Below are 236,800 nucleotides of genomic sequence, written 5' to 3' on the forward strand. Positions count from 1 at the left end.
CAGAAAAGGGTAGCACATGCCTGCAACCCCCACTTCCCCCTCCTTGACAGCTCCCCCCCCCCCTTGAGCCAGAGCTAGATCCGTCCTTATTTGGTATTGTTTTGCTCTCCAAAAAAACATGCATAGCAGTGTATTGGCGATGTTAAATGAGCTGCCTGGAGTGTTAGACAAACTCAATTTTGCTTGAAATATGTTGCAAACTAAATGAATAGAACAAGCAATTTTTCTGTTTCCATGCACGACGAGTGATCGAATATTAACTGAGATCCGTGTACAAAACACAGCCCGACCCGCATATCAAGTAAATTGAGGGGGGATGGAAGGTCATATTCCACTCGAGTGTTTACATGTATATTGTTATTAAAAGTTAATAAAGCCTCAAATTAAACTGCAAAAGCAATCAAAAATATAGTATCCGAAAGTCATTAAAATCGAGATACTTTAGTTTGGCATTTATATTGCACATCACTATACTGCTATGCGAAGTGCGTACATAGCTTTCAATACTAGTACATGTATCATTTAATTTCTGTTCGTCAAACTTGATATACGTTTTGTCTATCTCCTGTGTTTGTTTTGACGACCAGACAACGAAAGAAAACAAAATTGTTTAATCAAATCTTTACACTTTATTTCCATCCTTAGAATGTAAATCAGGTATACGGATAATACAACGTTTGAACATTACAGTATTCACTAGGTATTTGCAGGAAACTTTACCTAATTTATGAATCGATATACAATTTTAAAAAAAATAATAAATGTTAGGGTTGCATATAATTACTTTTACTCACAATTCATACGTCCAAAATATAAGAAAAGTTGTATTTTTTTTTAAATTAATAGTTACGTGCATATCAACTTAGTGATTAAAAAAAAGAGGACGCGAGTTGAATTCCAGTAATTATTAGCCACATAAGAGTGTGACATTAAGTTTCTTTTAAATAGAATAACACAGAACAACAGGGACAACGAATAAGGAGAATTAAACTAACAAGAAATACTATTAAATAGTAAATCAAATAAGTCAAAGTTTAATTAATAGTATAATACTGACTTTAAAAATGAAAGCCGAATTAGTTTTATTTTGAAAGATATACAACAGTGGCGAGCATAGAAACATACACTGTAGTATTATTTTAAGTGGTTTTCAAATGATGCTATATCTTTTATGCACCATATCCTTGCCGCAACGTTTTTGCATATCAAAACCAGCCAAAAACCCACTATTTTTCAAAACAAATCTCCTAAAAATGTCAAATGGAGAAAAATTGAACGGAGAATAAATTAGACTTTATCAGTCGAGTGAAAATAATGATGACCTTTATTCCATCTAGTATTGGGCGAGTGAGGGCGCTATTATGACCCCATTTTATGGGGACCAACAGTAGACATATCACGTTTACTGGAATTGATTTTGCAACTTTATTTCAACCTTAAAATTGAAGATTGTAACTTTTTGGACTTACGTCTATAACATTGGAGTCATGTCTGTTTGTGACCCCCAACACTGCATAGATATAGCGCCGCCATTCTCTCGTACATTGGCCTATTGTGGAGTCCGTGAACACTCATTGGGATTTTTCCCAAGATCTTGGGAAGTTAGGCTAGGTCTTGGGAACGTTTCGCTGAGCCTTGGGAATTTGTTAACGCATTGAGAACACACAAAAGTATGGATTGCGCATGCGCAAAGTGTTAATTGAACACTTAGTGAGCCACATTCACATGTCTGTGCTACATAATCCTGATATCTTGGGGATTCCTTTCACTAGTCATCTTGGGATTTTCAAATTTCATGAGTGGCCACGATGTGTGTGATTTCTCTCTTTTATAAAAAAAAAAAAGTTTGTTTCTGTGGCAACAGTCTCCCAGGAATCATACAAGGTACATGTCATGTTCTGAGGGCGTGTGGTTGCTCCTCATGACCTGATCCACCCACCACATGAGCTTTGGCACATGGGTGTAGAAGGCGAACTGTCCCTTAACGGCGCATCCTTTGCCCGAGCTCACGATGCCGATCTGCACCCACCGCCAGTCCGTCTCGCCCGGTGCGGGCGGCAGGATGCGCCGCATCAGCGGCCCGCCGGAGTCCCCGAAGCAGGCGTCGCGCTGCTTGCGGTTGAACCCGGCGCAGAACATGTGAGGCGTGAACTGATCTGGTTCTTCCCCGATTCGTATCAGGCTGTTGATGCAGGTGATGTCGGTACGGAGCGGCATCTCCAGTTGCTGGAGTACGTCTTCGAAGTCGCTGCCCCGACTGCTGTTGGCCGGGACTGGGGAGCTGTGGCCCCAGCCTAGGACCATTGCAAACTGGTCCACTACAATCAACGCGTCTGGTTAGGAAAAGAGAACAGGCTGTCAGTAAACGACTGGGCGCTGTAATTTGCTCTAGCTCTCCCTCCGATCAAAATAGTTCCCTTGCACGATGAACTTTAAGTACGCCGATGTTGTCACTCTTTCGAAACTTATCAAATCGCGCGCACAATAAGCACGAAAGTTAATGTAGCGGCTTTCCTTATTGGACTGACCGTTCCTCGATTGCTTACATTGACCAATGGGTATTCTTGATATATAACTTCTTCAGGCAATAAGGCCCATTAGTAGGATCATCTGATTTTTGGTATAATATAATTTTTTTAACCACAGTTCACAGTCTAAAATGGACTAACAATTCGTCCATATATTAATAAGTAAGTTTCTTCGAGGGGGGAGGGGTGGTACTGATGTGACACGACCTTTATGGTTTGCCCAATCTTTTTTCCCTACCAAACATCGCGTGGTGTTATTGTATATATTGATTTGCCCATAGCAGGCCAATGATTTAAAAAACTGATCACTTACCTACGTCATCGTCTGGTCCCGGTACATCAGGCAGACACACTGGCCTGACGAAGGTGTTGAGCACGGCAGGCTCGGCTAGGTGCAAGAGTGCAATGTCGTAGTCGAAGTTGATGAAATCGTGTTGTTTAGGTAAGTACAAACCGTCTATGTTGAAGACTTGCTCTTTGTACGTTCCGCTGTCGTGTTCACGATGTGTAAGTCCTGCACACACGCATCAGAAAAATGAAGATGAAATTGTTTTCAAAAGATTCCATTTGTTTCTATCGTTCAAGCTTTCAATTTGGAGAGGCAGGGTACCAAACTTGACGCCATAATTATTATACTACCAAACAATATGGAATTTTTCGCTCGCCCCCAGGCCGCCATGTCCAAGAGAGACGATGACAGCTTTCACACAATTTTGTCAAAGAGGTGCAAAGCTAACCAGTCTGACCAATGAAAACCATTGCACAGTTTGCATTGACCCCACGACACTGAAATAAAAGTTCATCAGTGGGTGCCAGCGAGAGTGCGATGGGTACCAGCGTATTTTGTACATCTTCGCCCCCACAAATAGCATAAAATGAAACAAGCTTGCTTGGGATCCAACCCAGGGGATCGAGGTTACTGCTTACCTAGTTTGACCTGTAGTCGGGCTATATCCTCATCGTACCCAAAGCAGTGACCGGCCGAAAGGACCCAGTTTTGTGCCACCAAAGTCCCGCCACAGAAGAAAAACCACTGAATAATATCAAAAAGGATGATCAATACATTGGTAATAACGGCTTATTTGTGTTGTAAGTCGGGAGAAATTACAAGTTCTACCTATATCTCTGGATTATGACCTATGTGTACACCCCAGTAAATAGGCCAAATATCCGTCCGCCGAGCTCATGAATAAAAGTTATACACTCGAATTCTTCTACATGTATATTGAAGATAATGGCACTGTACCTCTGGCCTGAACTCGGGCTTCCAATTCTGAGCATTTTGAATGCAAATGGGTCCGAAAGTGGCGCTATCTATTTAGCCATATTGTGGAGGGATCTTTTTTTTTTTTCAAAATGGTCACCTTTTCAGTTTTGAAAGTATCATTGGTATTAGAGGTGGTCTTCTTTGTGTGAGTTTCTCCAAAAAGTCAATGACCCAAAATCGAAAAGAAAAGAAAAGATGACATGCTGATCACCATTTTTCTGTGCAGCCAGCCTGAATATATACACGTGAGAGTTCTGAGTATTATTAAAAGAATGTTGAGGCGTGGGGATTTAACACTGGTGTCTATGGAATGTTTTTTATAGACTGGGGAGCACCCTCACGGTATAGGTTATGTGTGTGGTTTTAGGCGCCCTATGCTCAACTATTTCTAGCTTACCGAGCCGTCATCTCGCTGCCAACGTACGGCGGCCTGCCACGGCCAGGCAGCATCGTTGGCGTCGAACCCACCGATGACTCGGCCTCGGACTGGCTGGGTGATGTCTCCGGACACGCCGCAGATGGAAAAATCCTCGGAGGAGTCTAGGATCAGTTGAAAAAGAACCAGCATGACCAAAAAAAAGTATGGAAAAGGCGAATCAGCATTTTGTGATTCCTTCTTCATCGGTCGGATAACTGGTGTGAACTATGTTGTTTAACCTAATTTCAACATTTTTACAGAAAACGTTGGACCGCTTTAAACTAAAAAGTCTAATAGCAAATATTATCATTCTTATCTTGATTTGTTTTGTTACTCGATCAAGGTGATCCATACAAGTTGTTGGCCGGTCACCAGTTTGTAGTTCTGACAAATAGAAATCTGCTTATTATGCGCAAGTATGCGAGAGGTCGAGGGTTCGAGTCCTACAAAGGTTGGGGGGGGGGGTGGCTGAGGAACGCACTGCACGCAAACTTAACAATCAGATACTGTACATTTTACTACTCATTGCAACACGCCAATGTTTTGGCAAAAATCCTAACCACAAAATAATCGATTTCGAAAAGGCATTGGCCTGCATGTGCATGAAATTAACAGAGGGCGCCCTCGATCAGAGGGCGCCCTCGATAAAAGATGGAGATCAAAATGGTGTGTACATGTACCTAGTTCACACCTCGGTACGTTCCCGGTCCACTCGCCGAACCAGCAGCGGATCTCGTCGTCACCTTGTACCTTGCGGTAGCCCTTCTCGCAATCGAACTGAAGGTGTTTACCGTGGGGTAACTTCTCGGGATCGCTCAGATCGTTGGATACGAGGACGTAAGGCGGGAGGTCGGGGAGCTGACAACTCTCTGTTTGCAAATAAAGGTTTAGAGTTTTATTATATGAACCTCTACCAATATCAAAACGTACATAGACCGAAGTAGTACGCGTTGTAAATAATGGCACTTGGTGCATTTTGGGCACGATGTTGATGATGGAATTCAAGGCTTGGTTGTAATGTCAGAGTTTGTTGTGGATGTTGAATTAAGTGCTACTTGAGTCAAGTCTAGAAGCCTGATTGAAAAAAATATATATATAACTTAGCGTGGACCGATTTTTTTTCGTTTTAAACGAAAACACTAATAGTGTCTCATTTGAAAGTTCATAACTTGTTTAATGCTAGAAAATTATCAATTGAATTTAAACATTTGTTTTCTAGGGTGTCGCACCCAAAAGGCACATGATACCTCCCTTTTATAAACCCTGGAAGTTGCCGTACAGAAAAAGAACAAGCCGAACAGTAAACAACGATGGATTTCAGTAGATCCAGGAACGACTTAGTAGTTTGAAGCGAAGTTTAAGATTAATGTGCTTTGGTAGACTTTACTCCAAATGCTCATATCTGGAGTTTGGGTTGAAATTTTGAGGTGATTGTACATTTTGGTGATGCTGGTGGAGCTGGTGATGAGGAAGGTGATTTTGATAATGGTGATAATGACGATGATCATGATGGCATTGATTAGACAGGCACTTTAGTCTTCCGTCCTGTATATAAAAAATAAATCTTAAAAAAAAATCATGAGTGAATGACTAAATTATTTCAATACTTTTGGTGTAGAATATAAGCCCTGAGATTTCCATGGACGTGTGTATTTACAAGTCGTATAGTCACAGGTAATTCGACGTGGTCATGCAAATATTGCTATAATGTTCTTACTTTCTATACAGGATGGGGAGTCAGGGTACCACTCTCCCTGGTAACACTGCACCGGGATGTCGGTAGTTCGCTCGGCGAACGGGGAGCACTCGTACTCGACCTCCGTGCCGTCTGTCACGGCGTCGGGGGCGTCGTTGAGATAGATACCCGACCACAGGTGCGGAAGTTCACACACATCTATACCGGGTCAAAAAAGGCGAAACTCACGATTAAAAAGTAAAGAAAGTTACCTGAACTGGGAAAAGTGATGGAAGCCTACGACTTCAAAACATGTAAATACAAATCAGCGTTTTAAAAACTAAGCTATCATCTAGTACCACAATTTGACACCAAAAAATGTTTCAGAATTCATTTCTCTTTTTTGAAAAATGGGGGGGGGAGGCTAGAACACGCGAAATTGGAGTGCTTTTGCCTTTCGGGCAAACGGGGCTATCGTAAGGAAGAAGGCTACTAGCGATACATTTTCCTTTTTTAGGGCCCTAAACTCCTCCGGAAGCTCAAACTATCTAGCCCTTGGTGCTAAAGCTTCATGATTTTCAGGACTCCATATACCAACAAAACTGTCCTTACGGTCAGCGTTCATAGGGTCCGCGTCGGCCGTCAACGTCTCCCGGGTCAGACAGAACGGGATGCCCAGCAGCCACTCGCCAGCCGTGCAGGTGGTGGACCCATCCCCGTCTACCAGTGACGTCCCTTGCAGGCAGTACACCTGAACCACTGTGCCGTGACGGTACGTCGCGTCCGACCGAGGCTCGTTGGAGTACTGGATCGTCTCGTAGTTGTTGACGGTGGGTTGAAGCCTCTCGCAGCCGGCTAACCGGACCAGGGGGAAAAACAAATTTTGGTTTTCATATACGATTTGGATAACTGATTATTAAGAATGACTTCAAGGTTGCAATGTTGCACTTAGACATCGATACTCGGGTCCAATTGGCGATCGAATGCCCCGTCATTAAGAGGGAAGAGTGCCCTTTTGACATGGCCATCGTAACTTTGGACATTTAATCGAGGGGAGACTGGAGAAAAAGACTACACAAGCTCAGTGAGTCCGTCACGACCATTGATCTCCACATATCTGTATATATGGAGATCAATGGTCACGACTACATTTTGCCCTTGGTCAGAGTTTGTGTCATGCGTAGCCTAGCCTACTCACAATTCGCCTCACGGCTTCTTCGCTTAGTTAAAATTCATTTGAATACTATTTCTTTTTAACAATTTATACTTGATGATAGTAACATGCTATTGTACGATGCCTACACCTGCCGCAGACGTTCATAATCTAAACATTCGTTAGATTCAAACGTGTGAAAAAGTGAGTACAATATTTCGAAATGTGTTCAAACTCTAAATGTAGTGTTTACAGTGTAGTTCGTACCTGGGACGCATCTCGGCGCCTTATTGTTCCATACACCGTTGACACACTCGGCGGACGGACTTCCCTTGACGATAAAACCCTTGTGGCACTTGTACAACTTGAGGACGCCGTTGGTCAGCTGCGCCCGACTGTAGAACGTCTTGCTCCCCTGGGGAAGATTCTTGTACTTGATGAACCCGTTCGCGAACCGGCGGTTGTCCTCGCAGAATGCTGTGGGTTGAGGAGTAAAGTATATTGAAACCAAGAGAAATCTCATCAATGCAAAATATAGGCTTTATACAACAAAGAAGATATGACGAGGATATTTTTCTTTCAGGAAGTTCGAGGTCAGCCAATTGTTTTTATCATCAAAATATTGACACGGTAAATTATTTTTCGTCTGAATTTAAAACAAAACTAACTTAAACCGATATTTGTTTCCAAATTCCAAACACCTGAAGACACCCCATTTTTAAGACAAGATAATTCAAAAGCCATGGCGTTTTTAACAAAAAAACTTGAAAATCCACAGAACCTCAAACCGATTCGCCTTTTTCCTGTAAGATGATAAGAAATAACTTCCCGAGATATATAACTGACAATTTTTGCTCAACTACAACATCATAAGAAGTTTTGTCAACACGATATAGAATCTCCATTCCAAGCTAACAATTTGTCAAAAGTACATCGAGTTCAAAGACCTAAAACACCGTTGATAAAATTTTGGAATCAGTCATCAATTTCCTTATTTCTTTTCCGTGCAAAGGGCACTTACTTCCCCTTCTGTAATCGTGTGCACCGCTCCAAGAAAACGTCAACCACGAATCCTAACTTTTGAGGATTGATTTCATCCTCTCTAATTCGTGCAGGACATGATTACCGGAGTGTTATTCCCATTGAATGGATGTCTTCTTTCTCAGTAATTCACCATACCAGTAATGAGCGGAAACTTGGCGTATGTTTGTGCACTTATTCCAGCACGCGATTTGCTAACCGAGTTCTTTTTAAGCTGTTGTGTTTCCGGGGCTTTGGTGAAACAATTTCAAGTTGACCACTGATTTTTCTTCTTTTACGACATGTTATTCCTCTTCCAAGTTGTTCCAACATTAGACTATTGACAACTAATGAATATTAGAATGCTATAACTATTAACATGAAGGGGCGTTATAATGGCTCAAGAGACAACACAATTTGCTTCGAATGGTACTTTTTTACAGACCTAAATCAATATCAAATCGGTATCGGAGCTCCTTAAAAAATGCGAGCCCTGGAAATAAAAGAAATGATGCACTTTCTTACACTTTTACCGGTGCGTGGTAAGAGACTGAAATCCAGACTAGAATCAAGACTACCATCTAGCATTTGTGTTGTTCCGTAATTATTTGCTAATGGTGCTTTTTTTTCAATGACAGGAAACAGCCAACTAAAGTTCAGTGTGTTGTGAGCATGAAACAGCCGTTATTCATACTTCAACTCCTGCATACAAATATACTTCTTCAACATCGGATGTTTGAGGGGTCATCGGAAGGCCTAGAAATAAAATGAACTGACGTTAGAGATTCCGCTTCGGATTTGACAGTTCAAAAACAAACAGATGACAGAAGACATAGGCCTACCATGTGGGAGAAAAAGTGCGAGCTTCGGTTATCAAATTGTGCAAATTTCCCCGAGTAAAGGGGAAAAGGAGTTTAAAAATGTGATTTTGGTTTTGTTAGCATCGACTTTTATATCTTTCGTTTCAACTTCAGTAAAGGTCGAAGGTAAACAAAATGCAACAAAATACTTGAAACACAATTTAAAAAAGCACATGTGAAATATACAGCTGGTTTTTTTTTTTTTTTTTTTTTTTTTAGGAAAATGGGTAATTTGGCAGTTTAACGGTCTGTATAGTCATAGACAAACTAGTTTTCTGTGGCGATGATTGTTCTGACTTCGAGGGTAGGAATGGGTGGAGTTTGCTAGTCTTTCAAGGCATGCCGCTAATTTTGGATAATTTGGTCTATTAGGAGCGGAACAAAAATCGAGTCTGACGCCCTAGAAAGGAAAGTCTCCGGTTTTAATGAAAGCGCCCGCCACAACAAGCCAAAAATAGGCAGTGCACTGTACGTCCGACTATTACTTTGCATATATTTGTTTATAATACCTTGACGTCAGGAGACATTACCAAGATGAACGAACTCTCTGAAAGCGAGCCAAAAAAGTCTGTAGTGAAATAATATGTGAAAAAAAGACACAATCTGCTACGCCTTTGGGTGAACTATACTTTATAATTGATTTTTCTTTTCGATGTTAGATCCAAACGGTACTGTAGGCCTATATAAACCTGTAAAATTTCAATGAAAAGGGCAAAGAACTGGTATGAGAAGAGAAACAACGGAAGAATGTCTTCGCAAACCGTGTATATGTACATAATTATTGCGATTCGCATTTCGTTCAATTTTAAAGGTATATAAACAAATGGCTAGACGTGCCACAAGCTGTGATTATGAAGGTCGACGTTTACAACTCGCTGAAACTAACGTAATATCAAACCAATTGTGACTGAACACACAGTGGGTGGTAGAACAGTCACACCGTGCAAGCGTACAATTACAGCTGGTTCTGCGAAACAAAAGTGGTTCAGCCTGCTAAAAAGAAAGAAAAGTCATACAATTCCGTTGCGCTATTATAACGGGGGAGGGGGAGGGGTCAGGCTGATTTCGTGAAGCCGACTCACTTTTTTAAGATAAACCATTGAGAATTTATTTTATTCGAGAAAACGACCATGTTATCAACATTTACGCTGACCGTACCACAAAATACATTGTCGAAAAGAGAAATGTCGAAAATGTATGCCGTACGCAACGATCCTTTCTGCCGATTTTATATGTCGGGCGTTTGTGATTTCTAAATTCGTGTACATTTTTTCCAATAGTTTTCTCCGAGCACAAAAACCTTTTGATAAAAGGCTTTCTAAAACAGTCGTTGTTCATGATCAAAATGTTTAACTTATACGTTGAAGTAATTCCTTTTATTCACCGACCTTTTGGTGTAATCATAACGACTTTAAACGTGATTTGCTAACTTCCTTTAACCTTCTCTGTGCAAAAGTAAATCATTCAGAACGACATAATTAGTGTCGGAAATGAAGCTCATGGGAGGCCTAGGTTGAGGGTTTGGATCTTCAACAAAAATGGCAGTTAGTATACTCTCTTATATAATTTGCATAACCCCGGGTTTGATCATACACGTAGGCCTATTATGATTCAGGTCCAAACACCACCAACAGTCTATTAATCATAATCTTTAGGCCTAATTGGTATTCGCTGGATTTAAACAAGAATAGGTCCTATATGCCACTGTTACATCGTACACTTAGTTAATTTGCCAAACAATAATTATTGTGCAGATATGGCATGTGGAATACAGATTGATAGTCTGACATATTAAGTTTGAGCATAAAGGAATTTAATTCCTCCATCATTGAGACTGTATGGTCCGCTTCCCAGATGTTGCTGTCATGGTTTGTTTTTTTACGAGTTCCAGACCGCGTACAGCTGTGTACCTCCGTCAGTAGGTTGATTGAGATCACAACAGTATAAGTAAAGCCTTTCGAGCTGTGTGGAGAGGAAAAAAGTAGCAAAACAAGATGTACTTACGAACGAAGAACCCTTGTACTTGTCCACACCTAAGACTGAGGTTCAAGAAAACTTCGAGCACTAAGAGAAAGGCAGCAGACAGCCACATTATTGCAGACTACGTCCGAGTAGTAGACTTTTGTACCTCAGTTACCCAAACAAATTTCAGGGTCACCGATGGTTCGTTCGGCAGTCTATCAGTACGGGGTCCGTAGGGCAACGATCGGAGCGGGCCAGACGGGTCCCGGGTGACGGGTGAAATGAGACGTATGGACAGTCTGTGGGTATACTTGGCAGACGTCAGCACCTTTGGTTGTCCCGGACTTGTTTGCCTTTTTGAGATTGTGAGCGCAGTTTACAATGATATACCTATTTCCCTGTCAAATGTGACAGTTAGTACTAGTATGGCGTATATCGAAATCAGTTTGCTGGGCGTTCAACGATGAAAAATTCCAGTAGCAGCAGTTTCTCGGTAGCTCAGTCTCGGATCACAGACAAAATCTTTTTCAATATGATCATGGAGCTGTCGTCCAGCTTTTCCACTAAACTCATCTAAAAAAAATTGTCAGTTCTCATCATAGGACCAACCACTCGTATGCAGCCCGCTCAGTCTATGTGCGTTATAAACACAAGTTGCACGCGTGGTTTACACACATCTCTAGATAGCAGTCCGTGGGATTATGATTTCCTGGTGACGGAAGTGAGGGGGATGACGGTCTCCAAAGACTGTGTGTAGCGTCTGAGTTGGGATTGTTGGGGGTTGAAGTATCCATGTAACGGTACGCCGTTCTTGCTCGCGACGCTCACAGTTACTCACACCGCGTGCGGTAGTCGGATCGGAGACCAAATCCGCCTATTTTTCTGCGAAGAAATGGCAGCCCACAAAACAATGTTCTTGCTGGCCGGAAGTCAAACTCAGATTTTCCCCAGAAATATGACCAATATTAACCGAAACAAAATTGATGGGCATGATACAGCCCGAACACTGCTGGAGTATTTCTTAGATGGTATAGTACGGTTTACCAATACCTTCAAGTTGATCCTTTCTTTACCCGAGAAAGGGTGTAGAGGCCTAGACGTATAGGTTTATTGATTAAAAACTTCAGCTGTTTATAATTAGTTGGCATGGCCATGGTCGTATAATACCATCAATCCAGGGGCAACAAAATGCAAGCACCAGTGGCGATCGGGGGTCCCCCCCCCCCTGTTCGCGATTTTTTTTTTCGCCCCCGTTCAGCCGCTGTATGACTACTGTTTCGACAAACTTGGGCCAGCGCCAAGCTTGACTCAAAGTTACTAAATTTATTCTGAAATTGCTAGTGCACGACTGAGAACGCATCTTCGATTTCAAAATGTTCCCACCCGTAGCTTCACTCAACCCCCTCCCCCTCCCAATACCATTTCCTGACCCCTGTACCCCTCGTGCGTGGGACATACAATCAATAAATCTAAAAAAAAAAATGTGGTTTCAATATGGTAGACCTGAAGGGAGATCGCAAATATCTTTGCAAATATTTGCGATAAAATTTGCGACATCGCACAAATTATTTGTGCAATTTGCAAAGATGTGTTGCGATGTGTTGATGTCCCTTCAGGGCCACGATATTTCAGAGCGTCATCGGAATATACGCGGACATTTTGACGGATGCATTGATGTCACCTCATCTTTCGATCTCTACGACGTGACATAAAAAGTGGCTCATTTGGTAATAAGCCTACACAATACATCAAGAACAATGACAAGTCGTGGCAGTCACCGAGAGCCATTGGCATGACCAACACTGCCCATGAACTCGGGTCTGTCTGTGTTTGAACTCCCACTGGTCCCCGTTTCATCTGCCATCTCCATCAAAATACCATCCGCTATAATTTCAACGCTCCAACAAAGTGAGGGATAAATAGCTAGTAGGCCTACAGTTTAATAGTCATATCTTTCACAGACATGAACTGGCCAAAGAAATGCCAGATTTTCCCATTTTCAAAAGCTTGTGCAGTGATAACCTAGTGTGTCTTTGTAATCATTATTTTCTGCATTGTCAGGTACTCCTTCATGTATATCAAACCACAATTTGATTTCGTTTTTGCGGCGACTTAACCCTCAAATTGCAGAAATCGCATGGCCGGATACCAGTGCAAAATGAACGGGAAGTGTTCCATAACCACGTGGTCGTTTTGGATCATCTCTTGAAACAACTGTACGGGTTGTTTCGGTTTCCGGGCACTTTCCCCTCTTTGGGAAATGATGATCTCATAATCACGAATTGGATAAAGTTATCCTTGCGGGGCAGCATAGTAAGGTCAGCAAAGGGTCACGGTTTGATTCATGGTTAAGCTATGTCAACAGAGGGCGACAAATATCACTCCTTTCAAATGTATGGGTTAGAGAGCGCCATATAGAGCGACTACAGCCATAGACATAAAGAACCTTTATGGGTGCACTGAACCAATTCAAGCCCCATTGAAAACAGTGTAAAATCAACAAAGTTCAGGGCCAAATAACATGCAAGGGCGGATCCAGGGGGGGGGGGCCAAAGGGGGCCATGGCCCCCCCCCAAAACGAAACCAATTTTTTTTTTTTTTTAATGTGACATCGCAATAAAGGCAGGCAATGAGTACACCACCATCTTTTCCTCAAAAAAAATTGGTTAAAGTGGTCAGAAATTGCCTCAGATCGCACCACAGAGCATCTAGAATCCAAAAACTTTTCGGGGCCCTCACGGGCCCCGAACCCCACGCCGTAATTTTTGAGACCCACTTTTTTGGGGGGGACCAAATTTTTTTTTGGCCCCCCCCCCCCCAAAATTGTGTTCTGGATCCGCCCTTGATAACATGCAAGCCAACATCACAGGGGTTTCTCAAACAAAAATTAAATTATTGTCTTGTACTTCATCTTTTCATTTCTTTTCAATGTTGGGTAGATTAGCCGATTACATTTTTAAATATCCACACCAAAACAAAATCACCTCCCGAAAAGTGATAGTTCCCAAGCCTGCATGTAGCCGTTTTACAAGTGGCATCCTTCCACTTTCTCAGGCAAATAGGACCCATTTTTCAACCGTAATTTCATCAAGCCTGCCCTCAGATGGAAGCCCCAAAACCAGGGAATTGATTCTTGGCTACATTTACACAATTCCACCGTTTTTAAAGCCAGACGGTCTCCGTTTTTAAAAGAAAACTGTGGGGGGGGGGGGTCACTTTTTATGTTAATAATCAGCTCGCGTAGAAATTCTCACTTGAATTAGTTCACTGCACCCTTATGTCTGTGACTACAACAAATATAGTCAGATTTGAACAGCGCCCCCATTGAAAGTATGGTACGAGCCGAACCCACCTATTGATTTTCGGAGGCCAAGTGTCCGGAGAAAAAACCCTGTCTACATTTCAGATTTTTTTTTGCCGATGAAACCCCGGCGAAAATTCCTGGATCCTCCACTGCGATAGGCTATAGAAGGCGGCCCGCTGAATGGTCAAAATCACGAGGTCATAGGACGCAGTCTTGTTTTGCAGAAATTGCTCATAGATCTTTGCAAGGGGATACTAGACTAAAAGTTCCAGTGGGTGCAGGCCTATATAAGTTGGGGTAAATATATAAATGATATCAATGTCACAAACTTTACAAATCAAAAGTATTCTTTGGAAGAAATTACTTTCGAATTTATCATGTTGAAGGGCACTGTGAGAGAAACCAGCTTGAACTTAAAGACTTACAAAAATAGATGCCCAGGTAGGCCATCAATCTTACTCTATTCAGGGAAAAAGTTGAAATATCTAGTTAATTATGAGAAGGTACAAAACCGTACAATGTACACTTTTATTTTTGGTTCAGCAATAATCAATATGCAAACAAAATCACTTCCGTCACTAGTTCGCGGAATTAACTGCTAGAACAGAAAGTTATTACAAAAAAAGAGGGCGCTATCACATTTTGTGTGATCACTATCACATGAAATTGTGTGTACATCTAGAAATGTCACCCAACGTGTATGTGATGCAGCGGAAGTAACATGAGGTTCAGGTTTTATAAACCCCTGAAAATGTACACGTCACCATATATTTCACAGTAAGACTGTACACTAGCCTTTAATGTGATTTTAATTTGCTAAAAAGTGTTCGCAATTGTTTTTTTGAGGCATCGAAATGATTCAGCACCAACTACTCGTTTTTTAAAGGACAGTAAAGTCGGCCATTTTCGCTTGAGGGGAGGAGGGGTCATTTACCAGAGTCACGAGAAATCGACAATTTATTTCTGTCGGAAGTTTACCGGTTTGAGCTTCTTGAGCGCTCGGAAACCATGTTCTTCGACGGAGAAGAGGGGGAAGGGGATTTTGGACCTCCACCTGGAAAGTATGCAGCCTTTTCATGAATTTGTTTTTAGTTTGCCGGCCGATGCTGTCAAGCGAATTTCCCAAATTGTCGAACCACATGTCCACTGTTCAGTCATGTCAATCATTGACTCAATGCCAGTATTGTAGTTGTCCGTCAAGTCTGTTGTTAAGGAACAATTCCTCGTTTGAAGTTCGTTGCATGTCTGCATGACTTTCATTTCTACATACATTCAGATAATAAGCGAAAAGAATGTTGCACATGTGCAACCTGACCCCACTTTTTTTCTTCATCTCAACTGGTCAGTCATTGCAAAAATATTGGAAAGACGTGAGATGAAGTGGGCATAACCAATTTTGGGAGTGGAAAGATTCCCATATCTGGCCATCACTACTTTTTCCCTTCAGTGACCTAGCAGCCATCAGAAAGTGATAATGTGTCCAAAGTCAAAATTAGCAGGGAAAATATTGAAGTACTAATAGAAAACACCAAGTCTCACATTGTGCACAGACTACAGAGTGACAAGTGATGGCCAGAATCGCCAGATATGGGAATCTTTCCATCTGAGTGCATTTCCAGTGTACTTTCTAACAAAATTTGAAATATTTTTGAGTCCCAGATTCATGTGTCTTCAACAATTGTGCAGTAATATAATTAAGAGGAATACTGTGGCCTAAGGATGCAACATTCTTTCCACAAATGCAAACGTTATGAGAAATTCAACAAAGCACAGAAAGCCTAACTTAGTCCCAGTACATAACTAGAACTCTATCTAACGATTGCCTTAATTCTAAAATGAGCTTGCATCAGGGTGATGCAAATATTATCCATAGGGTTTTACTCCTCTACAACGCATAAAATGTGTCGGTCAAGACAAAACCCATCGCCTTTTGGTAACATTTGGATTAGACCCGTGAACGTGGCGTTGTATACAACGCCACGTTCTTGTTTCATTTCGAACCTGGCGAAATCGATCCGACATACATAATTCCGTATGGGTGTTGAGTACTCACCTAGAAATCTAAATTTGCCCGTCCGATTGTTTCGGCTGTGTAATTTCGACGAAATTTGCCCATCAGTAAAGACCCATACGAACGTGTAGAAATTAGATTTTAACCTGACCCTGACAAATAACCCCGGATGCGTCTGAGTCGCTTGGACAGATTGACGGCTGTTTCATGTCGCAACCCCGAAAAAAAAAACCTGCAGACGATTGGCTGCTCGGCTCATCTCGTGTACAGTACGTGTGTGCACACACACGAGGGCGCACGTGCGACCGCGTGCGGTGCGGTGAGAGAGGAAAGGACTTGAAACTTGTCTAAAACGATGTCTGTTTTAGCTGCGACAGTAAACAGCCGTCGAATCATACGAAAATAAAACGCAATGCGCATGCGTCAGTTGGGAGAAAATGGCAGCTAGCAGTAGCGGACGGACTTCATGAACCGGAGCCAGAATTGTCCTCAATTTTCGTCAAATGCAAGTTTTGACGTACAAATAGAATTCAAGACAGCTTCATATGTGAGTACTTATTACATGGGCAAAATAACGTCCAGTGTGTGTAACGGAGGGAGTCAGAGGGACACGTTCGCCAGGTTCGAAAATAGACAACAGCGTGGCGTAGTTTACAAGCCACGTTCACGGGTCTACATTTGGATGTGATCTGGCAATTTGAAAAACCTATCACCCAAGAGAACCATCAAATTTCAAGCCCATAACAGCCATAAAACTTCAAAATACATTTTTCCCAAGAGCTACCGTTCCTAAATTGTAGACACATTAAATCCCCATTCCGTTGAATGGCGAAGCAGTGATATCATGTAGAATATGCCCAGTGCTAACTGGTATTCTCATGCCACTTCAACAGTTGTGTAAAAAGTCTATGGAGAGTCAGGAACATTTTCTAAGTATTTTCTAACAAAATTGAAAATGTTTCTCGGTCCCAGATTCATGTCTTTTCTTCATTTTTGCAGTGGTTGACCTTCATGGAGATAATATATGATAAAAAAAGTGGCGTCAGGTTGCAACATTTTTTCCCTGATGCAGTCCCAATGAATAAATACTTGAACTGACCACAGACACAGCAGTCTTTTGAGACTGGGTGTGGCGAAATTGTTGTGAAGTACTTGTATTGATCATGTCTGCACTGGTTCTAGTCCGAAAATTTGGGACTCTAAATACTGTGTATGAGAGTCCCAAATCTTAAGGCATCCATATTGTGCAAAAGTTTGTGCTGCATAATAAAACCAGTGTGAATCAAATGTGCAAGCTTCTTACTCACTACAGTTTCTTCAATAATCCCCGAAACTTCTGCCCTGCAAAGTTGCTGTTGTGAGCATTGCATCACCAAAAATTCAGCGTTTAATTCTAATTTTGCAGGGAGTTATCGAAATCCAAATGCGAAACATCACGTTGATGTGTACTGCAATGCATTGTGCAAAAAGACTCCTCAGCTAAAACAATTTCATCGTGTAGATAAAATAGCGCCCTCTTGTTGATCTGAGTGAATGCAGAATGTTTCATTTTTTAACAGAGGGCGCTATGTTCATTTGGCCATCGATTAAAAAACAAGTAAGCTGCAAGGCTCTTCCTACACCTACCCAGAATACCTTGGGAAACACACCACCATTTCTAAAGCATGGAGAATAACGTGGATGGTTTTTGAACTGTCAAAAACTTGCCTTAAAATTGGAGTTAAGGTCTCAAATTTTGCAGGTGACATGCTTGCAACTATATCATTTTGATGTATGTGTTGTGTGGGCATTAATTAGCCAAATGGTGAGTAAAAAAACGTCAGTAGTAATTTTGCACGTTTTTATGCACTCACGGTCCCAGTCTGCACTGGTTCCCACCCCACTGTCTCCCTGTGATCTGCCCCTTCGTAATCCGTTGGAATTGATGCGTACATGAACTAGTTTATATCTAGACTGGTTTCCAGTCTCTCCATCATCATTGATAATTAAGAACAGTCAGTAAACAGTCTTTTTAACTCTAACCGAACTCAACCCGTCAAAGTCCAACAGCAGGTGTTGTTGAAATCTGTTAGATTGGGTACAGAACCCCCTAAACATTGGGTTTGGCATACCTCCAGAAACTAAGTCCAACAGTGTTTGTGTACGATTTCACATTTGGGTGTTGGAATTTGCCAGGATGGGTATGGTTCCTAGTAAATTATGCTGGGGAGTTAGGATTAATGTAATTGATATTCACGCACAGGCCAACGATTTAAGAAGCTGCTGTCCATAGTTGCTTTACAGACTTGTTCCTCGGGTACATATCAACGCTTAACGATGTTTTGTACATCAATACCAAAAGTGTTAGATCTAGAAGGCACAATTTTCTGGAAGTTAACAGTATTCATTTGTAGATAATTTACCAGAGTGCAATACAAAAGATAAAATAGTAACCGTGCAGGCATGTAACTTTTCCTCAGATCAGCTGATTTCCTCTTTTGGTTACTTCCCTAACATGCCATTAAAAATTGAGAAAAAAAAGCAGAGAGTTAGATAGTAAATCTTTGACTTTCCTCATTTTTTGGTGACTTTCCAGTTGCACGCCTGAGTTTACCCCAAAAGTTGCATTTCAGATTATTTTCAAGAAAGACCGACCTCACATGCACGTTAGGTAACAAACAAATGGAAATGAGTAAGCCAGTGTTTTCACAACATTGACCAATTGGTCTCATTTCCGAAGGAGTTCACTGACTCACTCCTCTTTTTCCGAATCTAAAGTTTTATCTGTTTCCCCTCAATTATTGATGTTGCTAACAAGGCCCCCAAAAAAGGGTAAAAGTTCAGCACGAGGAAGGACAAGGACGCCCCCTCTATTACACGACCTGCGCGCGCCGACGTCTGTAACTTGGTCGAACGGATCATGACCTTGAATCCAAATTCTCTGTCTCTGTCTAAATCTGACTCTGACCTTCTTTTTTTTCTTAATAAGCTGTGCTGTCTCATGCAACGTCTGAGTAACAGGATGGCTGCATTATTGTTGTATCGGAAACTGAGGCCTGTACAGCATGTACAGTGTGACAACTGTACAAAATGTACACAGGATTTGGGTACAGGTTCAACCTAATTCACCCCGTACGCATACTGGATCCGTTTGTACGCATCTTCAATTTTTGTCAATGGTATGGTGTTGTACTGTACATGTATGCGCAGGTTCGAGTTCTTTGTGTCAAGTAATAATACTACATGTATGTGAAGGGGATTGGGATCAGTGTGTGAACAAGAGTGTCTTCCTTAATCCTTCAAAATCTTCCAAAACCGGCTGGATTTTGAAGGGACTGCAAGGGTAAATTGGGCAATCATAAATTGTCCAATAAAGATTTAATATACTTTTTGTAGATTGTGAAAAGATTAGATTCATGAGGAGAGGATTTTAGCGCATCTGTTTGGATTGTTAAAAAAAAAGAAATGTGTCATGGCCTGAAGGGACTGCAAGGGTAAATTGGGCAATCATAAATTGTCCAATAGAGATTTAATATACTTCTTGTAGATTGTGAAAAGATTAGATTCACGAGGAGAGGATTTTAGCGCATCTGTTTGGATTGGGGAAAAAAATGTGTCATATGGCCTGTAAATCTACTGAGAGTTAGTCATTTTGTCGGTTTGGTGCGTACGTGTGCCGTAGGTTAGCGTGAAAAGTGTCCTGTCTAAGCACAACTTCTGTTCACCTTGTACATGATGTACCTGGCTTAATACAGACATGAGTGCAAACACATTGTCACTCAGTCGGCCACCGTTTCACTGAGTCACCCTTCACAGGGCCTAGGGTTAGACTGTCTTTCTTGGTGTGTTTATCTTGCGACGTTTCCTGCATCGTTCTTGAGGGGCAATTTCCCCAAGGATACTCGACAACCAGACGGGATGCCTAAAAGGTAGGACTCGCACCTCATCATTGTGTCTTTCATTTGTCTTGAGGAAATCCGCCGTATGATGACGCTAACTAGTGTGGCCGGCCTTCGTTGATGAGGGTCTGGTCGTACTGTATGTAGTGCAGGGCTTCTGGGCGTCAGGCCAGATAACACAGTGCTTATATTACTTGGCTGTCAGTGTTTAGAAAGCTTGAACTTCTTTTCTCTAATTTGATTATGAAACTGGGTATTGATGTTTAGGACAAAAACAAATGAATCTGGGCACTGAATATCAAGATATTGTTGGCAGAGCCTACTTGTAAATGTACTTGCCTAATACATTTTTTATCCACAAATTATACAGAAATAGGGACCTGATGTTTATAGGACTCTGACAAGTATGTGAAGGTGTACAAATGTAATCAAACTTATTAAAAGTATACACATACTATTTTTAAAAATATTTATACAGTGCAAGACTGCACATGTGTATGTACAATGTATGTATTGTATGTGCAATGAGCAAGAACACTCACACCAAGGTAAGGTGAAGTGAGCCCTCTCTTGGCCGCAACTTATGGTGGAAATTAAGAAGTAACATTGTGTCCCTGCCAGTTAAGTTTGAATATATGCGTACCGGTACATGTCTTAAATACATGTAATAGGACTTGAGCTTGGGTCTGTCTCACGTCAGCTGTGGCTTGCTGACAAGCTAACACATTTTCTTTGTAAATAAAGTACATGTAGGCCCTAATGTACGTTAACATGTTTAAAAATGTCATTCACAGATTGTCATTGCAGACTTTTGTTCAATGAGCTACTTCAGTTTTGAGTCTTTCCAACAGTGAACAAAGCCTCCATGACAAATAATCGCCATCCAAGTTGTTCCTCAGTTGTACAGTTTGAACTGACCGAGCGGTGAGCAGATACATACCCGTACATGGGTGAATGCTACTCTCAAGCCAACTGGTCTTGACCTAGACCATTGTCACTACATATGTACATGTATATAGGATGCTGACTCACTGTCTGTGCAGTATCTAAAACTAATACTGAAAGGATTGTAGCTGTTTGTTTGAATGGACAACCAATTTTGTTGACCTTAAGGCATTGCTATGGTAACATTCATCCAGCATACCCTCTGTTGTGAACTGATCTGTTGTTCGTCGCTGATCTCACTGAATTACTCGCTGTCACTTGTGGCGTGGAATATTGGTAGTTTGCTGGTGGTGAGAGCTGGGCAGTGCTATTGTATAGGGTAACCTTATGATGGACTATCTGGCCTATTGTGTGCACCAGGTCCACGGAAGACTTCCAGAGAAGAGCCGTTCTGAATCGCCCGGAGAGAAAAATGTGCCCTTTGGGACCAGCTTTATTAGGCTTGCTTTGTTGTTTTATGTTGTGTTGATTTATCTTACCCCGTTCTTTCTTTCAAGCTTTGAAAGTTCTACACAACCATGGACAGTATACATGTACCCATGTATGTGTTGGATTTCACCGAACTACATGTGTAGATGTAACCCTCCTATGGGTTCCGTTCGCAAGTACCCAATCAACGGCCAGAAAAGGAGAGTTGAGGGTGATCTAGACTGGTTCCCGATCCATATATTTCGAATGATCCAAAGTTATGGGGTCGGGGATTAGTCTGCGAGACCATTGCAAGTTTTAATGCGAACAATTCGGACATATTCGAACGTATTCAAATGTATTTGCGCGCCGACAACGCCTGACGCTCACGCGCTAAGACGCTGTGGCTTGGCTTTATGCACATATTCAGGATAAAATAATTGTGCGTACTTCTTGCGCAAATTACCGTGCGCACACGCGGTGTCCCATCCAAGGCTCTCAGAAACTTGGTAAAAGCGCGCCCTCTTTGTTGGCGCACGGAGCCATATACTTAAAACTGTCACCAACTGTCAAAACAACCCGACCTGGAACTCTCTCGGTAGCTTTTGTTCAGGCTGGTCACCAACTTCCACAACTCCCTCAGGATTACACAGTATAACTGCCAAAGCTGGTTTAAGTTGTTTGATAGATTGGTTGACTATTAATCCCGGTACAGGTTGTGTAGCAGTCATTTTAACCTGTCAATTGAACCATTGAACCAATATGATGCCAGCTTACAGACCTGTTCAAAATTGTACCCTGATAGGTTTTGATAGATAGGTTTACTAGTGACAGATTGTCACTAGGATGATTATTGGTGTAAATCTGATTCTTGACAGTGTGTCGTTCATTGAAACAGGATGTCTGTACCTTGTTGTACTTCCAAAGATGTGTTTCTTAGCATATATTCATCTGCACTACATGTATGTAACGTCACTTCTCCTGTACATGTATGCTAAATGCATAGTCTATACTATGTCAACATTGTCTAGCCACGAAGCTGCACACACTAACATCTTCGCCACCCCTCCCCTTACCCCTCCCCCCCCCCCCCCCCCCCCCCCCGCCCCTGTTTGACACAGTCTAACCTTATCTCTATCCAGCCAATAGGAAAGGAGATTTCCTGCTTAATGCCATTCCTTTTCACCAATAAGGATTGAGCTTTTTTCCCGGGGGGATAGAGAGAGGCTAATTTATGCGTAGGATGTCAATAAGATTTTTTTTTTTTGGAAGACGCGCTTCCGTACTAGACAGAGTTTGGTTTGGTGAACCCGTGAAAAGGTTATTCCTTTGTAAGGCTGGGGAACATGCATGTGGGTTTTGTGATACTGTGCCAAGTTCTTGGTAAGTCTCGTTTAGTGTATATTGTAACTGTGCTTCGGTATTTGGTCAATGAAGATTTGGCTTGTTTAGTTTGACTTGGACCCAAGCATCCTCTGTTTAGGACATTGTATAAATCAGTGATTCAGTTTTTCAGGCAGTTAATCAGTTAGTGACTAGGTCAGCCTGGAGAACCCTGGGAAAAAAATACTCTTTTAGGATTAGAAACTGACTTATTGTCAGTGGTTTTATAAAAATGTTTAGATTGTAAATATCAAATAACAAAGAATTCTTGTCATCTAAGGAAAGTTTAGTACCATTTCGGAGCGGGGTTGGTGCCTCAAGAAAATCAATCCAACTTTTGTAGGAGCTGGTGGGAAGAACCACAAATTTAATAGAGTGAAAATGTAACTCATTAGTTTTCAAGGATTTGCAAGTTCTAGACAGGCCGTCCCAGGCACCTAGAAATAAAAGATTGGTCGGTGAATAGTGGATGAGAATTATGACCACATCTTCACATTAAAAGCTGACTCACAAGTTTTAAAAAAAGAACAACTTACTCATTTCATCAGTGTACAGTCACATTTATGTTATCACCGATCGTGCACATGTACCTATAGATCTAGTGCGACGGCGCATAAAGCGTGCTGAAACATGATTGTTGGACGCAAGCGAAGCATGAAGGGGCTGCGGAACCGGTCCGGCCACGCCCTGAGGGCCCCTGCTGCGGCCACGCCCATCAACAGAAGGTACATTACCTGCATGAGATGTTATATTGATTGAGCTTCAATCACACCTGTCAGATGCATGTATACTGTACGGACAATACAGGCGTTATTGGTAGTATTGAAACGTCTACACTTATGTTCGTGTTAGAAACGTGGAATGTGTCCAGTTTATTTCGGATGTTCCTTTTGGCAGTTTGGGATCAGGGTTTGTTCTTGAGTGTTACGCTCGGCGTACCTGTATTGTGTGCAAACTTGCAATGTGCTCCCATTGTTAAATAGGACTTTTTACAAGGTAGTGTGCATATTGTTTAACAAATGTAACCACAAAACTCCCTCTAAACATTTTGGTAGATTTAGCACAGAAAGTAGTAGCTTGGGCGGAGCCAGCTTTGGCTCAAGGAAGGGGGGAGGTACATGTACAAAAGGTAGCTGTCTAGGGGGCAGGAGCAGGCATGTGTTACTTTTTTCTGCATGATTTTCTTATATTTTTATGTGGCACAAAGTGGGGGGAGGGGGGTGGGGTTGAAACTCTCTAAGACCCCCTCCCCCAGAGCTTCCACTGAGGACCGTTTGCAAACCGTCAGAAGATGAGGTACATGTACATGTATAGCCCTATAGATGAAGCGACTACTTTGTGACTGTGACAAATGGGCCACCGGACAGCTGTACGCAACATATACTGTCAGTATGCTCTCACTGTCATAAAATTAAGAAGTTGCTGGATTAAGTAACTCAACTTGACTCAACTGCTGTCCGATATCAGTATTTTTACCAAGGGCTCAACTGTGAATGCGTTAAACAGCTATGTACATGTGTGCTTACATGCAATCCATAAACAAGTAAGACCAATGTATTGGTATCACATACTTTGGACTTCTTGTACATCTTTGGCTCTCACATTTTGAGACCCCCCGCCTCCTTGAGATTTTTTTATTAAAACCCTCCTTTAGTTTGATCAGTCACAGGCACTCACAAATTCAATCCTGTTCCCCTGCCATGCCTTTTATACAGGCTAGTCACCAGCAGTCATTTGGTATTTCTCGTATGCACTGTGACAGTCCAATTCCATCAATGTCAGACAAAAGCAGGTGACTGGTGGCCACAGCTGGCTTATCAATCTCCTACAGTCAAAGCTACCAGTGTATCAGTTTTCATAGCAATAACAGCCAGTCAATCCTGCTTTATGAAGTCAGGGAGCACTCAAGAGTTAAAAACAGTCACCTGATATATTTTGACTTCTGCCTGGCCTTGTTGAAATTGCCATCCAGAGAAGGAGAAATATATATTAAAAAAATGGAATTGGAGGGATTTTGTTTTTGATTTGTTACACTACAATACAGGCTTCCAAAATCCCATCCAAATAGCGCGCACACTTTCCTAACAAATTTGTAGATTTGAAAGCTTGCTGGAGTTAATCTCCTTCATTTTGTATGACGCAAATTGTTAAACAAATCTTTTGGAAAACAATTTTTTTTGGGGGGGGGGGCAGTGTTGATATTTTGGCGACAGAACCCTAGTACAGGATGACCAGATTAGTGAATCAACGTTTGGCACACTTTTAGGTTAGCATGATATTTTGGTCTGTACGTCAGGAAGCATGAATATTTTTTACATCTACGTAATGTGTACGTAAATGGGGGCATTCAAATCGAAGTGATACATTTATAAGTGGGAAATTTTGTTTTGCCCAGGATAACAAACCTTTAATACTGTATGTATGACTTGTTTCTGATTATACATTATTTTGAGTTATGTTATGGATGCTTAGAAAATTCCTGTGTGGCTGCTTCCAGAGATAATAATACAAAAAAAAATTCAATGAACATTTCAACTTCTTCAATGTTTTTTTGTTTTGTTACTAGCCCCAAGAAAAATCCCTTGAAAAAAGCGCGTCATTGACGGTTCAAAAACGTGTAGGCAAAAAGCATCTGCAGCGAATACGCACATACGTTGCGCTGTTTGCGTAGAGCAAAATGACACGCTCATTTGCTGATCGTGCGTTTCGGTTTTGGGCGTATCGTCTTCGATAACGCACCGGTTTGGAATACAAACGCAGATGCAAATAGCCGTACAAAAGCCGTACAAAATTTGTAGGTCTCCATAGGTTTGTGCACAAACATGGATGCACCCAGCAGGCATTACTTTGTACACGAAGTTAGCGCTCTAGTAATTTAATATAGCTCTATGTCTCCTACCCAACTCCTGTAGCACTATTTCTTACCCTACCCATTTACCCAGCCCCTTCTCCTTCCAAAAATATAAGGGATGGGGTCTTGGGGAAGTGGAGCACGGTGTACCTGTTGAAAAGGGTCTTGGTCTGAGGTACCGTAGCCTGGCTTTTTCTTCATGCCATTCGTTTCATGGGTCTTCCTATGTGACGGATTGATTGCCATCTTGAGCCAGGCTATGTGGTTGCCTTTTGTAGGTTTCCTGTGAGTCATGTTATACTTCAGCGACTCGTTGCGCTGAATGCGTTCGCTGCAGACAGCAAAACTTAAACTTTTCAGGGGACTGCAGCAGTGTGGTAAAGGCCATTATGTTATATTTACTTGTGACATACTTGCAAAGAATTGCACCCTCCCTGGTCTACCGTGGTCTGATGGTTACATTGTCCGACTCATTGGTACATGTACATGTGCGTGTCCTTGGGCAAAACATTTTACTATAATTGCTTCTCTCCATGGAGTATAAATGGGTACCTGTGAGGGTAGAGACCAGATTGCACTGATGCTTGTGTTCTTAAGCAAGACACTTTACTACAATTGTCTCTCTCCACCCAGGAGTATAAAAGGGTACCTGTGAGGGTAGAGACCAGATTGCACTGATCTCGAGCTGCTGCAGAAAAGTGGTCTCTAAGCTTTATGTACAGGGATAGTAATTACAGGGATAATAACTACTGGGATAATAATTCTGCAGTGCTTTGACAGGCATGCAACTTTTCGTCGGATCCGCTGATTTCCTCGTTTTTTTACTTCTCATGAATGCCATTACAAATTGAAAAACACTGTACAAAGTCTTGTGTTGTTTGGAATTTCCTCGTTTTTTCTAAATTCCCAGTTTCATGCCTGTTTGAGAGTCTTAGACATCGGCACAAAGAGCTAGACATTTTAAACATCACATTATTACATGTAGTTATATGCTGGACCTGCAATATGCATTCACCACTCAATGTAATATTATTATAATCATAATCATGAATTTTAGGTTTTTTGTGTCAAGTGTAAACTTGACTTTAGCTTTAAAATAACATGGTTAAGAAACCTCAACTTCTATGACCTTTGTGCTTATAGTAAGTCTGTTAGTGACAGTAATGTTAATTGTTTACATTGTGTATTTTAAATGGTTATACATGTATTCCAAGTTAACCTGGAGAAGGGAGTTGTCAAATGTTAATCACACAGGCCGTACATGTCAGGTTGTATTCAAACCGTTCTCCAAAAGAAAAATAAACTTGATCAGTTCAACATCTCTTCCGACAGGGCCCCCCCCCCCCCCAAATGCCCAACCGACGTCCTGGCGGAACCTGCCTTCATGGGTATGAGTCAGTGTATTGCAACTAAAATTGAAAGTTGGGAAGGAGGTTTTTGGAGGGAGGGGGCAACGTTTGAAGGTCAGAAGTGATTATACAACAGCCCTGGTGACTTTTTCCCAGGAGTCTGTTTTTTTGGCTGAGTGTTTTAGAAAGCATTTCCGTTATAAAAAAACTTTGGAACTTTCACTTTTGACAAGTTAAAAGCAAGCTGTACTACCGGTAGCTACAATGTAGCATTGGATTTGTGGTCATTCCGAAGACTCCTTGAGATTTTGTGATGAAGCTTATTGTTGGATAAAGTCTTTTTCTCAAAGCTTTGTGCTTGAAAGAAGCAGAAAAAACTCTTAACATGACTGTGTTCAAGATAATGACTAAGTGACGAAGGCACTTTTAGGGGAAGAACGAACTTGGCTTGCTAATTTCCCCGAAAGGTTTGACCCCACGGCACCTTGGAAAAAATCGTCAGAACGCGTCAGCTGTCAGCTGCCGGCAACGTTTCCTTTCTGTTGAAGTAGGTGGGTTGAGATTTGACTAGGTTGTCTTCGGTCTGAGAAGTTGCTCCTACGTTGTAGTTGGTGGGAAAAAGCCTAGGATGGAGCGTTACCCGAAAAGATCTACTTGGAAACCAAACTCGAGGTGATGTTATTTTCTTGTATCCTGAGCGTCAAACAAATTGTGTCTGGTATGTATGTAAAAGTAATTTTAATGATGTTGTTAAGCTGTCCGCTGTAGTTTGATCATGCCATCATCTCTGGATGACAGTTCAAGGTAAGTGACAGGTCAGTGCATCAGAGCAGCATTCTGCTTGGTTGACCTCATTACAGGTCAAGTCAATTTAAATATTCATGCACCTGTGAGCTTGGCCAATCAGGCCAAAGGGAAAAAACACTTCCTACCAATGATGGCCTAAAGGCTGTTGGCTATCTTACACAAGTATACGTACAATTTACCATGAAGCAGGTCTCAAGTCTAAAACAGGGGTGAGATTTGTCAGGATTTTTTCCTGATTTCAAGATTTTTATGTCGGGATTTCTTTAGATTTCAGGATTTTTTTTCAGGATTTTCCTGATTTTCAAGTTTTTTTCAGGATTTTGCTTGATTTCAAGATTTTTTGTCGGGATATTTCCTGATTTCATTTTTTTTTTTTTTTTTTATATTCCCACCCCCTGATTTCAAGATTTTTTTGTCTGGATTTTTCCTAATGTCAAGGTTTTTTAAAGAATCCCTTTTGAAATCTAGAATTCTTCAGGATGGTTTTTTTTTTATTATAATAAAATATTATAACAGAAGAACTGGGTATTTTAATACCTTTGCGTTGGGACCCTTGGGCTTGGTGACCACCTTTGTGGTTTTTTATTGCCCCCCAATCTCATCCAATATCCAAACTTTCAATCTGCAATTAGCTGTAACTAACCCTCCAATTTATCGTTATTAACAACTGATATCCACTCCACCTAATACTGCAGCACGTGCGCGTCTTTTAAATTCAGTGCATCCGGCGTTGGAGGTAAACTGCTCGTTGTGTGTCATCAGCTCACATGATCAATAGTGCACGCTCGTCATCGTTTCTGATCACCGTTTACAGAAATTTGCATAATTAACGGTGCTAAATCGTAAATTTCCTCCGACACTCTTCACAATAGAGTTGGGGTTCCTGTTGACGAGGAGTCACTTTAAACGTGCAGTTAGTGACAGTTAGTTCTCGTTTGCTGTATAAAATTACTTTGTGGTGCACAAGTTGGTATTCAATTTCATGTACAAGTACATGTCGCCTTATGTTCGTGATTTCTTGCAAGTCTGCGGTTCTGAGCAGTTAGGGGCCTTTGTATTTTCAAGGAACAGTGCAAGGCTCAGACTTTCTACGCAACTTCGTTTCAATAAGGGATTGTTTTGCCACTTACACGTAGCTACAGAATTCTACCCTTGAATCGGTTCTGTGGAGATCTGCCAGTTTTCCGATGCCAAGACGCCATTATGCTCTGCACTGGTTGTGATGCTGTAGTGGATATTTTTGTATAAAAAAAACACCCATTGGATAAAATAGTCTTTTTCATTGTTCAGCTAACTTGCAATGTTTTAGGAATGGATACATTTACTTGTATCTTCTGATGGGTCATCTTGTCGCTTCACCGTATCTTGAAAGCGATTCCATTGCAGCACTCTTCTGAAGTCTCGTCTGATGAGCAGGAGCATTTTATACAAAAGGGAGGGGCTAAATATGTAGGCAGGACACCGATGGTGAATTCAGTCTCTCGAAAGAGCTCTGGAACTTGGCCGTGAATCAATCTGTCTTCATCATCTGTGATACGCCACACTGAATGGGATAGCACCCATGCATCGCGTTAGCATCATGGACGACGACCCTAACCCTTTTACTTATAGAACCAATTATAAATATCGCAAGAAGCAACCTTTTAGGTAAATTATGGAGATTTTTGATTACTTCTGTTTTTTTTCAGTCTTTTTTTTATCCTATTGATACTCATGAAAGAAGACTGTCCATTTTAACACTGTTTTGCAGTAATTTTTTCTGGTGAAAAATCCTGCATTGCTCATGATATATTCGTGTACCGGTACGGTATTTCTATCTGCACAATACTTCCTGTACAACCCTAGGGTTATCCATGTACATGTATAGTGTACATTTACTAATGTTACCTGTTATGTGCTGGAGTACTTTGTATCGTCACATACAATGTACTGGTTTTCAAACCCTGCTATGCCCAGTGCAGTGGCAAAGAGAATTATCAGACCTTTCAAAACTTTTAAATTTGCCTGACTAAAAGGGTTTTGAAAGGTGAAATAGTGCTGGAACTTTGAAACTTTTTGAAAGGTTTCGGAAGGTGAAGCAATTCTGTGGGCAAATTCAGTAAGTTGCCTTTCAATACCTTTCAAAAGGAATTGAAAGGTGTGGTAGTGCAGTAACAGTAAATTGGATTTTAAAAGGTCCAGCATTTTTTTCCTCCAATTTGCCAGCACCCAGATTTCGAGGTGTTTTGAATGGTCTAACTACAGGAGAGTTAAAAATTTTTTATTCAACTACCCAACATTAATATATACTGTACAATGTGAACATGAATACATGTACAGGTACATTTTACATGTATGCACAGATTAGTAACATTTGACCTGATATGATTGGAAGCAGGTGTCTTCCACCTGTCATTATAATACAATGTAGCTGATATGATCAATACGGTAAGTACACGCATAGTGGGATTGAGTAATACACATTTCTGTATAAATATAATGTTTCCCCCATTTGCAGTTCGTTTCACTGTTCTTACAAGATAAGCCTATATTTTAATCTGACTGGTAAAGACTCACAGATTTCAATGTAAATCCTCTGTTTTTCCGCTCCTCTCTTTAGATCCAAACTGAGCTCCTTGTTTGGGATGGACCGTGCTAGTAATCAGGGTGGAAATGAATCTCTGACTTACACAGCACCCAAGCAACCCAAGAAAGGAGGCAAAACACCAAAAGGTACGTGTGCACTAACATGCCAACAGTTCCGACCCCTGCCACCCCACCAACTCCCCTCCACCCCATCCACTTTCAGACGCGCCCCTTTGCATCACTGACCCATACAGCAACCATCCCAAGAAAGGAGCCGTAAACTCAATACCGAGTTCCTCCATAACCCCACCCAGCACCCCTCCATGCTACCCCACACCTCTACCCCCATTCCGTTCAAGCGACTCCCCAAGCGTTGCAATCAATTTGAAATGAAATTTTATTGACACACACTTGACTGGCATTCCTTAAACAAATAATACTGATGATTTTCATGCTGGCATTCCTTAACCCTAACCCCTTGGGTATATTTACCAGAAAGTATCCTGAATCCACCAAAATCCATCAATTTTGCCATGCAAAAAAAAATTGGTGGCCAGTGAGTCCATCATAATCCACCAGTTAGCCGGGAGTAAAATCTGTTCAGATCCTGAATCCATCAAAGTCCCCCAACTGCTCAATATGGAGGTATCCTGAATCCATCAAAATCCTGCAGTTCTGCTAGGCTTACAATCCTGAATCCATCAAAATCCCCCAGGTTGTGCAATATGGAGGTATCCTGAATCTGCCGAAATCTCCCGAAACGGGGGTGTGGATTTTGTTGGATTCAGGTACGTTAATGTTAAACAAATAATACTGATGATTTTCATGCTTGAATGTTTCTCATACTTTATTGAATTGAAACAACTCCGGAACATCAGTATGAAACAAGTGTTGATAAATTGTGTAGGGTGTTGTTTTTGTTTCAGGAAAAGAACTTTGTCCTAGTTGTCAGATGGGCCAGGGACGGGATGCATATTGTACAGGGTGTCTAATTGAATTTACTCATTAAGACTTGACATTTCCTGTAACAGAGTTGTTGGCATGTGTGTGGCTTACCATCAGGGTGTGTATATTAGTGATGACACATTGTGCAATAATGAGTCCCTCGTACTCAATTCGCATTCAAGATTTTTGCCAGAAAGCAGATTTTGTGTAAAAATTGATTCGAAATGGATTTGTTCTCTTTCGCCTGTTTCAGTTGACGATCAGAAGTACTAAGATTTTTCTGTAAGGTGAAACAATTACAGATTACTCTTGAAAAAAAGTTCCCATGTCTTTTTTTCTTTTAACCTCTGTTTGTTTGATCAGTCACAGACAGTCAAAATTCAGTCCTGTTCCCCTGCCATACCTTTTACACAGGCTAGTCACCAGTAGTCAGATCATATTTCTTGTAAGCACTGTGACAGTCAAATGCCATCAACAGACAAAAGAAGGTGACTGGTAGGCACAGCTGGCTTATCAATCTCCTACAGTTAAACATACATGTGTAGCAGTCAATCCTGCTTTATGAAGGAAGGGAGCACTCAACTGTTAAAACCAATCACTTGATTTATTTAACTGCTGGGCTGGCCTTGTAGAAATTGCCAGCAAGAGAGGGAGGATTAATATATATTTTATTAATGTTTTTTTTTTGTAGAGGGGGCGGCCCAATCTTCGTCAGGGGGAGGACAGTCGGCCTTGTTACTAGCAGTGGCAGTCCATGCATACAGATTGTAAGTTTGCGCCAATATTTCTGCCAGAACGAAAGTTGTGTATTTACCTTGAGGTAATACTGCTTGTTAAATGAAAATATTTTCTAGCCTCATTGGGCATGTGTACATGTACGACATCCCATCGGCAGACAGTATACAAATATTGCATGTTTGTGAGTGCAATGGTAAAAATAATTTCATTCGGTGACAGATGAAATGTTCCATTCCACGAGGCGAAGCTGAGTGGAATGGAACATTTCATTTGTCACCGAATGAAATTATTCTGTCCATTGCACGAACGTGAAACATTCATTATTTGTTTTATGTAACACCTGAATAAATACTTGTCATCTGATTGGTTGACTTTAAATAACCAATTTCTTCGGGTTAAAAACTGTTTAAAAGTTCGAACTGTTCAACAGGTTGAGAACCATCATATTCAATGTATCTCGATTTAAAACAGCGCCACCACCAGCAGCAGTGACACCGTGCAATGGTGCTATTCAGCGCGCAATAGAACTTCTATTGCAATGTGCGCTGCACGCCACGCGTGCGCTGTGCGTTGGGACAAATAATTCAATGACATGTGATCAACGATCCACCAGTCAGATGGCGGGGATTTAGTCAGGTGTTGTATAATGGAGGATAGTCAGTGACTTAACCAAGTAGTGTATTGTGTATTTGCTGTGCTTGGAAGTGCAGCAGTCCATCACACGTCCAGTCATGAGAAAATCAAAAATCCAAAAACAGTGGATGAACAATAACAAAGGAATGCCTTTGTCAAAGCTCATTTGAATAGCCTGTGAGTTGACTTGAGACTGGAGGACTTGTGATGGACTTGCAGGGACTTGTGATGGACTTGACTACAGCATTTCTGTCTGGCCACCCTGTAGCTTGAATTCATTGTTTTGACTTACAATACCAAACAGTTTCTCCGTGGATCCCTTAAGATTCAGAATGTTTGCGATCTACTCTGCGCTCATGACGTTGGTTACTTGACTGATGATGTCACAACGCTATGCACGTTGTAGTTGACCTTCCCATAAATCCACAGTGACGGCTAAACATCCTTAATGACGTTACACTATGACTGGTAACCGGCTCATAGACCCCATAGGTTATCATGCAAAGTAACCGGTGCTTTGCCCTCCCTACTTCCCACACATGTGCGTACCGGTACTTTACAGGTTGTTAATGAGCCGTGCGTCTGGTATCCTTCCAGTTTACCAGGCTATTCATAGACCCATGCCCTGGCATAGTGTGACATGACTCATAGCATTTAACTGCACCCGTTCAGGGACTCACTTAAAAAAAAATTGTTAAAACTGTCCTTTGCCTTCCCCCCTTACCGAAATTATTTATGTACATGTACACAATCGTGCACTATGACTCCACAGATTACAGGTGTGGTGTTACCTTCCAATATGGTGTTGGCAATTTGACATAATATTGGTGTTCATGGATATGAAACTATAAAAATGAGCTCAAAAAGTGTAGGCTTCGCGTGTTAGTGATTGGTTACCACATGTAAGTTTTGGTTTCATAGGATTATGTTAATTTCTTCTATAAAGTTTAGTTTGTTCAAAGAGGAATGTTTATCACTTATTTTAAGACCTGAGGAAAAATATGTAATAGTCCAGGGTCCTAAATTTGAGTATTAGACTCACATGAACTTTATTCAAGTCTACTTTGTGTAACAATAGCCTGAACAAAAACACACCTTATTTTATTGTTTTACAGCAATTGAGTATTCACTTTTTCTCTCATTGTTTGCAGTTCCAATGGCACATACATCAAGCATGGTAAGCTGGGAGCTGCCATCTTGGGCAACCACACAGCTAACGATGTAAGTTGCTTTCTTATCAGTCGCCCTCTGTCATACGATAATCAACGACAAGGTATTATCATGTCAAACTGGTAAAAGATGAGTTATGCATCATTTTTTTGTTATTTCTTTTCAACTCCCCAGTACAAACTTCTCCTGTACATCAGCAAGCAGCAGCAGGTGACACATGCCAGAATCACACCGCATTTTATCTTCACAGTGAGTATACAAAACTTCCTTGCTGCCTAGTATCTCCCGCAACTTTTGTTTTATAAACCGTACTTGACTCTCAGGCCCACCATCAACCTTCAAACCCTCTTTTTCCTACCCCACGTAAGAGTTGAATCAATCACCGTAGTTTGTCAGAGTGACCGTTGCATATCTCAAATTGTTTGACAGTTTTGTGCATTGGGAGAGAATGGATATATCTAGTAGGACGCCATGGTTCAGTGGTTACCGTCTTTGACTCATGTACAAAGGCGCGTGGGTTCGAACCCTGCCAGGAACATGGTGTTTGTGCCCTTGGGTAAGACACTTAACTACAATTGCCTCTCTCCACCCAGGAGTATAAATGGGTACCTGTGAGGGTCGAGGACCGATTGAGCGCTGATATCGGCTGCCGCGTGGTCTCGTAGACTAATGAACAGGGTAATAATTGTAAAGCGCTTTGAGATTGTTGATACGATGGAAAGCGCTATACATGTATGCACAATTATTATTAAAATCGGAAGTGGAAAATATTAAAGATTTTTATTAATGAGACATTGTAATAACAGTTGTATGTTGACAACTTTATATTTTTTGGATCATGATTGGAGATGATGTTGTTTTTTTGTATGTAGACACAAGCCAACAACTATGCCACATTTTACGATGAGCAGCGGCAGAACTGGTCCATCATGTTTGAGTCGGAACAGAATGCTGTCGACTTCGCCAAACAGGTAAGACTCTCTGTCAAATGATCTAATTCCCCTCTAGGCCATCAGCCTTGGTCCAAAATTTTGGTATCAAATGAGGGGAATAATTGTCATAGCAATTTTTGGCAAGGTACAGACCTCCAGAGTTGGAAAATATGTGATAGCATTGCAACGGTGGCAGCTTTTTGGGTGTTATCGCCCTTTTTTTCAAAATGCTTGTTACCAGTCTAGGGGCGGTATACCTTGCGCATGCGCACTATAATCATTCATGCCCTGATTTGATACTGGCCAAACCCCCAGGCTGATGGCCTACTCCCCTCCCCACCCCATGGCCAAAAAAGTGTGAGACAGATCTTTTACAGCAAAAGGTTTTCTTATTGTGGTTTCCAGAAGAAAATAACTAAATCTGTAGTGGTAATAATAAGGTTTTCCAAAAGTAATAATTTGAACTCTATAATATCTTGAACTTTTTTGGCCTCTTTGTTTCATCTCAAGATCTCACTGCAAGAAGTCTTTGCCAAAAATCATTAGACTAATTGAAGGACCTAACAGGCTCTAAAAGAAGATTTTTTTTTAATTGAAAACAATTGTGAAGGATTTGGAGTCTTTTTGTTTCAATTAAACATCTTTGTTAAAGTGTTTGCAAAAATCTTTCTGACTTTTAGACTTCTCCTTCTAGCCTGTACATCTCTCAAAGAACCAATCTTGTTCCTCAGCAGTGAATTTCTTTCTGTTGGGTGTTCTTAGGTGGGTTTGTCCAAGCTGAATGCTTCCGGGGGCATCACCAAGGGAGTCATCCAGCAGGACCTGACAGTAGGCATGGGGGAGCCAGTCAGTGAGGGAGACTCCGTGGAGGTCAAGTACACCGGATGGCTGTATCAAAGCAGGGCGTTTGGAAGCGTAAGTCCATCTCTGGTTTATGAAGTAATAATATTGACTATGTGAAAAGTACAGCAGATGACATTGGATGGCTTAAAGGGAATGTGCATCATTGGCTTTTGCTGTAATTTTCAGAAATGAACTATTTGAGGGGTTAGTATAATAGATCAAATATTGTTACACTGACAAGTTTGAAGTTTTCTGTTCGAAAATGCTAGAAAAACCAGGAAAAACAAAAAAAATGTTCAAGCAGTCTGGTTCCCTGACTCCACTAAAGATGAAATGGATCAATTTATAGATGCCGGAAAATTGTAAGGTAAGGGACCAGTCTAGCTGGCCTGCACCCATTCATGAACATGTAACCAATAGCAAACAAAATTTGGACTGAAAGAAATGGTAAATTTGGAGCAGTAGTTGAAAAAAAAATAGGTTTTTCCAACGGTGGTCGGCCGACCACCAATGGAAATTTATACAAAAATACTACTTTTCTTGACATGACTTCACACCAGGTGCCATAATTTTACAAGATGCTTGAGACTGTCATTTGCCAACATCCTAGTAAGGTATTTGGTAAAAAAATTAGTAGTTTCGTTTTTCGATGTTTGCAAATGTTGTATATTCCCTTTAAGGATAATATAAACAACATTTGCTAACATCAAAAAACAAAACTACTAAATTATTATGAGATACCTTACTTGACTGTAAGTGAATAATAGTCTCAAGCATCCTGTAAAATCATGGCAAATTGGTGAAATGTCATTTTCAAGAAATGTGGAATATTTGTATCAATTTCCAACGATGGTCAGCCAACCATCGTTGGAGAAAAAAAATGAATATTTTTTAAATACTGCCCCCAATACCAAATTTAGTCTACATTTTGTTTGCAATCGGTAGCACATCTGTGAACGGATGCAAGCCAGGTAGTCTGGTTCCCTGACCTGACAATTCCCTGACGTCTATAAATGGCTTCATTTTGTCTGAAGTGGGGTCAGGGAACCAGACTTATAGTAAACAATTAACTGTTTTTTTCCCCAGCATCTTTGAACACAAAACTTTAAACGGGTCAGTGTAACAATGTTTGTTATAAAATACTAACCCAAATTACAGCAAAAGCGAAGGTTGTATATGTAACCTTTAAATATAACAGTAAATATTGTTTGTTCTCTGCCAGGTTTTTGACAGCAATGCAACCGTTGACAAGGCATTCCGTTTCAAGATTGGCCGTGGGAAAGTTATAAAGGTAGATTAAAATCTGCTTTTTTTTCTTCAAACGATTGATATACATGTAATTTTTTTTAACCGATTTCTTCTCAAGATATTACCTACTCACTTGGTCTCTTCCTTGAATATCACAATTATTTTGAAGTTCGGGACTACCTTACTCCCTTTTTTTGTTGTCATTTTGAACATTCAGGGCTGGGAGGAAGGCGTGATCTCCATGAAGAAAGGTGGGCGCCGGTTGCTGCTGATTCCCCCTGCGCTGGCCTATGGGAAGAAAGGACTGGGCTCACGGATACCAGCCAACTCCACGTTGATATTTGATGTGGAGATAAAAAAGGTGTCATTTTTTTTCCTTCAAATTTTGACATCATGGGATATTTATTTTTCTTGTTTTAAAAAAAAAAAAAAAATTGGGGGGGGGGGTTTGTAATTATGAAAAAGTGGATTTGCAAGAACTGAATAATTTTTGTAAAGCAGTCTAAATGAGTGGCCATAGTTATTTTACAGTAAACATCAAAACGAAATAACAATTAAACATCGTTTTGATATCTATACCCTGGGCCCAATTTCATGGCTCTGTTTACAACAGAATTCTGCGCATACAATCCACCATTTTGTGCTAACCGCGCTTGCAGAAAAATTCTGTGCTAACCCTGTAACCACAGAATCCTTAGTTACGGGATGTACACATGCGCAAAGGCCAAAATTCCTTGCTAACCCGTGAAATACGCTTACCGTAAGCACGTAAGTTTCTGCTACAGTAAGCACAGATTTTTCGCTAACGGTAAGCAGAACCAAGAAATTGGGCCCTGGTTTGCAATACGTGCGTATCCCTTCACAGCAATTGCATCATTAATTTCACTTAATTGACTTTTGTATTAAATACAGTTGGTCCATAATGTCGACATTGTCATGTCCGTGCAACAAGGTTGGTTCTCCTAAAATAGGCCATACATGAAATGTGAGTTTCAGTATGTCAAAAGGTTGTATCTCACTTAAAATAACCTGGATGTTCACATAGAGTCAATGGACGGCGAGATACGACCTTCTTGCAGAATGGAGTTACGACCTTGTTGCACTGATGCGACGACATAATGACTTACATTGCACACCCCAGCACAGTTGTAAACTTTCCGAGTGAAGTCATTTTTTGTTCTGTGACCTTTGTAGATCAAAGTCTCCAAAGACGAGACTGGTTCAGTGTCTTCAGACGCCATGGAGGCGGCATCTGCCTTGGCCAATGAGCACCATCGGGCAGCCTCACCAAGGGTGGACGGTGCAAGGTAAGCCCCAGCAAGACTGACGGAACTTAAAGGCATATTCTGGAATTCGCCAAACAAAATTAGAAGCCATTTTTGTGGTGGTGCCACAAAGAACACCTCTCTGAGATACCTACCTGCAAAGCATAACGTCTAAACTGGTGTTTCTACTGCAGAATTAATGATTTTGGTCAGACTTTCAGATGCAGTTTAAGTCTTACTCAAGAAAGCTTGTAATTGGTTTTTTTTTCCTCGCAAAATCTTAGAAGGCACTGAGTATACTGTGCTTGTGTGGGTGAAGGGCAAAACGCAATGTTCAAAATTTGAAAAATGTTTACATGTGGTAAAACAGAAATGTATAAATGTGTCCCTCCATATTGTAACTGTATTATTCAACGTTTTTTGCATTCACCTTTGAAAATTTATGTGAAATGTCTAAACTTTTACAAACTAACGTATCTGAGCCGACAAAATAAAAAACGAAAATGATTTTCATGCCAAAGGTCTTGTATGAAGAGCAATTTCTAAAAATTGGTCATTATCTCAAACTTATTTGACATGATTGGTAGACACGTGCCGTTTTTTAATTTGTTTTCTATTTCAGGTAGAGCTCTAGTGATTGTTATCTTGCAGGGTGGGCAAAGTTTACAAATAAATGCGAACTTTGCTCTCTGAAAAGTGTTCTACTTTGTTTGTCTGTACCACTTCTTGTGTGGAGTATGTGGAATGCACAGGTTGTATCAATTTGTGTTCATTACTGTATCAGAATGGCGACGGTTTGATTGTAATCGTATGTATGGTAGGTTGCAATTCTTTCCTTATTCTAGTAAAATTAACCAAATTGTACAGACATGCGTCCATCGAGCTAAACAAATGTAATCTTGATTCCGATGTGTTGGTGATATTCTTCCCTGTCACAGTAGCAGCGATGAAGAAGAAAAGATGCCGACACCATCCAGCGCAAGCCACTCTAAACCACCAGTGCCAAGGAAAATGTAATTAAGAATACGCCAAAGATAAGAGCTTTAATGGACTCTGTGCACAGACTGAAGAAGGTGCTGTTCATGAATGATAGAGGGCGCTGTTTAGCCTAGCATCTATTTTCGAATTACTTGGGCCAAGTTCGGGCAAGGACCAATAGTTGATTAGTGGTTGATTTGTGACGTACCTTACGTCTACGCACTAATAGCAACGTGCGAACGTCTCTAGTCAAACGCTGGTCAAAATGTCATCGCAAAACTTCTGGATTCTGGCTCTCTGCTAGTGTTATGAATGCGCACGGCTATTGGTTACCAGCGAAGCAACCAGGCCCAGTAGGCTGGTTCCAAATAGTCGGCTAGCGTAGTCAACCACGATCGACTAGACAGAGTTCGGGCTAATTTTTGTCGAACTATGGTTAACCAATGGTCAACAATAGTTCTTGCGCGAACCTGCCCTGAGCTATGACTTGAAATTACATAGAAGTGTAAGGGAAGTGGCTGCAGCTGTTGCCATAGACACGTGTGTAATTTTAGCCGTAGCCAAGCATTTCGGACACGGCTTAAGCCATATATAGGACAACAATTATCTGGTTCCAAATTTGATGTCTGCTGTTAAGTTGTTTACATTGTGGGATTCGATGCACGTATTTCAGGGAATTTTGTTAAACAAGAGCTGGCAGTAGACTGGTTGCCACACATTCCAGTAAGTTCTAGACTTCAGAAAGTAGGGGGCAGAAACCATACTAAAAACACTGCTGTCACACATTAAGAATGAGGGCTGAGATTGGTCAGGATTTTTCCTGATCTTAGGATTTTTAAACATCCATTTTGGAATCTGAAATTCCTGAGAATCTAGGTGTTTTCACCTATTAAGATCCTACATTGCTCTAGGGCCCTCGGTGACCCTACAACCCTCTGCTGATTATTTTGTGGATTTTCCATTGTCCCCCAATCTCACCTCTGTAAGAATGAATGCACACCAGGGAAGTTTCTTAATTGATGGAACTGTTGTTCAACACTCATGTTCACATGTACACAGAGTCCTTACCATCATTATCAAGTCACTAACTTGGCAATGTTAGTGTTGCCACATCTGACTCATTTTCAGGGGATGGGTAGCATTTTGTCTTCAGATTGTTTTGTCTTCAGTTTTGTTTTTAGTGGTGTTCCTTATCAACTTCATCATTGTCATTCGTGGGATGCTCATCATCATCTTCAAGATAAACGTCCACAGTTTACGTATTATTCATGATGTGACTGTTTTCCCCCTTCACAGTAGCACCAACGAGCGAGTTCGTGAGAAGCGGTCGCCGTCTGCCACGAGCCTGACTAAACCCACCAAACCAAACCGAAAAGTGTAAAATTGATTTTCAGTTTGTGAAAAAATCACGATGCTTTTGTGAAATCCTTGCTATCATCATGGCTTCTATCAGTGCTGGTACATCATCGTCATCAAGTTCTGCTGTGCTGTTCATGTCATCAGTACTGTTACCTTGAAAAAAATTGAGGGCATTTGATAAATGTTATATTCTCTACCCTTTTGTTCCCAGGATTTTATTCCTTGCGTTCCCCATGGCTGCTTTTCCCCCACTGTCTGCTTTGTTTTAACCACTTTGGCTACTTTGCATGGGATTCTTCGGATGTGATTTTAGGCGGGAAAAAAATTGGTGTTTGAGTAGACTTTGATGTCAATTTTATGTATTGTACATGCACATGGTGGGATTTTTTATAAAGATTTTGATGGTTTTGCTAGACAATTTTCAGCCGTATCCATTCTGCTGTGTCGTCATCCATTCCAGTTCCAACCATCTAAGAATAATACCTCATTCGTTCTGTAACGCAAGTCTTAATCGTTTAATAAAAACCATTATTTATGTTAGCAGTTGCGTAAAGCATTTTATGACCAAAACTGGGTCTACCTCATTTTATGAATTGTCATAATCAATTAACCCAAATCAACATTCACATGTTCGATACGCCTCATACGTTTTTTTGGTAAACATGAATTTCATATTTGCTTAGCTTCACTTCAGTAGCCTGTATCCACAACGAAGAATGCTGTGACCACAGTGTGTTTAGCATACTGCTCCAAAATCCAGCACCCATTGTTATTAAAGGCATATTTACCTGATTACACTAGGATCATTTGCTTTTCATGCATTCTATTCAATTTCAATAATAAAACCACTCAAAATCCAAAGAAGAACGTTAAAACCTAACCTGTTGAATTTCAGCTCGTTGGATATTACACTTTTTGAGAAAATAGTTAAAAAGCATGCACAACCTTTGGATCACGTAACACAATTTCGTCTGTAGCGATCACGTAACACAATTTTGTCTTTATTTCCAAAAATCAGTCATTGGACTGATCGTTGGAAAGAAACCCTACATCTCTTGATTTCTTCTAAATAATAGCAAGCCAGAGGGAATCGTTTCACAGGGGTGTTTAGCACCAGTAGGATGTATAATCCAAGTAAACTTTGTGATAATAATTTGGTAGGTCATTTTTGGGATAAATGCGAATGATTCTATATGCCTTTAATGGTCATCTCATACAATCACTTGTACTTAATTGATGTGCTGGCTTTCATCAGTTGGCATTTATTATAAACTCAGTAAGCGGAATTGTGCTTCCAACTATATTCCAAACAGGCCTGGCATGTTCATGAGATGATAGCCATTTCATTAATGTGTTTTTGTTTCTTAAAAACGTTTGTCTTGATTTTTTACTCGTTACAGTAGCAGCGACGAAACCGTGAAGACGCGGTCAGCGTCCATCACAGAACAGCTGTCCACAGTGAGTTACAAATCTGACTCTGCTACTAATTGACAAAATTAGCCGAAAATTTGAAGTTGCAATTCTCAATTCTATTTGAGAGTCGAATCCCAAAATATAGTTTCCTTTTCTAAATTGCTGTTTTTCTAGAAATACAAAAGTTTGTCACTTTTGAATGAGACATGTTTAGTTATTAAATAATTAGTTCACAATTTCAAATTATTGGCTGCCAGATAGTTATTCCGTTCTTATAATGTAAGAAGTGGGAGCTAGTCTGCTCGGAAAGCAGGCTGTTTGTGCCCCCCCCCCAAAAAAAAATTAAATAAATATTTTCCAGAGGGTTTCAGACGTCCGTAAAATGATAAGAAGGAAGTTTCTGGTTGGAATAAAACAATTTATTAATAGATAAAAACAAATGTGTTCAAGAGCACAGGGAATCCAACTCAAAAGTGCACTGTTTTATAACCTCAGGCAGACAAAAGATTTAATCAGTTTCTCGTTATGCTGTATGTTTGAAGTAAAATGTTGGGTCTGTAAGGCCTTAGCTAGACGAGACATACATAACAACCATTTTCTCTTGCTCCAATAATGCTAACATGAGGGAAGCACTTGTTCAACAGTTGAACATGTTGACCTAGTGGGGTGCTGTGGTCCAATGGTTACGGTGTTCGACTCGTGTGCCGTGGTACATGGGTTCAAATCCTGACCGTGGGAACATGGTGCTTGTGCTCTTGAGCAAGGCACTTTACCATTATTGCTTCGTCCTTCGGATGGGACGTAAAGCCGTAGGTCCCGTGTGTTGTGTAATGCACGTTAAAGAACCCAGTAACACTTATCGCTAAGAGAAGGGGTTTGCCCCGGTGTTTCTGGCAGTGGCTGCAATATGCGCCGCAGTACCTTGTAAACCATTATAAGGTGCTACATAATGGGTCTCATATTTCTCATAAACTTTATTTACCTTTCTTTAATAATAGACATATCTCCAGCGCCTTGAGTACCTAATTGTTGGTAGATACGTGCGCTATATAAGACTCCGACATTATTATTATTACCTCCAAAATGATTTTGGACTATTTTTGTTTGTCTACCGACCGCTCCCCAGAGCCCGGTGACCAGCAGTAAGGCCAAGCTGATCTCCAGGATGGCCAAGATGGGACAACCCATGCTGCCTCTACAGGGAGCTGCTGTAGCAGAGAGTACCGACGATTCCGAGGTCGATGTAAGATCATGTTCTTGGTTAATGGCATAGAGGATCATTTGCGTTTATCCCAAAAATAACCTACCAAATTATTGTCAAAGGCTTACTTGGATTAAAGACTGCAATGGTTCTGAACACCACGTGAAATTATTTCCTCTGGCTTGCTGTTATTTAAAAGAAATAACAAAATGTTGTTGATTTCCATCGATCAGTCAATTGACAATTCTTCACTGTTTCCATCAATCAGTCAATTGACAGTTCGTCACTGTTTTCTCCAAAAAAAAAGTGCAATATCCACTGAGCTGAAACTTCAGTGGGTTAGGTTTTGAGCATTCTTCTTTGGATTTTGAGTGGTGCTTTTATTGGGGAGAAAAATGCATGAAAAGCAAATGATCCTATGTGCTTTAAAAGCTGGGATCCACCACAAAGAATGCATGATGAACTGGAGATGAAAATTAAACTCCACTTTCCTTTTCATCAAAGGATTACTTAAATTTGCTTTGAGTGCCATTGCCTACACGTTCTGAGAGATAGCCTGCAGCGGTTTCGCGTTTGAATTTGTGAAATCTTATGTGAGGCATCTGCCACTGTTACAGATTTATGGTTTAAATATTAAGTACAAATCCACTGGTGCCCAACTGTCATGGAAACAGGTACCCAGTTTTAAATGTACCCGTAAAAGTGCGCCTGTTGTAACTAAGTCTTGTAACATTTGTAACTAAAGGGACCATGGTACCCAAAACCGAGGCGGACCCATTCTACTTGAAGTCACCATTTCAGAGCCAGTAACAGTAATAAGTCCCCTTAATATCACTTAACAGGAAAACAGTGCCTCGGACACCGGTTACACTTCCCCGCCACCGGTATCCACCCACACCCACCCGCGTAGCAAGCCGGCTAAGACAGTACGCAAGCCGCCTACCAGCGTCAAGCCGGAGCACCAGCATGCGCCGGTAGCCGACCACATGACGCAGCAGGCCAGCATGCAGATGCACATGCAGAACTCCACGCCGGGAATGATGCCGCAAAACACGCAAGGTAAACGCTGCTCCTGTGCGTAAACACAGTTTTGTAAATGACCAGAAATCTCCAATTATGGACTTTACTCCATTTTCACGAAACACATTAAAGGTTCTTTACCGCAAAAAAATGTAAATTATCTTTTTAAAAAATTGTCAATAGGAACAAATACATCTGAACTTTGGTCTGGTATCTGCCCCTTTCTCTTCCTCTACAGCCATGCCGCACTCACATGCAGTGGCAGTCTACCATCCTCAACAGCAACAACCCCAACAGCAGCAGCACCAGTTCCAGGCCCAGCCGCAGGTGCAACAGCAACCCATGGCAATGCCAGGCATGGCAGGCATGCAGGGCATGCAGGGCATGGCACAGCAACCAGGCTTTCAGGTAAGCAAGCCCCCTCCCCCCCCCCCCCCAACCAAATAACACAAAATGTTGAGGCCAGCCCACCACACTCTAATGGAGTTTACGAATTCCAGGCTTTGCCTCAGCTTTGGTGTCATCTCTTGCTTCAGAATAATGAAGTTTGAGGCCAAAGATCAGGCCAAGGTTTTAGAAATTCAAAACTGACAGTAATCCAGTTGCTACAGCTTTATCAACTGCGTTATCAACTGCGATCAAAAAATTGATGAAGAAACCAATGAAAATTTGTCTTGTGGGTTGGTTAACACTTAAAAAGCCACGCAAACTAATTTCATTTGTAACATTTGCAATTACCCTAACAAATTTGCTTCTCTCAAAAACTTGAATGAAGTATGAATTGGTCTTACGACAACTCTGCGTCTGTTCCCCCATTCTTCCCCCTTCCCATCTGTTCACTCTTCCGTGTGGCTGTGCTGCTCACTGTCTGGTGCATCTCATGTAATCGTCTCTTTTTTCTGCTATTTCCTGCATTTTTTATTTCATCCACAGTCCACAACCTTCCATGGGATGGGACCACAATATCCGTACCAGGTACCGTGGCAAAGACGCACTTCTCCTTTGAGTTGCTTTTTTTTTCTTTTCCTTTTATGCTGCCTGCTTTAGGGAGTTTCTCAAAAACTAACAACATTCCTAGTCTAATATTGAATGCTTCCTTTTGGAATAACGTCATTTCCTTGTCGGGACAAGTAGCATTGCCAACGTTTTCCTAGCTGAATCGGGCTGTTCTTTGAGTCAGCAATAAAATTGAAGCAAATTTTCCCGTGCGGGAAAATTTAGTTTTCCTTTTTTTCCCTTTTTTACAAATTATAAGAGGTAGAATTCCTAGTGGAACGTTCCAAATATTTCTGTTCTTGCCTTTTCTACCAAACATTGAAGCTTAGAGTATTAAACCCTTCCCTTACCAACTCCATCAAATTCCATCAACCATTTTGGGGATTGTGGCAGATAAGCCATGTGTACCAAGTCCATCAAAATCCACCAGCACCAGTGATGGATTTCAATGGATTTGGTCCTGAAGCATTTTGTGAAGCTGAGTGAGTGATGGATTTTGACGGACATGGCCTTCTACTTAGTAAAACTAGGTAGGTAATTAGGGTTAATTCTATGCTCCTGACTTTCTAATGCACATACTAACATATCCTTAACCATTCCATTAACATCTGTAACCTTACTGACCGTGAAACTGGTTCTGATTGCATCTTCTCGTCCTATGCTTTGTGGCTTGCTTTCTTCCTTTGGCCAACTTGTTAATTTTGTTCTTCCTTACTTGTGTTTAGTTGTGTTTTGTTCTGCATACTACACCCTTGCTTGCTTGTTTGTAACCCGAACTGTACTTCAGCTACAGCATTGATCTTTTCTTGGTGTAAAAATCACCCAAAATCCTCTCAGTGTTATGCTTTCCGTTCCTGGCCAAAACGTGACAAGTTTACTGCTATGGAAATCAGCGACAAATTAACAGCCAATTTCTAATATTTTACGCATACTATCCATGGAATGAAAAAATGTGCACTTTTATTTGAAACATAAACTGTCCATTAACCCACCCCCCCCCCCTACAACACCCCGTTCCCTCCCCCATCGATCCTTTGAAATCCACCCAGAAGTTTGTGGAGATTTTTTTTAAATGGAGGCAAGCTGCCGAAGAAAGATAGGCTGGTTCGGGTTCATTTCATGCTTGAGTGGGCAGGAAACCAGTCAAGCGGCAACAGCTCTATTAAACCTGACTGGTTCAAGTACACTTGTAACACAGGTTAAATATCTTACTATTTTTGCAAAGCTGGGAAGTTTGGATGTGTCACATTATACTGCCTCAGTGATATTTGAAAACATAGTCTTTATCATTATAGTCCTTCTGTAAGTACAGGCGTGAGCATTAATTGGTTCAAAATGACACCCAAAAGAGATGCCAAGCCAATAATATTTACTCGAACATCATAGTGCATCGTTTGAATTTCATCTAATCAGGTTTTTATAACACGCTCAAAGAGTTAAAATGTTGATAGTTTTGTCAGTGTCTTAATTTTGTTTTTCTCAGGAGTAGAGACCTAATTCAATTTTTTGGGGGGCAAAAACCTGATTGTTTCCTTCCTTCTCTTTCCACCAGCAGCAGTACCCCGCCCAGACCACAGACCCCAATCTCCTACTCCAGCAGCAGCAGCAAGCAGCAGCAGCTGTCGCTGCAGCCCAACAAACCCTACACCAGCAGCAGCAGCAGCAACAGCAGCAGGCATTCGGCGGGGCTATACTGACTGGCACCAGTCAGGCTTTGGTCCAGCAACCCCTGAGCAAAGAGCTGCCGGTCTTACTGTCGGAGTCCAGGCAGCATCACTCGGATCTTAAGATGGTCATGGACCTGGTGTCCGGCAAGATTGATAACCTTTCGACTAGGGTGAGTTGAAACTTCATTCCCAGATTCACTTTTTGTTGTTATTAACCCTAACGTACCTAAATCCATAAAAATCCACACACTTCTCCATATTGAAAAAGTTGGGGGATTCTGACGGATTCAGGACAGTAAGCCTAGCGGTACTGCAGGAATTTGATGGATTCAGGATACCTCCATATTGAGCAGTTGGGGGATTTTGATGGATTCAGGACAGTAAGCCTAGCGGTACTGCAGGATTTTGATGGATTCAGGATACCTCCATATTGAGCAGTTGGGGGATTTTAATGGATTCAGGATCACAACAGTTTAACTCTTTGGCTCTATGTTTGGTGTGTACGAGGTATATGTACTACACTGGTGGATTTTGATGGACACTAGTGGATTCTGATGGATTCAGGACACCAGCGTTTTCTTGCATGACAAAATTAGTGGGTTTGGGGGGGATTCAGGATACTTTCTAGTAAAAGTGCTCAAGGGGTTAGGGTCAATGAATGTCTTTACATTAGTGATATAAAGAAAGATATGTCTTATTTCAGATGAAGAGGGCAGTGCCATTTTTTATTTTTTAACCAGTTAATGACGGAGGACGTGTATGCAAGAACTAGCAATGTATATTAGCAGGGGCGGTTGACAGGTTAAATTGTCAAGCCTTCCCCGAGTCGCCAGCTGTGGACGTGTATACTCATCAGTGGTTTCCACTGGTTTTGTACACACCATCTTGTACATGGCCTGTCATTGCAGCAAATATCGCTCCGTGCGGGGCCTCGGAGTGTTGCAAAATATAAAGTTATAGTGAGAAGTGTCAACAAAATATATTGTACAAATGACTCTCAAGAGTCAGTATTTGTGGTGTTTAATTTTGAATTTGGCAAATATATCTTGTCTTGTTCATAAATGGTATTTTGGGGCCAAAAATAATCCCAGCAGCAAGTGTTTAAATCCAGCATGAAAACATAGTGCTGCAGATTAGGGGTTAGCATTTTTCGCAGTAAAAAGTAAAAAAAAAAGTAAAGTCTGTCACGAGCCAATGTGGCCCATCAGGCCAGCAGTTATCTCCGGTTTCAGTAGCATGAAACGACTGAGAATATTTCTACTCCCCCTGGATGGGATGCCAGTCCATCGCAGGTTACTCCCCAGCTAATGCCTGTACCCATTTATACTCCTGGGTGGAGAGGGGCAATTGGAGGTGAAGTGGCTTGCCCAAGGACACATTGTATTGCCAGCAGCTGGATTTGAACCCCTGACCCTCTGATCATGAGTCACGAACCCTAACCACTAGGCCACACTCCCCACAGTGCCTGAATATAAATGTGAAATCAAAACTTTCAAAGCTGGTTGTGGTAATACTGGAGGAATATAAAATAAATGTAAAAATAAACAAAAATATGTATTGATGAAATGAAAGGAAAATGGCAATTTCGTTTTTTTTTACGGGAAAATTAATCGATATAGTTTGAAGAATGGAACTTTAAAATTATGATGCAAATCTTTCAAGATTAAGGGTACACATATATCCACTTATTGTTGTTCAACTGTCACAACTTTGAATATTTAATGTTTACTTTAATTGTTTTTTAATGTATGAACCTTGAACCACGGAATAAATAATTGTAAATAAGAATCTTATTGAATTTGCTAAGATCAACACTTTGCACTGATCAAACGATTCAACATTTTATGGTCTAGGCCCTTTGATCCATGGTGAATGTTTTGCAGATTTTTAAGAGTATTGTAAACACAAAACAGTAATTTAAGGAAAATTCATGCAATTTATCAAAAGCCGTCCCCAAACTCGCAAGCCCAGCGATCCATGACAGAAAACGTTCCTGATGCATCAGTCTCCGAGTCAGCCGCTAATTCCATCTTATGTCACTGAAACCCACAAGAAGAAAACATTCTGGTCCAGTCCCCATTAGGAATTAGGGGGGGAGGGGGGTTAGAGCTTGTATTTCCTGGGACAGAGCTCCCCCAAGGTTCCACTCCTCTTCCTGTCAGGAAGACTCAAGTCAGTAATCCCCCCTCCCCCCCCCCCCCCCCCCCCCCCCCCCCCCCCCGGTCCCCTCCCCCCGGTCCCCTCCCCGGGCATGAGTCACTATATGTACATCATGTACTTGCTCAATGCTGCGATGGTCACAAAGCGGATGTCTATATGTCAAATGAAAACATGAGACATTTTGACAGCACAAAATAATCAAACCCCAAGATTATTCAACTATTTTGTGAGGTGACTTTCAGAGATGAGCAGGGTTTGCGTTACAATGTATATATTAATTCACAGCTGGGCTATTTAGGAAGGTCCTTCCAGAAAAAATGAAATGAAACTTCTTCTACCTATTAACTTTCCATACATTTTTAAATTACCTTTATTCGTACATTCCCTTGTTGGGTGTTAAAAAAAAAGAAAACATAAACTTGTTGTGTCTATACAGGTTGCTCAATGTATGTACAAGTAACAAGTCATGTTTTGTTGATAGGTACTAAATTGCAAAGAGTTTATACATTGTCAAAATATTCTTCTTTCAGGATCACATCACTCGACACTTTTTTTTTAATGTCCACTTGGAAAGGTCATTTGGCTGACATACTGAACCCAAAATGCACTCCTTCTGTCTGGCTTGCATCCAGACCGCTCATTAGTCTATTTTCACAAGATACAGACACGCCCTTCCTTGCAAAGAAAGGCTGCTAAAATGAGAGACTAGGGGAGCAATTAAAAACAAAGATCAAACTATTCCTTTTACAAAGATTGCAACCCATAAACAAAGCGATGCTGTTAAAAGACACTGTCGCACAAGAGTGATTCATAGGTAATAAAGGACTATGTGGGCAACGCAAAAAACGTCAATCTTCTAAAGCCTCCTTAATTCAGACTTAAGCAGCAACAAACGGAAGCACTTCATCAAGCAGTGACTAAGAATTCCTGCTGTTACTGCTGCAGCACGTCCCTTATCCCCTTTCACTTCCTCTCGCAAAAAAAAGCAAGAGAAAAATACAAACAAATCCTGCAGATTTTGTTGCGACTGAGAAACAATCCTGCAGACTTGCTTCTGTGCTCTCTAAGAGTTCATGTGGATGAGAGACATCAGATGCCAGCATGGAAACAAGACTAGAATATCAAGACACTGCTTGAAGCAAGTCTAGTCCTTGGGCAGTCATTGATGCCGATGTTATCAGCGTGTGCGATCTTACACAGACACTGAATGTTGCCAGGCGGTAGTCCGCCATCCATGGGGCCTACTCAACACTCTAAACTACAGGCCAAGACCAGCGGGGGTATGGCCAACAACCAACGCTCTCGCCCCAGCTCAGGCACCGGTGACGGATATATGTACTGCACCGTGCCAGCCATGGTGACCATACAGGTACCGGGGATTCTATTGTGGTTTTGTCGGAGGTCTTGAAGTTGTCTTGCGAGTGAAGTTATCGTCAGAGATTTGACAAAAATGACTGCAGGGATGAGTCACCTCTATTTTGGTATTGGTGCTGTCGTGGAGGAAGTCGTGGTCTTGTCACGAGGCATTAGTAAAATGATCCACATTGCAGTGGTGTATTGTGTGGTGTATTTATAGCCGAACGTACATGTATTTGGAAAGTTTTGATAAATTTTCTTTGGAAATTCTGAGCATGTTGTATCACTTTATTCCGCAGACAAGTTAGAGTCGAAAGTAATACTGTCTGTCTATCGGTTTCCGAATTTTCAGGAGCACATCTTGATTAAAAATTGATTTCAATCACAATATTTGTCATTGACAATACATACCCTGTATGTGTATATGGATCTAATACACCGTACCCTCTGGAGACGTGTGTACAATAGGGAACAAAAGATTGTATACGTCTCCACAGGACAATTTCTATAGATGAATACTCCACAAAGTTTTCACGAAATAGATATATGGAATTTACTCAAAAACTAGGAGTTTCCAAGCTATGTTGATCTGTCGCAAATGGAAGAGTTTTAGAAAAGGGATATTAAGTCTAACTTTCAGCCAAGGAAATTAATTCTGGTTAAAATAAGAGCATTTTTAAACTACACTTTCAAACTTGAAAACTTTAGTACACGAGAACCAAGGAATGTCTCCACAAGGATGCAAATTCCAGTATTTGTGTACAGTATCGGGGTTTTGATTTTGAAATATTCATAAGATGAATTTGCAAAGGGTTGATGTTAGTCACCCCGACATTCACTCGGGAGGTAACACGCTAATATAGATTTTGAAATGTTTGTTTCTGCACGTTGGTTTTAATCTAGTTTAAGTTTGATAACCTCTGCTTGGACACAATGTCAGAGCCAAAGTTTGCCTCAACAGTTACTTATCCATGGTAATCCAAAATAACTCCTTAGAGATGTTTACAGGAAGTCCCACAGTGTCCGACATACATCTTGGACAAATCAACAGTGTGCATAATAAATGTTATAATCATAAAGTGGATTTTATTTTATGACAATATCCAACTTTTTTTGCTGTAGTAGAAATCAGCTAGAAGCACCATGGTGTCGGATGTACTCAGACAATTTTTTTTTTTTTTTTTTTTTTTTTTTTGACAATTTTTTTTTTTTTTTTTTTTTAATTATTAGATAAATATTTTTCAGTTAAGAAGTTTTTACAAATCTTCACTTTTCTTTGTCAACTCTCGTAGGTGGAAAAACTCAACTTCCAGTCTTCGGCGAGCGGCCAGTCAACCGCAGCCGTCCCAAATTTAGAAGCCAACATCTTGATGCAGAACATTGCCCGCATCGTGCAAGAGAATGAGAAGCTCAAGAAGGAGAACGTGGAGAAAGGCAGCAAGATTGAGGCCCAGAACGAGAAGATTGCAGAACTCATCCAGAGGAATCAAATGTAAGTCCCCGGTTGTTGAATTGACTGCTCCAGATTTTGCCGAAGCCCAGCCATCTTTGGTATGTGTACAGGGGCCAATTTCACGGCGCTGCTAAGCACACAAATTTGCTTAGCACTAAAAAAGTCTAGCTTATAAAAGCAGGCTACCAGCCAAAACTCCACGTGATGTATATTGTGCGTGATTAGTATTCAGCTGTTGTTTGCTTAGCATGAAAATCACATGGAGTTTTGGCTAATAACCTGCTTTTATAAGCCAGACTTTTTTTGTGCTAAGCAAATTTTTGTGCTTAGCAGCGCCGTGAAATTGGGCCCTGATCTCTAGAGTGTTTGTGAGTGAGTTTGGTTGTGGCTACGGCTACGGCTTAAATTACACACGCACCTATGGACATGATGGTAGCCGCTGCAGCCACTTCCCATAGACCCCTGTGTTATTTCCAGCCGTAGCCAAGTCATTCAGATGAGGCTTCTGACTGGTCTACCACGGTCACCTGACCAAAAATCCTGATCTCATTGGTCAATACACACTGTATGATGGACAGGTTGCAAGGTTCTATCTGTCGAGAACAAGACAGCTGTTCATTTGAAACACAGAGGAGGAAAGGAGACACAAAATGTGATCAGGCATAATCAATTTTGACTTAACTTCGAAAACACATACAGTACAAAATTGGACTTAGCATTTTTCATTTTTGTTTGAACAAATATGGTAAACAGAAAATTTTGGTAAACAATAATTTTGCCCCTCTGGAAAGTTAGCATCAGCAGCGATAATTACAATAAGCTGGATTTTTATTCTTGCAGTTTAACCCTAACTCCCTAGGGTGATTTACTAGGAACCTTCCTCATCCTTGCAAATCCCAACACCATATGGTAAACTCTGCACAAAACAGTTGGACTCTGTTTATTTGTGATATGCCTAATTCCCACCCAAAGCACAGTCAGTTTACTAGTGCAGTACTCATCCTAACAGATTCCAACAAACCCTGGTGTTGGAGTTTGGCTGGTTGGGGATCGTTAGAGTTAATACTTCGTCCTTTATAACCCTATAAATTTTTGCCTTCCACTTCCAGTAAGCACATTCACGGCAAAATCTTAAAGAGTAATCGTGAAATATCTACAAATCATATAATCTTTTGTGTGATCTACTCTCTACCTATCCACCCTGATTGGTAGTTTTTTAATTACTTTTGTTTGCCTCTGCATATCCATCGTTGCAATCTCCTTCAAACATTCTGCCTCTTTGCCCAGCCGCTTTTCATATCACAATTTCAGTTGGCCATTTTCCCCATCTCCTTCGTCCCTGCAGCCACAACAATGTTAACAAGACAGTCAACAATGACCATGGCTATGTCAAAAAGTAGGTCCCCCGCCCCTCTGCGCATGTACATTGTACCCCGAAGCATGGAACCATGCATATCATTTGCATGATTACAATTTGCATATCATTTGCATGACAATGTGTGAATGCACTGCCTTCGTTCATTTCACCAAGTGTTCTGTCCAGAACCTCCAGAAATCCTGAGTGGTGCGGAGCGAGTAGACGGGATACTGAAAGGCACTACAGTGTCTAAGGGCATCCCTTTTTATTCCTTTGGTTCTCATTTCCGACCATTCCGTTTTGGGCTCCTGACCCGAGAAAACAAAACCCTTTTTTTAATTACCGCCGACCCTGTCTAGAACCCCATTCACACAAAAAATAATAACAAATAAAAAAAACAATGAATAGTAACGTGTAGAACCCCATTCATACAAAAAAAATATTAACAAATGAAAAAAATGATGAAAATTAACATCTAGAACCCCATTCACAAAAAAATTATAACAAATGAAAAAATAAATAAATATAAACCAGTTCGAGCCAGCAATAATTTGACAAGAATGAAACGAGACGCAGGATTATTTTTCACTGGACCTCAAGCCAGGCGGGTTGAAGCCATCACCCTCGGGCAGCACACTCATATTTCCGGCCTCGCTTGCTGGGAGCGGGTCACTGACAGATATTTCCAGCCTCGCTCCCTGCGTGTTAATCCGTCATCCGTTCCGAATACCGCAAAACCTTTGCATGTATACACGTCATCCGGCTCGAACTGGTTACCAACAGGCAATTAGGCTCTGTGTTATTTGAAAAGCTATTGAACATGAATAGCAGATTTTCACGCGAAGTGCGGCGTATAGCAACCAGTGGAATCCCAGAAGATTCAAGGATGTTTTGCCTCATCATTTATTAGGTGTCTACCTTCACTTGTATATCATGGCTGCCACTACAGTCAAACGTTAGTGAGCTGCTTGATGCAGATATAATGTCAGTCAACTACACTCTTGCTAAATATGGTTTATTTTTTTATCAAGTGATCAACTCATGATAAACTCATTGCAATAACCAAAGCTAGAGACAATGCGCACTTGGCATCAATTAATTTAGCCATCTATATGGGTGCAACTTTAATTATTACTTTTTTCCGATTTGTATTTTTTCGACCAACCAACCCTACTTCAGAGTAAAAAAAAATGAGGACCATAGAAATAAAAAGGAATGCGCTAATGAGCTCAATGATGTTTGTTCTGCAATGCACATGTAGCATATGTGAAAATAAAGAAGTGATCAAAGGGAAGGCCTTTAAAAACAAAGGCGAAATTTTTTTTTAGAATGAGTGCATGCTTTTAATTTTGGGGTATAAATTTTTTGTTGGACTGTTAGTAACCATGTGGTCCAACACTCACAGCATGCATCAGGCTTTAACCTAGTATCCAAGGAATGATTCATGAACACGCACGTCGTTTTAATGTTTGCCCTGTCTCTTCCTGTCCTTGTCTTGCATTGTCTGTGTATTTCCTTGTCCAAATCTGTTATCGCATCTCGGGACCATCAGGTTCGAATTAAAACCCAATTGTCTGCAAAATACCTCCAATTTTTGCATCATGTCATCTTTTGTTGTATACGGAGGGAAAAGTCTGACTGCAAAAAAATAAATCAAGTAATTAATGTTTGTGGTGACATTTTGTTTGATTGTAGGTTTGTTGAGCAGAGCAATACCATGATGGAGAAGAGAAACGATTCCTTTAAGCAGACAACAGCTCAGTCTCAGGCCAGGGTTCTGGAGATGGAACAGGAAAAAGTACTTCAAAATTATTATAAGATGGAATTTTGCGTCGGTTTGATATAAATCAAATTAGGTTTTGTACTAGAAAGCAGGAGGTCGTGGGTTTGAGTCCCACCCGAGTGATTTTTTTCCAACTTTCACTCGGGAGGTAACACACTGAGTACACAGTGTTTAAACGTCGGTGAAGGGCAAAGGGCAAAAAGTTAAAACCTAATTTGATTTACTTCAAAATTATCTTCTACCACCTAAGACCTTTACACACTGAGACTGTACTTGCTCAAAAAAAGTGATTCCACAATAAAAAAATTATGCACCTGCGTATGTTATAATGTCTTTACTGTTTAATATCCATGAGATAAGCATAATTTTTGGTCAGTAAAACTTGTCCTGTTAATTGCTGGATAGCCCTTTCTGTGAAACAAACCACTAATAAGGAATCAAGTGTTGAAAACCAGCCGGTGTTTTATATTTAAAACCGCCCACGTGACGGGCTCTCGACCAATAGGAATGGGTAAACTGTCTTAGGTATTTATGAATGAACACTGATTGTTCCATGCCGATCTTCATGTTGCTTAGGTTCAGCTGACGGCCGAGCTGAGCAAAGGCACAGCCAAGATCAGCGCCCTTCAGATGGAGCTATCGGCAGTCCAGCAACGAGAGGGTGAACTCAAGAGTCAACTCAACCTGGGAATCAACACCTCCCAGTCACAGTTGTCTGAGATGGAAGTTATGAGGGCTAAGCAACAAGGTCAGGCCAAGAAAGAAAAATTCTTGTCCCCGACATTTACGAACGTGCTGCAAATTGTTTAACCCTAACAGAACTCAACCCATCAAACCCCAACGGCATGTTTTGTTGGAATCTGTCGGGATGGGTACAGTACCCCTAAACTGACAGTCTTTTACATTGGGTTGGCACACCTCCATGATCAAAGTCAGAAATATGTGTGTGCAGTTTCCCATATGGTGTTGGAATTTGCTAGGATGGGTATGGTTCCTAGTAAATCATGCTAGGGAGTTAGGGTTAATAGAAGAAGCAGTATTGTTACCCCTGCTCATTGGACCTATAAATCATTCCAACACATTGTCTTAGTTCCCTTGAGAGCATTGTCACTTCTCATTGATTCATTGGGATAAAATGCCCTGCTTAGGGACATACCCAAGCTGGCTTGGCTGTATCACTCAAGCTGTGGATACTACAATGTGGCAGTTAATGGCAAAACCTATAACTCATTCCAGCACATTGTCTTAGTTCCCTTGAGAGCATTGTCACGTCTCCTTGATTGATTGGGATAAAATGCCCTGCTTAGGGACATAAGGTCTATAATCTAGCTTAGCTGTATCACCCAAGCTGTGGATACTACAATATGGCAGTGTATAGAACAACCTACAGAGTTCCATGTACATAGCAGAGATTTTTTTTCATTTGTCTGGAAAGCTCAGAAATGCAAGTTTAGAGGAAGTAGACTTCCACTCTGGAACTTTCTATGAAGCAAGAGGTTGCAGAGAATTTTCATTTTTTTCCAGAAATGTCCAACCTTGCTATGACAATGAAGGAGCAAGGCTGATGAAGTAAATACTGATAAAGCAGATCTTTAATAATTGGAAGTCTTGCTTTACCGTCTCTGATACTGACCTTTTTTCCAAAACTGTTGTTTTCTTCTAACAAGTAGAATCGGACTGGAAAGTCACAGAGCTAACGAGGAACCTGAAGGAGGAGAAGGCGGAGAAGAAGTCTCTGAGCAACCGTCTCATGGTCATTGAGGATGAACTCAACGATCTCAAGAGTGAAAAGGAGAATATCGACAAGGTAAAGCTTGAATTAAAAAAAAAAAAAAAATTACCTGGAATGGGACTCGAACCTGCGACCACTGAGTGCTTCACCAACTCAGCTGTCCAACTTGGGAGGTCCTTTTGTTGTCAAATGTAGCAAACGTGCAATCCGCTTTCCTATCAGAGCAGTTTTTCAATAAATGGCATTTTTTACTGATAGCAGGTTCTTGATGTTTTATTCATTTAGTGGGAGTCAGGTTGACAAAGCGGTACTTTCCTCGCCTTCCACCACTGTGGCCTAGGTTCAATTCCTGCCTGGACCAATATGTGGATTGGGTTTCCACTCCCTACTTGATTCTGTGGGTGTTCCTCAGAATATTCTTCTGGGCTTTTCCTCCCACATCTAAAACTGTAATTTCTTCACATTGTCTTCTCTTTACTGGGCCCCATGGGGGACCAGTGGATTCCACTGAATTGGCTACCCAGTTAAAATAAGCATTAAATAAAAAAATTAATGCCAAGCCTAACGGTGTTGTTGGTATCCGTTAATGACTCTCCCTAAGATATCCTTCCTACTTCAGCATTCCACCTTCCTTGTCCCATTTTGGATTGGTGCAAGAAGAAGCTGAAGTGTCTTAAAGAAATTTGAACTGAAATGTCTTCTTTTTCTTTTTAAGAATCTATCGGAGAGAAAGAAAAAGGCTGCCCATGAAAAACAGAGGTTTGACGAGGAAATGGAGGAGTTTAAGAAGCAGTATGAGGTAAGAAGAAAGAAACACAAAATGATCCCGCTGCTGCCACCATTGCTGGAGGTGCTGACCAAAAAAACAAAAGTAGTTGATCATTCCTGATGGGCAAGTTTTACTTTTTTAAGAGGTCTTCTACATGTAGACTGTCTCAGCCAAAACAGGAGAGACTTAGATAAAAAGTGAGGTTGGGGTGAGCAAAAATTAAAACAGTGTGAAGTCGGAAGAGATACCTTAATCCCACTGCTGCCACCATTTTTTGTTATTAAGTATAAGTTGAGGGTTCACTCTTTGTTGGATCTGTTGATTAGGCCAGGTAAAAAAATAAACCAGTTTCTCGTCCCTGCCCCCTTCCTTTTTGCCACCCACATCCTTTTTTTATTACCGGTATATTGTCAATATATTGTCTTTAGTTGTTTCTAACAAAATTTTAGCTACATGTATAAAGAAATGGTTGTAGATCTTTTGGACACAATTTTGTATCGGCAGAAGAGTAGAGAAAATGGAAGACTCAATCCGCCTTCTTGGAAATCCCCTATTTTGGAGAAAAAAAAGAAGAAAAAGCGTCTGCCTCCTTCATTTTTTTTCAGAAAGCCTGGAAGAGAAACTATTTCATTTTTTTACTCAGCCATAGTTGCAGCTTAAAGATATCAAAAAACTCATCAGTATTGTGACTTTCGATTATGACTTTCAATTTTCCCATCAGCTTCAGTCAAAAAGATGGGAAAATTAAAGATGATGGAATGGGACAGAGAAAGATACTATTGCTCTAGCTAACTTAACCAGTTTGCGCCGGGATTATTTTGACATGAACGAACCCAGGCGCGGGAGAGTTTTCATGAACCTCAATGCCAGACGGGTTCAGGCCATCATCTGCGGGTAGCACAACCTGTTTTTTTCCGGCCTCGCTCGCTGCAAGCAGGTCGCAGACAGATATCTCTGGCCTCGCCAGTTGCGTGTTTATCCATCATCCGACGTGAACTTGTTAATGATCATTTCCAATTTCCCATTTAACCTTGTCAAAAGCTTTTTTTTCCTGTGTTTCTTTTGCAATCATTTCCATTAATGACCTCTGAAATGAGAAACATTCTGTTCTATTTGTTTTTGTCCCCCAGAGTATAGTAGCTTCTCAGATCAAGGTATCATTTTGCATCAACTTGATTTTTGTTTTTATTGTGTGCCGATGTCCGTGGGTGGGTGAATTGTCGGGGTATCTGTCAGTGTGTGCTTCCCCTTCCCAAACTCTCCCGACCGTTATACAGTCTTGACTCTGTGATTTTCTAGTCTATATTGAATGGAGTAGATCAGTGTGTTATGAGGGTCAGTTAAGTGAGAAAGTTGTCAAGTTGGTCTTGCCTGTGTGTTTGGTTCCGTGTTGTTGGTCTTACAACTTGTTTGACTAGTTTTACTAATCGGGAAATTGCTGAGAAATAGTATTGGTGCTGTTTTCAAACAGTTTCAATGCAGTTTAGAGAGTGGCATGTATTCAAAGTAGCCCTATATTAGAGTCAGGGCACTAAATGACTAGGCTCGTTTGGAGAGGTTTTGGTTTTTTTTGGTTTTTTTTGTTTTGTCGTTTTACTTTTGTTTTTCTTTTGGATTACCCTCAATGACCCTAAATTTGAATTGCCATCTTTTGGTCCATTTTCTTTATTTCAGGCACTGCATATTCTGTGTTTGTTTTTTTTAATTTTCTGGTTCTTATTTCTATCTTTTCCTAAATTTGTTGCTTTCATGCTGTCGATTTACCTCTTACAAGAATACATAATTGTTCCTCATTCAAAGTTGTTCACCCTTCTTTCTTTGTTTTTTTAGGAGGAGATCAGTAGTTTACAGAACAAGCTGAGGTTACAGAAGTCAACCAAAGACATTGCCACTGCTGAACAGGTTGGCTCACAATTGTATTTTGTTTAAATAGCAAAACAAGTTCTTGGGTTCTACCCTCATTTTGGTAGTTTTCTGTCAAATGAAAGATCTACTTGTTAGTGCGTAACTAATAGGAACTTGAAGGAGCCAGTGCCGAGACATGTATTTCATTGGCTGTAGTCATTAGTCGAGACTATCACAAGTCTGGTTACAATCAACAGGAGATAGACAGTAACAAAGGAATGACTAGTGATTGACTTGTGATAACTTGTGATGACTAGTGACAGACTTGTGATGGCCTTATGAAGACTAGTGATGGACTTGTGATGAACTTGTGATGACTTATGATGATTTGTGATGACGTGATGGACTTCACTACAGCACTAGTTCTAGTGGGTCTATCACACATCATCATCATCATCATTGGGCGGCCGCAGTCGAGATGGATGCAACCAAACTCTTCCAGACTCTCTTGTCTGCCATGGCCGTGGTGATGTCATCAACGTGCTGGCTCACATCATTGCATACGGTGTCAACGTAGTTGAGGGGTCTCCTCCCTCTGTTGGGGGAAGGCAATCTCCAGCAGATGAGGTCAGAGACAACTTGCTCTTTGGCTCTGTAGCAGTGGCTGGCAAGGCGGGCTCTGCGTTGTGCCACTGTAGTTGAGACAGCCTTACCTGTAGTTCTGCACATAGCTCACATCAATGACAATTTTCCGTCAGTTATTTCAGTCTGCTTTGTATTTTCGTAGGTTGCCCAGGTTGAGCGTGACCTTGAATCCCAGTGGAAAGAGAGATCAGAACGACTCCTAGCCCAGGCCACAGACAAACACGACAGGCTGTATAATGAACTCATTGATGAGAAAGACGCGCTTGCTAAGAAACTAGCTCAGACTGAGCAAAAGGTACATGGCTCATTCTATGCATTTAGCGTTCACTGTTTCCTGTCCCTGTTACATCTGACATCTATGATTTTATAATTCTGATGCACTCCTTAATGCAGTCATCCTCCAAGAGTGATTATGAATAGCAGACTACCCACCCAACAACTAAAGAACCATTTGAAGTCATTTTTAGTAATACTTGAATGGCAAATTACAAAGTACCAAGGTAACAGGGACGGGGAAAAAAGTCACACTTTGGACCCTTAATATATAAAATGACCCATAGACAAAACACAGTTGATAAAAGGCTTTGACTATTATGGGTGTTTCTTCTTAAGGTTTTATGTAAAGAAGCCTTTTACTTGAAACCCTAAATTCCTAGCATTGTTGCCGGGACTATTCTTGAATAAACCAAATTCCAATGCTGTATATGAATCTAATAGAACGGTGTTTGTACTCTTTTAAACTTTTGAGAAGTGAAAGTTGCTGGCATCAGTCAAGCAAGTCCCCCAATAAGCTCCTTCTTGGATTTTTTAAGGGATTCTGGGGGGGGGGGGGGCAAAGAGGGTTAATGCCAACTTGTGATATAGAACGCAGGCTTCTCCTTCCAGATGAAATCAATTTAATCAAGTTAAAAAAATTTCATTTTTTGTGACAGTAATTACATATTTTTCCACTACCTTGTCTTCTAATACTACGTGCTTTAAAATATTGAGGTTGTTTACTTGTTGATCTTGTTTGTTTACTTCAGATGATTGCTTTGAGGTCTGGTCAAGGCGAAATCAGAGAAGAGGCCAGTCAACTCAAGGAGCAGCTGTCGGAGATGAGCGGCTGGAAAGAGAAGGTCAGAGGTCACGACAAAACACTTCAATCATCCCATGTCTAATGACAGTTCAAACTAGAAGCTAATCAGAACCCTCTCATTATGCTACTGCCTTTTGAATTATTGCCAAAGGGAGCCCTCCTCAGTCCACCAAAATCCACCATGTGTTTTAGAGGATTTTGGAGGATTTTATTTGAAGTTGATTTCGGAGGATGCATTGTGTCTAAGTCTTGAGCTACACCTTGCACTGTTTATGCTTAGCCATGCATAAATTATGCCTCGATTACTCTAGATATCATTTGCACTGCTTTTGGATGTCATCCACACTGCTCCAACGTGTGCAAAAGTGCGTCCGAGGATTTTGAAGGATTGAGGCAGTGGTCACCCTGCCACTGATCAAATGCAAGAAATTGCAGAGGATTTTGCAGGATTGGGGCTGAATCAAATTTTTGCATGATTTTGTAGGATTGAGCATGGTTCCTAGCCAAAAGGGCCTAGGGGGTCATAAAGAGAAGCAGTGCTACTTGCCATGCTGTCCTCAGTAGAAACCAAATTATCGTTGCCGTCTGAGGGACCCCCCTAGAAAAACTGCCTGTTAGAAAATGTGCATCCGTTGGCAGATGGTGGAAATACCGTCAGGCATCAACTGTTTAATGACCATTTTATAATGTGTGTCAAACAGGAGTGGTTGCATTTGCTTTAAGTGTATTAAAGAATGTCAAAGAGTGACAGAGCTAGAGAGAGTAGTAAAGTCTGTCACGAGCTAATGTGGCCCATCAGGCCTGCGTTTATCTCCGGTTTTAGTAGCATGAAGCGAATGAGAAGATTTTTACTCCCCCTGGATGGGATGCCAGTCCATCGCAGGTTACTCCCCAGCTAACGCCAGTACCCATTTATACTCCTGGGTGGAGAGAGGCAAGTGGGGTAAAGTGGCTTGCCCAAGGACGCAACATATGACCAGCAGCTGGATTTGAACCCCTGATCATGAGTCACGAACACTAACCACTAGGCCACACTCCACACAGAATGTAACACTGCATATGACGGCTCAAACTTGATTGTGCTGTTTCATATTTGTTAGTGCACTAATTGTGCCTAACGCAACCCACTGCAAAACGGTCATGTAAAGAGAAATGGAACGAAACTTCTTAGACAATAGACCATTATCATGTTGTGGCCATTTGATTTTTTCCCATTCAAATCAACGTAACCAATTTGAGGCTGGAAGAAAAAATAGTCTGGTTCCTTTTTGCACAAAAACATTATCATTCAGTTCTGTTATTGGATACAGGGAACATGACTGAAATGGTGGCAGCATGATAAAGGTCTATACTGGAGGCTCCATGGAGCCAAACATAAATTGTCCAAATGCTAATTCCTTTGTCAAATCTAACTGTCAACATCTTCCATTTGCAGTACGACGGTTTGCATTCCAACGCCTTGAGCATGAAGGAACGCTATGAGGAACGCATCAAGGAACTGATTCAAGACAAGGAGACGAGAGACGGTGCTGCATCCCAGATCAACATCATCGATGAGGTCAGTTGCCATAGCAACCAATGACAAAAACCGAAAATGATGGAATCAATGAAAGTTTGTTGGTCAGAAAACAAAATTTAATGCAAAGTTGAACAAAGAAGTGGAGCGGGGTTTGATCCTGTGACCGCCAGATTACCATTCCGTAACTCCACAACTGAGCTATCGAGCGAGCTATCGAACCCTGAGTTGGCGGTTTCCATATTTGTCAATCATTAAAAGAAAAAAAAAAGATTACAGAGGAGTAAGTTATATGTATAGCAGTGCATGCAGTAAATCAGGCATGTAATTTTCCTCGGATAAGCTGATTTCCTTGTTTTTCACTTCATATTTATGCCGTTAAAAATTGAAAGACACTGCATGCAATCTGGTAAAGCTTGGAATTTATTCTTTATTTGTTACTTCTCATTTACATGCCTAAGTAAATACATGAAGTGACATCAAAGTTTAGCGTGTAAATTACGATCTTAATACATTTTTTAATTAAAATGTTGTGGGCTTTTCTATCCTTTAGGTCAAGAAGATAATGAACAGCGTTTACCACACGCTACGCAGCGAGTTTGAACCTGGAGGTAACTACAAAGGAGCGGACATCCTGAACACCATCATGAACACCATCAAGGTGAGCGTCAACAAATGCGGCAAATAAACTCCTCATTCTTCAGACTTCTGCTGAATCAATCAATCTCCCCTCTGCTGAGTCATTCAATCATTGCCCTTGGGGTACAATTCCTAACTCTGTGTGTAATTTGTGATAATATACTGTCAACGTTTTAAGAGCAAGCCAATAAGCGAGTTGAGTATTCCAACTGCACTTGTGCACATCAAGATTTGCCGATTTTTCTTTCGGGATAAAAATTTCATCGTATGCATGCAAAAGCATAGCGGGGTACCAACAAAATTGACGAGATCATCGTGTTCTGAAGTATAACATTTTGCAAAAATCTATGGACAGCCAAGTGATTTTAGGTGTCTTGTGTGTCAAAACTTTTGTGCGAACGAAAGTTCCATCTCTTTTCGATTGCACAAAAAATTGTACAGAATGCAGATTTGGTTACCATGTCCCCGTAGCCTTGTGTGCATTTATCTGCCGCAGTTATCCCGAAAAAAGTTGTCGAATCTTGCTGTGCACCAGACTATTTTGGATTACCGAACTCGCTTATTTAGTGTAATTGTATTTGATTTCTGCTCATTAAAACCCAAATTAGTCCTTGATGTGTGGTTTCAGTTGACTTACCAGGTCAGATTTGTCAAAAGAAGATTTTTTCCTTCTCTTTTTTTCTTTAATGGGGGGGGGGGGGGGGGGGGGAGTGCATTGGAATAAGTTTACCAGTGTTTGGGTGTTCAGTGTTTGGAATGTTAATCTATTTTGTTGTTTCGTCAGTTTCATCACTCTTTACAAAACAAGAGTTGAGAGAAAATTTTACAAAAGAATTGTCAAATGACAAGGAGCCATTCTCAGATTTTAGTCTTATTTAAACAAGTATATTAAAAAAGAGTGTCCCTGAAATTGAAATCCTGATTTGTTAATCTGCCCTCAGTTAACATTTTGGAGAAAAAAAACAAACGTTATCAACGGGAGTTTTTGCAGGCAAAAATGCTCTGGTGTTTTCATCTATCTGTATTGAGAGCAACTTGCCAAAATTTCATGCAAAGATTTTTGTGATGCAAATTGGAATCAACAAATTATTTGCATGGTTTGTCATGTTCCAACTGAAATGTTTATGAAAATGATATTCTTGACTGGAGCAGTTAAAATGTTCTGATAAAAATAATCTTTTTTAATCTGTCAATTTGTTTTATAAGCAATGCAGTTTTAAAAAGGCATGTTTAAACTTCACATTTCCGATTTTTTTTCTTGGAAACTGCTCTGAAAATAAAAAACAACTAAAAGATTGTACAGTTGTATTTTAGCGGATGGCGCTGTCTACCAAGCACAAAATGATTTTGAAAGGTTTGAATGAGCTGGAAACTCATATTAAAACCTTTCAATATTTATCTTTTAATAGTTGGCCATGCTGAGAGCTTCTCGAATCTATGTATTTTGTAGATATATGTATTTGCATCATAATAGCAAATTTGAAGGTATATATGTGTACGTAACAATGTCTGTGCTACTCTGTAAATCCATTTGAATGAAAGCTATTACATATATATGAGAATGTTTTACATGCATATAAGCCAACTTAATCAGATTTTGGGTCAGTTTTTTAGTAAAATGTCATCCCCACAAAATGTCTGCCAAAGTAGATGAGCACAAATTATTAGCACACGGGTCATTTTCTAAATTTGGGGTCCCCTTTTTTTCCTGTCCCTGTTACATCTGACATCTCTGATTCTATAATTCTGATGCACTCCTTAATGCAGTCATACTCCAAGAGTGATTATGAATAGCAAACTACCTAGCCAACATAAAAAAAAAATTGTTCTAAGTTATTACTATTATTATTATTCTGGTTTATAAAGCCACTTTCGCAGCCCAAAAGCTGAATTGAAATGGCATTACAATGAAAAACTTTTAAACTAGTAAACATTCAATATAAAAAGCACTTTATAATTAGGAAGAAATAAGAAAGATCTAAGGTAATGATCCTTGAATGGCAAATTACAAAGTACCAAGGTAACAGGGACAGGAAAAAATGTCACTCATTGGACCCTGAATATTTAGAAAAACCCACAAACGCTTGTTAAGAGGTTTAACAATACCCTTTTTTCTGGCACTTTGTACTACTATTACAAATGCACTAACTACATAAAGTGTTAATACTCAGCTAGGAACTACTCATTTAAAGGGATAGTCCATCATATGTTATTTGTGCATTTTGTTCATTTGAAGCAACAAAAGTGCTCAAGATCTAAAGAAGGGTGCTGAACAACTAACCTGATGAAGTTTCAGCACAGCTTTAGCTGTATATTTTGAGAAAAATATCTCGATTTCACATCAAAAGTTGCTGAATCATGTTTTGAATTGGGCCTGAATTCAGCGTCCGAGACACGTTCTCACTGAGCCGATTGCAGCTACGCGATGTCGCGCACTGATCCGACGAATTATAGCAACCGCGTGTGCATCGTGCTAATGCTTGCTTGCGCTTCGCCGAATAACAAAACGAGCTACTAATTTGAATTTCCTATGGTGCTTCTTAAGAAGCACCGTTGGAAAGGCCTGCTTTTGCTGATTTCTTCAAAATTACAGCTTGCCAGAAAGAATAATTTCACAGGGAGTTTAGTGTCCTTACTTTGAACCAAGTATGTTTTTTAACAATAATTACGCAAGCTACTTTTTGGATAGCTGCAAATGATGGACTCTGGCTTTAACAATTCACATGGCATTGCGCCATATGACCTGTTTCTTTCAAGCCAGCATGTTGGTGCTTAGTAAACTTTGTCGTCTTTGCAAGTTGCAACTCTTCCAAACTAGAATCAGACTCTTAACTTGTGAAACAATAAGAATCAAGTTTCATCTGTCTATGTATAAGGCCTTAGTTTTGTGAACAGAATGGGTTTTTTGTGTAAAAATTTGACATTTAGTCTTCCACATTTTTTTCTTTAATCAGAACTGCATGGTCTGAAATAGTGCTGTATAATGTACTGGCTGATTTTTTTTTCCATTCTCTGAATTTTTGCAATAAATGATATAAGTCAATGAAATAGTTTTGGAAATTCTGAAGCGGGAGGTTTACAAGTTATTATAAACGAACTCACCATTAACTTTAATAATAATAATAATTAACTTTGTCCAAAGAAAGTCTGTTTGGTCCAAAATTGGCCTTTATAGTTGAAGAGGAAAATGTCATGACATCGTGTACAAGTTTCAGTTAATAATTTTGCCTCTGAGAAAGATTCTGCTAGACTCTGTCAAAGGCTTCGATAATTTTGACTTTCTGTTAGATAAACAAGTGTGTGGATTTTCTGCGCGCCATGGTCAATCGCATCTCTTATTTTTGACTATATTTGACTATATTTTGACTAACCTTCAATCTGTGAGGCACTAGGCACAGTGTTTAGGTGATGACTTGTTTTTGTAATACCTGTCCACTGTGTAAGTAACTTTGCTACGATCCACACATGCTTGTCATAAATGCATGATATCGATTATGGAATGTTTCAGTAAACCACAGCAGGCTGAATGCTTTTAGAAATTGAAATTTAACAATGTTATGAATATTTTTGCCTGACAATTTCAATTTGCACGATGAAATGATTTTGGTATCGAAATTTAACTTAACAGGTGTAGGCAGAAAAAAACACATAAGAATTTGAATGTACTTTTTTTCTACAGTGGCAAGTGTCACATATCGCATGTGTTTTGCATTTTGAATAGCATTAGTTGGAACTTCATCATATCACACAAAAGTCATTCCAGTTGAAAAAAAAGAATAAAAATGCATTCATTTCCTGCACCAAATCTACTTCAAGCATGTCCCAGGCTAGATAAATTTTATTTTTATTTCTGCCACCCAAAATTTGCACGATGACATCTTGATCATGATTTTTTTCCAATAAATAAATTGCAGACTTCGAATCTATGACCAACCCTCACTGCATCAAATACAAACAAAAATGTGCCTTTGCCTAATGAGGCTGAGTGCCACTTCAAGAAAACTTTGGTAGGAACTGCGGGTACCTGATTTTGACGTTAACATTTCCTCATTTTGTTGTCGCAGCTGGTGACCCTGAAACTTGTCAAAAGGTCAACAGGAGGCAGCACAGAAGAGGAAGAGGAAGAAGAAGAAGAAGAAGAGGAGGAGGAGGAGGAAGAAGAAGAAGAGGAAGAGGAAGAGGAAGAGGAAGAAGACAGCGAAGAAGAAGAAGACGATACTGAAGAGGAAAATGAGGAAGGTATGAAATCATGACAAAGTTTTTTGTCAATTATACCGTTGATTTGAACCAGCCAGCCAACCAGGAGGTTGTAGGGTCGAGTTCTACCCAAAACAAGCTCCATGAGTTTTCTTAGGTTTCAAAGCTTTGGTGTTTGAACCTTTTTTTCAATTGGTTTCTGTTCACAGAAGAGCAGACACCGGTCCATCAAGCTAAAGAGTCGCCTAAAAAGCCTACCCCTCCAGTCAAGGAAGCAGCCCAAGCTTCTGCCCCACCCTCTGCCTCACCCTCTTCCCCACCCCCTTCCGACCCTCCCTCCACCCAACCACCCTCCATTCCAGCCCCGGCACCAGATGAAGCAGAAGACATCCCAGACCTTCCTGATGTCCCAACCGTTGAGCCCCACGTCGAAGAAAGCGACAGTGAAGATGATGAAAACGAAGATGATGAAAACGATGAGAAGAACATCCCAGAAGAGGATGGAGCCGAGGTTGCTACGGCAACCAAGGAGGCAGAGCCAGAAGATGACCAGGATGAGGGCGATGCGGTCACCACGGAAACGAAACCATCCCCGTCTCCCCAGCAACCAGAGGATGAGGAGGATGTTGACGGGCCAACAAGTCTCCCGCCCGAAATGCCCCCAGAGGCCCTGCCCGAGCTGCCTCCAGAGGCCCCGCCCGAGCTGCCTCCATCTGATGAGGATGGAGAAGAAAACAAAGAAGAGGATGGAGAAGAAGACAAAGAAGCAGAAGAGAAGACAGCTGACCAAGATGAAGAACAAGCAGCTGAGGTGAAAGCTGAGGTGAGTAAACAATTGATTGTCTACCAGTATGAAAAACTTGGCTGATTTCACTTCATTTAGATAAAGTGGGTCATTTTTATATTGGTCATTGATGTGTTTGAAGTAATTATATAAGTACCAGTCTTACTATGTCTGAGAGATCTTGCGAGAAACTAGTTCATTTGTGTTCTTGGGTGACACTGAGTACACGGTGAAGGGGAAATCTGAATATTAACTTTCATGTTTCCCTGATAAAAATGATATCGTGCAAACCAGTTTTCCAGGATGAACTTATGCCAGATACCCTCAACTTCCCTATTTTGCTCCCTCACCAGGTCCCTGATATGCCACCCCAGGACACCATGGATGATCTACCGGACTTCACCCCCCAGGATGCGACCACACCAGATGACACAACCCCTGAGACTGCCCCACCCCCTGCAGCGTCTCCCCCACCGTTTCTGCCCAGCCTTCCTCCCGAGCTCCCTCCAGAAGACGAAGAGGAGCCAAAAGCCAAGAGTGCCATGTAAGATCTTGATGTTTCCGTGGCAATCAGATTTTTATCAGCTATGTGCGAGAACCATAGAGGGCAGTATGCTATTAAAGCAAAACAAGGGTACATCATATGGACACATTTGTATAACATGTATCCATATTCTGAACATTGTGCTCTTTGAAACCAAAAGGCGGAGCTCAGTTTCGTTCAAATGAATAAGTTCAATAGTGTTTTATAGAGAAGATAGACACTGTTGAGAGAAAATATACCTTATATATCTGTCAACTTGGCTTTGACTAAAAGCAAGATATCAATATCATTGTGGAGAGTATTATAATCTTGGGAAAAGTGTGGGATTTTCTTGAGGCCACCCTGAGTCACTCTGTTGGGGCCATTGAAAATTATCAATGTTTTTAAATTTCGCTTTTTAATTTTTTTTTTCAAAATGTTTTGACCCACCTACCCACCCCTACTTTTGATCTTAAAAAAATGACTTGTTACTCAATGCAATTCCAAACTTTTTTTTATTAATTGATAAGTGAATTTCGGTTTTCAAGTACTTTCCTCGTCCCACCCACCCACATTTTTTGAAGAAAAGATAAAAATAATAATAAAAAATAAAAAAAGATTAAAAAAAAATTGAAATTTGAAAACGTTGGTCCCTCAGTCCCTTTAATGTTTCCCCTCTCTTTAGAGTTTAGACATTCCCCTAATAAGTTAACATTGTGATATACCCAATTCATGCATCTATAGAGTGGTGATCACACAAATTTCTAACAAAGTCATCTATTGTAGGCTTTCAAAGAAATGCCACTCGTATTGTTGTGGCGTGATTGCTTTTACATTTGTATTTCTTGATTTATTTTGTCAGGGATGACATCTTCGGTGATGACGATGATGACGAGGATGAATTTTTCTCCACGCCTCCCACAAAGAGGAAGGAACTCATCAAGAAAACCTCCACCACCAAACCAACAGACAAGAAAGAAGCCAAAGAAGCAGACTTCGGTGATGTAAGTCTTAAGACGCCTTCCTTGACCATAACCATATCAGATCCTTTAAAAATCGGACCAAAAGATTTGAAGAATTTTGTAGGATTGAAGGAAGTATTGCCCCATCCACTGTTAACTCACATTGGGTGGAGAGTTAAAAGTGTAAAATTAAAAGAATTTGGCGTCAGGAAAGTTGGCACCTATATGCCTTGGGATTTGGGTTGCGTTTACAGTACAGGGTGGTCAAACAATTTTTTTAACACTTTTTCAGATGCAGATTTCTCAAATTTGGGGAGACATTTTGAAATAGTTTTAAGATGTTCCTACCGTAAACTACAAGATCTTGGTGGCATATGGTGAAAACGGCACTGAAAATAATAATGACGGCAATTTACAGAAAATGGTCAAAACCAGTTTACCCACACGCGTGTATGAGATATTTACAGCCATAGTGAAATTAAGAAACTGTGTCACAATAATTTGCAGTAGTCCACTGTACAACCACCGTATAGGCCATTATCATGTTCCCGCCATCTTGATTTTTTCCCCATTCACATCAATGTAACCAAAGCGAGGCTGGAAGGAAAAATAGTCTGGTTCCTCTTTGCACAAAATCATTATAATTCAGTACCAATATTGGATAAAGGGAACATGACTGAAATGGTGGCAGCATGATAAAGGTCTATAGGCATGCCACAGTGTACGGCATGTCCTGGCACAATCTATGGTATAATGTGGTGCTAACGTGTCTTACCATGTCAGTGTGTGGGATTATATGATATGCATACATTTAAAGTTTAATACATGTATGGCAAATATCAAAAAGTTTTCAGGTGTCAAATAGGTTGAGGGTAAATTTTTATGATTATTTTTCTTTTTCCTTTCTGCTTTTTCTTTGTCAGTCCCTCAAGTTGAATGCCCCTCCACCTCTCTTTGGATCTGATGATGATGATGATGACCTAGACTGGCTGACCAGTAAGAAATAAAGACAACCCAACTCACGTACTGAGGAGTTTTCTGGCCACTGGATGTCTTCAACAACAAAAAATGGCCCCTGTTTTTATTATCTACCATGTTAGTGTTGGCCTCTATCCAATATACTGCATGTTGATTTCTAAGATTATGTTTTAACATCCAAACGGCTAATATGGCCACCAGAGTGGCCACTTAAAGGGAAATACAACATTTGCAAACATCAAAAAATAAAACTACCAAATCATTTTGAAATACCTTGCTGGAGTGTTAGTGAATGACAGTGTAAAGCATCCTGTAAAATCATGGCACCTGGTATACTGTCATTTTCAAGAAAAGTGGTATTTTTGTATCAATTTCCAACGCTGATCAGCCGCTGATCGGCCGATCAGCGTTGGAAAAAAATTTTTTTTTCAAATACTGGCCCCAATTGACCATCGCACTTGTTCGCAATCGATTACAAACCTATGAACGGGTACGAGCCAGCTAGACTGGTTCCCTGACCTTACAATTCCCCAATGTATGTAAACTGCTCTGTTTCTTTTTATATGGAGTCAGGGAACCAGACTACAGGAAAATGATTGTTTTTCTTGGTTTTTATAGCATTTTCGAACCCAAAACCTCAAAAAAGTCAGTGTAACTATATTTGCTATATATTTCCAACCCCCCAATTCCATCCATTTCTGAAAATTACAGTAAAAGCAAATGATGTATATTCCCTTTAAAGTGAAAGAAATACAAGTAACTATGTGGCTGCCACAGTGGCTATGTTGGCTACCAAAGTGGCTACTGTAGCCACAGTCATGATTATGTGGCTACAATTATTGGCTAGCCACTAGCCACTATTTTGATCACTACATTGGTGAATATGGCCATAATAGTGGCTATTCTGGTTACAGTTTAGGCTTCCACAGTGGCCAGTGCCACAGCAGTTGCCACGACTTCATCGTAAAATGTTCATCTGGTGTGCTGAATTATTATCAGAAATTTGATCAAAATTCCTCCCAACTTATGTACCATTTCTTTCTTGTTGTAATTCAAAAGAAACTGGTTTTTAGCAGGCCAGAAATCAAAGTAATCTTTTATTATTTCACCCGTCTTGAAATGTATCGCTATTTTAAATTCTAAATTAACAGTAACCCGTATTGATTAACAAAACCAACTCATGTATCACAATTAACTGAAAGGTGCATGAATTCTGAACATAAAGGTTGAAGCCTTCGTTACTTTGCAGACATTTTCTTTGTTTTGTTCGAATATCACAGCCTGAAATTTCATGTGTCTAAATGCAGCTGAGGTTGGGCTTGATTTGCGGAGAGTGATAACATTATAAAAGTAAGGCCACTCACAAATATATCAAAAATTTGAAAATTTGTGATGGACTAACTCAAGGAATACCAAAGATAGTGGGACGTTTATGTCAGCAAATCAAATTTGACGGTAAAAAAATGGATTCAAAGTATTGAGTTAATATATTCTGTGTAGTTTCCACAATATAAGAGGTCTGCGTAGTCAAAATGATATCAAGTTGTGCTCATGTCACTCAGTAAGTGTCATTTTACAGAAATAAATTAATAATAAGGTATTTAGATTTTGTACTATATTCTACTCCCCTTTCCTTCCAACAGTTACAGAATGAAGAAAGGAATGAATTACACAAATATTAACTTTTATTCATTTTTTGTTTAATGCACATTGTTCCTCATCCCAAATCTGTCTAAATTTTCTCCAAGCATTATTCGAGATTGTAGAGGGTGGAGACGAAAAAATGAAGAAATGAATGTTGATATTTGTAAATAAAATTATATATTTCTGCATATAAAGTCCTGATGTTGAGCACTACAGTAATCATTTCTTTGATTACAATCTAGGACCAGTTTTTTTATATACTGACAGCAAAATTATCCATAAAATTAATTTTATCAGTTAATCTTGAGCAAGGAAAATATGTTATAAAAAAAAACATATTTCTGTCTTCCCTGCAAACTTTGAAATAAATTTCAGTTTTTATAAAAACAATTGTTACTTTTACTGATCACGATTGTGAAGGCAAATTCAACCTGACTTTTTTAGGCTGATTTGTTGGGTCAGAAATCTGTTGGTGTTGTAAAAAGTACTGTACTGTAATCTGTTGAATATGTTCAATATGATATTGTACTGGAAAATTAATGATTTAAAAACCCAGATTTTTGTGTGTGCAATTTATGACACCAATAAATGAGCAAGCCATTCGATACACTTACGTTTTTCATGTATTCTTGTATAAATATTTGTGTATGTACGCACGTTTTCAATGACCTTTTTTTTGGGGGGGGTATGTTTCAAATGCACCCATTGTTTTTCCGATTTTGGTCTAAAGAATGGATTTAAAAAAAAAAAAATCTTTTTTTTGTTTTTCTTTAAATATTCAAGATGTGTTTCAAAGACTCGAGTTAGAATGTGGTCTAGGGTCATTTAGGCATCATCCCTGTAAAATTCATTTTTTGGCCAAACTTGAAAACAATTGCAAGGGGTTGACCTTACATTTTTCATGAAATTTGGCCAAAAAATGACTTTTCTCCAAACAACATAGAAAACCCTTTGGACGAAGGAGGAACATCAGTCATCAACGAATCACCCGTAATTTTGAAGATTTGGGCAAAAATCATCAATTTATTGAGAAAAGTTCCTATTTTTGGACTACATTTTCCCCAAATTTTCAATGCAATTTTTCTTGTGAAGTAGCACATCTGATCATAAATCGAGTTGGAATGTGTCCTAGGGTCATTTAGGCATCCTCCCTGCAAATTTCAAGAAATATCATTTTTGGCCGAAATTGAAAAAAAGAATTGCAAGGGGTTAACCTTACATTTTTCATGAAGTTTGGCCAAAACTGGACTTTTGTCCAAACAACACAGAAAACTATTTGGACGAAGGAGGAACATCAATCATCTATGAATTACCCATAATTTTGTAGATTTGGGGAAAAAATCATCAATGTATTGAGAACATTTCTTATTATTTTGACTAAATTTCCCCCAAATTTTCAATGCAATTTTTCTTTTGAAGTAGCACATCTGATCATAAATCGACTTAGAATGTGTTCTAGGGTCCGTTAGACATCATCTCTGCAAATTTCAAGAAATATCATTTTTGGCCGAAATTGAAGAGAAAAAAATTCAAGGGGGTTAACCTTACTTTTTTCTGAAATGTTGCTAAAAATTTACTTTTCTCCAAACAACGTAGAAAACCCTTTGGACGAAGGAAGAACATCAATCATTTATGAATTACCCATAATTTTGTAGATTTGGGAAAAAATCATCAATTTATTAAGAAAAATTCCTATTTTTGGACTAAATTTTCCCCAAATTTTCAATGCAATTTTTCTTTTGAAGTAGCACATCTGATCATAAATCGAGTTAGAATGTGTTCTAGGGTCCTTAAGACATCATCTCTGCAAATTTCAAGAAAAATCATTTTTTGACCAAAATTGAAAAGTATGCAAGGGGTTTTACTTTACATTTTTTATGAAATTTGGCCAAAAATTGACTTTAGTCCAAACAACACAGAAAACTATTTGGACGAAGGAGGAACATCAATCATCTATGAATTACCCATAATTTTGTAGATTTGGGCAAAAATCATCAATTTATTGAGAAATGTTCCTATTTTTGGAATAAATTTCCCCAAAATTTGTTCTTTTGAAGTAGCTCATCTGACCATAAATGGAGTTAGAATGTGGTCTAGGGTCATTTAGGCATCATCCCTGGAAAATTCATTTTTTGGCCAAACTTGAACAAAATTGCAAGGGGTTAACCTTACATTTTTCATGAAATTTGGCCAAAATATACTTTTCTCCAAACAACATTGAAAACCCTTTGAATGAAGGCGAAACATCAGTCATCAACGAATCACCCATAATTTTGAAGATTTGGGCAAAAATCATCAATTTATTGAGAAAAGTTCCTATTTTTGGACTAAATTTCCCCCAAATTTTCAATGCAATTTTTTCTTTTGAAGTAGCACATCTGATCATAAATTGAGTTGGAATGTTTCCTAGACTCATTAAGGCATCATCCCTGCAAATTTCAAGAAATATTATTTTTTGGCCGAAATTGAAAAAAAAAAATTTGTAAGGGGTTAACCTTACATTTTTCATGAAATTTTGCCAAAAAATGACTTTTCTCCAAACAACACAGAAAACTATTTGGACGAAGGAGGAACATCAATCATCTATGCATTACCCATAATTTTGAAGATTTGGGCAAAAATCATCAATTTATTGAGAAAAATTCCTATTTTTGGACTAAATTTTTCCCAAATTTTCAATGCAATTTTTCTTGTGAAGTAGCACATCTGATCATAAATCGAGTTGGAATGTGTCCTAGGGTCATTTAGGCATCCTCCCTGCAAATTTCAAGAAATATCATTTTTGGCCGAAATTGAAAAAAAGAATTGCAAGGGGTTAACCTTACATTTTTCATGAAGTTTGGCCAAAAATGGACTTTTGTCCAAACAACACAGAAAACTATTTGGACGAAGGAGGAACATCAATCATCTATGAATTACCCATAATTTTGTAGATTTGGGGAAAATCATCAATTTATTGAGAAAATTTCTTATTTTTTGGATTAAATTTCCCCCAAATTTTCAATGCAATTTTTCTTTTGAAGTAGCACATCTGATCATAAATCGACTTAGAATGTGTTCTAGGGTCCTAAAAACATCATCTCTGCAAATTTCAAGAAATATTATTTTTGGCCGAAATTTAAAAAAAAAAATTGCAAGGGGTTAACCTTACATTTTTCATGAAATTTTGCCAAAAATGGACTTTTCTCCAAACAACATAGAAAACCCTTTGGACGAAGAAGGAACATCAATCATCTATGAATCACCCATAATTTTGAAGATTTGGGCAAAAATCATAAATTTATTGAGAAAAGTTACTATTTTTAAAACTAAATTTCCCCCTATTTTTCAACACAATCTTTCTTTTGAAGTAGCACATCTGACCATAAATAGTGTTGGAATGCATTCTGTGGTCTGGCCTCATCCCTGCAAATTTCAAGAAATATTATTTTTTGGCCAAAATTGAAAAAAAAAATGCAAGGGGTTTACCTTACATTTTTCTGAAATGTTGCTAAAAATGGACTTTTCTCCAAACACAGAAAACTCTTTGGACGAAGGAGGAACATCAATCATCTATCAAACACCCATAATTTTGAAGATTTGGATTTTGAAAATTACTATTTGTTGACTAATTTTTCCCCATAAGTTTGACGCATTATTTTAACTATCAGCAAAAATCAGGGTAATACTAATGTCCCACGCCACTTCCAAATGAAATTTTAATATTCAAAAATTCAATTTGAGGTCATTATCTATGATCTTTGACACTAAAAAACAGTAAACCATGCAACAAATAAATCAGTGTGCCTCAGAATTATTTTGTTTATTTTCATGAGGTCAATCATCATACAATATATACAAGAATATTACATTTGTATACAAACGATTCTGTACAGTACAATTTGAACAAAAACAAAAACGGGACAAAAATATTGATGTGCCCCTTTTCAGTTTATCTCGACCCTTTTCAGTGATTAAATAAAGAAAAGAAAAAAGTAGCTTAGCTGGGAGCACTAAAATTGGTGGGACCTTTTAACGCCAGGGTGCATTCTACTTGTGCGAACAAAGTAAATATTGCCAACGATACCCCTCGCGGCTATGCACAAAAAGTTCGCAAACCTTGGCAACATTTGATCGAGTAAAATGCATCCGAGCTTCGATCATTAATACAACAGGTAAAAAATATTGCGAACAACTTTCAGGGGCATGCAAAATACCGTGACTCCGGCAACTTCACTATATTAGCTACTTTTTCCAGAGGTTATTGAGCAATTATTGGAGACAGTAAATTAAAGAAAAGAATTACTAAAACGTGACATGTTTAGCGAATGTCATTCTTAACACCAGATTTTACCAAGTGACTGAATTTGAACTCAATTACACGGAGCTGTATTTTAAATGAATATGTTTTAACCAAAAATACTTTTCAAACCTTTTATGGTTTTTGGAAAAGAGTACCGGTACATTTAAGGTCAACTTGGAATCAAACGTCTCTTGGTATAGCAATATACGCTGATATTGCTGAATAATCCAGACAAAAAATTCAAACATACATTTGCATATACTGGCATAAATTTAAATATATTAAGTATTGAACCTTTCCCCCTTCATAACAAAATCCACCTTCCTTTCCTAGCTTTCATTGCACACTTTGTATAAATAGATACCATTCCTGACGCAACTTGTAACTGCTTTCCTCTTGGACAGAAAAAAAACAAACCTCAAACAAAAACTGTGACATTTAGAGAACACTTTGCTGTTTCAGAAAACTGTAAAAAAAAAAAAAAAATCGCTTCTATCAAAGAATCAGGAAATTTGTGTCAACTGGGCAGCTCAACATTTACTTCCGTTTCACAAAAAAAGAAACCAATCTACTGTATTCCCAAATTCTCACGACAGAAACCAAAAAGTAATCTTTGGTTAGTGCGTGAACGAAAATGTGGAGGGAATTAGGTATAATTTGTGGAAAGGAAGCACTTTTGAAAACTATATTAAACTAGGAGTGTGTATCGGAACCGGGGAAACCCGAGTACCCGACCGCTGAAGTCAGGAACTGGTTCTAGATTATGGGATCGGGTATCTGTACCCAGCTTTTACAATTTACTCAATAACTTCTCAATAAAAACAAAAGGTTGTGAATGCCATTTGTGGGGAATAAGCCTTTTCGGAGTTCCAACTGCGCATTCATAACCTGTGACAACGCGCATTGTTTGTCTCAAATGGCCTTTGACATCATTGCGCCACTGACTTTACAAAAAGGCTGTTTGTGCATTGTGGGTACTGTCAAAGGGCATTTGAGACAAACAATGTGCGTTGCAACAGGTTACGAATGCGCGCAGTTGGAACTCCGAAAAGGTTTATTTGCAAAATGAAAACCAGGCTGCATGGAAAACCAAAACCGATGTCACATTTATGTGCATTTTAACATGGCAGATCACGCTCAAGAAAGTTTACACTGTTAAGCTATAAAACCCTTCAGACAACTTCCGGGATATGAATTGTTAGGTTGGGTTTCTTTTACGGGTATCCGGGTACCTGTGTTTTATGTCAAACGGGTACCCGGTTCCCCTTTTATTCGCTACATTAACCTCAAAAAGCTTTCACATACACTGTAGTAAGCAACTGTGCCAACTTTCAAAATGGATAAAACTTTGATGACCTGTAAAAAACAACAAACTAAAAAGCAAGGTGATGCCTTCTTAAGCAGTCTGAATCATTTTGACTAATTTTTTTTTAAATATAACTTAAAGCAAATAATATTATGTTAGATATGTTTTCTTAGATAAGAACGACTGAGTTTATATGTAAAGGGTATCTCTTCTGCGCAGACTTTTTTTCAGTGAATAAATACGTATCAAAAATGAATACATTAACTTATTTTTGGTCTCATCACAAAAATACTCTGAGTAATAGAGAGAGGGAGGAATTTCTGACTCTCAAGAATTATCTCAAAACTAAAGAACTTTTTAATCACCTTCAAGGGACCGTCTTCTGAAATGCACTTTCAGAGGAAACTAGGCAGAGCAAACTAAAGATTGGAGATCATTTTAAAATTGCCATCTTGGAAAATGTCAAATTGATAAGATGACCCAGATGGTTACTGATCCACAGAAAAGAAATGTGGAACAACTTTGATTACTGAGAGAAGAGAAGCTATGAACGCAGGCTAGACTGAATGATCTCCTCAAGCGCCGATTGACAAAATGTATTTGGAATCCATACTTTAAAAAAGCAAAACAAATCAACATTGTGTGTACTGATATGGGTGGGGTTTCAAGGTCCGTCCGAGGCTTGAAGACTGGAATAGAAGAGAGTCCCACGGAAGGAGGAGGTCGGGTGTCTCATACTAACTCCAGTACTTTGATGGTACCTTGGCTGTTGGCTGCGACTAGAACGTTAGTACCCTGCCAAAGAAGGAGTGAAGAAACTCATTACAAAATTGTAAAAAAATAGCTTAAAAACTTTAAAGCTACATTTCCTCCGGAATCTCCTCTCAAGGTAACCGTCCAGCTCGGACCGACCGGCATGTGGATTGGGTTTTAAGATCCTCCCGCAGAAAATTCATCTCATTTTTTCCCCTGCCAGTTTTGAAAAAGAAGATTTCTTCACTGTCTTCTCTCCGCCAGTTCTCTCCACCAGTTTATTTCTTTTGTGTGAGTCACGGTGTCATGGACAGTTTTGTAGGCTGAAACTCTATCTAGCCCAGCATAAATGGAACAGTTTTCAATGTTTCAGTCACTTACCGTTCTCCAGGCTACGGCACTGACAAACTCATTGGCATCTTCTTCCTTCTTCTCTTTGTCCTATTAAGAAAGATAACAACAGATTGAAATGCAACCCTTTCTTTTATAACAGCAAAGACAAAAAGAACAAAAGAACAAAAGAACAAGGATGTTTACATTTGCAACTTGGATATCCTTATTTTGAAAAAAAAAAATTGGTAAGGAGACTTGGAATTGAGATAATTTTTGTGAAGTAATGTTGCCCAAACTCTCAGGGGAGCTGAAATTTGCTCCGAAATACTTTGCTGGCCCAACAATAAGGGGTAATAGTAATAGTTCTTTTTGCATCGGGTTGTTAAACTTGTCTAATTCATGGGTCATAACGTGCACCATTTGTGCATTGAGACCACTGCAACCACTATACAGCAAGGGTGGTATACTGAACAATGCGATGCCATAGTCTCCATATTCTTTAAAGGCCTGACGAGCAGGGGTAATAATAACCCCACGTTACTCACTAGAACACTCCTGACCGTGTCAAACTTGAACGTGACCAGCTGTTTGGACAGGCCCTTGTAGTACAGATACAGAGAGTTGTTTTCACTGCCGCAGGCTATATAGTCGTCATTTGCTGTCAAGCCCACAAAGTTCTTGTCGTTGGTGTGACCGCGGAACGTCCGCAGACAGTGGGGCTTGTCCACGGACCACAGCTTCAGCTGGCTGTCTGTAGAGCTGGGGAGAAAGGAGAGAGGACACGATTCATGAAACAAATGTCACCGCTATTATTAACCAGAACCGTTTTTTTTAAATATTATGTGTGGAAAGCGTCACAAATTACCCAGTGTTTGTCTGTCACTGTTTGATGTAAAAAGCATTTGAAAAAGTAGTAGCATTTGAAAAAGTAGTATTTGAATTTGAATTTTTATTTGTTTTCCATATTACAGCCTGGTTTATGACATCCGATTCGCAAAACAGGTAACAGTCAACCCAGTTAAATATGAAGCGCTCAACGATATTTTAAAAGGGTTTTTGCCCTCGCCGACGTATTTTTTAGAAACAGTGCTTACTCAGTGTTGTCGGAGGGCTTGCGAGAAACATTCAAAAGCTTCCCAATCAAAGGTCTCATTCTCAGAAAAACCTTTCTAACTGGTTTTGAGCTTTCGGTGATCTCAGAGGCTAGAACAGAAATGCCCATATTCAACGCAGACAGCAAACATTTTAAAGCTTCTCTTAAATAACAAATGACAAGTTGACGTTTTTTAAAATCCATTGAAATAGTTCAGATAAACTTTGAAAAACAACAACATATTTGAAAAACAACTTACGCAGAGACAATCTCCTCGGAGTTGACAAACTTGGTGTATGACACTGCCTTCTTGTGTCCTTTGAAGACCATGAGGGGCTGCTTGGGGTACCGCAGGTCGTAGTAATGGACGCAATGATCGGCCGAACCAAACGCTAAGGAGTACATCTTGGAAGGATTGAACTTGACGCAGCAGACGTTGGCCTTGGCCTCCAGGCAGGCCACGGAACGCTCCTGGTTGGTGGACCAGAGCTTGACTGGAGACCAAAAAATGAGGAGATAAGGGAGAGTAGGGGGTTGGTGTGTGTAGCTTGTTGACCAGGGTTCAAATAAGACCCTGGCGGACATGCTGACAGAGTTTTCAGTCCCTGCCTGATTTTATTGATCTTACCTGGAATATTGTTCTTGGGTTTACTGTCAACCTAAAATTCAATTTTCTTTCATTGTCATATTTTCTGGGTTTCTTCAGGGTTTAAAGTGTACGTTGAGATTTGAAGGTTTGCATGGTGGAAAGGTACTAAGACAAGATAAGTTTCCAGTTCTTTTCAGAACCACACATACTCACGAAAGAGATTAATTCACATGGTGCTACCGCAAACTTATCTTGTCTTAAAGTGTACGTTCCTTACAACTTTTGATAAGCTCGTTAGAGCAAATCACATCTTATCTCACCTTTGGCATCATCTGAACCCGACGCTATGAATTTAGGGTCCACCCTGTTGAAATCAACACTCCAACAACGCTTCTCATGCTCCTGAAAAACCGACAAAATAACCAAAGATAAAGAACAGAACACTCACTTTGGGACAAGAATGTCTTGGTTTTGGTACGATTCAATACATGACATGAAAGAACTTATAATCTTATCCATCTTATAATAGTTTATGCGGTACCCGATGCTATGTACATCAGATTCGAACCGGCCAACCGGTCCCGTTAGCTCGGTGGTCGAGTGGTAAGACATCTGCACTAGAAAGCAGGAGGTCGTGGGTTCGAGTCCCACCCGAGTGATTTTTTCCAACTTTCACTCAGGACGTTACACACTGAGTATACAGTGTTTAAACGTCGGTGAAGGGCAAAAACCTAATTTGATGAAAGAACTGCCTCAACGGGGTTCTTCTGTCATCAGTTAGAATTCTACGTCATCAGGATCAGCATAACAGGTTTCATGTTGTTGGAACAAAAACATTGTGGAGGATGATTGACTTTTTACAGGTTATATATTGTTTCGGTACAAGAACATCGCGAGAGAATGATCAGCTCACCTGAAATAACCGGACCTTGGAGGCTGAGAACGCGTCCCATAACGTGACTGTCCCTTCGTAGTCACTGCTCGCTAAGATACCCTTGTGGTACGCACTCCAACATACACAACTGAACGGGATGAAAAAAAATCAAAATCAGTTACCTCTCAGCCACTTTGGTGGTAACATTGGTGGCCATTCAGGTGGCCATTTACTTGGTATGTCTGCTTTTTTTTTACAAATTTGTGTAGCCAAGCCCTTCAATATCAACACTATGTATGAATGGGGCTAGAATTTTGTTCTAGCTGGGTGATAAAATCCATAACTGAATCCAGTTTTTTTCCGCGTACCAACACACACAAATTGTGGAAAATATACTTAATGGTACTTTGTTATTTTCAAACTGTAGAAAAACTTAATCCCTTATTTGACACTCAAGGAAATGTTTCAGGTGCCTCCCCATTAATTGGCAAAAAAGTTACTCCAATAACAAAATGGTTTGATGCGTACATGTGGTATTTTTGGCCAAAATTTCAAAGTTCAACCAAGGGAACAAGACAAAATTTTTGAAGTGGGTGAATAACTGAAACCGGTATTTCTTTGTCCTGGGAAGAAAAACCAAATTTATTGAAACCGTACCTAATCTTGGAGTTACAGACCATCTCGTGGGCAGGATAATGAATATCAACGGCATCCATGACCACAGCGCTATACTCAAACACTTTGATCTTCTTGGTGACGCCGGCTATTGCAAAAAAGTCGTTGTCTTTGTCAAATTCAATACTGTGAAAGAAAAACAACATAAAAAAAAATATAGAAAATAGAATTCCATTGAATAATAAAAACTAGTCCAGATAACTACCCTGGCTAGGAAATAACCTCGTGGTCCTCAAGTCTTCTTAAAGGCATGTAGGAATATTTGCAATTACCCAGAAACATACCTACCGATTTAATAATAAAATCCTGGCTCAAAGTGAGGATAGGACTGGTACCAAATACCCTGTAACATTTTCCCGCCTGAAATAGTTTCAATCCGAAGAAAACAAACATTGAAGGTGGATTAAGAAAATGTGCCCGCAAGCACATTTTTTTTTAATGCGTTAATAACAGAATCTAGTTATGAACTTCTGCGTATGTTTTCTCTGCTTTCTCAAGATGTATAGTATCCACTGAACTGAAAGTTCAACAAGTTATTTGTTAGGCCCCCCAAAAAGTCTTCGGTTTCTGGTATGGAGCTTGCCCAGAAAGTGGTGCGGCAACGCGGCTTTTTTTGCTTCAAATGTCGGCTGATGACTGCAAATGGTGCCCGACTAAACTTAGTGCAAATATTATGGGAGTCCAGAGAGGCCAAATAAAGCTTATTCTCGATCATAACCTCATCTAAAAACACGTTAAAATTGTGCAGCAGCAGGATTCCAGTCAAACCAGTGAGTTTGGCGGTTTTGAGACATCATCTTTCATTGAAAAAAAAACTTTTTCATTTCACCGACGCGCATGGCTACGGCGACACGCGCGCATACCAGAAACCGGGGACTTTTTTTTTTGCCTTATGCACCGTTCTCAAGATTTTGAACAACTTTGTTGCTTCAAATAAAAACAACAAAAGCACAAAAGTAAATGTTCCCGTGCACCTTTAATTTTGAGACATTTGACACTGAAGATGACTGATTTGAGTGACCTTACCTTGAGACTATGCTGGATCCATTGTAGACGTCTGCATAGCTGAGAGTGGCTAGAGGTCTGATGGAGCTGTACCGTGTGAACTTAGACAGGCTGTCTGTAAACTGGTTGAGTTGGTCACTGGATCTACTCTCGTCTGAGCAGAAAGGCAACAAGAGAAACCATGAAGACAACAAAATAATGGGCGAATACCCTTGAAGATCTCAAAAATCCTTAAGGTTTCGGAGGATACTGATGAACAAAGAACAAGATACTGCATTCCTGCAAAGTGGTGAATTTCAGAGGATTCAGGAAAGTTGCTGCAAGAATGGGTACTTATTGCCATTTCTTTTGTATTTCTTTCTTAAACTGACAGTGAGCAATCCGAAAATGGGGAGTTATCAAATTTGCTTTGGGACAGCATCTCAACAAATCATCGTGTCTCTCCGTTAGTCCGTTAGTTAGTTACTTAGTAACGAACGTTGACATTGTCTATTGCTCCTACGTATTTTGACCGATTTCAACTGAACTTTGTCAAAAGTATCAGTAGCGCAGCCCCACCATGTCACATGACAAAACTGGGGTCAAAGGTCATCATGGGTCACTGGGGTAAAACAAATGTGGGTTTTTTTTGGTTTTTTTATCTTTGTTTGTTTTTTCACTCAAAACACTACCCCTTCCAGAAAAAACATGACACAATCACGTGACTCATGCATAAACACGAATGTGATGGCCCGCAGCTTCCGAGATATTCCAATCGATCTTGTTTACTTACTGGGTGCTACATCACTTTGCCTGATGGTGAAGTAGCATTGCTCCAAGTCCTCAAAGTGATGGTACAGTCGTTTCCTTCTGGATGCTATCGTTGTGTCTAACCATTGCTGTCGACCACCCTGAACATTTTTAAAAATGACTTGAAATTAATAAAATAACAGTTCCATAACAAAGAACATTATGTAAGAAATATTATTATTGAATGAAGGACTTCTTAAAAGCACCTTACATGCTAACCTGTATGTGGACAGAATCAACATAATGTTCGGTCGCAACATTTAAAAATATATTTGTCATCAGTAGAATTTGTTGGATTAAAATATGCTTACTTTTTTAAAGAGGAAGCATTTATTTTTTTAAGTGCCGTACCACTTTGTCAAAGAGTGAGCTAAAGACACCAGGAACTGAGACAGGGGAACAAGCAATAATTACAACTCACGTTTTTGCTGCCGTTGAAGCCTTCCTGCGGACCATCTGTTCTGGAGGGATTTTCTAGTTTGATTTTTGGTTGTTCGTGACTGAAATGACAAAAATACAATACTTTTGCTCTAAATCTTGTCAACTCACAAATCACCATGGAAACAGTTCACTTCCTTTTGTTCAGCCTAAAGATTGAATCCTTTATATTCAGAAAATTGTGACCAGTATATTCAAATGCAGAGGTACATATATGTATGTATTACATTTTTACAATGAAAATTTGCAAATCTCAAACTTCTCATGAAAGATTGTGAATATTTCTATTGGAAAAAAAGTGAAAGAGTATGCGGCTAGACTAGTCTGTGTACATGTATGACTCATTTATATGAAGTGAACATGAAATTCCTTTAAATTGATCAGCAAATGACAGAAATGACGCAATTAGAGCCAGTGAAGCTATACATGAAACCACTCAACAGGAGCAGCAAATCAGCAAACATGCGGAACCCTAACTTGAGCCCACTATACACAGGTATGGCTTTAAAGTCCTTAATTAGGAAACCTTCTAATTTCAGACTTATTTCAGGAACAGGATATGAATTGTGTCTCAGGCGATTCTACCAAATGGTCCTTTATTAAATTTTATTTCCATTATGGTTTCTTCTGTTGGCTTGAAACCACAAAAGCTCAATAAGCATTCATATATCCTCCATGGTTCCTATATATGGAAGTTTCAGTCTTTTAGAGAGTTTGACAGAATGATCATTAGTACATGTACTTGTTAGATAAAGGAAGATAGATCAAAGGTGATTTAGTGGAAATGGCTAAGGACAGATGGCAGGCCGAAGTACGGCAGCCTTGAAAAAATGCATGAATGTTCGATCAGACCGGCATGGGCGATATCATATCGTTAGTCCCCCCCCCCCCCACTTTATTCGTCCCCGAATAAAAATTGTAGCTTACTATAATGATTCTATAGATCAGAATAGCTGATTCAATAACTCCAAACTCGAAAATGATGTTTAAAAGATGATATTTTGCTAAAAAAAATTAGGTTTTTGTGGTCAGAAATTTCCTCAGATCGCACCACAGAGCGTCTAGAATCCACCATTTTTCGGGGCCCGCTAAAGGGCCCCGAACCCCACACCAAATAGGCTTCGCGCTCCGTGCTTGCATGGGTGTGATCAAGGTATATCCCCCCCCCCCCTACTTTTGAGAAGCGATTGACGCCCTTGCAGACCGGACATACGGAAGAAACCTAGGGAGAGAAAACTGAGAAAAACACTTGAGACTGAGCCTCTCAATGTTGTCCTCATGTGGTGTCACTGTCAAAAGGAAAACATGTTGATTTGAGTAAATTACCTTGTTGATGGAGCTACCGTCTCATCACTGTTGAGTGCAACGGGGTAACTCTGAATGGAATGAAAAAAAGACAGACTGGATTAAAAGCAGAAGTCTTGAATTTAGCTGGTGGGTTGGGGTGGCATGTGGCTTGGGGTGTGGGTGGGGGTGTGGGTGGGGATGGAATGGGATGGGAGTTGGGATGGGAGTTGGGGTGGGGGTTGGGGGATGGGGTGGGAGTTGGGGTGGGGGTTGGGGTGGGGGTTCCAGTGGGGTTGGGGGTTGGGATGGGGGTTGGGGTTCCCATGTGGTCGAGTTGGGTTGGGGGTTGGGGTGGGGGCTCCGATGGGGTTTGGGGTTGAGGTGGGGATTGGGATGGGGGTGGGGGTGGGAGCTAGCACTCACAGACAGCATAGATGTGTAGACCTCTCGATGCTTGCCGAGTCTCTCCTCAATTCTCTTGGTGTCCTCTTCTAGAAGTCTCATCTGCGTCGTCAGTTCATCTAATTGCTATCACACAATGCACCAAGAACATGAAACAAACACCTTAGAGACAGCAACAATATAGCCGTCCCAAAACCCCCGTTTTTGGCCATTTAAATTTTGGAAAGCAAGCAATGTTGACCAGTAAAGTACTTTTTATGTAACTTAGATCTGCATCTTGGGTTTCTGAAGATGACACCAACATTTCTAACTGAAGTAAAAATATCAATATTTATACCACAGTCACCACTCTGGTTGCTGCATTTAGTGGCCAATATTTTACTTCATTTAGTAATAATGTAAAGTTTGTCATGAGCCAATGTGGACCCTCAGGCCAGCGTTTATCTACGGTTTCAGTAGCATGAAACAACTGAGAACATTTCTACCCCCCCCCCCCCCCCCCGGATGGGATGCTAGTCCATCGCAGGTTGCTCCGCAGCTAATGCCGGTACCCATTTATACTCCTGGGTGGAGAGAGGCAAGTGGGGGTGAAGTGGCTTGCCCAAGGACACAACATCTGACCAGCAGCTGGGATCGAACCCCTGACCCTCTGATCATGAGTCACGAACCCCAACCTCTAGGCCACACTTCCTACACCTTATTTAGTACTTGGGAAAAATGTCACCAACATGCTGATTTGCGGTTTAAAGATATAGTCCATCATTTGTAATTTGTGCATTTTGTTCGTTTGAAGCAACAAAAGTGTTCAAAATTTAATGAAGGATACTGCACAACTTAGCTGATGAAGTTTCAGCTCAGCTTCAGCTGTATATTCCGAGAAAAACAGCATTCTAGGATCTCAATTTCAAATCAAAAGTTGCTGAATCATGTTTTGAATTGTTTTAAATTGCAGCTATATACCCGATGTCGCGCACTGATCCGACGAATTATAGCAACCGCACGCGCCTGTGCGTCTTGCCAATGCTTGCGCGTGCTGCGCCGAATAACAAAACGAACTACTAATTTAAATTTTCCTACGGTGCGTCTTAAGACGTTGGAAAGGCCTTCTTTCGTTGATTACTTCAAAATGATAGCTTGCCAGAAAAATTAATTTCACAGGGAGTTTAGTCCACTTACTATCTTTCAACCAAGTATGTTTTTCATCAATAATCACGAGTTACTTTTTCGGATGGCTGCAAATGATGGATTATAGCTTTAATAGTTGATTGATAGAATATTTCCTACCTCCTGTTTCCTTCTTTTTGCGTGTTCTAAAAACTCCTTCAGGATTTGACTGTGCGTAAACCAGCTGTCCTGTAACATAATGAAAACATTTTTGTTTCAAATCAGAATTTCTCCACCAAGATTTCCTTTGGATTTTGAAGGTTCTCAGAGAATGCAAGTACAGGTAATGATTAGGCAAAGTGAAAAAAGGGCAAAGTTTAACCCTAACCTTCCTCCATCTTTCCAAAATCCTCCAGGCAGTTTTGGAGGATTGAGGCTGAATGGCAAAATGTTGGTTGATTCTGGAGGATGCACTGTATCAAGTTCGTAGGCTGCACCCTGCGTTGTTTGTGTTCAGCCATGTTTAAATGCAGAGCCCTGCATTATGCTTGATATCATTCCCACTGCTTCTGAATGTCAGCGGCACAGCCGCAACCCATTAGCAGTGATTGTACGAGGATTTTGAAGGATTGAGGCAATCGTCACCCCTCCACTGAACAAATTCAAGAAATACAGGATTATTCTGTAGAATTTGAGGCCGAATCCAATTTTGACATGGTGGCAATTGGAGGATTTTGAAGGATTGAGGATGGCTCCTAGCCAAAAGGGCCTTGGGGGTTAGGGTTAATGAGTTTTTTTTTAGTGCTAGGAATCCCAAACCACTACAATCAGTAGATCTGTCTCAACTTCACCATCCTTTACTTGCAAGTGTTAGCAGTCATCAATGTACAGTACACAGCATACTACTTAACCCTAACCATCCCAAATCCTCCAAAAATCCTTTTTGCAAAATGGAGGAATTTGCAGGATTGAGGTTACATGGCAAAAGTGATTTCGAAGGACACACTATGTCAAGGTCTTGGGCCGGACCTTGTGTTGTTTATGCTCTGCTGTGCATAAATTTAGTCCTTGATTATACTTGAAATCTTCCGTACTGCTCCAGGATGTCACTGCCTCTGCCTCAGCCTATTGACAGTCATAGCCGGGAGGATTTTGCAGGATTCAGGCAGTGGTCACCCCTCCACGGACTACATTCAAGAAATAATGGAGGAATTTGCAGGATTGAGGCTATAAGCAATATAGCCTCAATGAGGCCAATTGGAGGATTTTGCAGGGTTGAGGCTACATCCTAGCAAAAAAGGCCTAGGGAGTTAGGGTTAATAATACAACCACAGTATATACTCTCAGTGGGTAAATTGTGAAATGAAAATAAACATCTTTCAATTGATAACTGGATGTGTTCTGTGTGTCTCACCATCTCCAGCTGTCTCTTCTTGCTGACTAGCACCTCCAGCATCAGGTTGACTTCCGTTAGATCCCATTTGTCTTGATCTGTGATCAACTCTTGCAGCTCGCTGATGTGACTATTCTGTAAGCAGATTTCGAGAGAGATTACTAGCGGTTATCAGAGCTGTAAGATCTGGGCCGATTTTGTGCAGCTGAAGACAAAATATTTGCTAAGCGTATTTTCGTGCTGAGCGAAAAATCAACTCATAACCAGTGACGAGTGATACCAATAGACTGTTTGCACTGAAACCATCTTTGAGGTGAGTGCTTTTGTTCAACAGGGGTACGCATGAGTGGACATATTGTGCATTCATTGTTAACCCTTTCTCACTGGCTAGCAATTTCAACAAGGCCAGCCCAGCAGTCAAAATGGATCAAGTGACTGTCTCTAACAGTTGAGCGCTTCCTGCCTTCATAAAGCAGGATCGACTGGCTGTGATTGTTATAAAACCTGATATAGCTATGCTTTGATTGTCAGAGATCGATAAGCCAGCTGTGCCTACCAGTCACCTGCTTTTGTCTGTTGATGGAATTTGACTGTCACAGTGCCTACAAGAAATATGATCTGACTGTTGGTGACTAGCCTGTGTAAAAGCACAGCAGGGGAACAGGATCAACTTTTTGGACCGTCTGTGACTGATCAAACAAAAGAAGGGTTACTGAATTAATACAACAAAACACACCTCAAAGGCAGCTGCTGAATAAGATTTCAAGTTAAAGCAGCGGCCTCTGTACTCTGCAAATGAGCAAATGTAGTCCCAGCATCACCATGAACAGTTGGAGAAGACAAGGCCTATGACTCTTTGCCTGTCACGCTAGGGTCCAACACCGAGATTTCACACGGGGGCAGAGATGGTATAGTGTGATTGAATTTAGCTGCTTTATGTCAAAATGGCAGCATGGAGCTGTATACTCAGTAACTCCCCAGGGAGCTGAGATGGTATTTGGAATGTTTCATTGGCCCAATGAGCAGGGTGATGTAGCGCCTTGAGCACCGATACTGGTGGACACTAGGGTTGAGAGGCTCTGCCTGGGTAGAAAATCCAAAATCTACAGCCGACCCGTTAACAACCTGGTTCAGTGTGAATGGCACGCCTTGGCTACCCATGTTCGATGGGAACTGGTTACGCTTACAGTGGACCCATGTTGACTTCAAAATGGACACGCATGTAAGAGGCCTTATGTGATTCATGTCAATTTTTAGAGGGGGGGGGGGGAAGGGAATTACAGTTAAGCAACTCTGCCTCTTACCGGTGGTGATAACTTGAGCCGTTTTTCGTCCGATTTCTGCCTATATTTCAAGATCAACTCATTCACTGCAAAAAGAAGTAAGAAAATATCATTGTAGGGATCGGATGAACCTGAGCTCAAGGAAACACAGTAAGTTACATACATGTACATAATTATGCACTCCCTTCACAAAAAATATATAAATTGGTAGGAATGTTTCAAAAATACAAGTAGATTTTGATGAATGTGCTTGTTTTATTTCACTGAAAACCTTTAAAGACAAACATCTCCAAAGGAAGAGCAAAAAGGAACGACACCTTGATGACTAAAAAAAGTAAGTCGCTACACACACATACATGTGACCGGTACGTGTGCATATATCCTCCTGTTGCGTAGCATTTCGTTGGGCTTGGGAAATTTTGGGTTTTTTTGTGATTCTAAACTTCAAATGCAACATATGATAGACTTTAAAAATTCCATATTATGTATTTGCTAGAACAAGCAATGTGGTGTGTTACCTTTTGCGTTTGTTTGAAGAAATGACTTCAGATTGTAACATGTTTTGTAATCAGAGACCAGCGCATACCGGTTCATGTCCAAGCACACAAACATTTACCGAGTCAATAAGCTCGGAACACTCTCCTGTGTCAAGAGGTTTGAAGTTCTACATAACTTCTTATCATCCCAAATTGTCATTCACATGAAGTCAAATGTACATGCTTGTAGGTGCTGACATTCTGTATCTAGGGGAATGTGTGTGGAACATGATCAGGTTGCACGCATGTTGACATTAAAAGCAGGATCATTTGCACTTGATGCATGTTGTTCGTTTCCAATAATAACACCACTCAAAATACAAAAGAAGGTTCAAATTCTAAACTGGTGAAGTTGCAGCTCAGTGGGTATTAAATCTTTCAAGAAAAAAAAAAGATAACACATGCACAACCTCTTGATCATGATTATTTCCAACGATCAGTCGATTGACTGATCATTGGAAATCACCTACGTTTCTGGATTTCTTCTAAATGACAGCAAGCCAGATGGAATAATTTCACAGGGTGTTTAGTACCAGTACAGTCTTTCATCTAAGTAAGCTTTTTGGGAAATTTGATCACTTTTGGGAGAAATGCAAATGATCTTACATGTATCAAAGAGCAATGCACGTATACCTTTAACTTTAACAGTCTTCAAGTGTAATCATAACAGCTAATTGGAAATCTTGAGGTTTTCAATTCATTAATTTCCAGTATTTCCAGATATTTTCTAGTCTGAGTATCACCCGTTATCCACGTCATTTCATTCCAATTCAGGACTAATGGTTTGATTGGTCAATTCAAATGCAGTGTTTTGTAATACAACAGCCAGGCGTACATGTATATCGCGTAACATGATACAGAGCGCGGGACACAGGTTTTTCTTTTAGCCATGTCTATGATGCGCAATGGGTGAATGACCGAAGACCCGATATAAAAAGCGCCTGCTGATTAAAATCGTTCACCATGGTCTATGACATATTTGCCTGTACAGGTAAACATTTTTATGAACATTAAATGCATTTCTATCTTTACAGTTGATTGGCCTGAAGCAAGTAGATTGAGATATTCCATAGTAATGAATATATACATGTATTCAAGTGGTTATAATGTACACATGTACCGGTACATTCAATAACACCCACCACATTCATGAATATACATGTAATACTCTCTATTTCCCCACGGTGAGGTCTCTAACACTTAACACCACATATGTTGACAACATTCAACATAGTACCATAAACAGGTGTACATTTGTACATGTTTATACAATGTACCGGTACATGTAGTATGATTAAGAAGTTCCATGATACTAAAAACAAATGCACATGTTTGTACACACATGTGCCGGTACATACATAAACATTGTGTACATGAAGTTTTCTGATTCAGTTTTTATTACTGGATAAGACAAATATTGTGTCGTTGTTACATCAATATTGGCAGGGTTCTACCGGTATGTCATGGTAAAAGTGGTAATTTAAGCCCATACTCAAACCAAAAATGTAAATTTGTACCGTACATGTATAACGTACAGTGTGTACAAATGTATGTGATTGTATGCATACATTTACACAACACATGTACACCCAATAACATCCGCCTCATTCATGTACAAGCATTCACTCTTCACTTCCCCAAGTTCAGTGCTAACACTTCACGTCAGAAACGTTGACAACTTTCAACAGATAAATAAATCAAATGTCACCATTTCAATCTAAGCAAAACCAATTAGGCAGTGAGAGAACGGTTCGGGATTCACATGAGGGGAACGACGAACACGAGAGACGTGCGGCTGAGTGGGAGGGAGACAGAAATGCCAAAGAGCTATATTGTTATTCCTTGAGTCAACCCACGCAATTTAGTGCCAAGAGATTTCAAGAATGCTTCAGACCACGCATGACAGCATAGCCGTGCAATGGCCCTGAAGGGACTTGAACCCGGTTCTTGTAAATTGCAAGGAAATTACATATTACCCCCCGGTATGTACATTGTAATACATACATGTATGTACCTAACCAATGACCAGACAAGACTGCAAAATACGACACAATGAATAAAAGGGATTTAATTAGACTAGGCTCCACATCTCTGTTTTCTTTTTTGTCCATACATGTACATGCCATATAGACTAATTCAACGACAGCCATTTTCTGCAGTGGCACCAGGCTTGCACGAGTCGCCTCCAGGTAATATGCATGTGGGCAATTCCACGGTTACTCACGTTACATTTTTGATGTACTTTTGAGTTTCCTTGGGCTGTAATTACCTTACTAAAAAGGTTTAATAACTGTTATCCCCATGGTAGATAGAGTAAACCTTGACCTACCTAAGCACCAAAGATGACATCCAGAAAAATGTGTTATGTATGATAAAACAAGACGCTCAAAATCGGTTACTCACGAAACGAAAATGTAACATGAGTAACCGTGGAATTGCCCATAATGCACTCCGGGCTCCTTTAACTAATACGGTTACCAAAATGTGCGCACATCTCGTCTTTAAGAACGCGCAGTGTGGCAAATTACACTATCAATGTATCTGATTGGCCTTGTTCCACATGTATACAGTAAGCAAATGGTGGTGCTACAGCGCCTAAAATATAAATTTGGCCGACTCCACATTACTGCAGGAAGACGCTTTGAAGCTGCAGCAAGGACACATTTCAGATAGCTGCTGTTATGCTTTGGACAGAAAATACGCACTTCACCAAAAAAATCAAAGCTTCCACCCATAAACGTTCCTTCCAAACTTGTTAAGCCACCTTCTGCAGAAATTGCGTCCAATTATTTGTGGCTCATGTTGATAAGGACCGTAAAAAGGACGTGAGTTTGGACGATGATCCTTTTAATTTTGTTTACTATGGGCCAGTTGCTCTGGAAATCACTGGATGTTACTTTAAGTCACAGAGACAAGTTGCATTAGAGTTGAAATCCTTGATAAAAAAAATGGGCATCCTCAAACGAAAATAAACCTGCAAATTGGATATTTCTTATCTGCACAAAACATAAGAGATTCACGTGTAACTGATAGGAGAAAAGAGCTAGCTCTATTATACAAATAATGAATGTTTATGAGTGTAATGGTAAGAATAATTTCTATTTCAATTTGACAGTTCCATTCCATCTCTCACCGAATGAAATTATTCTTTCCATTGCACGAATGTGAAACATTCATTATTTGTTTATTACAACGTGAATAAATCCTCGTCATCTGATTGGTCAGAGCCACCAATCGTGTTACTGTGCAATAGTACTGCTATTTACCGTGGAATAGCACTTCTATGTGTTGGGACGAATAATTCAACGACATGTGATCAATGAGCCACCAATCAAATGACCGGGATTTATTATTGTTGTATATTAGCAACTAAGCTATTTTTTTACTCAAAACATCAAAGCTGGGCTATGCCAGTGGTGTGAATGCTCAAATTCTCTCAGACATTCAAATTTTCCTTCAGAAAAGGAAACACTTGTATACACACACATGTAGCCTCGCCCTCGACAAGAATGAAATGCTAGGCAGGCAGACAGAATGTCCACCGATGACATCCTGAATGTTGACTACACACGGAACACGACCAGCTCATATTCCGAGATGTCTACATGCCATTTCTAGGAGCTCCAGTTTCCAACTTGGGAATTTGGGTGTGGGTGGAGCAGGATTTACCATTTCATCAGGAATCAGGGGATAGATTGGGGGAAAATGAAAAATCCTCCAGATAATCTGCAGAGGTACGTTTGAAGGTTGCCGAGGGCCCAAGAGCAACGTAGGGTCTATGATATATGTTGAAATTTGTATAAAGGCATCCCTTTACTACAATACCCATTTCTTTACTTCTATATTAACTTTTATAGGTAAAAAAATCAGGAATTCCAGATTTCAATAGAGATTTGTTAAAAAACGACCCAAAAATTCCTGAAATCAGGAAATAATCCAGACAAAAAAATTGTGAAATCAGGAAAAATCTGGGCCAAAAAATCTGATATCGGGAAAGAATCCTGACCAAAAAAATCCTGAAATCAGGAAAGAATCCTGACCAAAAATTCCTGAAATCAGAAAAAAAAATCCTGACAAATCTCAGCCCAGGGAATTCTCAACCCAGCGCACATATCCATGTGGATGGGAAATTCATATTTAAAAATCGGTCGTTGTTCTGACTCACGTGCAAAGTTGGGGAATATCTGGTCGTTCTTCTCGATGGCAAAGTTGCACTTTGGACAACGGTTGCTCTCCTCTAGGCTTTGGATGATGCACTTGTGACTGCACACAAATTCAAAAGAAACAAAAACATTAAACAAATAGTTACACAAACACTTTAAACAATGGGGAAAAAAACACCAAATCATACCACTGGCAAGCCAGAAATTTTTGACAAAAGCAAACTTCATCCTTTTCCTCAACGTACTGTAGAATATTTCAACAGATCTGCACTGTTTCTCAATTTCTTTCGAATTATTTTCTTGATTTACATTTTTATATTTCATGCACTTACCAAAAGCTATGGCCACACTTGGTCATGTGGGCTTCATCGATGATATCAAAGCATATTGGACTACAAGAGACAAAGAAAAAATATAAATAATAAAGAAAATTAATTTGATGCATTTGTGGTGGACGTTTACCCTGTCAACATAAATTGTTGGCTTAGTGTAGCAGATTCATTTTGGGAAAAATTTGGCGGGGAAATTACAAACACAAATTTAAATAGTGGACAAGACACAAAAGTATGGTTAATTAAAAAAAACAGCCTATTTTAATTTTAAAATTAAATATTTCTATGATACTGAAATTTTGAAATTTTAAACACAGAATTTGTCTTGTTACTGTATTGTTAATTTGTATTTTCATGTAGCATCGAGTAAACATGGGAAGTAAAATACGTTTTAATGCATCTCTCAGAATATTATGTACAATATATGACACTACAAAATAAAATAAAATGTAATACAATCTAAATATTTACTAAAGGAGAAGTGAGTTGTTGTTTTTTAAATCAAGATGCAGAAAAATGTTCTTGGAAATGCCACAAGATTAGTACGATTCAGAGAATATCAATAACTTGTAAACAGGAGAAACCGAACCAAGGAAGCACATTCATGTAAATGTTAAGGGCTTCCGACAGCTCTGCCTGGAAACACATCTTAGCAAAACAGCATGGATTTGCTACACACAGCGCTCCGACACAAAGGACACGGAGTGCTCAACGCCCACGTTGCCAAAATCATTGACCAAAGTCTCGAGCCGAACGACATGTATTATTAAAAAAACGAAGAAGCATGTATACATGAATCCACAGGGGGTGTTGTGGCCTCTCAATAACGTGTACAACCGCTCCGAGCAAAAGTGGGAGGGAGGAGGGGGGGGGTAGAAACTGTTGGAAATATCTAAGTTCCTTCGAGCCAGAAGGGATGAATGGATGGAAACAAGTGGAGGAGGAGTAGGGATGAAATAAAATCAAAAAAGAAATTGATAATGCCCAGGAAATGGCCCGAGGGGCTTGCTGGAGTGACTGGGTTCCATTTATGGCAAGAGAGCGGAACTGGCGATGAATTGAGCTCCGTGCCGACGGCTGACTAGGGGAAGAACGCTGACAATGTCTTGCTATTGACAGCGCCGGCATTGTGATACTGAATGTGGGGACATCCGATTGGAAGGAGGATGATTTTTTTTTCTCTTCAGTCCCTTCAAAGGATGGAAAATTCTTGAGGATATTGAACGGGTAATCCAGGTTCTCTGTTATATCTTGGCAGTGATCCAAGTGGGATGAGGGGTACAACTCTTTGTCTCCATCAATCAGCAATGTTCAAAATCCTGACAGTTTTTGTCTTTTTAAGGCAGATATTACCAATTTTGTGACTGGTGTGCACTGTGCAGTAAGCAATACCACCACTTGTTTTCTGTTCAAAAAGGGGTTTTTAAATAAAATTTTAAAACCCGAAGAACACTATTGCCAAACTTCCTTTTTCTTTATCAGTCAGCATCTCCTGCGATCTAAATGACCCAGTTCTGCTGGATGTTGACATACATCATCCTATTGCTGATTGACATTGGTAACCAGGGTCAAGTGTATCGTACATCAACCGGCATACGCACTATATTTTTTAGCAGAGTAAAACCTGACTTCGCAGCTTACCATGGTTACCAGTTAAATTTTATATGCAAATGTAGGCGAGACATTAGTGGCGAGATGTTTTCCGTTATGCATGTATAATTTTTTGTCCATATGAACAAGACCATGTAACTGTCATCCATAGTACCGCTACAAGTGCAAAAGGACCTGTTTCTTTCATTCATATAAATATAAAAGCACAAATACGCATCATTAATGCTCATTTCAACAGGATACAAGTACTTACTGTGTTGAACGATGTTTGAATCACTAAAGGCATGCATTTTAAGACAGTTTTCCGTTTTCACACATGTACATGTATTGTTCCATCATGCAGTGTACATTGTAAATGTGGTACATGTATTGTAAGTGCATTCCATGCACATTGTAAATGTGTGCATAACATTTATATCTAGCGCTTTCTACGGATGTTTCAAAGCGCTCTCTAATTTTTATAATATTACATTTATATAGCGCTTTCTACGGATGTTTCAAAGCGCTCTCTATTTTTTATATTACATTTATAGCGCTTTCTACGGATGTTTCAAAGCGCTCTCTATGTTTTAGAGACAGGTAAATGAAGTAGATGAAAATATGAGACCCATTATGTAGCACGTTTACAAGGTGCTGCGGCGCACTTTGCAGCCACTTGTTTTCTGTTTAAACACAGTTTTTAAATAAAACTACATATTTTATTGTATTCAAAACATGTACTGAAAAAAATACACATCTGAGCATGTTAATTACCTGGAAGAAATACCAGTTAAAACAAGTATTAAATAGTTTCTAAAACATATGTACAGATGCAATGCAAACAAGCATACGTACATATTTAAGATCAGCCAGAAACAAGCGTATACCTTTTGTCATGTTTGTGGCTGTCTTACCACCTTGTTATAAATTACCACTGCTACACTGTGATCAACAACATTGAGCCGGGGCATGAATGCCTGCTCATTCAGTCCCGTGTATTACATCTCAAAGACCCATGACAAGATCCGGTCCGGATGTAGCGACTCATAGAAATCAGATATCCGGACGGAATCGCAATCGACGATTCGTTTCCGCGGCCGGGGCTGGGGCCGGGGCCGGGACTGGGGCCGCGGCCGTTTTATTTCAGATTGATTACCCCTCGATGCGACTGCGCCAGGATGTGTGGCCGCGTTACACTTGTTCCCTCGTCCACTGTGACAAGTGATTTCCGCTCCCTCTTCTGTTCTCTGCTAACGGGGCTAGTCTGTGTGAAACCAAGCAGCCGGCGGCAAAGAGAGGACGATTACGATTCCATGACGCGCAAGCCGATCATGATTGGACAGCAATTAAGCTGAGAGAGCTGAGATGTCAGAGGCATTTTTGGAAACTTTTCATCACAATTGAAATTAAATTTGGTCGCGCGCTATAGTGGATGATTAAGAGTCCAAAATTTATAACATTCTACAATGACACTAATTGCAATTTACACAATCAGGGATATGACTGTACATGTACAGTTGCCCTTCTTTTTCAGTTGTTAAGTCTCTCGTGCATAAATTAACAATGTTTAATCCCAATGGCATGCGAACATACGTCTGCAGGTTATAGGTTTCATTCAATCTCAAGGGAAATGAGGGATTTAAACAACGGAAATGAAGAATTTAAACGGCGGAAATGGAGATCCAGCCATATCAAAAATGAAAATTTACATAACTTGTGTGCATTTTACATTCCCATCAAATCTTGAGCAAAATGACCATCCAAAACTTTAAATCGACCATTGACCAATCTTAAACACTAACATTGATGTGTGTGTTGGGAAATCTCAATTTGTTGTTTTCTTGTTCATGTACTGGTACATGTATCATTCAGTTAGATCAAAAGCCCATAAATGTAGCTTCCATGCGATATGCAGACACCAGAACTTTTTGTGGACAAAATGTGGCCATCACCATCTAGAGCTCAAAATGATCTAGGGTTGCATGATCTTTTCACTTCCATCATTGTTCATAAACGACCTCCATGAAACACTTATTGATAAAGAAGGCTCTGGAATGACATTTCGTCAATTGTCCGACTGGATAAGCTCAATCCCAGACTATTCCTAATTCACTAGACCTTCATGAAGCACTATCCTCAACATACACATAGAAACCTCAAGGACATATCAGGACTATAAACTTCGGACTCATTATAAACAAACTTAAGTATTCAATGTAGGCATTTCAAGTGTGGGAACAGTCAGTCATAATAATAATAATCAAAGTTTTCTGTACCACTATAAGCCAAACTCTGTCAAAAAAGACCGTAAAGGCACTTTACAATTATTGAAAATACATGTACCGGTAATTCATAAAATAATTTTAGAGCTTGCAAGTTGACCTCACAAACCTGCGAGAATTTACGGGAAAACAGTAAATTTTGGGGACCCTGAATCTATTAACTGTGTAACATCCTACTTTTTTTTCATTTACTCTGTGTCCTGACTACCGGTACCTACAGGTACGTAATGGATGGTTTTCAGGTTTTTTTCTTCATTTTCCCCCCAAAAAAATTAGGGTAGGGGCTGTCAAAATAGGGTAGGTACCGTAGGGTAATTGGAAGCAGCTCTCTCTCTGCAAAGAGGTGCTAAGCAAAACTTCTTTAATTAAGGGATTAGGTCACCAGCCAAGATATCATTGATATAAACGATACCTCTGCCTGGTAGTCTGTAAATACCTGCTTATCGAATAAAACTACATGTATGACGGCTTTTCAAGGCACCACTGATCCAAAGATAAGACAAACATTACACACACGTGTCTTCAACTTCAACAACGCGTCCATCATTTTCCACACTGCAAACAAAAATTATGTGTACCATGTACACATCTGCACAAACACTGTGCACACTATTGCAACTGAAAATGTAACTAGAGGGTAACTTTCTATTTCTTGGGCATTACATGAATAATTCACAAAGATATTGTATGACCTCATCCTCAAGGATATGACTTAATTAGCGGGGATATATGACCTGATCATAAAAATGCCTTTGATACGACATCTCTACTGAACATATACAAGTACATACATGCACATGAATGAGCTATCGGTATACGTACCAGAGTACTTACCGGTACATGTTGTTTGGGCTTCAAATTATGTAATTTCTATTATATACGGTATGTGGCTGTATTTTATTTAAGAAATAAAAGTTATGTGTACAAATTAACATTTAAAATAATCTGATACTTGCCTTTACATGTACATTTTACGGTTTGATTAATCGAATGGCAGAATTTTTTTGGAAAATATGGGTTGAGAAAAATGGTTAAAAAATGATGTCGCCTATATCAATTTTTTTAAACTTTTAAGCAATTTTGATTTTTTTTTAGTCAAATGACAAACATCATATTCATGGCAATATTTTATCAACATATTGTCCAGCGCTACCTACATTGTACAAGTAGAATGTTTGAGATTTTTGGTTTAAGATGTTTTAGGCCGTTCTCTTTTAAAAGCCTTCTGAGAGGAAGCCTTTATTTTCTCAAAGTGGTTTTCGACTAATCAAATAGAAAGGTAACCGAATAATTAACACTTCAATTGAAAATGGAGTAACCGAGTAATACTTGAGACCCTAAATTGTACATAGTACATATAATATCCCAGCAAAACAAAGGCTTTGCTCTCTAAGATGGCTGCTAAGCATAAGGTCTATTGCCAGATATTAGTTTTTCAAATACATGAAGCACTAAAAAAATGAACAATTCAGAAAAAAATGGGTACATTAAAAACACAGCCCACACTGCGTACACTTATACTGTGGACAACAGGTAACAAAATTAACACGCACAAGTGTCCAACGTGCATAAACAGGAAATATTACAACACACCATGTACGGTACTGTATATTATATTTGAGTGGTCTAGCATTTCATTATCATTTCAGAAATGATTACTGCTCACACAGCAGACTTACTGGATGCAAGCAAATGCAGGGGTAGTCATCAAGCATCATGTTTCATGTTTCATGTTGGGGGGGGAGTGGGGGTGTGGTAAGAATATGCAGCAATGTAGTTGCACAGTTGATGTACGAGTGCATGTATTCTCGACAATACAATGCGTACATATGCATGTACATTTCATAACAAAGACATCCAGACAAGCAAATCATCCACGATTCATTTGTCACTGGATGTGTGAAGCATTCATTGCTTTCTTTGGTCAATATGCATTTAACCTATTTCAATGCTTTTGTGGCCCCAATTTTTTTGGCGAGATTTCAAATGGCAATGTTGACGAATCTACTAAATCTTTGACGCAGCAATATACAGAACATTTTGCCAATAATTGATGTCAGTTCAAGAATAATGTTAAACTCTGGTGGCAATTTGTAAATTTACAGAAATTTATGCACTATGCATGTTGATAACCAGCTGACACTATTTACACAAATTAAAAAAAAAAAACTGTATCGAGATGGAAATTGGCAATTACCGTTAATTTGGAACAAATGAACTCAATTTCATGAATGGATTGCCCTGCCTGTCGTTCAAATCATCGTTAAAGCCGCAAGATGTGCAAATTGTAACTGTCCTTGACAAAAATCAGGCATTAAAGCAGAGCATTTTAAAATGCTTTGTGTTTTTCATACGGCAAATTTCAATTTTCCACTTTGCACGGGGCTCAGGGACAAAAGAACCTTGGCGCAGTGTGGAGAGTGGCTCTGCTATACAGGTGCATGTATGGCCAATGAGCTTCTTCCCATTAAACGTCATCGCTCTGCCTCCGCGAGATGTTTGTCGAGGAGCAAGGCTTTTCTCAAGGGGGCTTCCGACAGCGACCGTGCGATCAGCGGACATCCGGTACCGAGATTGGATCCGAGGTTATAAATAGAAATCGTTAATGATTGCGTTGTGATAAACATCAACGATTGTATACTTTTAAGGGCTAATAACATCCTCACAGACGCACACGGGCCAAAACCAAAACAGCAAGCAATTAACACATTTACAACGTATACCTAAAGAAACACTTTTTTAGTAACAGGGTTTTTGCTCTAAGGCCGAGTAAAAAAATCAATACTTTCTCGTCCGGGCTTTTTTGAAAAAAATTAAGGAGGCGGATGCTTTTCTTTTCTGGATTTTTCCCCCCAAGATGGCCGATTTTACAAGATGGCGGACGGATTCTTCTATTTTCCTTACTCTTTTGCTGATACAAAACTTTGTACAAAGGAGCTGTACCGGTATGACTTTCTACATTGCTACAGTTTTGTTGGAAACAAATAAAAAGGACAATGCATATCGACAAAATATGTGCAAATATATTGCAAGTGTATGAATTATGATTTAAAAAATGGAGGCAGGCGGGAAAAATGAAGCGGGCTGGGATGAGAAACTGGTTTATTTGTTTGACTTGGCCTAATTTAAAAAAAACATCAGGAATGAACAACACACCCAAATTAAAACTGACATTTACTGACACTCAGAAGTGTACAGCGCACTTGATGATTTGCTTTTATGCAAATTGAGCTCGTTTTTGTACACGTGTACATAATACCGGTACGTGTGAATTACACGGTACATAAAATTACAAACTCGTACATAAAGTGCAATGTACGTACATGTATTTGGCAAGCGGGAAAAAAAACTAGCTTTCACAGCCAAGCTCCACATGTACCTGTACATCGTATTTAATATCCTTGCCAAGACCAGCGTGTATCAGGCCAATTACCAGCAGTATGCCTAAAAGTACATACAATACATGTGCACCACCAGAGGCCTACCCCTCCCAATGCACTGTTATCCTGGTTATCCCCAGCATGACCTCTGCTGCACCTGTGCCACTGAGGCACAGAGTGGAACTAGGACCTTGACCTCTGTAGGAATGTGACACTGTCTGCCTGTCTGCAGTACCTGACTGCCCTGGATTATTATATTATGGCACCAATGCATGCTGAACTGAACCAAACCCAAAGTCATTCACTCATTGAACCTACGTACCATACCAAACAAAGTACCAATAGATTGGAGTCCCACAGCAAAACCACAGGAATTGGGTGGGCCATGACAATAGTGTGGGGTAATAATAGGCCTACAATGTACTTTTCCCATGAAAAGGGTGGTACAGTTTGAAACCAGTTGTTGAAGAGACGTGGCAAGTTTTCATTCAATTTTTTTTCAAGTTCCTTTTATAAATGAAGGTGTAGTTGCAATTATTGTAAAACTTCAAACCCTCCCTACATGCATAATAATCACACTTACGGAATACAAATAATGACAAACATCACAGTTACCGGTACAAAAACTTTTTTAAACACCCTATAGAAATATCTGGACATGAACATCTGCACATGCATGCTCTGCTGGTCCTTACATGTACATTATATCTTGAGGTGATCTTTACAAAGTAAAGGTTGCAATTAGAATCCACAATCAAATGTTAAGTTGATATTTTCAAATCCAGAGTGCGGTTCTTGTTGTTTTGAGCATGTCACCTCAATCTGCAAACCTTACTTTTTTTTCAATTTTCAACCTTTATTCAAATTGCGTCCTTCCTCTATACAAAAAACAAATCCTTCCCAGAAGCAAGGACATTCTTCAAGGGAAATAACATACCAGTGCAGTCTAGCTACATGTACATGTACATGTACTGGTTGCTTCTGCATGTTGTACATGAGCCTACAGTAGGTGTGTAAATGTTGCACGCATCGTTATCAACAGTTAAATATGCAGGAGAAAAACAACATTCTAATGCACACCTACATGTAGGTACACAACAAAATCAAGCATAACAAATTGATTCTGACATTACATGTATCTTGGAAATGACTGTTGTGCTATAATTATTCGGCAATTGGTGGGGATAACCCACAAAAGTCTCTGGACTTATTTCCAGTGGGCTCCCTTGGTGGAATACATGGAAGGAAATTACAGTTTTAGTGGTGTGAGGAAAACCCCAGAATGATATTCTAGGGAAACCCACAGAATCAGGCAGGGACTGAAAACCCAATCCACATATTGGCCCAGGCGGGATTCGAACCCGGACCATAGCTGTGGAAGGCAAGGACAGTTAACCACTGCGCCAACCTGACTCCCCACTGTACACACTGGAACACTCTAGCAGGACATGCACCGGTAGACATTAGGGACTCACCAAGTCTGTCTTCAACTCTTATACGGAAATATTCTCACTCTCACAAAGGAGGTTCTTAATTAATATGCTGTTAAGTACTGTGTCTGTGCCCTGTGCGGGATATCCTATCAAGGACTTTGCACAGTATTTTACAGATGCAGATGCAGTTTACCTGCTCCGGATATTTGTGCTCTGCGAAGGACCAATTGAAAATATTTGTTCACCATCTTTGTGCTTGTGGTTGGTCAATTATTAGGTATTACAGTTAATTATGAGCATGTAATTATACGCCGTAAAAATTACCTGTATGTTACAGAATTTCTTATTGGGTTCAGCATCTTCCATTTCATGAGCAGGTATTACAAAATATGAGCAATATCAGTAAAGAGGGAAACTATGTCCGGTCAGTCAGCGTGTTCAGTCACCTTTCATAAGGCTGTTTGAGCAGAGAAAATATTGCACCCTCCTCCTATGCAAATGTGTTGATTCTGTGCCAAGTTGTCCTTTCAGTCAAAATCACCAAGTGACTGTTTTCAATGGTTAAGAGCTCCCACTCCCAGCCTACCGGTTCGTTAAGCAGGATCAACTGGCTGTGACTGAAATGTGACTTGATACAGCTATGCTTTGACTGTAGGTGATTGATATTATGCCAGCTGTGCCTACCGCTTGTCTGTTTTTTGTCTGTTGACTGCATTTGACTAGTCACAGTGCTTGCTGAAAAATATGATCGGACTGTTGGTGACAAGCCTGTGTAAAAGGCATGGCAGGGGAAGAGGATGTGACTGTCAGATAGCAAGAGGGTTAAGCTAGCTACAATGTAGGTAAATATCATAATAATAATAATAGTGGGTATTTATTAAGTGCACGTATCCACCAGGACTGGTGCTCAAGGCGCTACATCATTATTACCCCTGCTCATTGGTTCCATGAAACATTCCAAATACTATCTCAGCTCCCTGGGGGGTATACAGCTCGATGCAGCCTGTTAGGCATAAGGAAGCTAATTCAATCACAATAACCATCTCTGCCCTCACAGAGAGAAGCAACGAGTGACAAAGTGCCTTGCCCAAGGGCACACGCACCATGACCCCAGGCTGGACTCGAACCCACAACCTGCAGCTTTACCCACAGACCACGAATCCAATGCCCTTAACCACGAGGCCACAGCACTCTGGGAACCACAGCTGGGAACCAGTCACAGAAAAATAATGCATTCCATAGCATTTTGGCTGGTTACTACCTGTTTTTGCTGAGAAAATATTTTCTGCACAGAAAATGTCTGTGCTCGGCAGCTCCTTAAAACTGCCCCTGATGCATGATTCAAAACAAGGCGACGGGCGGAACATGGACTGGCCCCCTCTATGACAAGCCCCCCCCCCCCCCCCCCCCACCCCCCCCCCCCCCCCCCCCCCCCCCCCCCCCCCCCCCCCCCCCCCCCCCCCCCCACCCAAGATGACAGAAAGGAGGGCAAATCATTGATAAGAACTCCAGGCACCCAGCCAGGGTTGACATTAGGGCAATCAGTTGATGAACGGCCAATTTCTGACTTCCTACAGAGGAAGTGACTATGAGGATTCCTTCGTCAGTATATACCTGGGATATGGCAATATCTACGCACATGTGCGTACACATGTTTGGATAGGGGGAAGCCTGTGCGTAGCTACTGTGCTAGCACATGACGGGTGTACATGTGTGTGTGTATTTTGACGTGACTGCACGTGCACGTCATGACAACCCAGGAAAAGTTCATTAGCTTGAACTGAATAAGGTGGATCATTGATTCCCAGGCCGATGTCTAGCATATAGATTATGTGCACATATCACTCAAAACATATCAGCGAAGAGCTGACCGCAAGAATCATGTGACACATACATGTTAAACATGTAACCCGGCTACTGCCTCATTCAAAGCCATAGCTCCATGCTCAAAGCGTACATACTGTATGTCACTTACATATGGTACATGTACATGTATGCTGCAACTAAACAGCTGTACACATACATGTACCCAGTACATCACTACATGTAATGATGTATACAAAATGTATGTTATAGCAGTACGTACTACAGGTAGTGATGTATACATTTTTTTTGGGTGTAAATTTGTACCAGTACATCAAGCCATGTAAATTTGATATATTTGGTATGTGAACAAGCACAATACATGTACATACCAGGTAAGTGAGGTTCGTCACTCATGTTCATTCTGTACACCGGCGGTACATACACGTGTACACAATTCAATGTCTATAGAAATGTGAAAGTCCATTTGGAATTTCTTTGTGAGATGTTGAGCAAATAAATGTGCTGTTGAGCAAATAAATCAGCTCATTTTTACAGGTTTGTTTGTTTGGTCCAACCCCCCCCCCCCAATAAAAGTATTGCGTATCAGCAAGGAAACAGTGTCAATGACACTTATACTGTTATAGGCCTAAATGCTATTTATCTTAATATTTTATACACACACGCAAACACTTTCCTCTTAAAATTTAAGTATAGCATCGATTATAATCATATTCACACAGACAATCCGGCATTGGAACAATGGAAATGTCTTTCTATTTCTACAATGCTTCCCTTCGATCAGTTTTCGGCAAGGGATGAATAATCAGACCCCTCCCATCCGCTCCGAGCCCCCAAACCCCCAACGACGTTTGCTCATTAGCCAGAAATTACGAAAATCACAAACTCCCGGGAAGTGCGCCCGATGACTGTGCTAATTGGCGCACAGGGGGCAGGCTCGATCTCTTCATTGCTCCACTAGAGAAGATCTTGGCACTTTCCCTGGATGACAGAAATGAGATCGGTGGATAAAGATCGTCTGGGTTTGACATTAAGAGGGTGACACTGTGCACTGCGCTGGTATGCCTGGCAGGATCCAACAGGAAGTCGTTCACTTAATTACATCAGCATCCGCCACTGCATTATTGCCATCAAGTGACACATTTATACCTGCATGGCATGGCGGTGCCCTGGTGTTAAATTAGATCAAGGACGGAGTGCTAAATCCTTGCTAATACATTTGATGGCAAATATGCACCTACATGTACATTACTATTTATATATATTTTTTCAAGTGATCACTTAAAAAGAGGATATCCATCATCATAGAGCTGCACTAAATTAGTAGAGTTATCTTAGCCGGACACAATGTATTAACTTGCTTGGCGCATCCATGTTTGTGTACAAACCTATGGAAAACTCAATTATAGTTTTCATGACTGTATTTATATTGGAAATGAAAAAAAAATCTCTATGCTCAAAACTGAAACACATGGTAAGTAAATAGCATTTCATTTCACTGTGCTAATAAATACCGCACATGAAACCATGCCTTTATGCAAACAGCTACATTAATTGCACTCTCGCATTGCATTTACAGCTCAACAGAGGTATTCCATTCCATTTTCATTCCAATAAGTTGTAAAATTATGCATGTATGGATTCAAATGTCTGCATCCATAACACATCTGAATGTATTCTATGCAAGTTAAAGGAAAGCTTTTCATCTAATACAGCTCTAGGAGTACGGAACATGTCTTTAAAAGTTAAATGAGTACAGGGCGTCTTTGGAGAAAAAAGGCAAATTTGCCAATTTAAAGGGAAATTACAACATTTGCAAACATCGAAAAATAAAACTACCAAGTTTTTACAAAATACCTTACAGGATGTTGGTAAATGACAGTCTAAAGCATCCTGTAAAATTATGGCACCTGGTGTGAAGTCATTTTTAAGTAAATGGTATTTTTGTATACATTTCCAACGGTGGTCGGCCGACCACCGTTGGAAAAACCTAACTATTTTTCAACTGCTGCTCCAAATTTACCATTTGTTCTTCAGTCCAAATTTTGTTTCCTATTGGTTGCATGTTCATGAATAGGGGCTGGCCAGCTAGACTGGTTCCCTTACCGTACAATTTTCCAGCATCTGTAAATTGATCCATTTAATTTTCAGTGGAGTCAGGGAACCAGACTACTTGAACATTTTTGTTTTTTCTTGGTTTTTCCAGCATTTCTGAACACAAAACTTCAAACATGTCAGTGCAACAATAATTTGATCTATTATACTAACCCCTCAAATAGTTCATTTCTGAAAATTAAAGCAAAAGCCAATGATGTACATTCCCTTTAACATCCACGTACTGGACAAGTCCTTGATTGCGAAATTAGAATTGTATAAAGTCTAGAAAATTGAAATAAAAGCATCCTCAGCCTTGAGAACTTTTGGTCTAGAACATTATTGAGAATGTTTGCAATTTACCCACTTTTTTGGCTTCCTTCCAATCCTTTACAGGTGAAGTTAAACACAACACATGAAAATCAACGAAACACAAACAATGTAAGGCTGTCAATACCTGCAAAAACTTCTTGAGCACAAATAGTTTTTTTGGATCAGATTATAAAAATGTTTAAAAAGACTAAATTACCAATTGTAATTCAGCCCTTTTTAAGGGGGGGGGGCAGGGTGTAATTTCATGAATGCAAAGCTTCTCCTTTCAAATTTATTTTCGGGCTCAACGATTTGAGTTGCACGCTTTTCTTTGATACATTCATTTTCCAATTCCACCTTCCCCAACTTTCAAATCTAGATCTGGATAAATGAATAACGGGATGTTAGGTTCTTCAAACATTTCCTCATATATATGGAGATTTGCGCACACATGGTGCATACTGTCGCTGTGGCACGGAACGCAGTGGTGCCGGTGTAGTGTGAATTTAGGACTATGAAATACGGACTCATTGGTAGTATTGCACATGTCTAAGTGAACATTGTGAATGTTCAAACAATAAAAGGGTAAAACAGACCATATATCAGAGGAGTCCAAATTTCATGGACACAGGGAAAGTGTTTAAAACCAGCCAGTAGGTGTTTTATCAACCGTTTAAAACCAGCCACTGCATTCGGCACCCTGAACTGGTAGCCTCCTCCCTCATCCTGGTAGAACCAACCCAAGGAAAAGCCTCCAGTGGCAAGAGGAGGACATCCAACATGTACATTGTCATTATTAAAAGAGAGACACTGGAGTTCCCTCGACTGACGACCTACGCTCCTGCATGGGGGACCCATCCGACTGGAGGGAGAGAATCAAATGGGTCCGTGTTGCTGGAGGACCTCTCCCGGCCACAACCTGACTGACTGACTGAAACCACCAAGTGACAGGCTCTCGCGCGGATGCCATTTTGAAAATGGCGTCGGCGCGCACGGCATTTACGACGGAGCCCTCACGGATAAACGGATAATTTCACTTTGCATCCAGATCATAAGTAAACCTTAGTACCTCAATTTTAATCATCGATCTCTTTGTATCTCAGGTGGCGTATTTAGTTTTTCTGCGGCCGTTTTGAGGGTGAAATCTGATGTTTTTGTTGGCAAATGGTTGGGTCGTTAACTGTTTGAAGCGACATATCTGACATTCTACTTGTGCCCTTCACTGTACTATCGCCAGACCATGTCCACATGTTAAAAAGGCGATAACTTGGGCCCAATTTACTTGGACTAATGTAGGCCTATATTGTTGCTGAACTTAAAAAAGCATGTGTGCATCAACATCGGCACTGCATGCAGCTGGTTCTTGTCCCTTCTGTAGTGCTAGCATTCTGCCTATGGATATTTTTGGTGGTGGGAACCATGTATACGTGTACACGAACCATTGTTTTGCGGGGCTGCATACACAAGCACGCAATGTAAGGTACATCATACCAGGTAACCCATCAATTTGGTTTAGGATCACTGTCGCCAGGAACGTTTTGCATCTATATTTCTCTTTGCGACAGCGCCCCTTTCTTGATCCTTGCAACATGACTTTTGTATTGATTGCATGTGCAGTCGACAAGTACATGTACATGTAGGGCCTAGCACGTACGTGTCATAAATAAATGTCATGCATTGCACTGTAGTACCTACATGTATCTTTATCATACTGCCACCATTTTCAGCCATGTTCCCTGTATCCAATAACAGTACCGAATGATAATGTTGGTTTGTGCAAAAAGGAACCAGCCTATTTTTCCTTCCAGCCTCGCTTTTGTTACGTTGATTTGAATGGGAAAAATCCAAATGGCCGCAACATGATAATGGTCTATAGCTTTCAGGTGGGCCAAAAAAATATTAAAAACTTGAAAGAATGTAGTATCCAGACGCCACTTCAGTGGTTGTGTACAAAGTCTATGGTATTATAAAGTAAGTAAAGAATATAAAGTATTACCAAACACAATTGGAAATGTTTCGTAGTCCCAGATTCATGTCTTTTCCACGCTTTTGCAATGACTGACCTTTATTGAGATGATAAATGATTATGAAGAAAAAAGTGGTGTCAGGTTGCAACATCCTTCTCTACAAGTCCGGATTAACTGTCCGATGCCATGATATCCAGCCATCACCCAAATCATTCGAGTGTTTATATGCTGAACTCATAAGCACTTCCAACTCAATCTCCATAGTGCTTATCTACCGCCCACAGACAAAATCCACTGGTTGCTCTTTCAATGTTTTCATTGATGAATTCTCGTCCATCATTGACCAGCTCTTACTAAACCCAATGCCCATTTTCATCACTGGTGACTTCAATGTTCATGTGGATGACCTAACTGACACAAATGCATGTAGTTTTGCATCGTTGCTCTCAAGCAGTGGCCTACACCAACACATCTCGGATGCTACCCATACTGCCGGTCATACACTTGACTTGCTGATCACACGAACATCGGACATTGCAGTATTCTCCAATCCCCAAATCATTGGTGGACTATCAGATCATAATGCTATAACATGTGATCTTTTGCTCGAAAAGCCACGTACTCTCACCAAGGTTATTTTCAAACGCCACATCAACGCCATAGATACTGTTCAATTCTGCAATGACATAGCCGTTTCGGATCTATTCCACTCAACCCCCACGGATGCTCTAGGAACTAGGGTGGAAAGGTACAACAATACCCTGAAACAACTCCTGGATAAACATGCCCCAAGCAAGAAACGCACAATACAAATTCGACCCAACTGCTTGTGGTATAGCGATGATCTTCATACTGAAAAGCAGAAACGGCGACATCTAGAACGTGCCTGGAGACGATCACGTCTCGAAATTGATCGCCTGCTCTACCAAGAACAAAAGCAAAAGGTCAATCACATGATGGCGACCGCTAAGTCAAACTACTACAACAAGCTGTTCTTGGCCAATGCCAAAGACCAAAAACAGCTTTTCAAACTAACTGACCGATTACTTCACAGGTGTCGTGTGTCCCCTCTCCCTGAAAGCACTGACGAGAATCTGGCAAATGAGTTCTGCTGTTCCTTCACTGAGAAGATCCAGAAGATTCGCCAAGGTTTCAAGCGTGTTACTACTGATTTGCCGCATGAGGAAGAGCTCTGTGCCTCACATCACCTCACATCATTTCAGCCAGTTACAGAAAATGATGTGTCTAACATTCTCAGTAAATCATCATCTAAATCCTGCGAATTAGATCCAATTCCATCATCCCTGTTTAAGAAATGCTCAGCTTCCTTTGTGCCGGTTTTCACTGGCATCATTAATGACAGTTTACTGTTTGGTGATGTACCGGATGATATGAAAGTTGCTCAGATACGACCTCTTTTAAAGAAGCCGCATCTAAACAAAGAGGAAATGCAGAATTACAGACCAGTCTCGAATCTTTCCCTTTTGAGTAAAACCCTTGAGAGGGTAGTCTTAATGCAACTCTCATCTTTCTTAATTGAGAACAATCTACATGACCCGCATCAATCTGCCTTCCGTGCTAATCACAGCGTCGAGTCTGCCACCCTCAAAATCCAAAATGACCTGTTGCAGGCTATGGACAAGCGCAAGATATCATTGCTCGTGCTGCTCGACCTATCAGCAGCTTTTGATACAGTTGACCATCCCACATTATTCAGCCGCCTCAACACTCGTATTGGGATAGATGGAGTTGCATTAGACTGGTTTAAATCATACCTTAATGACCGATCTCAATTTGTCCGGGTCAATGATTCAAGTTCATCTACTGTCTCCCTTGATTTTGGGCTACCTCAAGGATCAGTCCTAGGGCCCGTCTTGTTCTCTCTGTATACAATGCCACTTGGTGAAATCATTCAAAAGCATGGTATATCCTATCATTGTTATGCAGATGATACCCAATTATACATGTCAGTAGACCCTCAACAACACAAGGTTGATTCAGCAATCCAGCAGATGGAAACATGCATTGATGACGTACGTTCTTGGATGACTCAAAACTGGCTTAAATTCAACGATGAAAAGACCGAATTTATCATCATAGGTTCAAAGCAGCAATCGTGCAAAGTTCATGTTCCATCCATAAGGGTTGGTGATTCAACCATCATGCCATCAAATCAAGTCAGAAATCTTGATATTATCTTTGATTCATCTCTATCCATGGAACCTCACCTTACATCAATCTCTAGATCAGTCTGCATGTCGATCCGTAACATCGGACACATACGAAAATATCTTGACAAACACACAACTGAAATACTTGTTCACGCTTTCATCACATCCAAAATTGACATGGGCAATTCACTATTGTATGGCATTAACCTAAATCAACTAAACCGTTTGCAGCGACTACAAAACATCAGTGCCAGACTAATCTCTCTCACTAGTAAACATTCTCACATCACTCCTGTACTAGCAGATCTCCACTGGCTTCCAGTATCATACAGAATTAAATACAAACTTGGCCTATTCGTGTTCAAAATCCTCCACAACAATGCGCCGGAGTATCTCATCGACCTCATCCACCCGTACTCAACAGCACGCACCGGACTCCGCTCCAGTGAGCTCATGATGCTTTACGAGCCCAGGACCTCCACTCTGTGGGGTGACAGATCCTTTGCTGCAGCGTCAACCCGAGTGTGGAACCAACTCCCTCTGGCTATCAAATCATCTCCATCCATCACAACATTTAAGACAAACATAAAATCTCACCTGTACAAACAAGCTTACTCATAACACACAATCTTAACTTGACTTTCTCCTCGAGCGCCATGAGCGCCTATTTTTGGCGGATACCGGCGCTTTACAAATGTTCTTTTATTATTATTATTATTCTTCTTTGCAAAGGCAAACACCACTTTTTATATTCAAATTATATAGGAATCAGGATTATAAACTAATAATTTATTTTATTTTACGCCGGCAGTAGGCACACGCATTTAAAATTCACAACATTGCAGACTACCGTACATAAATCTAAAATGATTTGGTCAAATTAGTAATTTAATTCAATTCATTTATTTCCATGCTTTGTCAGTTTGTGAAACAAATGTACAATCTTTACAGTTTAGAGAAAAGGGTAAACCATAATCAGTAAATATCAAATAAACATAAAAGCAAAATAAAAGAAGCAAATAGAGGAGCAACTATAGAATGCAGGGCCACGCCGAAGCAAGGTTTTTTATTTTGCCTGGAGGCGTGGATGGAATAGGAGTAATAGATATGCAAACCTGCAAAAAAGTGCTAAGTACAGCGAAGGAATGCACTGCACTTGTCTTCTAAGCTTCTCATGAAGGATCGGAAGGGAGGGCGTGCTTGTAAATGTTTTGGGGGCACTGTCTGGAGCGGCGGAGGCGCGGAGTCTTGGAGTCGCAGAATCGCGGAGACGCGGGGCACTGGAGTGGCTAGTGGCGGAGGCGCGGAGTCGCGGAGTCGAGTCGCAGAGACTCGCGCCGATAGAGGGCGCAATTCTCGGCGGAATTTTTTTGAGAACGAAGCATCCATATCAATTTTAAATGGGCGGGCCAATTAGGAAGGGAGGAGGGCGACGGGGCACTGTCTGGAGCGGCGGAGGCGCGGAGTCTTGGAGTCGCAGAATCGCTTTAAATGGGCGGGCCAATTAGGAAGGGAGGAGGGCGACGGGGCACTGTCTGGAGCGGCGGAGGCGCGGAGTCTTGGAGTCGCAGAATCGCTTTAAATGGGCGGGCCAATTAGGAAGGGAGGAGGGCGACGGGGCACTGTCTGGAGCGGCGGAGGCGCGGAGTCTTGGAGTCGCAGAATCGCTTTAAATGGGCGGGCCAATTAGGAAGGGAGGAGGGCGACGGGGCACTGTCTGGAGCGGCGGAGGCGCGGAGTCTTGGAGTCGCAGAATCGCGGGGCACTATACACTGGAGTGTTAGTGGCGGAGGCGCGGAGTCGCGGAGTCGCAGAGACGCGCACCGATAGAGGGCGCAATTCTCTGCGTGACGCGGGGCACTATACACTGGTGGCGGAGGCGCGGAGTCGCGGAGTCGCGGAGTCGCAGAGACACGCACCGATAGAGGGCGCAATTCTCTGCGTGACGCGGGGCACTATACACTGGTGGCGGAGGCGCGGAGTCGCGGAGTCGGAGAGACACGCACCGATAGAGGGCGCAATTCTCTGCGGCTCCACGACTCCACGATCGATTTTCGGAGGTAGGTCGACTGCGGTTCCACGCCTCCACGCAGCCGTACGGAGGCGCGGATGTAGAGTAAAGTGGCCCTGCATTCTATAGTTGTACCCAAATAGAGTATGGGGCTGTTTTAATAAGCAATTAATGTTCAAATTGTTATGTCATGTTATTATTTACTTCCACTTCTGGAAGTAGTTAATAGTTATTATTATTAACCGCAGACAACTATGCCATGGCGAATGCCATGATTGTCCACAATGGAAAACCTTCACAACGCACACATTTACATTGCACGCCGGCACTGCGACGTTGATCGTCGTTTGCCGCTGCAAAAGTGCAAGCCCACAAAATTTACAACGATATTCTCGCTACTTTAGCTATATAACCGTAACTACTCACCACAGGAAATCGTTGTCTTTATCTTCGTATGAATTGTGCACCCCGTTGTAGTTGTAAACCGCAGGCTGCGATCGCTTTCGTCGCTGTCTCGCTGCCGTTGACTGCCGTGCATTACTGCTGCCCGTGCTGCCGCTGCTGCTAGTACTGGCCATTTTGACCTCCCGAGACGGACCGGCCTGTTTTTGGACCCGTAAACAAAAACGATTTTAACGACCAAAACGAGCCTTTGTGATCCTACCACTTGCCACCGTATCTCAGCAAGATCCCGGTATTCATATGCAGTGCAGAACCCAGCTGAAAATTCTCTAAAATTGCATGTTTTGTGCTCGTTTTTCAGGCTCGATATCCGCTGTCACAACAAACACATTTTCATGACAATGCGGATGTGAACGTCGACTCCGTGGAATCATGACTCATCTACGCATGCGCAGAAGGGCGATAAGACGTGGGAGGGCATTGTGGGAGTTCCAGGGATCCGAAAATGAAAGTTGGCCGTGTGATTTCGTAATAAACTTTACTCCTATCAAGGCGGACCGGTACCCCCCCCCCCTCCAGTTTTATTTGAGGGGGCACACCCACAACTTTGACTGGGTAAAGAAAACCCAACAAAAGCAGACTAGTTATTCCACAAGCCAGGGAAAGATATATTTGTAATTCGTGAATCTGAAACTGAAAGGCGTTTCGATCCTGTCTGGTATTCTTTCCAAGAGCCAAAATTCATTAATGACCTTGGGGAAACCCCCCAGATAAAACAGGTTATTTCTTGCTGTCTTGTTAATTAAAGCGAGGAACGTTTTATTGGTAAGTAAAATCCATAGAAATAGTGGGGTTTTTTTTTATCGGATTAGGGCCGTATCATGTTGCTGATAAAGAGCGCCATCACACGACCATCTGCAGCTAGCGACAATGGGTGCATGCAATATGCTCCCAAGAAAATGGGAGGGGAGTTACTGAATAAAATTGTGAGGAAGACCCTTTAATGGCAAATGTAAGGGAAATTAATAGTACGGCAAAAACTTTTATTGGCGTTTCTAGATATCAGTATTCGTACTTTATAATGTCGTCGTACATTTACTACTAAATTCAAATCCACTCTGTAATTCGTGTCTTTATTAACAAAACAAGACATGAGTAACAACTTAAGCCTAGGACCTTAGGCCGAAAAAAAAGTCTCCGGTTTCTGGTATGCGCGCGCGTCGCCGTAGCCATGCGCGTCGGCAAAATGAAAAAGGTTTTTTTCAATAAAAGATGATGTCTCAAAACCGCCAAACTCACTGGTTTGACTGGAATCCTGCTGCTGCACAGTTTTAACGTGTTTTTAGAAGGGGTTATGATCGAGAATAAGCTTTATGTGGCCTCTCTGGACTCCCATTATATTTGCACTAAGTTTTAGTCGGGCACCATTTGCAGTCATCAGCCGACATTTGAAGCAAAAAAAACAGGTAAAAAAAAAAAAACGCGTCGCCGCACCACTTTTTGGGCAAACTCCATACCAGAAACCGGAGACTTTTTTGTGGCCTTATTGTCACAATCACAGGATTCAATGAATGGCAATGTAAGAAGACAATAAGGCAAAGCAATAGAACGAAGAAAAAAAAACATTATTTAAGAGGAAAACAAAACAGTAGTTGATTAATTTAAGGTAAACAATACATTGAACGGAAAATTAATCAAGGGAACTGGAACTGGTCATGAAAGAGGTTCAGAAGAAAGACGGGGGGATCATTCATCCACTCTGTCGATCCAGACTGTTGTATATTTAGAATAGAATATTACGAAAGATGACACCAGAGCTATCTTGGAGAGGCGAGTGATAGAATTGTTGATTTCTTTTTTTGGTCTGGGCGTGGAACAGAGATTTGAGACGGTTTTTTTTTTGTCGGGGGTAACTAAACCTCGGCTTCCTACTTCAATAGCTATGAATGTGCAGTTGATGCAAGTTCTTTATTATACAGCTCTATTATGGCTGATACGATAAACCACTAAAACCGATAAATAAAGGAAACGTGTACCTACTAGCTAGTGCTGCGGTAGCCGGGTACATAGCAGACGTTATTCACACAAAAAACATTTTCGACTAAGTTTCCTGAATCTGTTTTATAAATTGTAAATTTTGTGGTTCCCCCCTTTTTTAATTTTTTAATTTTTTTTTTTTTTTTTTTAGACATTTGAACATTTTTCTTTTGCTAATTTGTGGTTTAGAGGATTTTTTTCTTCAAGGGAATTAAAGTCCGAGAACCTGACTTGCAACTCATAGCGAATGGTATGGAAAAAAATATCGCCCCTCATGTAGCTTTCTTCCATCCAATTAATTTGAAGCAGTAAATTTTCGTTTTAAACTTTAAGATGGAGATTATTTCAGAACGATATGACGTTTTTGCGCCCTCGTGCGTCACACCGTTAGAATGTGAATTAGCTAGCAGACGACGTGTCCATGACCATGTTTTGTAGCTGCTGCCCTCATTCGACCCCACCTTTTCTTAATCCACTGGTACCCTTCCGTACAAGGAAGCTACTGCGGTGCACCAGCGAAATACAACGAAAACAAACCGGACTGTATATTTTTGGCACACAACAAAGTTTAGATAAAATGTTGCAAGGACACACGATTTGACACCAGTAGCAAACATGGAGTCGCTGGAAAATAGCGTGGAACAACCTGTGGCATTCCCAGCTAGCGATGGCCAGCCGGCTACCGAGGAGGAAAGGAAAGTCGTACAGGAGTTCAGCTATCTCCTGGAAAAGTCCAAGCAGCTTTTTAATGGGTTGAGGTGAGAAACGGAGTGTCGATCACCAATCGCGACTTCTCGATCACACTCACACTGCTTGTCTTGATTTTATTGCACTGGTCATTGCATGCATGCGCGAGTCATTGAGTGTCATCGCCGTACAGATCACGCACGGCACTGTCATCATGGTCATGACTGTACAAGACTGTCTTTTATTTTGCTTAAATAATATGGCACTGCATAAATAATGCACTCTTTGTGCATTTGACTTGATTGGGAAAAAATGTAGGCGATCGTGAAGTGTAGGGCTCCTGTCAAATGCCTGTTTTGTTTTGATCAAAAATGTTTTTTATTGCTCGAAAATCACCTTTACAATCAAAAGCAGACTTTTCTCAATTCTAATGACACCCGTTTTGCAATTTTGAACAGATTCTTGGGGTAGAAATCACGATTTTTCTGCGCGGTTTGTGCCTTGCAATTCAGCGCGCCGTGCATGCTCACGGTACATGGCGCGGTGATCGCCATCTTTATTTTCAGGTCGCGTGTTGTCGCCGCACTGTCATCGTCATTTTACCCCCAAATTTCCTTCAAAAAATCAAAACCCTGCCCTCTATCTATGCTATGACATACCTGTTTATTGAGAATGTTGCCAACTAGTTTGGTAGGTCCAATAATGTTAAAGTGGATTTTGTTCCCTGAACCGGGCCCTACACTTCACAATCGCCAAAATGTACAATCAGTGCGACAGTTCGGGATCGACAGTTCGGGATCATCTCACTTGATTAAATAAAAATTAATTCAAGTGTAGGCTAACCAAACTTTTTTCAAGCTTTTTTTATAACTAATTTGAAGGTCTATCCATAGGTCTATCAAAGTATCATTTTGCAATTGTCGGGTAAAAGAAATGTTGGAAACCACGATCAAGTTTGGCAAAAAATCCACTTGTATTGTAACTGGCCAGTGAAGGAAGCGCGTAAAGGCAAAAATCTGGTTTCCTGTCGGTGCCTGTGGAAACTAAAGTAGTCAACATTAATTGTTTTTATTTTTCATTTACTATCAAAAAAAAATACAACTCCCCACCAGCTTTGTAAACAACAACTGAAATCAAGTGACTTCTGGTTACTACATTCTTTCTCCGTGCCACCCATGTTTTTTGGATTGATTTATCAATATAAAGGCTTAACAATTAAACTTTTTTTCGAGGGAGGGGGGAGGGGTTTAGAACATGGGAATCGCTGTACTGCCTTGCTTGCAGACCATGGTCTTATTTTGAGACTTCCGCTCTGCCGATTTTCAGGCCTGATTTGGCTCTTCCGAGCTACGTATTTGCTCACAATAGCTTGATTAACTTCCCTCTGAGAGACAGGGAGCCCATTTGAAGAACCTAAAAGCAGTGGGTGTGCAAAGAATTCCTTTCACCAAGAGAGGAAAGAAAACACAGCGAAGCCAAAGAAGTAATAATCAAAGGTTATGAGCATACTAGAGCCAAAATAAAAATAGGCCGTGTTTTCAGTAATCCTACCGAGTCACCAACCCTAAAATTTTGGGTATGCATAGGGTCTGCAGTGTACTCATTAACCCTCCTGCTGTTTGAACAGTCACAGACAGTCAAAAAATCAATCCTCTTCCTCTGCCGGCGTGCCTTTTACACAGGCTAGTCACCAACAGTCAGATCATATTTCAAGTAAGCACTGTGACTAGTCAAATTCCATCAACAGACAAAGGCTACATGGAGCAGTGGTACATGTAGGTACAGCTGGCTTATCAATCACCTACAGTCAAAGCAAAGCTGTATCATGTTACATAAACGTCAGTCAATGGGAGCTCTTAACTGTTGAAAACAGTCACTTGATTGATTTTGAATGAAAGGACAACTTTGTACAGAATGTATGTTTGCATAGGAAGATTAAAGTAATTATGCCATTAAAATGATTCATTTTCGTTTTTGTTAATGGATTTTTCTTTTTAGAGACCTCCCGCAATATGGACACAAGCAGTGGCAGTCTTATTTTGGAAGGACCTTTGACGTCTACACCAAACTCTGGAAGTTCCAACAGCAAAACAGGTACAGTACAAAAACTGTTTCCCTGTATTCTAAACGTGTGATAAACTGTTTTTACCGGTTTCAGCGGTTTGTAGTGTACAGTGTGAGCCTTTTTTTTGAAAAAAATGTTCGTCAGCAGTTGAACTTAAAGGGAATAGACCGGTAGGCCCTACAACATTTGCTTTTGTTGTAATTTTCAGAAATAAATGGATTTGGGGGTTAGTATTTTAAAGCAAATATTGTTACACAGACTTGTTTGAAGTTTGTGTTCATAGATGCTGGAAAAACCAAGAAAAACAATCATGTTCCTGTAGTCTGGTTCCCTGACTCCACTCAAGATGAAACTGAGCAATTTATAGACGTCGGGGAATTGTAAGGTCAGGGAACCAGTCTAGCTGGCTTGTACCTGTTCATAGATGTCTAATCAACTGCAAAATAAACAAAATGCGGACCTTAAACTAAATATGGAAAATTGGGGGCAGTATTTGAAAAAACAACAACATTTTTTTCCAATGCTGGTCGGCCCATCAGCGTTGGAAATTGATTAAAAAATACCACTTTTTTTGAAAATGACAGCACACCAGGTGCCATGATTTTACGGGATGCTTTAGACTGTCATCCACGAACAGTCCAATAAGGTACATGTACATGTATTTCATAATAATGTTGTAGATTGGTGTTTTTTTTTATGTTAGCAAATGTTGTATGTTTCCCTTATACACCAGATACATTGTATACGTGTACATGTATTACATGGTATGTTCTGTCACAAGAAACATGATACCGGTACAAAAGTGCAACCAGAAGTGCAACAAAATGTATTTCCATGCACGTGCATACATGTATGTACCTTACACAAATGCTCAGAGATTCATGATAATGAATCAAGTAACATCAACATTCTGTGAAATGACACTATGATCCACAACACTCCCTGCGAAGACTTAAAAGCTTGACGGCGGTCACTTTTGAAGATGCTAACCCCAGAACCGGCACGATCTTGCACTGTGTGTCCCGGCCGTAAAAGCCGATTTCAGGCGTGATTATAACCGATGAGGCCTGGCCCGCGAAATTGCTCCCTGCAGTGAATTCTGATTGCATTACTGAGCCCGCCGGGGAAATTCTCTTTCTGCTGTTGACGATACAGGAAGATTATCCTTGCCAAGATCTTCCTCCCAAGTGTGTCAACTGAGAAGAAGTGAACATCACTTTATTTATTAGTCCTGAAATCTTGATTCAATATTTCATTGAGCCCTTGTCTGAAGGGGTTAAATGGGACTCATAAATGACATTTTACATGAAATTCAAAGTCTTCACAGAAAGTACAAACTGTACACATTGACAGGTACAAGGTGTCGGTACATGTAATTGGTATGAATACAACTCTCCAGTGCGTTGTGTACAGTAGTGGCTAGAACACTACAGCGAGCGGTTGTGTAATAAGCCAATCACAGTTATTTAACCAGATTAGGAATTTAATCAATCAGACACAATCGATTCTAACCAACTGTGCTGTGGCACGTAAAATGTTTGCAGTCATGATGATTTCTACTGTAGTTTGTCCTTGTAGTACTAAATAAGATGAACAGGCGACAGATTTTGCTGATCGCGTTTGCAATAGGGCAACACGTCTTATTGGGGGACAAATTGGTGTCGCCCTTTTGTCATTAATTTTACCATCTCGAAACATCTAGATCGATTCCTCGTGGTCCAAAACATACCTATACCGATATTCGTGGAGGCAGGATAAGGTAAACTTGGGTTAGGTGACAGTTTAGGTTTGTGCACAAGTCTATGGGAAAGTCGCCCTATTATAGCATTAGTAATAGGCCTAATTATTATTTATTTCTGGTAATGAAACCAAGGGTTTCTCAAAAGCACCCTAGGCACTGTTCCGGTAGCTCACAAGCCTGAAGAAACCTGCAGAGACGAGACAATGAGAAGAAATTACAGATTTAGTGAATGTGAATACAGTTTGTAGTTTCTTGCATTGTGTAAATTCATGTAATTTATGTATGTACACATATGGTGTAGGATGTATGGTTTCTTTTTCATTTTATTAACCCTAACTCCTGGGGCTCTTTTACTAGAAAGTATCCTGAATCCGCCAAAATCCACCAATTTTGTCATGCAAAAATTGCTGGTATCCTGAATCCATCAGAATCCCCCAGTGTAGATTCTGGAGGTATCCTGAATCCGCCAGAATCCACCAGCAAAAGTCTTGATGGATTCTGGCGGATTCAGGATACCATGGTGGCATAAAAAAAAATACAGCATGTTTTTCCATAGAGTCTTCAAAATCCATCACCTAAATTTCTGGTGGATTTTGACGGATTCAGGATACCATGCTCGCATGAAAATTGTGATGTGTGTTGTTGCATAGAATCCGTCAAAATACACCAATGCATGGCGACCCCAGCATGGATCAGTACCGAAGTGAATACGTCTTGCGCACAAAATTTGTGTGAAAGACATAGCGCATGTTTCAGCCCGTAAACCATAGATATAGAATGAAAAGACTAGATCGGCAGCGCGTCCACACGCGCCAGTCACTGTGCGATAAATCTCTGCCATTTTGGTTGTCTCTCATAGACGCGCAACAAATGAACGTAAAGTAATGGAGCTAAATGTATCTTTCCTCCAGCACGTGACCTAGCTCAACACGCGCGAAGCAAGAAATGCGCACCAAGTATTTACGCGATGCGCACACATAATTATTAGCGATGCACATGGTGTTCTTTGCGCGTAAACGGCGTTGCGTTCGTCACGTTTTCGCGCATTATTTGTATCTTTCCTCCAGCAAGTGACCCTCCATGCAAGTCCACCCAGTACATGTGTGTACATGTTTGTACAGTACGTGACAGACTTGGCAGGGCTAGTGCCAGCAGTATTTACTTGACCACAAACATTGCAAAAGAGTTAAACTGTTGAGATCCTGAATCCATCAAAGTCCCCCAATAGCTCAAAATGGAGGTATCCTGAATCCATCAAAATCCGCCAGTTCCGCTAGGCTTCGAATCCTGAGTCCATCAAAATCCCCCAGTTTGTTCAATATGGAGGTATCCTGAATCCGCCGAAATCCCCCGAAACAGGGGGGTGGATTTTGATGGATTTAGGTACGTTAGGGTTAATACAGAATTAAACATGCAATACATACATACTTGTGTTTCTCTCTCCTTAAATTACCAAGTGAGGATGGATTGAACATTAGCATACGGCAATGAGTAGTAAGGCCAAAAAAAAAATAATAGTTCTGCTTCCGGTTACCCTAACCTACCTTATTTTGACAGCCCCTACCCTTATTTTTGGGGGGAAAAATGAGGAAAAAACCCTACCTTGTGCCCTTGACTACACGCAGACACCTACGTTGTGTACATAATTATGATCAACACCAGGAAAAAAGCCCAAAAAAATTTCTCTACCTACACCTACCCTATTTTTAAATGCCATACATGTATAATCAGAAGCAGAATTATTATTTTTTGTTTTGGCCTAACCAGATTCTTGTAATTTGCTATGGACACAGTGCCTTCTAACAGTTTTATTAACACCCATACTGTACAATGTACATGTACATGTACCGTACAAGTACAAAATACATTGTACTACTGTAAATTATTGTAGCATGGCACATATATTCCCCTGAACCTGCGTGCAATACCCCTTTATTCAACTCATATTGCAGCCTGAGGTGTAATTTATCCCCCCACCCATCCACACTTTTCCCCTGTAAATTTGCGCGCGAATTGCTGCACATTGTATTTTGTCTGTGATGCGCGCTAGTGGCTGCGAGCAGCTCAGGTTCATTAGTGACAACAGCGAGTCGCATCGCCCCTGGTCCATTCAAATGTTAATGAATGTTGAAGCGTGGCTTTAGAATGAGACTGATCTTTGTGGGGTTTTTTCCAGTGTGCAGTTTTTCCACATTGTGTTTTGTCTAGTGCGACTTTTTCCAACAATGAACATGATGAACAGTCATTTTCTACAAAGTGACAAATTTTTTGGTACAATTTTTTCATTTTCAGTGTTCACGATGTAAAGTAATTTCTTGTAAATCAAATTCTTTGATCTATAGTCACAATGACCAATGTTTACATCATTCTAGTGAGTTATTGTTATTTTCATTTGACTTTTAAATAATTGTCAGTTTAATAATTTTCTGCAGTCTTTCCACATTGTGTTTTGTTGGTGAGACGTGTTCTAACAATGAACATGATGAACAATCGATTTCCACAAAGTGTCTAATGTGTATTTATTTTTTTCCTTTTCAGTGTTCACAATGTAAAATCTATAAATTGTAAATCTAATTCTTTGATAGTAACATGTTTACATCGTACTAGTTAGATTGTCAATTAGTTGAAGTCATTCAAATAATTGTCATTTGAGTTTAAATTTATTCATGTTAAAGGGAAAATACAACATTTGCAAACATCAAAAAATAAAATTACCAAATCATTTTGAAATACCTTGCTGGACTGTTAGTGAATGACAGTGTAAAGCATCCTGTAAAATCATGGCACCTGGTATACTGTCATTTTCAAGAAAAGTGCTATTTTTGTATCAATTTCCAACGCTGATCGGCCGATCAGCGTTGGAAACAACTGGCTTTTTTTCAAATACTGGCCCCAATTGACCATCGCACTTGTTTGCAATCGATTACAAACCTATGAACGGGTACAAGCCAGCTAGACTGGTTCCCTGACCTTACAATTCCCCAATGTATGTAAACTGCTCTGTTTCTTCTTATATGGAGTCAGGGAACCAGACTACAGGAAAATGATCGTTTTTCTTGTTTTTTATAGCATTTTCGAACCCAAAACCTCAAAAAAGTAAGTGTAACTATATTTGCTATATATTTCCAACCCCCCAATTCCATCCATTTCTGAAAATTACAGCAAAAGCAAATGATGTATATTCCCTTTAAATGTAAAATTGAAAGTTTTTTAATTCTGCATCATACCGGTAGCCAAAAAGATGCGTACACGATTTAGCCCTCCTGCTATTTAAACACACTTTACAGACAGTCAAACTTTCCGTCCACTTCCCCTCCTATACTTTTAACACAGGCTGGTCACCAGCAAGCAAGCACTGTGACTACATGTAGTCAAACTCAGTCAACAGACAATGAACAGGCAAGGCAGGCAAGTTGTGGGCACAGCTGGCTTATCAGTTATCCACAGCCAAAGCAAAGCTGTATCGAGTTACAGTCATGGCCAGTCAATCTTGCTTTATGTAGGCTGGGAATTCTGAACTTTTGAAAACAGTCACTTGATTGATTTTGACTGAAAGGACTACTTGGCACAGAATGTATGTTTGCATAGGAGGTTTTAGATGATACACAAAACAAAGTTTTAGGTGTCAAGTAAAAAAAGAAAAGAGTTGTTGCATTTAGGATTCTATCCCTCTGATTAACTTCCTGCTGTCTTGTGCATGTATGTCAAGACCCTTGCAAGAATGTGGCACAGGAATTGCCTAAAAGTCAAAGCCACGCTGAATTAAACTTTCTGACGTTAAGTACCGGGCAAATCTTTCCCCCCTTTTTAACACCACGGCAAAACCAATCCAATATTCCCTCATCAGCCCCGGAGTCTGTCTGCCCCGTAGACAATCTCCAAGATTAAAACTGCTGCCTAATCCGTTCCTTACCCCTTCTTCGGGGCGCAATCATCAGAGGGACATTGGTTCCGTAGAAAGCAGGGGGACAAGTGGATGAAGGGAGGCTTTTTCCCAACGGAAATTCGGAATGTGGTCACGTCGATGCAATATACTGCGTCTCTGAAACGTGAATCATCCCGACTGTCAGCATTGTCATCATCATCAACTGCTCAATGATGACGATGATGAAGATTGAGAAACTCTATCCGTCTGTCGGTAGCATCCTTGCTGCCTGTGCCTGGAACGCAGGCAGGCGCCAGATTGAACCGGATCCCCACTCCACAACATGCATCTGAACAAATCCCACTGCACTCTCTGCAAGATGACCTGCAGACTTCAGTCTTCCCTGCATTGGAAACCCGAGGACAAATTTTACATTAAAGCTTGAATCTTTTCTCAGTGAACCTTTTCATTAAAAAAAGAAAAAAAAGAAAGAAGAAACTGGCGGAGCAATTATTCCCCCATGCCCCCAATTGCACTCTGTCTGCCTAATCTCTGTTTCTGTATTCGGTTCATTTGTAACATGGCCCCAAGCATCTTGGCCACATGTAGTATAAATTTCCACCTTAATTTCTCCAAATAAGTGGACCTGATCGATCGTTGCTTTTTTGTATGCACAGAATTTAAAATCAAGTCAGCTCAATACTCGCAGTGAAAGAAACTCTCAGTCTAAATTTCTGTACAACTGGAAATACTTGTTTGGTTCTTGTGACGAGTCAATTACAGGTGAGGTGATTTGAACTAATAAATAACAGCATGACTGGCAGTTTTCCAGCCCAATAATTATGTGACACCTGCAAACCAGCCAATAATCATGATAATGAAGCAAATTTCACCTGTTTATTGATGGGCCAGTGGTTATCCATCTCCACAGTTTTGATAAAACTACAGAATCTGACTTAGGAAGGCATGTCAGAAACACTTAATCTGACTTAGGAAGGCATGTCAGAAACACTTTCAGTGAAGTGTTGATACATTTGTTGTATGTACGTACATGTACCTGAAAGCCAGCCTGTTGCCAAAATGCATTATATCTGATGATATAGCATCCCTACAACTACATGTAGCCTACATCAACAAGTAATTTAATCAAATTAGTTCAAAACGGAAGCTTGCATAAGGTGGCTGAACTTTGGTATTAAAAGCATTCTATTTAATATCCCTGAAAAAAACAAAACCTGTTTACCTTTCACATAACCTACATGCAAGTTGTTTTAGAGAATAAAATGCTCACATACTGTAAATACGGTAACATGGAATGACGCAACCGTACACGTATGGGCTCCGTGCGCCGACGAAAGAGGGCGCCCTTTTACCTAACAACGACGTCCCATGGGCGGGACATTTCGCTGGTTGACGCGCACCGTTCTTGTGTCTGACGCATGTACACCAGGGCATTTGTACTATGTACACGCAGTGGCCGCGCTTCGCGGCAAATGAATTGCAGTCAGGCAAGATGGCGTCAGTCGGTCACCCCCAACTGTACTCTCTTTGCCAGTGAGGGGGTACTTGTGAACGGAGTGGATATGTATATCAATTGATCTTTTATTCTTGTTTTTGTTTATCTTCCATGCAGGCAAGCACTGGACACACATTACGGTCTGAAGCGATGGCAGATTGGCGAGATTGCATCCAAAATCGGCCAGTTGTATTACCACTATTAGTAAGTACAATGTACAGGACCCAACAAAAGGTCATTACAAAGCAATATAAGTGCTGAACGCAAAAAGAAGTTATGTTAACACATGTGTATAAGATAAGAGGTCCCCCCTCTACCCTGGTGTGTGGAATATCCCCTTGCACAGCAAAGGTCTATGATAGCGAGCAGATTCGCCGATTAATTACGCAAAACAAGACTGCGTCTTGACGAAAGACTCTGATTATTCAACGGGCGCCTTCTATTGGGTCACGGTAACCCATTGTATTACAAAAACATGGCAACCAAATTGACAAATCAACAGCTTAGTCCACCTAGAAACAACATCCGATTTCTAAAGTCGAATGCGATTAGCTGGCGCGCGGGGTCACGTAAAATTTGCATTGCTCACATATAATATATCAGACGTTATGGTTACAGAGAGGGCTCGGTTGGAGGACGAGTGATACTCAAGACTACCTCTACCCCCCCCCCCCCCCAAAAAAAACACATCTTGCCTCTTCAAACTATTTTGAATTCGGCATGTATTTGTTGAGTCTTGTTAGCAATCGACAAAATAAATAGACACCTTTTCGCTTCAGCATTTTCCCGTAATTTTGCTTATCAGCCGCCCGATCTCCAAAGGAAAAATGGCTGTCACACTTTGTTACTCCCATTCTGAAACAGTCCTGGCTGTAACCGCCAGCACCAAGTAACAATAACATCTTCCTCACAACCAAACTCCTTGCTTAACCACAGTCTACCATGAAAGGTGGGGGAAAAAAAACTGTTGATGTAAGCGGTTGTCCGCCGGCTATCGGTAACATAGAAATAACAGCTTCTTCCCGTGTGTGAAGTGCTGAGAAGACAGTATAAACCCAAACCCTTGCCGAGGCGTCGTGATTTGATTTGTTCCTAACTGGTTAATGGACGGGCGACCAGAATTTGCAGAATCGTAATGAATTAGATTAGCAGCTTGGGCGTGTGTACTCAGTCGGGTTTAAGTAAATGAGCGCGGTCAACTTGAGTCTGTATCACGGTGGCTGGTGGCTACATGTACTTGTAGGAAGGAAAAAAAACATCAAACCTGATTTGTCTGCAGGTACCGGTACTCTTGAAGCAGGGAAGGAACCGAGTGGCTAGGGGTTGAAAAAAAAGTCTGGGAAAAAATTAAATTGTTGGGAATAACTCTAAAAAGAGTCTCAAGTTTTGGTTGACCAAATAAAATTTATGAAAATTTGAACAATTAAATTGACTGCAACGGGGTTTGAACCTGCGACTTCCGGATTACCGTTCCGGTGCTCTACCAACTGAGCTATCCAGCCCTATGCACTGGTGTATCCTCGCTGAGTGATCCCCATTTGCTATTTCCCAGGTCTGTATTGTGACTTTGGGCGTGATCCCTGTAGCTGCGTACGGGTTTATGGCGTCTGACTACTGCCCCTTGAACAAAGATATTGACAATTGGGGAACCGCCAACATAGGGCTAGATAGCTTAGTTGGTAGAGCACCGGAACGGTAATCCGGAGGTCGCAGGTTCAGACCCCACTCCAGTCATTTTCTTTGTTCAACTTTTCAAAAGTCAGTTTCCCTTTGTGGTTCAAAATTTAAGCGGGTTTGAATCTGCCACATATGGCATACATTGTACTGTAATATTGAACCTACATACTTGTACAAGTATGTATTACATGTAGCACAAAGCACTCTATTAACCACAACTCCTTAGCATGATTTACTAGGAACCATGTATCCTAGCAAATTCCAACACCATATGGGAAACTGCACACACACATACCGGTATTTCTGACTTTGATTCTGGAGGTGTGCCAACCCAATGTAAAAGACTGTCAGTTTAGGGGTACTGTACCCATCCTGACACTGACAGATTCCAACAAAACATTGGGGTTTGATGGATTGAGTTCTGTTACTGTTAAATGAGCTACATGTACCTAGCCCTGCAAATGGTCGTTTCCAGTGAACGTTTTTGTTGCTGTGCAAGGCGTACATGTACATGTATACTGTATACATTGTATTTAAAAAATAACGTGTATGGTTGCGTCTGGTTCAAATATTTGTGATATTTTGGAAGGGGACAAGATTTTTACTAAAAATCATAACCTGTGTCCAGAAAAATGGTCACCTAGAGCAAACATATGAAGTTGTCTTTAGCCGAAGTAAGATTTTAGGCTTTGCAAGTAAATGTAAATGTACTGTGCACACATCTGTGTTACAAAATGGGTATAATGTACATGTAGATTCTTCACATATCATCACTTTAGCGAGAATGACTGGCAGTTAATATGCACAGTGGTTCCTAATGCAAATTCCTTGAAATTCAGCAGCGCACTTGAATTCATTCATCACGCTCTGCCAGTGGTCTAGTGCATTCATGCATACGTGTACATTGTACATCATGAAGACAGCTTTTAACAAACAAGATACATTTACTGGTAGTTACATGAATGAATAAAACCATGGGAACCATTCAATACCTGCAGTTACCGGTATGTACACATATATTAATGTACAATGTTAAAGTGAGCACTTCGTCGAATTCATCCATTATACGTAACGACCGTGCACACGAGGGCCATTCGCATGTAATCAAAGCCCCAGTGCTAATGTACCCTGACAGCAGGCACGGATGGGTGTCAATGGCATTGCAGACAGGAGAGATGAAGCGCGCTCTTCCGCCAGAGATTTACTGAATCTGCTTTGCTGATTCATATTCGCCCTGGTGATATTAATAGCGGTGCGGGGAAAGGAAGGCTGAAGGTTGAATGTACATTGCCAACAATACGTGTATCCGCCAATTATGATCATTGTGATGGAACACTGTTCATTCATTTGGTTTGGTGGGAGAAGAAAATCACAAAGACTGCAGTGGAGCCTGGACATTTTGGGAGTGATTAGTATTACAATGTATGTGTGTTTTTTTCATCAAAATCAGGGATGCTTTAAATTTTGTGTGAAAGTGGGTCTATAAAAAAAAAAAATTAATGATGAAGTATGAGTACCAAGCATTAACGTGAATGTTTAGGAATGGTTCATGAATTGTGGCTACACATTTATACATGTACATTACAATGACTCTTAAGTTATCGTTACCATGGTTACATGATTGTAGTCAGGACAAGTGCTTCTTGTAATAGGATTCACTTCGATCTGTCTCAAGAATGACGTGTGTGTTTATGAAATATAGGCTACCTGTGCACAGCAGAGTTTTGACTTAAGGGCCTAATTTCATGTCTCTGTCTGCTTACGGTTAGCGAAAAATCCCTGCTTACTGTAGCAGAAAAGTCCGTACTGAGGGTAAGCGTATTTCACAGGTTAGTGAGGAATTTTGGCATCTGCGCAAAACTGAGGACACTGTGCTTATAGGGTTAGCACTAAATCTTTCTGCTATCGCTGTTATCACAGAATGTGATTGTGAGCGCAGAATTCTGTGGTTAGCAGCGCCATGAAATTGGGCCAAGGTAAAAATACATACAGTTTTATTATACATGTATGTGCATACATGTAAATGATGTACATTTGTACATGACATACATTGTACTGTTCGTGTAGTATAGGGATGTACCGGTACAGTGTAGATAGAGTAAAAAATTGCCTCAAACCGGAACATTTTGGGGGAGTCTGGTAACACTGCCCAAGAGATTGTCAGTATGAACGATGTGTGTATGGCTCGACTATAAATCTCTGCCGTCTCAACCTGACGCATTTCCAACACACAATACCCTGGCCATTTAACAGACAGAGCCAGGGGCAAGATAATAAGTAATTTCCCCGGAGTGATTCCACAAAAAGAGAGATCTGTGATACACCTAGCGTTGTCTTCTCTTGTCTCGTACAAGGAGACACCGATCTGACAGAATGATTACAAATGGTTCCCTGCGGTTGGGACCCCACTTTGGATCGAGTTTCTGGTTTTGCGCGACCCCTGCAGAAATACACGGCACGGCAGTGTGGTACATTTTAGATTCAAGGAGCGAGCTGTGGTTTGGGCGGAATGCAAGGCAAATCACAAGGTGGATGGTGATATACGAGATGGTAAAGGATGCAAGGACTTAATGAACGCCATTATGGCTGCAAACCTTATGCACAGAGCGTAGTATAGGAGTTTGCAGGGTGGGGGATTAAACTCCGCCCCCTCCTAGTGCCCACAGCCAAACAGTGGAAGAAAAAGGGAATAAATACTTCCACAAAGTGTTTGAATGTCCAAATATTACATTATTTTATAATGCTTTTTTTTTCAATAACACTAAACACTCGAGTGGGTGTTTGCACACGTACCGTTATTACCCACTCTATTCCCTTACTTGTACAATGTATCTTTCATGCCACCTGATCGTTCCCTTGTGATTTCCTCGCAATATCTGAAGTGCAATAAGGAGAGTTCACAATTACACTTGTGTAACCTGGTAACAATGGCGTAATGAAATTTGTGGGCCCTACATTTCTCAGTCACTTATTTGGTCATCACGCCTGGAGAATGAGTACAAGTACGCTTTAAGTACACCATACAAGTACATATACGGTACAGTGTACCGTACATGTACACGCATGTTAATGTAAGTACACATGTACGGTACGTGTATGTGTGTACGAATGAAGAGGAAATTGAAACATTAAGGACCGTGTAAACATTTAGTTTCTCTGTGAACACAATTTAGTGTTCTTTGTTCCTGTTAAAGAAAAACTATAACACATATTTTACATTGTAATTCGCATGGGCATATATCAAGTTTATAAATACAAGTGAAGAATTTCAACCCAAAGCCAGGATTTTAATTGCTAGAAAATGATGGTTAATTTTGAATTTTTCTAATGATGATGATAAACACACACATAGCCGTGACAGTACCGGTATGCTGGACTTTCTGTTTTGTGATTTGAGTTTTTCACACAGGTGCGATAACACGTGTATCGCGTGCTGGCCAAGCGGCCTTCACACTGACAATAATCGATACCGTGCCAGCTTTAAGAAAACAGTTCTGTCTTGAGTCTGGAAAAGACAGGGGTGGCAAGACGGAAAAACTCTCAACTTATTACGCGGATGGTTGGTCCGGATGGTTGGTCATTTTGTGTGTGGAACGATGCATGATTACGTTCCCTGGATCGTAAATTGGCTCGGTGGGTATTTGTGCACTCTGCCTAATAATGGAGTCAGTTTGCTGGACGCCAGCCCTGAGTTTGACTGACAGTGATGAGGTGGTTTACGCAAGGTTGTTTTAAGGGAGCTTGTTTTCCAAGCCCACAGGCTATTAGATGCTCCTGTACATGTACATGATGAACATGTACTTTTTTTGCATAAAAGATAAACAAGATCAGTGCAGCTTCAGTTTCAAGGGGAAGAGAAAACAAAATCAGTGCAGCATCATTTTTAAGGGGAAGTGAAAACAATACTTTCTGCCGGAGCTCCAGGCTCTGCCTTTCCTTCCAGAGCAATAATGATAATATTTACATACCGGTATGTGTAAAAATACATTTATCAAGCACCTTTGCCCAAGGATACAAAGCTCAAATTATTACCCCTGTTCATCAGGCCATGAGACCATTATTTCTACAGCTCAGCTCGAGGTCAGAACAATCTCCACTACTTGGTGGAGAGAGGCAATTGTAGTAAAGTGTCTTGCCCAAGAACACAAGTACCATGTTCCCCATCAGGGTTTGAACCCACATACATGTACATGTATACCCTGGCACCTGTAGGAAGTCAAGCGTCGGGCACATGACTTCAAGTTTCAGTGTATCTGTACCTGTGGATGTTTTGTGTACAAAGTGTAGTAAATCATTGTGAGTTTTTAGAAGTTACAGCCAGCAAAACTATGAACAAATATTGAACCGTAAACAATTCCAATTTTATCTGGTATGGAAAAAAAACCCACAGATGTAACCCTCCCTCTCTGGCTGGCAATTTCAACCCGGCCAGCCCAGCAATTTGCATTTTTTGAGAAAAACAACATTCTAGGATCTCGATTTCAAATCAAAAGTTGCTGAATCTTGTTTTGAATTGGGCCTGAATCCGGCGTCCGAGACACGTTCTCTCTGAGCCGATTGCAGCTATGCGATGTCGCGCACTGATGCGACGAATTACACGTACATGTATAGCGGCTGCGTGCGGGTTTGCGTCGTGCCAATGCTTGCGCGCATTTCGCTGAATAACAAAACAAACTACTAATTTGAATTTCCTACGGTGCTTCATGAAAGGCCTTCTTTCGTTGATTTCTTCAAAATGACAGCTTGCCACAAAGAATAATTTCACAGGGAGTTTAGTCCCCTTACTATCTTTCAACCAAGTATGTTTTTCAACAATAATTACGCCAGTTACTTTTTGGATAGCTGCAAATGATGGACTCTGGCTTTAATTGAATTTGACTGTCACAATGCCTGAGTAAAAGGCACGATAGGCGAACAGGATTGAATTTGTGACTGTCTGTGACTGATCAAACAATAGGAGGGTTACATACGTGTACAGAATCTGAAAATTTCATATATTTGAAAGTACCGGTAATTCAACTGGATGATTTGCAGTCTTACGGCTGGTTAACTTAACACCTTACACTAATAATGTACGTTACCCTTAAGGCGTGTGTACATGTAAAGTATGTACAGGTTGGGAAAGTTGAGATTGCCTGTTAATCACTGTAGGTTCCCACAATTAAATGCAAGCTGAAGAAAACCTCAGTCAGGTGAGATTTCATTAAGGCACTTTGGGAACTCACCAGGAATGCAATTAAACCCCGATTTGTCCCATCAGTTTCAGGCCCGGTGGACCGTATTTATGGGTTTCCTGACAGATTTACTGGGTCCGTGCTCACTGCGGGATTTGCGCACGTACATGTAATGCCTGGTAGATGGTTTAATGACCTTTTTTTTTAATAAGGGTGTCAAATGGGTGATGAGTGCGCGATGGGCACGTAGTATAACTTGTGAATTGTGAGATTCTTGCAGAAGTCGCAAGGGGATAATTTGGGCATTGGAATTTCTAACTGCAAGGATCAGCTACGCATAAATTATCTGAGGGAAACGCCTATAGTGTATACATGTACATGTACAACGCACATGTATGTATGTGTACAAGTTCTTGCAAAGGGTGAAGTTACATGTACAGTCAGCAGACATTTTCTGAATATTTACCATATTTGTGAATAAAAATAATTATGCATAATAGTCAGATTTTATAACGGTATTTGTATTTTAATAGAATTGGACAAACTGTGACAGTTCAAAAGTTATTGTATTTTGGTGTATGTACACCCCTTTCTGCGCTTGGTTGGCAAACTGCATTTTTGCCAACCACGGCCTGCAAAACTATGGAAGGTCCAACACTGCAAAAATGAAGAAGAGTTATTACAGATCACCAAAATATTATTTGATACTTGAAAATACAACATTTTCAACAAAGCTACAAAATAATTCCTACACATGCCTTTTTACTATGTGTTGATGGCGTTATGAGGACTTTTTTGAAAAAATATGTTGCCAACCACGGCTTCAATTTATGTGCTTACGGCAGCCCATACAAAATGGCGCCAATGTTTACAAACAAAAGAAAGGCCTACACTAGGGGTGTGGATTGGAACCGGGTACCCGAGTACCCGACAGCTGATGTTCTGATTCCATGTTATAAGTACAGGTTCCCTTAACCAACTTTGCAAATTACTTTGGCATTGAATGCCATTTGTGGGGAGTTTCAAAATTAATTTCAAAACAAAGTGGAAACCAGGCTACGTGGAAAACCAAAACAGATTTCAGGTTTACGTGCATGTACAGTATACTGCATCTTAAATGCGTGACAGATGGTGCCTGCAACAGTTGAAGATTACACCGTAAAGCTGTAAAGCCCTTCAGACAACTTCTGGGACTTGAATTTTGGAGTGTGGTTATCTTTTACGGGTACCGGTGTAGCATGAATTTAGGTTTTATGAAATACGGACTCATTGGTGGTTTTGCGCATGCCCATGCATAGGTAGGAGAGGGAGCGGTCACGTGAGAGGGTTTAACCAATAAAAGGGAAAAAGAGTCAGATTTTCATACGAGTCCGATTTTCATGTGACACCGGTACTCCAATCTGTCAATACTATAAATGCACACCACTAGGGTACATTGTACAATTAAGTCGTTTTCGTCTAAGCAGTCGTGTTTAATTTATTTGTGTACATGTAGGTGTTTCCCATAATCCTAATTATAGGCTTTCCAATGGGCCTTATTCAGGGGTCGGCCATATTGAATTGAAAGTGAGGTAAAATCTTCATTTTTGGAACTTGCAAAGAGAAATGAAAGCAAGTACATTATTAATTAATTCTGCTTCAATTACGTCTGCTTCAATTAATAATTTAAAATTTGTAATTAAACATTCCCTCATAAGCCAGATTAAAAAAAATGACAGTAAAATGAGACTGCATAAATAGCTTGGCGCCATCCCATTCAACAGGTAACAATTTATGAAATGCATTCAGGGAACTCAACAGAAATGGCCGACTAGTGCATACCCGGTACATGTATAAGGCCCAATGGAAAAATATAAAATTAAAACCTGAATATTTTATTCTGTCTACACTTGTAACATCAGATGTTGTTAACATACCGGTACCTGCGTGCATGGAGTTAAGTATGTAAGTTGATCTACGGGGTACATCAGCCTTCAGGCTTCACTCCAGACAAGTATTAGTTTTAAATCAGCTTGATAGAGAGCTGATAAAACCACAGTCAAACATTAGAATTTCATGAGTGCAAATGCCACTTTGATCCCCATTTGCCTGGATTCCTTTAATACTTGACTTTCCACATGGAAAATTGACGGCACCTCAATGAAGTGGACTGCACACATCTCAACCGCGGAAGCACACATGCAAATGCACGGAGCTGGCTCCCAGCATTGCAAATTAAACAGCGTATGACTGCTCGCCTAAACCACTGTCTTTATTTGACTCTACCTGTATTTGCCATCCATCAGCTGATACAAGCACGTAAGCACATACGACAGCCTGCTGTGGGTTTTTTACTCGTGTTCATTACACTTTGCCAGGTTGAAACTCGAAAGTAGGCTCGTCAAACTGACAGTTAATAAGCTGCAGGCGGGGAACCAGTCAAGGTTGTAGTGAGTGCATTCTGGGTAGAATGAAGATTGATGGTTTTTCGCTTGGACGGAGACAATTATAAACGGTCAGGGTTTTACAGCACTTATTGAACTGATTTATAACGACAGGTGTTATTTACCCCTGGTACATGTACTTATTGTGTTTGAAATTAAGGACGGTGTCCTACAATCAAATTGCTGCAACCAGGGCATTGAGACAACTATAAGCCTTTGGTTTAATTAAGCAAATTAGATTGAAATCGTCTTGTCTTGGTCTTTCAAGAGAAAGCATTGGCAGGATGAAAAAGTGTGGTTCAGGTAATCGCTGCGTGCCATGCAGCAGGGTGTTTGTTCTGGCCGGCACCGCGTTATGAGGAAGTTTTCTATTGTTAGGGAAATTAAGACCGAGTTATGTGGGGACTTTCTGGTGTCCACATACAATGTACCGGTAGTATCTTCGGTCCTCACAATAACTATCGCTCAACAGGTGTGTGGTCCCTAAGGAACAAGTGTGGGTGACAGTATGTGTGGATTTGATCAAACAAAACAAACGATGAGGATTCAGATGTGCTTGATGACACAAAAATCTGATATTTATTGACACAGTGAATATTGCCCCGTATGTACACAGCCCTGGGCGGATCCAGGGGGATCCAGGGGGATCCAGGGGGTGGATCCAGGGGTGCGGAGGCCCTCCCCCCCCCCCCCCCCCCCATAACCTTTTTTTTTCTTTCAAGTTAAGGCCATTTTTTTCACTTGAGAGAGCTCTGCTCCCAGGAGTAACTCTCTGGATTCGCTCCCTTGTATTCTACACCATGGAGAGCCACAGATGCATTTGATATCAATTTTAAGTATGCTGTCCTTCATAAACTCTTTAATAACTTTCAGTATCATACACACAAATAGGCACACATAGACATATGTACATTATACTTTTGAAATTTACAGACATGTTTGTTTTACATAGCTATACATTTGTATATGTGGACATTCCTTTGTTTTTGGGTGGTTAAGAAAACTCGGTACAAAAAATAACTTTACTTTAACTGTGAAAACTCTTTCAACCCCAATTTTTTCAATGATTCCCTTTCATGTTTCTCTTCATTTTGCCACGGATAAACCTAACCCAAAAATGCCTCTAAACCTGTTTTCCAGAGAGGGCAAAACGTTATGTGGACACGGCTTAGTCCACATAACGTCAACACAACCTGCATTATGTGGACATCTTTTGTTCACAAGTCCACATAGTGACTGTAAGACAAACTCATCCACAGAGGCATGACAGGCTTACAATTGTTACCCAGGCTACATGTATCTCAGCAACAGGAATAAACTCTAGGGTTAAGGAACCAACCGTTTCCAATCATTACACACATCAGCTCACCGATCGAGTCTTGAAAATTGACAAGGGGACAAATGCCGCTAAAAGTTGTACTCATCAGCATGTGTCTTGAAGCTCGGTAGTGACAAAATAGTGCAGGCTGAAAAATAAGAAAATGAATTGAAAAAAAGAAATTGGCGGAGTGTGACGGGAGACCTGTCGTTACACTTACAGTTGTCAAGTCACTGGGGAGAAAGTGTCATCTGTTGCATAAATGCATAAAGCCTGTCGCCTGCTGGTCTGAGGTTACCGAGGGTTTTACCAGGCAAATTGTGTCATTTGAGGGAGTCAAGCACGTACAGTTACCGTGTACGTGGATATCGTGACATCAGCTGGCTTATAATGGAGGCTGGGCACTCGGAAAATGTTTGCGGGAATTGAACTGTAGTTTAAAGTAATGGTTTAGTTCTGATAAAGATGGTTTGTTTGTTTTGTTTGTTTGATCAATCATTGAATTGATTGAAAGTCTTTGATCTTTATCAGTCTATCATATCTTGGTCAGTTGTCGTCAGAATCAGTAATTGATTGATAGTCAACTGTCAGAATCAGCTATTAAAACCCTCCTCTCACTGGAAACTTCGGGTGCACCATTACAGCAGTCAAAATCAATCAAGTGACTGTTTTTAATGGTTAAGAATTCCCTTGTTAAAGGGAATATACAACATTTGCAAACATTGGAAAACAAAACTACCAAATTTTTACGAAATACCTTAATAGAATGTTGGTAAATGAAAGTCTAAAGCATCCTGTAAAATTATGGCACCTGGTGTGAAGCCATTTTCAAGAAAAGTGGTATTTTGTATAAATTTCCTACGGTGGTTGGCCGACCACCGTTGGAAAAACCTAACTATTTTTCAACTACTGCTCCAAATTTACCTTTTTTTTTCAGTCCAAATTTTGTTTGCTATTGGTTACATGTTCATGAACGGGTGCAGGCCAGCTAGACTGGTTTCCTTACCTTACAATTTTCGGGCATCAATAAATGGATTCATTTCATCTTTAGTGGAGTCAGGGAACCAGACTACTTGAACATATTTGTTTTTCTTGGTTTTTCCAGCATTTTCGAACACACAATTTCAAACTTGTCAGTGTAACAGTATTTGATCTATTATACTAACCCCTCAAATAGTCATTTCTGAAAATTACAGCAAAAGCCAAGGATGTACATTCCCTTTAATTTGATATAACCATCCTTTGACTGGAGGTGATTGCTATGCCAGCTGTACTTACCAGTCACCTCTTTTGTCTGTTGATAGATTTTGACTAGTCACAGTATTTACACGAATATGATCTGACTGTTGTTTACTAGTCTGTCATACAAATGTATAACAGAGGAAGTGGAAGAAAATTTTGACTGTCTGTGACTGTGATCAAACAATTATTTATAAATGACATACCGGTACATTGTAAATTGTTAATTATTTCATGGTCTGCATTTGTTTTTGTGCGTTAATTAATCAACATGCACATATGTACATGATTGATTATTGCAGATTATCACTACATACATGTACATGTACATTGTATAGCCACAGAAATTTTAGTCTGCACATGAAACATTTTCTATACACATACAAACATAGTGTACGTACATTGTACATTGACTTTGTAATTAAATTCTAAATAACTAGTGTACATGTGCTTATGTACATGTATGGACATACATGTATTTGCCAATATATTCCATCCAAGCATGGGTTTGCTCTCTTTCTGTTAGACGCACGGATTTAATCATTTATTGACTTGCATTGCCAGCTTGCATTTAACGCACCATATGAACCGGCTAATGTCATTAGTATTAAACGATAGCACTCATTAGAGTCATCTGAATCAAATTGAACACCAATTATGCAAAATGCTTGTGATGGCATCCTCTGTGCATACCCATTTAAGCTGTCCGTATTGGTTTTTCGAGCCGCAGCACACACAGCGGCATGGATGCACAAGTGACTTTAATTTGCGTTGAAGGGACATTCGTGTGGTAAATATCGGTCGCATCGTTGCGTGTTGTACTTTCGTTTTGGTAATCCTGACCAAATACTGGTTAATTCACATTCAGAAGTGCCAACGTACATGCAACTACATACATATTGATATTGTGGATAGGGATTTCTGTAATGAAAGAAATATTCATTACTAAATAAAAATAAATCAAAAAAAATTAGACGGCCTAACATTTTGATTCTAGCAGAATCTTTGTCAAAGGCAAAAGACTACTATCGAAATGTTAGGCCATCCATTTTGGTTTAATTTGTAAATTTGATTTCAGGTCAATCCAGTCAGCATGCAGTTTGCAGCAGTTTTATGCATATGTTCATACACTGTACATGTAATACAACATCCATATAGGCATTTTTTATTTTGATGGTAATTTTTAATTTATGCTGGCTGCGGCCATGTACATTTATGAATTGTTTTTTTAGCTATAACACATGTGAACAGGTTCTACATTAATGGTCTAACAATGCCATGCATGTGCTTTTAAAATAATGTGAGTTAAGCGCTTGTGTGGAACCGATGATGCTTTAATCATCATCGATTTTGTCAGCTGATGGAAGAAAGATACACGTTGCACATGTACTTAACCTTTCAAGAATCCCAACCCCCTCCCCTGAAAACAAAAATTGGCATTGATACGTCGAACGTTTAGCCTCTGAGTACATGTACATGTATACATGTACATTATACCTATTGGTAATGTCTCCTGCAGTTCAGTAAAACAAAAATCGTGGTTGAATTTTTCCGAAAATCGTACTTACATGTATCATAATACATGTACTGAAATGGTCAATGTACGTGGTAGCTATAGGCCTAATGCATATGTACATTATATTTGTTTACATGTCATGTGTATGGGCAATTCCATGGTAACTCACGTTACATTTAGAAGGGGTCTTCTGTCAACTCTGTGCTGTTATTCTATAGAGTCATAGCATTGAGGGTGGATTTTCTGACAAGATCCCTGAAATTAAGCATGTTGAGGGACTTTGATGGATTCAGGATCTCAACTGTTTAAATCCTTGGCTATATATTTGGTGTGTACGAGGTGTGTGTACTACACTGGTGGATTCTGATGGACTCACTGGTCGATTCTAATGGACTTAGGACACCAACATTTTTTTTGCATGACAAAATTGGTGGATTTTGGCGGATTCAGGATATTTTCTAGTAAAAATGCTCAAGGGGTTAGGGTTAAAGACCTGTATCAGTATTGTACAAGTACGGTGCCGCGCTACCCCCCAACCAAGTATTATGTTGAATGCCACACTGCCTCTATGAAGTTAATGAACAAGCATGTTCCATGCCTTTAAGAGAAAAACACATGCTAATATTTCTCTTTGCTGTTTTTTTTTTCATCAATCTTTATATATGTTGCTTCATTTCTGAAAGCCCAAGCACTGATAATGATCTAAGCAGGACCAGTCCGTGCCTTCCAACCTTTAGAGGAAATTACTCTGAGCACGCTCGTGTGTCATTGACATTGTGTGGTGCACACACACTGTGCATGGTTGAATATTAGGGGAGTCAAGAAAATGAAAATTGAGAGTGGGATTAGTTATATCACATATTTTTTTTCAATTTGGAAAGTCTTGTCTTGACTTGTCTTAATAAAAGCAGATATATACACATGAATGCGTTCTCCGTCCATAAATGTATCACGCCCTAGTAATATCTGTTAAGGACATTACGGTATCAGTCGCAAGTTTCTGCTGTATATTTTTGGTTATTCATTTCGAAAAAGGGGGTGGGCTGTTTTTTCCCCCTTTATTTTGGCTCGTTTTGTTTCATTCACCAAAAGTGAATTTGGTGAATTACAAAAAAATCCGAACTTGAAATTGTTCTTTCAAGGTTTCCAGTATTTCCAGAGTTAGAATTCCAGAACTGATTCAGGTGTGTGCCAATGAAGCTGTTGAATTTTTCCAACTGATAACTTCAATTATTTTTTCATTTTGTTTACAGCTTAAGGACAAGTGAAACCAACTATTTGAACGAGGCATTCTCCTTCTACTCAGCCATTCGTTCCAGGGCATATTACTCAAAAGTCAACCGAGAGAAAGGGTAAGTATGGTATATCTGCGCATCAGCAGTTTAGTGTACCATGCGTTTTACAAAGAGCCGAGCAAGGAAAATTTTGATTCAGGGGTTTGCATTTTACCAACTTCAAGCATGAGCTTGTGAGAATTTTGTTTACACTGAGCTTGCTCAGATTGAATGAGAACCATTGACCTACTAGTGTAGACCACACGGCCACCAATTGGCTTGCTGGGTTTGTTTGCTGCAAGTGTTTGGGACTGTCTCAATTAATATCCAGGACGGGTTCCGGACAAGTTGCGGACATTGTATCGGGTATAAGTTGCAGGATTCTGAGCTACTTCCCTGCAATCTTCCCACAATGAAGTTATCACTATTGGCGAGTCAAGCAGTTAATGACAATTTTCCCCGGAACATGTCCGGGACAAGTGCAGAGCTTCTTCCGGACAAAGTGAATGATTCTACCCGCAACTTGTCCAGAATTCGTCTTGGATATGAATTGACATGGGCCCTAAGTGAGGACAATTTGCAACCAAATTGCTCTGTGTGTTCTAGAAATAGAACTAATTCACGCAAGCAAGTCTTGCTGTACAGTGTATAATTTGTTTTCAATAAAATTGTCACAGAACCCTACTTTACTACGAATACATTGTGCACCGTTTCTGATTGTTACTCCAGATTATTCAATTGCAAAATCCGATTGGTTGAGAATAAGTCACATGGCATATTACTGGAACTGGAAAATAACTGCTGGATACTATTAAAGTAAAAGCTTCCTGCAGGTGTACAGACAAGAGCCCACTTCACGTTGCCACAAACTCCTTCCATTGGCATTTTTCATTGACCAGTCATTTTTTCTTATTACATAAACCCCTCTCCCCTAAACGGTAAGTGCATAAGATATAAGACCCTCAGATCAGCACGACGATGAGCAAAGCTCATAGCAGCGGATCGATGAACAGCGTGAATAAACCCCCGAGATTGACATCAGCCAGTTTGCTTCGACAAAAGTGTGTACTTTAGGGAGAAACCCGACACCAGCCGGTCGGCGTTTGCATCAAGAAAACGCCAATCTCGGCCCTTCTGTTCTAGAAACCTAGATCTATCAGCGGTTATTACTCTGCCGTCATCTGCATCAAAAGAGGGCCATTCCCCCTACTCCCTCTCCCCCTCAGTGTCTTTCTGGGTCATTTTTTTTTATCAAAGGTTAGCTACGGGTTCACTTCGGAGCTTCTTCAAAGCCCTCGCCTCCCCTTTCTTGGTTGATATTTCCCTCTAGGATGACAGTACAAAGAGAGGAATCGTGGTGGCTAAATCGGGAAACGCAAATATCCCACTCGACAGTTAAATGCCGAGTTTGACAGGGAAATCTCGGCTTTCTAGTTCAAGTCAGTTTTTTTTGTCTCTCGTTTCGTATCTTCCAGCTGCTTTCAAAGCAATATAGTTTTCCTCAAGTGGTTCGCAAAGGTATCCCCGAAACACCTGTCTGACAAAATGCTTCAAAAGAAGCTGAGGGAATTTCAAAGATTAATTTTTTTTTCTTGCTCAGGGAAAACTTGGAAATATGAAAAAAAAATTTAAAAATAACCGTGAGGGTACAGTTTTTTGCTCGGAGCAGGTGAGACTCACATCAATGGAGGCTTTATATGCAAGCTCGGCAATCGATGCTGATATTGTGGCTTGGGGTTTGTGATTTATAAAAAACGTGAAGGAAATATGAGTTGTTTCCTGGAGATAGAGAAATTTGAAGTCGAAAGAGACATCTGGGAAGTAGGTCAAGAGAAATTCCAAATGATAAATGCAAAGAGTTGAACCTTTGCCATTTACCGGTGGAAGAATTTGCAAAACTAAAAAGGTGTGTAGGTGTGTGTGTAATCGATTGCAAACAAAATGCGAACTAACTTAATATGGTAAATTTGGGCAGTATATGAAAAAAAAACCAGTTTTTGTCCAACACTGTTCGGCCGACCAGCGTTGGAAATTGACACAAATATACCTTTTTTTTTTTAAATGACAGCACACCAGGTGCCATGATTTTACAGGATGCTTTAGACTGTCATTCACTAACAGTCCAGTGAGGTATTTCATAATAGTTTTGTATTTTGATGTTTACAGATGTTGTATATTCCCTTTAATTTGATACAGGAGACACATTTTATGAACATAGTTTGCTCACATTACATGTTTAAGTAATTGCACTCGACTGTTATGCTCTCAATAATTCATCCATGTGTCAAACAGAAAATAAATAAAATATAAATTTACATGTTCCCTCTCCTCCGAGGATGTTGATGTTGTAGACATACCACAGTGATTTATTAAACAGTGTGGCTGTAACTGAAGTTGAGATTTGAGAGTTTATCCAGTGATGCATACACAAAAAAGCCTGATAGTGATAGTTTTCCGTGCATTACCGGTAGTTCTTACTGCATCATCAATGCAAGAGTAAATCTCCTTAGATAGTTTTTGTCTCCCCATCCCCCTACGTTTTTTTTAAATTCTCTTCACGATTCCTTTTGCAAAATTTATTGCTGGTAATGGCAAAGCTTCACCTTTTGCATTTATTATTTGGAATTGTGTGAACATCTAGTTTAATACAATGACAGAAACTTTGTTCACTTTAATTACGTACATTACCGGTACTTTGATAAACAAACATGCTTGAACACACGCATACAATTCCACAGTTTTATATAATAATGATAATGTGGTGCTTTTTATACATAGCGCGTTATACTGTACCTAAGGTTTCAAAGCGCTTCACTATTATTACCCCTGTTCATCAGGCTTTGAGACCATTTTTTTGCAGCAGCTCGAGATCAGCGCAATTTGGTCTCTACCTTTACAGGTACCCATTTATACTCCTGGGTGGAGAGAGGCAATTGTAGTTAAGTGTCTTGCCCAAGAACACAAGCACTTTGTTCCCCACCAGGGTTCGCAGGCACGTACCACGGCACATGAATCGAAAACCGACAACCCTTTGACCACAGCGCTATGGTGCTAATGCAAAAGTACATTCACATAAATTTGTCGGGAAAGGTTCAGACGAGTTCTGCGGAGTGGAACCTTTTTGGAACAGAAAACACTGCACATGTGTGCAATACCTTTTGCTTGCATACATACATGTATCTAGAGTAAGGAGTGTTGATTTCAACCCAGCACGACTTCACAGACTTTACTTAAACACTTGAAATTCGGGTCACGTTTCATCAACGACAAGAGAAAGTGTCTCTTCCGCTAACCTCAAAACATCCTCCAAGCTCCAAAGAGGGAAAGACTTTCCCCCGTAGGCTTGGCATCATGATGGGTCCATCATGCTCATAATCAGAGATTTTCCCGCCAATTTTAGACAGCCCTGCGAGTGGGAATTTCCTCTCGGAGAGTCTGAGCTGTTGACAGATCTCTCGGAGTGAAAGTTTCAGGATCCATTACCTGCACTCCAGGTGTTCATATATATTTGGGGGGGCTGGCGGCATTTTGGCCAGTCGGTGTTTGACTTGGGAACGTGTGCTGTATTTGTACTTGTATACATGTGTGTACATTTGAACATATGGTTACTGATGAGCCTTGATGATTAACGGAATTGAGTTTTCAAGACGAAAAACTGGAAGGACAATCATTCAGGCCAGAATTGTGAAGGTACATGTACATTGTACATGAAGCGTTCATGCATGCAACGCAATTGAACACGTCATAATACAAAATAACAGTTAGTTTAAACTTGCTTATTTGATAAAAAAATATATATTATCAGTCCATTTTGAGGTGTGGATAGCAAGCAATCCACTTTCTAATGTACAGTGTACATAACATGCTCTCTCTAAAATTTGTAATGCGACTTTCATGCATTTTATTCCCCCTCCCACTTATAGAGAAAATGTATGTGGATGCGAGAAGTGTGTCCTCTCTAAAATTTGTAACGCTACCTTGGTGGCCTAGATTTGTTTTCCTAAAATATCTTGCAAGGGCAACTACATTCATTAGGTTCCATGCATGGATTCGAGAGACATTCGCATACGGTCTTGGCCTAGCTCCATGGTCTGTGCTAGTCATGTTGATCGGCAGATATACGTGTCCTCATATCACAGCCTCATCTAGTTTGTTAATTTCACGGCAGAGTGCTCATCGATTGCATTTCCAGGGAAGTTGATAGGGTAGGGGTGGGATGTGGGAGGGGATGGATGGAGGGAGGGGGGGGGGGGAGCTAAGCAGTACATCACAGGTATTGTGTCTGCAGGTAGTAGGAAGTCACCTGGGTGGCATGGACTCAGACTGTCATGACTCTATGCTGGTGTTTTCAACAAGAGTCAATTACAAGCATCCCCAGGTAATGCAATTAACATCACACATAATCCTCGACCTTGGATGAAGTTGACATTATCAGCTTACCAACATGTTTGATTATCTCATGCATATTGCACTGACATTCTGTACATTGTACGATGTTTGAGTGTACATGTACATTGGATAGCCCCTGGAAATGCCTCGATCTTACCCTAACCCTTGTCAATCCTCAAAAATCCTCCTGGCAGTTTTGGAGATTTTGGAGGAGTGAGGAGGATTGAGGCTGAATGGCAAAAAAAGTGTCAGTTGATTTTGGAGGATGCATTGTGACAAGTTCGTAGGCTGTACCCTGCAATTTGTTTGTGTTCAGTCATGCATAATTGAGCCCTGCGTTATGCTCGGTATCATTCGCACTGCTTCTGAGTGTCACCGGCACTGCCTCAACCCATTAACAGTGGTTGCAAATGGAGGATTTGGAAGGATTGAGGCAATGGTCACCCCTGCACTGAACAACTTCAAGAAATAATAGATGATTTTGGAGGATGGAGGCTGAATCCTCGATCATGGTTGTAGTTGGAGGATTTTGTAGCATTGAGAATGGTTCCTAGCCAAAAGGGTCTAGGGGGTTAGGGTTAAAAATTAACGTAAAATACAAAATGAAGTAACAGTACATGTGTGTATACATAGCCACACAGGTTTTATTTTTCCCACACAATATAGTGTCAGTTATGTAGTCACTTTTGTATATTTTCTGACTTGAAGATCTAGACCCTCCCCTTCATCATGTATACGTGCGCAGGTTGGTGTATTAATTGCCTTATTTTCCCCCCATTCCTGACAATTTCACACTCCATGCACAACCATTGTGCCCACCTCTTCCAGAACTCGTCTCACAAATTTTGACCGTCACTGACCAACGCGCTAGCATCGACCATGCAGTTCCCCCGTGTTTCTTCCTTCCCAAGATCTTTGCAATTGGAGCCTCCAGGGCTAGCCCCACGGCACCAGCCCCCACGCTCACGTAGCAGGCTGTCACCTCCCTCGATACGCGCTCCCTACTTGACATTCAAGATTACTCCCTGGCTAGCCGAGTCCATATCCTGTCGCTGACAGAGGAACGACCGCTGTAAACCCAGTTTGTGTTTGTCCTCGCTGCGTAAGACTAGGATGCATGGCCATGCACTCAGTTGATGAACAGTGGATACTGTGCAGTGCACTTGTACTGTAGGACTGCTGTAATATAAAGGTGCAGCTCTATACAAACTGCTAGGGCTGTGCTGAATATCCGAATATTCGATCATCCGCTGAATAGCCGGGTAGCATTTACCAAATAGAATATTAAAAAAATGTACATGTAAGTTGTCTTGAGAAGATGACAAAAACCGTTATTTATTCATGCAGGTTGAGTGGTGGTGGTGTTGTTGTTGTTGTTGTTATTGTTTATGATGTTGTCAAATGTCCTTTAACACACGTGATGTGAGAGCTTTCGTGAGGAATATTAGCCCTAATTTGCATATCTTGAAAATCTGTCAAATATTGATCGGCTTAAGTCAGCTACCTCAGATAAATCAATACATAGTCTATTATTCATAAAATATAACTTCAATGTCAATGTTTTAATAATTGTAGGGTTCCACCTTATAGCGTTAGTCCGCTCACCTAATGCTAGTAAAAACAGGGGCAAACTAGTCAAAACCATTCCCTAAGTAGTCCGTCTGGCGAGTCAAAATTATTGAAAACAACATTGTTGTTTATGACATTCTGGTGTAAAAAAATTAAACATTATATTGCGGACTAGTGAAAGGCCTGCAGACTAGATAAGAGTCTGTTTCACTGGTCCGGCTGGCTATTGAAAAAACAAGTTAACAGCGATCCCTGATAATTGAATATTTGATCAAATCCAGGGTCCAATAATCGAATACTAAATTCACGTATTAGAAAATGCATAGCAGTACAAACTGCATTAGAGTTCATTTACCCAGAAGATGTCAAGGAAATTTCTGTTCATGTACATGTGCATAGCCCTGTGGTCATTGACTCAAAAGTGATTGTGCTACAATTGCTAGAACTGGGGGGGGGGGGGGGAGGAACTTTGCTGAAGTAAGATCACTCTACATAACGTGTACATTTACCTGTATGTACGTGCGTATCCCTGTGGGCACATTTTTCAACAGTTTGCTGCGTTGCTTGTGGGCATGTACGACTATTGAATTTCAATAGTTGCGGCGACTGTTGGTAAAAAGTTGCTACTAATGGATTAGTCCCGACTATAGTAACTGTTTCCCATTCATCAGGGTTCAAAATTAGCAGTAGCCCGCTAGCCAAATGCTAGTCAAAACAGCGGCGGGCTAGTCAAACTATTCCTTAAGTAGCCCAGCTGGCGAGTCAAAAATGATTGGGATACGGCAAAGATGAAAGGATAGGTAGAAATAAATCAATAAATTCAGAAAGCAAACCTCATCAATTTGTGTCTGATTTTATCAACTGTTTTTGAAGGTGACAAAATTGCCTCAAAATTGAGTATGAAAATATGCCATTTTGTATTTGAGATAAGAAAAAAATGCGGCTTGTGAAAATGCCCGCAGGCTAGTTAAGAGTCTGTTTTAGTAGCCCGGCTGGCTAGTGAACAAAAAAGTTAAGGTCGAATCCTAGTAACTGTTTACTATTCATCCATTAATAGTACTGAGTGCTTGAACAGTGGAACAATAATATCAAACAGGTTGGTGGGGCTTGTGAAATATTTATTTGGGATGGCGTCACACTTATCACGTTACATGTAGGTGGAATTTAGATTTTTAAATGGATTTTATGAAAATTGAGGCAGTTTTGCAAGATCAAAAATAGCCATTATCCTTAGATTATTATCAGTCAAATGATTCATGAATCGCCGTTGCGTTTAATTCTATACAGGCTTACTTACATCGACTAGTCACTTCAGAATTGCAGCGCTGCGCGACTATTAGCCGCGGCACAACCGCTAGTCGCAACATGCGGAGCACTAGTTGCCGAATAACAACTATCCAAAAGTATGCGACTATCTGAGAAATGATCATACGGATGGTCGCAACTACTAAGGGTTGATTCAGAATAAACAATGTTAAAAAATGGTGATCTTATTTCAAAATTGTTTTGACCCACCCACCCACCCACCCCAAATTTCAAATTTTAACTGCTGAATGACTATTTATATAAATACACTGAAGAACAAAATAATGCCTCAAATGAAGCAGATATTTCAGGTCAATGCTCTCCAGCTCGGGGGTTTTCAATGGCTTTTTCCAGGCTTCCAGCATGCAACTTTGTAGTTGAAACGGACAGAAATATCCAAGCACACAAAACTTTGTACAATGTTTTCAGTTTTCTAAGACACTAATTCGTATTAAAATTGGAGGATTCAGGACTGTTAGGGATAGAAATAAAAAAGGTTTATTTTGGCCTCGTTATGATTAGCTTTTGCTGTGTCCAATGACAGACATGACAGACGATCTCGAAGAGACCGCTGGATATTTTAATTTTTTTTTTCCTTCTCTTTGTAATATTTGTTTCTATTACTTTAATTGAAAACTATTTTTCGATTTTCAGATATTTCCTTCGACCCACCCACCCACAATTTTGAATAAATTTCGAAATTTTCTAACATTGACTATTCTGAATGGCCTCAATGCCTTTTAGCGTTGGTGACCAGTTGACTAGCTGTACTAGTCATACACGCCTAGATGCTTAATAAAAATGTGTGCATATACATGTTGTTTTAGCCATTACAATTAAAAGTAATTAATTTTGTTCACTCATCTCTGTCATAATGAGAACAACATTGTACCGGTACCTTATGTCAAAAAATGATTCTTTCATGCCTAACATAGGTCATACACGTTGTTCCTGCCAACAAAAGCAACAATCAACAACACTTTGTCTTCTTTTTAAGCAGAATTTGTGTTACCAACTACATGTACATCTAACCAAATCTATGTACGTGAACTCTCTCAGTTTACTTTACTTTGAGAAAAAAAAAAAAAATTACTAAGAGGAAGGTCTCGAGGGATCATGGGATTTTCAGACCAGATGGTTTCATCGTGCGTAAAGATCCAGGAAAGATGATACGTTAATCCACCACAGGTTAAAGATGCCATCTTCAAGTCAAGGATGTGCGAGGGTTGAAGACAGCGACGGAGACAGGTGCAGTTGAGAGAAGAGAGAAATCGTCCTCCGTTTGCATATATCCAGAATGACCGCATCAATCATGTGACTACGGACAGCAGCGCTGTTGTAAATTATTCAGATCAGATGCACCTGCTCCTTAGATTATAGGTCACGCGATCTTCGTATTTATTCATTTGCATTTGACACGTACATGTACATGTAGGCAATCGTAGGGTCTATGAATTCCAATTTTGATTTTTGGGAGTCTTGTTCGTGTTCAGCATCTAGTCTTATTGCGAAATAAATTTGGCTTTTTTTTTTACTTTGCATCAACTCTCCCAGGATGGCTATGTTTATAACAATACATACTGCCTTCATGGTTAAGCAAATCGTAGTAAAGTATCCTGCTTAGTGACACACTAGCATGAATGATGGGTTGAGGTTTCCACAGGAGGATCAATATAAGCTCAATGTGCTGGCTAACTTACAGGAAACTCGAGAAATGCCATAGTGTAACCCTTGTCCCTCTCTGCAGGCCCAGATGTTATTGATCACAGCCTACTGAAGAGAAATACAATGTGCAGTACCCTGCCACCATTAAATCGTTCACTAAAACTCTCTCGCTAGAATAGCATACTCCCAGCAAATCTGCTTACATTATCCAGCTTAAACAAATGAAAGTTTTCAGGAACTAACAGCCCCAGGTACGTACTTCAATACAACAATGCCCTTATTATGGCAGAGAGCAAACCACTTTTGGGAACCAGAAATGAAATTTTGTATGAGTTACCAACCATTGTTTGCAATGAGACACCTCCCATTGCTACGATAATTGGCACATTCAAACCCCCTCCCCCTATAAAAAAAATTACCCTTGAGTGAGTTGTTTTCTCAGCATGCATGCTGTCGACAGTTCCATTTTATCGTCCCAATTATTCGTCAAACACTCCCCGCACCTGACTTCATAAATTTCCTCTGTCAATTTGGAAAGGCGTGCAAGAAAAGAAGTTCATTCCGATCATATTTCCGAGAGTCAATAGTGGACGGGATCAGATTGACGCGAGTCTCCCTTTACGCTCACCGGCTCTGACCGGGGAGAAGCACGTCTTCTCGTCTCACAGACTACACCCGTGTTCTATTTCCTCGTCGGGATTGTGGCTAGGCTGCCGTTTGCAGTGCAGTGGCACTGGCGCGGGCTAGCCCCCTGTCTTTAAGCTTAATGGGTATGGATTTTATTGGGTCGTCTGCTGGTATGACGTTAATGTGTGAAATCAAATTTAGTAAAAAGGTTCTGTTGTCCGGGGATAGATGATGGGGCAGAATGGGACGTGATGAAAAGCAGATAAACTGAAAGAAAGAAAAAAAGATAGTGTGTGGAAGGGATTAGTGCTGGGGTATGTTAATGAAGTTCGATTGCAGCTCATCAGGAATGTGCATTAAGATTGCTGCCGGAAATTAAGTCCGTAGTTGGTTTGCTTTTCCATAATGACCGCATGCATACATGTAAATCTAATTACATTACATGTAGTGATATGAAAAGAGGCATGTACGCATACATACATATATGCATGTTGCATTAAGTAAAGTCTGTCAGGAGCAAATATGGCCCGTCAGGCCGGCGTTTATCTCTGGTTTCAGTGGCATGAAACGACTGAGAATATTTCTATTCCCCTGGATGGGATGCCACTCCATCGCAGGTTACTCCCCCAGCTAATGCCGGTACCCATTTATACTCCTGGGTGGAGAGAGGCAAGTGGGGTGAAGTGGCTTGCCCAAGGACACACAATTAGCCAGCAGCTGGATTGGAACCCCTGACCCTCTGATCGTGAGTCACGAACCCTTACCACTAGGCCACACTCCCTCGAAACGTTTTTGTTGCAAATATTAGCAACAAAAACATTTAGGGCACTTTTAACAGTGTTAAAGGTACAAGAGAGCATAATTTGCTTTGTGATGCAGTTTTTTTATTTGAAGTAAGAAAATCGTTCAAAATCTTCAGAAGGGTACATAAATACTAAATTCTTGAAATCTCAGTTCAGTCGAAACCCATACATTTTGAGAAAACTGATAAAACGTAAGCACAATTTTGAGGGTCTCTTAGATCTTCAGTTGCTAATGCATGTAAAAAACTTTTCCAACGAGCACATTTTCGTAAACCACCTTTTGTGATTGCTGTCTTCCGAATGATACAATTTCAGGCGGAATAATTCCCAGGGTATATGGTACCACTCCTAGAAGATTCACGTTGAGCAAGAATATTATCGTTAAATTGGTGCATGTTGGTACATTACCGGTTAATTGAAAATGTTCCTACATCTACAAATGTACTGCCTTTCAATGATGGACATTTTGAAGTTCAACAACCTCATACACAAACATTCAACTCGCCATTCATGAGCATTTTCTCCGCCAGTCACCTTTATTCCCCTCTTTTCATTACTCGCTTTCATAATCCATACAGCCTGCGTCTTGAGGAGCGCAGCTCCTAGACTGTCCCTCTTATTCAAATTTCCCAAACAAGTACACCTGGAGGAGTGCGCTAGGCAAATATTGACCAGTTTGCCGGAAACGCTGCTCCAAACTAGTCCCCTTGAGGGGACGGGAGCTACGACGGCAAGCAGGGTTTGGTTGCAAGCTTCAGGAGAACGCTGGAAGTCTGTTGAGCTATAGAGCTAGGTCCTTGCTCTATGGTTGAGCTAGGTGGATTGACCCTCTGGATTAGAAGGCCATACAGTCGAGTTTTGTCATATCAAATTTATATCAAAATAACTTTCGGTATCTATTTTGTATTTTATGTGAATTGAATTATATGTATGATACTAAATTGTTGGTTTTGTTTCCTCTAAAATTATTAAACCGTAACTGCTTTGCACGTTTTGAGAGTAGTTGAAGGTGCACATGTACTCATGTACATTTATTCTGTGGTCAAATCTGCTATTGCAGCCATGTTCGCTAATTCCGTATAATTCAAATACATGTACATGTATATCCACGTCCTGTAGCTATCTGGCCAGGTTGTGATTGGCTCTGGACAAACACAAAAACATGGGCATATAGTGCATGGCCACCCGTGCATAGTGGCCATCAGTGCATAGTGGCCATCAGTGCATAGTGGCCATCCGTGCATAGTGGCCATCCGTGCATAGTGGCCATCCGTGCATAGTGGCCATCTGTGCATAGTGGCCATCCGTGCATAGTGGCCATCAGTGTACGGTGGCCATCCGTGCATAGTGGCCATCCGTGCATAGTGGCCATCCGTGCATAGTGGCCACCCGTGCATAGTGGCCATCCGTGCATAGTGGCCATCAGTGCATAGTGGCCACCCGTGCGTAGTGGCCACCCGTGCGTAGTGGCCACCCGTGCGTAGTGGCCACCCGTGCGTAGTGGCCACCCGTGCGTAGTGGCCACCCGTGCGTAGTGGCCACATTTCTCAAGTTCCAAGGGTGGTTCCTATTTACAGATCTGTTTTTAAAATAGAATGACATTCAGTTTGCCATGCAGTCCTTTTTAGCAGTTACCAATTCTAGATGCTCTGTGGTGCGATCTGAGGCAATTTCTGACCACTTTGAGCAATTTTTTTTTTTGAGGAAAAGATAGTGGTGTACGCAGTGCCTGCCTCTATTGTGACGTCACTTAAAAAAATTGAGTTTGACTTGGTGGGAGGGGCATGGGCCCCATTGCCCCCCCCCCCCCCCCCATTGTCCGCCCTTGGGCACTGTTTTTTGTGTTTCAGAAAATTATGTACAGTATACCGATTCCTTTCTCTTGACTTTCATCATGAACATGTCATAATGTGGCATCACTCTTTATCATTACTGTTGTCTTGAATGAATTACCGGTATAAATCTTATAAATCGTCTCTTTACTGGCTCTCTATATATGCAGGCCTGAGTTGATGGTCAAAAAGTTGCGCTACTACGCCAGACTCATCGTTGTGTGCTTACTGCTGAGGAAGCTTGACCACGTCAAGGAACTAACTAAGGTGAGAGTAACTTGGGCTGCTAAGCACAAACAAAGTAATCTGCTTAGCAAGAACGGATTTACCGGTACCTATCAAAATGTCATGCTGTGGTATAGACCTTTATTATGCTGCCACCATTTAAGTCATGTTCCCTGTATCCAATAACAGTACCGAATGATAATGTTTGTTTGTGCAAAAAGGAACCAGACTATTTTTCCTGCCAGCCTCGCTTTGGTTAATGTTGATTTGAATGGGAAAAATCCTAATGGCTGCAACACGATAATGGTCTATTGTTTGGAAACTGATTCACCGTCTACTTTTTTCAGTTGATGTCCAGAGTTGTGCTGTTTACAATAATTAAGAATTTGATTATTCAAATTTGGATTCAAATAATTTTTTTAAATATAACCAAAACATGCCGATCAAGTTTTTACATGTACCGTACCAACCTATAATAAAATAGCTCGCGCTGGTCGGAGATAGTACATGCTTGTCAGAAACTGCATGTGCCTGTTGAAGTGATCGTGTGCTGATCGGGAGAAATTAAATGGGCCACCCATCTGGAGCTGCATGTACGTGCTTGTTTTTTTTTTTTTTTGGAGGTAGCTGACTAGCTTATATCTGAAATTTTTAAATGAATTGTCGGCAGGTCTACATTAAAAATATTACAAATTTAGACAGAGGTTAAAACATTAGCATTAGGAAAATACCATTAGGAAGATTAAATAAAAAAAAATAAAAAAAATCAAAGAACATAAAGAAATATTCTAAAAGAAATATGGTAACTGAAAACAAATTTAACATTTACAAATGATTGATTATTAAACAAATAAATAACGGAAATGAATAAGTCAAATTAGCATATGTGTGGCTAGAAGATAAATTGTCAAAACTATTAAAACCAGAATAAGCATAATGCTTAGTTATTTTTAGAAGATAGGTTAAAAATGGAATTGCTCTATTCTTGTATCGGTTAGATCGACATCTGGGGACAGACAGAGTGTTCATATTGCGAAGATTGTTTGACCTTTTGGGTGGGAGCCGGTCATGGTACATGTACTTATGAGACAAGCAGTGTTTCCCCTGGCTACACGTAATGAACTGAGCGAGGTGGTAAAAATTCAAATTGATGATTGAAACAAAATTTACGCAGTCTGCAAACTGAAAAGAATGCAGTGCTCACAAAAATGCGCGATGATTCCATCTACATTGAGTTCTTGATACATAGGCCTCCTGTAAGTGTCAAGGAAAGCCCTCATAAATTACACAAAATGAAAATTTTTCAATTAGTATTTCCTTTATAAATTGCAAATCTTCACAGCGAGGTGGTGATATTGGCAAAAATTGAGCGAGGTGGTCACTGAAAGTAATGAGGTGGGCCGCCTCACGTTTGAATGGGTAGGGGAAACACTGGAGACAAGAGAAGGTTTTTACCAATCTTCAAACAGAGATTTTGAATTTGCCAATTTCAATATCCAGTCACCTTTTTTTATGACGGTTTGAAACAAATTTATCTGAAGCTAAAGCCTGTTATTTTTCCTTCTTGTCATTCAATTCTGAAGTATTTAGGCAGGCGTGGGAACTTGTTGCCCTGTGCATTCTTTCATGTCTTCTCTCCGCCACTCGGTATTTTATTTCTGAAATTTTCTGCCGGCAATTTTTCTCCCGTTACGTGTTCCCTTTCGCAGCGACACTTGCAGAATCTCCGATCACTTCCGAATTGTTTACAGTGAAAACAGATTCCCGGCGGCGTTGCTAATTTGTTTCAAACCAGCCGTGATGGAAATCAGACACTGTAGTCCGGCGTGCAGGTTCATCGCGCGGACGAGCAATTCTGCAAGCACCTCGGTATAAAACGTACATTTCCTGTGTATGACAATTGATATAAAGTCCAAAATGACGGGTTTTTTGTGCATCTGAAATTGCCCGTGCACTGTGTTCAGATTGCTGCAGATCACTTGGTCACCTATGCGCATATGTAATTGCTTACACGACGCAATCTAGTAGCATCGAGAAAGTTAATGACAACCCTGATTGCTTTTGCCCGAAGCAGACAGATGCACAACGTGTGTAAATCCAGTAAGAATCTCCTTAATTATTGCGTGAAATTGAAATTTTGGTTTTTGGTGTTTCTTTCCTTCCTGTTTTGAGCAGGAACTGAGCAAGAATGTGGACGAGTACAAAGGCCACTATGACTCGGAGGATCAGATGGAATGGGCCTTGGTGCTGGGAGAAATCGAGGCTTTTACTGAGGTGAGATGAGAAAAGCAAAGAATGAAAACAAAAAATATTTTTGTTATTATTTATAAATGCAGCATTTGGCTGGCATAGGCCACAAAAGCATTTCAGCTTATTTCTAATGGGGCCAATGGTAGAAGGATAGGAAAGAAATTACACTTTAATCAGTGGGAGGAAAAATCTGGAATGGTATTCCGGGAAAGCCCAGAAAAACAGGTATGGGCGTAAAAGCCGATCCATTCTGGGATTCGAATCTGGATCACAGCAGTAGAAGGTGAGGAAAGGGCCACCACGCCAACCTTAACCCGACAGAAGACTTCTGTGCACAGACCTTACGCATAGTGACCAACTGAGAAGCCTGTGTTTTTTTAATTTACAGACTGTGAATGTGAAATGAACATAACTTCCCATTTACAGAGTCAACCTAGGTTGATAGAAGAAAAAAAAAGGGGGGCGGGAAATACATACTGAGGGGAGGATTTGTCATAAACTTCTTACATTTTTTGTTTTTGTTTTATTTTAAACCGGAATGCATCCCCGCATAAATTACATTTTCACCTGTGCATGAATGTACAAGTAAGTAATTTAATTCAACAAGTGAATTACTTCTTAAATGTCCAGCCACATTTGCCACCGTCTAAGGCCATTTTCAGAGGGTTTTTCACAAATACCACCGTTTCAATCCATATGATTATTATCGGTTGAGCAGTCCCTGCTTCTCTCGGTATTAAATTGCCCTCTTAGCAGTCAATACCGTGCACTTTCTTTAATCAATACAAGACTCTAATTGTGTCTAATGGAGGTATGGACATCAGTGCACAAAGTCGATACGCACGTGTCTGCGCGCTCATGGCAGAAGTCTTTGTGTGGTTTTGTCTACCAGAGTACAGTAAATGTGTGGTGTAAACAGGCACATTTATGAAGCTTTACATTCAAAGTTGAATTAAAAAATTAATGGCATTGTGGAAGATTGTGCGTGGGTTCAATGTGAGCTACACGTAGACAAGATTGGTTCGTGGTTTTTTCTTCGTTCCTCGTAAAGACAGCGTGTGTATCGTCAACAACTACAAGCATGAATGGTCCTGCTCATATGACAAAGGAACATGTCAACAAACTTTAGCCTTCAGCGATTGGGGGGAATAATGTAACGGCGCATACATGTAGAAGGGTTGTGTATTTCTTCTTTGGGCCGAATACCTTTTTTCATGCCATTGTACTTTTGGTAGCAAGTTTTGAAATTGGCATTTAAGAAAAAATACATGTGTACTTTTGATAGCAAGTTTTGAAAACGGCATTTAATTAAAAAATAGTTGATCTGAGTTTGGTACATGTTTTTTCATCCATTTGTTGAAGGTTAATTTAGTATTAGTCGCCCATTTCATAAAGAATGAGTAAACTTATTTCCAATTTTTAAATTTTTTTCCCCAAATCTTGTGCATCCCTCCATGAAGTTTTTTTTAAAATATTTATCTTTTAGAATCAAACCACAACTTCTTAGGTCCACACAATCAATAACGTTCCAAGTGAAAGCTATCTACATGCTTAAATCTCATTTCCTTCAAGACTCAATCAGGCACAGCAATTAAATTGTAAAAATACAGACTAGTGACATTAAAGTGACTCATTTTCACATAGAAGTTCATATTCAGCATTAGACCTTTGCTACCCTTACACCCTTTAAAGAAAACATGCCCCCCCCCCCCCGCAACGTATCATGTTTGTCAATGTATTCCGGCTGATCCTGTGCCGATTATTCAAGCACTCATGTTGTCCACCGTCGGCAAGACTATGGCTTTCCGACGGGGTACCGGCAGCGAACGGTTCCCCTTCCACTCCAACCCGGAGTGCAGCAGGGAAGTCATGGATCGATCCGTCGTGTCCTTACACATCCGCCGCAGATTTCTCTGTGCCCTTTCTTTTTAGACTAAGCTGAAAATGACCTTCGGAAGGAGTGGAAAAGGTCTATTGATCGGGTCGCAGGGGAGCAGGAATGAGCCAGACAGAGCACTAGATACTGTGTGTGTTTTTTGTTTTTTTACTCATCTTGTTTTTTTACTCATCTTGTTTCATCTTTGGATATTTGTTGCTGACTGTGACTACCAAAGTTGTGCGAGCGCATAGTATTATAAACATGTGCAGCGTGTCTGGCTGATAGATTTGCCAAACACGCCCTTGGGCTGCGGCTAAACTGGCTTCCAGTTCTCTGTTGCTTAAATGGATAACCGCAGGGAACAATTTCCTCCGTGTTGCATGTCTTTAGCAGACGAAACTGCGGCTGGGGATTTTTTTTTTATGTATGCAAGTGCGCAAGTAGTTGGAGCTTCAATAAAGTGATGAATTGTGTGTCATGTATGTGTAGTTGATGTCTTCAGGTGATTGGCAAGTTCCTGAGCTAAGAAAATATGTGTTTTTAAAACAGAAACAGGTCACCAGTATAGACCTTTACCATGCTGTCACCATTTCAGTCATGTTCTCTGTATCCAATAACAGAACTCAATGATAGTGTTTTTTGTGCAAAAAGGAACCAGATTATTTTTCCTTCCACCCTCGCTTTGGTAACGTTAATTTAAATGGGAAAAAATCAGATGGTGGCAACATGATAATGGTCTATTGTATACTGGTTCTCAGTCGAGTTTTGCTTACAGTTCATACATGTCAGTAATGTAGTCAAGTACATTTCCATGAGTATGAATACTTTGCCTTGAGTATTAGTATGGGTACAAGTACTTTGTCATGAGTACTAGTATGAGTATGAGTACTTTGCCATGTTTAAAATTACATAACTTGAAAAGTTCATGAGTGATTTGAATGATTCTTGTACTGAAAGAAAGCTTATGGATTGGGCTTTCATATCCTAGATTTTCAAAGTGCTACATGAAGAACTTCACTAAAACAATAGTCCCGACATTTGGGTTTCGTTGTTTTTTTACTCACCCCGTATTCTTACTTATTTAGCATCTTGTACTGGTTGCCAACAACATTTGATTTCCCCACTTGGACAAGTGCCAATATCTTCACTTTCTGGAAATTCGATATCGTTCCTCATATCCTCATTCCCAGCGATTTGTCTCACCTCATAATTTGTTTGCTACCAGAGTCAGATCCGTTTACTGACAAACACACGTTTCAATCAAATAATATTTTGCCCTAGGTTAGATAAATTCCCTCGGCGTCAAATTGAAAATATTGTCCCCTCTTGTGAAATAAAAAAGGTGGCCAGGGGAGACGTTTGACTAACTGGGTTATCGTCTTTCCCTCCTTGCGTGTTCGTTTGAGGCATTCCTTACGCCTGACTTCACCAAATATCGAATTCATTAATGCTTTTAACACCAAGACTGGATATGGAGAACCGTATCAATTTTCTTTTTTTGCCTGCAGATATTTCCTTTTCTGATTTAGGATAAAGGAGTTGTATTAATATTATTGGTTTCTGAACTTTTTTGTATCTATCTAATTTGTTCACCCAAAATATTTTATTGGCTTTTCCGCAACTTGCGCAGAAAAGCCCTTGTTTTTCTTCTGATTTTTGTCCCTTTTTTTTCTTCTTCTTCTTCTTCTTCTTCCTCTTCTTCTTCTTTTTTTTTTTTTCTTCTTTTTTTTCTTTTCTTCTTCTTCTTCATGTTCTTCAATCCCATGCTACAAAAACAAACATTTTCACTTGATGTTATTGTAATGCCATTCCAACATTCTTTTATTTTTTCTTTTCAGGCAGATGACATCATCACAGTCTTAGACACCAACTCGCGAGCGGTGACGCTGACCTACAGACTGGCCCCGGGTGTCTTGCCCGGTCTGGACACGGGCTCACCTGTCTACCTCACATTACAGGAAGCGCTCATCGTGGGCAACTGCCAACAGCAGGTGTGTACATGCGATAGGCTCATTGCTAATGCATGAAGATAGGAAGGCAATGTACAAATCATTTACTGTCCTGAATTTTCCATTCGTCTGCAAGATTCCAGTAAATATTAAAAGTAAAATGTGATTCATGATGTTCTGAAGTGCCAGCTACAGTAATGGATGTATTTATTAGCTTTTATTTGTTTAGACTAGGAAAGAAAGGAGGTTTTAAGATGTGGTCTGGAGCAAAATCACTCAGCGAGTGCGTTTTATCAATTTCAGGCAATTGTGCAGTTCAGTGCTAGTTGAAATTGAGTACATTTTCGCATTGTCACTAACAAATGACTGGGATTGCTTTCCACAAGTGTGACCTGTTCTGTCAAAAGTAGACACTTCTGGGCAGAGGTTGAAATTGAGATAGGGCCAAAAAACGCTGTGGGGGTGATTTTTATTGATTTTCAAATTTTTGCATATTTGTAATCCTGAACATGTCTAAAATATATTATAAAAGTTTGAAACCCTAATTTGAACTCTACATATACTATTTTTGATGATTTTGATAAGGTATATCAGTTAAAGAAATAACTGTTTTGTGACGTTCGTGGCCATTTTCTCTGTTTTCTACTTTTCGACAAAATGAACTTCAAAATAGCATAACTCTGCCCAGGAATGACCGGTTTCAAAAATTAAACCACCTATTAAAAGGAAAAAGAACATATATTAACAATATGTAAAAATATCATTTTCGACCTTATGCCCAGAAAAGTCTGATTTTGACAGAACAGGTCACAAGTAAGTGTACTTAAAATTGTCAAAATATAAAGATAATCATAAAAGAGCTTACAACTACATTGTACATTGCCGCTTCAGCCTACCAAGCAGGGATGCCATTCCTCCAATAGACCATTATCGTGCTGTGGCCATCTTGATTTTTTCCCATTCAAATCAACGTAACCAAAGCGAGGCTGGAAGGAAAAATAGTCTGGTTCCTTTTTGCACAAAAACATTATCGTTCAGTACTTTTATTGGATACAGGGAACATGACTGAAATGGTGGCAGTATGATAAAGGTCTATTGCCTGATTTCAGCCTCTTTCCAAATTGTTTATAACATTGGTACGATACCATACTTTTAACATATGTATACAAGCGAAAGTGTTTAGTCCACATTATAATTTCTGACTAAGGCTCACTGTGTTTATGTTGTTAGAGCTTTTTCAAACAACGTCTTAGTCATTGGTCATTGCAAAATTCACACTTGAAAAATTCATGTGATTTTTTATTTTTTGGCCTTGGACAGGTAAAATTCAGTGAGTTGACCCTGGACATGTACCGAATGCTACAGACATTGGAGAGAGAACCAACGTCTAGTGAACACATCACTTCGCCCCCGCATCATAACGTAAGCAGACCTGTCCAGAGACCAAGACGGACACTAGGTCCCTATTTTTAGTGCAGTCATCTTAAACTCCGAGATCTTTCAAAATCCAACGGGAGGTTTTTGAAGCCTTTTGGGGCAGATTTATGAAAATGGAGTCCAGGCACAAAGTGTACCCTTCCGTTTCTTTACAATGGGTGGATTTTGAAGGATTCAGGAAGATAACTGGCAACAACGTCTTGGGAGTTATGATCAGTGTAGTCATTGTTTTCTGACAGTACAGTATCTTTAATTATTGTTTATATCAGGCTTCCAAGTGTTGAAAATAAATCAGCGTATTGTATGCCTTGGGAAAAAAGTACCCGGATCACTGCAATATTATTTTTGATATTGTAGTTATCTGGGCATTTTAACACATTTCACTGGTTCCCATTCAAGTCAAGAGCGTAGAAGCTCACGGTTGGCAGCCAGTCAACAGAGCGCAGCACGCGGTGTGGGCGCAGGGTATGTACACACTTTTTGTCAACAAAAATTGCAACTCCAAGTGGCGTGAAATTCGCTTCGGTCATGTCAGTGAGCGAAGAATAATTCAAAGAAAGAGAACTGAAAATGCTGAAAATACCTAGAAAACAACCAAGATACCAGTAAAAAATTCTGCAAGCGTGTCTGGCCGAGAAGAATCTACTGATGGATTTTGAGATGCTGGAAAAGCTTTCGCTAGTGGGTGTTTTGTCGAAGTCAATGTTAATGTTGAAGTGAGGAAAGTAGAGGGTGATTATTACAAGAAGGCCTCATGAAATTTCTTTCAGATCAAGTCAGCCTGATATAAATAATCATAATAATATTGGAGGGGATACAAGAATATTATTGCACTCGCACTAACAGTCCATATATACTTGTAACCACCTCAAAGCCATCCAATATTATATACAAGTCCCATCTTTGTTCCAAGTAAGGTTTCTCCTCCATCATTAACAATGTCTCTACTATCTTGACCTTGACCTCTCAGGACAACAACAGCAAACCCCTGAAGCGGGACAACCCCCACAAGTATCTCCTCTACAAACCCACCTTCAGCCAGTTCTACACCTTCTTGTCAGCTGGATTCAAGGTAAAGAAAATGCTATTTTAGATTTGGTTCAGATAATGATTATTGAATTCCAGAAAGATGTTCCTATTACATTGGTAGACATATTGGCCCAAACTAATCTGCTCAAAATCTCTTGTCTGGAGATCCGCATTCGCATTGGACTTCATTTTGCAAAAAGTTACCGCGAGTGATTGTTAACGTTCCATTGTGGTTATTCTACCATCCTCACTTGGATTAATTTCGGCCCGCGAAAAGTCATTCCTTAAGTAGAACTAGCAGTGTAACTCTTCTGCGGCCCAGTTGGCTCTGTAAACCACTGCAGACTGTAAAACTTGCAATCAACTGTCGACACTTGACAGTTTTGGAAGTTTAACGGCTGTTCACACTAGACTTAATATGGTTAAGTTGATAACAGTCTCTGTTAGTTTTACCAAAAAAAAGTCCAATGCGGACATGGCTTGGGTCTTCCCCCCATTAATACACTTACATGGCAACAAGCTGACAATAGTCTTAGCTGTAGCTCTAGAAGCCCATTTTGGACACAGCATTAACCTAATTAGAATTTTAAAAACTTGCTGCTCTACTCCTAAAAGAGAGTTTAATCAGAATAAGAGTCGATATATCAGTCGTCCTCTTTTATTTATTCTAATTTTGTCTAAGTGCAAAGAGCACATGTCAATTGTGGTTTCTAGCAGAGTGTCCCAGGGAAATTGTTGTCTTTTATTCAGACATTTGATTTCCTCACTGACGAGTCAATTTTGCCAAGAAGCTGTTCGGTAGCCAGCACCCCTGAGGAATGCATTTGGCCGGTGATTGGCGCTAGCCATTACGCTGTAGCAGTTGAAAAAAATGCAAATGGGCAATTCCACGGTTACTCACGTTACATTTTCGTAACGTGAGTAACCGATTTTGTGCGTCTTGTTTATCATACATAACACATTTTTCTGGATGTCATCTTTGGTGCTTAGGTAGGTCTAGCTCTGCTCTATCTACCATGGGGATAACAGTTATTAAACCTTTTCAGTAAGGTAATTACAGCCCAAGGAAACTCAAAAGTACATCAAAAATGTAACGTGAGTAACCGTGGAATTGCCCAAATGAAATTTGGGGCACGATCTGTTGTCAGTGAATAAAGCCACAGAAAATGAGCATTATTGTCTTCAGGAAAATAAACTGCAAGCAGTATAGATTGATTGCATTTAGAAGCCATATTTAAGGTGTGGGTTTTTATGTTAATTCATTAAGAATGAATGTGAGGTCTACCCATGCGTATACCTGCTGAACAAAAGCACACAGCTCAAAATGGCTGCAGTGTACATGATCTGATACACTGTGCCCTCTGGAGACATGCACACAATAGGGAACAAAAGATTGTATACTTTGAAACTACACTTTCAAACTTGAAAACTTGACTACACGAGAACAAAGAAATGTCTCCACAAGGATACAAATTTCAGTATGTATGTACATATGCGAATTGTCTATCACTGTCATTCTTGATGCGAGCTGACAATTCCAAGGTCTTCAATTTGTATTATAATTTATACTTCTGTGTTGAATGGAATAAGTACAAAAAGCACACGTCTTTTTGGCTAGCGTAGGCACATAGATTAATCAGACGAGAAGTAATCTTTGCTTTGTGGGCGTGCAGCGTGTCTATTGTCAAATTAGAATTGGCTCACAGACGCAGAAGATGAGAAGCATGGCATGATTAGAAGAGGTTTCCTTATTAAAGCCAGACCAGACAACTTGCACATTTTCAATGAGACTCTCACTCTACAATGTACTTGTACAAATTTGTTGGAGTGTGGAGTACATTTCATATTATTATTATTTCACAAAAATGTTCGTTATTACAAATGTACAGTATGGCAAGCAGTAGGGTGAATTACACTGTATGCATATGTTTATGTAAATAGTTTGAAAAAATGTAAATTCGTACACATTGATGTGTTCTTGACATTTTTAAAAAAATAAGACATATGTCATGAGAACTGCTGGAATGCCAAGTCAAAGGGCGTAATTCATGTCTGACTTCCGACATTTTCCTACCAATGACCATATTTGTCAAAACAAAACTGCTCAGTCAAGTTTAATTCCTGTAATGCATCCAAAGAGAATTTGACACTCAGCATCTTACAGCAAGAGATGGGTTGTGCTATTTCATTTTTTGTCCGAGCACTTTATGTGTCCAGATTTCAACATCTACGAAGCTGAGCCATCAAGTTGAAGGGAATATACAACATTTGCTTTTGCTGTAATTTTCAGAAATGGATGGATTTGGGGGGTTAGTATTTCAAAGCAAATTTGTTACTCTGACTTGTTTGAAGGTTTGTGTTCATAGATGCTGGAAAAACCAAGAAAAACAATCTGTTCCTGCAGTCTGGTTTCCTGACCCCACATAAGATGAAAAAGCAATCTATAGACGTCGGAAATTGTAAGGTCAGGGAACCAGCCTAGCTGGCTTTTCCCTGTTCATAGGTGTGTGATGGATTGGACTAACTAAATACGGTGAATTTGGGGCAGTATTGGAAAAAAAAGTCTGCCGACCGGGGTTGGGAATTGATAGAAAAATGCCACTTTTCTTGAATATGACAGCACACCAGGTGCCATGATTTTACAGGATGCTTTAGACTGTCATTCACTAACAGTCCAGTAAGGTACATGTATTTCTTAATAATTTGGTGGTTTTGTTTTTTGATTTTTGCAAATGTTGTATTTTCCCTTTAAATAAAATTTAGAAAAAAAAACACCAAAAAACCCAAAACTGTGTTAAATTCCATGTGGGCCATTCACCTTTCCACTTCGAGCCTAACAAGGTTCTAGCTTTGCCAAGAGAGCGAGATCCCTCCAGCACACTCACACGGTTCTTGCAAATTTGTTTGTTCTGTATTTCCGGAGTACCGCGGTTCTTGACAATGACCCCGGGCATTTGTAGCACCAGTTGTTTCACTCCTATAAGAATTGTTTCCTCCAAAAGACACATGGGACAGCGCAGGCTGTCGTGTTTTGATGAAATTAGAGAACACCGATTCCCAAGGGGGTTGAGGTGCCGCATGTACTGGCGGGCTTCGCTCGACAAATTTGTAAAGGGGCTATAAAAGGAGAGTCAACCAAAGTGCCAACAGCCTGTTGGATTTAGATCGAGGATACAAACCCAATTTGCAACTCATTTCGGCGGAGAAGACGTGTACTTTTGTTTTTTTCAATTTCCGCGCTGAAAGTAGGTCATCATGTAGATGCAAACTGGCTTGCCAACTGGAATTAGTTTTTGAATAATCGCTCGGTTGGCTTTTGTTTTGATATGTTTCCTTTGGAGTAGCACTGAACTTCTGAAGGGGAGATTTGAGGGGAAATCAGCACAGTCAGTCAGCACGTGAAACTAAAGTTCTTCTGGATCCGAGGAAAACTGGGCTAACTTGATGTTTTTGAACAGTTTGTGTTCCATTTGTAGTTACCTCCTGACAGACATGGCTCGCCAGCAAAAAAATGTTGACCCAGATTTTTCTTTTCCTCTAGAACCCTGCAGCGAATAATGTTACATCATCATGGTGCACGCTTTCGTAAACCATCCTTGTAAATGTAAACCTTTCCTTCATAACTGCTCTTGCAAAAAACTAAAGGCAAAAAAATCCCACATTGCTGCGATTCTTTTCCAGGTTGTAGGCAACTGACCGGTTTGAGTCTGATGTAGCAGTTGGTACCGCATCCAAACTTTGTATGAGATGGAATTTTTGTCGGGAAGATGAAATTTTTGTATTTATTTATTTATTTATTTATTTTTTTTCAAATTTATTTTTTTATTTTTTATTTTTATATTTTTTTTATTTTTTACAACTTTGTAAAAACCTTCAAACCCTGGAGTTCTTTTTAATATTTTTTTTGTTCCTTTCCTGTTTTGATTCTTCCAACCAGGAGCTTCCAGTCAACGCTGCCCTGCTACTGTATCTCTCTGCCGATGGATCAGCGGGGCTGGGCAAGGGAGAAGATGCAGCCTTTGACTCAGGGGGCGTGGCCACCAATAATAAGAGGGAGGGCAACGACCAGCCGGTCATCAAGAGGTCAAATATGCTCAAGGAGACACATTGGTATGTCAATCAAAAATTGGTTGATGTGAAAATGAGATTTCCAGACTTTTGTCTGAATTCAGACTTTTTAATCTGAGAGAAGGACATTATCGGTATGGAAAGAAATGCATCTTTCAGACCTTTCATCCAGTTTTCAGACTTTTTTTGAAATTGACAATCTCATCCATGAATTATTTTCGTATAAAATGTGCGTAATGACATTAGTTTGATTTTTTGGACATCCTAGTTTTATACCTGTTTTGATACTCGCGTTTATTTGTTATGTGCTTGATGTGAAAAGCAAAGAATTTCAAATTGGCGTCGTGTTTTCTCATCTCAACAGTTTTGACAGTCCCCAAATCCTGCTTCAATAACAAATGTGCTTCTGGAAATAATAAATAGTTGCTGGTGTTTAGTACAATGCTGTGGAAAGTCTTTGGCTATTTCACGCCACCCTGATTGGTCAGATTTTTTTGCCAACATTTTTATATTTGGTGCAGTGTTGGGAAGTGGTACAGTAGTCACATTGTGTGACATGGTATGTCAAAATCAGTCAATTGTGGGCAAGAAGTCAATTTTGAATTATTGCAATACATTGTATTCGTAAAAAGAAATCTTGCTCTTTCAAACGTCGCTTTGAATTTTGAATTTAGATATTCCAAAATGAAGTTGCTAATTTTTGAAATTGGACTGTTCAAAATGTCACGTTAATTTGCGGTTGTTTTTTTTTTTCAGAACAAAGTCGTGAACAAAGTGTCATTTTGTGAAATGATATGCCTCTCTGAAAGTGTTTTTGAAAATGCTTTGTCGATGAAATTTCAGTTTGAAACTTGTACAGAACATTTTCAACATTTTTTAACAAGTCCCAAAAAGATATCTTTTATTTGCTTCATTTTGAACATAAATAGCATCACAAATTTCAAGAAATCTCAAAATCACTAAAAATCCCCCCCATGTCATTTTCAAGCTGTTTCTCGATTCGTAGCTCTGCCAAATTCGGCCTGGTTTTGACATACCACGTCACATTTTTGAATGTGGAATCCCGATGTTTGATTTTAGTTTTTATTTTCCCATGCAGTATACACCCAGGTGATCTGTACCCATACACAAGGAAACCCCTATTCCTGGTGATTGACAGCCCTAATAGTCACGCGTTCAAGGTAAGATCAGACAATCAATCCTGGATGTGAACCTCTGACCACTAGATTGCCATTCCAGAGCTTGGTTGGCTACCAATCTCACTCATTAAATTAGCGCTGGGTATCAGTGAACCACAAGTTGCTTTTAGGCAAGAGACAGATCTGGGCCCAATTTATTACCGCTGCTTACCGCTAGCGACAAATCCCTGCTTAATGTAGCAGAAAATTCCACACTTACGGTAAGCGTATTTCAAGAGTAAGCAAGGAATTGTGGCTGCTGTGTTTGCGTACATCCTGTAACTAAGGATTCCGTGCTTACATGGTTAGCACAGAATGTTTTCACTAGCGCTGTTAGCACAGAATGGTGATCGTAAGCGCGGAATTCTGTGCTTAGCAGAGCTATGAAATTGGGCTCTGAATGCTTAGATATGCAGGCAATATACAACATTTGCAAACATCAAAAAAGAAAACTACCAAATTATTATGAAATATCTTACTTGACTGTAAGTGAATAATAGTCTCAAGCATCCTGTGAAATCATGGCACCTGGTGTGCTGTCATTTAAAAAAAAAAAGTGAATTTAAAAAAAAATCTATTTCAAACGATTGTTCAAACACTGCCCCCAATTTACCAAATTTAGTTAGTCCACATTTTGGTTGCAATCGGTTACACATCTGTGAACGGGTGCAAGTTTAGATCCCTGATCTGACCTGACATTTCCCCAGCCTCTATTAATTGCTCTGTTTTGTCTGAAGTAGGGTCAGGGAACCAGACTACAAGAACAGTGCCTATTCGCAAGAGAAAGAATTCAAAAATCCATTCCCAGAAATTTCAGTATATGGATGTTTTCATCTCATTTTTTTCCATGCCAGAATTTCCCCAACCTATTCGGTCAGCCGGTAGTCTGCCTCATGTCCCCGGTGTCCTTCCCCGTCACCATCCAAGAGCAGACCACACAGAAGGGTAACCTCTTCACCATGTTCCTGCACTCCCCGCTGGTGGCATTCTGTTACATCTGTGACATTGCCGACGTGCCCATCGCACTGTGGGAGAACTGCCAGGCGATGGTCAACAAGCTGATGGGGGAGGTGGCCACGGGCATCGGCAAGTCAAAGACCATAGGTGGGTGAGGATAAATACAAGCAGTGATTCTCTGCTTTAGATGGACAATGGACAGGTTTTTTGTGTGGAACGCTTTGTGGCTTCAGCGTCCAGAGCATTGAACTCAAGATTTGTGGGTCATTGTGCAGGTTGCAGGTTCGAGTCCTGCCAGAGGGTGTGGGTGGCCATCCCCGTGTTATGGGGAAGTTTTTTATTATTAGGCAAATTAGCACCGAGTTATGGGGACTTTCTGCTGTCCCCACAGCGTCTTCAGTCCCCATAGTACCATGGGACAACTCGTGTATTGTCCGCACAGTTACGAAACAAGAGTATGTGTGTTGGATGTGTTCTGTTTAGAGATGGGTACTTGATGCACCCATGTGGGTACTTGATGCACCCATGTGGGTACTTGATGCACCCATGTGGGTACTTGATGCACCCATGTGGGTACTTGATGCACCCATGTGGGTACTTGATGTACCCATGTGGGTACTTGATGCACCCATGTGGGTACTTGATGCACCCATGTGGGTACTTGATGCACCCATGTGGGTACTTGATGCACCCATGTGGGTACTTGATGCACCCACGTGGGTACTTGATGTACCCATATACATCTCCCAGGTTCAAATGTTTTCAGCTCTTCAGATCCCACACTAGTGATATCGATAAACATAAGTAGGATCCGGAGACGACCTGATTGTGAAAATGGCAGAAACTAACTAATAAACCTTCTGTTTATGTGGTACCCGCTGCTATGTACATCAGATTCGAACCGGCCAACTGATCCCGTTAGCTCGGTGGTCGAGTGGTAAGACATCTGCACTAGAAAGCAGGAGGTCGTGGGTTCGAGTCCCACCCGAGTGAATTTTTCCAACTTTCACTCGGGAGGTAACACACCGAGTATACAGTGTTTTAAAAACCTCGGTGAAGGGCAAAACCTAATTTGATTTATATCACCCCGACGCAAAATTCCATCTTATAAAACCTTCTGTTTGTTTGCTTTGCTGATTCCACCTGACAGACCACGTCTTCATGCAGTTCTACGGCGATGAGTTTCTGAGGTTACTCATCCTACGCTTCATTTTCTGCTTTGCTGCCCTGCGCTACCATCGAGGCTTCAAGGTAGGATCTTCATGTGTCGGCAGATTGAAAAAAGGGAATTTAGTAGGATTTCAGTCAGTAGTTTCAAACATGAATTTTGATTGCAGAACTCCCAAAGAAAGGTTTCAGTCGTCCTAATTGTTTATGTTATTTTGTCATTAGCAAGACTTTTTTAGAGTCGTGATGAGTGTTTGTTTAGTGTGGTACCTGAGACTCAAGTACATGTCCATTGTGAACAATTGGTATAAAATACCTTGCTCATGGACACAGGCTATAATTTATCTTAAGCCAGTAGCTGATGGCAAACACTGAACAGTGGTGTGTGTGGTTGCCTGCTGCAAGGGGTTACATTGTGACAATTACTGCTGAAGGCAAAAAACTGCCAACCTGCTTGAAATAACAATTAAAAAAAACCCTCTTTTTCGCTCATGTAGGATGATAGTTTCTACCCTCAGAGCCATCCTGATCTCCGTGGACACGACATCTTGGAGTGTAAGACCCTGCACAAACATGTCCTGGAGCTAGCCTCAATGCTGGATGTGAGACCTCTCTTTCTGGACATCGGTGAAACGGACTAAAAACAAACAACACTGCTGGAGCCAAAACCCAAACGGTGGATTGTCTATGAAGGATCTTTCAATGCGGGCATTGAGCAGTTTGTTTTGTCTGTGAATATGAAGTTGTTGGAGCCATGTGTGGCGTCCATGCGATACTACCCGAGTATCGCGTTTGGCATGCACTATCCTGTGAGGGTTTCGGACTAGGTTGGTGCAAGGTGCGATGGTTGACACGCCGGTGTCTGCTGAATTCAAACCATAAGCACTGCAGAATGGTGAGAAGTGACATTGCTTCGGGTAATACAAGAAAAGAACTAGAGTTCAAGAAGTGGTAAGAGATGTGTAGCCCAAAAGAATTGGGCCGAGCAGGCACAGACTAAGAAACGAGGAAAGATGACCATGAGCTTCCTTCAATGAACAACTTGTTGGTTATCATGTTTACATTCAGTGGTTTTTTTTAATCTGTATAATGCACTACCGAGTTGGTTCTTGGTGTTTTTGTACTTCTTATTCCATCATCAGCATTGTGATACTGTATACTAACCAGGTGGCCATAGTATGCTGGCATTAGGTTGGGTCCGGCTGTTAAGTTGAAGGTGTTCCTAAGATTGATGCGCGTAAGTACTTGCTTACACCGTATTTGATGAAAGCGAATGAAGCTCGTACTAAAATTTACGCTGAACACCAGTAACGATGGCTGCAGTATCAGTCTGTAGATTGGAAACCTGTAGTCTATGGAATAGATGCGCAGCAAGCGTCTATGATCTGCGTGCAGATTATGCAAAACACTGCGTCTTGACTTTCCAGATACTGACCATTCAGCAGGCGCCTTCCGATGATGTATGACACAAACATGGCAGCTATTGACCAATCAACAACTTAGGCCGAATTTCTGCTCTAACTGACGTCGCAACTTCTTAAAGGCGGCTCCAATTGGCTGGAGCACAGGGTCACATAAAATGTACATGCACGGATAAATCAGACGTTTGTAGTGCGGCTCTGCACATGTGTACGTCTGCTCCTCAGACTAGGGAAACTGTTGACTTAGAATATACCTCCATTGCAAGTTCTCTCTCACATCCAAGAAAGGTGGGGTCGACGTGAGTGACAGGGTTTAATCCTAACATTTTTGCTGATGCTAAAAATAGTCTGCCGAGTTGTGGTCCGGTATATCCCGGTACTAACCATGCTGAAAATTGCTTTAGGCATGGCATTCAACTTGTAGTGTTGACATTGGGCCAAAGGGAATTTCTTGACCCCTCTTAAAATTGTGTGTTCATCACCGAGGGAGTTGTGCACAGACAGAGCCTCCATAGCATATTGGAACATCTGTGCCAACTTTGTTTAACCGCAATGAGGCACTGCAACACAAAGCGATTGAGAAAAGAAAACGTGTTCTTAGGAATTTGTACAAGGTCAAGTTACAGGATGTAAATGTAATTTATTCGAGGGAGTACATTTGGCAGGTGTGGTTAAGTTCTAAAAGCATTATAATCAGACTTTTTTGTACTTAATGCACACACACACACAAAAACCAAGTTTTGATGTATTCATTATTTTATCAATTTAATGCACAAAACTAACTTCGAAATGGAAGTCGAGCAAGCTCAAAGTTTGGAATGCAGTATTCTAAAACCCTACAATGAGAATAGTATGAGACATGCCACACCAAACGGTACACTTGGACATAAATTTTATGCATTTTGTTCATTTCCAATAATAGCACCAGGCAAAATCCAAAGAACGTTCAAAACCTAACCTGTTGAAGTTTCAGCTCAGTGGATATTACACTTTTTCAAGAAAACAGTGAAAAAAACATGCACAACCTATTGATCACGAAACACGATTTCATTAATAGCGCTCTTGATTTCCAAAAGTCTGTCAATTGGCTGATCATTGGGAATCACCTACATATCTTGGTTTCTTCTAAAATGACAGCAAGCCAGATGGAATACTTTCACGGGGTGTTTAGAACCAGTACAATCTTTAATCCAAGTAAGCCGTTTGATAATTCACTAGGTTACTTTTGGGATAAATGCAAATGATCCGATATGTCTTTCATTGAGTTCATTATTGACTGCACACATGAACATAGGACACACTTCGTGTGCGTATTTGTTAGAGTGCTTTTGGCCCACAGTACACAAAGACTCATTTTTATTTCATAATTGTGCTGTATGTTTTGGGCGTGGCATGCCACATGTTAATTCTCTTACACTTTAAATACATATTGCTTATTCCTATAGTTCTTATAATCCAGTGCCACTGTACCATTTGGCATGTCTTACAACATGTACAGTGGATTTTATTGTATCATATGTCCATAGCTTTTTAATGTACATATTTAAATGGTTCTTAATGTTTGGTTTTTGAAACACACAAAAAATAGCAAGTTCTTTCCAATTTTGCTTAATTTGCTTATTAATGGGTTTTTTTCTGTTCTGCCGTGACAGTCTTTCTTTAAAAAGCAAAAATCTCAACTATTGTTACGCCTACATATATGGTTCATTGAACTTCATTCTATAAATTAAGGGTCCAAAGTGTGACATTTGACACTCTTAGAGGTTGGTTGAATTAAGAAGTGCATCAGACACGTTTTTATAAAATCATTGTTACCAGATGTAACGGGGACAGGACTTTAAAAAAAAAGTGGACCCCAAATTGATAGAATGACCCATATACACACCAAACATTGACTTATACAGTTTACTTTTTAAGTACTGAATACAAGATAAATGAATCTTTTTTTTTTTTCAGCCAGTATTCAATAGAGCTTGCATATTGACTATTCTGTTTAATCAATCACGCAGATAACAGTGGGATAAATCTTTAACTAGCGCGACTTCCACTCTCTATAGGAATTTGTATTTCTAGGCCTCACTCATTGCGTCTTTCATTGGGGTACTTTCAAAAGTCATTTCTATTTGTAGGATTTACTCAAGCCCAAGCCAAGCAATCTGAAATGAGAAACTCCTCATTTCGAAATTATATTGAATGTCTAATTTTAAATTATACACAGATCAGTTAAAATTTGTTTAATTTACATGTATACATAATTTAAATACCGATGCATTTTTCTACAACTTTTGATGTGATTGCTTTGTTGGGTTTTTTTTGGCGGTGTCTCTTTTCCCTTCGGTGCTTTCAATGCAAGGCATGCAACTTGAAAATAACAAAAAAGAGGAAACTCCAATCTTGACAAGACTTTAGACAGTGTTTTTCAATTTGTAATAGTATAAGTGTGAAATGAAAAACGAGGAAATCAGCTGATCCGAGGAAAAGTTGCATGCCTGCAATGCTTGGGCTTTCACCGTATTGTTTTAAAATTGTGAATCTTGTGAAATTTAGTCTTCTTTTTCTGTTATCACTCAGGGGCGTCGCTAGAACATTTTCAATGGGGGGTGGGGGGGGGGTGTCAGACCACAAAACGGTCCTCAATTTACAGATTTGCCAACAGAAAAATTTATGGGAGGTATGAAAAGTAAAATTTGCCTACAAAGTTGCAACAAAATATTTGACAAGCAAAGAAAAAAAATTTGCCCACAACAGTAAAATAATATAATTAAAAAAGGCCCTCAATTTTACAAATTTCCCAACAACAATTATGGATTTGCCGACAGCAATTTTGAATGGCGGGTGTCACCCCCCCCCCCCCCCCACAATGCCCCTCTAGCGACAGCCCTGTTATCACCTTAGTTACCTATAAAATATGAATGAATCTAAATTACAAAATCGCAAAATGTCGCTGTTGGTTTAGCCAATAAAATATCCAGTGTATAATGGTTTTATTGGGATGTTCAAATTTCCAAACGAAAGTGGATTATTGCTACCACTACGGGTTCAGACCAAACCGGGCATGTTATCAATTCCACCACAAAGGCCCCCTTCAATGGCAGAAGCTTTGTACAATAGCATTCACAATAGTTTTTCCATTGAAGGGGGCCATGTGGTGTTCATGTGCCCAGATTCATCAAAACCCTCATTGGCAGAATCAGTACAACCTGTAACATATTTGGCAGTTAAGGACTCACAAATTTTGGACTCTATGATTCCAATATCTTGCAAAAAAAACTTGGTTTTAAACATGTGGCAACATGTGTATGTACCTAAATTTGCTGATCTCGGACCAAAAAGTTGAAATTTATCAAGTTACACAAAAGGCCACACTGCATCTGAACTACTGGTAGGCAACTAAAGGCACTGCATTACAAGTCTAAATAATTACCAAAAAACACACTTTTCAAAATTTGGAATATTTCTGTTGGAAAATCCACAATCACACACTGAATTTCAATTGCATGCAACGTTAACACCTCTTCAACTCGGTCAAAAAAGTAAATAATGTTTCAAGATGACATGCACGGGGATTCAATACTGGAAGGGTTCGTAAAAGTTTAGCGACGCTGAACCTATTGGCACGGTACGGGATGACGGCTCAAATAAACTACATTTTTAAATCTACATCACCACACTCCAAAAAGAACTAAATGGTGTACAGATTTTATCACCACCACAGGCAAAATCACAATTTTCAGAGGCGAATCACAGCATGGGTAGTTTATCGAGGGGAAAATTGAACTAACACTTCCACAAAAATCTAGATCTAGATTCTCTGGCTACATACAGGTTTGGTAAAACCCTGTGATTTTAAGGATCATTTACTTGCCTTGGGCAATATAATGTAGAAAAACTCTCAAGAGTTTTGGCAAATGTTACTGAAGGCAACGCTATGGTATTCTATTTGATTATTAAAAATTATATAATCAACTTTTTTTTACCCTTTCAGTACCGTACACTGCACACAAATGACCTCCAAATGTACTCTGAGCACACTTTTATATAACCATAGATATCTCAGGTAGGGTCTCTGAAGCTTGAAATTAAACGATATATAACCCAGGATATCTTTGAAACAGGACTGAAAGGGTAAAAGAAAGTAGTTCACTTGATTACTGTAAAATTGACTGGATTGAAATTCAATAATTTAAATCATTACAGCTGCTGCTTATAACTATTTATATATTCTGCTATAAAAATTAAAAAAACAAAAGTGCAATGTATTAAAAACTTCTGTTTTTATTTTCTGTTTTTATTATTCACTTACCTCTTATTGCAATCTTGAACCACATTTCATGGTATTGCTAAAATGACCGTCATATCTTTGGAAACTCAAGCCGAAAGAAATGTACATATACAAAGCTTCATTTTTCAGAAGCAAAACGTCTGCACATTTATGTGCCCCATATGCTTACTGCAAAATGAAAAGTGTTGGTATTTGCCCCCCCCCCCAAAAAAAAATCACTTAGCAATATCATGAAACTGGTCCTAGTTTCATTAACAAGCCTGCATGGCACAATAGACCTTTTGCGTTGAGGCAGTCAGAGGACAAATGTATTGTATTGCTTGGAGAGGCACGAGTGAACATTTTGTTCACTCATTGTTAAAAATAAAAACGACAAAGAACGCCCTCTGACACGAGGCCTATTGTCTCAAAATGGATCGTAAATTTAGGATTTGCTGTATAATACCGCATCTGTAGTTTGCCGTTGCGTTGCATAAAAAAAACATAACTTGGGCGCAACAGCCATGACAACGGCAAAAACATTTGAGTTGTAGTCAGTTTTGCAGTATATTTACTAAACCACAATGCATTGTACACATCAACTTACCAGTATTCACAAAGGACTTTTTTCTTTTAAGGAGTATTAAGTTAAGTTCGGTTCATACTTTGCGCGAATGCAAACGCGAAATTTATGACGTTTGTGACGCGTGAATTTTATTATTTGTGACGCTACGGCAAGTATTCACACTGAGAACTCGCAAAACTGTAACACATTTAAACTCCGGCAAATTTGGCAGCTAATGTTCACTGACGTCACATTCGCTTCGCATTCGCATTCGCACATGAACTGTCCTTAGGTCTACAGAAAAATAGTTCCACATTTTGACACAAAAACATCGGGAAGTTGACGATTCTTGGCTGAAGACTTACAGGTGCGAGTTGAACCTATTGTCAGACGTTTTTATTTTATTCCAGTTTGATCCTTTTTTTTCTATTTAGGATGCCATCCAGTCTAGAAGCTGAGGAACAAAGTATGTAATGATGATATCAGCACCTGAAAACAAACACAGATGGTGAAATTGAAATAAAATATCGTTTAAAGATTTGATACCGATTTGTCTGGAAACCTTTTCTCAAATTTTGTCTAAACACCATTCTCAGGTATTTTTCTTGAACCAAAGGGGCGGCCTCTTGTCTTCTGACTTTGTCACTGCTTTACCCACATGTATTCACTGGGTACAACTATTTAATGTTGTGCAAACCCGACCCAAAACTGACATGACTGTAAACCAATTTTGGGGTCAGGTCGGGTCGGTTTTCCCATCATTTCAATTGGGTCAGGTCGGTTTTGGTTTTTGCGTTTGCACTTTTCGGGTCGGGTCGGGTCAGTTAAGCCATCTTGCGACAAACCCAAAATAAACTGGAAAACAGTTCTAAAATTCATGTGTCCTTAGCACTTTACCCACAAGCCAGCCCCCAGTTGTTTTCTCCACTTACGAAGATAAAGATATTCCAGCATTACGTGTTACCTGCAGTGGACTGGCATTCTAACAAGGAACCCCAAAACATATTCCCTATCATTTTATGCCAAAGAAACGGGGTTAAAGCAAGGGCTACAAGACAGATGTCTTCTTTTGATTATTAAAAAAAAAACCCAAAAGTGACCGTTACCTGCTCTTCTCATGCCAGTGAGTGATTCCAAGACAGCTGACTTCAGGTCCAAGGCTCCTGCCTGGCTGGCGTGATATAACATGGCGTACTCCCCAGACACGTGGTATATGGCCAATGGGATCTCGGGATACTGGGAAAAGAGACGAGAAACTTCCATGAATAGAGTAGGAATTGTAATAAGTTGCTGAGAGTCGATCACAAGTCGATCACAAGTTTTCCAGTCTAGTGACTTGTGGTGGGTTATTGACTTGTGATGGACTGTGTTTGACTTGTGATGGGTTGTGATTGACTTCTGATTGAATTGTGATGGGTTGTGAATGACTTGTGATGGGTTGTGTTTGACTTCTGATTGAATTGTGATGGGTTGTGAATGACTTGTGATGGGTTGTGATTGACTTCTGATTGAATTGTGATGGGTTGTGAATGACTTGTGATGGGTTGTGATGGGTTGTGATTGACTTGTGATGGGTTGTGAATGACTTGTGATGGACTAGTGATGGGTTGTGATTGACTTGTGATTGACTTGTGATGGGTTGTGAATGACTTGTGATGGGTTGTGATTGACTTGTGATGGGTTGTGAATGACTTGTGATGGACTAGTGATGGGTTGTGATTGACTTGTGATTGACTTGTGATGGGTTGTGAATGACTTGTGATGGACTAGTGATGGGTTGTGATTGACTTCTGATTGAATTGTGATGGGTTGTGAATGACTTGTGATGGGTTGTGATGGGTTGTGATTGACTTGTGATGGGTTGTAAATGACATGTAATGGTTGTGATTGACTTCTGATTGACTTGTAATTCAGTTGTGATGATTTCTCAGTTGCACTAATGTATTCTGTGTTTCAAAGAGGAAAACTATGAGGTTCACTTTGATAAAGCAATGAAAAATGCTTAAGTGAGTGATTTTTGTAGTTTTATTTGATGAGAAAATGAAGACGCGAAAGTGAATGCTGCATCTGTGCTACCTTGTCTTTAGTCTGCTTGACCACATCCAAGTACGGCATCCCCGGTTTGACCATCAGGATGTCCGCGCCCTCGGCCACGTCTCGATCCTGTCATACAGGAGGAAAAAAACATCAATAAGAAGGTACAGTCTTCACTTGAGTATCCAGTGGTGTATTGATTTGTGGGAAAGTCCTTCCTGTTCCTGGGGAGGCATTGGCGGATGAGATGGATGTTAATCTTGTTATTCCTGTTGCTTCATTCCTGCTGATTCGTGTAGGGATTTGCATTTACGGGTAGTACAGCAACCACGTACCAGATTGAAAAAAAAAAAAATGGGTACCCAGGTATCCGTTAAAGAAACCCCACCCCAAAATCCAAATCTCGCAAGTTGCTGTTCAGATTGTTCATAAAGGTCCGCACGATGATACTACCACATCAGTTCATCAATGCAGCAAGATACAAGTGTGTACAGTGAGCTTTATAGCTTTCTGATGAGAACTGCAACTTCTGCGAGCGTCACAAACGTGAAACCTGTTTTGGTTTTCCATGTCGCCTGGTTTTCATTTTGAATGAAAATTCCAAACAAATGACATTCAAAACCTTCCTTTTTCATTGTCTGAGAAGCAACTAAGTAATTTGTAAAGTTGGGTACGGGTACCCGATCCCATAATCTGGAACCGGTTCCTGACATCAGCGGTCGGGTACTCAGGTACCCGGTTCCGATGCACAGCCATAGATTGCTGTATGGTAAGCCTGGAACGTGCTCCTCAGTGTCTCAGTGTTATAACTGTTGTAACTCAGCAAAAATTGAACTCAAAGACTTGTTAGGTCCACAGTCCAGACTTGTTTTTGTTTTCAGTGTGGGACTCGAATAAACACAAACAAGGGACTTTTTCTTTAGTATTTTTTGGGATTCAACTACGAAGCTACTTTGTCTTCTTGAGACAGCCTATCATCTTGCATGCATGATTGTCAGCAGTAGCAACTCCCTCAGCAGGCTTTTCTGTAACTAATTGCCAAAATCTTTGACACAGCAGACCAGCAAGAGCTGTCAGGGCTCTGCACTTACCACAGCTCTGCTGGCGAGTCCTTTAGACCCTGGGGGAAGCTGGTAGCACTTTCTGTCGCCAAACGACGGGGCCGACTTGGCAGCACTCCTAAACGGTCCGTAAAAACTGGAAGCAAACTTGGCACTGTAGCTCATGACGGCGACCTGAAAGTGATACATGTGTAAACATGAAAAGAGTTAACGGTTAAAAACTGTAAAATGTCACCTATGGCTGCAAATACATTACACAGTTGACTACATGGTTGGAGAGACCGCTCTGTAACCAGTTCGCGTTGGATGACGTGTTAACAGGATCTGGCTGTTTTTATACACAGGCACAGCTGACGGGTTAAAATGTCAAACATGCCTCGCCACACCTCCGGATGACGTCTAAACACGTTAATCCCCCATTTGTTTTGTACACACACACAAAGTCCGAGGAGTCTGTGGAGGCGCACCGTGTGTTGAACTTGAACTTGAACTTGGCCGCTGTGCACGGCCTGTTGTGGTACAATTTACGCTCTGTGGACACACCCTGGAGTGTTGAAAAATATGAGGTTGCGGTAAAAAGTATCATACAAATACTGTTAAAATGACTCTTGCGAGGCAGTATTTGTGGCATTTGGCTGTATATCAAAAGTAGGCTGCTATATTTTGCCTTTTTCGAAAATCAAAATTTTCGGCAAAAATAATCCTGTCGCCAAGTGGTTAACATTTAATTGTCCATGTGCAGTTATTCTTCACTTGGGGGACGCTCACTGGGAAATAAAAAGAACTTGAACCATTTTTCCCCGTTTGGGAATAGTGTGTCGTCAAGACAACTTTTTTGTGTGTGTGCTGACACTGCCCAAGACTCAGTCATGGACTCACTGGATACAAATCACGGTCTGGAGCTTTGAATTTGTGGTCTGCGGGTAATTCTGCAGGTTGTGGGTTCGAGTCCAGCCTGGAGCACGGTGCACGTTTTTTTACTCAGTGAGAGCCTGTTAGTGGGGCGCTGTGGTCCAATGGTTAGGGTGTTCGACTCGTGTGCCGTGGCACGTGAGTTCGAACCCTGATGGGGAACATGGTGCTTGTGTTCTTGGGCAAGACACGTTATTAATGTGAGTATTAATGGGGACCTGTGAAGGTAGAGACCAAATTGCGCTGATCTCGAGCTGCTGCAGAAAAATTGTCTCATTCCTGATGAACAGGGGTAGTAATTGTGAAGCGCTTTGAGACCTTAGGTATAAAGCGCTATTATAAGCACCATTTAATACGACAATTTCTATCCTTTACTGTTACCTTGCCTTGCAGGTGATTGCGTACCAAGGTTTGCTTGATTGCACCGACGCGACCGTCCATCATGTCTGAGGGCGCTACAACCTGACAACCTGCACAGAACACAGGCATCACAAAACAATCACAAGTCAGCACGATTTCTCACGAAGGAATCACAGACCATCTTGTGTAAAAGTCACAAGCTACTCAAATGAACTGAGTCGAGAAGCTCGCATTTGTCATTGTTCATCCCCGGTTCCTTGCGACTTGTGATTTCGCTTGGGATTGCCAAATTCAACAGATTTGTGAGTAATCTATAAACAAGTCTTCTTTAAAGTCCACAGAAGTCTTAAGCAATTATTACGCAATTTCCTCCAATAGCAATCAAACTTGAGGATGTTCCCAAAATAATTTTTAAACAAAAGTGTCATTGATTATTAATCACTGACTTTAACCTTAACCCTAACCCTCCGGGGTATTTTGGCTAGAAACCCTGACATACAAACGCAGCAACATGCACCACTTGTCTAAGTGACAAGCCTGCCCAGTGTAGCAAGATCCATCAGGCCCAAAGTCTCAAGGCCAAACTGCCTCAGAGTCTGTGGTCACTGAATGCAGCAGGATACAAACGTGGCATTGTTCAAAGGGATTAATTAGCTTTCATTGTTTCACACTGGTGTTGATAGCTAAATGCATCAAAAAGCACCAGACTTTTCCACCTGATGCACTGTGTTGCGTCTGGCAGGGTTAGGGTTAACCTCCTTGAGCGATTTACTAAGAACCTTCCTCACTCTTGCAAAACACAATAAACTCTACACCCAAACTACTGGACTCTGATTAAAGTGGTATGCCTGACCCCATGCAAAGCATTATCAGTTTACTAGTGCAGTACTCACTCCAACAGAATCAAGCCAAACATGCAGTTGGATTATGAACGGTTGGGGGTGGTTAGGGTTAACAGAATCTCACTGGCCTCAGAACAATGTAAGAAGTGCATTTATTACCAGCCACTGCATAAGCCAAGGCCACCTCTGATAGCCGTGAGATGCTAGCCTTGTTGTCAATACTCCCATCAGGCGACAATATTCCTGGCCAAAAATAAAATAAAATGAGACTGATGACGATCAGAACTCCCTATTGAGTGGGTGGGGTTGATAGAAAAGTGGGCGGCAGGTTTCCGCGCTTTGGTTCAAAATACAATTTCATAGTGCAGTTTTTGTCACATACAGCAAAGACAGACGATGTATACTTCAACCCTCTTTAGACAGGTGCGGGTCTCTGTCTCCCCCCCCCCTTCCCCCTCCCCTCCCCACCCCTCACATCCTCCTTTCTATCATACAATCCTACGACAACTGTGGTAGGTTTTCCGGTATCAAATCACCATTTTTCAAAAGGATTGAAATTTCCTATTAGAGCCAAGTTACATTTCAGTAGTTGACATTTTTTTTTTTTTTAGAATTAAATAGAACATACCACAGTGTCCATGGTCTGTATAGGCACACAGACAGACATCGCAGCACACGAGCAGACTTGGGAAGAGGCCACGAATCTTCTTGATTCCTTGGACAACTGGGGAATCCTTCTGATCAGCCTTCTGACCTCGGCTATCCTAAAAAAAAAATGTAAAAATGTAAAAATTACATTAATTCTCCTGCACGTCACAACCTTTCAAGTTTTGCAAAACCACTTTTGCCCACAGAGTTACAGCATTGCAGCACCCACACTACTTATTCCTTTGAGATAATCTTCTGTGCAGTATAGATAACAAGTCAAATCTCTGCACATTTCATTTGTGTGGTTATTATTAAGCTCAGGGCAAGCAGGTAGATTCAGTTACGCTTCACTGCTCTCCACAGTGCTCTTTTTGTGTGCAGTGACTCTCTGTGTGTCACAGTTACTGAAACACTTCAGATACCTTCTCCTGAAACTGACCTGCAAGGTTTAACCTAACCCCTTGTAGTTCCTCAGGACTACCCTGCTCAATCCAACAGAGTCCAACCGGAGTTTCCTGCTGAATCCACTGTGCCTTATTTTCAGTTGTCTGCTGAATCCAACGGAGTCCAACTTGGCATTTTAATGTGGTTCAGTTGCCTGCTGAATCCAACATTTTGCATGAGGAATGTACACAAGGGGTTTACTGCTCAATCCAACATGCTCCATCTGGTATATGATATAGTTGGATTCAGCAGGGTTAGGGTTTTACACATTGCTCTGAATGTTGACTTCCCACAAGGAGAGTAAAAGGAAAGACTTGAAGTTTTGAAAGCATGAATGACAAAATGCAAATCAGGTCAAAGTTTAAGTTTTCACCACGAGCATTTTTCAGATATAGTGAAGTAGCGCTTTCCTATTTCTTCCACCGTTTCTCAAAAATTCTGTGGGAACTTTTCTCCTTACCTTTGGCAAATTTGTCGGCACTCCAAACAGCAGGACAGATTTCAGCCCCTTCTTGATCAGCGGTTCTAAGAACTCCCCCAGTCGGTTCACCCCGTACCGCGACTGGCCGGGTAGGCTGTCTATCGGTTCGACAGCATTCTCATTATCACTGTGGATAGCAATGAAAAGGTGAGTGGCGTGGGTAGCTGATAGGATGTTGTTGATGTTTTCATCATATTTTGAAGTTTATAATATTTTTCAACTTACGTGATGAAGATGGGATAGATCAGGTTGGAAGCATTAACGTGAACGTTGCCAGACTCCCATGTCCGTAGTATCTCATGGTGTGTGCTGCTGTGGAGAATGTGGTTTTGGGTCGGAGTGAACATCATGCAGTACTGAATGAGATAAAAAAACAAATTACATCTGATCATGATCACTAAAGACGGATACAAATTAAAATAGCTGGACAGATTTTCTAACATTGGACATTAGACCTAAGTCACTGGTTTTTTTTTTTAAAGAAGATAGGCCTATAGCATACTGAGGCCCCCCCCCCTAAAGTTCTGTTTTGATTACAAATAACATGGCATACAAAAATAGGGTAGGTAGGTAGGGAAATTTTTATTTGGCCATTTTTTTTGTGTACGATCATATGGAAGCGTCTGCATGTAGTCAAGGGTAAAGGGTAGAAATTGATGGTTTTGGGCATTTATTTCTCATTTTTCCTATAAAGTATTTTAAAAAATAGGGTAAGGGCTGTCACTTGTCAGAATAGGGTAGGGCCCCTAGGTAGGGAAACCATAACTTCGGAAGCAGAACTTTTTTTTTTTTGCCTGAAAGGCTGAAGGAACAAGTTAATGGACCGCAACTGGTGGTATTGTCATTTTGGGTTCTATTTTGCGAAATATGACTGCCCCAGCCTCCCCCCCCCCCCCTCAGCCCCTCCCCCCCCCCCTCCGCCCCTTCCCCTGACACCCCCCCCCCTCCCCGCCCTCCGCCCAGGCCAGCTGCATTCACTGCGAGTTTGACTGTCTCACTCTCAGCAGCGCCCGAGCCGAGAATAAACCATCAAAATAAACAACTTACCTCACTGGAAAAACACGATTTTCAGTGCACTTTATCGTTCGACGTCAGCTTTGCTTGGGCATGAATAAACGACGATTTTTAAGCTGAGGGGACGCAAGAAATATGCACCAATTACCGTCCCCGCCGCTGTCTAGACTAGAAATTCTCAAGGCCCAGGCAAAAGTTCCTTGGCAGTGAGAAAGCGCCCTCAATAGTTTATCAAGGGCACCGCTTCTTCTATTTTTATTTTCATGCGGATTTTTTCCAAGTTCAGCTAGCTACGGTTGCAGAAGTGCAAGTCAATCTTATTTGAGCCCCTCACTCCTAAAATAAAAATGACAATTTGCTAAAATAGCGAAGCCTTCATACAAAAGAAAAACTAAAATCATTCAAGAACGGTACTTAAACTACAACAACTACAAAAACAAACTTAAAAGTTTAAGCAAAATACAGAAATGAAGGGAAAATCCTGCCAATAATTTGAGGAAGAAACTAGCTCCGCCCCCCCCCCCCCGGGCCCCGTGCGCCGCTTTCATAAAAAAAAATTCAGGAGACGGAGACTTTTTATTTGTAATTACAAGGAGCTTCATATGTGAACAGATGGAAACTCCACATAAACCATAACAGTAATCCTACCAGCTATCTGTATGCGACGCATTGCGTTTTTAGCACACAAAAAGTGACCACCGTTAATGTTGAAGGGCGCCACCACTTGTTTTACTGGAGCGCTCTGTAAATCGACTAGCTATGGCGACTGGTAAAGGTGAGATGTGCTTCTTGTTGTCATGTTTCCAAACACATCCAACGAAGCTGTTCGGTCAAATTATGCTTTGAAAATCACCACAGTCTGCAGCTAATGAAGGAACTGTATCCACTCTACCATGGGGAAGACTTCCAGTAAACTCAGCCCCACAGAAATCAAGGATTTGCAAGACTGCACGTACTGTAAGTGTTGCATTTGTTTTCGTTGAAATTGTGCGTGCAGCATTGTCGTGTACATTGTACATGTACGTATGCACTGAACTGTTGTTTTTAGCACGTATTATTACACACTACGTAATGCGTGTCATAGTTGCAAATATTTTCTTGATGCGTTTTGAGTTGTATTATAGATTAGGGTCCATGGCCCGTCGAGGCCAGACCTACAATCACTTTTGTAAGGGGAACATGTCATACGGGTCCTACTAAAATGCATCAACGAGCGTCAACTGGCATCAACAACAACAAACGTCAACCCAGCGTCAACAAATTTTTTATAGGTTTTTGAACATCAGAAGTAGCTTTATATTGTAGAAATAGCGAAAAAGAACATCTTCAGCGTATAAAAAAAAGTTAAAATTATTTAAAAAGTTGGTTTTTTTTCAACGCGAAACCTACAACGAGTTTGTCGATTTAGTATTAGCCGCCATCTTGTTTAGATCTCGGCTTCATGTGAACAAGATGGCGGCCAACACTAAACCGACAAACTCGTCGTAGGTTTCACATTGAAAAAACAAGATAGTGGATATTTTGCCGGAGGTAATGACGGCAAACTAACGATTACTAAAGGTTTGCCGGCAGCAATCCATATCAACAGAGGGCGCTGTACTCTTTAAAATAGGGCTGAATTATAAGATGTATTAAATTCCCACCAAAAGTTGTGTAGCACGTTTGGTGTAATGGTTAAGCAAAGGCTCTAGTAAGCGGGATGACTCGCGTTCGATTCCGACCGCACCACATTTTAAAGTTTTTTTTTCTCATCCCCAAATAAATACGAATATTCTTCTTTTATTATTTTAACATGTCTCAAACATTTTTTGCAGAGTATTACATTTTCTTTTTCAGATTTGTGGCTCTGGAGGATTTTTTTTAAAAGGGAAATAAAGTCCGAAATTATAAAATGGTCTGAATCCCATGTTGTGAATACGAGGTAACAACGATAATTTTGGCATGGAGCCAGACTAAAACTTGTCACCGGAAAATGTTTAAGTAAAAAAAAACAGTAACTGCGCATGTTCAGTGCATATCCGGCAAACTAACGTTTACTAAAGGTTTGCCGTCTCCGGCAAAATATACACTGCCAAAAAACAACTTCTTGAATGATTTTAAGTATAATTGATATACATATGCTGATGATGTTCTCTGTCGCTATTTCTATTCTAGCGACAGATTTTTATCTCATAACGGTCAGTTTTCACACACCTCGAACGTTGACCACACACTTGATACAAACCTAGCTGCACGGAGTAATTTAGTCTGGTTCCCGACCTAAACTAGAATCCCATTCCTTTAACGTACACACGTGAAGGGCACCGCGCCTGTGTTATGGCCGCATTATTTGCGGGGAATAAATTGCATTCGGGTATCTGCTGACGAGCCAATCAGAGGGCGCCTCTGTTTTTGCTGAGTAGGACATCCAACAGCAATCGGGTCGGTAATACATTCAGTATACACAGTGACAGTATGGTCTATTGACCCGACTGCTGTTAGATGATGTATTCAGCATAATCGAGGCATCCTCTAATTGGTGCGCTCTTTGGCAGATCCCCGAATGTAATATTCTTCCGCATATGATGCCATTAATTTGCCAGTGCAATTCATTTGTCAACCGAAGTGGAAGTTCATGGCAGGCAGCTGAGTGAAGTACGGTATGGCCGTATCATATCCCCCCAAAAAAACGCATCCGGGAATACGGATGCGCCTCAATTATTTATGCCGAGTAGGACATCCAACAGCCGTTGGGTCATGATACACGTACATTGTATTTAACGCAGATTAGTTTTTTTTATGCAGCACAAACTTTTGCACGATTTACTCATTCATGTCATTACATGTAGGGTAGACGATTTGTCATTTGTGCATTTTTTTTGGTGTGAAGCAACAAAAGTGCTCATAATCTAAAGATGGGTGCTTAACAACTACCATGACCACCCTGAAGAAGTTTTAGCTGAGTGAATGTCATATTTCAAGAATTTCATTCTAGGATCTCGATTTCAATTCAAAAGTTGCCGAGTCATTTTTTAAAAAATTGCGGCCGAAGTCAGTATCCGGGACACGTTCTCATTCAGCCGATTGCAGACCTACGCGATGTCACGCTCTGAATTGACGAATAATAGCAAACGCACGCGCGTGTGCATCATGTCAACGCTTGCGCGCGTACCTACCGTATTCACGGATTTGCTGAATCACAAACCGACTACTAATGGAAATTTCCAAAAATGTGTCACTTGATGCATCTTTGGAAATTACCTTCTTTTATTGTTCTCTTGAATATGACAGCATGCCTGGAAGAATAATTTCACAGGGTGTTTAGTGCCATTACTATCTTTCCACCAAGTAAGCTTTTCAATAATAATTTCTTAAAAACAAAAATAAGCAAAACAGTGCCAAATTTTTATGAACTAACTTTTTTCAGAAAGCTGCAATCTTGTACAGGACATTAATTCAAAGAAAGAAAAAGAACTAAACCTTATTAAAAGACTATCTGTGAATTGTTCAACACTTTAAATGATAATTTGGAAGATGGTTATTTTGATGATGACTTTTAAAGGAACAGTGAAATTTTGTTGCTATAAGAATCAACATCAGCCTCACTTATTCTGTCGATCGTAGGGTACAAACATGACAAAGGGCATGTAGGCCCTACATGAACTTGCACATGTACATTATAATCACCTTCATGTATACATGTACAATGTACGTGGTGCAGTACTTTCGCTAACTTTTACATGTCAATTCTCATTTTTACATACTCTACTAATCAGTCAATTTTCTCACAGTGGCGTCCAATATCAAGAGCTTGTCACGTTGGTGATATATTACCATCATAATAGAGTAGACCGTAACCGGGGTATATCAGCTAATCAAAGTCCAAATATGTCCAGGACTTTAAATAGATTATACTTTAATACTGATCTACATGTATACACACATACAAATGTAGTAGTGACAATGACAACAAGAATGCACACTGATTGTATTGTTGATGTACCCTAACGTGCCTTAGCCCCCAATGTGGCGCACTTTGATTTTTCGCATGTAGCGCCTAGCTAGAGCAAAAGTTTTAACTGAAATTTCACAGAAAGTGACATTTCATCAAGTTCTAAACACTCCCGTTCATAAATCGCGAGTTTATTTACCTGTTACAAAGTTAGAAGAAGAATTTATTTTGACATGATTTTCCGATTTTATTTTCAAGTGCAAAGTAAACCCTTTGAAAATGCCCCGAAAAATAAGAAAATAATTTTCTGACAAACATCTGGCTGGGTATGTAAGTAGAGATAATAATGATTTATCAGCATTTAACAAGTTAACAGAAATTCTTAAATGTTAATTTGGAATTTTCCGAGATTAATTTTTGAAGTGCGCCACGTTAGGGAACACTCTGTGAATTTGTGCCCAATTTCCGGACGCCACCGTTTTTGAATTTCTGATTAAATTTTATGAAACCGAAACTGTTCACAGAGGTCAAATAGCACGCATTAATAAGGTAAAAGTACCAGTATTTCACTGCATGAATTTGAGGTTTGTCAACAAAGAGGTTTGGCAACACTACACGAGGAAAGTTGGGTAAGCTTCGAAGTTCGCCACATTAGGGAACACAACTACATACTGCATGTACATTAGTTTTGAACATTTTGGACGGAGCCATAAAATAGCCAACCTGGCATGCTTGGTGTGGAGTACCATGTATGCACATCCTATGTTTAATTATTAAACTTTTTTAAATTGTAAATCTTTAGCCAAATGACACACGGTGCAGTTAAATCTACAGCACTTGTACACTGTACCGTACCTTCAATTAATTTCATGAATTTAGGGCACGACTCTTATGTGGGTTATGCCTTGTATTATTTTCAGTGAGGGTGTCCCCATCTGTTGACAAATTTTGGCCATTGCTATTAAAGCCAAATTGTTTTGTGACAGTCCCTTTTTAAAGGGAATGTACAACATTTGCTTTTGCTGCAATTTTCAGAAATAAATGGATTTTGCGGTTAAGTATGTTATAGAAAATAGTGTTAAACTGACTTAGGTACTTCACGTTTTGGGCTTGTAGATGCTGGAAAAACCAAGAAAACCTATCCTATTCTTGTAGTCTGGTTCCCTGACCCCACTTAAGATGAAACAGAGCAATTAATAGGCCTACACTTTGGGGAATTGTAAGGTCAGAGAATACATGTAAGTCTAGCAGGCTTGTACCCCTTCACTGGTGTGTAATCAATTGCAAAGAAAAGTCAGAACATATGAAAAAGTAGGATTAGTTTTTGAAAAAAGCCAGTTTTCTCCAACGCTGGTCGGCTGACCAGCGTTGGAAAAATACAGTTTTTCTTGAAAATGTCAGCACACCAGGATCCATGATTTTAAAGGATGCTTTAAACTGTCATTCCCTAACAGTTCAGTAAGGTATTACGTGATAATTTGATCATTTCGTTCTTTGATGTTTGCAAATGTTGCATCTTTCCTTTAAATTAAAAAAAAAGAAATTCTTAGTACATATAATTTGTAGTCATTTGGTGAGAACAGTTAATGAATCTGGTGACAAATTGGTGGAAAGGCCCTCCCCCATTGCACATAATAACAAAATTGCAGTGCAGTTGATGAAATGCTTTTCATCAATTGTTGGCCATCTATCCACCAAAATTAAAATATTAAATAAGAATTCAATAATAGTCTTAGTTTTAATCGATTTTTTTTTTAATATACTGTAGACAATCATGTTGATACGTGACTTTTGGTGTGAGAACAAAGCACAATGTTGAGCTACACGCAACTGCATTTGTCTTTTTTCCGGGGGGGGGGGGGGATGTGAACTGTTGCGCGATTTGAAACATGCACATGTGTGGTTGATTACTCAACAATGAAACAGTTGCCGATGCTTGACCGCATCTTTAAGCGCTGCCTCCGCACACATTGGAAAAATCAATGAGATGCAGGCCTTGTTTGCTTTTGAGAGTCAGTATTGCATTATGATTGCAGAGCCTCAGAGATGCGTGTCCATGCGCTTCGTGTTAACGACCACCTAGCTGGTTTAAATGAGTTTTGCACTGTCGTTTTTATTTTTTTGGGGGGGGGGGAGGGAAGGGGGGAGGGGACCTTCGTGCTTTCAAATAGGATGTAGCTTCAATTATCAAATTGCAAACGACAACGGGGCTTCATCAGAAACAGAAATATCGTGATGTGCATTAGCCTGATTAAAACTGTAATTGTTCTTTTCATCGTACACTGTATGTATCTCCCTATTGAGAGAATTTCCAATAAAACCTGGCAACCAAGTCAAGACTTTCACTCGGAGCTAAGCAAGCTACAACCTTGTGGACCTTTTCTTTTTTTTAACCCTAATGCTCCTCAGTCCTCCAAAATCCTCCTGGCGGTTTTGGAGGATTGAGGAGGATTGAGGATGAATGGTGTTTGAATTGAAGAAGGGGATGATTTTGGAGGATTGATGATGAATGCATTTTGAGAGGCAGGTCTGTCGGAAATATTTGAAGGATTGAGGCGCTTCATTTGAACATTATGGCAACATTTTGAGGATTGAGGATGGTTCCTAGCACAAGGGGCTTGTGGGGGGGGGGGGGGGGTTTTTTAATTAAGTTGCCACAAAAGTGAGCATGGAGGATCTTAAGTGGTTTCAGTGCTACCGGTAATTTGCAATCTGTCTGCTGTACAGGCTCTTCGTGTACTCTGTCATCTCAATTCAATTATTGAATTATTATTAGTAAGGACCTTCCAGTGTCTATCGTTATGAGCAACCATTAGCCCTGTGCTTTCAACAAATGCTTCAATTTTATTCACTTGACAAATTACTGTAATGGGACCAAGGATTTCCCATGAGTGCTCCGTCATGGAGCTTGCTTCCCTAAGGGAACTTAATTTAAAAGAGAATTTGATCAAGGAAAGTGCAGTTAATATGAGGATAACACAAGATCCTAGTTTCTAGGAGGATAAGCTTTGAAACAATGCATGACTGATATCTTATCCGAAAGTGGTCCTCTGGGGGATTCGAACCGAGGTCAAATACAGAGCATGTGCATTGTTCACCCTAATTCGCAATGAACCTCTCTTGCCTAAAGCTGCCTTGCCTAAAGCTGCCTGAATCCTTTGAATATTGATATCATGCGTTGTCTTAGATACTATAATTTCATTGGTCTAGAATGACCACATGTCCAGTCTAGTGAGTCTACACCATGTTGCATAAATTAGCTCATATGTACACCATGTTGCATATATACACACACATATGAGAGGTGCATGTGTAGGGCATGTGCGCCTCGCAACACAGAACTTTAAGGATTTTGCAGGATTTGGGATTAAATCTGGTGAGGAAACTATCACCATGCCAATGTAGCTTTTCAGTTTGCATGCACTTTCTCTGGTGAAGTATATTCTATGTAACCCCCAGAGCCGTCGCTTGAGCATCTATTTCAAATTTGATTACTCTGGCTGTCACTATTGATTCAATTTCTCACTGTTGCCTGACCGGGAATCGATAGCTCGCCTCAGCTGCTAACCCTTGGATATCTCGCCCGACTTGTGCTACTGATGCGACTGTCCAGTCTCATTACACCTCGTTCTGGAGACCATTTGATCCAATCCCTTCCTCAGACTTTCATAATCCAGTTCCGAATTAACCTAATTCTTAGCGCTTCGTTCTGGGCTGGGGCAATACTGTCGTATAGTTTGCCCTCGTTTCCTTCCCCGGACACCTGACTTAATTTAATTACTTTCTGGCAATGGACTAGTCTGCGGCAACAAGCAAGCCAGCAGTGCAATTTGCAGTGAGAAAATATTCATGGCAGCAAATTAAGGAGCAGGGCACGCAGTAATGAATATGATTCCCCGTTAATTAGTGTGCCAAATTGCTAAATAGGCCTAAATGAAACTTGGATGGGACGTTGAACAGAACATGAACTGTACGGTCTGGTTGAACCGGCACCATGGTACCAGTACATGCATTCTGACGGAGTGTCAAAATCAACATAAACACGTTTATACGAACTAGTTATTGATTGGAAAGGAAACTGGCTCTGGAAAGAAATTAAAAAGCCACCGGCGTTACTGACGGTCTTTCCAGACACTTGTGGTAGTCCTTGGCTTCAGATGTATTTCCCGCTAGCCCGGAAATATATCGATCGTTTTGTCTTCAGAAACGGGAGGTTGTGTGCAGGTCCTTTTGTTGCTTCTGTGAATATGAGTACATACATGTACGGGTGTATATAACCATCACATTACTATTTCAGGTCTTGGATTTCATGGTTCAGCATTTGTTCAAGAATTTTTGATATTGAATGTAAACAGAGGTAAATTGGTCTTTGAACCAAATAAAAAAACTTAGGCCTGAAATGCCTTTAAAAGCATTTGCAATTACGCGGAAATGTACGTGTACTGATTTGACAAGAAAATCTTTGCTGAAAGTGAAGATAGGACTGGTATCAAATACCCTGAAATTAGTCTGCCTGAAATGATTTCAGTCGGAAGAAAACAGTCTTTGAAGGTGGTTTTAGAAAACATGCCCGCTGGCACATGTTCAGTGTATGTGCATAGCAATGGAATCCAGTTACGAGACCCCAAAAATGTGTATGCATTCTGGTTTCTCAAAATGTTATCCACTGAGTTGAAACTTTAACAAGTTAATTTTTATGCACTCCTCTTAAAAGATTTTGAGCAATTCTGTTGCTTCCAAAAAAAAAAAAAAACTGCATAAAAAGCAGTGTTAGCCCAGTAAGAATTGACGTGAAAACACCCGACCCTAACATTTTAGTCCACAACAGAATGGTTACTTCCAATGAACACATTGCCACCTAGATGTGCCTGTTAACTGAAATGTCAGGGTCCTCATCATTCCTCACTGGATAATGTTCCTATGTACCTTTAAAAGCTTTTTACATACACCTGTCACTTAAATTAAATTGTACATGTACGTGATGTTCTGTCTTTGTGCGTACATGTTTACTGTACAAATTCTGAAAAAGGGGCTCGTGTATTGGGCCAACTGTGAACGTATTCCTCTCATCATATTGTGTAGCCCTGAGCCATTCCAAATTTAATATCAGTCTTGTGGAGGCAATAACTCACGTAGGTATTTATTCTGGAGCTGAAATCTGCATCATGGACAGAAGGTGACGTGAGAGACGTGACCTAAACGAGCATTCTTGGTTACCACGGTTACTGGCCCGGGGCTCTAAGCTTTATGGTCAGATACACATTGGTGCTTTCCGTCTTCTCCTGCAACATCAAATCTGTGGATAGGTTAAAACCTATCCACAGATTTGCTGTTAATCCTAAATCTAGAAAAACTGTAAAAGAACTGAGCATGCGAGGAAAGGTTTTTGTATTACACGGTGGTTCAACCATCATCATGATGAGTGACGCTGTATATATTTTCTAGTAATTACTTTCAACCTGCACAAAATTTTCAGCTGATTTTGGAAGAGAGAGGAGATGACAACCCTAAAGTCAAATCAAAATTATGTACAGGGTGAGTCAAAAAAGCGGAACCCAAACCCCAAAAATGATATTTCATGTTTAACAAAATATGTAGCACCAAACATAATTATGACTGGAAAGCCAATTTCATAAGCTACTTTTAGATGAAAAAATTACTGAAATTGGTCAATCCGTTCCAAGAATATCACCATTTAAACACAATGGCCCTTAAACCTGTCTCGTCCAAAAAAAATGCGATTTCAAGAATCGTCGTCACAATTGTCGTTAAACATCACCAGCGATAAAATCTCAGTTTAAACGTTTAAATGTTCAAAAAAGTCTTTTTGAAGGCCCGTCTTTTAAAAAAAAGTAGATTTTATAAATTATATTGTTTGCCTAACCGGGGTTGTTAATAAAGATATTGTGCACTACAGGTGGTGACAGTTGTTGAAACAAGTATTCGGTGTCATTTTCTTTGTTGTTCCAAACAGTCAAAACACACAATAAATTGCTTATTTTGTACGAGACAGGTTTTAGGGTTGTTGCGTTTAAATGGTGATATTCTTTGAACGGATTGAGCAATTTCAGTATTTTTTCATCTAAAAGTAGCTTATGAAATTGGCTTTCCAGTCATTATTATTTTGGTGCTACAATGTACATATTTTTTTAAATATGAAATATATTTTTGGGGGTTTGGGTTCTGCTTTTTTTGACTCACCCTGTGTAATGTACATGTAGGTAACACTTCACAGCCCTTTTGTTGGAGGGGCTATCTGTGATTTTTCAAATTTTAAAGGGTTTTAATCATTTGCAGTTTACATGTATCCCAAAAGTAACCTTAAATTATTATAATCAAAAACCCTACTTAGATTAAAAATCGACCTGGTACTAAACACCCTGTGAAATTATTCCCTCAGGCTTGCTGTCATTTAGAAGAAATCAAGAATTGTAGGCGATTTTCCAACGATCTGTCTTTTGGTTGATTTTTGGAACAAAAAGTTCTTGAAATCATATTTTGTGATCAAAAGGTTGTGCATTAGCCTATTTGAAATATGGCAGAATCAATAGGGGGCGCTGTTTGATGGGTCAATTCTTTTGTATTTACCCAATCCAAATAGCGCCCTCCTATTACAAATGCCATATCTCAAATAAGCTCATCTTTTTTTTTCACTGTTTTCTCCAAAAGTTTAACATGCACAAAGCTGAAACTACGGCAGGTTAGGTTTGGAAAAATTTTCTGTGAAATTTAAGTAGTGGTATTATTGGAAACAAACAAAATGCATCTAAAGTATGAAAAACAAATGATGTACATGCTACCGGTAGTACATGCCTCGGGAGCAAAAAGTAACAATTTGGAAAAAAATTGAATGATTCAGTGTTCAAGCTCATGTTCAGATCAATCCACGCCAAACTGTTGATAAAAACCAATCAACCAAATTGCACTGTCAAGTTGTCACTATGGGGCGAGACAGTTATTCCCTCCGTACAATACTTTGGCAACTAAACTCATTAGTAAATGTGAATAACCTTGCATCTGCACTGCAGAGGGGACCAAGTGTATCCCCCAAAGAGCTCAGTGAAGAAAGCATCACACCATGTAAAGAGATACTTTGGCTGGCTATCGACGGACAAGCCTTAAAGCCAAGCCAGGCTGGGCCATTATCGAGCCGGCATCGATTAATGCATTTCATTATCAGGGGGGAACAGGCTCCAAGCCTCTCATGCCAGGAGTAATTTCTTTTACGCGCTTGAGAGCGTGGTTCCGTTTAGACCTGGCTGACCTTTTGGACAATTTTGCTTTTCATGGGGAAGAGATTGCTGGGGGAAGCAGTACGTGTAAGTCCAGAATTCTCTCATTCTGACTCCATTTTTTTGGCTCCATCTTTTTCCTAACTCCTCCCCTGCTCACGCGGAGAGAGGAAATCACATAACTTCCAGATGAGTTCTCACTTTAATTTGGGTGTCTGTGGTTCGTGTCGCTCCTTAAAGTGATGCAGTCTCTTGTAGGATTTGATTCTAATATCTTTGTTGCCCCCTACCTGGAAAACCTGAGCTCATACTACGGCCTACATGATAATATACAGTTTCGACTTATTTTGGACTAATTGTGACTTATTTATGAATGGGAATAAATATGTCCTTGGCCGGTTTTCAGCAAGTACGTTTAAACCCGGCTAGGGGCCTGGTCTCGGATAATGTCCTTGCCTTCGACTCGGGCCATTATCCGCTGCCAGGCCCCTCGCCGGTTTAAAACAAAGTATTTAAAACGGCCAAGCTCACATTTATTCCCTTATTCACATCCTGAAATAATGGAATTTATTTCTTTTGTTTGCATTTTCTGGACCCAAAGGGCCTCTTTATTAAGTCATTTTGAATAGTACATACATGTATCGGTAATGTCCTAAACTCAGAATAGGCAAGCGTAGACTTGTATTCAGGCATGTCAGATATTCCTGATGACTGACAACCATGCTAATAAATGTAAGTGCTCCACAGATAAATGTATAGCTCAAATCCGTCTCTTATACAGTCACAGCCAGGGGTCCGTGTACCTTTACATAAAAGTTAACCTCCCAGCCTCAACCCTTTTAAGATTACAATCCCCCAGCTCAGAACCAGATCTGGAAACTATGCGTCCGGGAGACGGATAAAGTATATCTTGGGATGAAATCTCTCTGAGCAATCCCAGGGAGAATTCCGGTGGCCGAAAGAAGAAGAAGAAAATAAAACAAAAAAACAAAGAACAAAAAAAATTCAAGATATGCCCAGCAAAATTGCTTCTACCTAATTCTCTTGACCTGTTCATGGAGAGCGGTTTTCTGTAAAACATGATAAGCCTTTTGAAAAATTATTTTTTGTTTGGATGATATTTTACGGTACTTTGAACTACGGTATGAAGGCTCACCTTCAGTTTGCATTATGTATTGTACAATGCAAATAAATCCCAATGATCTGATTGGTTGGTTGTTGATCACATGTCCTTTTAATTATTCCGTCCGAACCCACTGCCCAGCCGCGCCCCAAAAATAGAAGCTCTATTCCACGGTAAATAGAAGTTCTATTCCACGGTAAATAGAAGTTCTATTGCACGGTAATTAGAAGTTCCATTGCACGGTCACACTTTTGGTGGCTCTGACCAATCAGATGACGAGTATTTATTTCAGGTGTTGTGTATTGTTTCACATTGGTGCAATGGAAAGAACAATTTCATTCGGTGACAGGTGGAATGTTCAATTCCACTTGTCTCGTGGAATGGAGCTTTCCATCTGTCACCTCATGAAATTATTCTTACCATTGCACTCATAAACATTCATTGTTTGTATACAACATGTATGTAACAAATGTGCTCTTCTCTCTTACATGTCTTAGGCCCAAAAAAGTCTCTGGTTTCTGGTATGTGCGCGTCGCCGTAGCCATGCAAAATGAAATTTTTTTTTTCAATGTAAGATGATGTCTCAAAACCGCCAAACTCACTGGTTTGACTGGAATCCTGCTGCTGCACAATTTTGACGTGTTTTTAGATGGGGTTACGATCGAGTATAAGCTTTATGTGGCCTCTCTGGACTCCCATATATTTTGCACTAAATTTAGTCGGGCACCATTTTCAGTCATCAGTCAATATTGGAAGGAAAAAAAAGTCGCCGCACCACTTTTGGGGCAGGCTCCATACCAGAAACAGGAGACTTTTTTTGTTGACTTTTTTTTTGGCCTTATTCTTCTTTTAGCATTTTCCCCAAACCCTTTAGATAGTGGATTTGATTGACACTAATAAGCACTAGGTAAATTGTTGTAACTTAGCAAGGTCAGACGATCAGTTACAGAAACGTTATTGTACATTTTATATTTCCACTCCGGTTTCTATCTGTTTTGACTACGTCTAGCAGCCAGCCATTGTGAAGAAACAGGAATTCCGTCTGAGCTATTGAAAATAAAAAGATCTATGCAAAAGTTTCTTTATCATTTTAAAACGATCACTTTCCATAATAGTTTAATAGCTGAGTATACCGGTACAAGGACATTTTTTTCCATAAGAATCTTTAAATGCCGTTACTAATGTTAAAGACAGTATTGCAAAATGAAACAGAAGGAGAAATTTTCTAATATTCCTACATCTACATACATGTTGAGTTTGTTACCAGCTGATCTTGACTGATCCTTTGATGAAAATAGCCCATTCGTGTTGATAAATAGTACCTGCACTCCTTGGCAGTGATTCATCAATGATGAGCCAACAAAGACTGGCAGGGCACCATACTGGGAGAAACATAATTGTATTATCTCAGGAATGACTGCTACGTGACCTGCCGACGACAACCTGTGACGACGCACAATGCGGGTGTCACATTGCTTATTCTTATGTAATGGGCTCAAGTACATGTACCAGTACTTTAGATGCTCCTGTATATATTTCCCCTTGTATTGCTCAGTACCGTAATTTTCGGAATATAAGCCTCGGCTTATATGTTGATTTTGCCCATGAAAATGTTTATTGCGGCTTATACACATCATCAATTTTCATATTTGTTTGTAAGAGTATCGACTGTTAATGATTTGATATAACTTTTGTGGCCCTTTTTTATAGCTTTCGTAGTGTAAATGGTACTGCTTCAAAGCATTTTGACTAGAATTTGGAGTTCGCACAACATTGAAACCGCTGCGGTCGGTGCGGCTTATGCGCCAGTGCGGCTTATACACCGACTTCAAATCTTGATTTGCAGATTTTTGCATGCTGCGGCTTATACACCGCGCGGCTTATATTCCGAAAATTACGGTACATTTATTCAAAATATAAACAGGATAAATGTACAGTATTTTGTAAACATGTTAGAAAACACTTCTATTTATTCCCCATCGAAGTGTTACCGGTACGTCATAATGACCCGGGTCACTACACTTTCCTTGACGATCATGCTTCACACATAGCAACCGAATCGGCTGTTTACAAGTATGGTGAACAAACACACGAAAAAAAGAACACAAACTTCCAAATATTGACCGCTACTCTGTAAGTTCTTGTTTCGCTGACTAGCTTGAACGATGCCAATAAATTATCTTGTTGTGTTGTCGAAGCGGAAGTTGACAAGATGATTTGATTTCATAGCAATTTGGCCACCACAAATCACCTTTGGATAATTGGCAAAGAGTCACCACCATACCTTAATGTGTGGCTGCCATCTTTGGTGGAGCATGTGATCCCTTTACTATGCCAACGACCGGAATTGACCATGATTACATCATTACTTTGATTGCGAAGTACCGTACGTGTATGTCCCTCTTTTTAGATCCTAAATAAATATTAAAAAACAGGTTCGAATTCTGCTCTCTTCCATTTTTGTGTCTCAAGAAAGGCACACAACATGTATGTGAAATGCAAAAAAAAATTAAATGGATGACCTTTTTAGGCCCAACGGGTTCCCGAAACTGGCAATTCAGTGTCAATTGTCGAGCAAGGGAGCGGCCTCAATTTACGTGGACAACTCTCCACCAATGAAGGGTTTCCACACAACGCGACAAAAGCAAGAACGACTGAAGGCCTCCATGAATGCTGTGTGAACTTTCGCAGTAACACAATGTATTTTTCTCTCTGTTTTTCATTGCAGTTGACAAAAAGGAGCTGCAACAGTGGTGAGTATTTCAAGGAACCTAAGGCCTTGTACAAAACAAATTTTGAATGAAATTTCCAGAAATTTGCAAACTCTTTTAGTTACATGTAGGAGCAGGTCTAGATCTGTTGCACCGTACATGTATGTGTACTGAAAAGTTACATCCCCTTTTTCAAGAAAGTAAGAAATATTTAGTTCTTATCCTTGAACAATACATTTACAGTATCTGTCTACAACTGTTTTAAAGTAGTCTTCAAGTTTTCAGTAACCATGGTAACAAGTGCCGAAAACTTCAACTTAAACATCCTCTATGTTTCTACTGAAGCATTCTGATTTTTTACAGAACTCGTCGCTTCATGAAGAATTTTATTTCAGAATATTATAATCCTTTTTAAAACGCATATAAAAATCACGAACACGATGCGAAGTCATCAGCCCGGTAACAAACACCATGGCAACCGTTACACTGCAATAGGGTATCGCAATAACACTGACACCACACTGTGTGAGTTCAGGTGGAAGCGATACACAAAGCGTTTGGTTATTCATTAGAGAGGGATGATCTTTAATCAAGAGTCGGCAAATATCAGCACGGATGAATGATTGTTTGTGTTTGATCAGCCGGTAGCCATTATTAAGAAGTGGGAATTTTTTTTTTTTTGGTGACAACATGGGTTGGAGTTAGGGTTGCAGCGACCTTGATTTTTTTTTTTTTTTTAACTGCTCCTGAGACAAATTAAGCATGAGCATGGGTGAATTGAAGAAGATTGCTGACGTTAGAAAATGAAATTTGAGAAGTCTGATAATTTGGTTAGGTGCACGTTTTACTTAAATACGCAGGCATGCAACTTTTCCTCGGATCAGCTGATTTCCTCGTTTTTCACTTCACACTTATGCCATAAAAAAATTTAAAAAAAAACTGGAAAGTCTTGTAAAGATTGGAGTTTCCTCTTTTTTTGTCACTTCCCAGTTGTATGCCTGAATACAGCCTGTGGCTTATAAGAAGGGGCTACTATTTTTTTGTTTTAAAGATAATCTAGTCTATCTTGCTTACCATTTTTGAGGAGGCAAATAATTGAACTCTTTTGTGGCAGGACATGTGCTCTTTAACTATTCAATGTGTTTAAATTGTGGGGCATTGGAGGTTCCCTCACTTTATTTGGTTTTTGGTTGCTCACTGGATATTTCTTTTTTTCAACAGGCATCGAGATTTCATGAAAGATTGCCCGAGTGGCGCCTTGAGAAAAGAAGTGAGTACTTAGGGAAAAAAACATTTGTATGTAATTTTCTAAGTGATTCTCTAAGCTCTAAAGCCTTGAAAATTAAGTGAACTTCGACTATTTCTGAAGACACATTTCTGAAGACACAATTAACTTCTTAAACAAAAGTTGCTAGATCTCTTCTACATTTCAAAGACCTACAGTCAACTGGCACCCAGACAATTCTTTACTTTTTTTAAAAGCTCTTGTTCTGTTGCATTAAAAAAAAAATTCAGAACTTTATTTTCTGCAATTTTATTCTCTTTTTGTGGAAGTTGGTGAAATTGTGGTCAATACCGTTTTTGGACTTGTTTAGACCCTTTACCAGAACCACATCTGCACAAATAAATAGATTTTGCTCTATCGAAGTTTGAACTGAATGTGAAGTCAAAATGAACGAAGGAATTATAAAACACTCTTAAAGGGAAAATACAACATTTGCAAGCATAGAAAAATAAAACTTTTTACGAAATACCTTACTAGGATGTTGGTAAATGACAGTCTAAAGCGTCCTGTAAAATTATGACACCTGGTGTGAAGTCATTTTCAAGGAAATGGTATTTTTGTATACATTTCCAACGGTGGTCGGCCGACCACTGTTGGAAAAACCTAACTATTTTCAACTGCTGCTTTAAATTACCTTTTTTTTAAGTCCAAATGTTGTTTGCTATTGGTTGCATGTTCATGAATGGGGGCAGGCCAGCTAGACTGGTTCCCTTACTGTACATTTTTCCGGCATCTATAAATCGATCCATTTCATTTTCAGTGGAGTCAGGGAACCAGACTACCTGAACATTTTTGTTTTTCTTGGTTTTTCCTGCATTTTCGAACACAAAAATTCAAACATGTCAGTGTAACAATATTTGATCTATTATACTGACCCCTCAAATAGTTCATTTCTGAAAATTAAAGCAAAAGCCAATGATATACATTCCCTTTAACATTAACCCCCTAAAGTACCACATACTACAAAGTACTGCAAAAATTATGTATGCAGGTACCAAGTGCTAGAAAGTGCTATGCCTTACTTATATGCTGAAGTACTGCATACTACAGTTTACTTTTTTGTAATATTTTTTTAGCTTTAGGTGAGATTAGGGATGTACCGGTAACAACACAAAATTTTGATCGAAGCAATATTTGTCAAATGTTTGTGTTTCACTTCACCCTCTCTGTCCAATGTGGTTCGCAAGAGTTCTAAGGAGCCCTGTTGAGTCAAAAACCCTCGATGCGCGAATTTCCGTCTCACAGGCTGCTGGGAAACCTTATCAGGTCCTTCAGGGTCTTGAAAGGCGAAACCTGGCAGTATGGTTGATATACCGGTACATTTGTACATTCAGATCTCGACACTTCTACTCGATAATACTCGGCCTTTTTTTGCTAAGCCGGCAGGCAAGACTGGACTGCCAAGGGCAACTGACAGGCACATCCATCTAGCCACGTGTGCGTTAATGAACGCGGTACATCTTGATCGGGTTCCGATAGCCCATTAGGGATACCTTACAAAAGGAAAATGTCAGGCCGTTAATTTGGCTCCCTGGATGCGGCTGCCATGGTAATGCTGGCAAGAGAAGGCCACTTAGCTGCGACACCTTTTTTTTCCCCTTCTTATCTCCAAGTTTAGACAAGTTTGAGTGTTTAGGCCATATTAAATGCCAAGCTCGTCTATCTAAGCATCAGCATCACGATTAGAACATGTTCAACGTGCGAGACTCAACAAACCACTTGTAGTTAACTTTCCCTGTGCTCAGCTTCTGGGCCCGATTTCACGCTGTCCAAAAGATGATCTTTTTGCCGACAAAAACATTTTGTTGAGCTTTTGGCTACAAAACAGAAGTACACTTCTATACATTGACCAATGAAGCTTGCTTATAGTTAGGTTTAGATTAATTATGTTTGACATGCACATACTAATCAATGCAGTAAGTGGAAAATTTTTCCCTTTTTTTTTGGTCTCACTTTGTCATACTGTGTTTAAAACTCATTCATCAATGACAGCAGATTTTTTTTCAATTTTCCTTGTAATTTTAAGCTCAATATCAGAAAAAAAGTTTTTAGAGCAGAGCAGTGCAATTATTGGCAATCGATCAAATCCATTTTTCAAATTTCTTGTTGTTTTTTTCCTTTTCATAAGACTTGATTTGTTTCCTTCTGCATAATTTCTACATTTCAAGTTCAATTGTTTTATTTTGCAAGTACAAGGCAATGCTTTCCTTGACTGCATGTTCCTTGACTGCATACGTGTACTTAACCTCTAAAATAGCTGCCAGGTATCAGTTTAAAAAAAATTCTTCATATTTTACTGTCAGCATCAGCAATTGGCTTGTTTTCCCCACTCATTGGAATAACTGTAACTTGAATCAGTGATAAAAGACAACTGCGAACAGCGCAAACAAAGTGGTTCTCATTTCAGTTTTGTAATCCATGCTCAGGTATCATGGGATTGCAGCTGTAAGACAGTTATTGAGTAAGGGCATCTGTTCTGAAACCGAATCAATTACACACTGCAAAATATCTGCCGCACTCTCAATTGTTTGCCGGCAGCAGTCTTCTAACCCATGCAATATCTGATCTGCAGTGGCATGCCTCTACAAATACTCCCCCTCACTTCAGCGGGACCCTCAAGGGCCTCCCAGTTTCATAAAGTCAAGCGTGCATGATGTAATAGTCTCTAAAGCGCTCCGGTGCGGTAGCCGCGATGTTAATGTCATCGATCTCCGCGGAGACAAAAAAATTCAGGTTACTTGGTATCCGGACCAAAACAGGTCAGCCGCGCTCTGAAAGCCTGATGAGGCAACAGGGAGAGGCGAGTTGTGAGACGTTCTTCAGACACTTTAGAACTCCTTTGTGAGGTGGCGAGACCATTTCATAATTTCTTTCCCCTTGATCGAGCACGTGCCAGGTGGAACAGAATGGAACTAGATTATATGATTGCTTCCAGATCTGAAATTGACCGTAAAACGGAAGTCTAAAATTCTCAGACTGTCTTTTATAGAGTTGATTTCCTTTGTGAGTGACAGCTTACAATGTAAAGATCATTAATAAAGTAGTTGAGAAGGTATCATTTGCACAACTTACAGCTTTTGTGATATCTGTGAAATGTTATTTAACTTACCATGCAAAATTTGGGAAGAACTTGTTAATTTTTTGTATTTGAAAACTACTTGGTTATTGAAGAGGCTGAACCATCCATCACTAGAGCTAACAGTTTACATCACAATAAAAAGAAATATTTTTCTGCCAAACAAATTATCTATCAAATCAGAAATATAGTATGAAAGTGAAACAACATGTTATTTGTAGACATACTCTTGAAAGCATGACATTTTTGTTTTAAACGATTTTGCTATATTATATTCGTCATTGTTTGTAGGAGTTCCAGACGATATATCAACAGTTCTTTCCCAACGGGGATCCTTCCAAGTTTGCCAGTTTTGTCTTCAATGTCTTTGATGCAGACAAGGTAAAAAAAAAACTTCCTCATTCGTAAACTGCAACAAAATGACAACTGAGTGACTTCAAAGTTTCATCCAAACAATGCGCTGTTTTGGTTTATTTGTTATTTGGGCCTGTGTTGCTGGAGGACCTCTCCTGGCCACGACCTGACCTGTTAATTTCTGTCCATCCATGTATCAAGCCACTGCTGAGTAACAGAAAAACAACTGGTCACAAATTGGACAAACTCAGTTGGTGTAGTTGGAATGAATGTAAACATCTTGCCGTACTAGTCAAAATGAAAATGTTGAGAGCCCATTATAAGAGCGCTGAAATCAAAACGCTTCTTTTATGTGCTCTTCGCAGTACGATGACGTATGTGTATGTTATGTAGCCCGACAGTGTGCATGCACTCTCTTCACATTTGGACAGATTACGAAAACACAATTTGTCCATTTAAAATGAGCATGCCACCAAAATAACACATCCCAAACAAAATCTCATTAGAGCCAGCATTCCTCAGAAGAGTTAATTTTCCAACACACACCCCAGAACACACACAAAAAAACCCCAGAACAACAGAAATGGAAAACCAAAAGCACGACGCCATGCAGGTAACACCTTTTTGACGCCCGGACATTCCATTGCTGCTTGGGGGTGGAGCCAGCCCCTGCGAGGGGCCAATTACCCAGGGGATGTGTTTAATTACCCTTCCTGACCAGTGGTATATTCCTCTTATAGTCTTCCATGGATGACATCATTGTTTTTATTACATATCAATTTTCCTCCTCTAGTTTTTAAAACTAGCCTGTGTCATACCGCACGCCACGATATCATGACTTCTATTATTGATCCAACACAGCTTGATGCGTCCATCTGTCAGAGTAACAAAATTGCCATCCGTTTCATTACATGGCAATACCAGCCTACAAATTCACTTGCAATGACCCATCGCTTCGAATGACGTGTTTTTTTTTTTCTAACAGAAATATTTAAAATCAATATACATGTACATTCACTGTATTGATATTCCCAGTGTGCTTGTGTCTTTATACCATATGTCTCTGGTTTAGCATGCTGGAACGTCAACGCACACTGCACTATAGAAGACTAATTTGATTATCTGTCAACACACCCTCAAGGGGCGGATTTCGTCAACCTGTTCGTGATTTTTTCCCCACCCTTAAGTTGATTAAGATTGAATCGCATGAAAAGCTCTTGAGTTTGTTTTGTTGGGTTTTTTTTTCCTGGCATTCAGTTTAGCCATCAGTGCTGCAATGAATGATACACAAAAAAAGTAATCACTCTGAATCATTCTGCAAATTCTTTGCTATTCACGCATAAAATGCTTTTAAAATTTTTCTGGGGAGATCTTCAGCTTTTTAAAATCAAATGACCACAAATTTACATTCATCTTAAATGTCACAGATACCCTGTAGGCCTACATGTACCTTCTGTTTGATTTTTACATATAAATTAATTTGAAAGAAACATTCGCATCAGTGAAAAGTTTGGCAAAAAATATCATCAGGTGAGCAAAAAATGGACAGGATTGGAGCTTGATGCTGCTTGAATGTAAAGTCTGCTTTTCGCATAGTCAATATTTGAAGTACTATTTCAATACTAATAAAAACCGATAGCCTTCATCGAGACAGAAGTAATGAAAATGAAAGTGATACATTGTGAACATGTTGAAAATCATGTACAGCATATCGCTGGTTAAGACAATGTGGAAAATTTTTTAAAATGTGTCACATAATGTTTGCAAGTTTTCGCAGAAATGTGTTCCAGTACAAACATGTACAGTATATTTATCCATTTGATATTGGAAACCTAGGATTTTTGTTTTCATTTTCAGTCTGAGGTGGGGTGATAGGAGTCGGTGAGGCAAGAGCTTGAAGAGAGCCTTGATTGTAATCATGTACGCCCTAATAGTTGACTACCCTTCTAAATCCAACAGAGTCCAACGGTTACTCATAATCCCGCACAATCCAACTTGTCAAGTTGTTGGGTACCTGAACATAAAAAAAAAAATGACTATACCCAAACCAACAGAATCCAACTGTACCTTATTTTTCTGTCTGCTGCTGGATCCAACAGAGTCCAACTTGGCGTTATTTACCAGTACCCAACAGAATCTGACTCTGAATGTTTTCAGTTGCCTGCTGAATCCAACCGATTTCAACAGGAATACATACAAGGTGTTTACTGCTCAGTCCAACAGGATCCAACGGATATGTGAGACAGTTGGATCCTTTTGGACTGAGCGGGGTTGGGGTTTGGACATTGGACGATGATTGCCTACAGTTGTATTTTTTCACGAACATCCAATATTGTTTCGGGAATTGAAGGTACCCCATGTACACTGTAACACAATACCTGAAACTTTCTCTGCTGCACAGCCACATTAATTATACACCGATATTTTCACATCCTGTCTTGCGAACAGCTTACCGGTAGTATCAGTCCGTTGGACCGATGAACATGACAGATCATCTGTGGGATTTCCACAGTCTCTGGCCATTTTACGCTGTGCCTGCGTTGATACGATATGATGAATGGCTTTGTAAATGAGACATTTGATATCGTCAGAACGCTCACCACATTATGATCCTCCCTAAGACTAATTGAGCACTGTGCAGATAATATCATTTGTCTAGTGCATTTACCTGCAGATGGCCAACGGTTTCCATGAAACTAAAATATGACCCATTCAATTAATTTCTCTGCATGTGGAGATCGACCTGAGCTTTAAAAATCTTGTCTAAACATTACACTTGTATACATGTACATGTATGTCTGTTCATACTGGTACCACGTAAAAACAAGTAAAAAATGAAACTGGTAGAAATGAAGTCATAGAATCTTTGAATAGGATTTTCACAAAAGTATGATACCAGCAACGATGACCATCCATCCATCTGTACTCTGACATGAAATATATATGATTCCCAACAGATAGTGCATGTCTATAGTTTATCCAAAAGAATATCTATCACACTTTTTAAGCATCAGTTTAAACAAGACTATTTTTAGCAGGCAGTTGTTTCAAAAGTACACATTCCGGCTGATGACTTGTGCACTTTTTTCCCCGTCTAGATTTGGCGGGTTTTTTTGGCAGCCAATATGAATCCGATTCCCATCCGCTTCTTTGATTATCGCGCCAGCGGAACTTGATCCCTGACCATAAAGAAAGCCTGAGATCCGTGAGGATTGTAAGTTGATACTGAGTCCTTGAAAGGCCTGTCTAGTTTTTTTTTGCAGCCCTTTTTGTGCGAACGTACGCACGAGGCAGGAAGTATTGTCTCTGCTCCGTTGACACAGAGGGTCTCATCCTCGGCAATACGAGATGCTCTCCTTGTCCAGACTCGAGACAAATGATGGATGGAGTTTTTTTTACTGGAGTTCTTTATCTTCAAAGTCTGCAGTTATTATAATTTGACAATCTTATGGCGAGTTGCCAGCAAATTGTAATCCATGTCTGCAGCTTCGCGGTTGGTTTCTCTAGAAATGATGGTTTGCTTGACTTATGTTGTGCGTGCGTTGGTCAGAGTTTGTCAGTAGGGAGCTTGTCATTTTGGAGCTTGACCAAACTAATTTAATGAGAGAGTTTTATCACTTTGTTGTGGGATCGATCTGTTCCCAATGTTTTATAGTGATAACTGTGATACCCTGTATCAGCCATTGTACTGGTATTACAAGGCTGATGCGATTAATTTCAACCATTTCAGTCACTACAATACTCCAAACTGCCCAAAATAATGACCATGTTAAATGGGGTTTACCCGATGTTCCCCAACACCAGTGTGTTCCCCAATACCTATGTTCCCCAATACCTATGTTCCCCAATACCTATGTTCCCCAATACCTATGTTCCCCAATACCTATGTTGCCCAATACCTATGTTGCCCAATACCTATGTTGCCCAATACCTATATTCCCCAATACCTATGTTCCCCAATACCTATGTTCCCCAATACCTATGTTCCCAACACCTATGTTCCCCAATACCTATTTTCCCCAATACCTATTTTCCCCAATACCTATGTTCCCCAATACCTATGTTCCCCAATACCTATGTTCCCCAATACCTATGTTCCCCAACACCTTTGTTCCCCAATACCTATGTTGCCCAATACCTTTGTTCCCCAATACCTATGTTCCCCAATACCTATGTTCCCCAATACCTATGTTCCCCAATACCTATGTTCCCCAACACCTATGTTCCCCAACACCTATGTTCCCCAATACCTATGTTCCCCAATACCTATGTTGCCCAATACCTATGTTCCCCAATACCTATGTTCCCCAACACCTATGTTCCCCAATACCTATGTTCCCCAATACCTACCATGTTCCCCAATACCTATGTTGCCTAATACCTTTGTTCCCCAATACCTATGTTGCCTAATACCTATGTTGCCCAATACCTATGTTCCCCAATACAGTCGAATCTCGTTAGTGCAAACTCTGTTAATACAAAATTCTGTTTATAACAAACATAAAGCCTTAGTCCCGACTGTGCATTTATGTGCACAATGAATGGGACTGATGTTCCTCTTAATACAAAATTCTGATACAACAAACAATATGGCTACATGTAGGTCCGAACGAGTTTGTATTAACGAGACTCAACTGTACCTATGTTCCCCAATACCTATGTTGCCTAATACCTATGTTCCCCAATACCTATGTTCCCCAATACCTATGTTCCCCAATACCTGTATGTTCCCCAATACCTATGTTCCCCAATACCAATGTTCCACAGTACCTATGTTCCACAAAATCCTTAGGGTTAGGGGTTAGGGTTATAGGGTTGGGGAACATACATGTACAAATGTAGGTAATGGGGAACATAGGCATTGGGGAACATAGGTATGCACCCTATGTAAATTCAGAGGTGTAGTGTACTTTAAGCTTGTTAAATTCCAAAACAATTTTCAAAATATGAGCTCACTTTACATACACCAGGAAAACTGTCAACCTTAAACTGTATTTCCCAAAAGACATGGCAGTGCCTGTATGTGTTGATGCATCACTCTTTCAGGCAAATTCTGCCTCAAAAGTTAGCATGTTCTTTTCTCTGCTTTAGTGCTTATTGTCTCGGTCAAATGGGGAACAAATCAAAGAGCTACATGTGTATTTAATTACTAGAGCGCTAACTCACTGTACAAAATTAAGCCTGCTGGGTGCATCCATGTTTGTGCATAAACCTATGGAAAACTCAAAATTCAGTACGGCTTTAGCGTGGCTATTTGCATATCTGCGTTTTGTATTCTATGGTCAGTGCATTATCGAAGCCGATACACCCAAAACTGATTCTGGTACTGCGCAAACCTGCACAAACGCATGCATATAACTTAAGCACTGCTGACATTTTTGGCATGACTTTTTTTGACTGTCGTACTCACAGAAAATGTGATTATGTTGTTCACGTATGTTGTACTTACTTATTGCATTTTTGAGTACATTATCCGAAATCCATCCCGTGTGATTTCATTGTATTACACACAAACACGCACATGAATTCATAATGTCAGCACCCAGGACAGCTTCAAAGTATCGCCACACAGGGGAACGAGGAGCTAGCGCTCTAGTAATTTAATACAGCTCTATGGAGAAACCTGTTTTTGCAGAAGATTCTTAGCGACCTCAAGAAATTTTGCCCCCAGCAGATCTAGGCCTTAATTTAAACAACCTGGGAAATACCCATCCCAACTCGTGAAATTTTGGAAACGAAATCTAAATTAAATTTTCCAGTACTGCGTACCGCCATGCACGGTGCGCACCTGACACACGAGACTGTGTGCTTTGTCGATGCAGCTTTCGTTGGAAGGAGTTCACTCTGAATTAAAAAAAAATTGCCTAGGTTACTTCCCTCTTCTCGACGGACACGGACAAACTCAATCTAACAACTCGCGGGCTGCCGATTGCAAAGCCAATATTATTTCAATTTTTCTGAAGCACCGCAGCCAGTTATTATGCACGCTGTTCGCCCCATTGGCAGTCAGTCATGGATGATGGTTGAGAGAAATTTTATAGGGTTCCAGGAGTGGGGATAGAGGGTGGTTGCAGATGTGGCAGCAGAAGAGCTTCCGTTCAGCTTGAGGGAGGAGAAAGATAATGACATGGAAAACACAGAGCAAACTCTTAATGCCATTTCTTGAAACATAGACCTGTTGCAGTGACTGTGCTGATGTGAATTCAGTCTTACATGTACTTGTGCTGTGTTATGTCTTTCTACATGTACCACTCCATGCACCGGTACTTTCTATTGGTTACATTTACTTGGTTAACATTGACCGTGACATGTTCATGTACTTACGTTTGCTTCGTGAGTAGCTGCTAAAATAAAACAAGGAAATCTTCCGTTCACCAGTAAACAATAATAATGAACTCAACTCTGCTCTTGTTTACAGACAGGCATAATTCCGTTGACTATCCTAATAAGTATTATTACTCCACCCATCTGAATCAGTCAAGTGGCCAGAGCTCCTTTTGAGTTATGCCTACGGCCCATTTAACAAACATTGTACGATGGAATTAAAAAGAAATTGTCAAACTTGGTGATTATGTCAAAATGAAGAGCACCTCAAGACTCATGCTTGTGGGTTCTCATCATCTCGGAACTGTAAAAGACATCGGCGTTCTGAGTTGCAGCCATCTTTAAGAATTCCTAACTTCTTATTATGTAACCACATACTGTGCGTACATTAGAACGAGCTTCACACAAATAACATGGGATTTCAAGCAGACCTCAAGTTTGTAATTTCCGCTATCTGAGTTTGACACATCGGTTTGACAGCTTTGCTGGGTTTCAGCTTTCAGAGACAAAGCTATCCCTGAAACTTGAAACTGCTTACAATCAGCACAGAGGAAATACATTTACAGTCAAGACAGGAGGAAATTAGCTTGGTGAAACATTCAATCCTCCTTCAAGCTGCATCCTTGGTTACCAGGGTAGTCTTACTTTTATATGTCGTAAGACAGTAGTACGTCGTAAGACTTACATGTACGACGGTGCCTGGGACACAGTGTCCACATATTTCCTATTTTCACCTTGTGAGATTATTCATGAACACTTCCAAACATGGGCCGTTTTGACCAATCAGATTGCTGTTTGCAAAAGCTGACCCAGAATTGACCTAACCAATGGAACGGCAGCATGCTGTGCTGTCCTGAAAAGCACTCTCCTATTGGCTTTATAGAGAGTTGACCCTGAATGTTCAGTGCGTAGGAAATGTCACAAGTTCTATGCAGAGAATCTGATTGGCTGACAATGAGTCTCAAAAAAGTAAAAATTTCTGACTTGTTTGCCCAGGAGTCTCATGATGTAAGACTCCCCTGGCTAGCGATGATGTAATAAGCTGCCTAGACATGGGGTCGAATGCATATTGCCGACGCCCGACACTCACGCGAAGAAATTACGGCTCTGTTCACATTCAGAATACCGGTAGAATAAGCTGTACTTGCCTTCAAGTAAACAGAAATAATTGCATCTTCTACTGAATTCTAAAATTACAAAATTCCTTCCGGGCGTAAGATGTTATTACGGTAGTTCATTTTGATGACATTTCTCATTGGTGGTGATATGTCTGTTTTGCAATGCTCAATTTGTGGATTTCTTTCAGTAAATTTTTCAAAAACACATTGGTCTTGGACTCCTTTTTTAGGTAGGGGCGGGAGGGGGATATTGGTTGTATTCAGATGGAGGTTAGAAAGGTCTTTTGGTACATCCCCCATCTTCCGTTTCCATTTATGGGACATGTGCTTACCCAGGGTATATTTTATAGTATTCACCCAGATTTAAGTCTAGAATTTGTGTAGGTTTGTTAAAGTTTCCACTGAACTTTTGATGGGAAAATAACAAGTAAACCTGAATGTCAAACTGACCAGGGCCCAATTTCACGGCGCTGCTAAGCACACGATTTTATGCTAACAGAGTCTTCATCTATTTCACGGAGACCGTAAGCATAAGCACAGCAAAAGGCACGCTAACCTCGGGGGGAAAAATGTGCTTAACGTAGTGACGTAACAATAGAAATCTCCATGCACGCGTGACCGTTAGCACGTCCACGCCGTGAAATAGTGCTTAAGGTTAGCAAATTTTTCTGCTATGCTATAAAACACAACTTTTCTGCTAACTGTTAAGCAGCGCCGTGAAATTGGGCCCAGGTTCCAGTTGTTGGAAATTGAGTCCATCACAAGTCCCAACAAGTGCATCACTAGTCATCCAGCCTCAAGTCAAGTCACAAGCTACTCAAGTGAACCGTGATAGAAGCATTTCTTCCTAATTTTTTCAACTCCAGGGACAGGATTTGAAATTTTGATGTCCAGCAGCCCCAGGTTCAAACCTCGCTTCGGTCTATTTGTTTCCGGTATAAATGTAACCAAGGATTCCTCAAAAGTGCCCTAGGCACTGTAGCTCGAAAGCCTGAAGAAACCTGTAGAGAGAAGACAATGAGAAGAAATTACAGTTTTAGAGGTGGGAGGAAAACCCCAGAAGAAAATTCTGTTGGCAACTCACAGAATCAGGTAGGGACTGAAAACCCAATCCACATGTGGACCAGGACAGGGATCGAACCCGGGCCAAAGCGGTAGAAGTCAAGGACAGTAACCACTGCGCCAACCTGACTCCCCTATGTCATTGCTCAGCTTTGTATTGAATGTTCATGTATTTAAGATAGAAATACATGTAGATGAGAGGATTGATCGTTTCTTTCTGTTTGCCCTCCTCAGGACGGCTATATCTCATTCAAGGAGTTTATCCGTGCCTTATCGGTGACATCGAGAGGGACTCTAGATGAGAAATTAGACTGTAAGTGCCGCTCGCATTTGTGTGGACAAATGAGTGCAAAATGTGCTCTAAGCTTCATGGATGAGCAATCAAAGGTTAATATATTAACCACCGTGCTTCAGTGTATGTTACACATCCACGGAATGATCATATAGCCCTGTCATCCAGGCTGCGTGTACTTTGTTCAGTGTAGAATCCTTTGAGAATTTGACAGTTTACAATACTAAGACGGCAGTGGGGTAGGCAGAGATGTTGGAGTTGCAGATGAGCTCAAGAAGCAGTTGCCTACCAACCAATTCGGTAGGATTAGTTAGTAACCACTTGTTGTTGAAAGCCTCGTTAATTATCTCTTTCAATTTTATTAGTCACATTGCTGCAGCCATTTGTAAGACTTTAATAATGTGTTAAATCCTCTCCCCCCCCCCTCCCCAACAAATGCAATTGTCATTTAGTTGTGTTTATGTTCCCTTCAATTTTCATTGTAGGGGCATTCAACTTGTACGACCTGGACCAAGATGGCTTCATCACTAAGCAAGAGATGCTGGACATCGTAGATGCAATTTATAAAATGGTGGTACGTACAAGCAGGGTCTGAAATGATAGCTCAAAATTATTTTTCAGGAATCGTCAATCTTGTCCCTCCCCCGTGTTTTCATGGAGAACATCTTCCTCTCAATTTCCTGGATCTGTCCGTGCAGCATACATGTGTTTGATAGCCATTGTCATGGCAACTGGAGTCGGTATTTGTTACCTGACCTTGGCAAAAACACCTGTTTCTGTGCGGCTTTGGAGAATTGAAACCCTTTTATCGCTGTCACATGATCTGTCTCTAAGAAGCTCATATTCCCCTGTTTCCATAAACAGAAACAAATTTTTGTACAATACAGACCAATGGTGCTCTGTTGTGCAACAGCTACCTGGCCATAAGATGTCTCAAGAGGGCGCCATTTCACTTTAAGGGCTTAGGACGGGCTGAGGAAGGCAAGGCAGCACACAAATTACTTGGCCGTGGCTTGCAGTTAAACATACACGCATTTGCAGTAGCTGAAGCGACTTTGTATGGACACGCACTATTGTTTTAGCAAAGTGGTGTGCCATGGCCTAGTGGTCTGAGGCATTGAATTCGTGGCCTGCGGGTAATTATCTGCAGGTTGTGGGTTCGAGCCCAGCCTGGGCTATGACACTTCTACGCCTGATATGGGTAGAGGCATTATTAATGCCTTGCAGTGGACTAGTTACCCATCCCAACCCTACTCATACTGTGCAGAGATTAGATTATCTTGTCTTGTTTCAGTGTGAGGGGCTGGTTCTTCCACACTTCTCCTCTGTAGCCCACACCTCGAGTGGCCTTTGGTCTTGTGATGGGCAATTTCCTTTAAAAAAACAAAATAAAAAAAGAAGAAGTAATTGAGATGCTGCCATAGTCTCGCCAAGAGTCAGAGATAACACCGTATATCATCCTATCATTGTATCATTTTCAGGGCAATATGCTGGATCTTCCACAAGACGAAGACACACCAGAGAAGAGAGTCAATAAAATATTTGGCCAGATGGATGCGGTAAGCACAAGCCCGTAGGATCTAGGGGTGTGCATCGGAACCTGGTACCCAAGTACCTGACCGTTGATGTCAGGAACCGGTTCCAGATTATGGGATCGGGTACCCGTAACCAACTTTGCCAATCACTTTGTAACTTCTAAGACAATGAAAACGAAAGTTTTTAATACCATTTGTGTGGAATTTTCAACATGAAATCCAGGCTACATGGAAAATCAAAACAGACTTCATGTTCACAAATGTATGTGCATTTAATGCGCGAAAGATGACACTCGCATAAGTTGCATAAGAAACCATTGCTGATAATGTTCAGCATACTTTCTTCTCTTTATACTACTTATATTCACGGAACACTTCACTGAGTATACTTTCCTCTCTTACTTTACTATTCACAGAACAAAGATGGAAAGCTGACGAAGGAGGAGTTCCGAGAAGGCTCAAAGTGTGACCCCTGGATAGTCCAAGCCCTCTCATTAGAGATCCCCCAGTGACCCAGGTCGGAGGTCAAATGGGGTAAGGTCGTTTCGAGGTCAAAACAAAAAAGAATGCGGAGAAACTTTTCTTCTGTGTGAACTTATTCCAGAACGTTCTTCCATGGATGTGATGAGCGGTCTGGTGTCTGCACTTCATTGGATGTTTTTGTAACTTGGGTTGGAGTCATAGCTGAGGATCTTCAAGAAATTGGAGCTCTTAAGATGGGGAATCAAAGATGCAAGCAAGCTTTACAAGTTTTGGTAAACACTCTACTCACTTACAAGAAATGTTCACAGAATTCATGTAGATCGGTACATTCCATAGCTGAACAGGGTCAGGTGATTTAAATCAGAAAAGAGATGTCTACAAGATATTTAGGGGGATGGGTTACATTTACTTGAGATCAGAATTCTTCATTAACGTTTCCCTTTACTATCCATAAAAGCACTAGAATTACATTTCCTGCACAAATATCCATGCATGGGTTTATTGATCAACTTCGTTGCATACCTAGGTCACAGTTATGAACTTGTAACCTAAAACCCCCAACTTTTTAGCTGCCCTGAAATGTAAACTAACAACCTAAAATCCGAGGGGGGGGGGTTTAAAAATGCGCTGTAATTATGAAAGTATTGCTTATTTTAAGCGCTAATCTGAGCATTGTATTTGTTTGTCTGTTTATTTATTTGTTTGTTTGTGTGATAAATTGGTGAGGCCTGATTTGTGAGAGGTTGCTGAATCTTTTATTGAATGACAAAAGAACTTTTTTGATCAAAAAGATCCCATAATATATACTCTCACAAATTGAAAAAGTTCCAGGGAAACTGATCTTTTATCGGCTTTTGTCTTGGCATCAGGTTTCTTCTTGATTTTAGGGAACACCCAATCTCAAAACATGACATTTTTAGTCTTTTTCATTCAGATATGGAACATCATTTCGGCTGCAAGATCTCTTCCTGAAACTTCTGCGGCCGTTTCCCCCAAAAGTTTGCATTGTGACTCCAGTGCTTGTGATAGTAAACGCATTCATATTTTTTTATTCATTGCACAATCACCCAATGCTATGTAAGACTCCTCCATGTGTAAATAGTAAAAAAAAAAGCCATGTACATAGGTCAGCGAGATGAATTTAAAAAAAGCACAGAGTTGACTAAATGTTTTGATACAACACTTAGCTCTTTGGTATACTGAATGTAAATATGATAATTGGAATATTTTGTGAGCGAGCGAGAGAGAGAAAGGAAAAGGAAGTGATGTTATTTGATATGTGACTAATCTTTGTCTTTGCTAACTACCAAAGTACGCATCAGTCCACAGAGTAGTCGGTGGTATCGTTTTCATGAGCTTCTGAAATCTGAGCAGATTTTAATAAATGTTTTCTACCTTTTAAAGTACATATACAACTCATAAGGCTCTGGAAAAAAAATGTTGAAGCGGGACAACTCTAATTAATCATGGGTGCATACCTATGTTCCCCAATACCTATGTTCCCCAAAACCGGTTCCCCAATACCAGTTCCCCAACCCTAGCCCTAACCCTAATCCTAAGGATTCAGGGAACATCAGTACTAGGGAACATAGGTATTGGGGAACATCGGGTAGACTCCATTAATCCAGCGGCAAATCCACCAGGGACTAACGCCTACAGGAACTCCCTACATATTTTGTATTGATGGTGGTTTTTCTTCAGTATTTCATTTTTGTACAAGAGTAAGGCATGTAATTTTTCTTAACATCAAAAATGGCCGCGAGTTTGGAACTTGTTTGGCGTATGCAAAATCAAATCATTTGAAGTGGTTTCCCAGGTTGAGCTCAGACATTTATCATTCCAATTCTATTTATAAATTGAGTTTTGTTTAAGGTCAAGGTTACATTCATAGCTTTGGATGGAATCAAGAGCGGACCAGAACCAAATTTCGGGGGGGGGGGAGGCCAAGAGGGCTGAAGTATTTTTTTTTTTTTTCAAAAAGAGCAAGGGATTACATATTATCGTGCGCTACTTCCACATTGTAATATTGAAACTAAAAGATATGTGGCTGATGGCTTGTGAGGGAGATACTCAAAGTTTGTCTCCATTCCTCTGATTAAAAAACATTAAAGTCTTTTTTGGGGAGATGATCCCCCCCCCCCATTGGCCCCACCCCTGGATCCGCTAATTGATGGAAGTAATGCAACCACTTTCTGTTAATCACTCATCCAAATTGATTGCCTTAACGCAAAAATCAAGGCTATGAAGTTTTTAACTGTTCATGCTTAAAGCATTTGCATTTTTTTCGGCAAAAATCTAAATATTGGTTATTATTTGGTAGTTCCTGCAAGAGAAATCCATTGTGATGTTACTCGGCTATTGCAATAGCCCCCTCTATATTTCCTACTGATGAATTAGTGTGTGCTTGACTTGTTTAGTTCAATGAGTGTGTGATGTGTTTAGCGCCCTCTGTTGATCGTAATTTTTTTATAAATAGATTTGGACCTGCTTGTCTCTTCATACACATTTATCTCAAGTAGGGAATCTACCACAGTAAAGTTTATGCGATTACAGAAATCAGCATCACATGTTGAAATCTGAACATGAAATAGGATTCGGATACTGTTGTGCCATTTTTGCCCAGTAGAAATCTGTAATATTTGTAACTACTTTATTTTATTCTTCAAATTTTAAACCACAAAGGGAAACTGACTAGGTTCGTTATTACAATAACTTTGTTCAACTTTGAAAATTACTTTATTTTATGTTCGTACTTGAATTTGTGATGTTGCTATGCTGATTGGTAATGTTGGAGTCAAGTTTGTCTTAAGTCCCAGGCAGTGGCCAAGACTTGACTTGGACCCAAGGATACTTTTCAAGAACTGAACGGTCTTAAATCTGCATCTTGACCCTTGAGCTTTGAAGTCCAGGCATGGGTCAAGTCTTCTTTAAGAATTCAAGTCTTCTTTTGAACATTGCTTTCCTGCCTGAGACTTAAAACAAGGACTGCACTCCAGTACATTTCCAGTGTTTCTAAAAAGTGCCTGTGTAAAGCTACATGTCTTGTTTGCATCATTGTCATTATTTTCCAATTCCCACTCGCAGTACTAAAACAACTACATGTATAGTGTATTTGCACGTTATTGCACGTGTAGTAAGAGTCTAATGCTTTATGTTTTCCAGCTGTTTGGTGATATTTCGTAATGATAATTGTGACAAGTCTGACAAATAATTCGGTTCACATCATCATATTTATTTCTGTGCATCGGCTGACTAAAGTTTGAAAGTACTATGTTATGTTTGAATTTATTGAAATGTAGAGTACATTTCTTTGGTGTTCCTAAATCAGCAACATTGCTAGGATTTTTGAAGGTTGTTTATTTGGAGAGAGGGATCTTGGGAAACTGTTCAATTTTCCAGGAAATGGTTTGAGGTGGAGCTGTCATTTCTTGTCCAATAGGGACAGGCTGAAGCTGTCCCTATTTACCCTCACAAAACGGGGGAGAATTTGGTCATTGTTGGCAGTCTAATGAGGAATAGTGTGTTAATACATAAAAACGATTTTTGTTTTAATTTATAGTATTGTCTGTCTGTATAATATACAATGGTATGAAAACAACAAAGCCCGTCCCTATTATGTATATCATTGATTTGATACCTCAACTTGCAAAATAGTATTTATTTCATTTATTTTGAATTTGAGTAAAAAATCTCGTTTTTACTGTATTACTGCAGTAGTACTAGTGCAGTACCACTAAAAAAAAAGTTGATTCAGCACGTGCATAAAATGCTATGAGGTTCAGTTTCGTGTGGATGTTACTTTTGTATTGGGCACCATATAACATGGCATAAAGCTGGAACTCAATAAAACAGTTCTCAAATTAAAAAAATGCGTGTTATAAGAGTGATTCCTTTCAGAGGTATGAATTATTTCTGATAAAAATCTGAAAAGATATATAAGATTAGCCTTTACTTTTTTTGGCCTTATTGTGAAGTTAAAAATGTTCATTAAATTGGACATTAAAATAAAGTTGTTTTACCAAATCAGCAGACGTCAAAATTAAGTACTCGCCTTTCATTTAAAGACGTTAATATTGTACTGTCGGACATCCACCTCCCAAATGTCAATTTCCCAGCCCTAAAAATCTTGTCTAAAAAAAACCCCACTTTTTCTATAAAAAATAAATGATAAAAGCAATTCAATTATCTAATGAAATTGAATTTATCCCCTTCTTTGGCGCACAATATTATTATCAGTTGGATAATACTGATTGTTACCAAAGACACTGCCTCAGGCTTTTTCTTTCGTTAGTCTTTGATACCTCAGCACCTGTTGCATTCACATGCAAATTAGTTTGTCAACTTTTCAGGACCACACCATTACGTGAAACGTAATGACACGATTGGAAATGAAGGTCATTTCGTTTAAAAAAAAAGTGCAATGACGACAAAAGCTCCCTTGAAAATATTCACGATTTGATACCCCCCCCCCCCCCCAAAAAAATCTCCCGCTTTGTAAAAGAAAGTAAGTGGAAAATTCCATTCTAGATATATCTATAAAAGTCCCTCTGAATTTTCTGCCGCCATCACTTTCGTCTGGCGGCACGTGAATTTCAGCATCTATGCACAAGACGTATTCACTTTATTTAATGATCCCAGGTTCCGAAGTCTAGTGGCTGTCAATTGCAAACACATACCATGAATTTGTTCGTTGTACAACCAATTATTGGAAACGTTCGACATGTTACGTTCCTTTGAGCTTTTCGTCTAGTATGTTGTTCCTGCTTCACGAACGAGAAAATGCTGCCTGTTTTTTGACCAAAGCCATGTCGCCTTATTATACGTATTTGTCCCACGCAAACGATTCCTGACATAATTAAAGCTTTTGGCAGGTTAATTGAATCTGTGCAGAAAGAAAAAAATACACAAGTATGAGAAAATTACGAAAGCCCATTAGCGCCACTGCAAGTATATATGTTGCGGATTATTTAATTCGTTATTACGGATTATTAATTCGTTATTACGGATTATTAATTCGTTATTACGGATTATTAATTCGTTATTACGGATTATTAATTCGTTATTACGAATTAAATCTGATGTTCTCACACGTGGAGAGCACGTGACCAGGGGCCTATGTATATGACGCCGCTAGGCGGCGCTATTTTTGCATACAACCGCGTTTGCACTCCTGTGCCATACTTGCCGAGTAATGACTCAGAACGTATGAGTAATCCGTAATAACGAATTAAATAATCCGTAATAACGAATTAAATAATCCGTAATAACGAATTAAATAATCCGTAATAACGAATTAAATAATCCGTTATAACGAATTAGTAATCCGTAATAACGAATTAAATAATCCGTAACGAATTAATAATCCGTAATAACGAATTAATAATCCGTAATAACGAATTAAATAATCCGTTATAACGAATTAGTAATCCGTAATAACGAATTAATAATCCGTTATTACGAATTAGTAATCCGTAATAACGAATTAGTAATCCGTAATAACGAATTAATAATCCGTAATAACGAATTAAATAATCCGTTATAACGAATTAGTAATCCGTAATAACGAATTAAATAATCCGTAATAACGAATTAATAATCCGTTATAACGAATTAGTAATCCGTAATAACGAATTAATAATCCGTAATAACGAATTAAATAATCCGCAACATATATACTTGCAGTGGCGCTAATGGGCTTTCGTAGAAAATTGCCTGAAATTGTCAATCGTCCGTCATTGTGCCTTAGACTTGAAATTGAACACATAGTACAAGCTTTCAGGCCAAGGTCTGAAGGATCAAGTAGGATGTCTGGGAGTATTAGCCTCTTTCTGTGTTACAAATTGAAGCTTTTTGTTTTTACATTTTTTATTGGCAAAGGTCAGTTTCATTTTTATGCTCGTCAATTTACGGATGACCTGATCCCAGAGATTATTTTTGATTGAATCAGATAGCCCCGATTGAAAAGTATCACGACCCCCCCCCCTCCCCCGTTTTATTGTGTGCTTGATTTGTGCGAACAAGATGCTTGAATCCTTCATCAGCTTCACTTGTTTCGAGCTTCATCAGTTTGCATCCTTATCACGCCTCACCGCACCCATCCTTATAACATCGCATCATCGTTGGAATCCCTCATTCTCCTGACAACGGGCAGAGCATACTGCTCGGAACTTTGAGTCCCTCCGGTTCTTTTCAGAACCACACATATAAAGAGATTGTGCTACCGCAAACTTATCTTGTCTTAGTATCTTTCCACCATGCAAACCTTCAAATCTCATCAAGATGCTTGAATGATGCCGTGACTCCAAATTAAGTGTCGGCCTACTCACGATCCTTCAACCTTTCAACCCCTAGGCCTAGTGTGGCTTTGTCTAGTTTTTGAGAGCGTCAGAGGATTTTTGGTAGGTCACATGCCCGATCATTATGTTTTGAAACGGCAGTTGAGCTGGATGAGGGCGCTTTCGAACGTGGATCGCAGAAATTTGGTTCGAGCACAAAACGACGCATTGTAAAACTAAATTACTCTTTTTAAAATCAAAATGACTACCTAAAATCCATTATTTTAACCAAAAAAACCCCCCAAAACCATTTATTTTGACAAAAATACACTGTACCATATCCCATCTCACTCTGACACATTTATCTCAAATGAAAGGTCGTGTTGTCCCCTATAATACCACATTCGAGACTGTAGTGATTGTGTATTTCTGAACATAAATTGTCCATGTTTCAACCACATGCCCACTTGTTCATGGTATTGCCTTATTATTAGTCGTTGGTTTTTGGAAAGCGCCTTGATACAAAAGGAGCTTGAGATTGAAAGCTGCAGAAAAAAAATGAATACAAAATATGATCATAACTTGATGTCTTGTGCGTACAACTTGGCGAGCAGTTAATGCGTATGGTACGTACCATAGATACAGAATAAAAATGTACTTGCGATTCGGAATTCGAATCGCGCACTGCGCTCCTTGCGCGGAAATACAATACGCGACAGATATTACAATGTACATGTACGTATATACGTACATTGTAATATCTGTCGCGTATTGTATTTACGTATGTGTGTGAGGTCTGGGTTTCATTCTGGGCTTTGTTGTTGTACTGAAGAAATAGGCTGTTTACTTCATTGTGCAAGATTATATATTTCATTGGTTACTGTTTGGACATTTCAACTATGATTTCTGGATATCTTCAGCGCGTGCATCGAGAATGAAGAATTTTTTTTTCTTCAAATCGCTCAGTTCAGCTGACAGTAGGCTTCATTTTGGGGTCCTATAAACGTTTAGAGTTGAAATACCCACCGCTTATAAACATGCCTCATAAACACGTTGGTATATTCGGGACGTGGGACCTGAACTTTTGGACGCCACCCGAGGAGCTCTTCAAGAGCAAACTGGAGAAGAATCCCATCCATCCCTTCACGGAGACGTCTCCCGATCGTTTCGAGGTTTCTCTTCGTTCACCCTGGCTCTGGATCTCCTCCATCTGTCTTCTTGCCACGTTCTTCGGCACGGTGGCCTACTATGCGACCAACCCCTTGGACCAGTTTCTGACCTACTTCGTCATGGGTTTTATGGCGTGCGCGTATTCAACGTTCGTGTACTCTGATGTCCGGCGGATTGTACTGGACACGACCAGGAACGAGTACGAGTTTCACACGGGCAACCGATTGGTGTACCGTGGCCACATCCATAATGTCTACATCAGACTGGTCGGTCAAAAGAGTGGTGAGTTTGAAAATCTCAAACGATGGCGACATTTCTCTTCTTTTCAAGTCACGTATCCATTGATTTTTCTTCTGATAATTGTTTTACCTTTGTACCTTATAAAGACCGAGAAATTACTTCCCATAGGAAAGAGTCCAAAACCTTTCCATGATAAAAAAAAATAACCTCTGATTTCTTTAAACCTGAACTGAATTTCAGGGGCCGGTGACACCTACTACAAGATTGTCTTGAACGGTTTTCATCTGGAGGAGCAGGCTCTGACGTCATCCAGCATCCGGAGGCACAAGCTGGAGAAATTGGGCCGCAAACTGGCCACAAGACTCAACCTGAACTACTTCGACTTTGTTGACGAGTCTGTGAAGCACGTGGTGCGGCACCGCTGCCCCTACGCCTCACCGGACCAGTCGGTGGAGAGTCTGTCTCAGCTTGCCTAAGATGGAGTCGCGGCCTTTAGGCCTACCTTTAATCAGCTTGTTTGTCTGTTTTAGCCCCTTTAAGACTACACCTTGATAAAGGAGCTTCTATGAACATGCTCGGTTGTACACATTTCTGGGGTGATGAACTGCCTACTTGACAAATACGTAAAAGGCTTTTAAATTTCTTTCAATTTTGCTGACGGCTCGAGATCGTTTGTGTGTATAGGCAAAGATAGCGCCGTCACTTAGCTGCCGCCACTTAGCGTTAGGTCCTGATGATACCGCTCACTCACTAGTCGTTCGTATCTATCGAGATGAAACGGGTCATAGATGTAGTAAATGCCGCCTTATTTATCACGAAGGTTGAGTCCACAAAGGTTAATTCAAGAGATAACATACTCGTCACGCCTGCTTTTTATCTTCATTTCAACCTTGCCAAAACATTATGAAATTTGGTCATACGCTAGTGTTTGTCTTATGGATGCGTTGAAGCTTGAGTGAGCAACTTTCTCCATGTTTGCTGTGTTCTTGATAGATTATTAAATAACATAGTCTGGGTGCTTTATCATCGGCGTAAAGTTTTCAAGTGCCGCTTCTTCTTTTTTACATTCTAACTTGGTAATAGTTGGTAATTTATAGATTACAGAAAAATACAACTTCCCTCCAAAATAGAGGTTTAAGATGTAAGTACGGTACCGTTTGCTGTCTTATTAAAGAGCGGTGGGTGCCTTTATATGAACGGTGCGATTTAGTATTTTAAAGTGCAGTTTATATGCTAACATACTGCTTACTTGTGATGCTCCAAGTGATGTCGGGTGCCTCTAAAAACCAGAAAAGGAAACTAGATTTCGAAAAATACAATTTCCATTCGAAATTACAGATAAATTATAGACATGTAATACCGAAAGTGCTGAACAAAGTCACTGAGCAGCAGATGTTGGTTTATCCTATTTTATTTTCCCCAGCCGAACACAAAAAAATTTATGCATTTCTGTGTCGCTTTATAAATATGTTGGTAGTGTTGATACAATAATATACACAAATATGTTAATAACACAAAATAAATGTAAACAGTGTACATTGACAGGCAGAACTTTGTTTAAAAACCTCTGCCTGTAAAAAACGGATCTTAAATTTTATATGACACTTAAAGGTGTCATATAAATAAGACCCGGTTGTTTAGGTTTTTGTAAATAGAAATAAAGGAAAATAATTGGGGACAACCATTGTGATATGTCAGTTTGGGTTTAAATAATATTTGATAGATTTTCACTATTATTACAGTCGACATGTGGTACATTCAGATTCGAGCGGACGATTAAAGTCGATCGCTGCATTATATAGGTATCCTTAATTCAAGACGTGGTTGCCAAGTATCGACGCTATGTTTTCTTTCGTCTGCGTCATCGCTCTCATTTTACGTCTTTTCATCGTACTGCATCGATCTTTTGCCCCTCTATTATAGAAGGGTCGAGTGTTTATGAATATTAACATTATTGACGCAACGACCGTGAGTTTGATGGGAATGCCTGCCTCCTGCTTGGATCGATCTATAAAACGTATACAGAATATCTGGCTACAGCTTTATTTGGTCTGCAATCTCTTGCTCCATTTTCGTTTTCCACTGGTAATCAGCGGGGGTCAAGGGCGGATCCAGAACACAATTTTGGGGGGGGCCAAAAAAAATTTTGGTTCCCCCCAAAAAAAGGGTCAAAAAAATTACGGCGTGGGGTTCGGGGCCCGCTTAAGGGCCCTGAAAAATTTTTGGATTCTAGATGTTCTGTGGTGTGATCTGAGGCGATTTCTGACCACTTTAACCAATGTTTTTTTTTGAGGAAAAGATGGTGGTGTACTCATTGCCCAGCCTTTATTGCTATGTCAAAAAGTGGGTCAAAAAAATTACGGCGTGGGGTTCGGGGCCCGCTTAAGGGCCCCGAAAAATTTTTGGATTCTAGATGCTCTGTGGTGCGATCTGAGGCAGCTTCTGACCACTTTAACCAATGTTTTTTTTTGAGGAAAAGATGGTGGTGTACTCATTGCCTGCCGTTATTGCGATGTCACATAAAAAAAAAAAAAAATTGATTTCGTTTTGGGGGGGGCCATGGCCCCCTTTGGCCCCCCCCCTGGATCCGCCCTTGGCGGGGGTAAGACCAACCCGATAATGATGTAGGAGATGTCGTTGGTTTCTGACCTGCAATCAAGTTTCCAAATTGCTCTTTAGAAAGCTATTCAATGGTGGGCTGGCCTGTTTTGTTCACTTTTGATTGTTTGCGAGAACCCTTGAGGCTATTCCAAACTACAGACGAGATGTTGAATCAGAAGTAATTGTTCAATCCTATAGACCTTTTAAAAACATAAAGCTTCGCTCGGGCGCACCTGCATTCCTTTGGAATTGTAGAGGCGAATAATTTCTGTCATAGCATTCTGGTAATAGTATTTTTAATGATAGAAAGTAAGTCATATTTCCCTAAAACAATTCAAGAGGTTGATATACAGCGCTATATTTTAAATCCATCTTCCTGCGATGTCAAGAGAAAGTGACCTCATTAATTATGACATTTTACCCGTGATTGCAAAATATAGTTTCGGTTTGGCATAAAATATAATGTCAACTACACATGCGATATTATTGGAATTGTCTTCAGTGACTTTAGTTCTTTGGTGAGTGGCACACCACCCTTGACTTAACAGACACAATATCAAGAAATAACTACAGTCAATTTTAATTGTTTAGCAATTCATGCTTTGTCGTTATTTGTGATTTGAGACGCCCTCAAATATGGACGAATATCTGTATCCCACATCATCCCTACTAATTTTTAATCAAGTCTTTCGTAGTCTGCGAACTAATTTGATTGAGGCACCAAAAGCGGCATCCATTACGTGACTCATCCAATCCTTGATCTATTTTAGTCCTTATCAATTTATCCAGAGTAATTATTAATTAGTTTGAATTATTTTACACTGTTTACATCATAGAATTACATCATAATAAGATTAGTACGCAATCCATGAGAACATTTCCTCCACTGCGTTTGTTAAAATTTGGCATCCCTCCCATGTTTGATATTATTTTTGCCTCCAAGACGATTTACCATTGATAAAGTGGGTCAGGTCCTGTTCAACTCCAACTTGTGGATCATATCCATTTCCTTCTTTTTTTTCGAGGAGCACCTCTTGGGGTTCCCAAGATACGATGAGGTCCGTATGTAAACCTCAATGGGCATTGTTCATTCTGAGGCACCATATGCTTCACCATTGGTTCACCATTGACCTCTGATTCATAGAGACACTCCGGTACCCTACTTTACAGTGGATTCACCAAGGGTTTGTGTACGAGGTCTGCCTGCTAGTGCTAACCTCGTCGGGTGCTCTCCTCTGATGCTTTCATTTGTCTGAGGCACTATCCTGCGCCTCAAGCAGCACCTCACACACCTGAGTAGCTTGATCACCTCTCTTCTGAAAGAGCCATTCATCAAGGTGTAAATAATCACGTTCCAGAAACTGTTGGACATCGGGAGCCACACGTACAAAAGTTGGAGCCAAGCAGGGAGGGGACCTCCTGTCATTGCCCCGTAGAGCCTCATGGCAAAGTGAGGCACCCAGCACAGTGCGAACCCTAGCGACACCACAAGGAACATTATGAGGGCCTTACTGTTCAACGCAGCTCTCCCTTTGTTCCCGGTGGTAGGTTTGGGTGTAGTCTGGTTCAAAGAGGCCTCTTGGTTGGTGTGAACGCTGGCCTCCGTGGGCTGCAAGTGCAGATTATTACGTAATCGCCGCTGGTGTCCAGCACTGATGCGCAGTAGATTGGCGTAAATGAGAACAATGGTGCCAAGAGGAACCGCGCAGAGAACTGTCGCGACGAAGACCTCGTTGGCAATGCCTCCCGCACCGGGTGAGAAATTGACGTAACATATCGACGCTACTTGCAGGTAGACGGTAACCTCGAAATGCATCAAAACATTTCCTGCAGCGATGATTGCGCTGGTAACCCAAAGTACCACGCATCCGATCTGAACTCTACGCTTTGTGATCAACATTGGGTGCCGTAGCGGCCAGCGTATGGCAACGAGGCGGTCTACACTGACTCCCAGTAACGAAAACACAGACATGCTGAGGCAAACGGCCAGCAGACCGGCTGTGATTTTGCACCAAGGGTCCCCAAAGATCCACCAGTCAGCCCCTGATGATACCAGGGAAGAAATCAGCGTCAGGCCAACTCCGAGATCAGCCAGGCAGAGGGAAGTCATCAGCACCTGGACACTGTCTGAAAACCCTTTGGCTCTGTGGATGATGATGGTAGAGATGATGTTACCACATACTGTGCAGAGCACATCGCAGAAAATGAAGATGGTACGGAAAGTGATAAGGAGCACATTGGTGTCTTCTGTTCCCGTTGTTAAAGATGTTGATGAAACAGTTGATGAAACAGCTCCCTCCATTTTGGAACTGGGTGCTCACTTACATGTACACGTAGCTCTAATAAAAGCTTAAGATCATACATGAAGGTTGCAGCTCGACCTGCAAGTAATCCTGGTTATCTTTCCTTTTCTGTACAGCAGAGATTAGATCAATTCTTAGTCTGCCGCCAATTGAGTTATAAAACCTTAATGGTCTGTGCGTGATGATATCAAGGATGGACGACCCTGTCTAACTCGATAGAGATAGTTGTTGATGTGCCCTGGGATAAAAATTGATAAAAAAATAAACACGTGAACCTTTCAAAGAAGTACTCACTGACACATGTGTGAGCTGGGAATACCGTTAATTTCAAAGGTTGAGGATAAGGCCAAAAAAACAAATAAGTCGGTCTCTGGTCAGCGCGCGCGTCGATTTTAATCATGCGCGTCGATCTTTTTTTTCCCAAAGTTCTGCGGTAGCTCCAACAGCGCCCTCTATTTCCGCACCTCCTCAATTTTTTTTACCAAAGAGCACCAAGGAATGGGAAATTGCACCAAGGCAAATTATGGAGGACACCAATGTACATGAGGACACCAAAAAAGCAAAATAGTACCCCACCTTGTCTGTACAATCCAAGCTTGAAGGAAAAAAAAAAAAGCCGCGTGGCCGCGTCAATTCCGGAACTTTGGTCTGACCAGAGACCGAATATTTTTTTTTGGCCTAAAGGACACAGATTGAGTTAGAGAAGGAGAGATTCAACTTCTTAAATGAGCATGGAGGAGAAAAACAAATTCTCGTGTTTTGTAAGAGGAGAAAGAGAAATGTTTTATAAAAGTGCATCAAAGCATCTCCAAATCTGCACAAAATTCACCAAAATATTTCTACATATTTGATTAAATTCAAATTCAACACGTCGCGTTGCTATTGCAATTTACTCCACAGACGTTTCGTATTTGATAACCTTGTTCTCTCAACCAATCAGCATGAGGACATGATAAATCCAACGGTTTGTACAACTCAAATATGGATCATACATTCACACAGTAGTGTTGTGTGTCATTATGTCTCATTTTAACATTTAATTGACCATGAAGGCCAATTCTGTCCTGTTTATAAAGGGTAGCGTAAACCTAACCAAAGCATGCTGAAAGGCACGGTAATGGACTTTGGTATAATTGGATAGTAACTAAACGACGCGGCGGAGGAAGAGGTAATTAAACTCTGCCCAGTACAATATCGACAAGAAGTCAATTTGCAGCCAATGTTGATCATGGCACTCTAATGAAGATGATGACGTAGACTGTCTGATGTTTCCCTTTGTTTGATTTCATAATTTACTTTTAATGTCACGTTGGCCTAGAAGAGCACACGCTTTCCAATTATGAAAATAAGTGGGTCTTTTTATCATTACATGTGGTCTAGCGGTATGGCGTAGGATCCATGAACGTGAGATTTGGGTTAAGGTTCGAGCCCCGTCGTGGCCATGTGTGTTGTGCCCTTGAGTAAGGCGCTTTACCTCAATTACTCATCTCAACCAAGGTGTTAAAAGGGTACCGGCATTATTCAATGCTGGGAATGTAACAGACTCGCTGTGAAGGAGTTGTGGCGATCCCCGAACAGCAGTATTTCACGGACTCGAGTCTGGCCCAATCGCTTCGAAAGAGAGATGGGCACTCCGTTCCTGTGAAGACCCTCTTACCTTTACCTTTTATCATCCGTTCTTCTTCTTTTTTTTGGTATGCAACTTTTAACAGGGCAATCTATTGATTATGACTGCATGCATATACCTGCATTCTAAAATATTTTTATCATGATTGTTGTGATCGCCGCATGGTTTGTTTTGCACTGTTCAAGTCAAGTCTTTTATCGATTACATCTGATGACAAGTATCATGTACGTAAATTTTGTCGCAATGAGTCAAGTATCATATCATCGGGGAGTCAAGTTGGCGCAGCGGTTCTTTTCTCTCCTTCCACCGCTGTGACCCGGGTTCGTTTCCTGCCCTGGCCACATTTGGATTGGATTTTCATCCCTACCTGATTCTGTGGGTTTTTTCTAGAATAACATTCTGGGGTTTTCCTCCCACTTCTAAAACTGTCATTTCTTCTCATTGTCTCCTCTCTAAGCTTTCGAGCTACAGTTCCTAGTGCGCTTTTGAGGAATCCTTGGTTTTATTACCAGAAATAAATAATAACAATCAGAGTTTTAAAATCGGGCCACGAAACTCCCGAAACTGTCATTTTTCTTCCGTGACGTGAAAAAGGAAATCCCAGAATTTCGTACATAATACTGAACGTTTAGTATACGTAGGAAGCTATCGAGAGCCTGACAAGAAATAGTTCCCCTGAAATCTTATCTGATCTGACCGTATATTGCTTTTTCCTGACCAGAGTTGGCCCAGCAAAACTCTGGGAATTGATGAACAAAAAATCGAAACAAGTTGCTCATTCCACAGATCCAATAATGCACTCACCCTCATGATGGTCTTCAATCAAACACGGATGCGGCGAGGATGCACCAAGATATTAAAATATAGATGTATATTCACGAGGTTGCACCTTAATTAGCTGTTTGTTGGCCGAGACGTTGAGGAGCTTGACGTGCTCTGGTCCCAGTTTGCCGAATGTGAGCGTCTAATGTCGAATGAGCATTTGATGAGTGATGACTTCTCATTCAGTTGCCAAGCTTCGCCACAAGTGTCACCACTAAAACAACACGACAGTTGGCATGCTCGTACATCATCATGCACATAAAGGGAGAACACAATTTCCAAGTTACAAGAACTTGTGGTTCTTCTTTCATTAGCAAACAACTGGCCAGAGTTGATCAATATACATATGTTGCTGTTTTATTACATTTCTACCTACGGTCAAAACAGAACACAAGAAATCAAGCATGCGGCTAGGCCTGTGTGGTGATGAGCTCGTTCGCATACATCGCCAGTATGACAAACATACGAATGTGCGCATGCGCTAGTTTTACAGCGAGTGACGACTTTCGCCAGTACATATGGAGCTATGCTCGTATACCCAGGGCGCGCTGGGAAGGGCTAATTTTTTCTGGATGTATGACGTTATTTCTTCGAGTCCTCATTGGATATAATTTGTTTGAACAATAACACGGGTCAAGCTTTCCGCCTGCGGCATGACGCGTGCGCACTGAATGTATTGAATGAGGCAGTATAGCCCCTACAATGCTTTGCGCGCCTGTGTTTCCTTCACAAAATGGTGTAAAGGAGATTATCCCTTCCCAGCGCCCCGTTTGGATACGAGCAAAGTGACTTACATTTTGTAACATGCTGCAGCGAAAATGTAAATGAGTTGGCAACATATTTATTCGCAACTCTCACCGTGATGACTGGTAACTGATTGTCTAACTCTAGCGGGGAATGCCTTTGGAATTAAACCGTCTCCCTGCATTGCATAGCTTCACCGGAATTTGGGGAAATCTGCAGTATTAACGGCACGCATTCCTGAGTTTTGTTGTTTCCGCATGCTGTTCAGTCATTGTGTACATTTTCTGAAGTTTCTAAAGTGCATTTGGTATTTTTTTTTATCCGTTGTACTTCAACATTCATGTTTGATTTTTTTCAATTTAGGCCTATATTATTTTTTTTTAATTTTTGCATATCGTCGTGGTCAGAAACAGGCCTTAAGGTTTTTCTTTCTTTTATTGTCTTTAGTGAACTTTTTATTTAATTTAAAAATTAACAAAAATAGAAAGAGTACAAAGACATCTATAGGCCTACTCAGATACAGAATTCGAAATTATGAACACAATCAATCAGCATGCTCCATCTTCCCGGAATTCTAATTTGCTGTCCACAACACACAACCAATTTCGCTTGCGAACGAGTTAGCCGTAACACAAATAGGCGTTTGATAATCAAGATGAATTGGATCACGATTGGAAAGGGCATCGTGCAGAGTCAGACTATAGACCTACATACAACCCTTCCTGCTGTTGTTGCTTACTACTACATGTACAATGTAGGTCGCCCCCAGGCGAGAGTTCCTCTGGATCCTAGTCATCCCGATCTTTCATGCAAACGGGAAGCTCACTGGTCAGTCTCTGTATTTCCCTGCTGCTGTTGTTGACACCAATTCCTTCTTGGGTTTTTGCGTTTTAGTTTACAAAACACGACTGTCCGCCACTTAGTTAGGTCTTACATGCAACACAAAAGGAAAAGGGTGTTAGTTTGGCCGATCTGGATCTAAAGGCGAATAAGGCGAATAAGACCCAAATGCAAAGGAACCCTTTCCGTGTACAGACTACAGGGTAAGCGGAAACGTATACGGCGAGAGTATTCTTAAAAGTCTCGCAAGTCCACGTTCACTGTTTATGTGAACGTTTTGGTACCACTGACTAGTCTAGTCACAGACTCCCGTGTTTGAATTTACCAGACTGTTATCTGCGAGATCGATTGATGGAAAGTTGAGGTCAACAATTTCTGTTTTATAATAGTCATCAGTTGGCAATACTTTCAACATGTTGTAAACTGTATAACGCTTTACGTTCTTTCGAAATACCCATGTATTGCCCTTGATTGGATGGGACCAGTCAGGACACACAATATTGCAAAAGATAGGACGTTACACACGTTGTAGATTCCACACATTGTGCCAGGATGTATTCTCATCAAAGGTGTTTGAGGGTAATAGAGGAGTGACTTTCTCGTCATCCTCAGTTTTGGTGTAGTCCGAGGATGTGGTCATTATCAGACACAACTTCAGCTTGATCATGGAAATCATTGGAGGAACGCAGAACCATATCCAGACTAACCTTGCTCTACAAATCCATTCACCACAAAATCGCAATTGATGTTGATCAGTACCAAGTTGATTCCACACGGGACAAAATGTCAACTAGAAAATCATCTTCATTATCCTTTGTTCACCCTACATCTAAGAAGGACTGCTACAGATACTCTTTCGTACCAAGAACAACAGCTCAGTGGAACCTACTTCCTACAGAAGTCAGGGAAGCTACTTCAGTGGAGTCCTTTAAGTCAAGACTCCATGAGATGCAGTTGTCTTCAACACTAAGGGGGCCTACTAACAAAATTGTTTAGGGATGCTGCTAGCCACCACGCGCCTGCAACCGTATATCCCATAGTGGAGTTTGCTTGCAGTACGCTACAGATACAGATACAGATACCATTTTATTATCAAAAATAATTAGTGCATCAAACCTCCATCATGTGCCATCAGGATTAAGGGGTCGGTCACCTTCCCAGCTGGAAAACCAAAAAAAAAGGTACCGTGAACTTTACAACGGTTTTGATGAGTGGTGGACTTCCAATATCTTAGAATATTACATGGTAGGTAAATGATTGTGGAGATTTAGCAAACTTTTAATGTATACTGAATGGGATTGTTGGAGAAGGGGGCCAGGCCATTGACATTTTCTCCCCCCCCCCCCCCCAAGGGTCGCCGCCAAAGTGCTCACTGATCGTTTTGCTTGTCTGAAACTTCCATTGTTGATTTATACTATAGAAATTTCCCTTTGTGTGAACTTTAATATTGATGACGAAGACTGCAAGTGTTGACTTTCGAATAAAGCTTCGCTAAGCTATAGTACAAGGCACACAAATGTACAACTGTACTCCAGCCATGACAGAAACAATTCAATACTCCAGCAGACAATTTAATTTGGCGCCCATCTAGTTTTGGGATAATGGAGCGGGTTTGGCTTACAATGATACCATTATTATGTTTAAAGTTACCCGCAGCGCGCAGGTACGTAGGTATGGTGTTCTATAGACGCCAAATCTATTTTCTGCTATCTAAGTTACCGTGAACTTTACAACGGTTTTGATTGTGGTGGACATCCAATACCTTAGAAATATTACATGGTAGGTAAATGATTGTGGACATTTAGCAAACTTTTAATGTATACTGAATGTGATTGTTGGAGAAGGGGGCCAGACCATTGACATGTTCTCCCCCCAAGGTTCGCCGCCAAAGTGCTCACTGATCGTTTTGCTTGTCTGAAACTTCCATTGTTAATTTATACTATAGAAATTTCCCTTTGTGTGAACTTCAATATTGATCACGAAGAGTGCAAGTGTTGACTTTTGAATAAAACTTCGCTAAGCTATAGTACAAGGCACACAGATGTACAACTATACTCCAGCCATGACAGAAACAATTCAATACTCCAGCAGACAATTTAATTTGGCGCCCATCTAGTTTTGGGATAATGGAGCGGGTTTGGCTTACAATGATACCATTATTATGTTTAAAGTTACCCGCAGCGCGCAGGTACGTAGGTATGGTGTTCTATAGACGCCAAATCTATTTTCTGCTTCCGATTGTCAAACAACAAAGCACATATACACGCGATTCCGGGCATGTGCTTGAAAAACTAAACAACGTGACATTGAAGCAGGATAGCCTATTGATCACATTGGATATTGTGTCCATGTATACGAACTGCCCACAAGATGAGGCAATTGAATCAGTTTGCGATGCACTTGAAGTTGCTGATAGCAGTCTGTACGCAATACCCAAACCTACAAGAGAACACGCTCGCTGTCTCCTGGAACTTATCATGCATCGAAACATATTTGAATTCAATGGAAAGTTCTTCAGACAGAAAATTGGCGTGGCTATGGGAAGCAAATGCAGTCCAGAAATATGCGATATAACCCTGTTCAAATATGAAAAAGAAATTATTCTCCCACACAATCCTTCAATTGTGAGTTACATGAGATACAGGGACGACGTCTTAATAATATTTAACGGTAACGAAGACCAAGCCAGTGACCTCGTCCAAACTCTAAACCAAATTCATCCCACGCTCAAGTTCACGTCAGAGATTTGAAACAGTCAAGTCACCTTACTCGACCTCGTCATCTACAAAGGCGAACGGTTCAAAAAAGAAGGGAAACTGGACACTCGAGTAGCAACCAAAAAAACTGATACCTTTCAGTATCTTGCTCGAGATTCAGCCCACCCTGAGTCAGTGTTTGGCGATTTGATTAAGTGAGAATTAATGAGATATGACCGTATATGCACACACTCAAAAGAATTTGAGGAGAAGGCTGAATTCTTCAAAGACAAACTTCAAAAACGCGGATACAACCAAGAAGACTTAGCCCTTCTTCCCCAAAAAGGCGAAACTCGCGTGAACTCTAAAAAGCGTGCAAAAACCGAAAAGAATATCCCGCTGGTCTTTGTTTTACCCTACCACCCAAAAATTAAACACCCAGCTCTTAAGCAGGCCCTTCTGAAACACTGGAATCTGATCAGCGATAATGATTTTCTCAGTGCACTCTTTGCGACCCAACCCATCCTGGCATACAAACGACAAAAAAAACACATAAAAGATGGCCTGGTCCGATTAAGGATTAACCCATCTCCACTACCAACCAAGAAAAAAAACTTGGATGAGGAGAACGTACAAGTCCTATTGGAACTTCTTGAAGAACAGAACTAACATAATGGTCATTTAGGCATGGATTTCGAAATAAAAAAAAAGAAAATAATGAATCCACTTAATCTGATCATTACAAGAAATGCTAACGCGTAAAATATTCTTAACCATCATTAGCAATAAAGAAAATACGTATAAAAGAATTAAACAAAGGGTGATTGATGAAGTGCGTAAAAAGGGCACAGAAAATATGCACTGTTTCCCCCGACACACAAAAAAGAAAAAACAGGTGGGACGGCATATTATCACCGGTATAAATCAAATCATTAAGTGAACTAGAAACAAAAACCACATATACACAAACCAGTCACTACGTCGCCTAAACACCGGATGAGTTTTTTGAAACTCCCGCTCTCCGGTTATCACTAATCTAATGGGCCCGCTGGCGAGGTATGTGTTGACAAGTTGTAACCCACCCATCACCGCAACCCAGCAGTGGAACTGATTTTACTCCCTATATGCGTATTGAATTTCCAAAAAAGAAAAAAACCTTAACAAATACGCTCTAGGCAGTTTAGTCATATACTTACACAGGTATCCATACCAGTGCTTCTAAGTCTTAAGTAAACGGAAATCTTCCCTAGCTGGTTGCAAATACAATGTTTTCAAAAAGCTTCATCAGCTCGCAGAGCCCCTCGTACTCCAATTTTATCATACATCCCATAAAAAGAAAAGAATGAGGAACGGCCCTGCTGATGCTGATAGGAAATTCCATCCTCCTCCCTTGTTTTAAACCCTTCTTCACGGCGGCAACTTTCTTGGAATGACTTTGGAACTTTCCAACAAGTTATTAGTATCAACAGATTGTTCCCTGAATTTTGCTCGCACAAAACCGGTTCTTCCTTGCTATTTTCCTAGCCAGAAAACCACTTCTTTTTAAGAAAACACAAGTCTGATAAAAACTTTAATGCATGGTGGCGGCCAAACTCCATTCCATTTAACTTAAAATGTAGTGGCGACATGTATGATTACGCCCCTTCCTATTAAACACAAGTACATGAAGAATGAAGGCGCCACCTATTGCCAAGAAAGATACAGTCACGCGACGGGCGACGGCACGACGCGACTGGCGACGGCACGACGCGACGGCACGACGCGACGGGCGACGGCACGACGCGACGGGCGACGGCACGACGCGACGGGCGACGGCACGACGCGACGGGCGACGGCACGACGCGACGGGCGACGGCACGACGCGACGGGCGACGGCACGACGCGACGGGCGACGGCACGACGCGACGGGCGACGGCACGACGCGACGGGCAATGTGTGCGTCGCCTCTTCAAGCAGTCTATTTAGAAGCGCCGAGGTAACAGGCGACGGCACGACGCGACGGACGACGGCACGACGCGACGGACGACGGCACGACGCGACGGACGACGGCACGACGCGACGTGTGAAGGTGCGTCGCTTCCTCATGCAGTGTACGTGCTTAGAAACGGTAATTTAAGAGGCGACGGCACGACGCGACGCCACGACGTGACGGGCGACGGCACGACGCGACGGACGACGGCACGACGCGACGGTACGACGCGACGGCACGACGTGAAAGCACGACGCGACGCAGGTTTGGCGTCTATAGAACACCATACTACGTAGGGCCCGGTATACAGGTTTTGTTGCCGGCGTAAGATCCATTGGCGGGTGTTTTTTGTGTACATAGCCGGATTTTGTTGTTTCCTGTTAACGTACGATGCCATTTGTATGTTTCTCCATACCAGTGAGCCAATTCTTGTATTAACCCGCCTATTATAACCTATCACGGTAGAATCGCAGCTTGTGAAATAATAATTGTCCAATTACATGATAATTATACAAATGGACGCGGAACGAGCAAAATCTGAGACAAACAAAACTTAAACATACACAAATTCCATGGGGTTGTCTAAGGGGCGTGGCTAGCTCGCAACAGTACGGCGACAGGTCAAGCAAGGCGCTTGTGCAAAATGCTGTGCTGTTCATTACGTACCGTGTGCTGTGTACTATCAAGTCGGTAGAACGCGCAAAAGGTGGTGCTCCCCCCCCCCCGAAAATATTATGGCGACGCCCATGCCGAATCCCCTTTAATATAATAACTTCATTTTGCGACACGATTCGGGTTGGTGTGACGCAACACCAAATAGTTACGCTTCAGTTGTAATAGCCAAGAGCTCCGTGTTATGCCACAAATGGCCTTACCATCTGTATTGAAAGATAATAACGCCGATATTTGTAGCCTAGGCCTATTTCAAAACAAATTCCACTCACAAAAGAGAACACAATCCTGGTTGTCCAAGGTCTGGACAAACCACAGAGTGGATATTGTCCGATATTTATGGCCTTTGAAAGTGTATCCATTGTCCACCTGCCTAACACGAATTAGTTTGATCTTTCTCAAACGTCCAATATAAAATACTTCCAAATGCAAGAGAAACGGGTAAAAACTGAACTATTTCCCTGAGTCTGAATGTGTGTGGTCAGATCTATGAAGAAAACCCTTTTAACCCTAAAGGGGCCGGGTTATTTTGACCATCTCTCAGCCGGGGGGGGGGGGCGGATTCCGCCCCCCCCCCCCATCGAGTGACGAATCGTCACTCGGCCATCGAGTGACGAAAAATTTTGAAACTCGGCACATGCATAGAGCAACTCTTCCTAAACATACCCAAGAAATTTCATGACTATAGGTCAAAGGGTTTTGGAATTATGGCAATTCTGCTCTGTGTACACGACGTATATGCGAAAATTCAGTTTTCACGGCGCGTAGCGCCGGAAAATTGTTCGCTACGCGGCAACCCGTGGTCCGATTTTTATGTTTTTGGTATCAAAAGATGCGCAAAGCTCGAGGCTAAAAAGTCATAACAGCTCGGGTCGCGAAAAAAAAATTTCTAGAGGCTATCACGGAAAATGTTGAGGGGGGGGGGCGGATTCCGCCCCCGGCCCCTTTAGGGTTAAGGCGTTTACACCAGCGAGGAAAAAGTATTAGTGCACAAGAGAGGGAATTATTGAGCACCACAGCCAGGGGTTGATGGGGAAGTCGACAGACCCACTCCAGATTCGATATGGGGCCATTTGTTATCTTAAAAACTCCCAA

At 40.4% G+C, this 236,800-nt stretch overlaps 8 protein-coding genes across 17 annotated transcripts; 4 read left to right on the forward strand and 4 right to left on the reverse strand.

The window, feature by feature from the left end:
* Positions 1 to 633: 633 nt before the first annotated feature.
* LOC119734638 (clotting factor C-like) lies at positions 634 to 11,671 on the reverse strand. Its single transcript, XM_038208187.1, has 9 exons — positions 10,926 to 11,671; positions 7,309 to 7,518; positions 6,501 to 6,743; positions 5,931 to 6,107; positions 4,894 to 5,082; positions 4,193 to 4,335; positions 3,456 to 3,561; positions 2,842 to 3,042; positions 634 to 2,333 (listed from the first exon to the last, which is right to left on the reverse strand). Exons 1-9 carry the CDS (start codon positions 11,011 to 11,013, stop codon positions 1,876 to 1,878), a joined length of 1,815 nt encoding a protein of 604 aa, XP_038064115.1. The 5' UTR covers positions 11,014 to 11,671; the 3' UTR covers positions 634 to 1,875.
* Positions 11,672 to 15,056: 3,385 nt separating this feature from the next.
* On the forward strand, positions 15,057 to 70,614 carry LOC119734259 (FK506-binding protein 15-like). 10 transcript variants are annotated; one of them, XM_038207641.1, is made up of 33 exons: positions 15,057 to 15,248; positions 30,419 to 30,531; positions 32,021 to 32,096; positions 33,852 to 33,921; positions 34,045 to 34,119; positions 34,743 to 34,841; positions 35,565 to 35,717; positions 36,868 to 36,936; positions 37,111 to 37,254; positions 38,088 to 38,200; positions 39,097 to 39,171; positions 41,896 to 41,953; positions 43,023 to 43,151; positions 43,952 to 44,168; positions 44,368 to 44,537; positions 45,063 to 45,104; positions 46,678 to 46,962; positions 51,601 to 51,800; positions 53,107 to 53,157; positions 54,814 to 54,916; positions 55,478 to 55,649; positions 56,572 to 56,708; positions 57,349 to 57,432; positions 59,233 to 59,304; positions 60,035 to 60,187; positions 60,918 to 61,010; positions 62,406 to 62,528; positions 63,040 to 63,147; positions 67,190 to 67,364; positions 67,532 to 68,145; positions 68,460 to 68,650; positions 69,492 to 69,633; positions 70,515 to 70,614. In XM_038207641.1, exons 1-33 carry the CDS (start codon positions 15,196 to 15,198, stop codon positions 70,596 to 70,598), a joined length of 4,443 nt encoding a protein of 1,480 aa, XP_038063569.1. In that variant the 5' UTR covers positions 15,057 to 15,195; the 3' UTR covers positions 70,599 to 70,614. The 10 variants fall into 10 exon arrangements, with proteins under 10 accessions (XP_038063569.1, XP_038063565.1, XP_038063568.1 ...); XM_038207637.1 differs by lacking the exon at positions 15,057 to 15,248 and adding an exon at positions 28,759 to 29,466; XM_038207640.1 differs by lacking the exon at positions 15,057 to 15,248 and adding an exon at positions 28,759 to 29,466 and having other exon boundaries at positions 43,035 to 43,151.
* A 6,927-nt stretch (positions 70,615 to 77,541) lies between these two features.
* LOC119734385 (E3 ubiquitin-protein ligase COP1-like) lies at positions 77,542 to 114,747 on the reverse strand. Its single transcript, XM_038207877.1, has 18 exons — positions 114,341 to 114,747; positions 94,851 to 94,910; positions 94,521 to 94,618; positions 89,841 to 89,905; positions 88,558 to 88,671; positions 87,324 to 87,392; positions 86,061 to 86,165; positions 85,677 to 85,726; positions 84,334 to 84,412; positions 83,896 to 84,013; positions 83,145 to 83,277; positions 82,101 to 82,244; positions 81,483 to 81,591; positions 80,890 to 80,971; positions 80,240 to 80,474; positions 79,433 to 79,646; positions 78,936 to 78,995; positions 77,542 to 78,596 (listed from the first exon to the last, which is right to left on the reverse strand). The coding sequence occupies exons 1-18, from the start codon at positions 114,490 to 114,492 to the stop codon at positions 78,534 to 78,536; spliced, it is 1,950 nt and encodes a 649-aa protein (XP_038063805.1). The 5' UTR covers positions 114,493 to 114,747; the 3' UTR covers positions 77,542 to 78,533.
* A 2,114-nt stretch (positions 114,748 to 116,861) lies between these two features.
* LOC119734443 (protein SCAI-like) lies at positions 116,862 to 169,821 on the forward strand. Its single transcript, XM_038207947.1, has 14 exons — positions 116,862 to 117,111; positions 119,039 to 119,134; positions 126,345 to 126,431; positions 140,828 to 140,926; positions 153,209 to 153,305; positions 155,439 to 155,537; positions 159,231 to 159,383; positions 160,662 to 160,763; positions 161,749 to 161,850; positions 165,745 to 165,917; positions 166,975 to 167,056; positions 167,908 to 168,157; positions 169,161 to 169,261; positions 169,675 to 169,821. Exons 1-14 carry the CDS (start codon positions 116,969 to 116,971, stop codon positions 169,816 to 169,818), a joined length of 1,728 nt encoding a protein of 575 aa, XP_038063875.1. The 5' UTR covers positions 116,862 to 116,968; the 3' UTR covers positions 169,819 to 169,821.
* A 2,356-nt stretch (positions 169,822 to 172,177) lies between these two features.
* Positions 172,178 to 183,485, reverse strand: LOC119734445 (delta-aminolevulinic acid dehydratase-like). Its single transcript, XM_038207948.1, has 10 exons — positions 183,254 to 183,485; positions 182,432 to 182,562; positions 182,186 to 182,333; positions 181,262 to 181,397; positions 180,793 to 180,876; positions 179,813 to 179,901; positions 178,550 to 178,693; positions 177,501 to 177,587; positions 176,531 to 176,660; positions 172,178 to 175,913 (listed from the first exon to the last, which is right to left on the reverse strand). The coding sequence occupies exons 2-10, from the start codon at positions 182,554 to 182,556 to the stop codon at positions 175,855 to 175,857; spliced, it is 1,002 nt and encodes a 333-aa protein (XP_038063876.1). The 5' UTR covers positions 182,557 to 182,562; positions 183,254 to 183,485; the 3' UTR covers positions 172,178 to 175,854.
* Positions 183,486 to 183,936: 451 nt separating this feature from the next.
* On the forward strand, positions 183,937 to 214,824 carry LOC119734446 (neuronal calcium sensor 1-like). The gene is made up of 8 exons (XM_038207949.1): positions 183,937 to 184,177; positions 198,235 to 198,259; positions 199,439 to 199,487; positions 202,870 to 202,959; positions 211,671 to 211,749; positions 212,214 to 212,302; positions 213,210 to 213,287; positions 213,680 to 214,824. Exons 1-8 carry the CDS (start codon positions 184,114 to 184,116, stop codon positions 213,773 to 213,775), a joined length of 570 nt encoding a protein of 189 aa, XP_038063877.1. The 5' UTR covers positions 183,937 to 184,113; the 3' UTR covers positions 213,776 to 214,824.
* A 5,973-nt stretch (positions 214,825 to 220,797) lies between these two features.
* LOC119734228 (transmembrane protein 249-like) lies at positions 220,798 to 223,116 on the forward strand. Its single transcript, XM_038207599.1, has 2 exons — positions 220,798 to 221,473; positions 221,672 to 223,116. Exons 1-2 carry the CDS (start codon positions 221,059 to 221,061, stop codon positions 221,905 to 221,907), a joined length of 651 nt encoding a protein of 216 aa, XP_038063527.1. The 5' UTR covers positions 220,798 to 221,058; the 3' UTR covers positions 221,908 to 223,116.
* A 938-nt stretch (positions 223,117 to 224,054) lies between these two features.
* On the reverse strand, positions 224,055 to 226,343 carry LOC119734225 (beta-2 adrenergic receptor-like). The gene has a single exon (XM_038207595.1). It carries the CDS (start codon positions 226,332 to 226,334, stop codon positions 225,192 to 225,194), a length of 1,143 nt encoding a protein of 380 aa, XP_038063523.1. The 5' UTR covers positions 226,335 to 226,343; the 3' UTR covers positions 224,055 to 225,191.
* Between the last annotated feature and the right edge of the window lie 10,457 nt (positions 226,344 to 236,800).

The sequence above is a fragment of the Patiria miniata genome, unplaced genomic scaffold (genome assembly GCF_015706575.1).
Source record: "Patiria miniata isolate m_02_andy unplaced genomic scaffold, ASM1570657v1 HiC_scaffold_27, whole genome shotgun sequence".
Lineage (NCBI taxonomy): Eukaryota > Metazoa > Echinodermata > Asteroidea > Valvatida > Asterinidae > Patiria > Patiria miniata.

What these genes read in the sequence shown, in the direction of transcription:
- LOC119734443 (XM_038207947.1), top strand. Translation starts at nt 116,969, where the DNA reads ATGGAGTCGCTGGAAAATAGCGTGGAACAACCTGTGGCATTCCCAGCT. An exon ending in AAGTTCCAACAGCAAAACAG is followed by an intron (nt 119,135 to 126,344) that starts GTACAGTACAAA and finishes TCTTCCATGCAG; the next exon opens with GCAAGCACTGGACACACATT. An exon ending in ACGTCAAGGAACTAACTAAG is followed by an intron (nt 153,306 to 155,438) that starts GTGAGAGTAACT and finishes TGTTTTGAGCAG; the next exon opens with GAACTGAGCAAGAATGTGGA.
- LOC119734446 (XM_038207949.1), top strand. Translation starts at nt 184,114, where the DNA reads ATGGGGAAGACTTCCAGTAAACTCAGCCCCACAGAAATCAAGGATTTG. An exon ending in GTGGCGCCTTGAGAAAAGAA is followed by an intron (nt 199,488 to 202,869) that starts GTGAGTACTTAG and finishes CATTGTTTGTAG; the next exon opens with GAGTTCCAGACGATATATCA. An exon ending in TCTAGATGAGAAATTAGACT is followed by an intron (nt 211,750 to 212,213) that starts GTAAGTGCCGCT and finishes TTTTCATTGTAG; the next exon opens with GGGCATTCAACTTGTACGAC.
- LOC119734385 (XM_038207877.1), bottom strand. Translation starts at nt 114,492, where the DNA reads ATGGCCAGTACTAGCAGCAGCGGCAGCACGGGCAGCAGTAATGCACGG. An exon ending in GGCTCAAGTTATCACCACCG is followed by an intron (nt 88,672 to 89,840) that starts GTAAGAGGCAGA and finishes ATCTGCTTACAG; the next exon opens with AATAGTCACATCAGCGAGCT. An exon ending in GCAAAGTGATGTAGCACCCA is followed by an intron (nt 83,278 to 83,895) that starts GTAAGTAAACAA and finishes CTTTCTGCTCAG; the next exon opens with ACGAGAGTAGATCCAGTGAC.
- LOC119734225 (XM_038207595.1), bottom strand. Translation starts at nt 226,334, where the DNA reads ATGGAGGGAGCTGTTTCATCAACTGTTTCATCAACATCTTTAACAACG.
- LOC119734638 (XM_038208187.1), bottom strand. Translation starts at nt 11,013, where the DNA reads ATGTGGCTGTCTGCTGCCTTTCTCTTAGTGCTCGAAGTTTTCTTGAAC. An exon ending in CGTACCGAGGTGTGAACTAG is followed by an intron (nt 4,336 to 4,893) that starts GTACATGTACAC and finishes AACTGATCCTAG; the next exon opens with ACTCCTCCGAGGATTTTTCC. An exon ending in CCGACTACAGGTCAAACTAG is followed by an intron (nt 3,043 to 3,455) that starts GTAAGCAGTAAC and finishes GCGTGTGTGCAG; the next exon opens with GACTTACACATCGTGAACAC.
- LOC119734445 (XM_038207948.1), bottom strand. Translation starts at nt 182,556, where the DNA reads ATGATGTTCACTCCGACCCAAAACCACATTCTCCACAGCAGCACACAC. An exon ending in GCAATCACCTGCAAGGCAAG is followed by an intron (nt 178,694 to 179,812) that starts GTAACAGTAAAG and finishes TATCACTTTCAG; the next exon opens with GTCGCCGTCATGAGCTACAG. An exon ending in CACTGGCATGAGAAGAGCAG is followed by an intron (nt 175,914 to 176,530) that starts GTAACGGTCACT and finishes GTTTGTTTTCAG; the next exon opens with GTGCTGATATCATCATTACA.
- LOC119734228 (XM_038207599.1), top strand. Translation starts at nt 221,059, where the DNA reads ATGCCTCATAAACACGTTGGTATATTCGGGACGTGGGACCTGAACTTT. An exon ending in ACTGGTCGGTCAAAAGAGTG is followed by an intron (nt 221,474 to 221,671) that starts GTGAGTTTGAAA and finishes ACTGAATTTCAG; the next exon opens with GGGCCGGTGACACCTACTAC.
- LOC119734259 (XM_038207637.1), top strand. Translation starts at nt 29,381, where the DNA reads ATGCATCGCGTTAGCATCATGGACGACGACCCTAACCCTTTTACTTAT. An exon ending in CGCAAGAAGCAACCTTTTAG is followed by an intron (nt 29,467 to 30,418) that starts GTAAATTATGGA and finishes TCCTCTCTTTAG; the next exon opens with ATCCAAACTGAGCTCCTTGT. An exon ending in AGGAGGCAAAACACCAAAAG is followed by an intron (nt 30,532 to 32,020) that starts GTACGTGTGCAC and finishes TTTTTTTTGTAG; the next exon opens with AGGGGGCGGCCCAATCTTCG.